Below are 288,358 nucleotides of genomic sequence, written 5' to 3'. Positions count from 1 at the left end.
AGAATACACCAAAATTCTTAGAGTATAGGCATTTACAGACAGGCCTGAATATCTATATCCTAACACTCCACCCCTTTTTTTTCTTTTGGAATCCTCCTGCCCAGGTATCCCTGGAAAAGCATAAGACATATGGTGACATTTCCTGATAGGGCCAGGCATCAAGGTGGAAGGTGTCGATATTCCATTTGTCCCACTGCCCCTTGTGTAGTATAGTGCCCTGCACCTTCTCTCGTACGGGCATACCACACCTATTCCAATGAGTGTTCCAGACTTCCCATTATAGTGGGCCTGGGTTGTCTAGTACACTGTAGGGTTTGGAGAGGTTATTACATTACTTATAGGTTATCTCCATATGCAATGTAACACAAGTACAGTTAACAATACAAAATCCACAGCAACACCAAGTCCTGACCACTGCAGTATGGTCCAACATCCAAGACACCCCCCAAACACTGCCCCTCCTTCTTTGACAGGGTCAAGATCATGTGTGTCCAGTTGCTAGCAGTTGCAACAAGCTGCTCCTGCAAGTTTTGCATGGTTTAGTCCATATCATAAGTCCACTGAATGTTCACAGAGAAATGGGTTATTGTCCAAACCAGCTTAACTACTTGGTATGGAATCAGGCAGTATGCCCTGGTTTGATTATTCACAGCAATAAGATTCACAGATCCATTTGTGCATCAAAGTCCAGATAGCAGCATGTAGATGGGTGTAGTTTGGTTATGGGCTGGTGTAATTGTGCCCCCAGTAATATGTACATTCCCAGCAAAACACCTTATACACAGTACACCCAATTGTCCACCCCTTGCATAGGCCATTGATCCTGCTCCTCCATAGTCATAGAAGAGGGGCACATCCAAACATCTTCTGTTGATTTACACTATTTTACACACCCCTCCATTGATTCCCAGTGAGCTCCTCCCCTGCTCATTATTTCCATAGGGCTTGTGGAGACCACCTTAGTTGCCATTCCATTTCCAGGTACCACAGTAGCTATTACATGGGTGCTGGCCTCCTAGCTGAGCATTTTGTATTCCCATACACATCTCCCCCCCAAGGCCAGCCTTTGGAAGCCATCCCCCATCCACATCATGAGATTTTCTGTTCATTAAAACAGAACAATGCTAGCAACAAGACAAACACCACAGACAAAACACAGATCCATGGTATTGTGGGTTATTTTTCCGATGGCACCAGCTTGCTTGTAGAGTGTCTGAAAAACAAAAAACAATTTCCACCCCCACCCCCCCGTGGGGACAGATTATTGCTTAATAATAATAATACCACCACTTTTACAAATTTCCTTGCTAATTGCAGGAAAAACAGAAGAATTACCTCCAGGCTGTCCTTATTTTGTTCTGTAGTCAGGCTAGTGAATTACCCCACTCACTGGTCATTTATGAAATTCATGAGGTGGTGTACCTCAGTTTCCCCTCTTGTACAACAGACCAAGTTTGCAATAGTTTCTCTGCTGTACCAAGCTTTAAGTTTATTCTCAGGTAATAGCTGAGAGACAGCTTCAGATTTTAGCACTGTACACACACCCACACACCCCTTAAGGTTAACCTGTCCCCCTTATTTTTAGGCTTGACTTGTTTTTTCACCTCCCTTTCCTGGAGGGCCATAATCTAAGTCTTCTGGTAGCTTGTTTGCTGACCAGATGTATCCATTATTTGCAGCTCCTTTGTGCCCATCAGCTAGGTAATTTGCATTTACACAGGGGCTTATTAGCTTGCTTTTGGATCCAAAGCTATTAGCAGCTCAGAGACCGTCTTAAAAGGGAAACATTCCACTTCCACTAGAGTTCTGATTACTTTCCACTTTCATCTCCTGCTCCAAAACACAGCGACCTGAAAAAGAAAGCACAACCTATTGTGGTTCCTTTTGGAACCCTAATAGGATTTTAATGAAGTACCATGTTTTATTTGCATTTCTTTTACCCCTTCTCCAATATACACTGCACATGTCCTGGGAAAATGCACATTCCTTCCATATAGTTCAACCTCCATAACGTTAGCCATACTAATTTTACACAAGGTGTAACTGCCTCCCCCATGCCCACAGAGTTTTCATGCACACCCACCAAAACAACAATCTGATCCCCCAGAGCCACCAAGGCTCAGTGTTCCCATCATTCCTCCCCTTTTCCTTTTGCTGTGCACACACACAAAATTCTCTTTTGCCTAACATCCCTTGGGGAACACATCGGGGGAGAGAAAACCTTTTGTAGTGATAAACACCCATTTTTTCATGATTTGTGTGTATAAAAAACATGGGTGTTTATCACTACATGGGTGTTTATCCCCCGACCCCACTCTCCTGCTGGTAATTTGTGCTGGAAATGGCCCACCTTGATTATCATACCCATTGTAAGGGGAGTGATCACTTTACATAAGCTATTACCAGCAGGAGAGTGGGGTGGGGGGAGAGAACCTTTTGTAGTGATAAACACCCATTTTTTCATGATGTGTGTATAAAAACAAACATCTTCTGTATTTTCCACAGTATGCATCCGATGAAGTGAGCTGTAGCTCACGAAAGCGTATGCTCAAATAAATTTGTTAGTCTCTAAGGTGCCACAAGTCCTCCTTTTCTTTAAGGTAGTGCAATTTGTCTGTAACAACTTAGCCATCAAGTACAATTATTGCCACACAGCTGCCTTAACCTGTACTGTCTTTACCTTGAGACTGTTCAAAGAGGCAGTAAAATATTTGTCTCCATGGATGCCCATGAATCTTTTACTCCAAAAATTCCAGTGGAATACAGCAGCCCTCCCTCATACTTTGTCCAAAATAACCAAAAACATCTCACATAAGTATCCAAAGTACCCTCCGTTAAAACTTCAGAAAAAACAAAAAAGTGTGGAAAGGCAGCGGGAAGAGGTGGAAAGAAACCAATTAAACCTGTTAGGTCAGTTTAGAGTCTAGGCTACCAGCAGCAAATTAAGTAAACTGAGAAAAAGAACGAAAAGAAGAAAAGGACATAGTTAGCTCTGGGTCAAGAGTAGGCTCCCTGGGTTGAAACAGTTGGGAACCCTTATCCCCAGGTTCTCATTCTGGCTCTGGGAGAAGAGTGGGGGTTGTTACCTGCTCCTGCAAACCCTGCCATTTTGCACTTTGAAACTTTCCCCTCCCCCTTCTTTCTCTCCATTCCCCCAGGACCAAGTCCCAGCTCCAGTCTTTAAAGGTAAATTGGTTAGTCTCTAAGGTGCCACAAGTACTCCTTTTCTTTTTGCGAATACAGACTAACACGGCTGTTACTCTGAAACCTGTCTTTAAAGGTAGTCTGTTAACTCTGCTTTTGACTTTAAACCCAGTTGTGCCAAATCATCTTTTAACTACCCCTAACTAATTTACAACCCTTCAGCAGCCCTTGCTGAAGCAGCACCAAACTTGAAAGATTACTGGCAGCTTCCCATAATGCTGCCCTTACTTCAAACCTCTCACAAGCAGACTGAAGTGTCTCCTTTCCCTGGAAGGCATTCAGTCCCCATGGGCAGGGACCTTCTTCCACTACCCATATACCAAGGAGGGTGGGCTCCTCAGCCACCCCCCATCCCTCTGGGTCCCCTAACACTTCCTCCATTTCCTTTTTAATCTCATCCCAGGTTGACCCCTGCACCTTGTATGGACCCTGGTTCTTCCTTATCCATTTATCCAAAAAATCCTTTACCCTGGCTTGCCAGAACCCGCAACTACCATCACGAGAGTTCACTATACCCCCTCCAAGCAGCTGCGCGGACTGTCGGGGAGGGGGACTTACAGGCTGCCACTCACCTATCCAATACCATGCATCCGAGTCACCGGCACCAAGATGTTAGGGGGCTTATTCCCTAACTAGGAAGCAGGATCAATCAATAGCGGAGCTAGATCAAAAGGAAGAGGCAGGCAAGGAAGGGGGAAGTTTGGCTATGGCTATGTTACTGAGTTTACAGTGGCACTTCTGCACCACTATAGCGCTCCTAGGGTAGACACTTTAAGTCGATGGGAGAGTGCTCTCCCATCAACTTAACTCCAGCCCCTGTAAGCAGCGGTAGCTAGGTCACGGGGAGAAGCTCTCCTGCAGACATAGTGCTGTCCACACTGATGCTTAGGTCAGTGTAACTTACATCACTTCGGGGGGGTGTTAGCTTATTCACACTTCTAACTTATACCAACTTAAGCTGTGTGTACACATAGCTAAGTTCTACAGCATAGCTTCCCCTGAATAATTTAGCTGGGAGCAGCAGGCAGGTTTATGGAATCAAAGCAATGAACCTGATCAACCCTGTCCATGGTTCCTTTAGAAGGGGGTCTAAGGACTGCTGCCCTGAAACCCCACACCTACGAGTATTATTTGTGCTAAGGCCCATTCTTGACTGGGTCATCTTTTACTCCCTTTGCACAGGTGTTACCATTCTGATTTGATCTTATTTTTACAGCAACCCAAGGCAATGGAGAATCATGATTCCATTTGCTTCCTCCAGCTGCGATGATGTTAGTTAAGGGCAACAGAGTTAGCCCTATTTTATGGAAGATGAAGCCTCACAGGGTTAAGAGGTAGAGTCCTCCCCAATTGCCACAGTCAACCTTGATCCCACAGGTGGAGGAGGAAAGAATCATGGCATGGCACCTGTACTCTTCCCACCCACCAGGTCCACTAGCTCCTTCTCTCCCCAGATGGGCCTACTCACAGTCCCAGCTGCTTACAAGAGAGTGGAATAAAGGCCTATTGTGGCTAGTTTGCACGTGGGCCATGTCTTTAGACCTTGCCTAGTGTTCTGTAGGTAGCTAAAACAAGAAACAAAGTGATTTGAGTATTCACATTTTATTTAAACCAGTACAAGCACCATGCTGAGCAAAACATTTGGTTTAAAAATAAACATGCAGTATGAACTAGCAGAGACTAAATACCAGATGGAAGTTGTGCCAGTTATTGACATTAACAGTTACATGGAATTGTTAGATTAATATGTTTGACCATCAATATTTCAAACCTCCTGATCATCTTTTAACATCCATAGCACTGGCAGCTTGCCTTGGCATACATAATCAGCACCCAAAGGTAACATTGTACGCCTGACCCAACGTAATAAATGCAAAGGAAGAAGTGGAGAGCTTCCACTGGAGCCTTTACTCCCATCCCATTACAACTCACTATTGCAGTTTGAGCAGAATGTTTTGAGACATGCTTACATTCCAACGCACAACTGAGAAATCATGGAGCTTTTTTTTTTAAATTGGAATTCCCTTGCTTTTGCACATTTAACTTTGATCCTTAGCATTAATTTAATGTAACTTCTGGACTAAAAGCCATTTAAGACACAAAAATATCATCAGTGGGAATGTACAAGGCACATTTACACAATACATTGGAAAGGTGTAGGTCCCAGCATTATTGATATTCTGGTTTATCAAGGGAGGCATACATAGTACGAGAAATATTTTTAAACCACCAAATTTTTTCCACAAACATATGCAGTAGAACCAGTCCATCTTATGAAGTGAAAACATGCAAAAACTCTCATGCTTTAGTCAGTTTGGCTTTTTCTCACACATGGGATTACAAGAGATTCCTCCCCCTCCTCCCTGCCACATACACCTATTTGAAATTTAAAACAGCCAAATTAAGTGTGGTAGAAAAACTCCACCTGTTGGAGACCTCTAAAGTTTCTGGTCAGGAAACGTTTTTATGGTGGAGTTATTGACTCCTGAAAAAAAGCCAGAGTTTCTAATAGAAAATGCTGAGTGATCTTTAGCTACAAAGGTTAACAAGTCTCATGATAATTAAAGCACTCTTCTGCCCCATGTTTTGAGTACTCTTTAGAGATCTCCGAAACACTGGCAGAGAAGAGAGGAGTTTGGTTACATCAGACTGGCATAAATTAAACTAACAATGATAAGCAAAATTAGAATATACTGGCTTTCTGAACACCATGCATCTACCTCCTGCTAATCTTCATGGGTAGCTGTAAAGAAAGGCAGTTTGAACAAGACTGGGCAGTTAGCGATATGACAGCATTACAAATCTCACATCCACAGTATAGATTTGAATGTGGTTAGTTATGCCTTTACTTTAAAAGTACTATAGTTCTGCACACTACCATATCTCAGAGCCAGTCCTGGGACCTTGAGAACTGGACATGGAGCAGCAGGAGACAGTACAGTATCTTGACATATATTAAGTCTAGATTAGCCCTAAAACAGCAGCTGTTCTGCACAAGGACTCCCCACACAGTAGCTGCAGTTACTTCCTTCCCTTTTGCTGCAGAGCTGAGAAGACAGGGGACAAAGACAGCACCCTACTCCCACAACTTACAGAACATGCTGCCTGGTCCACCAAGGCTTTTAGGAATTCGTTGCCTGTGTAGGCCCTACCCATCACATCAGTCTTCAGAACAGCCCCCATATGACTGGGAGTTAGGCAAAGGAGGTTCCTGAGGAGCAGCATAAAGGGAAGACTGTGGGGTATGGGGTGCAGTGGAGGGAAGATAGAAGATAGGGCAGCAGGAACATCTGAGATCTGAATGGGGTGGGTGGAATGGTGAAATGCTGAAGAAAGGAATGGGAAGAACTGAACAGGAGGAAGTGCTCTTGGTATTTGGAATCAAGGCAGGAGGAGACCATGTGCAGAGAACTGGTGACTCTCACAGAATCACTTACAAATTAAGTACAATTATAAGTTTAGTGCAGAAAACCCCTTATTTTCATCTAAAGAGACAAACTAAGAACAGTTTTCTTGGTGGGGCACATTTCCCCCTTTATGAGCATTCTTCCTGTGAAAGTGGCTATTGCCAGTCCAACATAGTGTACAAAGCACACTGGTCTGGTCAGGGGTTTACAAATCCCGGTTTCCCACCACAAGCTAGGCTGAATATTAGAGAATGTCATGGGCTCACAGCGCAAAGGGCAGTTTCTTTCTGCCCTACTGGACTTTGACATCACAATGCCTTAGAGTTCATGCAAGACAAGTGAAGCAAAACCTTCTAGTCTTATTTTTTTAATGGCTTTTGAAAGCAATACCAATTTAAAGACCAAAGCCTTATTTATACAAGTCTGCCACTAAAGAAACTGCTTCTCTTGATCTGTAGCACATGAGAAAGACAAAGGAACATTTTTACAATCAATACATGTTCTGTCCAGGGAAATGAGGAAATAATGTTGTTCCAGTTCAATATATCAACATAAGGATCTTATTTCCTCCAGTTAAAGTCATTTTTCCTACACTGAACTAATGGTCTCTCTCAATCATATCATCACTTCTGCACCTTGAAAAGCCCTCTTATGTCTGAGAGATGTGTGTATGAAGGAGGAATAAATCAATAAGTCAAGCTAAACATGAACTGCTGCTACTGAAGAGCACTGCACGGGTCCATGTGGTCTTCTTAAACAGAGTCATGTTTAATACTCTTACACAACATGTGCTTGCAAGCAAACATGCATTCTCCCAGCAAAGGTTTTACAGAATGTAATACTGGCCTCCCAATTTAACAACTGATTAATTCACTCCTCCCCACCAAAACACACACATTATTAGGGCAACTATACTTTAAGCTACAACTGTTCATGATTGGAAGCTGCTCATGAGAAACCACTTATTCAGTAGCATGACAAACACTCACGTGAGTCATAACTGAGATATTGTCACAGGAGTACCTGTTTGCCACTGCATGGGCTAAATAGGATATCCCAACTCAAACTACTATTCTACTTTAATATAAAAACAGACCCTTTAAAAGGTTAGTTTTTAGCAATATTATAAAAAGTACTATTTTCATATTAGAATTTTTGCTGTTTTACCAAAAAGAGATGAAACTTAAAGATTGAATGAGGTTACTTACGCGCAGAAGTCCTAGCTGGAATGTAGTTTTGACTAACAAGCAATTAAGCTAGGAGACCTCCTTTCATTTAAAAAAAAAAAAAAAAAAAAGATACAAGGTCTATATACGGCCAAGGTTTCTCAACAACAAAATCAGACTATTCTAAATCACTCACAAGACCTTAAGAGCTTTGAACTCCTGCACTCCCAGGTCTTTACTGAGGGGAGCAGATGGCTGGCATTTTAAGTCGAAGTGTGTTTTATTTTATAAATGTTTAGTTGCACCACTAGGCATTATAAAACATGTTACTTAAACCATTTAACAAAGGTTAGTTTTTACCAAATTTGGAGTAAATAGTGTAAAATTTAGTCCTTTTTAAAGCTAACAAATTAAAGGCACACAGTATTAACAGGTGTTCATATAACAGGTAATGTGAGTGAAGAGGTTAATTTATAAATTGTGTAATATTAAGTCTTGCATGTAAAAATCCAGAATGCATGTAACCGATATTGTAATTAAGCCCTTAAGAGTTATAAAATAGTCTTATAGAAACTAGTTTATGACTGACTAGTTGTCATAGACCTTTGCCCTGAAATTTAGTTGGATTGACTCAATCAACTGAGATACTCATTAAAATGAAAGAGAATCACTCCTGAAAAGTCCTAAAAAGAATTTTTTTCACGTTATTGGTCATATAAATACTTGGTTTCAGTTTAATATTAAACACTTCCATAGACTTTAATTTGGGAAATTCAAAAAAAATTCTTCATTTTAACAAGTGGCACTATGCTATTTTAACATATAAGCTGCTAGTATACAGTATCTGTCAAAGGGTGCATTTGCAGCTCAGGAAGTTAGTGTCAGCTTCCAAATGTTTCTAAAATCGTTAACAGTTTCTGAACTGAACTGTAGTAATTATAGAAATATTAGTCACAAGAGTGCAAAAAGAGAATCCCTGCAGAGAAGTATTCCCCTTTAGAGTTATACACAAGGAAACACTTTGCAAAGTTTTACTTCAAGGAGACTAATCTTCCTCCCCTTGCCCAAACTTTGTACAAGAAATATACTGCAGGAAACTGCTGTAAATACAGTGCATTTTTAGGCGTAAGTATTCATGTCTGGTTCCAGTATTGTCAGGATGGTATATAAATACTTAATATAGAGGTTCTCTTAATGGAAGTAGCCCAGTTTCTCACGCAGCCACTCTTCAGTTAGGTCTTCTGTATTTCTTATTTCAAATACCTAAAACAAAATGGCATTAGGTTAAATATTTACATTCCAGTACTTGGAAGAACAGAACACATCACATTGCACCACACTTCTATTGATAAAATGCATTAGTGTACTTTTAAAAAATAGTCACGATACACTAGGAATCATCATGTTAACATTTTGCTTCATGCACATTTTTGCAAGGACAGGTTAAGAACCTTGAATAAAATGCGAGACTAATGGAAATACATGTTACAGTTTGATCAAGTTAGGGAGAGCCATAATTACTGTTTCTGGGACTTGCTACTTCATTTGTAGTTCTCTTAAGATTCTACATTATATATAGGATAAGGATACAACATAAGCAAACAATCTTTTAAGTGACTCTGAAGTGGTATGGTCAGCCACAGCTCAGGGATGCTAATATATTTACTACAATATGTGAAGGTTCTTCCTGTTTGCAATACAATTACTATATTCTGGGCTGAATTAACTGAAGCCTTTTAAGTTTTTTCAGCCCATGATTAAGAACAACTTGTAAACTGGCAGAATCCTCAAAATATCACCATAATATTTTGCTCATCTGTTACTTAAAGGTAGCTTGTCAGTACGCATTGTTGATTTAAGTATTAAATACATACAAAGACTTGGAGAGTTTTTAGTAAGGCCTTGATACAGCAAATGAAACAGAAACAAGTACACCATTCCCTGCTCAGTACACACCCAGCAGGAAAGGATCTCTGGATTTTGATACTGGCACAGAATAGATTAATTTTACACTACTCCACTCCAGTTGGAATCCTTGGGCATCACTCAAAAGAGGTACAATCTTTTTAGGACAGTCAATTGCTAAGTCAATATAAAACAATGTTGCATCAATAACATGTCCACAGAGCCTGGAGAACATTCTGTTATCTAATGCAAGCAAGATAAAAAAATTGAAGTTGTGGAGAATCAAGTTAGAATTATTAGCAAGAAAAGACATACTATATACCAAGAGAAGACCGCACGATATTTTGACCATACTATTAAGACCAATGTGAAATTGTAAGTCACATTTTCAGCACTATACACGTACTTGTGTACACGTGCATGCGTGGAGCGCTATGTTGACACTACAGTATTCAGCTGACAGTAAAAGGGACAACAAAATACATAAAATCCCCAGTGAATTTACCTATTGCTGGGCACGAATCACCTGTTTACTGCTCCCCATCCATTCTACCTTCTTAGTAATCCCCAAGTTTGTTTTTTTTAATTTAGGTCTTGTTTTTTTTAAAATTTTTTTGTCCCTTTGTTTATTTCCACTTTTGCACCATCTTTTTCTTGCTTTCTATCCTCCCAAGCCCAATCTACAGACACAGATTCTCATGTTCAATCTGTTATTCACTGCTGTCTACTGGCATATTGATTTGTTAAGTAAAGGATGGGAAAAGAGATCAATATGATAGCACAGACTAGCATAACAGATACTAGGCTAATCTACCAAGAAGTGGGGTAAGTCGATTAAGTCATGTACAAGAGTCAGATCAGGAGAGGCCTTAGCATGAGCCAGAATTAAATGAAGCTTCTGTAAGAGGTATGAATAAAGCATATTTAAAATCTAAATCTGAAGCAGAAAGTTAACACCCCGACCTGGGTATGGAGTGGGGTCAGTTCTAGAAGAACAGATCTGACTCTATCCCTTGGCCCTCTTTCAGGCAGTTTTCAAATGGTTTGTGGTTCTTGCCAAAAAAGGGTAAACCCCACATGCAGCTGGTCTCTAGCTTCCCTTGCCTCTGGAAACCTGACCGTCTTCCCCATTCACCAAGTGGATGAGCTGTGCATAGCCCAAGTTCACCTTTCTCCTCAGGGGATCCCATCCCTTGTCCCCCCTCTTTTCTGTTCTCATGCCTCAGTTCCTTCCAAGCCTATGAAACAGTCTCCTTCTGCCAAAACAAACAGCCAGCTCTCTAAAGCCTGCTTCCTCCCACTTATCCCCTTCAACTGTATAAGATTTACAAAGGTAGCAACCAAGATAGGAAGGGGAAGAGAACAGCAGAATAGCTCCTGTGAGTTTCAGCATTAACTTTCAGCTGTACTGCAGGTGTCCGGGGCAGATTTTATAACCTCCTATTTCTGACACTGTTGGGTCAGAACCAACCATCCAACCAGATGATGCTTCTGCAATTGGCCTAGAAACACTGAGTTGGCAATAAAGTTGGCAAGACCCATTCTACCATTGTTAGAAAAGACGCCTAAGGTGTTTCATGCTTCAGTGATGGTTATGAAGGGTTCACCACAATAAGGCACATTAAGTGAGGGTAATTAGCCACTGCAACAGCTTATCAAGAGATGGAGGTTCTACCACATCATTTGAAAGCTTTAAATCAAGATAATGTACTTCTATTAAAAACATCCTAGTTCAACCATGAATTACAGTGAATTACATGAATTACACTGCCAGAATTACTAGGTGAAGGTCAATGTCCTGTGCTATATAACAAATCAGATTAGAGGACTGCAATGGTCCCTTCTAGTCTTAATCTAAGAATGTCAAAGGTATAAAGCCTAAAAAGGGAGGAATTTTTTTTAGCAAACATGTGGCACCTACATACTGACAGGGAGATGGAAAAGCCTTATGAGATCAGCTAGTCTACGTTCTAGGGTTAGCTATTACCATGTTATTAACCAAAAACAAGCTTCTGCCTTGTTTAGATTGTGTTTTGAAGTCTGAGGCATATGCAAATCAATAGTGTCATACCCCCAGAATCTAGGAGAGGAAAGAGCAGTTAGGGCACTGATATAGGAAACCCAATTCAATTACCTGCTCCATCATGTGTGACCTTTGGCAAGTCAATTAATCTTTTGGGGGAAAATAATGCTTTTCTACCTCTCAAGAATATTATAAAGAATAAATAGCATGAAGCACTTTGAAATCTACTGATCAAGACTGCTATTAAAACAGGCATTATTTACATTTTCTCACCTATTATAATATAGGTAACACTTGTGTCCAGTTGATCAGTGGGTCTCCCACTCCTGCCTTCTCATCTGTTCCAGTTATATAATACCGAGAGCTACAATACTATATCTACAGAAGAGATAAAGCCCAGCCAATGTGCATTAGCCCTAGCCTGCAATCACACTGTAGACTTCATCTTATCCTAGAATATTCTATTTTGTAAACAGGATGGCCTTTTTAATCCTCCTGACCTGACAAATTGTGTTAACTATTATTAAAATAACCTCTAACAGTTAGAGACACTTTAGATAATGCTCCACAAGCATTCGTTCTCCCTGTCCCCTAATTAAAAAAAAAACAAAAAAACAAACACCCCACATCCATAAAATCTCCATGCTTACTCCCCTCTTTCTTTAGGCTTCCTGCAAGATAGACACCTGCTGAATGCAATTTAAAACATGCAAGAACATAATGATTCTGTTGTATTGTGTACATGTGAGAGACTAGCAAGATACTGTTCTATCTTATGTACACTCACATTCTGCTTTTTATGAAAGATTCTTGCAACTGGTCAGCTAGATATTAAATTATACCTTAGTGAGTTCAGCTGTCTGTACAAGCTTATTCTTGCTCCCAGCGTACATCATCTGTTGTTCAGGCTTGCATCCTGTAGTTGTGGAGAAGGAAAGCAAAGCTGTGTTGGACAGTTTGACTGAAATCCATTAACAAGATTTTTTTTAAAATCCAGCTTGTATACCAGAAGTTCCCAATCAACAGAATGACCCAATTGTTTCTTTGTACACAGTATCATCTTTTAATGTTGTTTTGAATATTTAGTACTTGTCAAGACTATATTAAAGTGATATGAAAGTGGGTTGGATTGGTCGTCATATCTAGCGGTGTCTGTAGTTCTGCTTACAACTGTACTCGAGAGGGCAAGATAACTATTAAGCTTAACTGTATCACAATTCAAACTTCACAGCCAGCAAAGCAGAGGCTAAACCCATTACCTCTTCCTGCTATCTTATATTCTGCACGAGCATGAAAGCAAGTTACCTTTGCTGCTGTTTCTAATAGATTCCCATTTCCTCCTGAACTACAGATGCAGTTTTATCTGAGTGCAGCCACAAATCTTGCACAATATCTTTCAGGGCAAAACAAAAAAATAAACTGATAGGACAAAAAAAAAAAAAAATAACCAGCTTTATTTCATTTAGCAAGCCATCTATGTCCTGACTCTTTGTCTAGTTTTAGCCAAACACTGAAAATAGAGAGGAACTTCTAGAAACAAAATCTAGAGATACAATAATTACAGAAATGAATTTTAGGTAAGGTCTCCCATGAAGCATCTCACCATTGGTCGAGCTCTCACAGAGCAGAACCCAATACCGCAGGCGTAGTTTAGAACTTGTTACAGAAATGAACTACTGAAGATACAGAAAAGATGTGGACTTTTATTGCTAAACTTTAACACCCACCTGGTTATTCTAGCAGGCAGAGTAGTGAAGGGTAAAATAACGCACTCTCTCGAGGATCACAATGTAATTTAATAGCTGCAGAAAGCCACCCTATTATAATTCAGAACATGCAGATTGATCTCAAGAGGCCCAATTCATTCCCTGTGTATAACCAGAGCTTGTAACAAAGTGGAGGTGCTGAGCTGGCTTTTTTCCTCCGCATTCCTAGGTTTCTTCAGGGCCACTCGGTCCCTGGTACAGACTAAGGCAGCCTGAGAGTTGCTCTAATGTGGGTCTCAGCTGCAAGAGCTGTTCTGGCAGCTGGGACACAGGAATATTTGACATCCTGTAGGAGGTAGCATACAACTGGCTCTGTGCCTGCCAGGAACTCCCCTCCAAAGAATTTTGTCAGGAAGCCATTACTGTGAATTTGCAACCCCTTTGTGTCAGAGTTGGGCCAGAGGGTACATACTGACCAGTTTGGCCTTAAGTGTGAAAAACACTGATCTTAAGCATTAGGCCTTTTTTGTTTCTTAGATACAAGAACTTCCACATTTATAGGATATAGGAACTGCTATTCACAATGTTCACTCACCAACTGGACTGGAGAAGATAAAGCACAATGGATAAGAAACTCTTCCATCATCATGCTGATACTTGTAACTATACACAATGAATGTTTTCCTGAGGTTAAAGAAACTAAAAAAAAATACAACTCTTTGATCTCTTAGAACATAATCCTTACATTCATTAGCTGAGCTTGATATAGGCAAAATAAATCTCTTTGCTGTCTGTTCTAAAAGATGCTTACATTTATCAATTTCTGTACTGTTTCATCTTGCTCCCATCTTGGTTTCTCTTCTGATTTGAGTTTGAGCCATTGGAGGATTTACCCTGCTTTTCAGTAACATAACCCCCATCTGAGACAGGTGTTTGTGTGAATATTTTGCAAAATAAATGTTAGTTCTCAATATTGTCCTTTTCACTATAAAGTCCTTTCCCAAGGATTTCTCTCTACAATGTTTTAAATATCTGATCTGCTTATGAAGTATCAGCTAAATAGATCTCTTTTTCTAAAGAGAATTTTTGCTGCTCTTTGAATGTTATCTTTGCAAACTATTTGTTGGTAGCTCTTTGCACATCAAACATTAGATGGTGGTGTGTTTTGCTAACCATTAAATGCAGAATCTATAGCTAAAGTGTTAGATTTAAATCTTTCTGTTGTATTAATGTGCTGAATGTCCCTGCAAAAGAGCAGACAAAGCCATTCAAAACATGGTGAAAGTAACCAAGTCTTAGAAGTAGAGACTTCACTATATCATTGTACAAGTCTTTGCTAAGAAATGGCATAGGACTACAGAATAGATCATGAAAATTAATCAATTTTTGAATTAACGTAGGGAGAATTTCCACTGTAGGCAAATATCTGTTTGGAAAAAAAAAAAAAAAAAAGAAATTCAATTTCCAATGTATTTTAGATTTAATTTTTTTCCAGTAAACAAAACAATGCTAGCAACATTAGAAAAAAGGATATCGAGGTTGTCTCTCAGGCAGCTCATCTTTTAGTTCATCAGGGGAAATGCCCTAGTAATATTAAAACACAAGCAGTCTTTAAATAGGTGAACTCAGACCTACACACTATACAGGCTAGAGTATAAAGGTCATGGGAGTAAGAGACACTGCTACATTTACAGTTATAGATCTACAATTTAACTGAGAACAATCCTATGGGAACAGTCATAGGAAGATTCCACTGTTAAATGATTGCTAAACTGATTTAGTAATTTTGTATAAGAGATTTAATGTTAATAAAAAAAATCTGTTTAGGAAACTGACGTTTTGTGGCTCCACTCTAGTCTTAGATATACTGACACTCACCACATATTTCAATCCCAGCTACTGAACACGAGTGTGCAAGATTTGCTACAACCAGCAATACAAACGGATCCTGAAATCTAGCCCTTGGTCTATCTTGTGAGAGACCAGTTCCTGGACTAGTGAACAAGCCAAACAATTCACAGTGGCCAATATTCCTCTTCAAATATTATATTTAACATTCTGGGAAAGAGGTAAAAGTTATTTCTCAAATCATTGCATAAGATTTTGTGTTGTGTGGGCTGACACTACACACTGAGATAAAGTTATTACGCCACCTGTCTACAGGGATTAACACAATCCTAACTTCTAACTAATGGCAGGACAATGTAGAGTCCAGAGTGCAAGTCAGCAATAATTCTTCCAGAGAGCCAGCAAATGGAGAGAGAGATGCTTTTTGCCTAATTTTGATTCAAATATAATTTAATTAACATTTTAAAGCTTAAACTGTTTTGTTTAGATAATTAGCAGTACAATTGCTACCATACAGCTCAATTAATAGCATATCATGCTTCACCTGCAGAGTAACCATGCATTTGAAGGAGGTTCATGACCCAAATAAGATTAACAGTTTGAAAACAATTTGACACTAAGACAGTACCTCAGTGGCAACAATACATGGCAAGCTGAAGATATTCTTATTTACAGTTCATTTAACAAACCTCATGCTCCTCATCCAGTACCACCAGCTGCTTATCCTTGTCAATCTTCACTATAATAAAAACATAACATAGGTGAACTGTGCATCTATAGGGGGCTCTGTCTCCACCTCCCCCTTTTTTATTAAAGGTTAAAATTGCAACTTTTCTAGAATTACATGCATATAATAATCAGCTTTTTATTTAACCCACCTACTGCATTATCTTGTATTTTCACTCCCTCCTCTTCTCCCCCGCCCCCTCTGACAACGATCAGTGAGTGGAATTCTGGCCCCACAGAAGTCAATGGGAGTTTTAACTTCAGTGCAGTCAAGACTTCTCCCCCAAAACTGTTACAAAACTAGTCTACTTTAAGCATGTCAAATAAACTTAAGAGGATCAAGTCTTGGCTTTTTCTCCACCTTCTTGCAGCCAGTGGTAGACTTTTTCCCACTTTAAGTAGTGTTTAAGCACATAAGTATTTCTATTAACAGCAAGTGTAACAGCTTTTATTCTGAAAGCTTTAGTTCCATACTATAAAATAATGTTCTATTGTTAAGAGGGAATGGGAAAATATCAAAGTTAGTGGTATAGTAGAAGCATAGTCCACGCCATTTTGCTGCAGCAGCTAAAAATTATCAAAGAGATTTTCTGTAAGACCTTGTAGCTTTTGTTGGCAATGATTTTAGCTTACTTATAATGGCAGCATTGTTGGTTTCTTTGCGAAACCGGAATTTTCTCAACTTTTCCACCAGATCTTCAGCAACATCACAAACCACCAGAGATTCACTCTAAAAAAAAAAAAAAAAAAAATATTTCAGTTAACAAAAAGGAACTACCCCCATCCTCCCAAAATTATATAACTACATGAAATTAGTTGAAGATTCAGAACATGCAGAAAGAGACAATATAAGGATTAAACACAGTGAAAAATGGACTTGCAATACACAAGAAACAAATCTGGTCTTCTCTTTTCATACTGGGCCAAAAAAGTTAAATATTAGAAAAATGTGGACCAAGTGTCTTTACATATTTATTCCTGAAGTCAGAAAATAATTTCTATACTTTTACCGTATCAAGCAATCCTGTTTCTGCAACATACAAGTTAAAATCATGAATCAGATATGCAACTGATTTTGCAAGTTTAGTCCTGAAATAAGACACCCTATTAAATACACATGTAATACACTAATGCCAGTACAGCACTGTGAATATTTAAAATAATAAGAGCTGTTAATATTTCAGTAGCATCTAGAGGCCCCAATCAGGGGCCTGTTGTGCTAGGTATGAAAGCAGAATTCCGAACCTTCAAATTTTGCCTACATGCAAAGTGTTTAACAAACTATATTAAATGAAAAAAAGTGTGCATTTTCCCTATTATATTTACAAGTCACTTTTTTTGAAAACTTAGACTTAGTGAAGTCTAAAATGAAGTATTAGAAAAATTATCCTACTGAAGGTGAGAAAGAAAGTAATCAGTTCCTTCACAGATAGCCCTCTGAGTTCTAAACCATTTTACATATAATTTGTAATTGCACCACACCAACCACTGCCCATTTCCTGCACCACTCTTTATACACACTCCCTCGCGTGTCTTGTTGTAACAGTCAGATCCACCGCTCAGCAAATGTTCTGTCACCACAGGTAGCTTTGACTGAATGCCAAGCATATCAGAACACCGTTGCCAAGCAGAAGGAATAAGAAGTAGTTCACCATCTTTAGCTAAATTTTACTACTGTAGCCACCATACATAGGAGTTTCCTTTATACACTCACTCCTGAGAAATCAGGGCTAACAAAATCCATATATAAAGCTAAATGATCACATTATGAAGAGCAAGTCTTAAAGGAATAAATTAGAGTTTAGAAAGATACTGAACTAAGGTTCTGAGCCCATATGCAACAACACGAAAGTACTAGTCCACTTATCTTAGTTTACATATAGATTCCTCTGTCCCTAAAGAGGACTTTGTCAGGAATTAGTTACGGAGGGGAAGTCCCATGAATGTTTCTTTGCAACTACTCAGACGTGCCAGAACTTTTTTGCTGGGGTGGTTTAATTAAACCTTATCTTTAAATAAGAGTCAACAATTCTAAAATTATTGAAGGCAGACACTAAATGAATCATTCAGTAAAAGAAATCATCACGAGTTTAGTGATCAGAAGAAATTTTATCTTTAAACTCAGGCCTCGAGCAGTTTATCAGACACCTTACCAGAGGCCAATACTGAAGATAGGAGGGTCTCCTCACTAAAAAAGTAGCAAGGGCAAACGTCATCCAAGCATTCTTCTGCTGTCTCTAGTCTCTGATGAAGATGGAGTCCAAGATGCAGCCTCTGGAAAGGTGTCTTGAGTTTGTTCCCTATGACTGCTGGAATGGAGACTTCTTCCTCCACTTATGCGTCTGTTGTGATGGCACTCTACTACTTTACTCTTTCTCAGGCTCCTGGCTGCTGCAAGGATGAGGATGATGGCTGTGTGCTTGTTTCCCCAGACCATTTTGGATCATCCTCACTCACAGGCTAGTATTAGCATCTACTTCGCCTGCTGTCATAGTAGTATAGTTCTATTCTGAAAGTCATTAAACACGGCATTGTGATCCATGTTCATTGTTTCTAAATGATACTTTCAAAATGGAAACATTTGATGTGCAGTAAGACAGTTTTTCCAACACCACAAACTCAATTTGGGATGAGAGTCTATCTAGGTTCTTTTCTTTCCAACATAAATAGTAAACCAAGTACTGCAGGCCAAACCACTTGTGCAATCCCCTGGGGTTCCACAGGTGGCTCAAATTAGCCCTGTAAATAGAGTTAAACAATTCTGTTTGCAATACATGAGGAACATAATCCAGTTCACTACTCCCTGTTGGCTATGCTGGCTCTCCAGCACCAGAGGTAAACCTAAATATTATGCTTTCACTAAAGCCAGCAGAGCTATGACTGACTACGCAGAGAGCAAATCTGCTGAGTGAGGGGGTGCCTTGTTTTTTTTAAAAAAAAAACTATGTCCCTTTTCTGGCTAGAGCCACACCTTAAATTCTTCAGAAACCGATAGCTCAGCCAGCTGCCCTCCTCTCAACTGATCACAGAAGAGTGACTTTTCGAAGTGTTTACACAGAAATGTTTTCATATTGCAACGTCTGTAGGAAGACAGGATGGAAACCTGTTAAGACTTAGTCACACTGTTTTCATATCCCTCCTCCCCATAGACACACAGAGCCACAAATGGTCACTTTTTAGCAACACACCAAGGGTAAGCAAGAAGCTGAGACATGCATGTTTCAACTGAAGCCTTTGTCTTCAGTTACAGTGGAACTAGAAGAACTTCTCATTGTGTGACCTTTCTGAACTCTATCTCAAGAAAAAAGGGATACAGCTTTCTCAGGAGTCATGTAAGATCATGACTACTTTAGTTTACATACACAGTATCATTTTAGATAAGTTTCTCCCCTTTCACGCCTCCACCTAACAAAAGTTATGACAAAGTAGCAAATTCAAAAAGGAGTGAAAAACGGCGATGCACTAGCAGCGACTCTAGAGACCATACTTCCAGGATTCCACCTTTTCTGTCCCCTTTAGACCCTACCCATTTGGTTTCAGGTACAATTTTTGCTCCATCTATACAAGGTTGTCACTCTGAAGCCCAGAATGTTTGTTGAGTCAGCATGAAGCAATGGAAATAGCTACAAGCATGGCTGAGAGTTTTTTGTTCCAAATATCATTAGGTTCAACCATTACTAGGATTTGCAGTAAATTTTTAAGCTTTGCCATTTTGAGGTTATAAATTACACTCACGGCAAGGTATCTATCTATCCCATACCAAGACTCCTAGACCATTGTGATATCAGACAACCGCCGCCATGGACTCTACAACTAATTTCCATAAAATAATTCCATGGATTCTATGAGGGAGACTGCGCCGGTGGTGGATTACTTGGCCCAGCTGCCAGTTCTTCCAAGACTGGCACCCACACAATAACTCCACACACACACACACACACCCCCGCCCCATTCGGCGCCCACACAACTCTCTCAGCACCAACACAACCCACACACACAATAACGCGAAACACACCTAGCCCCTCACTGCAGCAGCCCCCCCCCCTTCACTTGCCACCGGTGCGCATGAATTTTCAAACACCGCCCGCCCCCCAATCCAGACACAAGTCAGCACAACCGGCACACAGCCTAGCCCCAGGCACACCCAGCCCCTCCACTCACTTGCGCAGGTCGCCGTCACGCAGCGCAGCCAGCCGCGCAGCCAGCGCGCACCGCAGCCCCAGCACAGAGCCACGCAACGCTCCCAGCACCAGCGCCCGGCCTGCCCGGGCGGCGGAGTCGCCACGGGGGCAGCGGCGGGCCGGGCTGAGCGCTCGCTCTGTCCCGCGGGGCCCCGGCGTCAGCCGCCGCTGGGACCCAGGGGCTCCTGCGGCCCGCTTCCGACGCCCCCCGGCCGCAGGGTGCGGGTGGGGCCCCGAGCGACACGCCGACGGGCCCTGGGGGCGGCCGCTTGGGGCTCGGCCGGGCGCCCCGGGGCTGCCAGGCGAAGGGCCCCCAGGGCAGGGCAGCTGCGAGCGGCCGGGCCTCCCTCATCCGCTCCCTCCGCGGGCGGGCGGGGGTCGCCAGCAACTGCCCTGGCCGGCAGCCCCTCCGCGGGCGGCCTTCGCCGGGGCCGGGCGGGCACCGCTCCCTCAGGCGGCTCCACTCACCATTGTGCGCCTGCAGCAGCCCCCTCCGCTCGCCCTTTAAGAACGAGAGCGCCGCCGTCCAGCTCCCGGCGGCTGGCTCCACTGCGCCTGCGCCGCGCGGCTCGCGAGCCAATCCGCGAGGCCGGCCGGAGCGGACTGCGGGCTTCACCCGGCTACGGGACGCGGGGAAGTTCATGCCCCCCCTGGCGGAGCGTTGAGCTGGTGCTCCCGGGCTCAGGGGGCGGGGCTCCATGCGCTGAGAGGGCAGGGGGCGCGGCCAAGGGGGTGGGAGCACGTGCAGGGTGGGGTTGGTCCCACGCTGAGCCCTCGAGAGGCCGTCTAGGCCCCATAGCTGTGGACAGAGGAGCGTTGTGAAAGCACAGCATCTTGTGACAGCACCATGGCATCCCGTCCCGCCCCGAGTCCCCGTGCGACGGCAGCCCATCACAGCCCCGGGACATCCCGCCCGCCCCGAGTCCCCGTGCGACGGCAGCCCATCACAGCCCCGGGACATCCCGCCCACCCCGAGTCCCCGTGCGACGGCAGCCCATCACAGCCCCAGGACATCCCGCCCCGAGTCCCCGTGCGACGGCAGCCCATCACAGCCCCGGGACATCCCGCCCGCCCCGAGTCCCCGTGCGACGGCAGCCCATCACAGCCCCGGGACATCCCGCCCGCCCCGAGTCCCCGTGCGACGGCAGCCCATCACAGCCCCAGGACATCCCGCCCCGAGTCCCCGTGCGACGGCAGCCCATCACAGCCCCGGGACATCCCGCCCACCCCGAGTCCCCGTGCGACGGCAGCCCATCACAGCCCCGGGACATCCCGTCCCGCCCCGAGTCCCCGTGCGACGGCAGCGCATCACAGCCCCGGGACATCCCGCCCGCCCCAAGTCCCCGTGCGACGGCAGCCCATCACAGCCCCGGGACATCCCGCCCGCCCCGAGTCCCCGTGCGACAGCAGCCCATCACAGCCCCGGGACATCCCGTCCCGAGTCCCCGTGCGACGGCAGCCCATCACAGCCCCGGGACATCCCGCCCACCCCGAGTCCCTGTGCGACGGCAGCCCATCACAGCCCCGGGACATCCCGTCCCGCCCCGAGTCCCCGTGCGACGGCAGCGCATCACAGCCCCGGGACATCCCGCCCGCCCCGAGTCCCCGTGCGACGGCAGCCCATCACAGCCCCGGGACATCCCGTCCCGCCCCGAGTCCCCGTGCGACGGCAGCCCATCACAGTCCCGGGACATCCCGTCCCACCCCGAGTCCCTGTGCGACGGCAGCGCATCACAGCCCCGTGACATCACCTCCCGCCCCGAGTCCCTGTGCGACAGCAGCCCATCACAGCCCCGTGACATCCCGTCCCGAGTCCCTGTGCGACGGCAGCCCATCACAGCCCCGTGACATCCCGTCCTGAGTCCCTGTGCGACGGCAGCGCATCACAGCCCCGTGACATCACCTCCCGCCCCGAGTCCCTGTGCGACAGCAGCACATCCCGTCCCGAGTCCCTGTGCGATGGCAGCGCATCACAGCCCCGTGACATCCCGTCCCGCCCCGATTCCCTGAGAACTCTTTTGTTTGATTAAATTGGTTGTAAACAGCCACTTATTATTAAGTCTAGTGTTTTTTGTGGTGGTACAAGGACTGGAATGCCTAAGAAAACTGCTTTTCTGACTTCTTGTTAGTCAGCGTGGTGAAACAGAAGTTTACTATTGTTGCTGATTTGGTATATGGGAAAATAACCACCAGTTTTGGGGTGTATCTGCCTTATTTCTCAGCAGTTTGTCCTGAATTTGGTATTCTCAGTTGTGATCCATGAAGGCACCATGACACCTTGTCTTCTTCGAGTGCTCCTTTAACAATTCAATCATCCAGTGACCTCACTGACTGTTTGGCAGGCTTCCTGCTTGTGATGTACTTAAAAAAATGTTGCAATTAGTTTTTATGTCTTTTGGTAGTTGCTCTTTAAATTCTTTTTTGGCCTGTCTAAGTATATTTTTACACTTGACCTGCCAGAGTTTCATGCTCCATTCTGTTTTCCTCAGTAGGATTTGACTTCCAATTTTTAAACGATGTCTTTTTGTCTCTAACCACTTCTTTTACTCTTTTGTTTAGCCATAGTGGCATTTTTTTGGTCCTCTTACTGTAGTTTTTTGTTTGGGATATACATTTAATTTGAGCCTCTATTATATTTAAAAAAATTTCCATGCAGCTTGCAGGCATTTCACACTTGTGACGGTTCCTTTTAATTTCTATTTAACTAGCTTCCTCATTTTTGTGTAATTCCTCTTTTGGAAGTTGAATACTACTGTGGTGGGTTTCTCTGACATTTTTGCCCCTACAAGGATGTTAAATTTAATAACTTTATGGTCACTATTACTGAGCAGTTCAGCTATATTCACCTCTTGGACTAGATCCTATCTCCACCTAGGATTAAACCAAACATTGCCTCTCCCCTTGTGGGTTCCAGGACTAGCTGCTCCAAGAAGCAGTCATTAATGGTGTCTAGAAATTTTATCTTTGCATCCCTTCCTGAAGTGACATGTACCCAGTCCATATGGTGATAGCTGAAATCCCCATTACTGGGTTTTCTGTTTTTGTTTTTTTTTGTCTCTCTAATCTATCTGAGCATTTCATAATGCTTGTCACCATCCAGGTCAGATAGTTGGTAGTAGATTCCTGTTGCTACACTCATTATTCAAGCATGACATTTCTATCCATAGAGATTCTCTCGAGTACAGTTTAATTCATTTAAGATTATTCGCAAAAAGGAGTACTTGTGGCACCTTAGAGAGTAACCAATTTATTTGAGCATAAGCTTTCGTGAGCTACAGCTCACTTCATCAGACATTCGATGAAGTGAGCTGTAGCTCACGAAAGCTTATGCTCAAATAAATTGGTTACTCTCTAAGGTGCCACAAGTCCTCCTTTTCTTTTTGCGAATTCAGACTAACACGGCTTCTACTCTGAAACCTTTAAGATTATTGTTATAGTTGACTTTATGCTTTCTTTCACACATACTGCCATTTCCCCACCAGCAAGACCTAGTCTCACATTCCAGTATATTTTGTACTCTAGTATTACCATGTCCCATTGATTATCATCATGCCACCATGTTTCTGTAATGTCTATTATATCAATATCCTCATTTAATACCAGGCACGCAAGTCCACCCATCTTAGTATTTAGACTTCTAGCATTTGTATACAGGCACTTATACAATTTACCAATATTTAGTTATCTGCCTTCATGTGATGTAATTCAACAGGACTCTCTTTCGTTTGACTACTTCTCTTCAGTTCCCAGATCCACTAGATTTTTCTTGTTCCCTATTGGAAACTCAGATCAGAATTCTAAAGCTTATCTATATATTTATATTCTTCTCCATCTCTTCTCCATCATCCCACATCCCCTGCATATCTACGTCTCCTGGCCTCCATTCCCACATCATGCTCTCTCATCTCCTACTTTATCCATTCACAGCCTCTGAGCTGCTCCATCTGCCCACCCCCTCCACCAGAGTTATTTCTTTGCCCTCCTATTCCAGTCCAACTCCAAGCATTCAAAAATCACAAGCCAGGCTCCTACAAACCATGAAACTGGTTTAAAAATATATGATTTTTTTTTTAAAGATAAGTCCGCAATAGTCATTTCATTCAGTTTCCGATTAGTCCTCAGAGTGCATCGAGGTGGTCGTGTTTTCACGTGTGCTCCGGGACCCTAAGCACTAGGCAGTGGCTTTTTTTAAAAAATGGAAGCTGAGATTCTCACCTGGTCACTGTACTCCAGCAGCTGGGTCTTTAAGAAAACATCCCCTCAAGGGAGACTCCCAATCCAAGCAGGAGAGCTAGCAACGATTGCACATGCTCCCTTCCCCCACCCCTCCCGATCATCCCCTTGCCCTACCCCTGCGTTCCACCTACCACCCCCTGCCCCGCTCCCGCTCCCGCACCAAACTCAGGGCAGACTAAGGGCAGCAGCTTCAGTGGGGCCTCACGTTCCTAGTGGGCATGCGCAAACGCCATGCACATGCGCAGTAGTGCTGCAGCCGTCAGAGTTGGAACGAGCGCGGCCGGTTGGGAGGTCGGGCGGCTGGTTCCGCTGGCAGCCCGCCCCCCCCCCCCCCCAGGTGGGGAGGTCGCGGGGCCCCATGGCTGCCGTGTTCCTGGTGACGCTCTACGAATACTCCCCGCTCTTCTACATCGCTGTGGTGTTTGTCTGCTTCCTGGTCACCAGCGGCCTGGTGCTGGGCTGGTGAGCGCGGGGGCCGGGGGAGGCGGGGCTGGTGAGCGCGGGGGCCGGGGGGGCGGGGCTGGTGAGCGCGGGGGCCGGGATCGGGCCGGGGGGGCGGGGCTGGTGAGCGCGGGGGCCGGGGGGGGCGGGGCTGGTGAGCGCGGGGGCCGGGGGAGGCGGGGCTGGTGAGCGCGGGGGCCGGGGGGGCGGGGCTGGTGAGCGCGGGGGCCGGGGGGGCGGGGCTGGTGAGCGCGGGGGCCGGGGGGGCGGGGCTGGTGAGCGCGGGGGCCGGGGGAGGCGGGGCTGGTGAGCGCGGGGGCCGGGGGAGGCGGGGCTGGTGAGCGCGGGGGCCGGGGGAGGCGGGGCTGGTGAGCGCGGGGGCCGGGGGAGGCGGGGCTAGTGAGCGCGGGAGCCGGGGGGGCGGGGCTGGTGAGCGCGGGGGCCGGGATCGGGCCGGGGGGGCGGGGCTGGTGAGCGCGGGGGCCGGGATCGGGCCGGGGGGGCGGGGCTGGTGAGCGCGGGGGCCGGGATCGGGCCGGGGGGGCGGGGCTGGTGAGCGCGGGGGCCGGGATCGGGCCGGGGGGGCGGGGCTGGTGAGCGCGGGGGCCGGGATCGGGCCAGGGGGCCGGGGGGCCGGGGCTGGTGAGCGCGGGGGCCGGGGGAGGCGGGGCTGGTGAGCGCGGGGGCCGGGGGAGGCGGGGCTGGTGAGCGCGGGGGCCGGGGGAGGCGGGGCTAGTGAGCGCGGGAGCCGGGGGGGCGGGGCTGGTGAGCGCGGGGGCCGGGATCGGGCCGGGGGGGCGGGGCTGGTGAGCGCGGGGGCCGGGATCGGGCCGGGGGGGCGGGGCTGGTGAGCGCGGGGGCCGGGATCGGGCCGGGGGGGCGGGGCTGGTGAGCGCGGGGGCCGGGATCGGGCCGGGGGGGCGGGGCTGGTGAGCGCGGGGGCCGGGATCGGGCCGGGGGGGCGGGGCTGGTGAGCGCGGGGGCCGGGATCGGGCCGGGGGGGCGGGGCTGGTGAGCGCGGGGGCCGGGATCGGGCCGGGGGGGCGGGGCTGGTGAGCGCGGGGGCCGGGATCGGGCCGGGGGGGCGGGGCTGGTGAGCGCGGGGGCCGGGATCGGGCCAGGGGGCCGGGGGGCCGGGGCTGGTGAGCGCGGGGGCCGGGGGGGGCGGGGCTGGTGAGCTCGGCGGCCCGGGATAGGACCGGGGGGGCGGGGCCGGTGAGCGTGTTGCCCGGTATCGGGGCTGGGGAGGGGAGCCCGGGGGCAGTGGGAGGCGGGGCCGGGGCTGGCTTAGGCTTAGAGGCCGCCAGAGGCCTGCTGAATGTGGAGAGGGCAGGGAGGGTCCCCTGTTAGAGTTACCCTGCCTGCCTGCCTTGGAAAGGGTTCAGCAGCAGTCTTACTACTGTGAGCTACTTTCAGAAACAGTTACCCCTGTTCCCACAGAGATGGGCAACGCCTGCTAGACCCCTCTGTCCACATCTGACAAGACAGGATTGCTTCCTACAGTTCATAGCAATAAATGCAGATCTTAATCAAGTGGTAGGCTGGGATGCGATGCAGTTGCAGCTAATGAGGAATGTGGCCATTCCAGCAGAGCCTAGTCCCTGATGCTCAGTCGGTTCGTCAACTGATAAATGATCAAAAGCGTCTAGGTGGCTGTTGTCTGGAAAGCCATGTTTGCATAGGAAATTTCAGGTTCGGAAACTGACTCAGCATAGATCATAAGAACATAAGAATGGCCGTACTGGGTCAGACCAAGCCCAGTATCCTGTCCTCTGACAGTGGGAATGAACAGACAGGTTATCATGACGGATCCATGCCCTGTCACCCATTCCCAGCTTCTGGCAAACAGAGGCTCGGGACACCATCCCTGCCCATCCTGGCCAATAGCCATTGATGGATCCTGCCTCTTTATTGAATTAACATTGATACCTGTAGTACTGAGTCTCAATATTTTCCTCATCCTTTGAAACCAGTTGCTCTGGTTACTGGTATTGGTACTTTTGGTAGCTTATAAATATGCTGCTTGACTTTTCCTTTAGTGTAATATCCTTTCTATGTTTCAGAGTAACAGCCGTGTTAGTCTGTATTCGCAAAAAGAAAAGGAGTACTTGTGGCACCTTAGAGACTAACCAATTTATTTGAGCATGAGCTTTCGTGAGCTACAGCTCACTTCATCGGATGCATACTGTGGAAACTGCAGAAGACATTATATACACAGAGACCATAAAACAATACTTCCTCCCACCCCACTCTCCTGCTGGTAATAGCTTATCTAAAGTGATCAAGTTGGGCCATTTCCAGCGCAAATCCAGGTTTTCTCACCCTCCGCCCCCCCCCCCCAACTCACTCTCCTGCTGGTAATAGCCCATCCAAAGTGACCACTCTCTTTAAAATGTGTATGATAATCAAGGTGGGCCATTTCCAGCACAAATCCAGGTTTTCTTACCCCCCCACCCCCCTCCAAAAATCACACACACAAACTCACTCTCCTGCTGGTAATAGCTTATCCAAAGTGACCACTCTCCTCACAATGTGTGTGAAAATCAAGGTGGGCCATTTCCAGCACAAATACAGGTTTTCTCACCCCCCCACCCCCTTTTTTTTTTTTCAAAAACACACACACACACAAAAACTCACTCTCCTGCTGGTAATAGCTTATCCAAAGCGACCACTCTCCCTACAATGTGCATGATAATCAAGGCGGGCCATTTCCAGCACAAATCCAGGTTTTCTCACCCCCCCCACCCCCATATACACACAAACTCACTCTCCTGCTGGTAATAGCTCATCCAAAGTGACCACTCTCCCTACAGTGTGCATGATAATCAAGGTGGGCCATTTCCAGCTCAAATCCAGGTGTTCTCACACACCCCACCACACACACACAAACTCACTCTCCTGCTGGCAATAGCTCATCCAAACTGACCACTCTCCTTACAACCTTACACTCTAAGGTGCCACAAGTACTCCCTTTCTATGTTATCACCTCTTATTTAGTAGTTGCTAGTTTAAATACACTTGTAGCATTAATTCCTTTGAGTAGTATGTAAAGTTACCTCTTGATTTCTTTCCCAGTGATTAGAAGCATAAGCTTTTTGTATAACGGGGGTTCTCAAGTATGTTTTCAGATCAAATAATGTTCTCATTTTTGATTAACTCCCCTCGTATTATACTGGTGTAAATGAGAGCAGAATTAGATCCTTCCTTGCTTGCTAGTCAACACTCCAACCTTATTGTGCATCAGAGAATCTGCACAGCAGAGATGCTCCATAAATGTATTGAGTGTGGGAAAAGCTGTCATGGGAACTCTCCTTTTTCTTCCTTGTGGAATCCCTGCCTCATGGATGATACCAATGTTCTAAATGTAACCTGTATTGGGAGAGAATAAGAGATTGATTACAGGGACAGCATTTCTATAGTTGAGTTCTATCCTGCAAACACCACTCTGGTTCCCATCAGTTGTTCTTCAGATCTCCCTTAATGGAAGATGCCAGGTGCTCAGCACTTCTGAAAATCAGGCTTCTTATTTAAGTACACGAATAATGGGGCCTAATTTTAGGAAAATCTTATCTTAAATTGTATAGATTATAACATTTCTGTCACCTTATTAAACATCACAGAATCAACTCTGAGTATAAATCTGTGGTGGTTCTTCTCTTGGGGCATTGCATCATCTGAAGAAATACCTGATGGAAGCCAGGCATTGTGTGTGCACGGGAGGTAGAACACAATTAAGGTGGTGTTTCCTTTTTAACGTTCTCCTTCTCTCCCCCCTGACATGTTAACCATAGAACACTGTTGTCTGCTTCTCACCTCTTGCACATTCTTGCTCTCTGTTTTTAATATTTTTATAAAAACAGAAGAACTCACAATAGCAAATCACTACTTAAAAATTCCTCAGTGTGTATGTGTGTGCGTGTGTGGAAACATGTCTGCATATCTATGTAACGGGATTTTGAGTCGCTGTGCTCCTAAGGGCAGCTAATCATCAACAGTGTCCCTCTGCTTTGGCTGCAGTGGGTTTCAATGGCATGGGTTCTTAGCCACTAACTTGTGGTGCTTCCACCTGACTGTTTACAGTAATCAGGAACCGTACCTTACCTCCCTATGTCATTTCGATTATTCATCACCCAGTACTTACTCTTGTGCCTACTCTGATGTCTCATACATATATTCTTCTGACACCTCTCTAATGGATGAATCAACAATCAAAGTACACTTTACCTACAAGGGGAAATATAGAGGAAACATAAAGGGAAGAGGAAGACTGATTTGGACTGGGTACATCTGTAATACCATACAACTGCTAAGTAACACTATCCCCAGGGTGGATTTCCATAGATTCACAAGTCCACTTTGCTCCATACTAGTGGGCTCTGTAATGTGGAGGAACCACATATCTTGATGAAAAAAGAAAAGGAGTACTTGTGGCACCTTAGAGACTAACCAATTTATTTGAGCATGAGCTTTCGTGAGCTACAGCTCACTTCATCAGATGTTTACCGTGGAAACTGCAGCAGACTTTATATACACACAGAAATCATGAAACAATACCTCCTCCCACCCCACTGTCCTGCAGGGGACTGCAGGGACTGCAGGACAGTGGGGTTGGAGGAGGTATTGTTTCATGATTTCTGTGTGTATATAAAGTCTGCTGCAGTTTCCACGGTAAACATCTGATGAAGTGAGCTGTAGCTCACGAAAGCTCATGCTCAAATAAATTGGTTAGTCTCTAAGGTGCCACAAGTACTCCTTTTCTTTTTGCGAATACAGACTAACACGGCTGTTCCTCTGAAACATATCTTGATGAGTCATTCTAGGCCTGAAGGCGCTTGAGTGCGGGGAGGCGATGAGGGTGCCGATTTGCTTAGGGAGCTGGCCTCTCTTCGGCAACAACAGGCATTACTCATTGTGGAGAAAGTCTCCACAACATTGGAGGCCTCCTCAATGTTTAAATCCAGTTGGTTGCTCCCAGAATAGTTCAACAAACCCCTTTAAGGGTAACATAGGCAACTCCCCCAGACAAAGGAAGAGATGCCTATCCCCCTTAGGCAGAACTCTCCTCCTTTCATCCTCCCTCTGATTGGCTCAGTCAGCCTTGTCTGTCATGTCCATTAGTAGTGAGGTGAACACACTGTAGTCTTCCCCGTCTCTCATCTACCCACCAACAAGCTTGGTTCCCTTTTGCATCAGACCCATTAACCCAGGTTACATATATATATATATATAAATAAAATGAAAAATTAGACTTGGAATGAACAAGATGTGCATGAAACTTAAGCAATATCTTGTGATCCTTTGATGTTTTAACGATTACTTGCCCTCTCACCTTTTGTTCATGGTCATCCCTTGCTCTGTTATGTGTGATTTAGGCCCTGATCCTGTAATTAGGTGCATATAGGCAGACTTCTGTACTCACACAGGTTTCCGTTGGCCTCAGCAGGGCTACAAGTGAGTTTGGGAGCTCCCTGCATGTGTTTCATTGCAGAAACAGGATTTAAAATTGTAAACTCAGGGCAGGGAATTGCCGCTTTGTTCGTTCTGTAGAGTGCTGTGCATGCCTATGGTGCAATCTAAACAATAAATAATTATTTGGTACAATCTCCTTCCTTTTCTATAATGTTGTTTGTCTCTTGTTTTCCAGTCATTTTCAGCAAGCAATCAGCAGTCCCATTTTATGGAGGTGTTCCTGACTAAGCGAGTCAACCTGAGATACACCAACAAAGTATGAACGCTAAGGCTTACGTTTGCAAAAGCATCCACTACCTTTCCATGCCTCCATTTTCGTGGCATGCCTGAGACACCTAGGGTCTGATTTTCAGTGGAGCTGAGTACCTGCTTCCCAAAATACTGCCAACAGGAACTGTGGGCGTAGCACTCTGAAAAAGACATCCCAAGGGATTTCAAGTTGGGCATTCAAAAGTAGTGGACAGTCTTTGAAAATGTTGGCCTTACTTGTTATGCAGATTTTTGACTCCTGAATTTTCACGTGGCTTCAGTCTAGTGTCACACGAGCAGTATTATAAGGCTTATACTTTTGAAAACAGGGGACAGATCCTTAGCCTGTATAAATTGATGTGGCTCCATTGATTTGAATGGAGCTACATGAGTTTCCACATGTTAAGGATCTGGCCTCTGATAACTAGAATGTCATATTCTAAACTTGATTACGCTCTCTTTACAGTGCTATTGTAACTTCAAATTTAGTATTCATAAGGCTCTTCATTTTCAGTTTTTACTTTCTTTTTAACTGAAAGATTCCCTGGTTTTATGGAAGCCATTATTAGGTTTTTACTACTACCTGAATTTTGGAATGCCAGAACTCCGAGGACTGCGCCAAGAAGAAGCTGTGGAAAAGGTGGAGGAAGGGAAGACACCATCTTCTCACACTGTCTCCTCTACCTCTTCCACTTCTGTGCCCACTCCAGAAGGAGAGATGGTGGCGCAGTAACCAGGACCAGAGTGGGAAGCTTGGTCAGAAGTACTGGAATGACTTGAGCACTAGTGTATATACTGTTGTCAAATCCCCCCCACCCCATATTCATCCATCCTATATGTAAAAGTGGTAATCAGCATTCAAAGCAAATAAGTTAGTGAACTACTTTTTATGCTAAAATGGGTCAAAAATGAAAAACTGTTTACAACTATGTTTCAGAATGTTTTTAAGATTTAAAAAAAAGGAAAAGAAAAGTGTTATTTAGCTAAAAAACTGCAAAGTTAATATTTTGCATTTTTTAAAATATTTTTGCAATCAACACTGATAAATTCCTGGGAAACTTTAAACAAGATAAAAGCTGAAAATGAAGGGCCTTGCATATTCATTACATCTAGTTGTTGATCAACACATTTTTTGCTTTTAGCTTCTGAAAAAACTCTGTACCAGAGGCTTGTTTTTCCATGTCTACTTGTCCTGGTGAATATCTTATTGCTACTGACCAATGAAAAATGCTTCCAAAGGCAAAAAGCTTTTTGCCTTTGGAATCAACCAGGTGGCATAAAACAGCAGGTATATTAAAAAAACAATCATTGAGGAGATTACCTGCAAAATACTAAATCCACCCCACTCAGGGTCAGGACTGCAACTAATGTAAATCAGTATAGTACCAATGAAGTCAGTACAGCTATGCTGATTGAGGATTTGGCCCTTTGTGCACAAGTTGAACACTGCTGAATTACCAGGTTACTCAGTTTACTGTAGAAAAAGTGTGAACGTTGCTAACGTAGTGCAGTTAAATGTAAGCTTGGTTGCCAAATATTGTTGTCTCCTTCTATGAGTATGGTCATGAGAGAGCATTTTTATTTAAAAGATGAATGGGTATCGATTTTTCCAGCCTATTAGTCCTCCCTTCTGTGAATATGCACAATCCTGGTGTGCAGGCTAAGGAAGCTAATGGTGGTTAAGCTACTGGGAACCTATCGCTGCTACCAAGAACCATCTTGAGGGGTTTTTTCTTCTTAAAGAGACACTGTCAACCTGAAAATCACACTTCTGTCTGATGTTTTACTTGCTATTGTTCCAAATGACACCTTACGTTCTATAAAACGCTAACAGACTAGAGGAGAAACGAATCTCATTTTAGTTGTCCATTTGCCAGCACTTTGTGTATAGTTCTGCTTCCCCTGTTGTTTTTCGTGGTCCTTCCACACAGCAGCAGAGGAGGGCAATGTTTTTAAAAACGGGACAAACTGGTTGCGAAGCCACAAAAATTCAGACAGGCTCAAAGACAGACCTTGTAGCTGAAACTTTTTTTATCACTTTTTAAAACTGACTAGATTTAAACCGACAGTGTCCCTTTAAGCTTGAGTTGCTTGTATGAGACCCATCTCATTGTGACAGCAAACTATTCTAGCATATTTCATGGAAACAATAAATCTGGGGAAGTTCATACATTTCGTGCCATCCTCATCAGGGGAGTTTTGTTATGCAGGAGCAGGTAAAGCACCCCAAAGAATTCCCCATGATGTAATATGCTGATGACTGAGGGAATCAACATTGTAAACCCTTTAAAAGGGCCATCGCTTCAGCTTTACAGATAGCAGTGGCGTATGTACTAGGTCATAAATGTTAATGGTGCAGCCGGAGCTAATAAATGACAATATATAAAATGAGGTGACCAAAAAAAAACCTCCTTCAAGCTATGTCTGCTGCCTCCTTTGTATAAAATCTGGGATAGATGAATATAGAAACAAAACTTCTCCTGTTCAGTTCCTAAAATTGTCTTCTGAATCAGCATAACGATTACAGGACTGCATCCCCAGTCACTTCTAAAGGTGAATTTATCTCTTATCTGAAAACAGGAATGAGTGTGTATCTTGATCTTATGTACATCACGGCTTTCTGTGGCTGGTGCATTTTAAAAGCTGCAGTCAAAGAATATGAAAATTCTGCCTTTTGTATTTGATAGATAGGATCCTCCTGCAGTATTCCCTCTTGGTTCCTTCAGGTTGAATATCATGCTTAACTGTGCCTGTGAGTAAAGATAGGTAGGGAGTTGTGATTTTAAAAAATGGTGGCCAAGGATCCTGACTGATACAAATGACCTCACTTGGCCTGGCATGCCAACCTCAGCCTTGAGGGTCTGATCCAAACCCTGTTGAAATCAATTGGAGCCTCCCCGTTGACTTCTTTGGGCTTTGATTCTGGGCCTGAAGCAGAAACTGAAGTCCCTGACTCAAAGAAACATCTTTATAATCAAGATTAAAATGTTAAACCTGGATCTTGTGGTCCTCATGAATGCAAATCCCAGTGGCTATAACAAAAGCTATATGAATTCAAGGGCTGCAGGATCAGGCTCTAATTTCTTAGTACTGCTGAAAGTACACAGTGCATCAGTAACTTCACTTGCCACTGAGCAGCCACTCCCATAGATCTGGTTTTGGGGAAGTGTAGCTAAAACTTTACCACTAGAGGGCACTAATTATCTTCATTACTTTAGCTCTGCAAAACTTTGAAAAAGAGGGAAAATATTCTCCCTTCAAAAGTTTGTCTGTAACAGGATTCAAAAAGATCTAGATAAATTCATGGAGGACAGGTCCATCAATGACTATTAGCCAGGATCGGCTGAGGTGGTGTCACTAGCCTCTCTTTTCCAACAACTGGGAATGGGCAACAGGGGAGAGATCACTTGATAATTACCTGTTCTGTTCATTCCCTCTGAAGCACCTGCCATTGGCGACTGTCAGAAGACAGGAGACTGGGCTTGATGGACCTTTGGTCTGACCCAGTATGGCCGTTCGTATATTCTGACTAGAATTAAAGATTCCCACTTTTATCACTGTAAAGTACTGTATTGTATGGATCCAGCTTTGATTGACAGCATATACTATGCATGCATCCTAGGAAATATTCTGTAATTCCAAGATGCAGTTCTGTTTGTTGTGTTGCTTGGTATTGACATCTGAAAGGCAGTTCGAACACACTAGCACTAACGCATGCCCACTTATGCATCTGGTTGTTCCATGTTGCTTAGGTTTGGTTGGGATGTTCCTGTGATACTGAGAAATTCAGAAGAAATAGAATCCAGCGTAAGAATATCCAAAAAGCAGATGAGACAAGTGAAGAATCCTTTTGGCCTAGAAATTCCGCATCCTGCTGCAGTTTCCATAACAAGTCAGTGTATTTTTTGGTTAGGTTTTATTGAGTGCCCTTTCCCCACCTATAGCTCCCAGCTCTTACTTTCATGGCCATAACGTGTTCCCTTACACAGTCGCCATAGATATAGCTCTATTGGTGCAGCTTACGGAAACGTTGTGTGTTTTAAAGTGCCACTGTCAATGTTGTGGGGCTCACAAATTAGATTGGGCCCCATGTGGGTGAATTGCAGAGAGGCAGGGGACCTGTGCCCTTCTGCACCAGTTGGGAACAGGGAGCTCAGCTGATAAGCAGCTTTCCACTGCTGCTATTGCAGCTTATGGGCTGCTATAGGAGCCCCTTCATGCCCTTGGCACAAAGTGTTGGGGCAGCTGGATCTATGTAAATGCAATGCCAGGTCCCGGCCCAGCTCCCTTACTCCCAATTTCCTCCCAGAATGGCCTTCCGTATGGCTGTCCACACCAGCCAACGAAGAAAGATATTTGTATGTGCTTGTGATGTAAACCTAAGTGGTGGCTTGCAGTTTGTCTGGGTGTTTTTTTAAAGTGCTGCTTTGTTCAAACATCCAGTACATTCCCGAGCCTCCGCAGAATTCAGGAGATCCTCTCCCAGCCTGTGTCAAAGTCAGGTAGCAAACCTGTAAAACCTTCCTGTAAGCAAATAAAACGCACTGCAGTAATGAGCTCAAGTCTCTTCATCCCTTTTCCCACAACGAGTCTTGGCGTTACAGGGCCAGAATTTCCAGAAGCACTGACAACTCCCGCTCAGGCACCAAAATAATTGATCAGAGTTTCAAAACAGCTCAGCATATTGGGTGTTGGGTGCTTCTGTAAATCTGACCATTATTTGCTGCTTAATGGGAGCTGAGCACCTCTGAAAATCTGTCCCAAGCTGTGGGTGCTGAGTTCTTGAAAGTCTGGCCTACACCTCTTTTTAAAATCTGTCCCTAATGGCTAATTATTGCTGTCTACTGCACTGATAACTAGTGGGGAAAGAAACATGACACATAGTTTTATCCCCACTGTACACACGCAATAGAGCCTGATTCTTCCATAGAGCACAGGAACATGCTAGGATGCGGGTCTAGTTAAATATCATTTTCCAAATGGCATAGTCTTTGGGGTAAGAGTCATACTCAGCCCCCTAGGAGAGCTAGTACATCTAATGCTGTTAGCTGTAAACCTTACCCGGCACGAGGTGCACATGGAATAACAAAAGGTACCTCATGGCCTTCCCCTTTCAAGTGCACGAAACCCACCCTAATTTAAGAAAAAAATCTGGGTACTGGCATTGCTTTCCCTCTGCTGCATTTAAGGAATTACAGCTGGTAAATTCAGGATTCCTGTATACTAGTGAGCTGATGAAGCTTGCATTGTGTAGGATGCATTTTCTGTCCATGTACTTATATGTTGTTCTCTAAGGGGGTATAACACTGACCCCTGATTGTCTGGAAGACTGTATCCTTACATGCTACTGGGGATGCAGTGTTCAAAAACTACACGAAGCTTTGCAGAAACACGTCTATTGCTTCAGAATAAAGACTCCACAGGCACTAGAAGACGCTCTCTACAGCGAATATATCTATCGACAGCAGTATTTGTATCCTTTTATTTAAAAACAATATTTTGACAAACTATGCTAATTTTCTGGCACGGTGAGAATTGAGCCTCATGAGCAGTCTGCAGCTTTTGGCACCGTGTATTTATGAATGAATAAGATTGAGAATACTCTTAGTGCAAGTGCCACATTTGTCTTCAATTGCAGTGACATTGATTGTTTTCCTTTACACAAATAAAGCATTAAAAAAACCAACAAGGAAGAAAAATACTGTCAGTTGCCAGAAGATGCTCAAATTGCAGGCTTTGGCCCAGTGCCTAGATCTCGTTACCCACTGGTAGCTTTGTTGACTTTAGCTGATGAAGAAGACAGAGAACTATACGACATTGTGAGTAATTTTAGAATGTATAGCAGGGCACTGTACTGATGCTTTTGGATGCTTCAGAATGTACGTTAGGACTGAGAAGAAAGACTGGCTTGCTCTTCGCATGTTGGCCAAAAAGAGAATCTAGCCCTCACCTCTGCACCAATGGTGGCTCCCTAAACAGGGGAACCTGGGTGGGCCTGCTGTGCCTGGGGTAGGGATGAATGTATGTGTGGGCCATTCAGGAAGTGCTCACCCTCTGCACAACACAGAGCTCATATTTGTGAAGGTCTTTGTGTGCTAGCACATTGAAGCAGGGCATGAGGGCTAAGGAAGTGTCAGGTCAGGGTATCAAAAATTGTGCAAATCTTTATTTTCCCTCCTCGTGAAGGTGCTGTGGAGCCTTTGATTTGGTTTAGCCTTTGTAACTTCTGTGGGTCAAGAAGAGGGATTCACCCCAGTACCTGGCAGAACTATTTGGACTGATCTCTGGGGAGAGGATTAAGACTGTAAGAATTGCCATACCAGATCAGACCCGTTGTTCATCTTATCCAGTATTATGTCCCTGACAATTGCAACATTGGATGTTTCAGAGAAAGTTGTGAAAATCCCACAGTACATGGATACTCAGTAATCTACTCCCCAGGAAGATCTTCTCCTAATCCCTAATAGTTAGAGATTAGCTTAAATGTTGAAGCAAGAGGTTTAATATCCCTTCCAAAACTTTTTTTTTCCACAGAGGAATTGATTCTAGTTTCTGAGTGTCCAATGTGCAATATGTATATTTATTCAGTGTCTTTCTGAGTTTAAATGTTATACTTTGTTCCAATAGCTTTAGGTGCATGAACACTAATGTATATTGAGGGATACACATTTGAAGGCAAACTCCCCAATCCGCTTGACCTTCTCCACATACTACTATAGAAATCAGTCATGGGCAAAATAATACCCAGGAGAACTTACATATTACCTTTTCCAACTCTTTCTATGCCTCAGCTTCCTGCCACCCCACCATAAAGGCCTCAAAAGAACAATGTATCCAGCTCCTCCCCCAATCAGTACAGCCGAGTATGCTTATAATTCAGTTTAGTTTAATAAAGATAAACTGTAGATTTAACAAACTTGCAAGAAGGTTTCTTAAATTAACATGAGAAAGATGGATTGTTTAACATGACATTTTTTGCATCACTTACCATGGGGGGAAACCCACTTTCTTTTCTTTTCTTTTCTTTTTTCTTTTTTCCTTTTGTAGAAGTTTTTCTTCCTGATTCTTGTCATTGTCAAACACCCTTCAACTGGCCAAAGCAGCAGAAGCAGAATCCACTTGTACATTAAAAGCAGAAACAGATTCTAGACTTTTTCATGGTCCAAATGGAAGGATTAACTCTAACTTTGTTGCAAAACTTCAAAAATATAACCACTAAATGAAAATGGTAAATGCTGAAATATTCTTAATCAAAAACATTTTTGATATGTAAAAATCTTAAGGAAACAATTATATATTTAAGTCTTACAATAAATCCAAGGTAAACCTCTGGTATATTCCCCTGCAAACACATGCTTGTTTTTTTTTAATAGCTGTCACACAACTGGCATTTGTTGGTACATAAATAATGTGTGTTTTTTTTAATTGAGCATGGGATTGTAGGAATCATGAGTTTTCATGCCTCAAAGGTCTCATCTATGTGGAGAAAATTAAATGTATTTATCAGAAATGTCAGCTAATACATTTAAATATGTTTATTATTTAAAACACCACCAAATGTTTAAAAGACCACCAAAGACCACAGTGGGTTGACCATGACCTGACCCAATTTTGAATGCCACTGATATTGTCTACAATAGTTTAATTTATAATAGGTAGTGTTAATTTAAACACATTAGTTAATATGTTCTCAGTGTAGACAAGATCCAGGAGGGAGAATCCTATATAACGATGATACAGCTTGTAATTCCTGTGCTGTTACACTTTATTACTTACCAAGTCCTGGTGTGTAGCAATGGCCTGAAATTCATAGAATCATAGGCAGGGTGGGGACCTTGAGGGGCATCTAGCCTAGTCCCCTGCACTCATGGTAGTACTAAGTATTATCTAGACCATCTCTGACAGGTGTTTGTCCAACCTGCTCTTAAAAATCCCCAATGGTGGAGATTCCACAACCTCCCTAGGCAATTTATTCCAGTGTCTAACTACCCTGATAGGAAGTTTTTTCTGATGTCCAGTCTAAATCGCCCTTACTGTAATTTAAGCCCGTTGCTTCTTGTCCTATCCTCAGTGTTTAAGGAGAACAATTTTTCTCCCTCCTCCTTGTAACAATCTTTTATGTACTTGAAAACTTATCGTGTCTTCTCCAGATTAACAAACCCAGTTTTTTCAGTCTTCCCTCATAGGTCATGTTTTCTAGACCTCTAATCATTTCTGTTACTCTTCTGTGGACTTTCTCCAATTTGTTCACATCTTTCCTGAAATGTGGTGTCCGGAACTGGACACAATAACTCCAGTTGAGGCGCAGAGTAGAGCGGAAGAATTACTTCTTGTGTCTTGCTTACAACACTCCAGCTAATACATCCCAGAATGATGTTCGCTTTTTTTTTTTTTTTTTGGCAACAGTGTTATACCACTCTTGGCACATCTTTTCCCGTAATCTTGTGGCATGGTGTTATTCTTTGGTCACTATCCTATGTCAAGCATTTCTTAAGCCTCTGGCCTAGTATGGCTAAGCTGACATTTTATAGGCCTCAGCCTGTAGGCTTTGCATTTCAATCCTACTTACTTAGGTACCTAATACATACTTATCCCTTCTGACTACTGGTCAACTTTATACTTCGATAATTCTACACTTAAATCTATTCAACATACAATGACTATAAATGACGTGACATGTTAGTTAATCAAAATATCACACAATAAATAAACGATAAATAACAATGAGGGCAGGGGAATCATACAGAGCAGTCTGGATTGTTTGGTAAGCTCAGCCCATTCAAACAAAATGTGTTTAAATACAGCCACATGCAAAGTCTTACATCAACAGATAAGGAGTGCAGCTCATGCCTAGTGGAAAGCAGTGACTCTGAAAAGGATTTAGGGTTTACAGTGGGTAAGCAACTTAACATGAGCTCCCAGAGCCATGCCATGACAAGACAGACTAATGCGATCCTTGGATGTATAAACACGGGAGTAGTGAATTACGCGTAAGTTGATGATTTTTACCTCTGTATACTGCATTGGTGAGACCAATAACTGTGTCCACGTTTTAAAAAGGAAGTTGAAAAATTGGAGAGGGTGCAGAAAAGAGCCACAGGAATGATTTGAGATCTGGAGAAAATGCATTTGAGAGAGGCTTAAAGAGCTCAATCTTTCTGATAAAATGAAACTGACTGAGAGTTGGTTTGATTACAGTGTGTGAGTACTGAGTGGGGAGAAAAATACCAAGGGTTAAAATGCTCTTAATGTAGTGGAGAAAGCAGAACAAGAACCAATGTCTAGAAAACTGAAGCCAGAGAAATTTAAATTAGAAATTAAGTACAAAAGTTAAGGTGATTGTTAAATCCACTAAGGGGAGTGGTGGATTTTCTATATCTTAACATCTTCAAGACTGGTTGCCTTTCTGGAAAATATGATTAAGCCAAATGCACATTATGCTTTAGTCAAACAAGTTATTGGGCTCAGTAACTAGGTGAAATTTAACAGCCTGTAGTATCCAGGAAGTCAGATCTAATGGTCCCTTCTGGTCTTAAACTCTGTGAATCTATATACATTGCTGCTTCTCCTGGGTTTTTTAGCAGCTTCTGGAACATGGAGGATAGTGAGAACCCTAACAGTATGTCTACACTGCAGTTAGACACCCACTGCTGGCCCGTGCCAGCTGACTCAGGCTCGCGGGACTTGGGCTGTGGAGCTGTTTCATTGCAGTGTAGACTTCTGGGCTCAGACTGCAGCCTCAGCTCTGGGACCCTGCCACCTCACAGGGTCCTTGGACTCAGGCTGGAGGCCAGGCTTTAGGACCCTGCAAGGTGGGAGGGTCCCAGAGGTGAGGCTGAGTCAGAGCCCGGAAGTCTACACTGCAGTGAAACAGCCCTACAGCCCAAGTCCCACGAGCCTGAGTCAGCTGACGTGGGCCAGCTATAGATTTTTAATTGCAGTGTATAGATACCCATAGAGGGGTTGCAAACTGTTTTAAGGGATACTACCCAATATATTCTATTGTTCTATTATATATTTTTTTCTTGTGAACTAAAACATAGCTTTGGGAGTTTTGATAATGCAGCTGTAGACCAGGTCCCATTTATTAAGCGGGGATCTATGTAATAATCATTGCTTATTGCAAATCGACACAGTGTAATTGCACGAATAGAACTGAGACTGTTGGCTCTTAAATTATTGTTATCTAATACCAAATCTGTCATTCTGAGAATTAGGGGCATCTTGATGCCAAAACTAAACAAATGGATCACTATTAAGATGTAAAATGTACTGTGATTAAAAAAATGAGGCTCTAGTTGGCCCTGGGGGATAGTAAATGTAATTAGTATAAATACATATGTTTAATTCATTTAATCTCTGCATGCTTTATATTTGCATTAGCTAACTAGAGGTATCCTAAGTGCATGTCTGATCCCCAAGCTTGTTAAATAACTTCAAACAAAAAACATCTTATAGATTCCTTTTTCTTCCGAGAGCCTTGGAATTTGCAATTATATTGGGCTTCTCTCTCTTCTTTACAATCAGTTATGGTTGGTTGGTTGGCTGGTTGTTTTCTTGGCTCGAAAACAATACAGAAGCATAAAATACTATTATTGTCAGCAAAGTGACTGTAAAAATCATTCTGTGGTTCCATATCTTGTCCTTCTCAGTGACTTTTATGTCCAGTATTTGCTCTGTTTACAGGCTGAATGATGATACCTCTAAGTGCCATCTGGAATCTGAAAACCAACATCTAAGTGTTTTGTGGTAGCAGGGAGAACACAAATAGGAAAGTGTCAGTGGAGGTGTTCTCCCTGTACATCATCAGTAACAGACATTCTGCAATCAGAACTTAGCTGAAAGGTTGCTGCTATTGTCCAGGGCAGGATAGAATCCAGCCACAGAAGAGAAAGTCGTATTGGACTTGTACTATATACGGTTCTTTAAGGCCAGATTGTGATTGGCTTTTACTGGATACTCAAGGAGTTTCCCTCCCTCTCCCCCTCTTTGTGTGCCACTGTGCAAGAGCCAGTCACAATTTCAGTCATGCTCTCTCTGGATGAAATTCATTGCTGTGCAGAGGTCCAGCATGGGGCACATACAATAGTAAATAGTAATGTATTATCGTAGCATCTAGGAGCTCTAGTCATGGACCAAGACCCCATTGTGCTAGGTGCTGTACAGACACAGAACTTAAAGACAGCCTCTGTCCCAAAGGGGTTATAATCATCACTTAAGTCCCGAGTTAAGCAAGGTATTTAAGAAAAGGAGTACTTGTGGCACTTTAGAGACTAACCAATTTATTTGAGCATAAGCTTTCGTGAGCTACAGCTCACACAAAAGCTTATGCTCAAATAAATTGGTTAGTCTCTAAGGTGCCACAAGTACTCCTTCTCTTTTTGCGAATACAGACTAACACGGCTGTTACTCTGAAAGGTATTTAAGCATTTGCCTACCTTTGACTACGTGTGCTTAAGTGTTTTTCTGGTTGGGGCCCAAGTCCATTAGCTGGGAGCAGTAGTAGGATAATCTCTGTGGATTAGCCACAGAAGAAGTTACGCAGCACAGAGTGGCTGTAGAATCTGATGCTTGGATTGGTCTGTTTGATCACATGTTCAACAGCTATATGGGACAGTACCGTAAGCAGCCCTTAGAAACAAGACAAACAGGCTATGAAGAGAAATAAACTGAACCATATACTTGTTTTACCTTGTCTAATCTCTTAATAGACTCCCTGTTATTTGTATGTGATGTACATGTCACTGCATGTATATAAATCAACAAGCCATACACATGAAAGGGGAGAGTGCTAAAGAAAACTTCTGTTTTTAGATTTCAATGGTGTCCGTAATTCATATTCCCGATGAGAGTTACAGACTTTCCTGCAGAATATTATATCAGTATCTACTTCTGGCCCAAGGTCAATTCCATGACCTTAAGGTAAGCTGTATTCTGAGTCTTACTTCACTCTGACTGCAATATTCATTTCGTTTGTGTAGACTACAGTTACCCTAAATTGGTACAGTATCTGGCTTTTTCAGTCTGTTATTATGCAAGGAACTGGATGATGGTTAAATTTATCTTGTCACTAAATTAGTTCCATGCAGACTTACAATGCAGCCTACGTTCGTATCTGGAAATATCTGAACTCTCCTACAGAAATCCCTTATTGTTATATATTTATATTCCAGGCAACCCCAGGCCCTCCTGATTTATCAAAGTGGCAGTAACAGATAGATAGGAATAATAGCTGCAAATATTATAGAGTATTCAGAATGGGCCTGATGCAAAGCCCATTGAAGTCAATGAAAGTGCTTCTGTTGACTTCCATGACTTTGGATCAGGCCCAGTGAGCAGCATAAATTCAGTATGCTGAAAGCAAACATAACTTGTTATGATCACTTCTAAAGCCTTTGTTTTTATAGTATAACAGTAAAATATAATATACTTAATACACAGATAATGTCTATACAGTATCCATGAATTATAAAGAATGGGCCAAATTCATTCCTTGATGGAACTCAGTTGACTTGAAGTTTAAGCCACGAATAGATTTGTCTCAATAAGTCCAGCAATTTGTGTGGTAGATATTTGCTTCACATAACCCACCCTAAAAAATTCCCATATGCTTTATTTGGGGGAATTGTTACCACATCAAACATACTGTTGGCAATAAACAATAATGGATCTGCATAATTGCTACAGTTTTGAATTGTATGTACAAATGTGTGTTTATATACACAGATATACACTCTCTGTGTATATGCAAAAAGAAAAGGAGTACTAGTGGCACCGTAGAGACTAACAAATTTATTTGAGCATGAGCTTTCATGAGCTACAGCTCACTTCATCGGATGCATTCAGTGGAAAATACAGTGAGGAGATTTATATACACACAGAACATGAAAAAATGGGTGTTATCGTACACACTGTAAGGAGAGTGATCACTTGAGATGAGCTATTACCAGCAGGAGAGCGGGGGTCTCTAAGGTGCCACTAGTACTCCTTTTCTTTTTGTGAATACAGACTAACATGGCTGCTACTCTGAAATCTGGTGTATATGGTATCCCAACTGCTTTTTTAAATAGAATATAAGAGCAGGTTTCCATGCAGATAAGTCAATAGCCAGATATCTTCAAAAAGTTCTATTTCCCCTTGCAATTGAACACTTTAGGAAGTTTAATGTAGACTTCAGTGTTACTCATTCTCTTAATGAGTCAGGTGTTCCTTTTCCAGTGCCTAGGAATTATATCTTTGACATATGTCAGTAATGCTGTTGTTTTACACACAATGTTTATATAGTATCATAAGTGTTAGGTAGTTCTTCGTAAACACAGATCCTTTGCAAACATGAAAGACTCATTCCCCTGCCCTGAAGAACTTGCAGTCTAGATAAAATAAGACAGGAAAGCACAAGAGATGATAAAATGTGGTGGATTTGAAGGCAGAGAGAGTATGTGCTTGGTAGAAGAGGTTAGGGACATAACTCCAGGCCTATGGAACAGCATGCTAGAAAGTACAAAGCCTTGACCAGAACCTCATCCATTGTAAACCTGTATAGCTCCACTGAAGTCAGTGAAGTATGCTGATTTGTGGCAGCTGGGGATCTGGTCCCTTATCTCTAATTTTCCCCTTAGTGTTTCTGCACCTCTTTATCTTCCCCAAATATCCATAACTGAAGTCAAGGGAGTTGTGTCCCGTCACTCCAAGGCTGAATTTGAACTTGTGTTGAACTTAATAGGAAGCATGTGTGTAGAGAGAAGAAAGGCCCCATTAGTTCGCCTTTGATCTATTGTAGATCACATTAGAATATAAAGACAATGTGCAGTTACTGAATTCTGCTGAAACTTGTTTGTGTGTGTTTTGTCCATAGCAACTCTTTATGTCTGCAAGCAGCAGTGTCCCACCCTCGAGCAATGCCTCTGGAGACAGCAGCACTGACAAAAGCTTGCTGGAAAAGATTGGACTGGCCGAAGTTGAATCAGAATTACATGAGGAAAACAGTAAAGACTGTGTCGTCTGCCAGAATGGAACAGTGAACTGGGTCCTCCTGCCTTGCAGGCATACGTGTCTGTGCGATGGGTGTGTGAAATATTTTCAACAGTGTCCAATGTGTAGGCAGTTTGTTCAAGAATCTTTTCCACTTTGCAGTAAAAAGGAGCAAGATAAAAATGAACCCGAACACAGTTTCCAGGATGCTCCCCACGGAGCAGACTTATAGTGGAAAACCAAGAATGATCAAGTTATACTCTCAAATGCGTGATGTAGAGCCTAAAGCATTTTCTGTCCATGGAAAGATCTGCAGTGTAACTTTATGGTTTTGCTGGTAGTTACTAGACCAATTTAAGCATCCTTTTCACATCCATACTGCATACAATTGCTAGAACACTGCATATACACTGGTAATATGGACAGAAGAAGTCTGTAGGAGATGTATGAAGAATGAGTTTTTTGATAACTGCTTACTGGATGTTCATGAAGTATTAGAGATTATTTTGACACATAGATTTAGGTGAGCTAAACATTAAAAAGAAAAGAACAAAGGCTTACATATAACTGAAACTGAAAAATACTTTTCACACATATATATATATATATATATATATATATATATATATATATATATATAGGCTTTTAAATGTGAAGTTAGAAGAAAATATCATTTTAATCCTGTATACTTTAGATATTTAGCACTTTAAAGAATGAAAAATGAAGGAAACCAAATATTTAAGAATCTGTTCTTAGTTTGGGTATAAATCAGTATGTATTTATTTTGTATCTGATGGACTTGGCCATGGAAAGTGCTGGGCTGCTCAACTCCTGTTCAAGTTACTGGGAGTTAAGGATATTCAGGTCATTAGTGGCTCTGGACCTCTTGTAATTGTATTTTGTTTCTACTGCTTTGGAAGAGATTTTCTGTGTGCACGGGGCCTGATCCAAAGCCCCTTGAAGTGATTGGAAATATTCCCATTGATGTTAGTGAGTTTTAGTTCAGGCCCCTACTGACTATTAAGCAAATAGAACATCTAAGTGTGCCCACTGTGTATAGAGTTTCATACTGCACTTATAGGACTTTAATTCTTGTTAGTGTGACAGCTATGGATGATGAAGGGCTAACTTTTGCAAGGAGAAGAGACTAATTATTTTGCAGATGACATTAGTTTGGCAGCATGTCATGTTCCATAGCATGGACAGCCTAGTGTGTGGGGTTGCCATCTCTCCCATATCTTTCATTACCTCTGCGTGGATGAGAACAGGCTAATCATATCACTTCCCTCATATCACTAGTAAGAAAAAGAGCTGAAAGACAGCAGAAAACACAGTTGTCTTCTTTCAAAAAGTAAAATAAAATAAAAATAAAAATGGGTGTTGAGAAGAGAAATGATTCTGTTCACTTCTTAATACGGGAAGGGGCTAATGTAATTCAGGGTGATGTAACTTCTAGGCCAAGACTTCTCATCTGGTGGGATGAGACACCAAAGTAAAAATAGCAAACTCCCACCCACACAAGGGAGACAGGGGCTTGGAGAGAAGGAGCCATTTGCTCCCTCCTCCTTGTTCTGCCACTGCTCCACCAGCCGCTCCATTCTCAGAGCAGTTTCTCAGGCCTCCCCCTTCCCTCCACACAGCACTCACTCTGTAGAGAGAAAGCATGGCTTCAAGAGGCATCTCCCACAGCCTCTTCTACCGGTGCTGCCCTGGAGCTGAGCACTGTGCGCAGAAGGAATCCCCAGTCCAGAGCCCTAAATTATCTGCAGTTTCTTGCCATGACTCCAAATGCAAAAACCTTCATGATCGGAATGGATTATGGGTGCTGGAAAGTCATGCCAAGAAGCCATGGGTGGTCTTCGGGAGGAAGGGGGGTGTTTGATAGACAATGCACTAGGCCACCAGTGATTTATTAGGAAGTGGCATGGTTTATTAAAGTGAGTATTGGGATTGCCTCTAGAATTCTAATCTCAGCTCCCCCCTCACTCCCTTGGTAACTTTAAGGGAGCATCACTTGCACCATGTATCAAACAGAGATAACAGCCATGGGTGTTGTGAGGATTGAATAATGTTTGCAAAGAGCTTTTGAAAGTAGAGAGTGCTGGCTGGATGCTAAGTATTATTATTTCGAATTTAACTGTGTATTGAGTATGAGAACATCCCTCACCACACAGGTGCACTCCCAGAGACAAAGTTGCAGTGCCTCAGAGCCACTTGTCTGCGATTCCCTGAGCAGGGTTACCCCCTTTGAACATTGAGCCTCCTGTGCCCTGCATTACAGATGCTCTCAGAAGCAGTGATGACGTGATCTTATGCAGTCTCTGGCCAGATGATGGCCACCCACCAGGGTTTTACATCGATCAGACCAGAGCATATTTTAAAGTGGTAATAGTTCAGCATTTACAGATAATCACAGATGGCTGATATGGTAATACATAATGAGAAAGCGCCCCAAGCTCTCAAGTAATGGACATCATAAATCCTATGGGCCTCATGTTCCTTTCTATTATACAGCCTACGGGGGAGTAAAAGGGATGGAATGATGGCATTAACCTCATGGAAAGGAAGGAGTAGAACTACGCGGCATGTTCCCGCACTTCACTGAGTCTGCAGGTGGCCGCCTGAATCTGCTTCACGAAGCTGGGACCGTGCAGTTTTCAGGCATGGAGCAGTGGCTGTCCCCAGCATGTTCCCCTCTAGACCCCACAGATTCTTGAGTGGAATTTCACAGCACAGTTAATGAGGGATTCCCCCAGCATCACTCTACTTTGCAGCTGCCACTACCCAATGTCATCCTGGTTCCTGATGCTGTTTTGTGGTCAGGAGTCTGGGGGCCTGCAGAACAACATAGCTGGGTGGACTCTTTATGCGGAAGTCCCAAGATTCCCAGGACTAGCCCCTGATTTTCCTGGAACTCAGTGCAATTTGGGGATTTTCCCCTCCAGCCTGTTCCAGGAAACCATTTTGCTCAAGAGGCCCCTAGACACCTGCCCCTTCAGACAGTTTAACTTCATTTTCCCGTGTCCACTGGCTTTTTTCATGGGCATGTAGTACCAGGCCATATAACATTAGGGGCTGGATCTCCCAAAGTCCTCAGCAATGTGGACTAACTGCTCCCATTGAAGCTAATGATAAATCTCTCTGTGACTTCAATGAGAGCAGAGTTCGGCTACCACTGAGCACTTGAGGAAATCCCATCCCAGATACCTATTTCTGGCATGAGCCGAAGTGGCGCGTTTCAAAGCTGTTACAGAAACAGTTTGAACCAAACTCTTCCTCTGTCCATGATGACATTTCATGTCCTTCTACAAGTCCCACTCTTGGAGTCCCAGAAAGAAGTTTCTGAAACCCACTTTCCTGATTTGAGAGCTGTTCCTTTCAGCCTCGGGATGAGGTCAGAGCTCTGAAATGGCACTGGGTTTGCAGCTGGGGTTTCTCCCCATTAAGTATTTTGACTGGACTTCCTCTGACTGGTGAAGGAACATCTGTGTCTACCTCAGACAAGAATAACACACAGGGATATTTCCCAGTTACCTCCCACTCTGTTCAAGTCTCATCATTGTGACAAGGATCTTGGTCTACCAAATTGAATATCTTCACAAGAAGTTTCAGGGGGTAGCCATGTTAGTCTGTATCCACAAAAACAACAAGGAGTCCCGTGGCACCTTAAAGACTAACAGATTTATTTGGGCATAAGCTTTTTGGACATGCATCTGAAGAAGTGGGTTTTTTTACCCACAAAAGCTTATGTCCAAATAAATCTGTTAGTTTTTAAGGTGCCACCGGACTCCTTGTTTTTTTCACAAGAAGTGTTTCCCCTCAGCCCCTTACTGCCTGATTATACCGGTAGTTTTTCTTCCTTGATTCAGGGGCCATTTATTTATTTATTTATTTATTTTACAGACACATCTAGAGACACCAGCTGAGATCTGGCCCCATTGTGCTGCGTGCTGTGAATACACATAACCAGCTCGGAACAGCTAGCAATCTACATAGACAAATACAAATACAGGTGTAGAGAGGTGAGCTGATTTGCTTAAGGACGCATAGTAGGTCAGTACCATGGGCGGCGGGTGACCTGCTGGCTCAGGGAGGCTAGCCCCCTCCCCTCCCTTTGGCTGCAAGCCTCTCCCCGCCCCGGCTCGCCAGGCTGGGTGACGTCCGGCCCCCGGCCCTAGAGTGCCAGAGAAGCAGCACACAGTCCCCCCAGTCCCCAAGCACCAGGCGGGCAGCACACAGCCCCCCAAGCGCTGGGTGGGTGGTGCACAGCCCCCACCCCTAGCGCAGAGTGGGCAGCCCCAGCGTCCGGGGGCCCCTCAGCATTTGGAGGCCCCAGCAACCCCAAGTCCCAGCCACAGGCCAGCCACGGCCTCCCTAACCTGGCCCCAGCCCCAGCACGCTTCCCTGAAGACGAGTGACCAGCCTGCCTGGGCTGGGGCCAAAAGGGAAGGGCATTAGGGCAAGCAGGAGGGGGCCTTCCGGGCAGAGCGTGGGCCGGGCCACACCAGGCTCTTTGGGGAGGCACGGCCTTCACCTACCTATGCCATGTGCCGCCCATGGTCAGTACCAGCTCTTGGAGGAGAACCCAGGCATCCTGAGTCCCACTCTAGTGCCCTGTACATCAGACCACACATGAGCGATTCCTCCCTGCAGTATAAGGGCTGGTTTACACAGTGGTTTTGTATTACTTTAACTTTGTCACTTTACAAATCAGTATAGTTAAAACTATAACCCCCTCTAGAGAATGCAGTTATACCAGTGTACAAGTGCTTATTCCCTTATAGCTTATTCTTCTTCAAGTGCTTGCACATGTCCAACGGATACCACTAAGGGAAACATCTCCGACAGCTGTGCTCAGGGCGCTCGCACACCTAAATCAGAATGGACACGTGCAACACATCTCAAAGAACATGTTACAAAAGTAGGTAACCGTTTGTTCCTGAACATTTATGGGAATAATCTATGCTACTGTAGGCACCTTTACAGCGACATAACTGCATCCACACTAAGGAGGGGGTTGTAGTACTTTAATTAGGTCAGTTTCTAAACAGATACAGATAAAGCTGTCTATTAACAAGTCCTAAGACTGGCTGATGCCTTACAACTCAGGCTGAGAATTTAAAATGAAGTAATCGCCAGCCAGGGCTTTTCCAATTAGATTGATCAAACGTGTCCTGTTTATAATGCCCTCAGCCTTTTACTTTCCTCGAGAAGATGGTCAAGAATATAGTTAGGGGGAAAAAAACAAACAACTTAATGGATATATAACAACAACCCCTGTGCTGCCCAGGGAGGAGAAATGTCCCCATTTATTTTGAATACATGTGGAAGGCCATCAGACATCCTATCATTGGCCAGCATCCAACCCCATCATCTGTCTGCCGCAGTGAGTGGATAACCCAGGCTTTGGTTCCATGGGCTTGTTTCTGTGTATTTCCATCTGGTGCAAGGAATGTGCCATGGAGAGTAGCTGAGGGACAGCTGAGTTTGGGTATTGGAGAGGCAGCATTTACCATGAATGGGGGTGTATAAATACGTTACTGTTTACGACCTATCCGTAGGGCGAACAACATGTGATGCACAATTTGAGCTGAACGCATGGGTACCAATGTAGGCAGCCCTTGGAGGCTTACACATGTGAGCATCAGGTCTTATTTGTGAGGCAATCCAGCAGGGCATTGCCCAGTTTGCTGTTTGTACTGAGCTTCTGGGCCTGTTGTCAAGCAGAAGTGCCAGCCACCACTTATGCAGCTCTGTTGAGGAGTAACAGAAAAACAGCAAAGAGTGCAAAGAGACTTTATTCTTGGCAATATTCTTGAAACAGGAGTGAGTCCTAATTTAATATATCCAGCTTCGCTACAGACTCTGTGAGAGGTCCCTGCAGAACAGGATTTAACAATCTTGACTCTATCTCCCATCTGCATGCTGCTTCCTAAGCATAAAGTGGCCTTCTTATCCCAGTTGCTAATCTAGTTAATCTGTTCACAGCCAAGACCCTCTTTAACCCTCACTTCTACCAGACATTCATGAAACAGAAAAATGTCACTCAAAATTATTTGTTCCTCTGGGCTCCTCAGTGAGTCTTGTCTTCTTATTTCCATTGGGTCACATTCGGACACTTAGCCTGCTCCTCTGTGCAGACCTACGCATACCATAAGTAGAACTGGTTGAAAACTAAAAACTAGTTTTACAACAAAAGTGTCAAATTTCAACAATGATTTAATTTGAAAGGATTCAGAATAGACAAATTATTCACATATTTGAAATTTTGCAGGGATTTCTTTTAATCAAACTTTTTTCCACATTTTTTTATCAAAATGGTGTTTGGCATTTTTTCAGGACCTGAGCCCAGTTTTTATTAAACAATCAAACAAACAAACTCCCCAATAACCAGTTGAAGAATATTTTTGAATAAAATATACAAACATTTTCACACAAAATGAAAATTTTGGACAATGTTAACAATTTATCATGAAAAAAAATCCTTTTTTGAAAAAAAGGGGAACGCAACACATAATTAGACTGTGGAACTCACTGCCACAATATCCCATTGAGGCCAAGAACTTAACAGGATTCAGAAAGACTGGATAATTATATGAATATCAAGAATATCCAGTTATAATAATTCATGATAACACAGATTTTGGAAGGTGTATTAAGCCTCCTGCTTCAGGACTTAAGACAATATCTATTAAAGAGCTGAAGAACCTGAGTGGAGGACAGGTTATCTCACAGCTGCCTTCTGATGCATCTGCTGTTGACTGCCATCAGAGACCAGCAACTGGATAGGTTATGTGAGTGATCCAGTCTGGGAGCTCCTATGGAATTTCCCCCTTAGATTATAACCACTTTGCAGCAGGGATGGCCTTCGTTCTCTGTCTCGTACAGTGCCAAGCACGTTACCAGCATTTAACTAATAATTAATTAAGAAAGCACTGATTGTGCTTGGTGCCACCCTCATTTGTTTACCAAGATCTAGTGGGCCAAGCTTCCCAAGAGAATTGCTGGCACAAAGGGGCTGTTACATGAGTGATTTCCCAGCCTGTGCAGATTTCTCAGCCCTTTGGGAACAGCTGGGCCCAAGGCCTCAAGCATTCAGTTGAACAGTGCCTCAGGAGAGATCAGCGTCTTGTTTCACCAAGCCCATCTGCCTGCAGCATACCCACATTCAGCTCCGACTCCTCAGACAAACTGCTGTCACTACCAGCAGAGCTGACTGGAGATGTTTTGAAAAATCAGACTACTATGTGTAAACATGATGAGAGGATATGGGAGATAGCCATCTTGCCACCAGGCACATACGGTGCAGGCCTATGCACGAAGGCCGCAATTCTGCAAACACTCATGCATGTGCTTGACTTTAATGGGTCTCCTCAGCTGGGTACAGTTAAGTGCGTGCAAAAGTGTTGGCACACTTGGGGCCCACACTTGTGTTTAAATGTAGGGGGACAGTTGAAGTTGGAAGCTCAAAATATGATACCCGCCCTCTTTAAATAAATGTATCAGAGCCCATTTTTCCTTAGCTCCTTTTAATCAGGGATTGCGCAGATCACCATATTAGACAGCTGTCCAGAACATTTTTGTGAGGGGTGTTTTGTATGACCGGTAGGTCTATTCCTTTTGTTTAAGCATCAGTAGCCCAGTTCTCATGAGCAACCTTATACCAATGAATTACCATGGGCTTATGGCAGAGACAAACATTCCGTGAAAGGCTGTGTCAAGGTTCCTCCCCCACTCTGAACTCTAGGGTACAGATGTGGGGACCTGCATGAAAAACCTCCTAAGCTTATCTTTACCAGCTTAGGTCAAAACTTCCCCAAGGTACAAAATATTACCCCCGTTATCCTTGGACTGGCCGCTACCACCACCAAACTAATACTGGTTACTGGGGAAGAGCTGTTTGGACGCGTCCTTCCCCCCAAAATACTTCCCAAAACCTTGCACCCCACTTCCTGGACAAGGTTTGGTAAAAAGCCTCACCAATTTGCCTAGGTGACTACAGACCCAGACCCTTGGATCTTAAGAACAATGAACAATTCTCCCAACACTTGCACCCCCCCTTTCCTGGGAAATGTTGGATAAAAAGCCTCACCAATTTGCATAGGTGACCACAGACCCAAACCCTTGGATCTGAGAACAATGAAAAAGCATTCAGTTTTTTACAAGAAGACTTTTAATAAAAAATAGAAGTAAATAGAAATAAAGAAATCCCCCCTGTAAAATCAGGATGGTAGATATCTTACAGAGTAATTAGATTCAAAAACATAGAGAACTCCTCTAGGCAAAACCTTAAGTTACAAAAAAGATACACAGACAGAAATAGTTATTCTATTCAGCACAATTCTTTTCTCAGCCATTTAAAGAAATCATAATCTAACGCATACCTAGCTAGATTACTTACTAAAAGTTCTAAGACTCCATTCCTGGTCTATCCCCGGCCAAGATGACTACAGACAGACACAGACCCTTTGTTTCTCTCCCTCCTCCCAGCTTTTGAAAGTATCTTGTCTCCTCATTGGTCATTTTGGTCAGGTGCCAGCGAGGTTACTTTTAGCTTCTTAACCCTTTACAGGTGAGAGGAGCTTTCCCCTGGCCAGGAGGGATTTCAAAGGGGTTTACCCTTCCCTTTATATTTATGACAGGCTGGAACTCTCATTCATTCACTATAGACGTGTGATGGTCCATGAGGCAGGGGTTAACAAAACAACCACTTGACAATGATTTGGGAATAGGTGAATTATGACCACAGCCTATCCTGCTGACAACTACTGCCTCACCATCTCCATGTGCTCCCTCTCTTTGGTGCATTTGCTTGTCATCTCTTGTCTGATATTAGATTGCAAGCGTGTCAGAGCAGGGACTGTTTTTTTGTTCTGTGTTTGTACAGCGCCCAGCACCAGGAGGCCTTGATGCACGGTTGAGGCGTGTAGGTACTGCCAGAACAGAAATAATAATAATCATTAATAATAGAAAAATAATTCACTGCCTCATTCACTGTGGATTTGGAGGGATTGCAGGCTATGAATATGGGCTGCACATTGAACGATGAGGATAAAAATAAATCATGAACGGCTATCTCATCCAACTTGTGCACTGAGAGTGAAATTTAGCCCTGTTCAGAGAATAAGAATAAGGCTCATCCACCTCTGAAACTTAAATCATCAAAAAATAAGGCTTCCAGAGGACTTAAGTAGGGCCCAGACCTTTTGTCAACTCTCTCCATGGGGTTGAATTTCACCCATAATGAGACAGGAATCCTTCAGGAAAAAATAGCTTGTGATCATGTTAAGGACTGTGTCATAATGCACAATGGGGAGGCGTTAAGGTTGTTTTTTCTGACTTTGTGGGCTTGACTTTGCAAGTTTATGATTCTTTTACTGTAGTTCTTTGGTATAGATTTTTGTATGGAGTATATATTTTAATTTCAGAATACAAAGTGGTTTAAACAGAAAGCCCTGGCATTTGGTTGACTGTTCCCTGTCCACCATTCCAGTAGTGAAGGCAGGAGGTTCTGTAGTTCATTATTTTATTATGCAGATACTAATGTTGTTATTAATGTTGGGTTTTAGTGAGATCAGACCTGGGTTCTGATGTGATGGACACCATGGTACACATCTACGTACATAGATATGCTGTCACATAGTGTCATCTGAGGTGAGCAATGGTTTCCATTTAACTCATATTAGAAATTTTTTCCTACTATCTGGGCATATTAGGCACATAAATACCTTTGAAAATCTGGGCCATAGTGATGCATCATTTGAGCTGATTGTTTCCAGCCAATTATGCACCAGGGTATTTCTTTTGAATGTAACAATAACACTTCTGTTTTAAAAATTGCCATAAACACCTACAGTCATGATTAAAAAAGCATATAGGTATAACAATAGCACGGCAGTGGTTTGGCTTCCTACTGTGGGTCAGCCCCATATTTCTTTTTATAAGGGTATGTATCTCACCAGGGCATTGTGGGTTAATTAATTAGTGTTTATCAAATGTCCTGAGCTCCTTCAGATGATAGGTGCAATGGTTTATGAATAATGGTGATAATTATTACTTTATTTACTTGTGTTGCAGAAGGGCAATAGATTAGTATTTCCACAAATGTGGCAAAATGTAAAACTTCATCGGAGTAGCCCCGAACCCAAGATCAGCCATTGGTAAAACTGTGCTATGTAACTATGAGCGAACTCTTGATGTTAGGTGTTCTGTCTTGAGCTCATTGTACTATGGATGAATATAGTTTATTATCCCTTGTAATATGTTCCTATGCAAGATGTGCACACAAACCCAGCAGATGGTGTATCCTCTCAGCTCCAGTTGCCATTCGTCAACACGTTATAACTGTATGAGTTCTGTCAGCACCAACATAAGGAAATGGGAGATTCTTTGATTGACCATTTATTATGACTGAGTTATAGGTTTAACAGATGGCTCCATTTTGTTGGCAGGGAACATTTCATGTTTGTTTAATTAGCTGCAAGTCATATTGAAAACTATAGCATGTTACATGCGGATACATAAGCATGTCTGTGAGATGGATCTTTCGTGCGGGATGTATAGGGAGTTGTTGGAAAGTGCATTTCATACAACAGAGTTCCTGACTGGATTTCGTATCCTCAAATATAAACCTCCTGAAAAATGGAGGCTAGTGCATTCATTGGTTGACTAGAAGTCCTAACTAATGGGGAAGATAGACATGGAGAAAGCACTGTGCTAGGTTCAATTCCCAGTTCAGCCACAGACTACGTGTTTTTGCGTAAGTCACTTAACTTATCTGTGCCTCACTTTTTCTAGCTCCTTCCCTGCCACACGGAGGGGAGGATAGTGACTCCTGCTGCTTAGGTTCCCTGTTTGAAAAGCACTGTAAGACCCTGAGATGGAAGAGGCCGTTGAGGTGCCCATGGTATTACGACGATGAAGCACAAGCAGCGCATGGAGTCCATGGTTCATATTTTTCCGCTGTGCTCCCTTGGGAGACAAATAATTAAAACTTTCGTGTATTTGTACAGAGTTCTTGTCAGATTTCCACTTCTGCGTTTGAAATATTTGTTGAATTCTTTAATGTACATGCAGTGCAGTGCTCAGGCTCCTTCTGCTTGGGTTTATTTATTTTGTCCAGCAGCCAAGTACTAGGTACACTAAAATCTGTGGAGTAAAATCAATATCCTGAAAGCCAAATCTTGCCCTCTGTTACACCCCTGCAGCCCCACTGTACTCAGTGCTGAGTTAAGCCCTCTATCCCTATTGATTCAATAGTGTTGCAGTGGCATAACTGAGAGCAGAAGTTGACTTAGAGAGTTTGGAACATAAACATCAGAATCAGAACTACTTCCCCCAGTGTTCGTGCCTCAAACACCTACGGGGTAAACTGTTATTGATTCTGTACTGAGTAGAATCAATGCACCGCATTGTCAGGAGGCAGTGCTGATCTAGTGACTTGGGGTTAGAGCTGAGAATCAAGCAACCTGGATTCTGTTCCTGGTTCACTGTGTGATCCTGGGCAAGCTGCTTCACCTCCTGCCTCAGTTTCCCCCATCTGCAATACAAGGCAAAGAAATTGTGCATGTCTGTAAAGTGCTCTGAGAGCTTTACATGAAAATGCTATGTAAGGGCAAAGCATTATTATCATGGGTTGTTCCGCTTTCTAACACTCCAGAATGGCTCCAGGGAAAAGCAATTGGCCACTATGGCAAACCCTGATCTCCTCATCTTCTTTGCAGGACTCCTTTTGGGAGACTAGGTGCTTGTGTTCCACAGAACAGGATGCAGAGGAATTCTTCCCATCACCGGGGTCATTAGAGAGACAAGGTGGGTGAGGTGATATCTTTTACTGGACCAACTTCTGTTGGTGAGAGAAACAAGCTTTCGAGCTTACACAGAGCTCTTCTGCAGGATACAAGATACTACCTCCCCCACCTGGTCTCCCTAATATCCTGGGACCAACACAGCTACAACAATACTGCATGCATCAGTGTCATTGGCATTTGCGCATGCTCCTCTCCCAGGCTCAGTCATTTGCAGACAGACAGACAGACAGACGGCAGTGTGGGATGGAGATGTGGTTGCAGTAAGACAGTGGGCGTGAATGTATTAACCCTGAACTGAGAATGACAAAAGCTAGATCTATACTAGAGACTTTTGCCGGTATAGCTATGTCCGTTGGGGGTGATGTTTTATGACATTTTTATACTGGCAAAAGGCTTACTGTCAACTCAGCTTTCCTGGCAATGCTTTTGCCAATATAGCTTATTTTGTTCAGGGAACCGCTATAAGCTGCGTCTACACGAGGTATAGACTGGTATTGTCACACCGCCTCGCTACACTGCCAAAGCTTTTCTAGTGTAGACTAGGCCTCAAACACCAGGGAGATAAATAGTCCTTACTGAGTTAATGCCATCAACCCTTCTAATACAGCTGCTGGGATGGCACAGATAGCACTGTCCCCAGACCCCTCCATGGGCTCTGCGTGTACTATACTGGTCTACACTACAAAGTTAGGTCAATGTAAGTCACCTTGTGTCAACCTATATCTGCCTATGTCTACACTCCAGTTTGTCTCTTGCTGAAGTGCTCCATTACAGCAGAGCATTAAAACCATCTCCTGAATGGTGCTGAGCCATGATCCACATACTGTGATGGATGCAGTGTGAGTGTAGACACTGTGTGACCTATGTTAACTCTAACAGTCCTCCAGCATCTGTCCCACAATGCCCCACACTGTCCACTCTGGTCACAATTGTGAACTCCGTTGCCCAGGGGTCACAGAGACCAGCAGCCACCCCCACTCCTTTAAAACCACCCCATGATTTTGCATGCTTCTTCCTGATTGCCCAGCCTGGTGACCTCAGTTAGGAGTTCTCCCTTGTTGTGTGCAACTGCCCAGCCTACCATAGTGGCTACACACTGCAGAGGAATCATAGAATATCAGGGTTGGAAAGGACCTCAGGAGGTCATCTAGTCCAACCCCCTGCTCAAAGCAGGGCCAATCCCCAATTTTTGTCCCGTATCCCTAAATGGCCCCCTCAAGGATTGAACTCACAACCCTGGGTTTAGCAGGCCAAAGCTCAAACCACTGAGCTGTCCCTGGGAGCTGCTGCTTGGAGTAGACAGGAGGTATTGGATCTCCAGGGCTGTGGGGCGACGAGGCGGTGCAGGCACAACTGCGGAGTTGTCAGAAGCACGCACACCTTAGGGTTGCCAGGTGTCCAGTTTTTGACCGGAAAGGTTTGACCTGGTAGAAAAGGGATGCTGGCAGCTCAGGTCAGCACTGTTGACTGGGCTGTTAAAAGTCCAGTTGGCGTGGGCCTGGCAGGCTCCCTACTCAGCTCTCCGCAGCTCCCGGGAAGTTGCAGGGTGTAGGGGCAGCCATGGGGGCTCTGCGTGCTGCTCCTGCCCTAAGCACTGGCTCCACAGTGTCCGTTGGCCCGGAACCGTGGCCAATAGGAGCTGCGGGGGTAGCATGCAGAGCCCCATGGCCGCCCCTCCCTCTAGGAGCTGGAGGGACATGCCAGCAACTTCCCAGGAGCCGCCTGAAGTAAGTGCCACCCAGAGCCCGCACCCCTCATCCCCGCCTACACCCCAACCCCCTGCCTCAGCCCTCCCACACTCCAAACCCTTCTGCCCCAGTCCAGAGACCCCTCTTACACCCCAAGCCCCTCATCCCTGACCCCACTCCAGAGCCTACACCCCCAGCTTGAGCCCTCACCCCCTCCCACACCCAAACCCCCTGCCCCAGACCAGAACCCCCTCCCACACCCTGAACCCCTCATTTCTGGTCCCACCCCACAGCCCACACCCCACAGCCGGAGCTCTCACTCCATCCCACACCCACACCCCCTGAGCCAGCCCAGTGAAAATGAGCGAGTGAGTGAGGGTTTGGGAGAGCGAGCGAGGAAGGGAGGGGGAATGGAGTGTGCAGGGACAGGGCCTCAGAGGGGGGGCAGGGCCTTGGGGAAGGGACAGGGCAGGGGGTGGGGCAAGAGTGTTCAGTTTTCTGTGATTAGAAAGTTGGCAACTATGAGCAGATTGCACAGGATGCAGGAGAACGGATACCACAAGGACCAACAGCAGACCCATGTGAAAGCCAAGGAACCGCAGCAGGTGTACCAGAAGGCCAGGGAAGCCAACAATTGACCCGGTGCTGAACCACAGACCTGCCGCTTTCACCATGAGCTGCATATCATACTTAGCGGGGACCCCACCACCCCTCTGCAGGCCACTGTGAATACCAAGGATCCTGAGACATAGACCCCTGCCATGAAGGGTAAGGAGGAGGAAGTGAACGGGGGCAAGTGACAGGAGAGCCAGCTATGCCGTGAGCCAAGTCCTGTTCAGGACACCACTGCAATCCCATCAGTCCTAGCGGCTGAGCACAGATGGGCCCGATGCTGGAGCAGGAGCCTCGGCTAAGTGTGTGAAATCATTTTCCATTACAATGTTTAAATGTACAGATGGCACCTGACCCCAACTTAGCAGAACCCAGCTATCAATTTTATTCGTGCTAGAAGAGGTCCTGGTACCGCAATGAGAGGTAGCACTGTTCTCTGCTTTTCATTCCCTTCTAGAGTTAGGTAGGCCAGGGTGTGTTGGGGTGTCGGGGAGGTGATGCAGAGCAATTTGTTTATGTGCACAGGGATGTCCCTTGAATCCTCCTGAGAGATCTCGATGAAACATTCAGGTACTCTGCAATCCTCTCCTGAAGGTTTCTAAGGATGTCAGCCTGTCATTGGGTCCACTCGCTGCATATGGCACCTCCTCCTGGCGGCTCTGGGGATTAGGTCTTGCCAGGTGCTGCCCTCCTCTGGTGGTGTCTCTTCCCGTCATCTCTTTCACCCTTCGGTCCCTCTCACTCCCAGAGCTGCAGCTTCCTGTTCGTGGCTTGGCCTTCCCCTTCCAGGAAAATCAAAGTCCTTCCAGACTAGCTGTCTGGCTGGTGTCTCCAATGCCCTGTGCCACTACCCAGTGGGTGGTAAGGGAATGCAGGCCTGCCCTTTAGACTGGGTTCCAGCCAAGCTAGCTGCTGTTTCCCTGGGCTTCTTTCTACTTCTCTGGCTTCCCCTTCTTTCTCAGTTTGCCAGCCTAAGGTCCCTCCTCTTGGGGAGTGGTTACAGATACTTCCTTATAGTCCTCGCTGCTCACAGCTCCTGGGCTTTATACAGGCCCATCCTGCTCCTGCCCAGCTGAGCCCATTTTCCCCACTTCTGAGCTGGGTTGCTCCCTGTCTCTCTCTTTAGGTGCAGCCTGGGCAGTTAATCGGCCTGCCTAGCCACTTTATCCCCTCCAGGCTTTGTGTGGGGTGGGCACTCCATCACACAGCTTTCTTTCTTTCTCTGCAGTAGGACACTTTCCCATCCCAGGCACCATTGCAGTAAACAAGCTAGCGGCATCCAAGCCCAGTCAGCTTCTAAATGCCAGCAACCACTGAGCTCTCTGTGCCTTTGTCACACTCAGGAATGAGATATCAGCTGAATCACCACCGCCTGTGGAAAACTGCCATTGCCCTGTACTCATACCCATGGAAATAGTGGGTGAAATTTTACTGTTTTGTGCAGCCGCACGATTCCCTTCTAATTTTCCTGGCCCCTCGCTCCTGGTGGGCCATACTCCCCATAGCTAAGACTGCAGAGTGGTGCTGTGCAGAGGTGCTCTGAAGCGTCTTGTTTAAAACTCTAGGGAAACAAGGGAAGGGAGTTTTGAAACCTAACTTTTGCTTGCCATTGTGACTGCAAATACAATGACACCTCTGTGTGTTTTATCTGTAGCTGCTGCCGTTGTAGCCTTGAGGGGCGGCTATAACCACTGGGATGTTTTTTCACTGAGGTCCAATCTTCTGAGTAATCAACGCCAGTGTCCCTTCATTCTGCCAAAAGCCCATTTAGCTGTCATTCTGCACCTGCTGAGCCAGTAGTTGACTCTTTCCTTGGTGCTGTCGAGGTGGCTGGTGTACAGTTTCATGAGGCCGGGGAGCAAGGGGTAGACTGGGTCCTCCAGGATCACTATGGGTATTTCAACATTGCCAATGGTAATTCAGCGGTCAGGAAAGAAAGTTCCTGCTTGTAGCTTTCTGAACAGTCCAGTGCTCTTAAAGATGGGAACATGCAGTGTAATTGTAGCCATGTTGACCCTAGGATATTAGAGAATCACGGTGGGTGACGTAATCTCTTTTATTGGACTAACTTTGGTTTGTGAAAAGAACAGGAGGACTCGTGGCACCTTAGAGACTAACCAATTTATTTGAGCAGAAGCTTTCGTGAGCTACAGCTCACTTCATCGGATGCACAAGCTTTCAAGCCACACAGAGCTCTTCTTCAGGTCTGGGAAAGATACTCTGAGCACCGCAGCTAAATGCAAGGTGGGAACAGATTGTTTAGCATAAGTAGTTAGCACATAGAATATGCTAAACAATCTGTTCCCATCTTCCATTTAGCTGTGACGCTTGGTGTTCCTTTCCCACACCTGCAGAAGAGCTCTGTGTGAGCTCGAAAGCTCGTCTCTCTCACCAACAGAAGTCAGTCCAATAAATGCTGTTACCTCACCCACCTCATTTCTCTAAAGATGCGAGTGTCACGCACTTCCCCTAACCAGCCAACGTTGATTTTGGTGGAGTGTCCCCAGTAATCCAATGCTTGCATAACCATAGAAAAGTTGTCCTTTCAGTTGCTGTACTCTGTGACAAGGGTGGCCTGGTGCCAAAATAGGGTGTAATAGAGTCCTCAGTGGGCTAGGGGGCCGAGTGGTTAGCACACGTAGTGCCACCTCCCAGTGGGTAGGTCTTGCGGTCCAGGCCCTCTTTTAATCAGAGGAGGGCAAGAGGCTTGGGTCCCTCTGGTCACAGGGCAGTGGTAGGGGAGCCCGGACCTACCCGCTCCACCAGGCTCTGACCCAGGGCCCTAGGAGGGTCAACAGTGCCTGGGCCCCGAAGTTGCCCTGTGAGTTACCCTCCCTGGGTCACTTCTTCCTGCTGCTTTCCTCTCCCAGCTTCCAGTTCAACATAAAGAGAAAAAGAAAGGGGAACCAAACTGCCTGCCCCAACCGGGCTCAGGAGAGTCATATCCCCTTGGGGAGGCTTTTCTGGAGCCCTTGTCAGCAAACTTCAGGGTCGATATGTCCTCCTCCCCACTTCTGAGCTGGGTTGCTCCCTTTTCAACCCTTCCTCCAATTGGAGCATGCTCTGCAGGGCTGGCAGGGTGGAGCTACCTGGGCCCAGTACTGTCCTTTAATCCTTTCTGGCCCCGTGTGGGGTTTGTACACCCCATCACACAGGGATATTCATGCCATCTATCACCCCCACCAAAGTCCGGGAACCCCACTGCTGCAAATCTATCCACCATGCCCTGCACAGTACTGAGAGTCACAGTCCTCCATAGCAAGAATAGATTAATGGCCCTGCACTCTTGCATGACAACAGCCCCCACAGTGGACTTTCTAGCTCCAAAGTCATTTCCTACTGACTAGTAGCATCCAGTGTTGCAAGCTTCCACAGTGCGATTGCCACTCACTTCTCCGCCGCTAGGACAGCTCTGATTTTGGTGTTGCTGTGCTGGAGGGGTGGGGTGAGCTAAGCGCACAGATCAAGGAACGTGGCCTTTTGCACTGAAAACTTCTGCATCCTCCCAAACCTGCATTATGATGAGATCCCACCAGTCAGGGCTTGGTTCTCAAGCCCAGAAGCAGCACCCCACCATCTGCAGCTGCTCCATGAACACCACCTTGACTTGGTTTTTGCTGTAGCCCACAGCAATCTGTCCTCCATGAAATCATCATATCTCCTGCTGCTGCATTTCTTCTTGTGGCTCTTCAAATACCGTTGTATCGTGTGTCCTGTGTTTGCAACGCTTACCACAATAGGGCAGAGCTGTGCAGGGTCCAACCTTCCGTCAGAGATGGCAGACAGCAAAATGTGCCACACAGGTGTGTGGGATTTTTAAAAAAAGCTAAAAAATTATGGGATATGGATGGCATTATGGGAGGGAGAAAGTTGCATGATGATAGCTTGATCACTGGCTCCTACTCGCGCCTGCATTACTCATTTCTGCCCCACTATGCATTGCCAGAATTTCCCAGGAGGCATTGTGCTGGATGATGGTGAGTTGCACACTGCGATACCTACCCATGGTGCACTGTAGTGGGCATCGACACGAGCACTCCTGCTGAGGACTATCAGCGCCGACAGAAGGAGTCAAGTATGCACATGCATGAGCAATATGCTAACTGCAGTGGCTTTACGCAGACATTACTTGCATTAACAAAAGTTTGTAGTGGAGACATGGTCATAGGCCCAGATCCCTAAAGCTGTTTAGGCTCCTAACTTCCACTGGTTTCAATGGAAGTTAGGAGCCAAAATACCTATGTGTATCTGGGTCTAAGGGCCAGCCAGCCCCACCCTCTGGGTCAACTGTGCCTTGCGCCCACTATCCTGTGGAATCAGGCCATGGCCCGTAATGTGCTGCCTCACCTGTTAAAAATGGGCCAGATGGAAGCTGTGGGTGTCACCCATTAAGTGCGTCCCTTCCTCTCTGAAGGCCACCATTTCAGCAGTGGTCCTGCACCCCCCCTTTGATGTAGCCTACTTCTTCCTGGCCCCACTCATTTCTACTGCTCCTCTCCCTGGCCCACCTTCCAGATCCCCTCATTGTCCAGATGCCTATTCCCCCCGCCCCCTGGGAACACCTACTGACTTCTAGCTCCCTATGGCCTTCCTTCCAGCTCCTTCTATGTCCAGTGGCCTCTCAAACATCCTTCCTCATCTGTCTCTCCTCTCCATTTGTAGTTGCCATGCTGTCTCAGCTGTCAGCTTTATTTTCCACTTGATCTAACCTCTCTCCCACCACTTCCCACCTCCTCCACCTTCCAACTGCAGCTTTGCACAATTACACCCACTCCTTTGGCTCACAGGCTGTTCCTTCACCACCCACCATTGCCCACCACCCCATCTGCGGCCCAGTTGTCATTCCAGAGCCCCTCTCTGTGTGGCATGATAAGAAAACACAAGCCATGGGGGATAGTAAAAGATCCCCTCTGTATACGATGCTATGATGTATGGGACCAAGCCCTGGGTTGTCCTACATCAAACCCCTTATTTGATCTTCCCAGTAGCCATCATTTTTTCTAACGGCTCCAAACTTCTTCACCTCCTGGACCTGCCTGGTACTCCAGAAAGCCCAACATCATCAGGGGCCAAGGGCACAGAGCATGTGGGGATTTGTGCTGCTGTGCTTCTGGAAAGGGAATACATTAGCCAGACAGTTCCCAATATATCTGCTTTGTAAATCTTGCCCAGAAACTGATATGTGAAGGTAGAGAGCGGAGACCAGAAGCTCACACCAAATACATGAGCTTCCCTGTTTAGGGGTGTCTGGTTATTACCAATATAGATCAGGTGGGCCTGCATTATTCCCGCCCAGTGTGTAGGACTTGGGAACACTCTGTTGTCTTACCAATCAGTGGTGTGTTTACTACTGCTGTCCACTAGATGGTGTTTTCCTCTAACAGCATCCAGGGAGTTGATTTGGAGATTATATTTTGGCGTTTTTTTAGAATACCGTTAATTTTGCGTGTGAATTTGCTGCTCATCAAAGGTGCTGGACCGACACTGGTGGAGATGGAAGTCCTCCATTTATCCACAGAACAGCTACCGGCATACCAGTTCAAATTCCCCCACCAGCCTGTGCCTGATGGGGGAACCGGTGCTAGGGACCAGACTCAGCCCAAGTCCACACTAGAAACTTTCGGCAGGAAAGCAATGTCAGCTAGGGATGGGAGCTTTGTGACATTTCTATGCTGCCAAAAGCCCTAGTATCGACACAGCTGGCATAAAAGTGCTTTTCACTTGCCAAACCAGAGTAAGCTCTACAAGGACAAGCACTTTTTTGCTGGTATAAGCTGCACCTATGCTAGAAAGGTTTTGTTGTTATAGGTATAATGACAACATTTGTAAGTGGAGGCTAAGGCTAAATGTAATCTCCTTGCCTTATAGGAAAATCCTACGGCATTTAAGTTTTTTTATAGGGTTGGGTTTTTGTTTGGCTCATCCTGTAGAATTTAACAGAAAATTAAATCCCTGAGGAAGAATTTTGTAGAATGGTTAGAAAGTCCAATGGGAAGAATGACATTCCCTACAAAATGACTATTCCACTTCTGATTTTGACTTTTGGCCCTTTTAAATTCAGAATGGTTCCCATTCATTCCTCAGTCTTTCTGCTGGGTCAGCCAGCCCGGTTTGCAACAAGTGTCAATTTGTTTTGTTTTTTTATGCAGACACTCGTGCATGGGGGAAAAGGCTGAAATCACTGAACTCAATGTACCTAGGCTATCAAATGGCCTTCATCTGGAGGCAACTGTTGGTCATTATTGTTACAAGCTGGATTCAAACTAACCCCTACAGATAAAGGCGGCAGAACAAATTACCACTGCTGTAAACTACCCCATCCTCTTGGCTTTGCCCACTACTTTATTTTATGTCATTATCATAACACCAGCTAGGGAAAATTTGCACAATCCTTTCACAATGTTGATTTTCATTTAAAATGTAGTGGAGTCAGTTTTACAATTGGTATCGATGAAATATGCACCAGTCACAAACACTCTGCTGATATTTTGACACCTAAATCACAGCCAAGTGAGACTGAAATTGCTTACATAGTTGTGATTTCTGCCTGCTTGGCTGAATTCAGGTGACATGTTACAATGTGTGTACAGCTAGTCTCTGTGAAAATATGCTCATTTGATGGTCACGTCTTGTCTGCCCTCTCTCCCACCCCTACCCATCTGTTTGTTTTATTCACCTGGGATGTCTTGTCATTAACCAGGATCGTGAGCTGTCTGGGTCAGAGACGGTCTCTTTGCTACATGTTTATACAGTGCCCAGCACAATGGGGCCCTGCATTGTGATTGGAGCTTCTCAGTTCTATTATGCTATAAATAATTAATGATTGTATAAATCATTTATGCATACAAAATATTAAGTTCATGTTTCATTTTTAAAAAAAATATTTGCATATGATTGTAATATAGCGGGTCATTATTATTATTTATTGGTCTTATCATAGTGCCTAGCTCTCGGTTACACGGGGGTACATCTGGAGTAGAACCACTGCAGTCATTGGAATTACTTTGAATTTACACTAGTGTAGCCTGACCCATTCACATTTGTGAAATTTCAAAGTGATTTTATTACCCATCTGAAAACAACAATGCAGCATGGGACTGGTTAATTTCCACAGGCACTCTGGTCTCCTACACCATACCATTTTGATCTCATTCACTTTTTTTTTTTTCCTATATGTGCTACACAAATTGTTGATTTGTATCACCATCAGCAACTCATTGCACACCCTGGAAAGCATCATTTCACTGCACCGAGGAGTCAGCCCAGGCCACAGGGAATGTGTACTTTGCAGAATGGTTTCCACCCAGATTGTGGCAAGTTCTCCCTGCTTCATTCAAGTGGCTTAATCCACAGAGATGCTCCAAGCCAATGTGCTTGCGTTGCAATGCTTTGGGACATCCTTATATGAGCATTTTCCACATTCGACCCCCTGTCCTCTTGTATTTGCTGATAATGGTAGGTGGCAGTGATATTCCCTTTTTTGTTTTCCCTTGTGGATTGCTGTTACAGTCTTGCAGAGAATACACTCTGTGTGACTCTCATGCAAAGCTCCTGCTTACACTTGCTACATTGTTTCTCAAGCTGCAAGCTCTAGGCATTGCTTGGTTGATTTTTTTTTTTTTTTGAATGAGTATCCAATGGCTCAGTGTACCGTCTGACTAGCCATCCAAATAGGCTCTGCAGCAGCAACAGTGTGGAACCCCGCCTGCCCCATCCACAGCCACACAGGCCTGCTTTCCGAACCCAGTGGAGATGCACTGGTGTAAAGGAGGGTGGATTTTTATCCCTCTCCCTTTAGCAAGAGAGGTGAGGCTTGCTCTCCCAGCCACCCAGAAAGCTTCCCTGAGTCACTTTAAAGGGCAATCAAAGGTCTTTACAGACCGGCTTTGTTACTTAAGAGGAGAAAAGAATGTTTCTCCTCCACTACCTGGTCAGTGGCCCATTGACAAGTGCTGCAATATGTAACACACACTGGCATGAAAGGAGAGCTCATTCACAGTTGATATTTGCAATAAACCCTCATTAAGAGAGTCCTAGAGTATCTACAATCATGGTCCGAACATGGGCTTCCTATCTTCCCACTGCAGGGTTCTGAAGGATTGCTGATGAATGCCACCAATGTTCTGCACATGTGTACACACAATTTGATTCACAGAAAGATTGTGGTGCAAAGGGAAAAGTTCTTAGACTGTGACATTTGCACCAACATGCATCCAGTGGTGGTGTTTGCCCCATTTTACAAACACATACAAACACACCTGCAGAACAGTGGAAAGGAAAGCTTTGCCAATTGCAGTATTTGGAAAACGTCAATATATTGTGCAAGGAAAAGCTCAGGTGATTGGGAGTACAGTATTTACAACACACACACACAGTGGGTGTGAAGCACAGCTGGTGGTGTATTTGCAGCGCACACACACACACACACACAGTGAGAAACACTGCTGGAGTGTATTTGCAACACACACACACACACTGTGAAACCCTGCTGGGGTATATTTGCAGCACACGCACACACGCACTCTGAATGTGAACCCCCCTGTGGTGTATTTGCAGCATTCACACACACACACACACACAGTGTGAAACCCCGCTGGAGTGTATTTGCATCACACACACGCACAGAGTGTGAAACCCCGCCGGGGTGTATTTGCATCACACACACGCACAGAGTGTGAAACCCCGCCGGGGTGTATTTGCATCACACACACGCACAGAGTGTGAAGCCCACTGGAGTGTATTTGCAACACACACACACACACAGTGTGAAACCCCGCTGGGGTATATTTGCAGCACACACACACACGCACTCTGAATGTGAACCCCCCTGTGGTGTATTTGCAGCATTCACACACACACACACACACACACACAGTGTGAAACCCCGCCGGGGTGTATTTGCACCACACACACACACACAGTGTGAAACCCCGCTGGGGTATATTTGCAGCACACACACTCTGAATGTGAACCCCCCTGTGGTGTATTTGTAGCATTCACACACACACACACAGTGTGAAACCCCGCTGGGGTATATTTGCAGCACACACACACACGCACTCTGAATGTGAACCCCCCTGTGGTGTATTTGCAGCATTCACACACACACACACACACACACACACAGTGTGAAACCCCGCTGGAGTGTATTTGCAGCACACACACAGAGTGTAAACCCCGCCGGGGTGTATTTGCAGCACACACACTCTGAATGTGAACCCCCCTGTGGTGTATTTGTAGCATTCACACACACACACACACACACACACACAGTGTGAAACCCCGCTGGAGTGTATTTGCAGCACACACACAGAGTGTAAACCCCGCCGGGGTGTATTTGCAGCACACACACTCTGAATGTGAACCCCCCTGTGGTGTATTTGTAGCATTCACACACACACACACACACACACAGTGTGAAACCCCGCTGGGGTGTTGGCAGCACACACACACACAGAGTGTGAAGCCCGCCGGGGTGCATTGGCAGCACTCACCCACCCACCCCGGGACGCGGCGGGCCCCCGGCCCGGCCTCCCACACCCCGCGGCGCAGGGCAGGGCAGGGCAGGGCAGGGAGCGTGGCGGGCCCCGTGCCCGGGGTGCTGAGGCCCCGCAGCAGGGGCCGGCCGAGGCGGGAAGGAGCCGCCCCGCGGCCGCGAGCCCGGCCCGCTCCGGGCTCCCCTGGCGCTGCCCCGGCCCGGGGGGCGGGGGCCTCGCGCGGCGAGCCCATGACGTAATGGGTTATGCTAATGACTCGCATGTGGGGAGCTGGGGCGCGGGGCTCGGCGCGGCTCAGTCTCGCCCAGCCAGGCGCCCGGCGCTGCTGCACCGCCCGGCGGGATCGCCCGCTCCCCCGCCATGGCACGGCCGAGGCGCCGCCAGCCGCAGCCCGCGTGACAGCAGCGAGGCACCTGCCTCGGCCTCCCGAGAGAGCCGGGGGGCAGCATGGGGGTGAGCCCGGCGCAGGGCGCGATGGTGCAGCGGTGGGGCGGGAGGGCTCGTGCTTTCCCTGGGGCTGCACCAAGCTCTTCTCCCTGCCCTGGCCCTTGTCTGTGCCCTGCTCCGCGCTCGGCAATAGCTGGGGGTCCCCGGCAACTCCGGGGGGGGCCCTTATTACTTATTACGTGTTGCATGTGGGGGGGGCTCCCCAAAACATCCCTGCAGTGCTTAGAGCCCCCAATGGGCTGGCACTGCCCTGCCCACGTCTATGCCACCCCCATGGGCTGGGGGCAAAAGCGGGGGGGGAGTGGAAGAAGCAGCTGCGGGGGGGTGTTGCTGAGAGCCATCCTAGGTGAAGCAGAAAAGCCGCAGGAGCCCAACTTTGTGGGGGGGGGGGGTTGCAGTTATGTGGAGGGACGGGGCTCGTTGCTCAGCGCTCATCTGCAGTTTGCAAAGCTCCCTCGAGGCGAATGGACCTGGTCGCTCCTTAGGTCACAAGGCGATGCCTTGACTGTGGAAAATGCGTATGTAAAACCGGGCTGATTTCATGAGCGCTTGAGTAGGACAGAGAGACAGAGACAGACATCCCCCTTCCCCCCCCGCCCGCTCGAGCAGTGGATCGGTGAAGATATTTGGAAAATAGCTTGGGGGGGGGATCATTTTTTTTAGCAGCCTAAAAAGGGAAAGGGGGACCCGAAGACGCCCTGGGCTGGCCTGTGCCTGCCGGGCTGTGTGATGAAGTCGGGGGTGGGTAGAGTTTATTTTTGTCTCACGCTGCTGCTGCTTAGGGCCTCAATCCAAAGGGGCTGGCTAGAGATGCTTGATTGCTGTAGATGGAGCTGCAGCAACTCGGCTGCTTCCCGGGGAGGAGGAGGTGGAGAGGAAGGCACCAGGGCTGCTCCTGCTTTGCATTCGAGCTTTGTAGCCGCAGTGTAAGTTTTCTTGTGCGCCAATGGTCTGTTGCAGCAGTTCCAGTTTGAAGCAGGTAGGTCCCTAAAGAACCTGCCCAGTACTAGGAGCCCTTTTCCGGCAGCAACAGGGAGCTCCCTCCTCCACTTTCTGTGGAGGAGGGAGGTTTCTTTAAACCGTTAGCTGCAAAGCCTGCATCTCTCAGTTGCTGTGTATGGGGGCTGAATTTTTAGAGGTTCGGTGTCTTCCTCCCTCCCCCTTTCTTCCTCGTCCCCCCGTTATCCTTCCCTATGTTGTTGACCTGAAATCTCCTTCGGTACGTTAGGAAGCTGGCTCTGCTGCTGTCATGCTGAATCATAGCGTTTCCTTGCAAAGTGTGTCATCATCATCAGCAATTCTTTTCTCTTTCCAGTTGTGAACATTTGCTTTGGGAGGAATGCGGGTGTGGAAGGTCCAGATTGCCACCCAGGGGAGGAGAGAGCTGGAGACGCTAGGCTAAAATAACCCGAGGGGAAAGAAGAAGAAGCTATACACCCACTCCTGTGCCTTGTTGAGATTTATATATATAGATGTGTGTGTATATATAATATACAATTTCCCCTCCCTGTTTCCCTGTGCCACTTTGTGTCATCATCTTTGGGGAATTTAACAAGAAGCCACTAGGACACTGAACTGAAGATAGAAAGAGGAGAAGAGAAACCAGACCCACATCTGAGCTGACGGCTGTGTCCAAAAATCCATTTGATTAATAAATAAAATTGTGAGACAGACACGGGGGAAAAAACTTTGGAGGGAATTTTTTTTTTCCCTGCAGAGGGTTTTTTTTCTTTTTTTTTCCCCCCTCCACTCCCTACCCCAATCTAATCATGATGTTTCGAGATCAGGTTGGAGTGCTGGCTGGTTGGTTTAAAGGCTGGAATGAATGCGAGCAGACTGTTGCTTTGCTCTCCTTGTTGAAGCGGGTGAGTCGAACCCAAGCCCGTTTCCTCCAGCTCTGCCTGGAGCATTCATTGGCAGATTGCACTGAGCTGCACATTCTTGAAGGGGAAGCCAACAACCCTGGTAAGTTTTGGTGCAACCAATCCATTTTGAATGCTACATTGTTCTCTGATTGATACCCTAATGATGGCAAAAAAGGGGAGGTCAGGGAGCTAGGGCTCCAAATGAACCAGCCTCATTGTTAACAGCTTCCCTTTTCACATTTTATGTTTCAGACTAGTGATGACTTATTTCAGTTTGATTTTTCACAGCAAACTACTACAGTCTATTCAGTGGTGTAACTACGGTAGCATGAATGATTGATTTTCTCTCATGCAGTTTCCTATGAAATAAGTAAGTCAGGTCACGTAGAGTCTGGATTTTCTAGGCTTCTTTTGGACAACGTGGCTTGCTTTGCTTTAAGCAACATGCAGAAGAATCTCCTCATTATCTTATACAAACGAGTATTTTGTTGAGCTGTGGCTAGCTGAGATATCTTAATCTTTTGTTAAATGGTGATTTGTTTCATCATTCAGGTCCTGTTTGAACACTTTTTTTCCTTGCAGCTCTGAATGCTCTATATAGTCCACAGAAGCTCTGGGAAGATATTAGTAGACCATTTAGGCTGCTATACACAATTCAGTTAGTGTATACTGTGCAAGTACTTTCCCAGGGATGTACATTTAATATATATGGGCATGATTTTGATCTCATTTATACACCAGTGAAAGTTAGGAGAACTAAAACGGTGTAAGTAAAATTAAACTCATGCTTTGTGTGTGAACACCAGTGTGTGCACGCACTTTTTAAAAGACACCTTCCAAAATAAAACCACAAACTACTCTTTGCAGAGATGAGGTTAAACGCGTAGCTAAATTACCTAGTTCTATTCCATTTGAAAAAAATCCCCCCCAAAATAAATATAATCCCTCCTATTCTTGTCTCAGATATTTTAATATAGCTTGTAGGATTAAATATGTACACCTTGGACTTCTGCACACTGTTAAAATAACACAAAAAGCATAGTCTGTGGAGGGGGGGAAAGTCTGTCGGTTGATAGGTGAAATTCTTTAGGCTTTATTGCAGTAGGATACTGAACAGAGCCCCCAGTGTTTACTGAGAGAAAAGAATGCAGGGTCCTCTTCCAGCTGTTCCATATTAGAGCACTGAGCCTGCAAGATTTGGCAGCTGTCTATGCTGCCATTTGATGACAACGTCCAGTACAATGTTGTTAGGCCTAGGATATATTTAAGTACGCCTTTAGGAAACCAACTCAGGGGCTGCTCCAGTGTACAGAGCTCTGTCCTCACAATGGTGAACACCCTGGAATTGGATATTTCCTTATATAGTTCGTATGAGTGCCGGGGAAGAATGTTGCAGCAGTGCAATACTGCATTTTATAAACAGCTGAACAGTCTAACCTCATACATTTGGGGGTGGAGGCCTAACTAAGAATAAATTGGGAAGGAGAGCACACTCTTTTAAACTGATCTTCCACAGCATAGAATTGCCATTCCTCTTACCTGCATTAGCACGGGTTATCTTTGGTTCCCAGTGTATGTGGCTGTGTACCCTTGTATAAACGTCTGGTTTTTCGTTTTACCTGGATTTTCTGTAATAGTTACATCACATTTATTTGTCAGAAGATTATACATGAATGATTTATGTGCAGACTGCAGTAGCAGTTGCATACCTGTTTAAACTATGGTAGAAAAATTTCCTCTAAAGCCCATCCAAATATTATGTATGAATGAAAGGGATTTCTGCATGATGATCAGTCTCTTGCCAAAACAGTAGTAGAAACCAAGGTCCTGATCATTCCAGTATTTACACATGTGACTAATCCCATTGACCCCAGTGGGTATAAGGATTACTCCTGGGAATAAAGCTTGTGGAATTGGGCCCTTGGTTTGCCTCTTATTGATTACATTTGTGATGCTGATAGCACTTGCTCAAATGTTTGTTCTAATAATCAGCTGTTCTTTTAGGGCTCTTATAGGCTCAATAGCAAGACTTAGGGTGACCAGATGTCCCGATTTTGGGGGCTTTTTCTTATATAGGTACCTATTTCTCCCCCTCCCCCTCCTGTCCCGATTTTTCACACTTGCTATCTGGTCATCCTAGCAAGACTTGAGAACCTTTGTTAAATTTCTGATACCACTAACCATTTCTTCTTCTTGTAACTTTGATGCTTGGTAAACATAAGGCAAACATCACTTTGTATCAGAGAGTCAAGATGTTTACTTTTTGATCAGGGTGATCCTATTGTTACAAAGGAATGCCTGGACTCTGTGTTTGGCAATGAAGAAATGATAGGAAGTGACTTTTAGTTTGGTATTAACATTACATACTTTGTAAAGACACCCATCTTTTAAAGTGCTTTGAGATCTCCTTTTGAAATAATATTAAATAGCCCTTATTCACCACACATTTCATACCGTGGCATTTGTCACTTGACTAGACATGAAATCACACCAGGTTCTCTTAACAACCGCAACTTAATACTGCTAGATGCCAAAAGTCGTGGACTCAACAGGGACACTGATTTCATGGCTCATTACAACGATCTGTAATACACACCTGCCTGCTAACCCTTCGTGGCCCACTTCAAACCCCTTTTGCATAGCAACCCTTACTGCCCACTCCATCTCAAATGAACTCCTATGACATGCGTCACCCCTTACGTTTAACTCTTGGTCCCAACTTGTATTTAGCTTGGACACTCCAGTTTTGTTCCCCAGACCTGGAGAACTTTGTGTAGTTCGAAGGCTTATACCTGCCACCAACAGAATTTGGTCAGATAAAAGTTATCTCACCTACCTTGTGTCTAACAACAATTAACTCTTTATTGCTCTTACTACTTGAATTCCACAGTGTACACAATTAACCTGGGCTTGTTTCTTCCGGGGCTGGTGATGATGACAGTGATACCTAAAGATATCAATGTGTGCCCTACTTTTTGGCCTCATTTTTCCCCCTTGGTGAGAGTTGTGCCAATGACACAGGCCTGGCCCTGCAACTTCTTGCATAGAAGCTGACCGCTGTGCCTCTGTGTTTGAATTAATGGGTCTGCACTTGGATGCAGCAATCTGCCCAAATACAAGAGGTTTTGGGATCAGAGCTGTAACTTGGGAACAGTATTGGGCCATAAATTTTTACATGTGGTGTATTGATCTTACTGTCGGTTAAATTCCATGCTATCTCTAGCTTCCTCAGTGCAGTAAAAAGACAAAAATAGTGATGAAAGCACAAACATGGTCCTATTTTCTCTAGTGAAGCTAGTGTGAAAGCAACATGTGAGTCTAAGATGCCAAAGTGAATGTTTGAAATGACTTTAAAGTTGGGGTCTCATGGGAAAAGAGTCATTCTGTGGACACAGAGCCTATGCTGCTTGTGAAAATCTGACTGAAATGGACAGTGACTCTATCTGACCGCTGTTGAAATGAGTGTGTCGACTCATCACATTTCTTATTGGATCGATGTCCACCTCACAAATATCACCATAGGTAACTGAAGTTAGCACAGAGGCCAATGGCTGAATAGACATGGAAGGCAAAGTACCTTCTCTCCAGCAGATCCCACAAGACGGGGCTTGAGGCATGTTGACTGGGCATTCGGAGAGAGCTTGATCTTTCACAGATGGGTTTTGTTTTTGTTGTTGTTGCCCTGTTGTGCGGACCCCAGTCTTCAGTGCTGCCTTCCTGCCTCTTCTCGCAAGTATTGAAAATGAAACGAAAAACATTGAAAAAGAAAATTAATTTTTTAAAACGGATTGGTTTTAATAGTGAAGCCAGCACGTTTGGTAGAGTTTCATCTCTCTGTTTTCTTCATGTGGTTTTCTTTCATATGTTTTTCCTTTGCCTATTAATGAAAATTTAGCTCTCATTTATAGCACCTGACACGTAAAATGTAAATCTGATTGGAATGCACAGCTGCAGCGTAACTCTCAAAAAGAGATTTTTCTAAGAAATCTACTGATCCTGCAGCCATTTTGTTACCAGTGGCGCTTAACAGACAAAATAGCTGTGTACAGAATCCTTAGAATGGGTCTCTATAGGCTTTGCTGGGCTGAAAGCTACTCTGTTGTCTCTGATGTAACTGAGGCACGTTTTGACTAGAAGTGATGCAGGTGTCACAGTGAACGTATATGTCATTCTAAAACCACACGAAAATGTCGTCTTGTTTAAAATTACTGGTGGTTGATCAGAAACAAACAAATCAAAGCAAAAAATCTCTACAGGTCACTTTTGGATAAGATGCACAATCCATGTCGGAGATCTTTAATGGTTGTAGCACACAGTAAAATGCAATTTAGAAATCCGCAAAGATCAAACAAACAAAGAAAAGAGAACCCCAAACGAGCTTTTGGCTCTTCAACACTCAAACTGCTGGGGGGCGGGTAAGGAAAAAAACAACCAAACAACGAGTAAATAAATCCAGGCTGATGTGGGCAATGGGAACCATAGCATCGAAGAAAACCGTCTGAGTCCCCTGTGAGTTTAAATGTGTACAAGGCCTGTTCCTGCTTCCATTGAGATCAGTGCCTACCACTGTGAAGTCGTGGTTCATGACTAGGGCTCCTATGTACTATGGTAATATAAGTAATAATAGGGAAAATCCTATTGATTCACTGGGAACAGGATCGGGTGTGCAGATAGCACCAGTGAGGAATTCAAGATACTTCCACCATGACTTAATGAATGAGAATGGTTTAGTGTGTGGGTGGGGGGGTGTTGGAAACCAGGTTAGACACCAGAAGTTTCTCCCACTGCGAGTTACTGTTTTTCAGTATTATCATTTACATTTATTTTTTTATTTGTTTTCAAACGTGGTTTTGCTGTGGGGGCTTGTGACAGGGTGCTGAGCAGGAACAGCTGAGCCAGCCCTTTGTCATGCCAGCTCCAAGTAAGGTAGATTGGAGCTGCCTAGAGAAACCTGTGCCTGATTGGCAAAGGGGAAAGAGCTGCCTGCTTAATTAGCCTGGGGCTGCATAAAAGCCTCAGAGGAAGGAAGCCAGGGGGGCAGACAGAAAGGGGGAAGCTATGCAGTGGAAGGAGAGGGGTAACTCTTCCCTCCTGGCTGCAGAGATGGAGAAGCCCTTAAGGCTGAAACCCTCAAGCTGTAGATAGTAAGATGGTGGTGGGATTCCATGCTGTAAATAAACTGCACCAGTGATTGCTGAGCCAGAAGGTCTCTGAGTGGTTTTTGGATCAGAGTGGGGGCAGGACGAAGGGTGGGCTCTGCTACACCCTGTTACAAGGCTACATGGGTAGCTTCAAATCCAGCTGGAAAGAGCTGTCCGGACATAACAAATGTCTTGGAGTCACAAAGAAAAGGTTTCAGAGTAGCAGCCATGTAAGGCTGTATTCGCAAAAAGAAAAGGAGGACTTGTGGCACCTTAGAGACTAGCCAATTTAAGGTGCAACAAGTCCTCCTTTTCTTTTTACAAATAAAAGGGTTAGACAAGAATGAAATTCAGCCCATGTAGCAAGGTGGCACAAGGGCTCTGCTTCGTTTGTGACCTCAGAATAGGGTTTAAGTGGGATTAAGGGGTTTGTAACTCTTATGTTGGCTCTCTGCAGAGGAGCATTTCACCCTAAAAGTGACTGTCACACTCAGTTAATAGCTGAAAATGCTCTACTCTGAGAACTGGGAAAAGAGGGCTCTGGGAGGAGATAGCGGATGGAGACTGGAGTAGCGTGTGTCTTGGTTTGGACACAGGGATGTCCCTGTAACTCAGGGTATGTCTGTGCGGCCGTCACGGGGTGTGATTGCAGCTCGCATAGACTTGCCTAAAGTAGCTTTATACTGAGATAGCTCATGTACTGTGATACCATGGCAGTACGGACTTCAGCACAGGTGGTACAAACCCAGTGGGAGCCTTGGGTAATTGGGTAGCTAGCTCATGCTGAAGCCCGTGCTGCTGATGCTTCTGCTTGGGTATCTGAGCTAGCAAGGTTAAAGCTAGCTCAGGTATGTCTGCATGAGCTGCAGTCACTCTTCATGATTGTAGGATAGATGTACCCATGGGCTGCTTCCGCCTGGCTTCCTCCTGTTGATTCCCCTACATCAGAGCCATACTAGGCTAAATAGGGCGCTAGGATTTAGAACATGTAGTAAAAAAGCCATGTCTCTTTGTGCATCTGGTCTGGCCTGTGGTGGAATCTGCAGGACTTAACCAGGCTTCCTTCTTCTGCAGGCTGGCCAGTAGGGGCCACCGTGGGAATTTACGTCCTTCTGGAGTTTAGAGCTTTTCCTTCCAAGTGCCCCCACCTCCTGACTGCACTGAAATTCCCTGTCTGGTGGCCAGATGCCTGCATCGTGCTGAGTTCGCTCTAGGCTATTGGGCCAGTCCCCATGGAACGATTGAAAAACCTGTTTCTCTGAAGTGCTGAGCACCCTACGCTCGCTCAGTCCATCAAATTTGTTTCCTTTGATTTGAGTCGTGTGCTGACCAGACACTAAGAAAGATCCCAAAAGGCTATTCCTTCCATCTAACTCTTGCTCCCATCAGGTGCAACACCTAATAAAAGAAAGTTCCTACTGGCCATGGCCATAAACGAGGCTCTGACAGAGCAGAGAGAGTCCCTAGCTAGGCCTGCGCTGCCCCAACTCCCCTGAGAGTCCTCAAACCTTCCACTAGCCAAGAACCCAGTCCTCATTACTAACAGAACGGGAAGGGAGGAGACTCACTGCTAGCACCTCCTCATGGCTGGGTGTGACTTTCTTAGTGTCTGGTGGCAGCTCTGTCTCTGCAGAGGCAAGCCCTCTGGCCAGATCACTTCCAAATCTCTCCCCTTGCAGGGTAGTCTGGGAACAAAAAGCAACGTTTGGGTGAACAATTTGTTTGTGTGAACAAACAAATTGAGTCAGTACAAGAGAGAGCGGGAATGCCTCCCTCTCAGGGTGTCCCAGGATCAGGCCCTCCAGGCAGTGGTTGACTGGGAAGCTCCTGCCCTTCAGTCAGCCCTTTCCTCAGGAGCTGAGGGCTGAAGATCTGTTGACTTCCCTGCTCTGCCCATATGTGAACAGCTCTGCTCCCCTTTTAAACTCCCCCTCCAGCTTGTGCCTTACTGGTGTGGCAGAGTGGGGTCAGCTGTGCCCAGAGCAGCTCCTTAACCCCTTGTCTAGTGTGGGGTTCGCATTACCCCATCGTGCAGTGTAATGACTTTAAGCGCTTGGCGCCTAGGGACAAGAATCTTTCTTTGCCGTTTGCCCAGTTCACTGACTACTGGGTGTATGAAGACTCATCCTTATCTCATGCAAGCCATCTATGTCAAGCGCTAAGAGCGTCATCATTGCCTGGGTGTCTTGTTCTGGGGCAGATTGACTGGAGGAAGTCTCCTGGCAAGGCTCGGCTTAATGTGAACTGTGGGTACTGCTACATGGGTCCCGCCATCAGTGAAAGTCGCTTGAGCATTTATTTTAAAGAGGTTTATTTTTTTTAGCTTGGAGTTATGATGTACTGTGTCAGGCGCATCCTTTATACTGAGCCATTGTGTTGACTCAAGCCAAGGTAGAACAACAGCACTCGCATTCCAAAAAGCCCTTGTACGCCATTAAGGCATTGGCCTGCATTGTGGGTGGTATGGAGCACCTTAGTGAACCCCAGTGCTTCCCTGAGGTCCTAGGCGTACTGGTGCTTCCACCTCACCGAAGGGGGTGCAGCATGATCTCCATTCTTCACCTGCTCCATTCGTCATCTGCTCTTTGGTGGGGCTAGTCGGGCCTCTGCTGCTTCCCTTCCTTTCTCTGAAACGATGAGGGCTAAAAGTTGCCCCTTTTAAAATTGAAAGCGAAATTTTCATCTAGTCGCTTGACTCCTGGAGCTGGGATTTTAAGCACACCACCAAATATCACAAGCCATCAAATTACAACAGCTGGCAACACTGCATAGGTGCACAGGACTGGACTTAAAGGGGTTTCCAGAGCAGAATGAGCAGAATGGCCAATCCCAAATGTTAAAAATCATGAGTCATGCACTCCTAAATCATGAGATGTGCTTAAAAATCATGAACATTGGGATCTTTTAATTTACCAACTGGTTTTAGAGCCTTTAGAGTTCTTATTTTCAAATTTTTGGCCCACAACTCTGATGGTTAAAATTTCACTGGTTAAAATTTCACGGAAGCAGAGATTTGCGCACAGTAACATGACTCTAGGAGGTGGGCTTTAAGAGAGAGACCAAATAACATGAGACTTATAGTGAAATTGCAGGAGTTGGCAACACTGCGTGGGGTTTTGGAATGATAGCACAAAGCAGTGAAACGTCTTGTATTTTTGAACAGCCCTGCTACTTAACAGGTGCCCTTCTTTCTGCATAAGTTTATAGCTAGAGTGTAGGAAAAGGTTTTCTCTTCCTCCTCCTCCCACTTTTAATTTTAAAGAGGAGAATCAGTTTGCAATACTTATAGGTTTCAATATGAACTAGAGGAAATATTTTCTTTGAACTCTGTGGCTCATGATTCAACTCTGTATTGTCTTTTTTAAAAAAAAATTATTCCTTGTCATTCTCTGTGTGTTTCTGTTGCATTCAGGAACACCGGAGGAGACCCTCATTGGCTAATTAACAATCAAGAGTTCCCAGAGGTGGGAAATGCAAACATAGGTCCTAAGGCTGCATTGAGAGCCGTGCCGGCAGAAAAAGCTCCAGGATCGGGGCCATAGTAGAGAATATGTTTGCTTCATATTTCAGAGTTAGTGTGTGGTACTTTTTAAAAAAAATCCTTTAACTTTTTCCCATTAGCAGCACAAAAATAGATTATTATCTGGTGGGTGCATTGCATTCAATGCATATTTAGTATCTGATCTGAAATATTTCACGTGTAATAAAAGTTGCATTAGAAAAATAATTGTTCGTCCCTAGCAAAATGGGAACCGGTATGTGGTTATGGTAGTACAAGCCGGTGAATCTAGAGAGTGGTGTTCTATCCCCTACTTTGCTACTAGCTCACAAGATGATGCTGGTCGAGTCACTCTCACCCTTTCTTGCCTCAGTTTCCCTATCTAGAGAATGGATAAAATAGTGAGCTAGTTTCTACACACACCTGTGAAATAAGAGTGGGATTGAAGGCAATGTTAAAACTCCCACAAACTTCGATAGGAGCAGAGTTAGGCTAATGTTGAATGCTTTTGAAATCCCACCTGAAATGTTTGTAAAGTGCTTTGGGATCCTTAGAAGAAAAGTGCAAAGTATTATTCTATATATGACCTAGTTTCTTCTAACTTGGCTTCTTTCCAAGTGAAATATTTTTATTCAGATATATTTCTGTGATGCTTTTTTCTTTTGTAAAATGGAAAGAACTAAATCAACTCGCTTCTCTGCATAAATGGGTGAAGAATATCTGAGGAAATTAAATGTAAAGAAGAGGAAGCGACAACAGGAGCTCAGTAGCTTATGGCAGTCTTGAATTTGATAAGCTACAGATTGATGGGCTAGGTCAGGAATTGTTTTAGATTGGTAGTTTAAAAAGGGCAAACCTCAGTGCTTTAAATTAGAATAAGTGCTCACAGTCTATTTGTAAATTGAGTTCTCTTAAAATGAGATTAAATGGGAGAGTGGGGTAGCTTGTCCATGAGTGCAGTCAACATTCTTGCTAGTGGATGACAGTTTGTACGTGTGCTGCACAGCATAGCTAGCGTACTGGGCATGTTAGAGGCTAACAGTTGAACAAAATTGTCCACCAAGTTGGTCCCTGTATTTGATACATTTGTTTTTAGGTAAACAGCTTTCAGTATTCCAAACAATCCTAGCAGAAGTGCATTGGGAAGAACATTCAGGCCCAAATTATTGAAAAAATCCACTCATTTTGGATCCTTCAGTTTTTTGGGTGCCCAATCTGAGACACCTAGGTGGGCCTTCATCTCTCCCACTAGGAAGGACAGGGGAAAAAAAACGCTTACTAGCTTTGGAAGTGATGTAAAACCTACCTGATGCCACACACTAACTGCTGGGGGTTAGGAAAAACCTTTTCCGGTGTGTAAGTAATCCCAGAACTGCCTACTTCAGGGTTTTATGCATGTTCCTCTGAAGCAGCTGGTACTAGCTTCTGCTGGAAACAGGGTACTGGATCAGATGAACTATTGGTCTGATCCACTATGGTTATTCCTGTGTTCCTACTAGCTTTCAAGCCTGGCCATCTTTTCTCCTGTAATCTTAGATGTTTTTGTGGTCCATGAACATGAATTGTTCCAAGCCGGGAGTTCTGTTTGCAATCAGAGTGAGTAACTGAAATAGTAATTAGTTTGAATGCTTGCTTTATTTTAAGATGCATTAGTCAGTACTTTAGCTTCCATGCTTCACGCTTGTATCTAATGTTAACCTCTTACCCCACTGGCAGGTTAAAGCCTTACCGGCCAGATCTCCCCATATATAGTTTATTCTTCTGCAGGGGCTGAAAACTTTGTGAGTTGGATTCAAGCATAACCCAGATCCTCAGGTGTGTAAATCAGCATAGCTCCCAGCATAGCTCCATCAATATCAAAGAACTTATATTGATTGGCAGAGCTGAGGATCTGGGCCATGGATTGTCTACCTTGGGGTGGGCAAACTTTTTGGTCCAAGAGCCACATCTGGGTATGGCAATTGTATGGCGGGCCATGAATGCTCATGAAATTGGGTGTTGGGGTGCGGGGGGGGGAGGGCTACGGCTGGGGGTGCGGGCTCCGGGGTGAGGCCAGAAATGAGGAGTTCAGGGTGTGGGAGGGGGCACCGGGCTGGAGCAGAGGGCTGGGGTGCGGGGGTGGGGTGGGGTGAGGGCTCTGGCTGGGGGTACAGACTCTGGGGTGGGGTTGGGGATGAGGAGTTGGGAGTGCAGTAGGGTGCTCCAGGCTGGCACCAAGGGGTTTGGAGGGCAGGAGGGGTGCAGTTACCTTGAAATTGTGACAGTAGGGTTGGGAAAAGGGAGGAGCAGGTCATGGAGCATGTTTTCCCCCTGCCGGATTCACCATGCTTTTAGCCCCTCTGTTTTCAAGAAATGGATGGGAGAGTTTGGCACTGAATGCGACTTTCAAGGCTAAGCCTGACATGAACCTTGCATGCCTGTTGCCCACTTTCTCTTTTGTATGATTGAGTGAATAAATACAAAGAACATGGTTCCTTTGTAACTCTGGGTTTCCTAGAAAACACCTGCCTCCATGTCGGAGCCCCCAAAGTCCTGCCATGTCTCCCCCAGCCTCTGTCTATACCGGGTGTACTATTTCTACATGGCAATGCACAGACCTGCCATTAGGCTGTTGGTCTTTGCCTCCTCTTGGGAGCTTTAGAAGTTTTAAACTTGCGTGCTTCCTTTATATAGTAATTGATTAGGTTAGAGGGACAGACCTAAGGCCTCCGGTGTCAGTCAGAGAGGTGTTAATTGGGCAGTTATGTAAACTGCTGAGATTTCAGCCTAAATGCTCAGGTCTGAGTTTTTGCACAACTGCTCGGTTAAAGCAGGCCGCATGGCATGGAGGTTTCCACGAGCAACGTGGCCAAAGCTGAGAGGACTTTAATATTCATGACAGTTTTCAGAATTATATTTTGCACATAGAGAGAAACAGAATTGTAGGACTGGAAGGGACCTTGAGAAGTCATCTAGTCCAGTCCCCTGCAGGGCTAAGGCAGGACTAAATATTATCCAGACCATCTAGAAGTCACTATCTGGGTGTGGTTCTTTTGTACACCTCAGTGTTTAGGGGAATTAATTGTTTGCCCCATCTTTACCTTCCCAGCTCTGGGCCAGACTGTGGTTGTGTATCTGCACAGACAATGGCAGGAGGAAGGAGACATTGTCTAGTGGATAGAGAACTCGACTGGGAGCTAGAAAACCTGGTCTCTGTTCCCAGCTCTCCCAGTGACCTGCTGTGTGACCTTGTGTGAATTATTTCCCCTCTCTACTTCTCAGCTGTAAGGTCTTTGTACAGGGATGGTCTCTTGCCATGTATATATATGGTGCCTAGCACACTGGGGTCCCAAACTCCGTTGGGGCACCTGTATGTTACTGTGATACTACTGATAGTGAGGTACAGGTGCAAAAGGGGACATTGGGAGCACAAGGACAGCTATCCAAAGCGCAAGACAATGCGGGTACCAGCCACCGGAGGGGAGTGGAGCAGGGGTTGACTTGCATCAGTGATGGATGTAGCCATGACCATTCCATGGTGTTCTGGCTACCTTGGGGCAGAGAGGTGTCAAAATGCCTTTAGGACTGGCCATGGTGGCCACCCTGAAGACCCTCCCACAGGCTGTAGCATGGAAAGCTAGAACAGAGACATTTGTTACTTACGGTGACTAAGTGCTACTTAGGTACAAAGTCCCATTCTGAACCCCTGCTCAACCATGTTTTCCTAATGGTTTGGAGGAGGCAGGATCGCCGTCGTTGTAGGATTGCTGTAGTAGTTTTGAGAGAATCAGAGTGGCTTAGAAACAAGGAACACTTGGGGCCAAATCCACCTGGGTTTTTTGCATCTGTGGAAGGTCCAGAAAATCAGTGGAATCACAGTGGTTGCTTTTGTACTGAGAGCCTGAGATAGGAGAAACTTGCACACTCCCTGTGTAAACAGCAGAGATCAGCACTCAGCAGGAGTGCCAAAGTGGTTGGAGGTTTGATGGCCAATGGATCATGACCTGGAGCCACAAATCCCATGTGCAGGCTTCCAATCTGGCAGTGCGTTTGTCCTGGCTCTGGGTTATTGTGGACAATTCCATCCCCTCCTAGTCTCTGTGTTGGCTCCCTTTAAGGTGGGCTTTAAGCAGAGTCACCAAAATATGATTTAAATTATTTCTCTTTTGGAGACAGAATATGAAGTTGGATTTTTAAAAAGGAGTTTTGTAGACAAAACAGTACAGTACAGCCTGCGTGTTATGATTATTGTTTGGTACCTAACACACCCTGCCCTTTTCAAAGTGGGGAGTGAGGAGACCCTTCAGAGTGGAGGAGGAAGGATGTGAAGAAATGGCTGTGGGATTAAGGGATACAATTTCCTCTGTTTTACCTGGCTGGAGTTAAAATTTGAATGGAGTTCAGAGTCATTTATTGGCCTTTCCATATAGAAGGCAGTTGTGTTTGTCTCAAGTAAGAGAACAGATGCAGGTGCAGAGTTTGTCTGTGTAGAAATTCACACATCAGATGCCTGGCTAAAGGCTTGTAATCTATTAATTTATTTTACAGGTAGACGCTTCTTTTCATGATACAGTTGTATCAAAGATTTTGGCAGGGGCTTTTTAAATACCAGCATTTTTCTGTTCTAGGCCCTTAACTTGAAAAGACTTCTTTACATGCATAAGGGGAAGGATTCATGTGCTTAAAGTTAAGCAACTTGCATAATTTGATGCAGGTTCAGGGCCCTAATCTGTAACAAGTCTGTGCCCTCTCTATGGGCCCGAGTCAGAGTTAGTGGACTTCACTGAGCTTTGGGTCAAGCCCTAGATGGTGATTTACTACTGTCCTGTTGTTAATTTTATCTCTGATCCTGCAAGGTGCCGAGTGACCTCACCTCCTGCTGAAGTCAGTGGGAGTTGTGGGTGCTCAACATTTCTTAAGATTAGGCCACAGGACTTTTGAGACCTTTGAATATTCTCACACAGTCTGATTAAGATAGATTGGGCAAGCCAGATATGGTTACTTTAAGGTGTATAGGCTCTCAGGAGCAATTTCTGTTGGAGGAGAAATTGTTTATTACTGTGGTCTGTACACAGTGCCCTGGCAGAATGGATGAGCTGAGTTCTTATGGCTCTTCTCCCTTTGAACCAGTTTGTGATGTTTATGCAATTCTGGAACTGGAAGCATGAGATGTTTCTCTTACTGTCTACAATAATGCACCCGGGAAGTATGAGGCCCTTTCTCCTTTGCAGCTTGATGGCTAATGACAAGCATCAGCAGACACATGGCCATTTAGTGATCTGGATACAGGAATCTCTGTAGGATGTGGTTGTTTTTTTCTGACAGTGCTGTTGCACTGCAGGGCTGAGCCAACTTTCACTGAGTGGAAAGGGTCTCCTTGACTTTAATCGCAGCTGGATCCACTCTTGTGTGCTGAGCTGCCATGCTTGATAAAGTGTGTTTTATTTTTTTAAAATTAAAATAATTTTTTAATACTTCAAGTATCATCTGCAGGATCGATCCCTGATTTGCTCGACTCTGTGCTCCAAAGCAATAGATCATCGTAGGGTAGGGTGGAAGCAAATATAGGTCACTTTACAGAACTCTAGCTCTGTCTTGTTATTACTCTTCGTACATAATTGGTTCCAGATTTTCCTCTAAACTTTAGTTCAGTCAGATAATTAACCTGGCCTTGCTTGTGGCGTGTTAGTTTTCCTGCTGTTTGCCATGTTGTATGACTTGCTCTGCACTTCTGTGTTGTGTTAATAAATGTTTTATTGTTATAAAAAGTAACACCATGTGTAAAGTACAGTTGGTGAAAATTTCTCCCTTGAAACTTTTTTCCAGTGAAAAACAGTCTTTTTGTGAAAATGAAGATTTTCACAGAAATTTTCTTTCGATTTCTGATTTTAATGAAATTGAAAAACCACTGTGTTTGGGGTTTTTTTCAGTTTTTATTTATTTTTTGTTCTTTCTCTTGCTTTTTCCCCCTTTGTCTTTTTTCCCCCCCACTGGCAAAATGGGAAAAAGGAAAGGGTGGGGGGAGAAGTTGGGGAAGCCAAAAAAGCCAGGTTTTCATTTCTTGGTTGAAAATTTTTTTTGTTTTGTTTTTGAAACATACTTCCCATTTCTCAAACAGTATTCGTGTACGACTAAATGTTTCCCTTACAGATTTTGTCTTTGCTTGCCATTGGGATATCCCCACACGGTAATCATGGAGCACAAGTCAGCATGATTTTTTTGCCTGCTGTCTAGTTGTGCATTGGGATGGCCAGTTGCGTCAGCACAGCTCTGAAAAGAGGGTTTGTTAACTTAAAAAACACCACACCTTACAGTGCCAGAGAAGTGGATTTTAAAAATAGAAACCTTAGGCTGTTTCCCTCCAGATAACGTGAATGGCGGTGAGATGTTGAGTTTTAACTACCTGCATGACCCTTTCAGATAAGAATTGTTATTGACTTGCACTATTATGTTAAACTGATAAGAATTCTTTAAAAAAACCTAGAAAAAATTCTTTGTATAACAATCTGCTCAGCTCATAGCCAGTAGCCCAGTCTTCCTCCTCTCACACATTCTTTGAGGTTACGATGCTTGATCTCGAAGCGTCTGACCCAGCCAGGTGCTGTGGGCCCTTAGCTTTTGGTGGGAAATGCCCAGCTCAGGATTGGACCCTTAAGAATTTCATTATAGCTAAATCTGAATACCTTGAGAAATGCTAGAGCGCTGCCTGAAATGCCTAGAGTGAAATCCTGGCTCCATTGATGTCAATGACAAAATTCCCATTGACTTCAGCAAGGTTAAGATTTCACCCCTACAGTCCAAATTGTGGCTTTTGGGGGGTTTGATCCTGCACCCATGGTAATGAGTCCAGTGACTTCAGTATTATGGGATCAGATATGGGTGGTGAGTCAATGCCCACTGAAGTCCATGATAGTCTTTCCATTGACTTCAGTGGGTGTTGGATTGGGCTGTGGGTGAGAAAAGTGTGAAGGGAGCCATGTTCACCTCTCCCCCACCAGGACCATGAGTGTCGGCACAGGGCCTGGCAGCAGCTGAGTGCTGGAGCTCCCCGAGCACAAAGGTGGGCTGGCTAGCATGGCCGATGGCACTTGGTGCCTCAAAGGGGCATGTCCAGCCAGGCCGCAAGGGTACATAGGTACACAGTACACTATGTGTGTGTGTGTGTGTGTGCGTGTGCTCGCACGCGTGCATGCAGGCAAGGTTGGTATGGTGAACACTAAGGATTGCATCCCCTGCAGATTCCTAGATATTTAGGTCAGAAGGGACCACTATGATCATCTGCATCCCCTGCAGATAAATGGGCCTCTGCAGCTGCTTAGCTCCTATCTCTTAGAGTGGCTATTGGGCTGGAAGGCACAAGTTAGCTGCTGGTGTTAGGATGGATATTTGGATCCCTTCTGTGCACATCAACTGGAGGAGGTGTTGGTTGCTGTTATGGGCAGTTTCAAAGTCTTTTACATCTCTGATATCTTTGTGCACTTAAAGCCCCACACATCCCCCAACTGCATGGTGTTTTGCAAAGTTTTTGCATATAAATCCAGGGGCCACTGCCAACTTAAAAAAAAATCACACTTTCATCCGCAAACTGTAGCTCGTGTTACGGGTCGCTGCTGAAGTTAAGTACTGGAGCTAAAAGAGATTGAGTGAGCAAGCAAGGGGGCTGGAACTAGGGATGCTGAGGGCACAGTAGCACTCCCTGGTTTGAAGTGGTTTCCATCATACACTGGGTTTACAGTTCAATGGCTTTCAGCACCTCCACTATACAAATGGTTCCAACGCCTCTGTGAGCGAGTGGATTTTTTTTTTTTTTTAGCCTCTGTTTTTCAGTTAGTTTACTTCAGATTTTTGACAACAGCTTGCGTATAGTCAGTTTCATTGCTGATGGATGGTGCACACTCTTGCCAGGGCTCTATGTGTTTGGACGTTTAGCAATAAGACCAGCGGCAGAATTGGAAGTGGAAAGTGAACGGGCACCAAGCAGCAAGGGTGTGAGCAAAGAGAATGAAGATGGGAAGAGAAGGGGAAGTCCTAATTATGTTTGTTGTTCTTCTCAGGCCTTCCCAAAGGAGTCTTCTCAACATATCTGGGGGCGGAGGAGGGGAGAAATACCCTTATAACAATTTTTTAAGGATTATTTTTTAAATTCAGGTCATGCTATTTAAATGGTATCTTCTCAGGAAATTAATTATTTGCAATTCGTCAGCTAAAATAAATTCAAGTTTACAGTGTCTCCTTAGCAGTGCACAACTTTTTGGCTGTCAGTATTGTGTGAAGAACACATTTTGGATGGCACATTTAGTAACCTTTCATCATAAAAGGATTCTGAAACAATCAGCTTGGCACTGAATGCTTTGTATAGTACACGTTAAACCTCCATTGTTAAGAGTATCTCTATAAATAAAGGTGTGTGGTACATTCAAATATATAATGGTAATAGCTATTATAATACCAGCTGTCCAGCCAAACTTCCCAGTCTTTTAAATGACCTACAAGAGATTCCACAAAGAATGAATATTTAGCGTGGCGGAGCTGCTAAAAGCGGTCTCTATACTAGTAAGTAACAGGTGGCCTGTATTCACACGTTTCAGTTGAGGTCCTGGTTTTATATTTCACGCAAAGCAAATGTTGTATTAATAGGACTTTTGTGTTGTGGTTAAAGTGCAAGGCTCTGTATTAGTTTTCTGCAAATTGCACTTGCAGCTTCAGTTTGTCCTGTCTTTTTTTGTGGGAGTGGGTAAACACTAAGAAGTCTTTCTGGACAAGTCACAGCAGCTGGAGGGTACGGGTTTCTCTGTGGAGTGAAGGAATTTCTTCAGAGAAGCTATTATTCAACTGTGTTCTCAGCATTTTGGCAACTGTTCTTCAGATTAACCCTTTGCTCTGCACAAAGAGTTTCAAAAATATAATTGGATGCTTTTACATTGTTAGAAGTAAATATACTTTGGCCATGTCTGAGTGTGGAATAGAGGTTAAAGAGTGTGAGGTCACTGCTTTAAATCCCTCCTACAGCCATATTCATTGTCACCACTAATGTTCGGTTATTTTCTGATTTTAAAATAAAACCGTTTCTCTGATTTTCCTGAGCAAACACAATACCAAAGAGAGATACCAATTTAGGGGCCCTGAAGTGTGGCCCATGGAGTACTGAATAGTGTCGCCCTTCAAGTCAGAATATCCAAGACCTTGGGACTGAACATGCAACTTCATTTAGACCCATAAAGTGAAACACATCTCTGTTCACAGCCGTTACTGTTCACCCCTTTGAGGTAATACTGGTGTGACCACTGCTAGAATGCTGTGCCCTGTTCTGGTGTCCCCAGTTCAGGAAGGATGTTGATAGTGTGGTGGGGGTTCTGAGAAGACCTGTGAGAATGATTAAAGGATTAGAAAATGTGCTTAATAGCGATAGACTCAAGGAGTTCAACATCTTTAGCTCAACAAAGAGAAGGTTAAGGGGTGACTGGATCACAGTTTATAAGTACCTAGATGGGGAACAAACGGTTTGATAATGGGCTTGTCAGTCTAGCAGACAAAGGTATAACAAGAGTCAATGGTTGGAAGATGAAGCTTGTCAAATTCAGATTGGAAATAAGGTGTTGGAAAAAATTACCAAGGGTCATGGTGGATTCTCCATTACTTTTGATTTTTAAATCAAGATTGAACTACACCAGATCTTTTAGAAAAACAGCCAAACAGCAGTTAATTCAGTGAAGTCCTATGGTCTGTGCTATGCATGAGGTCAGACTAGATGATCACAATGGCCCCTACTAGCCTTGGACTCTATGAATATGTTCAGAACCACTGCAGAGCCCCTCTCCCCAATGTCAGGGGGGGTGTAAGACCTGATCAATGGCTTGTCCAGCCTGTCCCGTTACACACAGGGGACTGCAGGGAGTTACAGCAGAGAGGGTATTATCAGTGGGCAGATTCCGGTTGAATGAAATAACACAGAAACCCACATAGAAGACCACTTGCTAGTTAATCCATTTTACTAGGTGCAGTGTCTACTGCATTAGGAATAAAGGTTTCAGTGTGAGAGCAGTCATCAAAAAGACTGCCTGGACTGTGCAGAAAGGAGAGAGACTTTGATGGCTGTCAGTCAGGTTTGAAATATTTATGCACTAAAGCAGATACGTGCAGGTTCTTTTTTCCCCTCCATCCTCTAGTTTGAATCTGACAGAACTGTTTACATCGCTGTACCCATTAAAGAGATGCAAATCTCATTTCAGCGTTTGCATCTCCTCCAATAAACACTTCAGCAAATCTTTTCCTGGGAATGTCTCCTCCTGCGTATTAAAAAAGCCGGGAGAGTGCGTCGCTCGAGAAAATTAGCATTTCTGTTTTTAAAATGACTAACATAAGAATACTAGCTCTTTCCCCATTCCTAGAAGCCTCCAGTGATGTCTCTGAAACTCCTTGGGTTGTGTGCACAAAGTAGGGCGTGGGGATGGGGGAATTTTCTCTCTCTTACCCACACAGCCCTTGCCCCTTCCCCTGGTAAGTGTCAGGGGTGAGGCCAGCTGCTGGCCTGCTCCCTGCCTAACTTTGCTGCTAGGCAATCAGTGAGCCCAGCTGCACTGCCTTGATAAGTGTGGCCCCCACAGCAGATCAGTGGCTGCTCAACATGTACCATGCCCACAGTTGCGCTTGCCCTGTTCCTGCTTCCGGTCCCTGCTCCTGCCTGGTTCCTGTCCTGCTTCGGCCTTGTTTCCAAACCTGCTTCTGGTCCTCCTACGGTCTGCTCCGGCTCCAGCCCCTGTTCCCCTCTGACTCCTGGCTTCGGTCCTTGGCTTCCCTCCGACTTACGACTTTGGTTGATCCTCCAGCTCTGGCGTTCGGCTACTGTCCCTCTGGTGCTGAGCCTTGGCTCGTTCCTGGACCATTCCCCTGGAACCCAGCTTTAACCAGTAGGACAAACTTTCGTTTCAAACCCTAGGTTGAGCACCCAGGGCCTAGTGGGCTACAGTAAGAGGTGCGCTCTGTGGTAACATCATAGCTGCTCGTCCAGCTTTCTGGGGGTAGCTGTCAGGGCTGCCCAGTGCAGTTTGCCCCAGGCTCCCCATTTGAGAGGGCCCTCAAACCCCATCAGTATGCATGAGCGACATTGCGATGTGGTGTGGCAACACCATGTGCAGGGAGCTGGGCCCAGCTCTGTAAGACAGGAGCCACCATTGTGAGGGTGAGTGTGGGGCAGGCTCACTCTCCAGTCCCCATCCCACCAGCCCACCCCACTCAGACCTCAGTTTCAGATTTTGCCCCAGGCCCCTAAAAGCCCCTGTTCATCCCTGGCAGTTATCATTCTGCACCCCCTATGTGGTTAGTTAGTTAGTGTTAGTGTCAATGAATCTGTGAAGTCTCAAATCCTAGGGGGCAGGGCACCTCCCATTGCTTGCTATCAAACCTGTTCTATGCCCAGGCGTGTTTGGGGCCAGCTTAGAGCTCCCTCCCACGGCTGGCAGTGAGGGTACACTGGGATAGGGAGGAGTCCCCTCTGTAGCTCCGTGATGGGAGAACAATAGCTTGGAAGGCCTTTTCCAGGCCAGGGGCATCACGGGAGAATCAAAGCCCACCACAGCACGGAGTTGCTTGTAAGGCATTTCCCTCTTGAGATCACCTCTGACCCTGACCATTCTTATCCATCCTTCTTCATTCTCTGCAGAACACAAGGGCTGTTGTCTTGTTCTCGCATCTAGCCTGGACAGGAAACTGGTTTTTAAGCAATTGCTGTGCCTGTCTTTTTTCCTGCACTTGATTTCCATTTCCTCTTCCCTGCCCCTGTCACCAAAAATGTCCTTAGTTTTGTCTCTTGTGGGTCATAGGTGCTATCAGGTGTCGTATCGTCTTTGCCCCCGCGGATGTTATTGCATCCTGCAATTTACTGTTCTGGCAGTAGGCAGCCTCATTAGGGGCCAGACTTACTGCTTTTGTTCATGCTGAGTAGCGGTTCACTCCATGTGTAGCTGTTGATTTCAGAGGGATCACTCATGGGGTAAGATACTACACAGTGTGAGCAAGGGCATCAAAATCTGGTACTAAGTGAGGAGCATGAGGAACTGCAGTCATACACCAGGACCCGATTGTAGCTGCATCAGTGCAAACGCCTAGTGCAGACACACTACATCAATGCAAAAAGTGGCTAACACCATTGCGGCTTAGCCTGAAAACTGGGGTACTGGAAACTGCCCCCCCAGACAAAACAATAGTACAGTACCGCAGAAAACCCAAACTATCATCCCTTCGCTTTGTTGTCTCTGAAGTGCTAACAGGAGTGAAAGATAGTAAGTTATTTCTGGCGTTAAAGGAAGCAGATCTGTCTCTAGACACAATCAGAGAGCAGTTATATTAGGAATGTGACATTTTTTGCGTTTGTCCAGAGTAGAACCTCTGTTTGGGATAAATTCCACTCACATTTACACTGATGTAATGTGAAGTCAGTTGACCAGATTCTCAGTGGATGTAAATCAGTGTAGCTCCACTGACTTTAATGGAGGAAGAATGGTCTAGTGGATAGGGTGCTGGACAAGATTCAGTCCAATTTCTGACTCGGCCACAGATTTCCTGTGTGACTTTTGGCAAGTCACTTAAAATGCATCCGATGAAGTGAGCTGTAGCTCACAAAAGCTTATGCTCAAATAAATTTGTTAGTCTCTAAGGTGCCACAAGTCCTCCTTTTCTTTTTGCGAATACAGACTAACACGGCTGCTACTCTTAAACTACTCTGCCTCACAGACCCATTATGAGATAATACTTCCCTATCTCAATGGGGTGTTGGGAGGATAAAATCCATTAATGATTGATTGTGCCCAAATACTGGGTGATGAGGCCCAGATAAGTATTTGAATTGAAAGAAAAGGAGTACTTGTGGCACTTCAGAGACTAACCAATTTATTTGAGCATAAGCTTTCATGAGCTACAGCTCACTTCATCCGATGAAGTACTCCTTTTCTTTTTGTGAATACAGACTAACACGGCTGTTACTCTGAAACCTATTTGAATTGAATCTGTCACAGTGTAGTAAATTGGGAGTAACTAGGGGCAGTGTTTTACTCTAAATTTATTTAACTATGAGTTCTACAAAATATAATTGAGATGTATTGATCTAATATGCGATTTTTGGTTTAATTTACCATTATAACATACGCCACTTTGTTTTATTAATATCGTATGTGAAGAGTTTAAAGATCTCTCTCTGGCAGTGAGGATTAAAAGCTAGTAATCTGTATGCTAAGAAACATCAATTTATGTTTGGGATTTCATTGGCATTGAGAGTTCTGTAGGGTAAGAAAATCGGATTGCGTGTGTTGTTGCAGTTTTCACCAGGAGAGCATATTAAGGGCCGGTGCTAACTATTAAGTTAGCATGTTGATAGCACAAATAAAATGGAAGTGAATGAATTTCAAATATGAAACTAAATCCAACAGCATTAAGTTCTAGTGGTTATTTGTAAGAGTTTAATTTTTGCATGTGGAGTCAGAGTAATAGGTTTGCGTTATCTTTTTCAGGATTTAAGAAGTCACTCTTTAATTTTCTTTTAACATTGCAGCACTTTAAAATAATACAGGGTCACACTAAGAGCAGTTAATTGTTGTTTAAATACACGGTATTTTCCATTTCTCAATAGACTTGCAATTAGTGAAACAATACTTCTGTTTTCAAGAAGAACTTTACAGGAAATGGGACCACTAGAATCTTTACAGATAAAATACACACTTGTTTTGTTTGTAAGGGGAGAGAGAGCCGTTTAATGGTCTAGTTTTCATTTCAGTGTGCATAGTTTCCCACATAGCTCTCGCCCAAAAGCACTTAAAGGGAGACTCCCAATTTGAAATCTTGTTAGCTTCAACAAATAAGTTAAGTTTCATGCGGTACACCTGCCCTTTCCACCACCTGCCACTTTTTATGGTTTCACAGTCATCATATTTTCCTGTCTTTAAATATTTTTTTTTCCCCCTTTGCTGCATGAAAGACCCACATGGGCTGGGGAACAGACTGCTTAACTATACAGGAGAAATGAGTGAATATGACTAGACACAAAGGTCCTCAGCTATGATTTGAGTCCAACGCACTGCTCATTCTATGTGTGTGAGACACACACAAAGGTAGCCTTTGTACTCCACTGACCCTGGGCACCCATGTGCCAGCCTGGTTCCCTAGATTACTTGAAAGCTGCCTAAGGGGCCAGTAGAGAAGTCAGGGAATAGTGGGAGAAGGTAAGGACATCCTGACCACACGCTCTCATCCTCAGCTCTGACACAGGAGCAGGATGGGTTGAGGCTGGTAGGTGCTCAGAACCTATGGTGATGGGTGGCAGTATAAGAGAGAGGAAAGCCACTTGGTAGCTTTGTACTTCCAGAAGCTCCTGGGAAATACACAAGTAACCTAATTCTGACATTGTTAGCATTACCTCACTCACCTGCCCTTTTCTCTCCTGAAAAGGAGTTCTGGGGGCACTAGCCTAAGAGGAAGTCCATGGGAGCTCAGCAGCATGGAGGGTAGGGGGCCTGGAAATACTGCAGTGTCACTCAATCACTGTGCTGATGTCCCTGGCCTCTGTGGTGCCCAGAGGTCTGTGAGTCTAGGGGGCAGCTCTGCACGTGTACCTTGCTTCCTGACATCGTGATGCCATAGAAACTGTGGGTGGGGAATTGTGGCATTCCCTGTCCCCAGTGTGGGGTTTTCCCATGGGTGTACAGTCTGTCCTTAAGTTAGGAATGAATTTCTAGCAGTAAGGTTGAATACTCTAGATATGTGGTCAAAGGAGACAGCTGACGCACTGCTGGTGAAGGTCTCCCAGAGATAAAACAATTCAGAGATTGCTTTAAGACCTCGGGTTTCAGAGTAGCAGCCGTGTTAGTCTGTATTCGCAAAAAGAAAAGGAGTACTTAGTCTCTAAGGTGCCACAAGTACTCCTTTTCTTTCTAAGACCTCAGTGGTTCAGGGGCCAAATTAGCGGTCAGCATTACCCATGGGAGGCACAATAGTGTGAATTCATGGTTTCGTTTACTATAGTATGGTATATTCTGATTTAAAGAGTATCATGGAGAAATATTTAGTTTATATATATAATTCTCACAGCAAAATGACTGATGAAGTATTATTATTTTATCAACTGCAATTGGTTAATAACATAGTAAAAGCATCCTGATTGGTTAATAGTTTAGATGGGTTAATGATTCAGTCACACAGTGTTTTAATATCCTGTGCTGGAAAGAGCCGCAGGAGGCATGTTAAAGAGCCACTTGTGGCTCCCAAGCCTCTGTCTGAGTATTGCTGCTCTAAGATAACCTGCACTAGGCAGGGTTTGAACTAGTCCGCCACTGGAGGTGTTTTTTTGTTTCTCAGGCATTTGGGAACCCAGTCAATGAATTACTGCTGCTGGAACCCCACTGGTAGTGGGGGTGTGGGTGTGGTGGTGGTGTGACAGGCGAGAGAGGAAGAGATGGGGGTGGGATGCGGGATAGGGAAGAAGAGCACCTGGCAGTAGTGATAGGGTGGAGAGACCCATCACAGAAATGGGTCCAGTAGCAGAGGCAAAGGGAGCTCCAACCTGGAGAGGTGGGTGGGGAATGAGAAGGCCCAATGAGGGTTGTGAAGCAGGGAGCTCGCCTGCAGAGCCCTTCTCATTCTGTGATTGGGACCAAATTGTCAGGGCTGATTCTCTTCTCACTCTGCTATCTTAGTCCTGATTTGCACCAGGGTAAGTGAGAGCAGGATGTTTATTTGTGTGGCAATTGGATAAATACCGAATCGCTCTTATAATAACTTTGGGCAGTTCCTAACTGTTCTGACAGCTGTAGCGTAAGCAGACCTGGGCTGTCTCCAGTGCCCAGCCATGAGGGGTAAGGTTTGTTTCATTTTGCTGTATTTGTTGGGTCTCGTCCTTCACACTGCCCAATGACACTGTGTGCCCTTATCCTGGGCCCATATGGCTGTGACTGTATTATCAGGCCCTTGGGTTATAAGCCCTGCCTTGTGCTGTGGTTATTATTTGTGTTATGGTTTGTAGTGCCTCGAAACCCCAGTCATACATTAAGTGCTGGATTTCTTTATTATTTTTCAAAGTGTTTTCATTGCTCCATTATAAAGTTTACACTGATCAGGTTGATTCCTCGATTTTAAGGCCAGACAACACCATTAGGATCGTTAGGCCTGACCTGCTGCATAGCACAGGCCAGAGATTTCCACCCATTTACCCCTGCCTTGAGCCCAGTAACTTGGTTGAACTATACAGTCCTGTGTGGTCCTGCTGGGTTTGCCCGTGCCATCAAGATTGCTGTTTTGGCCAATGTTAACAGTAGTAACAGAGCATTTATATCTGTTGTGTATCATCTTAACATTTCAGGAATCCCTAGAATACATAATTGTGGTAATTTAGGAACAATTTCCAATACGTTCTTTATTGCGTGTGTGACTTCTGTCCAAAAAGTTAGCATGAGTTGACATGATCATATTACTTTCCTTTCCAAATGGCGTAATGACTGAAGAGTTGGAGACAGTCATGCGCAGTCAAAGCCACTGGAAGCGAAGACCAAGTCTTCTTAATAGAGAGCCTAGTGACCTATGTGACTAACCAGAAAAAATAAAACTCCTGTTGACTGCACTTTATTTTTTTTGCACTCTATTTAATTCACTTCGTTTTCCTGCAGATATATTTTGGTTTAGTTTCAGCTTATGTAAAATTTAGACTGTGAATATGGAGTTTTAATCATAACTTAAGTTGATAATAACCATCGCAAATGCTTATGGAAGTGTAAACAATGCCATGCGTTAAAGAAAACTCTTGAGTGCCTTTCAGATAAGGAGGGGAATGCCCTGGGGGAGTTGTGCACCCACACCTGGTGACAGTGGGCTAAATTGTGGCTCTGGCACAAGCCCAGCGTATGGGGCAGTGTTTTGTTGCACTCTCTGAGGAACGGCCCTGGAGGCAGGTTATGAGCCAGAGAGTCGCACTCTGACTCCCGCTTCCCCTGTGCTCTGGTGGGGGGACGCTCTGACAGCTCTTATTCCTGGCACAACATCCACCCCTTTTGTGTGTCACTTAGTGTGCTGCGGGGCAGAACCAGGCTCCACCCGTTCCACATTCCCATCCACCTGCACGGGAAGAGGAGTAGCTGCTCTGTGAAGGACGCTGCTCTGTCTGTTCTTCTACCTGCTATGTAGTTAGCCAGTGGGGTGAGGTGGCGTTTTACCCACCCCATGTGGGTTCGCAGGATGAGTCACAGTCTGTCTCAATAAGCTTTAATCTCCATCACGTTAAAATGACCCTGTACAATATTTTGAAATGACACAGGGAGTACTTCCCCAGCTCCATTCCATGAGTTAGATACGTACCACTTGTTTGTGGATGTGGGGCTAGTATAATAAATGGTGCTGCAGCCATTCTAGGGGAATACAGATCTCCCTTTGGTTTATGAGAGACAAGGTGGGTGAGGTGATACTTTTTTTGTTGGACTGACTTCTGTTGTGGGGAGAGACAAGCTTTCAAGCTTCACAGAGCTCTTCTTCAGGTCTGGTTTACGATGCAGTTCCAGTTCCTAGGATGGATGATGATGGTAACTTTTGAGCTGCATTGCTCCATTTGAATAGTGAGAAAGTGGCTGAGATTTGCTGCTTTAGGAACTGACTTTACTGGTTGTGTCAGTAGCACTGTAGATTAATTTAATAATCTGATATAAAACTGGAGAGTGGTTCAATTGCTACAATTAAATCTGTTCCGAATCACTACTTTACAGATGACAAGAGTTTCAGTAATTTTAAAAAATACTAAATAGATTCCAGGAGAAGAAACTAGAGTTTGTGACGCCATCCTGACAGCTAGCATTTAGTATGATAAAAAGACCCCTCCTAAAGGTGCAGTTGACCAAGGCAACTGCTACACACAGTATAATCTCTCAAACAGTAAAAACTATATTAAAACACTGGTTGTAATTTAAACAAAATACTTAGAATTGGTTAAAATGTTCCAAATTTTGACTTTTTCATGAAATTCTTCATTAGAAGTTTAATTTTCAAACAGAAAGGAAGAAGGAAGGGGGAAATTTTTTTACCGTGGCGTTTGTGATTTTGTGTGTGTATGGATGGGGGGTGTTCAACCAAGGGTAGAGCTGGTTGGAATTTTAGATTTTTCCAAAAATTTAAAATGCCAAAAAACTAGGAAAATGTTACTGTTGTGGCTTTATTTTTTAAATTGTGCTAAAAAATGCACATGGGCTTTAGGCTCCATCCTGCAGACCATTACTCATGTGAGTAGTCTGCTTGCAGCTAATGGGGCTGCGCAGGTGAGTAAGCATTTGCAGGATTAGTTCCTTGCAGCTATCCCTGAGACTGTTAACTCAGCCTGTGGTGCTTATGTGCCCTAGTTTTCAGCTATAGGTGCGCCTGTTGCAATCCGTGCCAACACAACTGCCCACAACCCCCAAGTTTATGCAGCAGATCAGGTATGTCGGCAACAACCCGTCTGACTAGCACATGCAGTTGGCTGACTGCATGAACAAATGCAGAGGCTCATCCCTGGTATCAGCTTTTGATAGTTTGACTCATTTTGTACCTTGCTATCTTAGGGATGTGCAGCTGGAGATGTGTTCCGGCAGATGAAATGTTCTAGCAAACTACAGATTCCACCCAATGGTGGGGATATTGGTCCTTGTTTACAGGCGAGACAATTGGTTAACAGTGCAGGAGAGGAATTCATTCAAACTACATCTCATTGAGTAAAAGCTTAAGGTGGGAAGGGTACATAGGGAAGTTCACCAAAGCCCAGTGAGTCTGAGGGAGAGCTCAACCGAGAATGTTGCTTTAGGATGAATAAGTATTCGGGAGGGATCAAATGGTTTCTGGGGCTATCAGAAGCAAGGGGGCCTGAAAGAGGATTTGGGGAAGGACGCGTCCCTTTAATAAAAAAAAAAAAAAGCAGTTCCGAGCCTATCAGAACGTCCCTCTTAAACAGAATTTCAGTGTCCCTAGTTCAGAAATACCTATCAGAGTAACTAACTGCCCTTTCCTGTTTTATTATAGTGCCTAAATAAACTTGCTCAGAACAAGAACTCATGGCCGAGTTTTCCTTCCTTTTTATTATTATTATTTATTTGTATTACCACCATAGACCGGAGAAGTCCCAGTCATGGACCAGGATGCCATTTAGCTAGGTGCTGTTAAAAAAACAGAACAAAAAAAACCAGTCCCTGCCCCCCAAAATTTGTAGTCTTACCGTGTAATGCCAGTAAAGTGATTTCCGCAGCGTGGGTGAAGTGCAGTGATATCTTGGCGTCATTGAAGACAGTGTCAAAACTCTCATTGATGTCAGTGGAACTAGGATTTCACTTGTGGTGGTTATTGGCTACCAGAAAAGGGGTACATCTGCATCAAGGTAATTTGTCTGTTATAGAGTGTGCCTTGCTGAATGGATCTCCCACTGCTGGGGTCACTCTGCTTACTTTGGATAATGTCTTTTGCAAAGATTCCTAGAGTCATAGATTCCAAAGCCAGAAGGGAGCATTGTGATCATCTAATCTGACCTCCCGCATAGCACAGGCCATAGAACTTCCCCAAAATAATCCCTAGAGCAGAGCTTTTAGAAAAACATCCAATTTTGATTTAAACATTGTCAGTGACAGAGAATCTACCTTTGGCAAATTGTTCCACATGTTAATTAGCCATCCCTCACTTTTAAGAACTTACACCTTATTTCCAATCTGAATTTGTCTAGTTTCAACTTCCAGCCATTGGATCGTGTTATACCTTTCTCTGTAGATTGAAGAGGTCATTATTCAATATTTGTTCTCCATATAGATATTTTTAGACTAATCAAGTCACCCTTGGCATTCTCTTTTTTAAGATAAATAGATTGAGCTCTTTGAGTCTGTCACTGTAAGGCAGGTTTTTTAATCCTTTAAACATTTCTGTGGCTTTTCTCTGAACCCTCTCCAATTTTTGAACGCCCTTCTTGAATTGTGGGATCAAGAACTGGACACAGGATTCCAGCAATTGGTGCACCAGTGCCAAATATAGAGGTAAAATAACCTCTCCTACTTGAATTTCCCCTGTTCATGCATCCCAGGATCACATTAGCTCCTTTGGTCACAGTGTCACACTGGGAGCTCTTATTCAGCTGATTATCCATCACGACACCTAAATCTGTTTCAGAGTCACTGTTTCCCAGGATAGAGTCCTCCATCCTGTAAATATGGCTTACATTCTCGGTTCCTAAATGTATACCTTTACATTTAGCCATATTAAAATGCATACTGTTTGCTTGCTTCCAGACCACTCTAAATCAGTGACTTGGTCTCTTCATTATTTGCTGCTACTCCAATTTTTGTGTCCTCTGCAAACTTTATCAGTGATGATTTGATGTCTTCTTCCTGGTCATTGATAAAGATATTAAAAAGCATAGGACCAAAAACTGATCCCTCTATGACCCGGCAGGAAACACAGCTGCTCAGTGGTAATTCCCCATTTATAATAAATTTTGAGACCTATCAGTTAGCCAGTTTTTAATCCATTTAATGTGTGCCATGCTAATTTTATATGGTTCTAGTTTTTTAAATCAAAACGTAATGTGGTACCAAATTGAACACCTGAGAGAAGTCTAAGTATATTACGTCGCCACTATTACATTTATCAACCAAACTTATAATCGCATCCAAAAAGGATATCGAGTTAGGTTGATAAGATCTGTTTTCTGTAAACCCCTGTTGATTTTCATTAAGTACATTATCCTCCTTTAATTCTTTATTAAATTGAGTCTCATGTCAGCTGCTCCATTATCTTGACAGGGATCAATATCAGGCTGACAGGCCTATAATTACCTGGCTCATCCTGTTTACCCTTTCTAAAAACCAGCACAAGGTTCGCTTTCTTCCAATCTTCTGGAACTTCCCAGTGCTCCAAGACTTGTTGAAAAGGAACATTAACAGTCCATTCAGAAAGCTTATCAGTCAGTTCCTTTAAAACTCTTGAGTGGAAGTTGTATACACTCTCTGTTTTAAAAATGTCGGATTTTAGTATCCTCTGTTTAACATCCTCCAGAGATCTACTGGAACAAAAAGAGTGTTATCATCAGCATATGATGAGACTATATCATCTGTTTTTTCCCCCAAATACAGAACAGAAATATTTATTGAACACTTCTGCCTTTTCTGTAGTATTCTGCTATTCCCATCTAGTAAGGGACCAATACCATTGTCAAGATTCTTTTTGTGCCTTGGTGCTCCAGTAATACAAATAATCATAACTTCTCAGTGGGTCACACATTGCTTTATTGTAGCTCTTGGAGGTGTCAAGATCAGAGCTTAAGATCATGATATTATTGTGTGTAGAAAAGGTATTTTTGGAGGTTTCCAAAGTCAGCTTTAATTCTGTTTCCAGGGAGGTCTGGTACTAAGGAAACGTTTTTGAAAAACAATTTCAAAATCTAATACATTCCTAAAATAGATTTTTTTGTAAATTATGTGGCACACACAGAATACATGACTTTATGATCATTTATTGTTACTCATTGCAGGTGACTTGCATGTGCATACCTGTCTTCTCCACTTGTGAATAATGAGTGTCATGCTGATAACACTGTATAGCACACAACAGTTATCATTTTTTCATTCTATAATATGTGTATTTTACATGTGTGATATATTTACAGTTGATAGGATGGCTATGCAGTTTGTCATGTGGACCCACAGTTTATCACATCAAGGAATTATGTATTGAGACCAGATAGCAGCATGACTTTAAAGATAAATATATCTGATTCTACATTTATTTTTTGCAAATATTCTGGTTTTCTGAAGATAGATCTTTCAGGGGCTCACCATTATCTGATCACATTTAATTGTACTACCTCTAGTGAATAAATAACTCACTGTTTCTTCAGTATGTTCTAGTAACTATTACTAGTAACAGGTAGAAATGAAAGATTCAGTGTTGCAGTTTGCAAGGGTAACCTTGTTGTCCAGGTCATCCTTCTTTCTAATTTACCACCATAGGTTCAGATGGTATTAATGTTTTCAGCTGTTAGGAAATGTTGCTTAGTGCTTAATCTTCTGCATTTTCCTTCATACTGTTGATTCATTACCAGTATGTGATTGACTGCTCTTTATAAACTACTTTATTTTGAATACATGCAAAATAACTCATATATGGTAGTTAAGTTCTCAGCTTCATTTTGTTTCAAGCACTCCTGCCCTAAAAACATCTAGAATTCATTTGGTTTGCCTTAATTTATATTTTAATTTTCTATTTGGAAGTAAAGGTCAAGGATATTATTAGTTTCTTCCTATTATTATATTATAAAGGTTTCTAACAAGCAGATAACATGGGGATGCTTTACAATGTTCACAGCTGTTTGCTTGTATGTCATAGTCTCTCTCTGTGCACGCACACACATTTAAATGTAAGTAATTCCAATATATTTACATTTGAGTCCTTTAGTTGTATATTGCTGGAAGATTAAAGATGGAGGAGAAAGATTAATTGCAAGAAAATGTTTGTATTAATTTCTTTTTTAATCAGCATGTATCCTATTGTATTCATATGTGACCAACCATATGTGAGACGTTGAGATTTGAGAAAAAATCAAATAACAACAATGGTTTAGCAACAGCTGCAACTTTAAACTTAATCTGAATTAGGAACGCCTAAAGAGAACTGTCACATTTTGTTCAGGCAGTGTCACCAGTACAGTCGTCATGCAGTCTACCACAATGGAGAATAAGGAAGAGAAATACTTGCAAGGAAGCATTTGTGTGCTGCTTACATTCGAGCACACTGTTTCATACAGAAAGGGGTTTGGCAGAGTTCAGTAGATGGAAGAGAAACCACACTTCTTAGTGAGAAAATTATATATTTAGAGTGCCAAAAATGTATGCCAGGTGCTTTTACAAACAGCAAGAAGACAAAGGGTGACATCTTGGCCCATTGAAAATCAGTGGACTTTTTGCTATGGACTTCAGTGGAGACCAGATTTCACTCAAAGTCTGTCCTGAAGAACTGGAAACGTACGTATTTAGGTGGCCATTTCCCACACTTACTTTGGTCCTGTACATTTTCAGCAAATGTGTTGTTATGTAGGGTGTGTTCTCTGTCTCTTAACTTGTTTTTGCATTCATTGCATTCTCATTCATTAGAATTAATTTTTGGTATAAGCTGTAAAGAAACAAAGTAGCATATCATCTCTCCTTCTTCTTAATGTGTTACCATTTGAATAAGTACGATTGAAACTATTACTTCTTATTTGATCATTTGACGTGCCCTGCATGTTGTGAAGAAGGATTTGTCTGACTCTGCTGGCCATATCTTTGTGGCTCTCCTCCATGGATCTGCATGTGTGCAAGTCTTAGCTATTGAAAAATTTTGTCCTTGTTGTATCACCTGCCAGCTCCTCCCCTAAGGTTTGAAAGTGGCTCCTTGTTTCTTGCCTTCTTTTGTAGTTATTTAGGCTCTACAGAAGCTTCCTCCACTAAGCTCTGGAGTCTCATCCTAATTGAACATGTGAACATTTTGTTTTTTACTGGACCAGCTTCTGTTGGTTAGAGAGACGGGCTTTTGAGCTTACACAGAGCTCTTCTTCGAGTCTGGGAAATGTACTCCTGGTGTCACAGGGCAGGTCTACACTTAAAATGCGCCATCCGCACAGTTGTACTGCTGCAGCGCTTAAGTGAAGACGCTCCGACAGTGACGGGAGAGCTTCTCCCATCAGCGTTGTTAATCCACCTTCCTGAGAGGTGGTAGCTATGTCGATGGGAGAAGCTCTCCTGTTGATACAGTGTTCTCTACACAGGGGTGGAGGGGGAAGGTTAGGTCAGTGTAACTATGTTGCTCCGGAGTGTGAATTTTCACATCCTTGAACAATGGAGTTATATTGATATCGGTCTGTAGTGTAGACCAGGCCACAGTGAAATACAAGGTGGAACAGATTGTTTTTCATAGGTAGTTAACACATATTTCAAGGGACCATTCAAGGTAAAGTGGCCTGTTGTTACTTCTCCAGTCATGGGGTGAGGGGGAAAGGGAGGGAGGAGGAGGGGAAAGCGGGAGGGGAGGTTAAGTGGGTTACAATTGTTGTAATAAACCATAAATCTAGTGTTTCTGTTCAGTCCATGATTTTTAGTATCTGGCAAAGTTATGAATTTAAGCTCCCAGGCTCGTCTTTTGCAGGTGTTGTGCAGGTTTCCTTTGAGGATGAGGACTGAGAAGTCAGATATAAAATGATCACTTTGTGAAAATTGTTCACCTACAGGCAATATGGTGTTTTTGTCTTTTATCATATACTTAATAAGTAATTTTTAATGCAGTACAACTAACAAGTACTTTTGCATAAGACCCCCTTTATCATAGCATAATCTCTGGTGTAGTGATCCTGGCAGATGGTTTTCTTTAACAGAGAATTTGACATTTAACTTGTACTGGTACGCAGACGCAGGATGACACAGACTCTTACCATTCTGTGCTCACTCAGTCTAAAAAGAGTGCTTTTTTTAATTTCCATAATCTTCAGGATGCACATAAGTGGGTACTTTATAGTTAGAAATAAAAACAAAAGTTTCATCAACACTAATGATTTTACAGGAGGAGGTTCCAAAAAGGAGTTCTCTCTTACCAAGGAGAATACGTGACTGGATTATTGCACAAAATAATGGTGTTACATTTAGTTGTATTTGCTAAGGGCAAATTGCTGAGACCATCTTTTTTGCAGTCAGAAAAGTTAACCAACCTCTGGAATGCAGGTAATGCTATCTCCCCTCCCTCCCCCGGCCCAGTTGCACTGTGCTAATTTTAGAAGGCCTACGTTTGCTGACTTCTTTGTATTGCCATGAAGTTGGCTTTACTGGTACCGTCCATTTGGTCATCCAGAACAATCTACCTCACATGTTTGTGATCATACTTATATGAGTAGCCTCAATACTGAATTTATACCTCCCACCCAGCAGGAGGAGACAAGATGAGAACTCTGATGGAGAAAGGATGAGAGCTGTGATAAGGCCACTGCCCCATATATGGAGCTTGCTGGCTGAGGCTCTGTTTGTTCTTGTCTCCTGCTGGTGGGAGCTGGTCTGCTGGCTGCCTTAGCTATTTTTGTTTTTAGTCCTAAGTTGCTGGAGTATTTTTAGTTTATGTTGATGAGTTTCCCCCCAGTTTTATATTGAGATTTGATAACTTTCAGGTTTTCTTTCCCCCTGTTTGACAGAGAACTCTTTGGCTGGGGATAGTAGCTTGGATGCAAGATACTAAGTCCTGATTTTGATCTCCCTGGGCAGATCATGGTCTGCAGGGATCTGAGCAAATCAGGGTCCTTAGTTGTGAAAGCAGCTGTTGTTGAGCGAAAGAACAGACACTTCTTATCTCACAAGGAGACACTCCACCACCAAGGAGCAAGGAAAAAAGAGCTGACCTGCTCTTCCTCAGAACGATAGGTCACCTTGAATTCCAGTTCCAGGCTGTCACAACTTGGCCGTGGATGGCCTGGCATAGTGGGTAGGACCAGGAGTCAGGCTTCATTGTTGGAGCAGGTCTCGGAGTCAGAAACCAGGAGTCAAGCCAAAGATCAGAACTGGAATCAGGAGTCTGGTCAGAGGTTGTAGCCGGAGTTGGAGATCAGGAGTCAAGCCAAAGCTTGGAACCAGAGTCAGGAATCAGGAGTCTAGTTGGAGATCAGAGATCGGGAGTCAAGCTAAGGGCCACAGCCAAAGAACAGAGCCAGGGTCTGAAGCAGGGAACAAGAGCAGGGTCTGTTGCAGCAGCAGGTCAAGTATTGCTCGGTTGCACAGGCAGCTTCCTGGAACTTCCTCCAGGCTTAAATAATGTGCCTGGACCAATCTGGGGGGCAGGTGGAGGTGCTGCCAGTCGGGTCTTCTGTAAGCAGCACTTCCTGGGGTCCTTCGTCTCCCTGGGTTTATAGTGCATTGACCGCGGCATTGCCATTGCTGCCAGGTTGGGACGTTGAAGTGCTGGTCACGCGGAGGCCTGCAGACTTGGGTTCAGGTCCTCTTGATCCTTTCACAGGCTTTCCTTCAAGCCAGTTTCTTCTCTCCTGCTGCAGTGGGAGCTCTAGCAGAGACCCTAGGGGAGCAGAAATCCATTCCCACCAATGTTCTCTCTGTGGGGGAGAGCTCCTAGTCCGTGAAAGGGCTGCCCTAAGACCTCAGGTTCTTCTTCGAGTGCTTGCTCATGTCGATTCCATTCTAGGTGTGCGTGCGTCCATGTGCACAGTTGTTGGAATTTTTTGCCTTAGCAGTATCTGTAGAGCTGGCTGTGGCTCCCTCTGCGGTGGCATGCTCCTGCGTTGGTATATGAAGTGCTGCCAGCCCTACGCCCTCTGTTCCTCCTTAGCGCCCATGACAGTTGGTTGACAGTGTGATCCCTCAGAGGCGGGGGACTCCCTGGCTGGATCTCTTCGCGTCCAGACTGAACAGGAAATGCCACGTTTCGGGGGATCGATAGAGGCTCCCTGTGCGACGCCTTCTTGCTCCCATGGTTGGGGACCTAATGTACGCCTTTCTGCCAGTGCTTTTAGTCCAGAGTCCTCATGAAGACCAAGCAGGGCAAGGTGAAAGTAATCCTGTTAGCTCTGGCTTGGCCTTGCCAACACTGGTTTGGCACGCTGCTCAACCTCTCGGTGGCTGCTCGGCTGTCCCAGAACCACGGCAGATTGCTGCACCCAAACCTGGCTGCGTTGCACCTGACAGCTTGGCTGCTGCATAGTTGAATGTGGAAGAACAGGAATGTCCAACAGGACCCTGGTCCAATGGGTCCTGTTGGGCAGCAGATGTCAGGTTCTTTTTAATTTCTGCTAGATCATGGAATCCATATTCACATCAATGCGCAGTGACTTGCATGAGTGGTCCCATTGGAGTCAATCAGGTTTGATTCACTTTCTGACTTCCAGATTGTGTTTAAATCCCATTTAAATCAGTCTGGAAGTGAGATTGTGAATCAAATCGTATTGTCTCCAAAAGGACTTTAGCACATGCTTAAAAGTAAGCTGGTGCCTAAGTGCTTTCCTGGGTAGGGATCTCTGTCGTGGCACTAAAGGTGGTCCAGCTAGCAGATAAGGTCTCAGAAGCTACGGTACCAACCCTCTCATCCGGTGTTTCTTTAAAAACGGTATGTTCCACAGTCCAAAGCCTGGGAGATGGATTTGACTCTTTTGAGTCCAAATCAGACATAGCTGCCAATAAGGTAGCTGAATAGGCCTTAGAAAGGACTTCAGAAATAGGAAATTTTCAGCTTTCGAAATGAAAGAGCAGAATATGGAAACTTCAACAGGAATTCCATTGAAAGATAATTCATGACTGCCAGGAAAGTGTAAGACTTTGGTAAAGCATTGAGTGTTCAGATATGGAATGGTGGAGTTAGCTGATACTGCCACTTTATTGTTACATTCTTCAGAGGATTTCAACTCTTCCCTCATATATCAAATATCAGGTAAAGGAGAAGTACTGTGTGTACATTTTCTGACAAATCAGTTTCCTTCTGCATTACTGTTGTGGCTTTTATATCCGCCTTGGACTGGGAAGGTGTAATGTAGGCTGTGTGGGAGGAAAGATGGAAGGGAAAATTCTGCTTAATAATAAGAAAACTCTTATTATCCCAGATGTTTCTAGGGCCACACAGTCAGCCGTAAAGAGTACTTGTTCAGGGTTCAATTTATAGCTTTATGTTTCTCAGTTTCAGTCCTTTTCCCCTCACTGCTGAAGGCCACACAAAGCTCAGAAACAAAATATTTTTTATTATCATCATCATGATAGGGGAAACTTTCCTTTTGTCTGAAATAACAAACAATATAATTCCTTGGGTAATATGAAGATGGTTCTGATATTGGATCATCTGACCTGAGTTGAATCTGTAATGGCTCCTTGTATACTTTAATGTTTGTTTCTTACAGATTCTTATGTCACTAAGAATAATGTTTAGTGCTTTATCGGGTATTTGGATCATACTCAAGATGTTCAAGCTCTGCTTGCTTTTTCTTTCCCCCTTGGTAGTTTGGGGAACCTTTGCTCCCTATACAATGTATTGCCATGTCTGTTTTGTAGCCTTTGCTTTCCCCCTACCCTCATTTATGTGTGCGTGTGCGCGTGTTTTAAGCTTATTAATCTGATGTAATAGCATGTAAAGTTAATAAAATAAAAGAGAGTGTAACAGGGTGACTGGGGAGGAGAGCCTGGGGTTAAGCCAACCCTGACTACAGAATAAGCCCCACCTGAGAGGGGTCAGGTGGCTGCCGTATAAAAGGAGCAGGAAGTTGTAGTGAAGGGGGGAAGTTTAGAAAACCACAGCTATGCCTGTAGACACTGTAGGGAGTAGTAAGGAGGGTCCTGCAGGCCGTGAGTCAGCAGTGGGAGTGCACCAGCTGAGAATGTCTGTGGAGAAGGACAAACTCCAGGCAGCAGGTATTGGGATGTAGGCAGACGGACCCCCAGGGAGGAGGGGCTGTGCCCAGCTGAAAGTGGGATGAAGACAAAAAGTTTGTGTTCTGTTTTCAAAGATTGTGTTATTTTTGAGCTACTGCAAGGGAGAGACCTGCAGGGTTGGTGTGTAGCCAGATGACTTAATTAACAGGACCCCTGGTGGGGACTGTTTGAATTACTAGGGGACTGTAGAGTTTTGAAAGGGCACTGAAGAAGGGGAATGGATGCAGGCCATAGCAAAGGGAACTCTGGATATGAAAGGGACTCTCAGGAGGTGATTTCCCATGTTACCGGGAGAAAAAGACAAAACCTCCTATTCTACATTGAGGGCCTGTTCCAATTTCCTTTACAATGAATGCAAATACTCCCATTGTGGGATCAGCCCCTGTGATCTCAACTTGATCCTGATTGATTTGTTTGAGCCTCAAGGAGGTTACAATTATTATATATTATTGTAGCACCTAGAGACCCCAACCAAGACTGTGGTGCCAATGTGCTAGACTCAACGTGTGAGGTAGTCCATGTCTTGAAGAGCTTACAGTCTAATGGTTCTAAAGACCATGTTCTTGGTGGCTCATTGAGAAGAGAAGAGGAGTTGTAGTCTCTCTCCTGCTTGGTTTTCTACCAAGACAAGGCATGGTCATGGCTGTTCCCCATTTTCTCCCTAATGTAGTCTCTTCCTTCCACCTTGAGTCTAGAAGAGTGACTCCCTATTCTCCCAAGAACCTTGCCCATTTTATTCAGGGGTCCTAAACAGAACATGGCATTGTCCTGCTTGGTAACATCATGAAGACTCGCGTGGGCCCAGGTGACCTCTGGGAGTAAAAACTTATCCTATTAAGACAGTGTCAACTTCGGAGATGAAGATAGTGGGTGATTCTTCCCAAGGGTGGTGACCTCACATACATTCACAAGTACAAGGTCTAGTCTGTTTTACCAGTTTTATTAAAATTATGGTTACCCAAGCATATAGAAATTCTATACGGACCTATGCACAGTATAATATAGTTATACTCACATCCTTAACAATGGTGTTAGGGTCTGATGGATCTCTCATGGATTGACCATCAATAGATGGATAGCTCCTGCTGGAGTTTCCTATAGAGAGCTGAATTTTCCTGCTCTGGGTACCCTCTTTTTGTAATGTGATTCTGTCTATACCTACGTTCTGTGCATGTCCATAAAAGTGTCAACCCTCTTTTTCCTTACTGGTCTGATATCCCCTAGAAACTTAAGGGACCCCAATTTCTATTGGTTGTGTAGGCCCTCTGTATTCTGATTAGCATTCACCCACAACCTGTATCCTGTGGTTAAGGATACATGTTGGAAACAGATGCTCCTTTCCAGCATTTTTAAGATTAAGATTTTAAAATTAAGCTTGCAGCTAATATTTTGCAATATTACCACTTGGTATCTCTTCTTCCATAACCATAGGCCATTGGATTATTCTTCGGTCACTTAACTTATGTCAGCATTTCTTAGCTCCAAGGCCTAAAATAGCTAAGCTTAAAATCTTGCAGGCCTCAGCCTACAGGCCTTGAATTTCAGCCCTACTTGCTTAGATAGCTAATACATGATCATTCCCTCTACATGCTGATCAGTCTTCTACTTCTATAATCCTACAATTTAACTCTATGTAGCATACAATGGCCGTATATAACATAATATGTTAATTATAACCACACAATCAGTGAACCATAAACCAAAATCATTGGCTATAGTAGTTACAGCTAGATTATTCAAAAAACAAGGTCTGGCCTAATCTGCTGCTTTTAGACCTTGCATTCTCAATTGGGTTAGGGTTTTTTCCCCCAGGATCTGATTTCTGACCTGAAAAGGATTCACTCTGCTATTGAAGAACAGTTTTCTGAAGCTAGCCGTTGATTTGTTAGACGAGGAAAGATCCGCTTGTCAGTGTTTGCAGCTCCTGGAGTTAAGGGCATCGTTCATTCCATCCCCCTCTGATCTGGGCAGTTAGAATTGTCAAGAGGACAACCTCATTGATAGCGTCCCCTCCAGCTCTTCACTCATAGCTTTGGAGCCTTTCCAAGGAAAACATTGCTAGGGAAACCTCCTGCAAATCCACAGCCGATACAGATAATATGAGAAGCCAGCCGCCAGGCCTGAGGGGTGGGCAGATGGGAATTCGCACTTGTCACAATGAGAAGATAGTCACCTTCTGCAACTTGACTTGGTAAATTGCCTAGGCTTAAGAGTGACAAGTAAATACCTTTTGGGAGTGTGTATAAATCACCAAGAGCTCTCAGCTCCAGCAAGAGGATCTGTCTTGTGCAGAAAGATGACCATGAGAGAGTGTCTTACGTTTAGGAAGAGCTAAACCCATAAGCTAGCTTTGTGAGCTTTTTCCATCAGGCAAATGGGAAGTGCTTAGATCAGGGGACCTGCCATCAAGTGACAGAGATGTGGTATGTACCTCAAACAGACCTATTCACTTCCAGGAGCAGTAGGTTCAGAGGTACTGTTCCAGGCATTGGAGGAGAAAACCTGAGAGTCAAACAATATATGCTTCCCCTCATTTTCTACTGGCAGGAAGAGGAGCAATGAAAGAGCCATACTAACATCTCTCTGAGCACATGGACACTGGATTTCTCACTCAATTGAAATTCATGTGTATGATTTGGCTTCATACCCTGGTTACTTCGGCATTGCTATGAGCAGATAAATGTACATCAAAAAGAATATCTTATTATCTTTTTTGTCGGGATACCGTTGACTTGAAATCTTTTTGAAAAGAGAGCAAAAAGTTGTTACAAATACAGCACTTGTCCTTGAGTCCCCTATAGTATTATGAGTGGGACTGGAGAAAGAGGTTTCAGGAGGAACCGAGCTTGGTGAGACACCAGGGGCCAAAGCATACAAGCTGGGGCCAAGCTGCTACCGGACAGATACAGGCCTCAGTGTGTAGCCTTGGCGTTCATGCAAGCTCCATAAAGATCTATTTCCTACAACTCTGGCTGCCAGCTGCATAACTTATTGCTAATGAAACATCATCTGCCAATTTTTACATACACACATTCCTGTTATGGAAGCGTTTTTCTCACCCCTGTTGTGTGAAAGACCCACACAAATAACAGGGGAACCTAACTGACAGACCAGGGGAAAAAGTGACCCTGATTACACAAAAAGGGCTGTCAGATTCATAAAATAAACAAGGAATTCTTTTCTTTGATTTCTTTTTGTTACATTATCGTCACTTAATGTATTTACAAAAATAGCAGGAAAATAAGTTTCAGAAGTGTGATTTGTAAGTTGAAGCTTGATTTTAAAATGTGCAGTAAGTATAGCCTCATTGTGAATGCGGTTACAAATATGAACGATTTTCATGTGTTAAGCATTGTAGATTGGTTTTCTGTCCGAGCACATTACTGGGAGGAGCATTGGAGGAATAGTGACAATTGCCAAGACAGAGGAAAAGGTCTTTTCCCCCTGTGTTACCCCACTTTTCTTTCAAGATTTTAAGAGAAACCGAAGGAAAGCGTAGGGATATATTCATTCCCTTCCCCAACATGTGAATAACTTTGAGATTTGGCTGTTGTTTCAAAGCGTCTGTCTGTTAGCTGTTTTAAATTTAGTAGGCAGCTCACACAGCATTCTATTGTAAATGCCTGCCAGGGAATAGGATCAGAACATGGTTTTTGGTAATAATAGGTGCTATGTTTGTTAATAATTTTGAATCCATTAAAATGTAAATCCAAATTATGACTCAAATATTTATTTCCATTTTACCTATTAAACACTCACTTCTACATTAAGGGAGGTCACAAGGAATTTTTTTTTTTTGCCAGTGTTTAGAGCATATGAAGACACAAACAGGAAAATTTTAAAAGTGGTTCATGGGGGCTTTTAGGGATCTGATGCCTTTAGTGTCAGCAGGAGCTGTGCACCTAAGTCCCTGAGTTTAGTTCTTCGAACTGTTGCCACACAATCACCTTGCACTATAAAATGAATTCCTTCCAGATCTAAAATGTTGTCAGGTGAGACTGGACTAACTCATGTTATGTACATTGGTGTAGTTTGTTAGAACTTTTACATCCAGATTCATGAGTTTAAGTCAGAATGTCAAAATGTTGCTGTGTTTTGAGGATATAGGTAATTGTTGATCCTGACCCTCTATGTGCGGCCTTCATATTGGAAGTTGAGCTTTTAAAAAATAAATACATAAAGTTGCACGCCAAAGACAAATGGGGCTTTCCCACTTTAAAGAAAGCTACCAATAGTCTCCACAGTTGGCTACATAAAAGCTTATTAAGTGACCTTTTAATCTCATGTATTGCCAATAGCAGAATTAAGTTAAATAAGCATGGTAGAAATGCCAGTTATTATCCTCTCTTATATTAACCAAGGCTCTGGTATGGGATTTGATAACATCAACTTTATACCTGCATGGAGCTCTACTGAGTTCATTATAGAATAGAGATCTCAAATATCATTTTGGTCACTGTGTCCCAGTGGAGAAAATGATGGTCTTGTGCTTTAGATGAGACTGTGTGTGAGGGGGCCAGGGTTGTATTGTTGGCTCTGCCCAGTATGTTATGTGAGTCAGAACACACTCTTTCTCTCTGCCTCAGTTTCTGTCTCTGTGAAATGGGGATAATTTGCTTGACAGGGTTGTTGTGAGGCTTAATTAATAAATTAAATAAAAGTTTATTAAAGCGTGCTGGGCTTCTCAGACAAAGTGCAATCATAAGTACAAAGTTTGGGTATATGCAAAATACTATATAATACTTATATATAGTGTGCATATGTTTACATAAAATGTGCTGACATCTTAATTTGTCTTTTAACATAATTGCTAAAAACTACCTGTAAAGTTGTAAGTGGGAAGGATAATCCATCAAGTGCTGCTCTGTTGACCTCTACCTTCTGGGGTGAGATTTTTTTCACCTTTCATTCTGACTTCCTAATTTTATGTTTCTTTGATCGCAGCATAGATTAGAAAGATTGTTTGTTTATTTTTTCCTATTTGACTGTTCCAAAAATTTACAACTTCTCAGTGAGCTTGGCCTTCTGTCATTGGGCGATCAGGATTAAAAGTTTCTCTGGGTAGAAAAAACAAATTTCCTGTTTTTATGTCAGAATGGCTTGAAATGTTCTTGGCTGTAAACAAATAAGTGCGGAGGTGTCTGGATGCAGTTTAACAATTATTTTGGGCACACTGTGGAAGTAGGGAGGATACAACAGATTTGTCGAGACTTTGGCTGTTCTTAATGTGATAGTTCCGTAGACTAAGGGGAGAACAGATGTGCTTTCGTCGCAGAATTTTGACAGCCTAATACAGAATGGGTCAAATTCTCCCTGTGCAGTGGGCCTGCATGAAGCCAACATGTAACTGAAGTCCCTCTGAAATCCTATTTTGAGACTTCCCTGATGCATAAACCCGTTTCTGGTACTTTGAACAGTGGTGAATTTCACCCTGGGTGAGTCAGGCCCAACTTAATATCTGACCTTTTAAAAATTTCATTTAATTTAATTTTTCTGCACAGAAAACACTTAGATTCATAGTTCTGAAAGCCAGAAGGGACCAGTAGGATCATCTGGTCTGACCTGCATAACACTTGCCAGAGAATTTCATACAGTAAGTAATTCCTGCATCAAGTCCATGCTTTCTGGTAGAGCTAAATCTTATTTCAGTGTTTTCCATAGAATCTGCAAAATGGGTCAATTTTTGCTTGTTTTTTCTTTCCCAGGGCATGGCTGATGTACTGTCCCAGCAGGGGAAAAAACCTGTAGTGTGGTTAGTATTGCTGATGATAGATGTCAGGTGCAGGTAGTTGCTTTTAGCATGAGATGTTAGTAGCTTCTAAAGCACGACAGGCTGGGAATGCTGTTTTCCTCCAACCACTGATAAGAGCTTTCCTCTCTCTTTCTCTGTGTTTCACCCAAGGAAGGGGAAAGTGAATGTTACTCAAGCGAGTGCTTTCCCCTTTGCCACATAAATCTGATGGCTCAATGTTCCCAGCCACACGGAGATGTTGGTTACCACCATAAGGAGCAAATGTCATATGAAGTTTTAGTGCCAAATCCCTATCCAGTTTAGAACAGACAGAATACGAAGTAAAATAGTTTCTTGTTAAACATTGTGACTGCTCTCGCTTTTGCCAAGGGGAGCCAGGTTGGATGAGAATGGCCACCTTGTTTCAGTTTATTGCTTAAGCTACATTTCCCCAGCTTTCGGTTTATTTACAGAGAATATTCAAACACATAATTCCACAGGCTTTGGCTTGTTACTGAGAAGGCTGGATTATTTGTGTTCCATTGCTCAGGCCAAGAAACGCTGGGTCCAGAACATTAAAAACCAGCTCTGAGTCTGTTTTAATGGGGTTCTCCCCATTAAATGCTTTTTCCTTGTCATGCTCTCATTTCCTTTTTTTTTTTTTTTAAACCACTGTCATTCCTATCTCTGTGACCCTGGTGCTCTCCCACAGTCCATTAACTGTATGTGCGTGCGCGCCCTTTCAGCAGCATATTGGATGTGGAATATTCTGATTTCAGTATTTCAGGCTTTTTTGTTTATTTTATCCCTCAATGGCCATTCCTTCCCCAGTGCCCGCTGCCATTTTTTCACCCATTAAAATGTCTTTTCCCCCACACCAGTTCTATTGATCCAGTTACATTCTGCTTCAGAAACTGTGTGTATGTTAAGTTCCATCAGGATTTATCGTAGTGTAAGCCTGACTTGAGATGTTACACTCCTAGCAGCTTGAAATTGTACATTTCTCTGTGTTTATCAGGTTAGGCAGTAAAACCAGTAGAAGGATAGGTTGGAGGACAGTATGAAAACAGGGTTTCTTTTGTGAGTAAATAACTAAAACATTCTTTGCACCAAATCCTGAGGTCTTTATTGAGTTTTTACTCAGTCCTTACTCAGGCAAAATTTAAACTAAGCAAGGACTTCAGCATTATCTCTTGTTTTGTACCTAGGTTGTAAGCTCTTTTGGGAAGGGACTGTCTTTTTGCTCTGGGTTTGTACCATGCCTAGAGGGGTCATGGCCCATGACTGGGACTCCTCTGCTGTGGTAATACGTTAATGAATAATAGTTGGGGTTAGACCCCGTTGAGTGTCAATTAGATTATGGCAGATTTAAACTCTGTTTAAAGCATCATGAGCCAAGTGCATGTATAATACACCCAGAGGCCCTTTAGAAAAAGAGTAGGCATATTTAGGCATCTGATATAGGTGCATTCAGAATGGTTTTTCATAGACCCACCACATGGTGCGCCAGGATGAAGCTGTTCCACTGTGAGTTTTGCTTTTGCTCCCATCACCTCTCTTTAACACATCTGTTTTTCACTTCTGCCATTTACCCTTGAAGTAGGGCTAGCCTCAAACACCAGTGGAAAGAAAAGATTGGTTGCAGAATCCAGGGAAAGCTTTGTATAAATGACATAAGTAATAGCTGGGGTGAGGATTCAGAATTAATCTGCATTCAGTACAGCACAGGTGCCCTCCTTAATCTTTGGCATCTAGCTAAGTATGCGAGAGAGGGAGATCCTATTAATTCCGTAAATTTAATGAATAGCTGTCTCAGGGCTTGATGGTGCGAGCTGCTGAGCAGTCTGACCCTGGTTCATGTAAACATATACAAATTATACGTAGTGTTGCTAAAGTCAGTGAGGCCACTCGTGGTTAGAGCGAGGCATATGCTTACAGACTGCATTGGGACTACAGCACTCAGTAGAATTGAGCCCTTAAAGAATGTCATGCTGCCCATGAAAAGCGTTAATGCTTTTTGCAAGAGATCTCCGATGATGTCTTACAAAGCCACTGGAGAACTTGCTGGAATCACTTGCATTGAAAGTCAGTAACATTAGTACAAACCCAGCTATATGCTTAATTAAACAGAGACTTCTCAACTTCGTTAATAAGAATACTCAAAAGCATCAGAGCATGGGTGGAGGAGAGTTCCCCAAACCATGAGAGCTCTAATTCTGATTCCTAACACACTCAAGTTTGATCTTCAGGACCAAGACATCTGTATGATGTGGGAAAAAACAGTGGTGCCAGCATGTGAAGGGCATTAGCCCAGAGAATTAAAATTTTGAATTCTACTTGTCAGCAAATGCAGAAAGCCAGTTCAGCAAACAAAGTACGAATATAATGTGTTCCATCATTTTAACCAGAGAAGCCTAGGTCCACTACTGTCTTGGGTGAAGTTGGAAAGTGGGTATTAGGTGAGCTCAATAAAGTCCTAAGCAAAAGCCCCTCGAAGTCAGTGAAAAGACTCCCATTGACTTAATGAACTTTGGATCAAGCCCTAAGCTTCCTCTTTATACAGGGCTTTATAACAGCTAAGAGAACAATGCAAATGTATGGAGAGCATATAAATGCTGAATGTGATTGCATTTTAAATTTCTTTTTCTCTTACAACAATATTTACTAGCAAAAATCTAGCAATATCAGGCCTCAGACTTGAACATTAACCCAAGTGCTTCCACCTCTCTCCAGATGATTCAGTTTGCAATCTTGGTGTTACTGGCCATGAGCTTTGTGGTGGACCTGCTTAGATTCACACAGACGAAGGATTATGACATGTGGGGACATCCAGACCACTGGTGCCATTAGTACTTGACCCAAAGGGCCTCTTCCATTCACAACATCAGAGACGTGCTCAAAATCCAAACGCCCAAGCTGAATCACAGAACTGGTGAGGAATGAGACAGTGACTTTTAAAGAAATGTTTCAGAGGAACAGCCGTGTTAGTCTGTATTCGCAAAAAGAAAAGGAGTACTTGTGGCACCTTAGAGACTAACCAATTTATTTGAGCATGAGCTTTCGTGAGCTACAGCTCACTTCATCAGATGTTTACCGTGGAAACTGCAGCAGACTTTATATACACACAGAAATCATGAAACAATACCTCCTCCCACCCCACTGTCCTGCTGGTAATAGCTTATCTAAAGTGATCAACAGGTGGGCCATTTCCAGCACAAATCCAGGTTTTCTCACCCTCCACCCCCCCACACAAATTTACTCTCCTGTTGGTGCTAGCCCATCCAAAGTGACAACTCTTTACATAATCAAGTCGGGCTATTTCCTGCATAGATCAAGGTTTTCTCACATCCCCCCCACCCCCATACACACACAAACTCACTCTCCTGCTGGTAATAGCTCATCTAAACTGACCATTCTCCAGGTTTAAATCCAAGTTAAACCAGAACATCTGGGGGGGGGGGGTAGGAAAAAACAAGAGGAAACAGGCTACCTTGCATAATGACTTAGCCACTCCCAGTCTCTATTTAAGCCTAAATTAATAGTATCCAATTTGCAAATGAATTCCAATTCAGCAGTTTCTCGCTGGAGTCTGGATTTGAAGTTTTTTTGTTTTAAGATAGCGACCTTCATGTCTGTGATTGCGTGACCAGAGAGATTGAAGTGTTCTCCGACTGGTTTATGAATGTTATAATTCTTGACATCTTTAAAAAAGATTTTTTTAAAAAATGATTTTTTAAAGAAATGTGGTTTATAATCCCACAACCCTTACTCATTTATGTAGTCCCATTGATTTTAAAGAGACTGCATATGTAAGAGCAACAGGATGAGTCCCTGATTCTTTATTATTTTTTTAATTGATCTGGCCCATTGCAATGTGGTGATCGAGTTCCGCAGGTTGACTGTGTTTTGTGTGAAGAAGTACTTTCTTATGCGTGTTTTAACCCTTCTGCCTGTTAAGTTCATTGGGTGACCCCTGGTTCTTGGGTTATGTGAAGAGATAAATAACCCGTCCCTATTCACTTTCTCCCCACTGTCCATGGTTTTATAGACCTCGGTCGTATCCCCCTTAGTTGTCTCTTTTCTAAGATGAACAGTCCCAGTCTTATTAATCTCTCCTCATCTGGAAGCTGCTCCATCCACCTCATCATTTTTATGCCCCTGTCTGTACTTTTTTCAGTTCTAATATCTTTTTTGAGATGTGGCGACTAGAACTGTATGCAACATTCAAGGTGTAGGCATCCGATGGATTTATATAATGGCATTATGATATTTTATATCTTATTTTCTATCCCATTCCTAATGGTTCCTACCATTCTGTTAGGTGTTCTTAAAGTTTCCGTGTTGCTTGCAGGCATTTCACTCTTGTGACTGTTCCTTTTAATTTCCTTTTAACTAGCTTCTTCTTTTTTGTGTAGTTCCCCTTTTTGAAATTATTGCTACTGTGGGTTTCTTTGGTATTCCACCTCCCGACATGCAAAGATGTTACATTTAATTATGGTTAAGGCTATGTTTTAGTCACTGGTTTTTTTTTTTAGGACATGGACAGGTCACGGGCAGTAAACAAAATTCATGGCGCATGACGTGTCCATGACTTGTATTATATACCCCTGACTAAAACTTGAGCCGTGCGTGCTCTGGGAGGGTGGTCTGGGGATGCCGTGGGTGCTGGGGGGGGAGGGAGTGTGCAGTGGCATGCGGCCTGGGATCTCCGTTGCTGTGGGGGAGGGGGGCCAGGTGGGCAGTGCATGGCTTGGGACCCCTGCTGGCGCTGGGAGAGTGGGGGCGGGGTGTCAGGGTACAGCCTGGGACCCCCGCTGGTGCTGGGCGAGGGGGGCTGGGTAGCGGCACGTGGCTCGGGACCCCCATTGGTGCCGGGGGAGTTGGGCCAGGTGGCGGTGCACGGCCCAGGACCCCCGCTGGTGCTGGGGGAGGGTTGGCTGGGCTGGCAGGCTCCCACTCTGGCCCTGCGTGTCATTGCAGCTCCTAGGGGGAGAGAAGGCCAGGGGGGCTCCCCGCGCTGCCCCCACCATGAGCTCCGGCTCCACAGCTCCCATTGGCTGGGAACTGCAGCCAGTGGGAGCTGCAGGGGCAGCACCTGCGAGCGCGGGCAGTGCGCGGAGCCCTCTGGCCCCTAGTATCTGCAGAGACATGTCATCTGCTTCTGGGGAGCCCCACACCCGTGCCCCAGCCCTGAACCCCCTTCCACACCCAAACTGCCCCAGCAGCAGCCAGTGAGCTGCTCGGACCGCCCCAGAGCCAGCTGCACGTGCCGCTGCAGAAGTCACGGAGGTCCGTGACAGACACGGAGCCTTAATTATGGTTGATGTTACTGAGCAGTTCAGCTATATTCCTCTCTTGGACCAGATCCTGTGCACCGCTTAGGACTAAATCAAGAATTGCCTCTCCTCTGGTGGGTTCCAGGACCAGCTGCTCCAAGAAGAAATTTTATTTCTGCATTCCATCCTGAAGCGATATGTATCCAGTCAATATGGGGATAGTTGAAATCCCTCATTCTTATTGAGTTGGGTTTTTTTGGTAGCCTTTCTAATCTCCCTGAGCATTTCACAGTCATTGTCACCATCCTGGTCAGGTGGTTGGTAGTACATTCCTACTGCTACACCCTCATTATTCAAGCATGGGATTTCTATCCATAGAGATTCTATGGTACAGTTCGATTCATTTAAGATTTTTACTATGTTTGATTTTGTTTTCTTTCACAGATAGTGCTACTCCCTCACCAGTGCGACCTATTCTATCATTCCTATATATTTTGTACTCTGGTATTACAGTGTCCCATTGATCATCATTGTTCCACCAAGTTTCTGTGATACCTTTTACATCAATATCCTCATTTAATACCAGGCATGCAAGTTTACTCATCTTAGTATTTAGACTTTTAGCATTTGTATACCAGCACTTACAAAATGTATCAATACTTAATTACCTGCCTTCATGTGATGTAATTGACTAGGACTCTTTTTCACTTGCCTGTTTCTCTTCATTTCCTACCTTCATTCTGCTCTTTACTAGGATATAGAGGATTCCCTTTAATAAATCCTCCCCTAAGGGATGTCTCTGTCTGAACCATGTTCACCTCTACACCCATTGGGTCTCCTCCAGCCTTAGTTTAAGACCTTTTTTTAATTTTATGTGCCAGCAATCTAGTTCTGTTTTGGTTTAGGTGGAGCCCATCCTTCCTGTATCTCCCCCTCCGTTCCCAAAGTACAGCTAGGAAAAGCAAGAAAAATGCTGCGTGAGAACTTATTAGTTTGATTTAAGGATAACTACTCTATATATTTTGACATGTGATGATGACAATTTGTGTTTGAATGGTTATAAACCTTTAGCTTTTGGAATCTACTGTCATTAAATAATTATTGTCTGACTCCTCCTTGTAATTTCCCACACCGGTAAAAATTTAAATGGATAAAAATAGGAAAAAGGCTTTAAAATAAACATCAATATTATCCATCAAAATTAGAAACAAATAAAAATTGAATTCTGTCAGGCCTGCCAAGTGAAAAGAAAGGAAGGTCTTAGGTTAAGGCAGTGGACTGAGCTTCATTAGGTCTGGGTTCAATTCCTGGCTGTCACGGGGGCATGCTCTACTCACTGCCTGCCAGTGCCGCCTCATGGCGCATCTGGGAAATTCGCTCGCCACTGTCTGTGCCATCCTGTAGTCGCTCAGCCCGTTGTCTCCATCACTCGCCTTGCGGCCCCTCTCTCGATGGCCAGGAGCTGCAGTGCCTTGCCTTCATGGCTTAGTCCTCCAGCCAAGTCACCATCATCCTCCCCTTATGGGGTATTATCAGAATACCTCATCTCCACTTTGCCACTCCCATAGTGGCTGGTACAGGAACCCGGGCCTGCCCTCTGCACCAGGTTCCAATTCAGGGACCTTTGAACTGGCAGTTCAGGTCTGGCCCTCTCAGACCTGACCACTCCTTCCTTGGACTGCTTCCTGCCCTGCCTTCCTCAGGTTTCTTCTCCCTTGTATCAGGGAGTGTGATTGCAAAGTTCCTCGTTGTGGTCGCCCACCCATCTACTGCCAGCTTCCTTTCTTTATAAATCCTGCCCAGTTCCTCCCCCAGCAGGACTTCATCAACAACTAGGTCTTAGCACTTCCTGGCTTTCCTTCAGGTGCAGCCTATAGGTTAATAGGCCTAATTTACCCCTTCACACTGGCTCTGCCATAGATGTCCTGTGTGACCTTTGGCAAGTCATATAGCCTCTCTGAACCCCAGTTCCCCCTATAAAGTGGTGCTGAAGGAATCTCGTTTCATTAATGTATTTGAGGCACTCTTCTATGAAGGTGATGGAAGCCATCAAAATTAAGACCAGAAGGGTCTATGAGAACATCAGTAGAGAGCCCGGTAACTTGTATTTAGCTACAGCAAACTTCCAGAAAGTCAGACAATCTTGATTTGAAGACAGCAAGAGATGGAGAATCCGCCACTTCCCTTGGTAGTTTGTTCCAGTGGTTAATCATCCTCGCTGTTAAACCTATGTGTCTAATTTCTGATTTGAATTTGTCTGGCTTCAGCTTCCAGACATTGGTTCTTGTTCAGTCTTTCTCTGCTAGATTAAAGAACTCTTTAGTAGCTAGAATTTGCTCCCGTGACGGTACTTACAAACAGTAATCAAGTCACTTCTCAGTCGTCTTTTTGGTAAGCTAAACAGATCGAGCTCTTTAAGTCTCTCACTGTAAGGCATTTTCTGTAATCCTCAAATAATTTCTGGGCTCTTTTCTGCACTTTCTCCATTTTTCAACATCATTTTAAAAATGTGGACACCAGAACTTCACACAGTAATTTAGTATTGGTATCGCCAATGCCATACACAGAGATAAAATTACCTCCCTACTTCTATTCATTTACCCCCTGTTTATACATTGAACGATTGCATTAGCCCTTTTTGCCACAACATTGTCCTGGGAGTTCATGTTGATTTGCCTGTTCAGTGTGACCCCTACATCTTTTTCAGAGGAGCTGCTTTCCAGGATTGTCCACCATTTTGTAGGTTTGGCCTTCATTCCTTATTCCTAGATGCATAACATTGCATCTGTCTGTACTAAAATGCATTTTGTTCGAATAGGACCATCTTATCAAGCTAGCCAGACTGCTTAGTATGACTTCCCTGTCATCATTGTTTACCACTCCGCCAAACTTTTGTCATCCACAGATTTGATCCCCAGCAATTTTATATTTACTTCCAGATCATTGATGAAAATATTGATTAGTGTCAGAGCTCCTACTGATTACCGTGGAACTGCATTAGAAACAGCCCCATTCAATGATTCCTCAGTGTTGACCACTTTGAGATTTGTCAGTAACTTGTTAATCCATTTAACATGTGCTTTATTAATATTGTGTAGTGCTAATTTTCTAGTCAGAATGTAGTGCAGTGCTAAATCAAACACTTTACAAAGTCTAAGGCTTTTACATCTATACAGATACCTTTAATGACCAAACTTATCTCTTCAGAGAATGAATTCAGGTTTTTAACAAGATCCATTTGCCATAAAATTATGTTAGCTGGCATTAGTTATATTCCTATCCTTTATTTCTTTATCAGTTTAATCCTGTATTAACTTTTCCATTATTTTTCTTGGGATTGATGTTAGGTTAACCACCTCATAGTAACCCAGGTCATCTCGCTTGCCCTTTTTGAATGCAGGCATGACATTAACATTCTTCTAGTCTTCTGGAATTTCCCCAGTATTCCAAGATCTACAACAGCAGGCGAGAGATCTCCTCAGCCAGGTCTTTTAGGACTCTTTTTGGTGTAAGTTATCTGTGCCTGCTAATTTAAAAATATTTATTCTTAGTAGAAGTTGTTTAATATTCTTCTTAGTTAATAATGGACTGTAAAGTACTTCATCATCCTCTTATGATACAAGTACATCATCCTGCTTCTTTCCAAATTAGAAAAGGGATAGATATAACTGTTCCAGGAAGAGCTTTCAACAGTAAAGGAGGTTCTGTGGTTGATAAAGCAGTATGATTACTGAGGTATTTCTTCCACACAAACAGCGCTTGAAATGTGCTTGGGGGATAGCTGGAGTATAAGTGATTATGATATACCCACATTGTTCATTGCTGCATGTTGGCACATACCATCCTCCCCGCAATTTGAGCACTACACACAGACGAATAGCTGAACCATGAAAAGTGTGGTCCAGTACAACTACTGAATTTTCTTTTTGTTCTGACCAATTGCATGTTACTCTCACTTGCTCTGCACTTCCTTTTGTGTTAAGATTACAGGACCTAGATGTGGTAATTATGTATGTTTGGGAGACCAAGAGCGCAAAACAAAAATCAGTAAGAAGCTCTTTGAGAAACTTTTCCTTTATTTTTAAGTAAAATATTTTTAAAAGTATCCTACTTCATCCTGAAGAAAACAAATCTGAGTTTTATTTGTTGGTCTTTACTTTTTAGTCCAGCACATTAAAAGTATGTTTTCTTTTACCAGCTTTTGTATCAAGCAGCAGTTGCTGCTGCTGATGTGTCAAGAGAGCCTGTATTTGACAGATTCTGTGTTTACCAGTCTGGGGGCTAGGCATAATACTGGCAGTGCTTAGTACTTATTTAGCACTTTGCATCTTCAAAACACCGTACAACTTTTAAGTAATTAATCCAACAAATCTTTGAGCCCTGCAGTTCATTCTTCTCTTTGGTCAGCTTTGTTTCGAATCTTATAGGCTTTAATCAGATTGACGAGCAAGTTAATCACATGAGGAGCCCTGCTGACTTCAAGGGGGTTTCTTGTATGAGTAATGGCTTACCTGTGTAAGGACTGTCTACACTTGAAAGTTAACGCAGGTTAACTTAAAGTGGGTTAAGCTAAGCAGGAACAAGGTACCGTTCTTCTGGAATAAGTGTGTCCACACATGGAGTTGATCAGGAACAGCTCCACGGTATGTCTACGTTGCACTCAGAGGTGTGACTGCAACATGTGTAGAAATATCCAGACTAGCTTTGATCTAGCTTGCGTAACAATAGCAATGATGCTTGTGACAGTTCAGGGGGTGGGCGCTCAACTATGTACCCAGGTTTCTGGGGGGAGGGAGAAAGAGGGGGGGAGGTCGTGCTAGCCAATACAGCTGCTTCTGCTGCTGCAGCTTCATTGCTTCTATTACTTGAGTTCGCTCGGGTAAGTCTACAGGTGCTGCAGTCGTATCTTCGCATTGCCGTGTAGATGTACCCTGTGTGTAGACAAGTCCTTGGGAGATTCACACTCTGGCCCTACAATAGTTCTGCTTGCCTTTATTTAACAAGGCAGAAGAGACTGAGCTGGAAGATACTGTGCTTTAGTTTACTACAGATGCTTCTTAGTAGTTTCTGAGGTAAACACATTGAGGTTTGCATACACATCAAGTTTCAGAGTAACAGCCATGTTAGTCTGTATCCGCAAAAAGAAAAGGAGGACTTGTGGCACCTTAGAGACTAACCAATTTATTAGAGCATAAGCTTTCGTGAGCTACAGCTCACTTCCTCAGATGCATATCGTGGAAACTGCAGCAGGCTTTATATATACACAGAGAATATGAAACAATACCTATTCCCACCCCACTGTCCTGCTGGTAATAGCTTATCTAAAGTGATTTCCAGCACAAATCCAGGTTTTCTCACCCTCCACCCCCCCACACAAATTCACTCTCCTGCTGGTGAAATGGGCTATCACCAGCAGGAGAGTGAATTTGTGTGGGGGGTGGAGGGTGAGAAAACCTGGATTTGTGCTGGAAATCACTTTAGATAAGCTATTACCAGCAGGACAGTGGGGTGGGAATAGGTATTGTTTCATATTCTCTGTGTATATATAAAGCCTGCTGCAGTTTCCACGATATGCATCTGAGGAAGTGAGCTGTAGCTCACGAAAGCTTATGCTCTAATAAATTGGTTAGTCTCTAAGGTGCCACAAGTCCTCCTTTTCTTTTTGCGGATACACATCAAGGTTTAAGTACAGCAATTTGCAAAGGCCTCAGATCTCCTCCATCGGATCTCAGATTAGCCTTTTCCTTCTGCCTGATGTGTGCAGCTGAGGCGGAATAGAATGTCAGATCACAAAAGGAAGGAACTGTTCGAGTCCATAAAATGTTTGACATTTGAGAGTTGTTTTGAAGACATGACCTCCAGGCGACAGTTTGGTGCTTTTCAACTCCCAGATTTCCTGTTTGAATTTTTAAATAGTAACACTTGAGCTGCATAATCACAGGATAGTCCTTATGCTGACTACCACGGAGAGGCTGTGAGTGCAGATAATAAAGTCTATTAGACTTCTATATTTTTAAAAAATGCTCCGTATGGTATTTCAAGTGGCAATTTTGTTTCAAACTTGACTTTGCAATGAAAGGACAGAGCTAGGGTCTAGAAATACCCAAGGCGTTAGCTGTGTCTTTTCTCTTCTTCACTTTCCATCCAAAGATAATAAAGGTTATAGGCCTAGCCCTCCTCCCCAAAGCTGCAGGGTTTGTGTTGCTTTTTACTGCATAATTTTGGCAGCAAAAATATCCTTGAAGTTTGGAGGAAGATAGAAACAGATTCCAAGAGCTTTTAATGTGCCAGAGCATCAAGAATGAAATAGATCTCTTTGGGGACAGAGTGAGATAACAGAGATTATTTTCTTTGTTTGCTGCTGCTGTGAAGTCATGATGAGCAAAGTTTTTGTTTTAGGGAAGGAATATCACAAATCTTTTCCTTGGTGGGAGAAATGGTTCAAACTGTTACAGCTTTCAAAGTGAAAACAGAACAAGTGAAGGGCTGGATTTTCAGCAACAAAATTCTTGCTCTGTTTGCACAATTTTCTTTTGTCTCCAAGTAACTTTTTAAAAAGTAACATTTGTTTTGCGGTTTTTATGATTTAGCGGCATAATTGATCAGGCTGTGACTTAATGATGCAAAACCAATGTAATTCCTAAATATTTCCTTAGATTCTGGTATTGTCAGTTTCCATAGTAGTGAGCAGAGGTATGTGTTCATTTGTTTCAGTACTTTTGTCTTTTTTTTAAATGTAGTTCAGAATGAAGGAGCAGCCGTGGAGAGTGGAAAATTGTTGTTCTTATCTCCAAACTGCTGTCAGAAATACACTTCAACCCCAGGGGCCGAGTCTCTTTTTCCCTCTCACCAATTGACACCAGAGTAAAACTCCATTGGTTTGACTGGAGTCTCTCCTGATTTACACTGGCATGAGGTGAGAATCTGGCTGTAGATTATTTAATAGAGGGACATGGAGCTCTGTTTCTATTCAAGTGTCCTGCAGATCTTTAAGGGCACTGCATTTACTTTGCCTGTGGGAGGTTCTGGGCTAGAGTCCCCTGTTTTTTGCAAATGTGAAATAAAATGAAAAACTCACCCCATAGCGGCAGCTTGTAGGGCTCCTGTTCCATGTGTGGCTGTGCCCAGCTCCCTACTTCAAGCTTGTTGCCTGGTGCATGGGGTTGCAGCACCACTTGCTCAGGTTTGGCCCAACCTCCCCTCTGTCATGACATGGGGGTGCCTGGGCCAAACCTGAGTGGTGCTGTAACCCTGGATGCCAGGTCGCAACACCTGGAGCAGGGAACTGGGCCTGACAGGCCGGGGGCTGCTGCTGTGGGGTGGGTTTGCTTTGAAGCCCCCCACCAGGTCACAGCGCCTGGAGCAGGGAGCCCAGCTCAGCCCCATGGGACAGGAACTGTAGAAGCTGCTGCTGTGGGGTGAGTGCAGAGTGGGCTCACTCTCCACCTCCCCACGCCCAGCCCCACTGGACCTCCCACCTCAGGGACAGGACCACCCCCACCTCCCCATAGATTAAATGAAATAAAAAAATTTAAACATACCCCAAAATTATTAATAAATAAATAAAAAGAATCTCCTGGGGCTGTAATCATGGCCACTTGAAAGGTCTTTCAGCGATGGGATGTTACTGCACCAAATTTTCCGGATACAGTGAATATAGGTTTCAGAGTAGCAGCCGTGTTAGTCTGTATTTGCAAAAAGAAAAGGAGTACTTGTGGCACCTTAGAGACTAACCAATTTATGTGAGCATGAGCTTTCGTGAGCTCATGAATATAGGATAATAGATGTCCTGGATCAGGGAGTGAAAGGTGAGTCTGGATGTTAAAATTCCAGAACAGGATTGCTGGGGGGCCACTGGAAGTTAGGAGTGAGGTGCATTTGCAGAGGGACACACGCAGAGTGCTCCTCGAAGTCTGCCCGGGCCATTAGCTCCTCGAATTTCTAAGCACCAGACACACAAGCCAACCATACATATGTATATGAATGATTTAGGGCCAAATCAGCCCATTTCCTCAAAAGCATCGAGAGCAGGGAAACGGGGGAAACCTGATGAACTGCTCCCAGGTGTGTCTGGGGTAGGACAAAGTGAGACAGCACTTTCTTTTCCCTCTCGCGTTACGGAAATTGTGCAATTGCAATGGGTTTGTTTGCATTATGCATCATGAGATGTGTGGCAGGGCAGGGATGCGATGAGATTGGGAGAGAGCCACCATCCCTCAGCATCATGAGCCCTCTAAGCACACTGAGGATTTCCCTGCAGAAGGTGATGCTGCATTTTCCAATACACAGTCACACCCCACACCTTTTGGGCTGCAGGCAGGACTGGGGCTCCATTGGCATGAGAGAGCCACGGTGCTGTGAAAGTTAAGGGGTGTGTAACCCTTCTTGTGGATGGGTCACACCTTATACCTGCTCTGTGGGGGAGTAATCCTGTCCCAAGACTGGTTGATTTGCAGGAAACTCTGTGAGTTGAAACTCAGATTTTCCTGGCCCTCCTATCTTGGGCTCTTTCTGCAGAGAGGATGATTGGGCACATAGATTTTGGTGAGTATGGTCTGGTCTGCACTTAAAATTTAGGTTGACATAGCTGCAGCGCTTAGGGGTATGAAAAACCCAGACCCTGAGCACCGTGCTCTGCTGACCTAACGCCAGGAGTAGATGCAGCTAAGTGAACAGAAAAAATGTCTCTGTTGACCTAGCTGCTATAGCTTGGGGAGGCAATGTTGTTACAGCAATGGGAAAACCCCCTCTGTCCCTGTACGGCTGTGTCTACACTGCCGGGTTATGCTGAAAAAGTAACGGTGCTGTAATTATGCTGGTGTAATCCCTGTAGTGTAGACATGGCCTAAGTATTGGTAGCTCTCATCTGTGTTCACCCACAAATCAGTCAGTGTGGGCTTCACTCTGACTTCAGTGGGGGCAGAGTTAGGCCAATGGCAAATGCTTTTTTAAAACTTGCTCCAAAATTTCTGCTTTATATCCTACTAAAACTGCTGGCGACCAGGAGAGCTTGCTCAGAGGACTCAAGCATCATTTTTGCTGTGTCAGGGCTTTTGGCTACATTAACAGCCTGGGAAAAACTTAAGTCTTCTTCCAATCAGCCCCATCAACCACTTCCGCCAAGCCAATCGTCACCATTGATGGTGCAAAACTAAAGAACAGAGATCATTTTACATACCTGGACAGGGCCATCTCCAGTGAGGGTTCCCTGGATCAGGAAATATCAAACAAAATATGGAAAGCAAGCCAGGCTTTTGTGGAAGACTTGGTCATCAGATTATTAACCATCATACCACCAAACCGTCAGTAAAACTGATGATTTGCAGCACGACAGGGATAGCATCCCTTTCATGCAGGTGTGAAACATGGACAGTTTTTACTGTAGATACATCAAGCAACTTGAAACATTTTGCATGCGCTGTCTTTGGTCTGTTCTGAAGGTCCACTGGCAAGACAAAAAGAAAAGGAGGACTTGTGGCACCTTAGAGACTAACCAATTTATTTGAGCATAAGCTTTCATGAGCTACAGCTCACTTCATCAGATGCAGCTCACAAAAGCTTATGCTCAGATATATTTGTTAGTCTCTAAGGTGCCACAAGTCCTCCTTTTCTTTTTGCGAATACAGACTAACACGGCTGCTACTCTGAAACCTGGCAAGACAACGTGTCACACATTAACATCCCTGAGAGAGCAGAAACAAACAGTATTGAGGGAATGATTATCCAGGCTCATCTTAGATGAACAGGTCATGCCATCAGTGGGCGATCCCGGACTCCTGAAGAAAGTCCACTATGGAGAGCTGAAACTTGGAAAGCACAGGAAGGGCAATCCACCAAAATGCTTCAGACACACCCTTAAGTAGAATATCAACTCATGCAGCATAAATATTGATCACTTCAAAGACACAGCCAAGGACACACCTGAATGGAAAGCAACTATCAATAAAGGTTAAACACTTCTAAGAAGGGTAAATGTGAAAAACTGTTTGAAAAAGGTGCCAAGCATCATGCTAAGTCTTCAGCGAGAGCCCACAAGTACCAAGTGACATTTGTTTATGACTTTGCTCTTCTCAGATGGGACTGTGCTGCTACAAGAGAACACACTAGATGCTGCGATGCCATCGTCGGATATGATGGACAGTCACACACAGCAGCCTTGGTGAAGATTTTCCCTGCTGAGTTGAGAGATTCACAGCTGCTGAGGGCTTCTCTGCTAACTGTAGATACTGGCTCTTCCTCTTGTGAAGGCCCTTTAGCCATCATGCCATTCTGCTGCAGAAAGGTTTGGCGTGTGAAAAGAGCTAGCAGGAATGGAACCATAGTGTGACATCTGAAGACGTCTTGAGATCAACTGGTCTTGTTTTTTCACTTGTTTTTTCGCCAACACTAACATTATTTCCCAGCACTAATTTAAGTGAGTACACCTGACATGCCCATCTTGCATTAAAGACAGGCACTCATTTTCTGTGTTTTCAGCTGTATGCACTTCTGAATGCTCCCTGATAAGTAACTAACTGAAGACATTTAACAACCACTGGCTCAAATTCTGCTCTGTTACACCAACATAAATCTGGCTTAACTCCATCAAAGTCAATCGAGATTTGCCAAATTGACGCCCACTGTAACTGAGATCAGATTTTGGCCCAGGAGAAAAGTCATTTTGCTCTATTGCTCAACATGTTTCCTCAGTTAATTCTGTCTGGCTAGCTAATCTTGTACTGTGCCCATCACTACGCTAGTGTCTAAATTCAAATGACAAGTTTAATGATAAACATCAGCCTCTTTGGGGATGAAGAGAGGAGAGCTCTTTTGAAAAGTGACCAAGAAATGACCATTCATGATAAACCAGCACAGCCCTGATCTAAACAAGAGAGCTCTGTAGTTTTAAAAAAAAAAAAAAGAGCAGAGAAAAATGCACAGTGTATCAGTGATGCCTTCAGCAAAAAAAAAAATGATTCCAGATCGCAAAATGCAAGGAATCTGTCTGCTACGGTACTTTTTGTGAAACATCTTGTGCATGCAGCAGATTGCTCTCTCGCTATTGGGGCATCCTTTGTTTTAATTTACTGACTAGAGCCCTGTGAGCTGTATTTCATCGCTGTGTTATAATTCTGCTTTTACATAATACTGAGTTGCTTCTTTCGGAAATTCACCTTCTCTGCAAAAAGATACGTTTATAGCATACGCAGTTTAATCAGTCTTTCAAGAGGTTATGCAACTCAAGAAAACAACTAGTGTTAGCGTTTGGCTGGTCCTGACTGCATTTTTGTAATTGTGACTCCAAAGGCATATTAATCCCTTTCAGGTTATCAGTGTGATTTCAGCCATTGGAGGAATGATTTCTCCTTCTGTCATATCTATTGTGATGGCTTCCCTCCAGACGTTTGCCTTAATATCACCTAACCTTGATTCACAGTAGCAGGTGTAAAGAGAGCTTTGTATACTGGGCTGAATTCCGTGCTCATTTACACTTATGCGACGCCGCTAAACTCCTTGGGGTTGCTTGGGCGTAAACACAGAATTTATCACGTCATCAGAGCGCCCACTTTTATGGTACGTTCGTGCCATAACCAAACATGAAAAGAATATCCGTTCAGTCCCATCCCTGATTATTGATGCCGCTTGTCGAGGCAGGCTTCTCACTGTGTCTGCAGAGGAGACGGTGCCAGTCCTTCTGCAGCTGTTGCTATTAAGGGGAGTGCAACAGGACTGCTGATTAGTGACAATGACAGAGCTTCCTCTGCAGCAGCCTCCCTCTGTCCTCCCTTGTCAGGGCCCCTTACAGACTCGCGCCCTCCAGCCTCTTCTGGGTCCTGCCACCCTCCGCTTGGGGATGGTTAAATGACTGCAAACAGTTCCAAACAGTCCCACCAGTAAAGTCCATCACTGAAATTCAAAGGTTCACGCTTTCTGGCTCTTCTGCTATCAAAGCACAACTCTTCCCTGTCACAGCCGGCTCTTTACAGGGTCAGTTCTCATAGCAGTCTCCCGCTGGAGTTTAGCCTTCTGACCTGGCTTCCTTCTCTTACCAGTGTCTTCCATGATCTGAGAGAGAAGGTGGTCTATATACTGACCTCCTCCAGAGAACTCCTCCTGATTGGCTGGAAGAGAGGGGAGCCCTGCCCCACCCTACATTACAGGGCTCCTGATCCTGGGCCTTTAAAGGAACAGTGTCCTGGGGTTCCCCTCCATCCAGCTCCTAATTCCCCAGGACTGCTTCCTCGCTTCTGCTGCCAGGCAATTTCGTGGGCCTTTGTTCATTCCAAATCCCTGGAATGGGGTTTTCTCCCCCCCACCCCCACTAGTAAAGGACCAGTATAGCCTATTACAAGAAGGCATACGCAAAGAGGTGTCTGTCTTTGCACTCCATTGATGGCAAGACTAGTCTCTTGATCTGTGGTGGTAGGAATCTTCTGTGAGGTCCTCACTACTCACCAATAACAAATCTAAAATCTCTTGTTGGTTCAGCAACTATTTGTTGAAGAAATCTTTCAGCTATCACATCCAGGAAAACCTGGGCCCTACTATTATTAGAAGCACTTGTCCTCCAGTCCGTATCTGGGAAGTTAAAGTCTCCCATAATCACACAATTCCCAGTAGTATTTATTTCATTAAAAACATTAAAGAGGTCTCTATCCATATTGAAATTGGATCCTGCGAGTCTGTAGCATACCCTATCAGGGGAACCTCTAGTACAGAGGTGGCAAAACTATATGGCCCACGGGCCACATCTGGCCTGCAGGACCGTTCTGCCCAGCCCCTGAGCTCCTGGCCCAGGAGGCTGCCCCCCTTCCCCTGCCGCCACGCAGTGCAATGCTCTGGGCAGTGGGACTGCAGAGCCTGGCCTGACCCGGTGCTCTGTGCTGCACGGCGTGGCTGCCTGACCTGGTGCAGCCACGCTGTTAGCCGCCGGTGCGCCAGGCAGCGAGGTAAGGGGGCAGGAAGTTTGTGTGGAGGGTTCGGGGGGTGGTCGGGGCGTGGATAGGGGTCGGGGCAGTCAGAGGGCAGGGAATGGGGGTTGAATGGGGGCAAGGGTCCCAGGGGGGCAGTCGGGAAGGAAAGGAGGGGTTGGATGGGGTGGCGGGGGGCGGTCAGGGAGCAGGGAGGGTGGATGGGGCAGGGGTCCTGGTGGCAGTCAGGAAGGGGGGGGTTGAATGGGGTGGTGGAGGGCAGTTAGGGGCGAGGGATCTGGGGGCGGTCAGGGAGAAGGGGTGGTTGGCTGGGGCAGTCAGGAAGGGGGCAGGGGTTGGATGGGGCGGTGGGGGGTAGTTGGGGGCGGTCAGGGGACCGAGAGCAGGGGGTGTATGGATGGGGCAGGAGTCCCCAGGGGGCCATCAGGGAACAGGGGGGTTTGGATGGGACAGGAGTCCCGGGGGGGGCCGTCAGGGGGTGAGAAGCGGGGGGCGGGGTGTCAGATATGTGCGGGGGCCGGGCTATGTCTGGCTGTTTGGGGAGGCACAGCCTCCCCTAACCGGCCCTCCATACAATTTCAGAAACCCGACATGGCCCTCAGGCCAAAAAGTTTGCCCACCCCTGCTCTAGTAGCTTCTTTCCTCAAAGTGATTTTGGACCAAACAGACTCTCTTATCCATTCCATCACTTTTAATTTCTTTACCATCTACCTCATCATTAATATACAATACTAATCCACCATCTTTGCCTTTATTTTTGTCTTTCCTGAACAGCACATACCCTTTAATACCTATACTCCAGGCATGACTCCTATTCCACCATGTTTCTGTTATCCCTATAATATTTGGCTGAATTTACTGGCTCTTGTTAATTTGTCAGAATATTAATATTGACCACGATTTGGCCCTTTAGTGAATTGAGCACTCATGAAAGGTGCCATTCTCATGGCCCCGGAGACAGAGGGCTACATTCTCAAGAGTAGATAGGCAGCTAAAGATGAAGATAGGTACCATGTAGGATTTTCAAAAGCTCCTAAGCAAGTTAAGTACCTAACACCCGATGGGATGTTAGGTGCCTAAGTTGCACTGGTGCTGTTGTAAATCCAACAAAGTGCTTGGTTGCATCTTTAGACATCATTTAGGCTCAAAAGCTCTCTGGTGACCCACAGCATGATAAGATGGGGCTGGGAGGGACAGCTTAATCGGTGCAGTTACAATGCGTGGGACTCCTGCCACCCTGGACTGAAATGATTTGAACTGAAGCAGTGTAGAAAAAGGTGTTTTCAAGGCGTGTAACAAATTACTAGGGACACTAGGGCAAAGGGCTTTTGTGGGAGGAGAGAATAGTGTCTGAAACAATCCTGGAAGGTCCAAATCCCTTGAGGTAGTATCTCTGTCTGTTTGTTGCTCTTCCCTTTGCCAGAGAAGTAGCGGGTAAAATTTTCAGAAGCTCCTGTGTGACTTAGCAGCCTGAGTTCCTGTGAAATCAATAGGACTTAGGCTGCTATGCAATGTAGGCACTTGTGAACACAGTACCCAGCATTTCTGGGTTGTGGCACACTGGTGGTGGAAGATTTGGCATTTTGGCTTGTAGTCCACCCATCCACATCATCTAGTTTTCCATAAAGACAACAGATCCCTTAGCTTTGTGCTGGATTTCACCCCTGCCAGTTTTGTTTGTAACCCTGGCTTAAAAAAAGAAGGCCTAGCCCAGACCTATGTTAAGAAAAGTCTTAAGTGTTTTCCCAAGGCAGCATAGATATTCCACAAAGATGATTTCCGTTTTGCTCTCAGAGAGTAGGGAATAAGCAGCACAAGGTGTCTGGCCGCACTAGTAATTGAAGCCTGTGTAATGATGCAGAATGTGTCCTTTGCCTTTGTGGAATTGAGTTGCACCCAGCAAGAGCTGTCTGAGCCTCTTGGTAGTCTAGACCAGTGGTTTTCAAACTTTTTTTTCTGGCGACCCAGTTGAAGAAAATCATTGTTGCCCGTGACCCAACGGAGCTGGGCATGAGGGGTTTGGGATGTGGGAGGGGCTCAGGGCTGGGCAGAGAGTTGGGGTGTGGGAGTGAGGGCTGTGGGGTGGGGCTGGGAATGAGGGGTTCAGGGTGTAGGAGGGGGCTCTGGGCCGGGGCAGGGGGTTGTAGTGTGGGAGGGGGTCAGGCCTCTGGGCTGGGAATGCAGACTCTGGGGCGGAGCTGGGGATGAGGGTTTGGGGTGCATGAAGGGGCTCTGGGTTTGAGTGGGGGCTCAGAGCTGGAGGAGGGGATTGGGGCGCGGGCTTACCTTGGGCAGCTCCTGGTCAGCAGCGCAGCAGGGGTGCTAAGGCAGGCTTCCTGCCTGTCTTGGCACCGTGGACCGTGCTGTGCCTGGAAGTGGCCAGCAGCAGGTCCGGCTCCTAGGCGGAGGCGCGCAAATGGCTCCGCTTGGCTCTTGCACGTAGGCACTGCCCTCCCCTCCTCCCCCCCACCCCAGCTCCTGTTGGCCAGGAACCGACCACTGGGAGTGCGGAGCTGGTGCTTGGGGCGGGGGCAGCGCGCGGAGCCCAGTGGCCCCCCTACCTAGGAGCTGGAACTGCTGCTGGCTGGTTCCAGGACACAGTGCAGTGTCGGAACAGGTAGGGACTAGCCTGCCTTAGCTAGGCAGCACCGCCAACGGTACTTTTAATGGCCCAGTCAGTGGTGCTGACCAGAGCCGCCGCGACCCAGTGCCTTCCATTCCACGACCCACAGGTTTTGAAAACACTGGTTTAAACAGGTTTTACTGAAGTCTCACGTATAAGCTATCTTGTCATTTGCTGCATTTCTGTGGTGAGATCTCTGTGCCATAGCAGATCCCTGAGTCATTTTCCTATCCCGGCCCGCCCTTCACATGAGTTTCCATAAAGATTGTCAGAACCTCTCATTCAGGATAGGTGGAGCTGAGGAAAAGCCGAGCCAATGTTCTACCTTTGTGACTCAGAGCCCCTGTCTAGCGAAAGGCTCTGGCTTCAGTTTCTTCATGCTCTTTGTTTGTTTCTAGTGCTTGACTTTTCTGGGAAGGATATGCTTCAGCTTCTCTCCGTCTCAAAAGCGCTGGACAAGGATTCCGCACAAGAAGCGTGAGGATATAGAGGGTGGAGTGAGAAATGCTCAGTCTAGATCATGGATCTATCAGAGAGAGCACTGGGTTTTTAGGGGGGATTACCATCTCTCCGGCTTCTCAAGCTGGGGCATGCCCCTCCCCACCCCAGTCAGCTGGGACACAGAACTCCTCCCAGGCAGGGAGAGTGAGCTCCTCCGCCCCGGATGAGAGATGACAGTTCCTCCGGCCCTGGGGCCACAGGGGGAGATCCAGCTCCTCCAGCTGCCAGGGGAGAACCAGCTCCATGGGCAGCACGGGTAGAATCAGCTCCACTGGCCCCAGGACTGTGACAGGAAGAGCCAGGTCCTGTGGCCATGGGGCAGGGGGAGAGGGGGAAGCCAGCTCCTCTGGTTGTGCAGGGTAGGGCGGCGCAGAAAGTGCCCCTCCAAAAGCAGCCACATTTTTATTCTTGTGCACACCCCTGTATGTATGAATGGGGTCAAGGAGACACAATCCGGTGAAACTTGGTACGGTTTCCTTCTCATGGGAAAGGAGTCAGGGGAGGCATGTGGTGCAGCCTCCCAACTCTACCGGTCTCTGCTTCACTAGTCAGCCCATGCCCCCCGTGTCAGCACCAGCCCTGGAGGAACCATGCCGCCATCAGCCTGGTACCTTACACTCGGGCGAAGAAACCGAAGAGGGGTGCAGGTGCAGAGACAGAGTTAGCAGTGCTTGCAGTTGCAGGTGTCCACCAGGATTTGGAGATAGTGGCTCCTGTCCCCAGCCTTCCATTCCTATAAAGCAGTGGTCCTCAAACTTTTGTACTGGTGACCCCTTTCACACAGAGGGCTCTGAGTGCCACCCTCCTGCCATAAATTAAAAGCACGTTTAAAATATTGTTAACTATTATTAAATAATATTATTAACACTATTATAAATGTTGGAGGCAAAGCAGGGTTTGGGGGTGGAGACCGACAGCTCACAACTCCTACGTAATTACCTTGCCAAGCAATTCCCTGAGGGGTCACAACCCCCATTTTGAGAACCCCTGCTGTGGATCCTGATCCACACAGTGCACGCACGAGGTGGGGGCAGGGGCGGGGAGTGTTTCCATGGGAAGAAGCAGGGCTTAAATTCAGCTGGAGATGTCCAAAGTGCAGCTCCAGTAAATGTTTTCAAACCTGCGGGGCAGAAGACCCGAACCCCCGGGGCTCCGGGAAATACTCTGTGAGAATTTAAACCCTGGAAAGAGGGAACCATTCCATGGAAACCACTACCCCATTTTTCCCCGACCTTCCCATGTCTGCCCGGTCTGAGTCCCCTGTGCCCATGGAAGCAGGTGATGAAATCTGGTCCCTTGTTCAGGATGTGGGGCTTCACTATCATTTCCAGTCAGGCCCCTTTATACTGCTCTGGAAGCAGAGAGGGACCTTAAAAGGGCCGTAGTGGAAATGAGAACCTCTCCCTTGATGACATGACCTCCAAAGAATTTTATTTCTACTACAGGAATAAAGAAAATGGTGTCTAATTTTTCTCACCTTGGCCACACATCTGCAGTGCACATTTGATTCAAGGACGCGTGCATACGTACCACCAATGGCATGAAAGTCATTTTACCCAGTTCACTTTTCTAAGCAGGTCTTTGCTTCCGCTTATATTGTACAGCACAAAGGTTTCAGGGTTCAGCTGGTGCTGTCCAGCTCTTGGTGTCGGCATCATATCCTCCTGTCTCTGTGCGAGAAAGGATGCGTTTTGGTCAGGAAGTCTGAACAGCTGTGTTATTTATAGGCGAATATTTTTGTTTGGAAGGGAATAGCTTTGGCATTTGTCTCCAGCGCACCTATAGATCAGTGCTGTGTGGGCCTTATTGCTGCATCTCCACCAGCTAGAGAAAGCTGGGGAGACTCCGTTACCTCTTGAACCCACTTTTCTGGTCCATCAGATTTGTGTTAGCCGGGAGGGATCAGTGCATACAGTGGAACCACAATTATCTGATCTAACTGGGGCCAGATCGGGTAACCAAAAATCTGGATAAACTGGAGAATAGGCGTCTGGGGCTCCCACTATCAGCCCCACCCACCCGGGGCTGACAGTGGGAGCCTGAGCCCTCGTTGCCCGGGCCTGACAGCCCAAGCCCTGCCGCTGTCAGCCCCGGACAGCTGGTGGTTCCATAAATATGGAGAGCTGGATAGTGGCGGCTCGGTTAAACAGGGTTCTACTGTATCTGGTTCTCCACAGCTGCCCATTGCTTGGCTTCATGGCTCTGCATTGCAGTCTCTTTGGGCATCTCACTGACATGGCTTTTTAGCTCAGGGGTTTTAGATAGGCTTCAGCTGTGCTTCATAGCAACAAAGGCTGCTCTACGCTTGCCTCTGGCAGCTGCAGGGGTAGACTGTACCCCATGGACAGAGGCCATGGTGCAGCATGGAGGGATTCTGTCTCCAGTCCTGGGAAAATCCTAGGACTGTTCCTGGGAAGTGCGTGCTGTACGAATAGCTTCACCAGCCTTGCAGTGTGGGTGGTGTGTCCCCCAGCCAACTCCAGCAGCCAGTGCAGAAAGGGGCCTCAGGCCAGCTTACCTCACCTTTGTCTGCTTCCTTTTGGGTAGCTAGCCCAGGGGGCAGTTCTTTGTGCCCAGATGGGTGTCCGAGGTACAGAAGCCTCCTGAGCTCTTTTCTCCACTCCTTGCTGCACAGTGTCTGGCCCGTACTCTTTATGTCCTGCCGTTCGCACTCAGCTCTAATTCAGGCAGAGCTCCCAGTGACAGCTGTAGCGTTTGCTCGCGTGTTTGGATGACCAGTTAAGAAATAACACGCTTCATTTATCAGCGGGTGAAGGAGAAGGAGCGTGTCAGATCCCATACTGCTTTTGGGGAATGCTGGCAGGTCTAACATCACCCTTCGGTAATCCCTGCCTCTCATGGCACTCACAGAGGGCTGGCTCACTTGTGTAGGGCCCTGTTGCCTCAGCATTATTCCCTGGGCCCACTCCCCCTTGGTAGTAAGTGGAGCTGGCTATAGGCATGGGCGAACAGGAGTTCCACACCACTGTGCCGCTTGGCTGTCTTTTTTTCTCAGCCGCTCTAGAGGGCACCAAAAACGTTTTCTGCTCTGGCTGGCAAAACACCTACAACCGTGCTCCCATTGGTTCTCTGCTCGGGATTAGCCCTTCCTCTGGCACTGGAAGGGATTGATGTTCCACCTTGCTTTGCTCCTGTCTTTCATAGCCACTCTCCCTCAAGGAAGCAGCGCTCACACCCAGGGTCTTTTTCATGGTCCCGAGGAAGGGGCAGGGAGATGTCACTACCCAGCTCAGCTGCCTGTTCTGCACTTCGGCAGGCTGCTGGTGGGTCCCGTAAATTGCACAACTCATGAGAGAGATTGCAGTGGGGAGCCTCACGGTGGTGTATTAAAAAGAGCAGTGAGTAACATTTGAAAGACTCTGGAAAAATACCTTGATAAGTGTTCACTTAATGGAAGATATTTCAAGAATTCTCTTTAGCAGACTCTCCCCATACACAGCAGATAAACTTGTTCCAGTAGCTGTTAGAAACCCTTTTTTTTTTTTTGAAAAAAATTCTGACTTAAAAATAGACACTAGTATGCGTGTGTTTGGCCATATCTTACTCATTTCACTGGTTTCCACATTTCACTTTTGAAATGAAATCATCCCTCAGCATTTAACTAATGGAAACTTGTTTTAGTTGCCAAGCGAGGTTCTCCTGCCATTGCAGCTATTTTTCCAAAGGACTGGAAACACTATGCAGCTACTATACATGAAGCAGAATGGAAATGTTTGAATTTGTTACCTCTGATAGATATTTTCCAGAGAGAACCATTTAAGTCCCATGTACCATGTAGCAACTAAATACATGTATTTTTTCTTTTTGGGATAACAGCAGAGGGCTTGATTCTCATTTACACTTTTTGCTTGTCTACGTGATGGGATAATGCACTCTGGGGGTTGATTACGTGAGCGTACTAACATGTTGCGCATTAATTGATCTATATAGATCCAGCTGGTGTGCTTTTAACGTTCAGGTGCACTAGGAAATCTTCTTAGTGCTCACCAACAGAGTCTACATGGGCCGATTAATGGCAACACATTAGTGTGCTTTTGAAATAATTCCCCCCATAGAGCGCAGTACCCCTCAGTATAGACAAGCCCTCAGACCTCTTCACACTATTCTGCCAATGTAAACTGGTCTTAAAGTGTGAGTGAATTCCATTTGCACCCACTCTAAGACCCTTTTGCACTGTCAGAGTGGTGTAAAGAGGTCTTAGCATAAATGGGAATCAGGCCCACCCTTTTTTATAAATGAAGTGTGAAAGTAAGATTTTTCACTTTATCCAAGTCAAAGTCCATATGAAGTGAAATAGCATTTCTCATCGTTTTCATCTTAAATATGAAGTATGGTTGAGTAATGCAATGTTCACTGTTGACTTTAGCTGCTGTTTCCCCAAATGTGAGAATCAAGAAAAACAGGAGACTCAAAAAAAATGTGTGTGGTTTGTTTGTAGAAGGATTGGAAAACATCTGAAGTTCCTTTTCACTACATGTATATGTAATCGGCAAGCATAGTTGTTTGACTGTCCTGACTGCTTATTTAAAGGTCAGAGACTTGGAGGTGTCCCAATGTGTATCACATACCATGGTTTTTCCATATAAAAATAGTTATATTTGCCAATAATGTTTAAATTAATTTTTTTCCAATTCATTTAAATTCTAGCGGTGAAGTATTTACACTTGCACAGAACTTCATGGCGCTACCGACTGTCTCATGTGGGACGGGTACAGTGACAGCAACAACAATCTAAAGGGAAAAAAGTTTTTGAAATGCAGTTTGAGTCTCAAGTAAAAAAGTCTTTTATGGGGAAAAATAATGCATCAAAACATTTGCTTGTGGTTTTACCTCTCTCTCTCTCCCTCTCTCTCACTGTGTGTGTGTGTGTGTGAGAGAGAGAGAGCGAGAGAGAAAAAAGTAACAAAGAATTGCAGGCCAAAATGTTGTAGCAAGGAACTGCCCGTGCTCAACACCTCTGAAAATCAGGCTACTTATTAAGGTGCCTAAGTAGAAATTAAATTGCCTACCTTAAGACACCCAAGTTTGCACACTCTGTCCATCAAGTTACCAGATTCTCAGTGCCAAAAAGTCCTCTCGCCACAAATCATACCCAGCACAGGCATGCAAGGTTTCCCACACTACTCCTGTGCCCCAGCTTTGATCTGGAGGTGCCACCTCACGGAGTGGGGAAGAGAACACAGTTCCCGTTGCCATTCAGTCCTTGCTTCACTGCTGAGACTCCCAGCAAAGGTAGCAAATAACCATGATGATGGTTTTTGAATGAGTCTTTTCATGCTATGCCTTAGAAGTTTGTTTATCTAAAGCCTTATGTACATGCAGAAATTACACCAGTTTAATTTAAATCGATTTTCAAATTGATTTAGTTATACCAGTACAAGCCCCTGTGTGGACGCTCTTTTTTTCAGTGTAAGGGTGCGTCGACACTTTGCGCTGGAAGGTGTAAATTCCAGCTCAGGGAGACATACCTGCCCTATCTCTGATTGAGCTAGCAGACTAAAAATAGAGCGTCGCTGTGGTGGTGCAAGTGGCGGGAGAGGCGAAGTGTCTCAGATGGGTACGTGCTCAGGGCAGCTAGCCCCTCCTGCTGCTCGTGTTGCTGCAGCTACTTTCTGTTTTTAGCACACTAGCTTGATCAGAGCTAGCACAGGTATGTCTCCTTGAGCTGGAATTTACACCTCCCTCTCACAGTGTAGCCATACCCTGTGAATGACTTATATCAGTTGAGCTCACACCTGTTCCCAATCAAAGCAAAAGTGAAATAAACCTGGTTTAAACCGTAATAAGTGTCCACACAGCTTTTTGCACCAGTTTAACTAAATTAGTTGAAAATCTCACTTTAAGTTAAACTAGTGGCACTTTCCTAGTGTAGTAAAGCCCTTTTCTTCAAGATGAATGGGAGCATCTACAATTCACTCAGCGCAAGATAAAAGGAAGGAAGTCCTGTCTAATTACAGAGACTGTGGTTATGTTGTAGGCTTTTTCTAGAGCATTCATAGTGTATCCTGACTGTTCTTTAAGCTGGCTGGCACAATCCATGCTGATGCTGAAAGTTTTAAAATAGCACTTTACTTACCCAGCCCAGTGCAAATGAAAATACCTTTAGAAACCTGTTGGCCCTGATTCTTATTTCACTTACATAGGAATAATCCCATTGACTTCAATGGAATTTATTCCTTATTTACATCAGCACTGGGAGAAGAATTGGCCTGATGTCAAATAAGAAGCATCTGGTTACTATATTGCCTGTTTTCCTCCAGGAAATTTGTTCATGAGCACCTGGAATTTAGTAGGAATGTATTTCCTTCTCTATGCTGTACCTTTATTTGTATACTAAACAGGGTTCCCAATCCCATTACGGTTTTGTGAATGTCGGAGACTGGTCAGAGCTCAAACCCGCAGCTGGGTTAGCTTTATTTTTTTAATTGGTAACCTTACCGGGGGTTAAAGGTCCGGAGTTGTTTTGGTGGATCGTATAAAGTATCACTGATAGAGGGAGAGTGAGGGTCAGATTGTGTGTATGTAGGTGTCCCAACAAAATAAAATTAAAAAATCTCTAAAATAGATTATCTGTATTATATGCAGCATATGCAGTTAGAATGCGCTATGTAACGCACTCAAGGCTACACTCCCCACCCAGCTGTGTTTCTTTTTAACTTATCATGTGACTTAGTTAAAGGGCCTGCCTGGCTAGAGATGAACTCGTTTCAGGGAGTTGCTTTTATGTAGTTTGCAAGTGCCTATTGTAAAGCAAAGTCTGTTCAGGTCTGAGCTCTGGCAGGGAGCCACTGCCGGGGTGGAGGGTGCAGAGGAAAACCCCATTGGATGACAGCTCCTGGAGACATGCACAAACACTGGAGTGGCTCTCACAGCAGCTGTGCCCTGTATCTTGCTACATCATATACTGCCTCACTGATAGCCCCTTCACATCCCTGGTGTGGGTTTTTACTGCCACTGTTAGTGTCTCCTGGTTCTTATGGGCCATGGGCACAGGAACAGGTATCATGCTAGGCCTTTGGGCAGGGTCACCGCAGGAGATTTAGGCATCGGTGGTAAGCTAGGCAAAATCTAGCCCTACAAGTATAAATGCATGGGGCTGTGCACTAGCATCTGCAGGGTCAAATCTATTTAACCTGAAAACCACTAACCCTGCAATGTCCAGGTGAATAACAGAGAAAGCAGTCAAAAGAATAAACTTTCTGGGCCTGATTCTCACACTAAGGCCCCTTTATACCTGTCCCTGGTAGATTTAACAGGCTGTAAAGTAAGTGGAAATGGCCCCCATAAAATACTCCCTGAGCAAAGGCCTTTTTGGGTATGTCTGCACTTCAGTGTAAGCCCAGGGTTTGAACTCAGGCTAGAGGATAAGTTAGAACAGCCCTGAGGTTGATCTGATTTACACTGGTAACTGTGTGGATCCTTTTCCAACCCCAGAATATGGGGTTGGCAAGGCTACTGTTACTCCCTTGGCCTGTCTCTGCATCATAGAATTTGTATATTTTTAATAAATGAACTGAGAACTTGTAGTTTTAAGGCCAGAAGGGACCAGTCTGACCTCTTGCCTAACACAGGCCATAGAATTTCACTTAGTAATCGCTGAATCATGTCCCTGGTGTGTATAATTGTACTGTGCACCTAGTTATGCCAGAGTTTTAGTCCAAGAAGCTTATTGTTGAATGAACACTGTTGAAAGGTGAATTTATTCTGTACACCCAGGCCCTCTCTGGGAAGCTTTCGGAGAGTGCTGGATAAGTGATGTCTCCTTTGGTCATGTGATTTTAGCCAATTGATTACACCTGGTTTTTGTACCACTTTGCTGAATGCTAAACGAATTAAAATGTCAGATCCCCAACCTATTTCCGTTGCCTGGTGTTATAAATGGATAACAGTGATCTCAAAGTGAAAGAATGTGGCTAACCACTGTCATTTGGGATCTTCTCAAGTACTACGGAAACTCCACATTCTTAAGGCCAACTTGTGGTATGCCAGCACATTCCAATACTGTGAGGTGGAAGGAATACTGGTAGTGTGTGCTGTGATTTGTATGAGTGGGGTGGGGAAACACTGTTTTAAAAATACTCTTAATTATATTCTTTCTCGGCAATGCACTGATGCCATTTTTAGCCCATTACAGATGCTATGATTTTTGCTTAAAGGGAGCTCATTATCTTATTGACCTCGTTTTTATTTTTTGCCGTTGAAATGTTCTATTTTCAGACACTTCATAGCCTGTTTCACATTCAGCTCCTTGCTCGCCTGCCGATCGCAGGGCTTAGCTCTGAGTCTGGGAGCACAGATGCAGCACAAGTTGCTGTGAAGAGTCATCCTGTTTTTGTGTAATTGAACCAGTCCCCTAATTTTCTCCGGCCACAAAGCTCTAAGCAGCACTTGCCACTAACCTTCTGTCGCTCTGTTCCATCGGTCTTCCCCCGGCACCTAGCCAAGTGGTTATGCTGCAAGCCGGCCTCTTCATGCACCCGTACCCGTGAGGCCTTGAGTCAGAGCCTAAGGAGCACAGAGGGCCCCTGCTTCCGTGGTGGGCGAGGAAGCTCTTCACTAGCCTGCCTGATGCCCAGGGTTGTCAGTCTGAGATGGTAGCGGGTGCCGCTGGAGGGGCCCCGGAGGGAGAGAGGGCAGCTTGTTTCAGTGAGTTCTCTGCCCCTTCCACTGAGTCTGTGCTGATCCTTTCCCGCACAGACCACACAGACTATTGCCAGCATGGGGCTGCTGGAGCTCCCCTCCATGGAGCGGGGCGGGAGAGGGAATAGAGACCAGGAGACTCAGACTCCCCCAGGGAGGTTAGCTGTCGGGTGAGGAGTACTCAGGTAGAGGGGGAGAGTGTGGATGGATGGGTTGTGTTGCCATCCTGTCCCATGAATGCCTGTGGGGAGGGGTCCCCTGACAACTCTGCTGCTGTCAGCTGGCCCTGCTTCATGAAGCAGAGGGGTTGCTCAGAGCTCTCACTGGCTGACAAAAGGTTGCTTGTCAGACAAAGCACCTCCTTCCCCCCCCCCCATTTTTTTGCACAGGAGCATAGGAGTTGTCATAGTGGACCAGAACCAACGTCCATCTCACCCACCCTCCTGTCTGGCGGTGGGCAGGACCCAGCTGCGTCACGGGCAGGTGCAGCTACCCCAGAGTAGGTAGATGTGGGGTAATTTGCCCCCAGTAAAGTCTCTTGCCAGAGGTTGGCTTAAGCCCTGAAGCAGCAGCAGGGGTTTTTTATCCATTCCTGAATTTTTGTTATGTGCACTGTTGGCGCTCTAGGGTGAGGTGTGTGCTGGGGGAGAGGCGGGGGGCACTTAGCCTCTAGACTAGAGGGAGGGACTGAGGTTGAGTAGCTTCAAAGCAACTCCCCTTCTCATGGCAGGGATGTGGTTTTTCTCCCTCTCTGCATCCACCTAGTACTCTGCAGGGGGAGAGCCTAGCTGGGCCATGGAGCTGTGGCCATGCTTGGGGCACACAGAGTCCCAAGATCAAGTTTTGGGTCTTTCCCTGGTATGACAATTCCCAGGGCCAGGTTCATGCTCTCTCTGGGTCGGGAATCAGTTTCTTTGGAGCCAGGAAGCTCTACAGACAACGGCTATGGACTCAGCGGTGAAATGGGGGTGGACACATGGATGGATTTAAGTGGCAGGCCGCAGCTCGTATTAAACTTTAACACGAGAGGGGCGCTACCTGCTTATCAGCCAGTCTCTCCTAACCAGGCATTTAATTGGTTCCAGTGCAGGGGTTACAGGGCTCTTACCATATAACCCGTAACTCAGGGTAGCCTCTCCTCAGCGTAGCTGAAAGAGCCACATGGTCCCCATTCCAGGTTAAATCCTGGGAGCTGGGGAATGCTGGCCAATCAATGCCCCTCCACCCCAGCTGGCCAGTAGGTGCCAGAGACTCCCAAAGGGAGAGGAGCTAACTGGTGTCCCAGTCCCAGCAGTGGGAGAGGATCTCCCTTCACCGCCAGCCCCACGGAGGCAGGTAGGTAGCATTTGGAATATTTGGTCCAGGTGGGGCTCACTCGGCAGTATAGGAGCCACAGAAACCTGCTCCTGCGTCGGCACTTAAGGTTCTGGGGATGCACAGTTGCTCCATGCTTTGCTTTCAGTTGGGGGACGGGGTGGATTTCTTCTCTTTCTGATCCCCATAATATATTCTCCTGCACCAAACCAGGCTTTGTGAAAGGGGCTCAACTTAAAGTAACAGTGTGTTGCCTTCTAGCCTGGAGAGAATAAACTATCTGAAACACTGATGCTCAAGCAGGTGGCTGTCTCTGGTGTGACTGTCCAATTTGTACGGAGTTTGGTGTGTATATTTATAAATCTTCCTAGGTCCTGACCTAAGTACCCTCTCAGTTGCCACTCAGCAGCCTATTGAATGCCATGCAGGCGCTCAGGGCTGCGGCAGGGAGAGATGCCTCTTCCCGCTGGCCCCAGCCCTGGCCTGGACCTGCTGTGGCTGGGGGAGAGGCCCCCTCCCCCAGCCCCAACCCAGCCCAGCCCCAGAGCTGCCGTGGCAGGGAGAGGTGCCTCTCCCTCACAGCCCAGGTGCTGCTAAGGGGAGTCCTCTCTCCCCGCCATAGCCCCAGGGCATTTTTCACCCCAAACCCATCATCCACAGCCCACACCCACAGCCGGAGCCTTTCCCCCCCCGCACCCCAACCCTCTGCCCCAGCCCTGAGCCCCGTCCCACACTCCAAACCTCTTGGCCCCACCCCGCCACATGAATTTTGTTATGTGCACCAATATGGAGGTGCACATAACAAAATCCATTCCGCCCATGCGCGGGAAAAATTAGAGGGAACGCCGGTCCTGATACTTGCAAAGTGGAGCTGGGCTGTGTGCAGGTGACCTGACCTCATTGAAGGGCTAAGGAAGTCCTAAGAAAAGTTGACTTTTCCATTTTGCATGTTAGAGAAAGCGGCCTTCAGAAAAGGTGTTCAGTGCAATCTTCAACGATACAAGAGGCCAGAAGGTTTAGGTGAAACGAACAAAAGGTAACTGTCAGTTGGAGAATAAATCACTGTGGAGGACGTAATATAGTCATGTGTCACTCTATGGTTCTGCACCTGAAGGAGGGAAATTTGTGTGCCTTAGGGTGAGAGACTAAAGAAGCTCAATCTAATGTTTATCCCAGGCAAGGTTAAGAGGTGACTTGATCATGGTCTAGGAACCTACACGGGGAAGTGATTTCTGACAGTAGATGGCTTTGATCTTGTAGAAAAAGACATGACAAGATGCAGTGTTTGGAGATAGGATGTCGGTCTTACTGATTCACTAGAACTCTAATAGAAGTTACACACTAGGTGCAGGAATCAGGGGGTGGAATCCTCTGCCCTGTGTTATGCAGGAGGTCAGACTTGATGATCATAGGGGCCACTTTTGGCCTTAATATCTAGGGGCCTATGAATATTCTCCCTAACCTCCGTGAAAGGAATGCCTCGCTCCACAGCCAACGTGTATTTTGACACCGCACCGGGGCCTTGGCAATAAATGTATTTGTAAACACTGGCAGCTTCATATCAAGGGCAGAGGGTCCTGTAAGTGTGGGGGTTTTCTAGGCACATGTTCCTTTGAAAGCAGGGCAGAGGAGCTGAATCATAGCGGAGAGACCATAAGCTGGCCTGGAAGTTGGGTAACTTTTATCTCTTTTAACTTTTTCCTACAAAGTTTGTTTTTTACTGCATCTGGGTCTTACTGCATATTCTGTGCCCAAGCGTGTGTGCTCTCACCAGCTTATATTTTCGGTTTTTCTTTCTGCTCCGAAAAGCAAATCAATACTTCTTTGCTTGAAAGAGGATTTTGGCTGCTTCATCTGGGGAAGGCATTGGCTGGTGTTGTTGTAGGACACTGCACTCTGTGCTCAAGGGAGGCAGAGAACTGTGAATGGGATAACCTGTGTACTGGCCCTGGGCAAGGAAAAGGCTGTGATCTTCCTCAGCCGCAGTGACACAGAAAGGTACCAGTGTGAGCACAAGAGGGGCAGATGACCTAACTGCACAAGGTCTCTGTCCTAGGTTACCTGTAGTCCCCTAATTACAGGTGAAATGTTACTGGTCTGTGAAGCAGTAGGTGCATCTGATGCTGTTGACATTGCCAGATCACCCTTTGCTTGGATTTGCCCAGTCATAGGTGATGAACCTTTCCTTTCACCTGCATGTGGAGTTGGAGCTAAATTGTTTAGATTTGTCTTCCAAGACTAGTTTCCTGAAGTTACAGGCCCTGGTAGGCCTGTAAAGATAAAACAGAGAAGCAGAGTTACAAAGGACCCAGCCCCTCCTGGGTCTATTCTTAGCCATGTACTGATACCAAGAGCATATTTTTAGAACTGTAGTCATGTGTTTGCTATATCTAGTGTGCTGTGCTGCCTTTTTCCCCTTCCAGTCAAATGGAAGTGGTCTTTCCTTCAGATTGCCATTCTGATGGATCTTTTCTTTACATGTGGGCTTTATTTAAAAAACAAAACAAAATCTTAACGGGATAGAGTCAACTTGAATGTTTTTAATTGACTTATTTAAAATAATTCAGTTTCTGATAATGCACACTTGAAATAGTGCATTGTAAAACAAACAAAGCCCTTCAGTTTTTTCTGTAAGAGCTTTTTCTGCTCCCCTTTATGAAGTTATTTTCCTCTGTGGAGAAACTGATTTATTGATTGACAATACAATGGGAAACGGTGAAATTAATTAGGTGTACAAAGTAAACAACTTTTTCACCAACATCTTTCAGTGATGGCGATCTTAGGTGTTAATTGTAGCTATGGCAGCTACAAAATTTTCAGACAGAAATATAATTTTCCTGGTGTTCCTTTAACCCTTGTGGACAGGAAACGTAGTTTCATGGAATGAAGCTTAATTGTGCAAGAGCTATTTTTTCCTGTTGAACAAACGAAAGCTAACTGAATGCAAGCCCCATGCAGATTTTAATCTGCAGGCTGCCATATTACCTGAACAGACATGAAGATCTCAAAGAAATAGTCAACATAATACAAAGAATATGCCAGTGGTATAGCTATAAAACAGAATGTAGCTGCACACTGAATGGTGGTAATCAAACTTTAATCAATATGGGATCACTCGTATTCCAAAGAGCTGCTCAAGACAGTCTTTGCACAACTCCAGACAGATGGATGGGAGTATAAGATTTACTCAAAAATAGGAAACGGAGAAACCTTTTAATACTAACTCCTCTCAAGTACATTTTTATTGACTCATTTAAAATACGATGCAGGCAAAATCTGTTTCTCCAGAGTGTTGCAGTTAAAAACAGAAAGCCATTCTAGTCTGTCAGCCAAGTAAAACTTGGATTGCCTGTCAAATGCAGAATTTCTTTGGCTAGTCATTGTATCTGGTCACATTAAAGCCAGTGCTTTGTAAACCTATTTTTCCAGCCCTTATGATGTCACCTTATCACCTCCTGTACTTGATCAATAGGCTTTCCTCTGTCACCGTATGTACGCATTTTAATTAAACCTACATGTCTCAGGAAGTTTAGACAAAATGGTGTTTGTTTTTTTAAATAATTGTAGCTGAAATTCTAAACAAAAGAACTTGTAAATATTCCGTTTGGGGTTACAAGTGTGTATTCTGAGCAATGGAGTAGATGCGGAACCTCACTGATTCTAAGGGTCCGAACATGCATATGATTTAAGCCAGGGATCTCAAGCTCAAATCACTGTGAAGACCACATGAGAACTAGTACATTGGCCCGAGGGCCACATCACTGAAACCTTTTCATACAAAGATACAAAAGCTGTCCCCTCTGCCCCGCCCCCACTCCACCCCTTCCATGAGGCCCCACCGCTGCCCCGCCCCCATTCCAACCCCTTCCCCAAAGTTCCCACCCCAACTCCGCCCCCTCCCTGCACCTATTCCAACCCCTTTCCCAAATCCTCACCCCGGCCCTGCCTCTTCTCCACCTCCTCCCCTGAGCGCGCCGCATGCCCGCTCCTCCCTCCTCCCTCCTGGAAAGTCCTAAGCGCCGTCAAACAGCTGTTTGGCGGCAGGAAGCACTGGGAGGTAGGTGGAGGAGCGGAGGTGGGGGTGCTGCGGGAAAGTGTGGGGTGAGGGGAGCTTGGCTGCCGGTGGAGTCAGGGCCTACGGCGGGCCGCAGGAAATAACTCGCAGGCCGCGTGTTTGAGACTCCTGATTTAAGCCATCTTAGGCTAGATCCTCAGATGACATATATCATCATTGCTCTATTGGAGTTTATAGAGCTATACCAGTTTAAAGCAGTTGAGGGTGTAGCCCTAAATTCCAATGCATTTGAGAGGCTCTACCTGCATACGAATTCTGTTTTTAGAATGGAGATCCACGTCAGATCAGTTTTTTCAGAAATATATAGGAAAACTTACATGTTCCTGTTGCACTTGGAGCGGATCAACTGCTGCATTACAGGATCCTCGGGAAAAGCAAGTTTGGCACATGCATCTTTGGAAGTCGGTTAACAATTACTATTAGCTGGATTGGTATTTTTATTTTATGAAGATGACAAAGAATAACATATATGCATAACGCAAAAAAAGGTAACAGATCCCTCTAATTGGTATCAAAGCATCTCGGAAAATGCTATCCATAATCATGAGATTGTGGGCAGGACACACAGCAGGAATGAAAATCAGCAGAGATGGGGCCAAGATGTATCCACTCTGCAAGTTATGTTGGGAGGGGCTTTAACACCTGCCCACACTTTTGAATGTAACATTGAAAGGAAAGTTATGCTCTTTGTATTTGACGCCTTTACAAAGGGCCCTGTAAGAGTCACCAAATTCATTCTCAACTTTCAAGGCTTGATTAAGACTATTGTGGGACAAGACCAGCACAACACCACAAAAATATTTTGAAGCTTGGAATCGTGTGACCCTGATCCTGCGAAGGTATCCACCAGCATGCATATTACACCTGCATGAAGTACTGCTGAAGATAATACCGTTGAAGATAATGGGAACAAAAATTATTAGGTGGCTGGAGCACATGATTTATGAGGTGAGGCTGAGGGAACTGGGATTATTTTGTCTGCGGAAGAGAAGAATGAGGGGAGATTTGATAGCTGCTTTCAACTACCTGAAAGGGGGTTCCAAAGAGGCTGGATCTAGGCTGTTCTCAGTGGTAGCAGATGACAGAACACGGAGTAATGGTCTCAAGTTGCAGTGGGGGAGGTTTAGATTGGATATTAGGAAAAACTTTTTCACTAGGAGGGTAGTGAAGCGCTGGAATGGGTTACCTAGGGAAGTGGTGGAATCTCCTTCCTTAGATATTTTTAAGGTCAGGCTTGACAAAGCCCTGGCTGGGATGACTTAGTTGGGGATTGGCCCTGCTTTGAGCAGGGGGTTGGACTAGATGACCTCCTGAGGTCCCTTCCAACCTTGATATTCTATGATTCCATGACTTTCTGTGGCCATTAGGGCTCAAACTGGTTGTTCCCATCTCAGGATTGGGATCAGTATGGCCTGGTCTACACTACAGAGTTAGGTCAGTGTAAGGCAGCTTACGTTGACCTAACTCTGTAAGCATCTACACTAAAATGCAGCTCCCACCAATGTAACTCGCTCATGACACCAACTTAATAACTCCACCTTCGCGAGAGGTGTAGCGCTTGGGTCAATGCAATATCAGTGTATACACTGCATTGCTTGTATTGACTGTTACTACCTTTCAGAAGCCATCCCACAATCCCCCACACTGACAGTTCAATTTGTGCAAGTGCGCCTGGTGCAGATGTGCACCGTCGACACCAGGCGCGTAGTTGGACATGCAGAAGTGATTTAATTACCGTGGTGGCTGTATGTCAACGTAATTTAGGTCGACATAATTTTGTAGTGTAGACATACCCACAGACTTGTGGAAAAACATGACCTGCTTCTAGCACCAGAAGACACTCTGGGAAGAATCTATTTTTCTTGTTCTTCTTTGTCATGCGTAAGCCGTTTAATGCATTACTGTGATGCTTTCATTGCAATCAAATTATAAAAACATGAAGCCCCTTTGCATCAATTTAATTTAATCAATTTAAATGATTGCATTTCTGTAAACTGTTCTAAAGAGGAAGAGGGGGAAATTTTGATTCCGAATTATGGACGTTTCTGTAAGCTAAGATCTTTCCAAAGCATGGACATATAAGAGGGATGTGCTATCCCTTTCATCTCTAGAGAACGGGGGTTCAAATCTGGCAGAGATGAATTGACTAATCTCACTGAGATGAAATCTTGAATTGACTCTGTCTATATAATTTTTACCTCATATTTGTCTGTACCTCATGTTCTTTCTCTTCTCTTCAGGACGACAATTAATGATGTTTTCTCAATGACAGTTCCAGGACTGGAACAGCAGGAGGGTTGCAATATAAAACTGGAAAGCATTTACCACGTTGTTTGGTCATACTATGGTTGGTTGAAGCCAAAGCACTGTTAATCCTTCACCATCGTAAACACTAATGTCAGGGCTCAGAGTCAGACAGTACAGTGTCCTGGCACCTCTTTCAAACTGCCATTTTGTTCTCCAGAATCTAAGCTTTCATTTAAAAAGAAAAAATAAGTCTCTAGCAGTTATGATTGCTGGGAGCCTGGAAGATGTGTAAGGTATGTGTAATGGATGCAGTGACTTTTGTCTGTTTTCAGAATCAGAGACAGTCCTCTGAGAGATGTGAACTTCCCCATTCATCCATTGGAGGCTAACATAGAAACCCAATAGTTACAATGCTGACATTTTAGGTGCGAGCAAAAAAAAAAAAATCTCAGCCACCTCTGATTTTCATCACTTATGAGTCCTGCGGTGCTAGGTTAGCAGTAACTAAGCACCAGCCCATTTATAGAGGAAGGCTGTAAATATAATCCCCAGATTTTTTTAAAATAAGATTTTCTGTAATGTCTTTGGTATATCCCATCACATCTGATTTCCCTGGAGCTCATTCTCATCTCCTCCCTTACTCTTCTCCTTAAACCTTCACTCTCATCTGGCTCCGTTCCCTCACAATACAAGCATGCTTTAGAATCTTCCATCTTAAATCCCCCCCACCTTGACCCCACTTGTCTCTCCATCCATCACCCCATATCCCCTTTCCCTTTTCACCTCTAAACTCATTTAACACCTACTCTACAGTCTGTGCCTGGAATTCCTCTCCTCTGATTCCATCCTAAACCCTCTCTATTCCAGCTTCCACTCCTGGCACTCCACTGAAACCGCTCTCACCAAATAAATAATAATAATGGGATGGTGTGGAACAAATATTCAAGGCGGGATTTTCAAAACCACCTAAGTGATATAGGACCACAAATCCTGTATTGGTTTTCTGTACTCATCTGCACTTGTGGACCTGCATAATTTGCTGTACTGCTTGTGAGGAATGTGTTCATCTCAAATTCATGCTGATAAAACTATTAAACCACACCATCGTGCATTCTATCTAGAGACAGGGTCAATGAAAAAGTTCTCATTCTTCGTCCCATTTTGCTGGCAGTCTGGAAAATGCCAGTATTCTACTTACTGGTAGCCGACTAGGGTGCGTTCATAGGGTACCGGTAATGTAAAGGTGCTGTGTATTAAAAAAAATAACGAGGAGTCCTTGTGGCACCTTAGAGACTAACAAATTTATGTGGGCATAAGCTTTCGTGGGCTAGAACCACTTCATCAGATGCATGGAGTGAAAATACAGGAGCAGGTATAAATACATGAAAGGATGGGGGTTGCTTTACCAAGTGAGAGGTCAGTCTAATGAGAGAAATCAATTAACAGCAGGATATCAAGGGAGGAAAAATAACTTTTGAAGTGGGTCATTACAAAACCTAAACTTACTTTCCCCAATACTAATTTCTTCCTACTGTTACTCACACCTTCTTGTCAACTGTCTGTAATGGGACACTCTCTTACCACTTCAAAAGTTATTTTTCCTCCCTTGGTATTCTGCTGTTAATTGATTTATCTCGTTAGAGTGACCTCACACTTGGTAAAGCATCCCCCATCCTTTCATGTATTTATACCTGCTCCTGTATTTTCACTCCATGCATCTGATGAAGTGGGTTCTAGCCCACGAAAGCTTATGCCCAAATAAATTTGTTAGTCGCTAAGGTGCCACAAGGACTCCTCATTGTTTTTGCTGATACAGACTAAGATGGCTACCAATCTGAAACTTTTAAAGAAATTCAGTAACAAAAGTGAGATTTTTGATTATTCTCTTCTTCTTTTCCCTTGGGCTAGATTTTGTTGATGTCAGACCGATTTCACTCGGGTTGCTGAAGGCATAAACTGGTATCAGTAGCAAGTTCTTGTAGTGGATGTTAGGTGTGAGTTCATGTAGACATAGAACTGTTATTCTCTCCCTCCTAATGCCTGTTTGTCTGGCATGGCAGCTTTTGTTCAGCTCTGAGGGGACATGAAAGAGCATGATTGTCTAAGACAGACACTGAGTCCACTGGCAGATTTCTCTTGAGTGAAGAGTGGGAACAAATTTGCTCTGCCCATCCTGCTAGACAGAACAGCACATCAGCTTCGTTAAGTTAGGTCTCCAGTGCCCAAGAGAACAACAGCACCAGTTCCTTCTCTGAAGACAGCTCATCTGCGTACAGCTGTCATGGAATCATAGAAGTGTAGGACTGGAAGGGACTTCAGTAGGTCATCTCGTCCAGTCTCCTGCGCTCAAGGCAGGACTAAATCATACACTGTTTTGGAAGGCCTTTCTCTACTGCACTGGATCCGCTGCAGTGTGGATTGTCTGAGCATCCCTCCAAATAATTTTCTGCGAGACGGGACCAGTCCACACCCTCCCGGTCTTCCCACATCCCAGTCCCTACGGAAAAGCAATATTTACTGGGAGGCTGCCGTGCCTGGTGCTGTCGATTTAACGGCTGCAGAGGGACAGCTGTAATGTGTTGGCTTCAGGGGTGGCTCTTGAGTGTGTCTTTTCTCCTACGGACACCTAGGTAGAGAAGGAATCGGTAACTGAAACATTTGATCTCTCTAACTGCAGACAGTTGCACTGCATTGCTTTTTTTTTTTTTTTAAAACGTGCCATCGGTGCCCGTGCCAGAACAACAGCCTCAGATCTTATGAAATCAGCCAGTAAGAAATAACAAACACATCTCATCAGGACATGCTCCTTCAAACCACACATGCCCTCCAAACCCACCTCTTCCTCAACAGCTTGAGGAGGAAGGTTGGCCCTGCAGAATGCCCTGAGGCTCAGGAGACTCGGGCTCTATCAGACCAAGGCGGGACGCATGTTGCCACGTCAGGGGCTGCCACTGACAAAACTCGGTGACCCATGTAAACTGAGGTCAGGGTTCTCGGCCTTTTTCTTTCTGAGCCTCCCCCCTCGCCACCCTCCAACATGCTTTGAAACCCCCACGGCTCACAGAAGCCACAACAAACTTTTTTTGCATGTAAAAGCCAGGGCCGGCGTTAAGGGGTAGCAAGCCAGGCAATGGCCTGGGGCCCCATGAAGCTATATGGCTCAGGCTTTGTCTTCAGCCCCAGGTGGCAGGACTTGGGGCCCTGGGCTTCAGCTCCGTGCGGCGGGGCTTTGGCTTTCTGCCCTGGGCCCCAGCAAGTCTCATGCCAGCCCTGCATGGCGGCCCCCCTGGAACCTACTCACGGCCCCCGAGAAGGCCCGGACCCCTGATTGAGAGCCACTGATCTAAGGGATTGGTTGCCTGAACACCTCTGCTGATCTCTGCTGCTACTGGACCCCAGGAAGAGAGTCAGGGAGGCAGGGCTCCAGCCATTTAGGGCTTTGTTGCTCACCTTGAACTGTGCCCAGAGAGGACCTGGACGCCGGTGCAGAGCTCAGAGTACCTATGTTAAGGATGGCTGACCACACAGGCCACTGCATTCTACACCAAAACTGCCTCAGTGCATTGCTCCTAACCCACTCTCAAGGTGACAAAGGCCTGGGTAGCTGTAGGGAGTTCAACATCCAGAAGTAGAAGCTGCAGCTTTCTAGCCTGAGCCTGAAGCAGATAAGGGTTGAACAAGACCTCTAGGTTGCCTTCTGTTTGCTACACAGGTTGGCATGCTGTCAATAAAGGGGGCCAAATTAGCTTTGCTTTATTATTATTATTTTATTTTATTTTATTTTTGTTTGTTTGTTTGTATGATGGCAGCACGTATCAGGGCCCCGTTGTGCTAGCTGCTATACAAACACAGAAAAAAAGACGTTAACTTACGGTCTGCGTCTAAGAGGAGAGACAACAGGTGGACACAACAACCAGACAGAGGCAGCACAAGGTAACAGTGAGACCTTTATGAGGCCTCAGTCTTGCTCTCCATGCTCAGAAAAGGGCTGGATCATCCCCTCCTACAGAAAATCCTTCAGGGAGGTGGCACTGGGGCTACCCAATTCAGCAGGCTTCCTGATCATTTTCCCACAAGATAAGATGGTTTTTCTGGATGGTGGGGGTCAGGAGAGTGTGGAATTCACAACTCTGTAGATCCTGGGAATCCTAGAGGAAAGAAGCCATCAAATTTCCAGAGGCAGAAGGGACTGCCTCTCTGCCCTGCTCCCTGCCCCAGGCAGCGTTGGCAGGGGCCCACAGTTCTTGGAAGGTGGTGTTAATGGAAAGTCATTGAGAGCATTGAAATGCTATATGGTTGAGTAATGCATAAAGTTTGAACAAGCAATATTTGCATAAGAAGTGTTTTGGAAAGGAGTTCTATCTTTAGAAGTATTGATGCTTCATTAATCTCTTTAAACAACGCTAGCCCATAAATTATATTTACATAATAGGTGTATTTACATAATGAGAGGTAGCTTAACTTGGGCATTACATGAATTAGAAGCAACTGTATCCTCAGGCAGCCTGATCATCCTCCATAAGTGTGTACCAAACGTTCCAATTAGGGCTGTCGATTAATCGCAGTTAGCTCACGCGATTAACTCAAAAAATTAATTGTGATTAATTGCAGGTTTAATCACACTGTTAAACAATAGAATACCAATTGAAATGTATTAAATATTTTTAGATGTTTTTCTACATTTTCAAATATATTGATTTCAGTTACAACACAGAATACAGAGTGTACACTGTTCAATTTATGTTATTATTTTTATTTCAAATATTTGCACTGTAAATGTGATAAACAAAAGAAACAGTATTTTTCAATTCACCTCATACGAGTACCGTAGTGCAATCTCTTTATGGAGAAAATGCAACTTACAAATGGAGATTTTTTTTGTTACATAACTGCACTCAAAAACAAAACAATGCAAAACTTTAGCGACTACAAGTCCACTCAGTCCTACTTCTTGTTCAGCCAAACGCTCAGACAAACAAGTTTGTTTACATTTGCTGGAGATAATGTTGCCCACTTCTTATTTACAATGTCACCAGAAAGTGAGAACAGGCGTTTGCATGGGACTTTTATAGCTGGCATTGTAAGGTATTTATATGCCAGATGTGCTAAACATTCGTATGCCCCTTCATTCTTCGGCCACCATTCCAGACAGCATGCTTCCATGCTGATGATGCTCATGAAAAAAATAATGCATTTTAACATTTTTTTTCCCTATTTCAAAACCCAAACCTCCCACATCCGCTTGCCACACTTACAATTCGTATCCTCTGGCACGTGGTCTTCTATAGCCAGGGACGTGCTCTTTGGAATGTGCAGGTGCTGTGGATTCTGCTGTTACTGAAGAGAGGCAGATATTACCACAGACTGTGAGTATGTCTGTCACAGAAATTGGCCTGAGTTGCTGCTGTGGTGACAAGTCCTGATGTTTGATAGAGCTGAGAAATACACTAGTGCAACTGCCTGTCTTCAACTCCACATCTGGCTAAGAGCCCAGTGTGTGCTTGGAACCCGGGCTGCTCTGGTGAAACTGGAACACTAAAGGGTACAGTTTCTGCAACCTTGTGTGTGTCCTTTAAGATTCTATATAACACCAGGGCGGAGGGAAGATCAGAGGGGGAAATCTCTGTTTCCTTGTGCGAATTACTTGAATGGGAAGAATTTTCAGGCCCTGAGTGAGTAAGGTCCATCAATGGCTATTAGCCAGGATGGGCAGGGATGGTGTCCCTAGCCTCTGTTTGCCAGAAGCTGGGAATGGGTGACAGGGGATGGATTGCTTGATGATTCCCTGTTCTGTTCATTCTCTCTGAGGCACCTGGCATTGGCCACTATCAGACAACAGGATACTGGGCTAGATGGATCTTTGGTCTGACGCAGTGTGGTTGTTCTTATGTTCTTTGGAAGGTGGGTAGGCATGTGTATTTGAAGACTGGGTTTTTTTTGTTACATAAAAAAGCCCTTTGTCTTAAATCTGTACTTTTGTTGGTTTTTATTAGAGCACTGAAAACAGAATAGTTATTTGTATATCCTTCATGTACGTACAATTAGAAAGCCTCTGTTTGGATGCAGGTGTGCATAGCTCGGAGGGACTTCAGTGGGAGCTGTGTGCGTGCGCATCCCGGGGCAGACTGTGCCCAAGTCCACAAGTCTAATGTTTTTAACATGCCATGAACTGTTACAGCTCCTAACCAAAACACAGAAGAGGCCCTCTTTGTGACAGGTGCTGGTACAATTAGAAAATAATACAAGCGATTGGAAGTCCCTTTGGGATGCAAGGAGAAAATAGAGGCCGTCTTGTACGCAGTAGTCTGTCCTTGTTTGTGGAGGTGTCAGCAAAGCAATTCAGATGCAGTCCTTTATGCCTGGAGCTGGGCTAGTTTTCAGTGTACTTAGCAGCAGCCTTGCTTATGCTCTGGGGCCCAATCCTGTAGGCCTTTACTGATTAAGGGCCTGAGCCAAAGCCTGCCAAAATCAATGCGAGTCTTGTTATGGACTATGGACTTTCTCGGCTTTGGTTCAGGCACTAACAGAGCTAGTCCCATAGAGCGAGCATTTATGTAAGTATGCCTACACTACAATCAAACACCTGTGGCTGGCCCATGTCAGCTGACCTGGGCTGTCTATGTAGTGTAGATGTTCAGGCTTGGGCTAGAGTCTAGGCTCTGGGACCCCACAAGGGGGAGGGTCCCAGCTCCTGTATGCCAGCCTAAGCCCAAATGTCTACACTGCAGTTGAACAGCCCGAGCCCCATGAACCCACGCTGGCTGACATGGGCCAGCTGCAGGTGTAATTTCAGAGTAGACATACCCTAAGAGGGTGGAGAGTCAAGCCTTTAAACAGAAGTAGAATTCAGGTTAACATCCAAGTTAATACCTCACCTCGCAATGCAGGGTGCATTGTTGCATCAAGGTGTTCAGACGGGCACTGTGTGCTGCTGCCAAGTGGAGGAAGATGAGGCTGTCGGGGAGGAGAGCAGCCGGGCTGGCACAGGTAGCGCTGACTTGTGGTTTACGTAGGTCTTTGGCAGCTGCATCCGAGACTCTTCTTCCAGATCTTCCCGCTGGCTGGGCTGAAAGCAGATCAGGTTTCACCCTTAAATAACTTTCTTCTGTGCATGTAAAATGTGGCAGTTGCAAGGTTTGAAACCTAAGTTTGGCTCTAGATTGGTTATTTTATCAAGTCAGGGATTGGTTGACGACCAATGGTTGACAACTCTTTCTTTCTTTCTTTCTTTCTTTCTTTCTTTCTTTCTTTCTTTCTTTCTTTCTTTCTTTCTTTCTTTCTTTCTTTCTTTCTCCAAAATACTATTTCCACCTTTCAAAAAAACAGCCCCCTCACCCCCAAACTTCATAATACTGGGTCAGAGACTAGAGTCATTCAGCATCCTGCTGTCTTCCAGGTCTGAATCCTCTGTTGCTGTAAATTGGCATGGCTCCATTGAAGTTAATGCAACTTCACCATTTGACACCAGCCCAGGAACTGACCCGCAGTATATTACCAAGGGGGTTTCACACTGTGGACAAACATTTCCAGCATGTCAGGTTTAGAAAAAAAGCCACCCCATTGTTTGTTTTTCATAGTTTTTCCTGACCACTTACTGATTTTCTGTCACGACACTGTGTGTGTGTGTGTGTTTGTTTACATATAGGTGTCTGTTATACGTATGTATATATATTTTTATGGCTTTATTCTTTTCTCCTTTCTAGCGTACTTTCCCCATTCTACCTGATCCTTTCAGTTAAACCTATTATACTCTGTTTGTGGCATTGTGTACACCACCAGGCCGAGACTGGGCAGTTGTAAACACAGGATTATGATGTCCCTGGAGGAGCAAGGAGGAGGAGAAAGTTGGATGTGAGGGCACTTGCTCTTAGTTGCTTTTCATGTCAAATTTTCTGCTCTTTCAGTGTGCTCTCATACGAAGTGCTGGTTATAAAAGTAGCACAAAATGGGGCCCAATCCTTGGAAGCCTTACTCATGTGAGTAAACCTCTTAATGGGAATACTGATATGAGTAAGGATTGCAGGATCAAGCGCCAGTTTATTGGAGGCTTATCTCTGCTAGTGTGCCCAGGATGACTAGAACCGAAAGGAGAAATACTCTTGATTGTGTTTAGTGCAAAGCGGATCTTAAACATAAAAAAGAAGCTTACAAGAAGTGGAAGGTTGGACATATGACCAGGGAAGAGTATAAAAATATTGCTCGGGCATGTAGGAATGTTATCAGGAGGGCCAAATCGCACCTGGAGCTGCAGCTAGCCAGAGATGTCAAGAGTAACAAGAAGGGTTTCTTCAGGTATGTTGGCAACAAGAAGAAAGCCAAGGAATGTGTGGGCCCCTTACTGAATGAGGGAGGCAACCTAGTGACAGAGGATGTGGAAAAAGCTAATGTACTCAATGCTTTTTTTGCCTCTGTCTTCACTAACAAGGTCAGCTCCCAGACTGCTGCGCTGGGCATCACAACATGGGGAATAGATAGCCCTCTGTGGAGAAAGAGGTGGTTAGGGACTATTTAGAAAAGCTGGACGTGCACAAGTCCATGGGGCCGGACGAGTTGCATCCGAGAGTGCTGAAGGAATTGGCGGCTGTGATTGCAGAGCCACTGGCCATTATCTTTGAAAACTCGTGGCGAACCGGGGAAGTCCCGGATGACTGGAAAAAGGCTAATGTAGTGCCAATCTTTAAAAAAGGGAAGAAGGAAGATCCTGGGAACTACAGGCCAGTCAGCCTCACCTCAGTCCCTGGAAAAATCATGGAGCAGGTCCTCAAAGAATCAATCCTGAAGCACTTGCATGAGAGGAAAGTGATCAGGAACAGCCAGCATGGATTCACCAAGGGAAGGTCATGCCTGACTAATCTAATCGCCTTTTATGATGAGATTACTGGTTCTGTGGATGAAGGGAAAGCAGTGGATGTATTGTTTCTTGACTTTAGCAAAGCTTTTGACACGGTCTCCCATAGTATTCTTGTCAGTAAGTTAAGGAAGTATGGGCTGGATGAATGCACTATAAGGTGGGTAGAAAGCTGGCTAGATTGTCGGGCTCAACAGGTAGTGATCAATGACTCCATGTCTAGTTGGCAGCCGGTATCAAGTGGAGTGCCCCAAGGGTCGGTCCTGGGGCCGGTTTTGTTCAATATCTTCATAAATGATCTGGAGGATGGTGTGGATTGCACTCTCAGCAAATTTGCGGATGATACTAAACTGGGAGGAGTGGTAGATACGCCTGAGGGGAGGGATAGGATACAGAAGGACCTAGACCAATTGGAAGATTGGGCCAAAAGGAATCTGATGAGGTTCAATAAGGATAAGTGCAGGGTCCTGCACTTAGGACGGAAGAACCCAATGCACAGCTACAGACTAGGGACCAAATGGCTAGGCAGCAGTTCTGCGGAAAAGGACCTAGGGGTGACAGTGGACGAGAAGCTGGATATGAGTCAGCAGTGTGCCCTTGTTGCCAAGAAGGCCAATGGCATTTTGGGATGTATAAGTAGGGGCATAGCGAGCAGATCGAGGGACGTGATCGTCCCCCTCTATTCGACATTGGTGAGGCCTCATCTGGAGTACTGTGTCCAGTTTTGGGCCCCACACTTCAAGAAGGATGTGGATAAATTGGAGAGAGTCCAGCGAAGGGCAACAAAAATGATTAGGGGACTGGAACACATGAGTTATGAGGAGAGGCTGAGGGAGCTGGGATTGTTTAGCCAGCAGAAGAGAAGAATGAGGGGGGATTTGATAGCTGCTTTCAACTACCTGAGAGGTGGTTCCAGAGAGGATGGCTCTAGACTGTTCTCAATGGTAGCAGATGACAGAACGAGGAGTAATGGTCTCAAGTTGCAGTGGGGGAGGTTTAGATTGGATATTAGGAAAAACTTTTTCACTAAGAGGGTGGTGAAACACTGGAATGCGTTACCTAGGGAGGTGGTAGAATCTCCTTCCTTAGAGGTTTTTAAGGTCAGGCTTGACAAAGCCCTGGCTGGGATGATTTAACTGGGAATTGGTCCTGCTTCGAGCAGGGGGTTGGACTAGATGACCTTCTGGGGTCCCTTCCAACCCTGATATTCTATGATTCTATGATTCAAAGGCCCCGGGGCAGTGAGTACAGTCCTTCCTTTGGAGAGCATGTAATACAAAAAAATCATCACATCCTTTTCTGAGGATGGCGGGAGAGGCTGGTCCAGGGCTGAGGAGATGGATGGTACATAAAAACATAAGAGTGGCCATACTGAGTCAGACCAATGGTCCATCTAGCCCAGTATCCTGTCTTCCAACAGTGTCCATTGCCTATGGGAAACCGATGACTAGAGGTCTTCAGGGAAGTATGTTTTCCCCACCAAAAAATTCAATGAAAGTGAAAAGTACTCATTTTTTGTTGAAAATTTTCTACAGTTGTGGGGGGGGGGGGTTTCATCCAAAAATGGAACATGCAAATCCACACCATTTTCAACATCTTTTCAGTGCCTGAAAACTGGAAAGTTTCTGTCAGTTGGGAGGAAAAAAATGGATCTGATTGAAAATTATCACCCAACTGGCCAAATCTTTTCAGCTTTCAGGTACCACCCACCAACATATTTATGAAAATGCTTGGGTTTTGCTAGTCAAAAAACAAAATGTTTTGGGGGGGTTTTAGATGGCAAATGTAGTCATAAGCAGACATGTCCCATGGAAATCTTCATTTTTTTTATGAAGAAGCCATTTTAATTGTAAAAACATTGTGAATGAAACATTTTCTTCAGCTCCATTAATGAGGCTTTTGAGCAGGGTGCAACACAGACTAGATCAGCTCTGTTCTGATTCCTTCTTCCCCCTCTACCCCGGAAATCAAACGTTTTATTAGCTGGATTAATTCTGTTAGATGTGATGGGCCTGACTCTTCCCACACAGGGTTCACACCAGTATTACTCCGTCTACTTTTGGTGGAGTTACTCCTGATTTACACCAGTGTGAATGAGGGCAAAATCAGGCCAGGCGGGTTTAAATCAAGTTTGTGTATGTTGTGTGTTTGTGTTCTGTCTTAATTCTGGATTTACACCTGGATGGTGCGTGTTTTATTCTTGCAAAGTTTTGATGATGGCATGAGTACAAGAGGAAATGAACTTTCAGTGCAAAAACAAACAGCAAAACATCAGGAGCATATAATTACATTGGGGTAGTATCTTCCTTTGTGTTTTTTAATCAGGTCTCCCCACTGACCTCATGTAATGTAATGTTCCAAATTACATAATCATTAGGAAATGTTCCTAATGAAACAGTTGTTATTGCTGTTAAGAGGACACTGCCAGGTCCGTTTAGCCCCAAAACCTGAATCACAGCTCAGCATCAGTAAATAGTTCCATGAAACATAACATTTTTAAAAAGTCAATTACAAACTTTTTAGTTCTGAAGGAACCACATTCCTCTTTGATTTGCAACCCAAGCAGTGAAACTGACTGTAAACAGAAGTGAAACTGACCCGGCCTGTCATGCTCTAATTTGCATATGTAACCCTTCTGCCCGTCAGAGTTGGCAGCAACAAGGGCCAGGTTCAATATCTAGGGGTTCCATTCCAATAACACAATGCAAACCGGCTCGAGCCCCCACCCAGTGACCTGGGACAAATATATACCACCCCCGCTGGGCGCCTCCAAGAGGCAATACTTCCCCTCTCGCAAGCACATAGTCTGAGTGTAGCAAAAGTCTTTTAATAACAGAGAGAAACAATGTGGCATTATGTTGGGGAAACACCACCAACAGGATTCATAACACAACCCATGAGCAAAAACAACCCCACCCCAGGCAAATTGGGGCAGGCCCTTTTCCCTTTGGTTCTTGAGTCCAAATCACCCAAAGTCCCAAAAGTCCAATGCCCCAAAAGTCTCTGTCCCTGGTCAGGGCAGCCCCAGAGTTCGAAAGTTTATCGGCGGAGCTTTACCTCCCAACCTGGGTGGAAATGGGACGGGGGTAAGAGGCACCTTACGTGATCTGAAGCTGACCGCCCCATAGCTCCATAGCGGCGCTCCGCTCCGCCAGCCGCCCCACAAACTCCTTCGCTCAGCTGCGCTCCGCTCCGCCAGCCGCCCCACGAACTCCTTCACTCAGCTCCACGGCCCACAAGCAGCTCCTGCCATCCACACACTGCTCCGCGTCAAACTGCTTCACCAGCTGTCCCGCAAACTGCTCCACAATATATCTTCAGGCTCCCCCACTACTTAACACAACACTCAGTGATTTCAGCTCTTAGGTGAATTCAGCTTATAGTAGGGGAGCCCCAGTGCTGGTGCACTGTCAGCCCAAAGTGAGCTCAGCAGCCTATAACTAGACTTCTAATGAAACCAAACTTAGCTCTGATATTCCACAGTGGAGAGAGGAGGAAGTGCAATCAGCATGTAAGGCCCTCACCAAGGGGCCCATGCCACCAAGTATTAATACTTGTCCCCAGCCTCTCTCCATTCACACAGTTTTGGAACCCATGACCCTTGCCTAGCGAGTGCTACTTAGTTGATGGTGAATCCCTCCATCATAACAAAAGGCCACGTACAGTTCCAAGCACAGTTCCCATAATCAGGGTAATAACAATTTATTCTTCCTGCCCCAATAACAGAGACACTGGGGATCCCACAGCAGCCAAAGTGACCATTTGGGCAGCTATGGTCTCATTCTAGGCGTGGTGGGTGTGCCTATGCAAATGAGATCAGCCCCTGAAGTTCTTTTCCACAACTTGCCACACCTCACCACCAGATGTCAGGGTGGAGCTCATCCTGACACTGCTTACACATGCATTGCTGAAAGGCAATAGGATGAGCAATGAAAGATGAGTTTTAACCTCACATATTTGCCTTTAGAATTATCACTACAGTAACACCTAGCAGCGACAATCAAGGATCAAATTCCCAATTTGCCAAGCACTGTAGAAGTCAGGTATGTCGACACTGCAGCTGGGAGTGAGCCCTCCAGCCTGGATATGCAGATTCACGCTAACGCCACTCAAAGTAGCATGCTAAAAATTGCCGTGTAGATATTGCAGTAGCAGCAGTGGTTACCCACCCGAGTCCAAGCCCACGCGACCCTCTGGTCCAAGCTTGGGTGACTAACCCAAGCCATTGTCCAGGCCGCAATGACCAGACTGCTATTTTTAGCGTGCTAGCTCGAGTCTGTCTGTTCGGGCTGGGACACATGGTCCCAGCTGCAGTGTAGACATACCTCTAAAAAGACAGTCACTGCCTCAGAGAGCTTACAGTCTGCGGTCAATCCTGCAGCTGTCTCTGTGTGAACGCCGGCATCTGCTGCACTTTAGGATCAGGGGCCCAAAAGTAGCAAGACGCGACAGGTGGAAGAGTTAAAACAAGTTAAGTTGCTTTAACAAGTTGCTCTGCTACAAACTGTTAGCTGGTTTTAGCCTGCTCTTTGCATGCTTTAATGCAGTTTTAGAGCAATCGATGTTTTTGCTGTCCTAAGGAAAAAAATTAAAACGTTTCTTTTACAAATGCATCTATTAAGTCCTCCTTTCCCACCACACATAGATGTCATATTTTAATAAAGCATGTTCCCTGTAATAGCTGACGCAGCTATTTTCCCCCCTGGAAGTTGTCATTTTCAAGTAGGATAAAAATGGGGAAATTAGTACTCTCTCCACGTTGCACATTATGATGACTCATTACTGGCTTTGTAGAGTGTTTTGTTATGGGAAATGTATTCATACATGGCACTGGCAGAGTGGATATGTGAATAAACAATGATGTAAAAAGAAAGTTGTATAGGCTGGATTTTTTGCATCTGGGGTAGAAAATGTAAAGTCTTGTGTGGTGGATTGTCCATTTCTCTGAGTTATGCATGCTGGAGTACCACAATATTGATTTAATCAGGCTTTACAGCTACAGCAAAGTGTTTGGCTTCGTATCCAGAGAGGAAATCCTGTTGAATCTTAGATCAGATCAGTTAAAGGACATTTTGTCTTTAGCATTTGTTCCGTTACTATTACAGAGTTTTTTAAGTGATGATGAACAGACCTAGTAGCTGTCTGTAGTTTCATGTTGCAGAGCCAGCTTTAGTTCCTGGGTTCCAGTTGGCAGGCTCTAGGAATTTGGAGGCAGTCCTCTGTCATGATGTTATTTTAACCACAGCCCTTGGGGGTAGAGAACACCTTGCTAGTCTCGTCCCTTCTGAGTAGCCTATAAGAGCAGCAGTGACATGCAACGTGAACTTTACTCAAGAACCTTGTCTACACTATAGAGTTTTAAGGAGCAAGTTCCACCAACGATCAAAAACCGCTATAATTACATTGCTTTTGCATGTTCACACAACGCTCCTTCTGTCGGCGGAGCGTGTCCACGGTTAGTGCTCTAGGGTCAACAGTGAGAGCAGTGCACTGTGGGTAGTTATCCCACTGTGCAACACGCCACCTTCCGCAGCTCAGAGTTGTGGGAAGGAGGAGTGGATCAAAGCACGTCATGGGTGCGGAGTCAACGTCCCACAATGCAGTTTTTTCTGCCCCATCGTTCCATGGGCTTCCGATTAGGTTTTACACTGTTTTTCAGTGGCCCCTGTTTACTGTGCACCCACCATCTCTGCCTGAAAGGATGGGTCCTGCACCTCTCTGTATTGTTGTGGTCACTGTTATGAAGACATCGCAGATGGTCAGGCAGTACATCATGCGCTCCCCATCTGAACAGGCATAGGGGTTGCCTGACCCACTGTGTGCCATGGAAAGAAATAACACCAGATTACTTCTGGCATTCATGGAGCAATTGCACACAGTGGACCGTTGCTTTTGGGCTTGGGAAACAAGCACTGAATGGTGGGATCGCGTCACTGTGCAGGTCTGGGAGGCTGAGCAGTGGCTGCAGAACTTTTGGATGAGGAAAGCCATCTTTCTGGAACTGTGTGCGGCGCTCATCTCTGCCCTGCTGCACAAGGGCATCAAAATGAGAGCTGCCCTGTTGGTGGAGATGTGTGTGGCGACCACTGTGTGGAAGCTGGCAACTCCAGACTGCTACTGGTCAGTCGCAAATCCATTTGGAGTCAGGAAGTCCACCATTGGGGTTGCATTAATGCAAGCATGCAGGGGCATTAATCGCATCTTGCTACGAAGGACTGTGACTCTTGGAAATGTGCATGAAATAATGGGTGGCCTTGCGGCAATGGGATTCCCTAACTGCAGCAGGGTGATAGACGGCATGTATATCCCAATTTTGGCCCTGGACCATCTTGCGACAGAGTACATCAATAGAAGGGGTACTTCTATTTGGGATTGCAGACACTTGTGGATCACCGTGGGCGTTTCAGTGACATCCATGCAGGGTGGTCAGGGAAGTTGCACGATGCAGGCATCTTCAGGAACGCTGGCCTGTACAGAAAACTCCAAGCAGGGACTTTCTTTCCAGACCAGAAGATTCCAGTGGGAGATGTTGAAATGCCCATAGTGATCCAGGGAGATTCAGCGTACCCCTTACTCCTGTGGCTCATGAAGGCTTACATGGGAAACCTGGACAGCAGCAAGGAACACTTCAACAATAGGCCAAGCAGGTGTAGAATGACTGTTGAATGTGTGTTTGGCAGATTAAAAGCTTGCTGGCACTGCCTTTATGACAGGTTAGACCTAAATGAGGAAAATATTCTCATGGTCATAGCAGCCTGCTGTGCTATATAATGTTTGTGAGGCAGGGTGAAAAGTGGAGTATGGAGGCAGATCGCCCGGCAGCTGATTTTGAACAGCCAGGTATAAGGGCTAATGGAGGGGCACAATAGGGGGCTGTTTGAATCAAGGAGGCTTTGAGGCACCATTTTGACAATGAGCACCAGTAATGCATCTTCCTATAAAGCACTCTGCCATGCTTTAACTTTCCTCCTTGCATGAAAATTTTGATGATTGCTTCCTGACCATGATTTGTAGTCTGCAAATGTTCCCATTGCCACTGTGTGTTAATTCCAGCAGCAATCACCGTGTGTGGGAGACGCATGAAGATTGATTATCTTTCAGAGAGAATGTTTTTATTAAATACCAAGTAACAACACTCAGAAGAAACTTGGTGGAAAGGGAGAGTACAGTGAAGGGCAGTCTCCTGATGTAGGCTCCCATAGCTATGTGTAACTCCAGCTATCATTTTGGAAGCTGGGGTGGAGTGAACAGGGTACTGCAACGGGCCAGCAAGATGCAAGGAATGTGTTGGAGGAATTTGGGGAGGGCATAGAAGTAGTTCTGTATCAGCTGTAGTGGGGGTGAGCACGGATGTATTCTGCTTGGAGCGTGATTAAGGACTTCAGCATCTCCATTTGCTCCTCCATCACTTTTGTTATCTGCTCCTGGCCCACTAAAATTTGCTCCTGGCTCTCCTTCCTCTACTGTCTGTCTATTTTATAATTTTCATTAACAGTCTCTCTCCACACCCTGTGTTCTAGTTTTGCAGCATCAAAGGATTGGAGCACCTCTCGAAACATTTCCTCCTTGCTCCTTCTTGCTCGCATCCTTACCTGGCAGAGAGACTCTGCCAGTGTGTAGGAGGTTCCCATGAAGGCCACATCTGGAGAATCACAAGAAACAATAAGCAGAAACATGATTGTTAGTGCACTCACAGCAGCGAATCATTATAGTAAAATACATCTTTGTCTCACTGTCCCTTGGCAAGCACACAGCTTGGCGAGCGCCCTAACTGTGGTGAGTTTGGCCCTGCGGGGGAGGGGGGACGGCTCTCAAGATGGGGAAAAAGGTCTTGGCAGTTTTCTAAGGAGATCGCTGCAAGAAATTAGAGACCAAGTTGTAAATTCTGCCACCATTTTTCACAGGCAGCGCTTATTAAAGCCGATATCTTGGGTAAGCAAGGATGTACGGGTGCATTTCCTGCATGCATGCAGCTTCAGACCAGGTTCCTAGGCTGCTCACCTGTGTGCTGCTTTGGTCCCTGCACAAGTGATTGCTGATTGGCATGGGAAAGTTTCCTACAACGGGGGAAGTAGCAAAGCAGCTCTGCCAAGTAATCTTCAGCAGAGGATTGGCAAGTATCTCCAGGAAAGTTTCATTGAGATCTTTCTGGAAGATTCCTGTGAAATCTTCGTGTATTAACACACTGTTCCACCCCACTGCGTAGCTGCACAGGGGAATGTGAAGCAGACGCAAACACAGCTAGTCTTATACATTTCTATTCCTTAACCCACATCCAGCATGTAACAAAGCAGAGGACAGCTCTACCTCATAACTGAGCAGCATCAACTCAAAAAGATCACTTACCAGAGCTTTGCTGTCCTGCATCATGCGCATCAGAGATGGAGTGCTAGCTCAGACCCCCCTGTGTCAAGAAGAGGTCCTGGTTCACCATGGTACTGGACAACCCTGTCACCTTTCCCATCTCGTCCTCCAACTCCACTTCCTCGTCCACCACTTCATCCGTGGGGTTGAGTTCGCTGTTTCCAGCTCTCCGAAGGGGCTCTTGGCAGTGGAGTGGAAGGTCTTCAGCGCAGCTCCAGAGCAACAGTTTGCCTCCCTTGCCTTCTGGTATGCCTACCTCAGCTCCTTTATCTTTGTACAGCACTGATGCGTGTCCCGTTCATAGCTCTTATCCAGCATGCCACAAGAAATCTGCCTGCAGGTATCAGAGTTCCTATGGCTGGAGCGGAGCTGGGAATGTACAGCCTCCTCTCCCCACAGAGCCAGCAGATCTAACAACTCAGGTGTGCTCCAAGCAGGAGAGCATTTGCTGTGTGGAGCTGCCATGGTCAGCTGGGAAGATGTGATGCGAGCTCTCCATGCCGAGCAAACAGGAAGTCGAATTTCAAAAATTCCTGGGCCTTTAAACGGAGAGGGAGCGGATTCCTGTGTACCTGGGTGCAGGGCAGCAGAGTTCGAATTGCAGACCAGAGCGATCAGGATGGGCATTGTGGGACAGTTCCTGGAGGCCATTTACAGCAACGTAACCAAGCGTAACATCTACACTGCCTCTTTGTCGATGTAACTTTGCTGCAAAAAGCTCTCCGCCTCTTGTCGAGGTGGTTTTATTTTGTCTGCAAAGGAGGAGAGTTTTGTTAGCGGAAGCTGTGTTATGTTATTGTACTGTGTTATGCCTCCACTGTTTTGTCAACGAAAGCCGACTTTTGTCGACAAAACTCTGTAGTGGAGACAAGGCCCTCAGTGAGGCATTGCAGTGGCTTTGCCGGGATTTTAATAGCTACAGTGGCAGAATGTGCATTTAAAAAAAAAAGGCAGCATGACTCCTCTCATCTCTTATATGGGAGCTGTGGTTTCTTACCAAGGGCTTTATGCTGCAAATGCTTGCATCTCTGTGTAACTTTACTCACTGGAGCAGTGCCATTGATTTCAGTGTGATACTCGGGGTGTATCAAGTTGCTTAGGTGTGTATTCACGGCAATAGACTGTTGGTGCTCTTTGAACTGTTCTAAGATGGTAATTGAATTATATTAGAAACCCCATTCTTTTCTATGAGAAGAACATTTTTAAAAATAGCCAGTTTGGGGCCCGATCTTGTGAGTTGCTAAACTCATACTGTGAGGTATTTCTCTCCATCTCCCATTGATTTTCCTACAAATTGCAGGGTGTTTGGCACTCTTAAAAATCAGTCCGCTTGTTCAGGTGCCTAAATGTGAATTTAGGAATCTAATTTCATTTCCCAGTGTTTGAAAAACTTGGTCTACAGTGCTAATATTGTTGACAATGAAAAGCCTTTTAACAATGTATCCACATCTAGAGATATTTTGTAGTACCGTAATGAAAAATATCTTTTTCCTATCTTCCAACACAATGCTGAACCATCTCTGCCATTTTAATAGGAAGCAGAGATGGGAAAAGATGCAATTGTAATGTGTAATTTTAAGTTTTAGATCCATTTTTTAGTTTTAATGAAGAAGTACTAATCATTTAAAGGGACACTGGTTGAAAGACTGAGGTCTGACGATGTTACATAGTAATGGTCATACTAGTCAAACCAAAGGTCCATCTAGCCCCAGTATCCTGTCTTCCAACAGTGGCCAGTGCAGGTGCCCCAGAGGGAATGAACAGAACAGATCATCATCAAGTGATCCATGTTATAGATAATTTACTTTTTTAATATATTATTTTAATATGACAATGTCCCTGTTGAATTTATGTTGTCTGTTTTGTTACAGACATAGTTGCTGACAGTTATTTTGAAATAAATTACCAAAATAATTGAAACTGGCACGATTATATAGTGTTATTTTGACAAATAAAATATGCAGAATTTTAAAATATTATGAGCAGAATTTTAATTTTTTGGTGCAGAATTCCCCAAGGGGTAGAATATTTAAATATTTCTATTCATGTTAGGCTTATGAAACTTTTCTTTAAATTACAGTTTGCTCCCAACCTACTGGCAAGTGGCCCTATGTATAAGAAAAGAAACAAAGAAAGAAAGAAACTGAATTCTACTATCATTAGATCAAATCTTGCTCACCTTACACACCTAAATAATTCCATTAAAGTTAGTGGGCCACTTATAAATAGGACATGTATGATTTAGCCCAAATTCCTGATCCTGGGAGTTCTTTGTACCAATCTGATCTTGTATTGATGCTGTGAGATGCCCAGTAATAATGTCACTTTCTGTTTTGAGGTTGTCCCTCTGTTCTTAAATCTTTCATACACAGTACACTGCAGAAAAGACCCTGGCACATTTTGTAAGCAGCTTTGATATTTTATTTCTGACACTTACCTGCGACAGGCTGAGGTAGTTGTGTGAAAGTCTTCCATTTCATTCGCCAAATGAGAATATTGGGCTAATGGTACTTGGAAGGGACTGTGTGAACCTCGGTAGAAAAAGCAAACTGATCACCTACATGAGTGGATGTGACACTATAGACTCACCTTATCACTGCTAATCCATCCTTACTAGAACTCTATCTTCAACACCAAACATTCAAAAATCAGGAATCAGCCTCTCCCAAAATCTTAAAAATTATTAGATTTCTAAAGAATACATTTTGGTTCATTTTATTTGCCTTCTGGGGTTTGAGCTTTCAGGTGCACGTTTTCAAGCTTTTCCTTTCAACCATGAGGGCAAGAAACTTCCTTTTAAAAAAAAAAAAATTAAAAGCTCAGAGTCTCCTGTAATCACCTGACTCTGGGAACTGGGACTTTAAGAAAAACACAAAATATTGCAAGATTTGCAATAAAATCATGAGAGTTGGCAATGCTGCCCCAGAAAGCAGAATTGTCACGGCAGGCCGATGGTCTGAGGTTTGAGTTTACACCTCAGTCACTAGTCTACAGAAATGCTTGTTAATTGGCAGGGACATTTTCACTGAGGTGTGCAGGTGCCATATAGCCTGGCAGTGAAATATCTGTGCTGTAGTGGTAACTTGTGCTGTTTAGTGTGTGGAGAATCAGGCTGTAGAGGTCTCTTTCTGCATGTCAAAGTTCTTCTATGTTCAGTATACGTCAGGGGTGCGTGTGCGCTAGAGAAAGACGCACACAGAGTAAATAGATTATAGCACTGTGGCAATGTTGTGTAGCAATAGACTCCATGACCCTGTGGTTTGCAGGGATAGACAAATGGGTTCAGTTGAATTAAGAACCAGGCCAAACCTCAGATTGAACCACAACCTTTTCCAGTGTTTAAAAAAGTTTGGAGAGCTCTTTAATTTTTGCCCTCCCTGGTTTGGGCAAGAAGTAAAACAAGCATAGGAAGGGCTATTTTTTGCAGTATTTTTTTCCGCCCAGTCCAGTCACTACTTGAAATTTCAGCAAAAGGGGGTGAATACTTAACTGAATCTTCTGTGCTATGCCCATCACAGATGGACCCCTGTCTTGAGAGCTGCAGTGCAATCTAATGGACAGAGAATGACATTAGTGCCTGGAAGTCCTGAGTTCCAGTCTTGTCTCTGACCTCCTGTGGGACTTTGAACAAGTTATTAAGCCTTTAACAATACCTGCTGTGCAGTGGTGCTACGGGGAGAAGCTAATGAATGTTTGCAAAGCGCTGTGAAGGGCTAGAGAGCCAGGAAATGATCCATGATTGGAGGACAGGACAAGAGCTACGGCTGGGGTTCCTTTAATAAGGTGGAGGTGACGGGGGATGGTAGAAGTAAAAAATGGGAAATACAGATACACAGACCTAAGATTACATGAGGTGAGGGCCAGGTAGGGTGAAAGGAATTAGCACCTGGTCGGAGAGTGAGCGCCACATTGCTTCTCTGTGAGGAGGCCCAGTTAGTCTGGTTTTCCTGGATGCTGTAGTGGATTAAACAAAGACCTACACCAGGGCTAACCTCGCCTCCCACTTGCCAGTGGCACTAAGCTGAGGCTTGCGGGGCTTTACTTGCACACATCTAAGAAGAACCATTTGGGCACCTGGGGCCAGAGTCAGGCCTGCAGACCCAGGAAGGTGCATATTGCACCTGCCTGAACCAGTGGGGAGTGCCATGCGCCTGGGGGATCCATCCCAGGGGAAGGCAGGCACGGGGGAGGAGCACTGAAGCGACCAGCCCAATCCCATCCCTTTCTGGGCTACATCAGCTTCCTGTGGGGTTCTTTGGTAGAAGGGAAGAGAATGCTGTGCTGCCATGGCCCACCTCCAGGTGGATTTTCTACTGCCGGGGACCCCGCACCAGAGCCTGCGTTCGCTTCCTCTCAGTGGCGGTGCAGTCCAGTGGGCAGGGAACTGGGCTGGGACTGAGACAACCAGACTCCTTTCCCCAGCTCTGCCACTGACCTGATGTGTGACCGTGGACACGTCACTTTATCTCTCTCTTCCTCTGTTTCCCTTCCCAGCTCTTGTCCATATAGACGGCAAGCTCTTCGGGGCAGGGCCCGTCTCTTACTATGGGTTTGTACAGCACCAAGCACAATGGGGCCCTGATCTTGGTTGGGTGCCTCTTGACACTACCATAACTACAATCAGTAATAACTGTGGAGTAGACCCTGTGGAGTGAATCCACCCACTGGAAGTTTAAATGGGGAGTGTTACTTTTAACAAAGGATCTAGTAACTGCCCATATATGGCTGATATAAAACCCAAATAAAGCTATTCCTGGGCCACGGCCTTCCCAAGATAATTAGTTACCTGGATTGTTCTCTGTTTATTTACCTACCTCTGCCTCACTTTCTGCCCCAGATTTGGTAGCCTGAGGGAATACTCTTAACACACAGAGTATTCTGCTTCCTGATCAAGGAAGAGACACTAGAAAACTGGTAAGGGATCTGCTGGGAGCAGTTTGCCAGCAGTGGGGTAGAAAATTTAAGCTGAATCATGAAGGAAAGAGACTGTGGTTTTAATGATGGTTTTCATATCCTTGAATGTTGAGAAATCAGAGATCGTCACAAATATTTAGAGTAATTAATTGAAGCTGAAACAGGGTGGTTTGGGTGCTGATTCACACCCAGAAACTAAAGACTGATAATGCAGCCATATTTGCATATATACTGTACCAACATGGAGCCATTAAATGTAGCAACCGGCAGAATAGGAGAGGACTTCAAGAGGCTCAAAACTCCATGCATCCTTTGAAGTGCAGAAGTTCTAAATTCTAAGGTCTGTTTGATTTTGACTCCTATTGCCTGATGTATATTGTTGTATAATAGTAATTCAAGGAGGAATGGGGTGAGGTAATTGCTAATGTGGTATTATTCAAACTTGATTCAGATTAGCTGGCTACCTGGATAGGGTAAATCTGATGTGGTTGGATTAGCTTCAGTGGTTGAAGACACCAAGGATTTTCAAAGACCTACAGGATTTGAGCACCCCACTCTCACTGAATTCCAGCTGCAGTTGGGCACCTGAGTTTGGCAGCTGCTTTAAAATCCCAGTCTAAGTTATGTAATGTAAGACCCTTCTCAGTGTGTTGCTGACTGCAGACAATTGTGCATGCCTTGGGAACTATCATTCCCCCATGCCCGATGAGCACTCACTGATGTATTCTGAATGTCATTTCGTCCACTAAAGGTCTGTGTGGAAACTGAACCTTGGATGAGATTGTCTTTTTCAGCAGTTTCTATCTCCTAAGTCATAACCTCTAAAGCAGGTCACTGAAGATTCCCTGGAAGGCTCAGACTGTTCTCATTTCCTGTCTCTGGATTCCCTGCTGAAGTGGGTTTGCCATGTTGTTGCAACCTGGCTTTCTTAGAAACCAGGAATGCCCCTAAATGTCAACATCTAATTTGCATCATTCCCAAGTACTATTGAAAAAATTGGGTGATACATCTGAGGAGAACTGGCTTGCAGATTGGTAAACAGACCTGGAATCACACTATGAAAAATGGTGAGGACCGCCCTGGTCTGTTCCATACAAGGCTATCTAGATTGGTTTTCTAAAGGCAGCATGGCCTAGTAGCGGATATTGGAACCTCTTGGTTCTACTTCCAGGTCTGCCACACACCTAGGGTAGGTCTACATTGCGAGTGAAGGTGCGAGTGTAGCATGGATAGCCATACCCAGGCTGGTTTTAATCTGGTTAGCGTGGGTAACAATAGTATAGATGTGATGGCACAGGATTCATTGTGGGCTAGCAAACCAGAATTCATATCCAGGGGCCCTGGCGTGACAGGCTTGTACTCTGGCAGCTAGCCCTGTGCTGAAGCCCATCTACACTTCTAATGTTAACTCAAGATAGCTATGTTAAAGCTAACACGGGTAAATCTACCCATTCTACAACCATACCTTCACATGTAGTACGTAAGAACAACCATACTGGGTCAGACCAAAAGGACCATCTAGCCCAGTATCCTGTCTTCTGACAGTGGCCAATGCCAGGTGCCCCAGAGGGAATGAACAGAACAGGTAATCATCAAGTGATCCATCCCCTGTCGCCCATTCCCAGCTTCTGGCAAACAGAGGCTAGGGACACCATCCCCCCATCCTGGTTAATAGCCATTGATGGACCTATCCTCCATGAATTTATCTAGTTCTTTTTTGAACCCTATTATAGTCTTGGCCTTCACAACATCCTCTGGCAAAGAGTTCCACAGTGTGCATTGTGTGAAGAAATACTTCCTTTTGTTTGTTTTAAGCCTGCTGCCTCTTAATTTCATTTGGTGACTCCCTAGTTCTTGTGTTATGAGAAGGAGTAAATAACACTTCCTTATTTACTTTCTCTACACCAGTCATGACTTTATAGATCTCTATCATATCTCCCCTTCGTCTCTGTTCCAAGCTGAAAAGTCCCAATCTTATTAATCTCTCCTCATACGGAAGCCATTCCATATCCCTAATCATTTTTGTTGCCCTTTTCTGTACCTTTTCCAATTCCAATATATCTTCTTTGAGACGTGGCGACCACATCTGCATGCAGTATTCAAGATGTGGGCGTACCATGGATTTATAAAGACGCAATATGATAGTTTCTGTCTCATTATCTATCCCTTTCTTAATGATTCCCAACATTCTGTTCTCTTTTTTTGACTGCCATTGCACATTGAGTGGATGTTTTCAGAGAACTATCCACAACGACCCTAAGAGCTCTTTCTCGAGTGGTAACAGCTAAATTAGACGCCATCATTTTATATGTGTAGTATAAATATACCCTTGCTGAACTGACTTGCTTTGCAGCCATGGCTAATTCATTCAATTTTTCTGTGCCTCAAATTCTGCTTCTTACTCTCATGAGCGGTTGCACTGAAGCCAGTGGGACTAACGACGTGCAAGATGAGCAGGATTTGGCCCTTGGTCCGTCTGTAGAAGGAGAAGAAGAATTTTACACAGCTTCTATTGAAAACACTTCTGTGGAATAGCTATGGATTCAATTACTAGGTGAAATCCAGCTTGCCTTGCTCATTTACATGGTCCCACTGAAGTCCATGATGAGTAGGATTTGGTCCAATGTTTGAGACTTTGAAGTATTATGGGATTGCTCGGTAGTATTACAAAAGAATCCACAATCTAAAGTCAGTGGCTTCCCTGATGGCAAAGAGAGTTTTACCGTTGACTTGAACGGGGCCAGGATTTTGCGCTGTGGGTTTGAGGTTAAGCTGAACTGTCTCTCCTTAACCCCCTCCCTTTTTACATATACATAGGGAGTTTTGGAGGGGGGGTTTTAGTGAAATATTTTGCTAGGAAAGCCCATTTAGATCTGGCAGCCCAATGTTCCCCCTGGGTCCCTGTCCTTTAGAACAGCTTGAGAGATTGGTATGTGACAGAGCAAATCATGCAGATTATTAAGAATGATGAGTGATAGCATGAGGAATGGGTGGGAGAAAGCCATGGGAGGGCTGGGGATGTTCTCACTACAATTAACTTCCCTCTTTTGTGTTTCCTGTTAACTGGGGGAGTCTGGTAGATGTCGTTGCTTTTCCAGTCTTCCAAGATGAATTTAATTGTGAATGATTTCATTCTGCCCTTGTGTATGTTGTAGCCAATGGTTTGCGTCATACTCAGTGAATTTAGGCAGATTTTATTTGTATGTGAGTCACTGAGCTTTTCCAGCTGAATGTCACTTACTTGGAATTTTTGTCCGATTTTGTTTGTGTTTTCATCTCTTGGTGGTTTTCCACTGTGCTCTTTCACTACCCAGAGGAAAAAAAGGTATAGGAAAAGCTAAATCTGACTCCAGCAGGGCTTTGAATTGGCAACTGACAAGGAGAGTATTATGAATGTGCAAAAAACAAAAACCAACAACAAAAACGGATGCTGTATTTTGCTTTGAGGGAGGGACTGAGGCCAAGTCAAATTGAGGACTCTAATTTGGGAGTGGTGTTATTACAGGTCAAATGGAGTCAGTTACTAGCTAAATTGAGAGGACAGTCACATGCAGGAGCTGTAAATGCTGATCACATGACTGTAGTACAGAGTCTCTTTTACAACTCACTTTTATTTTGTTTACAACACTAAAAAGTTTATTAATTTTACATCTATATATTGGTCATCCCCCCACAGTCTCCAACATTTGCCTGCCCTTTACACAGAAGGGTTTATAAATAGACCAGCTTCTGTATTATGTGCAACTTCAGTCTCTTTATTTTTGTACTGGAATCTGTTCAATGATTAACAGTTTAAACCATGTGCTGTATATCAATACCTCACATACCCTTCATATCTTATTTTTAGTATTATTTTTTCCCCTTCTAAATCCTTTATCCATGTTAGGCAATGCACTACTGACATTCAGATAATTTTTTTAGCCTTTGATTAAACGTGTCTGCATTTCACTGGAGCTTTTACTAAGAAGTTTGCATGAAATATAAAAATGCCAAAGGAAGATTTCCTGTGTGCGATGTGTTTATGTGCATCATATTTCACTGAAAACTATGAAGGTTTTTATCATTCTTGTGGATTAGCTGTAAACGAGGGATCTAGAAACTCCAGATTTTTTAAAATTACAGTTCAGGCTCTTATATCCTACGAAGTTCCTCTAAAAATCTGAAGTTAAATTAGTGCAAGGGCATATAGGAAAGTAGAGTTCTGATGTGAGGAAAAGTGGAGAGGGAATTCATAGACATCTGGTTCTTCTGGTGCCTCTTAAAGCGGCAAAGCAAACAATGTCTGGAGCATTGCTTAGGTGCGCGGTCTCCAAGAGGTCGTGGAGACTTACGGAAGCTTTCTGTAAAAATGGCTGTTCAGTTATGCCTTTAATCCTCTTTGACCCGGTCTATTGCCGTGCCTTCTGGGCTTGGCAGAGTCGTGTGTGGTTTGAAGCTGAATGCTGTTCAATCTAAGATAACTTTGTGGCACTTTGCACACCAGCCAACGAAAGCTATTTGACACAGGAGCCAGAATGGATGTCTGTCGTCTATTGGGCCAATGGCAGCCAGTCCACCGGGCCTGACATCCCATGTTTGATGATTCCTCTTCCTCACTATATTCATTGGAAACTGATAAATGACTTGTACTCCTCTAATGGTCGGAGGGCAGCAGCCCACCCAAAGTAAAGTTTGGTGCCATTTCTAGATTCCTCTCTGCATGTGCTGTGACGTCCTTCCTTCCCCCTCTCCAGGGAAGGACACTTGAGGCACTGGTGGTCTTGTTTTCTGTGTTCCAGGGCCTCTTTCCTGAGCAGATGACCTGAAGCAGAAGAACTTATCCATCCTGAGTGATTCCACAGCCACTGCCCAGAATGCAGCTGAACCACACTTGTCGTTCTTGAGCTTCCATTTGCCTTGAGTGAGAAGGATCAAGCTAAGCATCTTATAGTTTGAAAGGAGTTCTCCTCACCTAATTGAGGCCAGAAACAGGATGGCCCTGGTGCACAGGAGGTCACCTGCCCAAGGAAGTGTTGAGGAAATATCAACTGGCCTTTGTGGGTTTATTCCTTAGGCTGCCGGTCCAGCAAGGCAAAGACACCCATGCTGGCTCCTATGCCCAACAGGTTGCTGTAGGTCTGTTGCTGCTGTTGGAGACCAACTCTCTTGAGGATGGCAAGGGCCTGTGAGTGAGGCTGCTTGTTTGTCACTGGCTGGAAATGTTTCTGCCCTCAAAAAGACGATGTTGGTTGCGAGACTAGCAAGGTTGGCTTAATTCTGCTTTCGCTTAGAAAGTGGGTCTTCTCGTTGTTTGTCAGTGCCTGATATCAAGCTGTCTTAAATCCTGTGGGGAGCTTTTCCTAGTCATCTGTCCCTCAGAATGGTCCTGGAGTCCAAGCTATTTCTATGGAGTCTAAAGGAATGCTGCTCTCTCATTGGCTGCCACCATGTTTCTGTCTAATTTACCTTCTATGCTGTTTTGTACCTGTGCTTTGGGAGTGCCTAGGAACCTTCAGAGGGACCCCCAGCCCATCTCGCTCTCAAGCTCACAATTGCTGCTGTCCCAGGTTTTTGTATTTGCCAGGTTTCTTTTTGCCTGTGTCTGACCCACTCTGCATCCAGATTGTAGCGTATGAGTTTGAGAGAGGCGAGTTGTGACCTTTGGATCAACCCCGCGATGCCTGGCCTGTCGAGTTTAGAACATTCATTTCTGACAGTGAGCTTTTTCCAGCCAATCCCTCTAGCCTCTTGGCAACGGCAATGTTCTTCAGAGCCCCTGGCTCGGCCATGCACCTTGCTGCAGCTCGCAGCGGTAAGTGCGCTAATCAGTTGGGCAGGATTCTCAGTCTCTCCATCTGTTGCTCAGGTTTGTGTGTCCTCTCTCCTCTCCAGATATTAGCAACACTTTGACTGTCACATCCGCTGCTCATTGGGACCCTGTCTGCTGGGCCACAGCTTGTGAAATGAGTGCAGAGGATTATCTCTCCCGTGATGTGCTCGGAGCCAGTGGAGAGAGAACAGGCAAAATGTTGAAAAGCAACTGAGGGTTTGCTACATGGACACTTAGTCTGCAGCAAGCTAAAGTGTAAATCTGCATCGCACTAACATACCACTCCTTAAGTGTCTGTCTGCACTTTGGTGCCATGTACCAATTGTTCCCCAGTCCACTTTGACCTACTCCTGTTTCAAAGGTTGTGACTTGGGTGCGTTAGAAAATTTTACCAGCATGTCTTTTCCCTCTTCTAAGTAAGCCAGATGCCCTGAGGTGCTCTCCACTGACAAACGTCACATCCAAGCATTCTAGTGCCAAGCTTAGAGTAATATTTCTCAGTAACTCTCCCGTTTTCATGGTATCTGAAGCAAAAGTGTGCAACAGCTCCGGCCTAGAAATAAAACTTCCTACCAGATGCATGGCAAGAAAATTCAAAGTCTCCGTATATTTTGGTTTGATATTAAAGTCTTTTTTTCCAAGAAATATTTATCCCCCCCCCACTCCTGATTTCTGCTTTTGGAGTGAAAATTATAGCGTCTGTATTCAATTTAGAAAAGAAAAAACCCTGTTACTGGTACTCTCTCTCCAGAAGCACACTCAATGGGGAAGCTGATTGTAGCTTGCCATTAACAAGCACTGGAAATCTATTCCTTCTGGTCTTACACAGACCACCTTACAATAACATGAGCACTGCTAAGTTTGCTAATTATGGGGGGAAATATAGCCAAAAGTAGGAAAATCCTTGTTCTTCTGCACGCATTATAGTTCAGTAGAACCAGATTACTTTGTGGTTGCAGATGTCTATATAAAGTGTGGGACACATTGTGAAGGTTCTTCCCTTCAATACAATATGTAACCAAAATAGTTAATTTTTTCTTCATAATACTTTTTTTCTTGATGAAGAGCAATGAGCTCCCTCCATTGGCTAATTCAGCACCAGCAGAGGCCTGCATCTGTGCATTCACTGGGCTGGTTAAGTATTTGTTTATTAGGCTGTTTGGGACATAATTTCATGAAGAGTCCTCATGGCTTTTTTTCTCCGTCTGACCTCGGCGACTTACCCTTTGTCTTTATCATCCCCAGACTTGCTGTTGTCTGGCTGAAATATCCCAAGAACTTTTGTTCAAGCTGAACACAGTAAGTTAAAGGGCTGCTCCTCCAGGCTTTCCTCACACAAAATCAGTAAGTCTCCTCACGGGAGTAAGAAATACCCCCCATGCATCAGGGATACAGGCCTGGGCCTGAACTGTCATTGCCCTGGAGAACTGAGTGGAAAGATGAGTTCCCAGCAGCACAGAACCAAGTTTTTCATCTCCCGAAACCCGGCTTCAAAAGCAAAAATGAATTTGCTGCTCTTATTCTAGTCCCCAGTGGACATTTGTACACACCATGAAAACACCGCCCAGCATGACACACAGTTTCAGGAGTGGAATAGTAGGGTTGTTGTAGGGTAAAAGTGGGATGCATTGAAAGAGCTGCTCCAACAAGCTTGCTTATGTGATGCTAGCCTCAGACACTGCTCCTATCTCCTATCTCCCATAACTCCATTTTCACAAACAAATCACCATGAGACACCCTATATATGTTCCATATAATACATAGTATATGTGGAGGCTGATGCGACCTAGGGAACATACCTGTTTATGACCCTGTACTCATTTGTTGTTGAATCCTGTTCTCTTTGTATGTCTATGTTTACATGGACATTCAGTGAATGCATACCACATATGTTCCGTACACGTATAACTACTACATCAGGCAACTATGAAATTGTTAATGGTTTTGCTGATGTCCATATGGTATCTTTTTGACAATGCCTACAAGCTAAATTAATCCCTATCATAACTCCATTGATTTCAATGAACGAATTAGGGCCAATATGTTTAACAATCAGAGGGACATCAGGGCTTATTCTCGTGGTTAACACATATGAAACTTCTTAATCATAGAACCATCATGGACGTTAAAGCCAGAAATGACCTACTTTAGTAAATGATCTAATTTGTGCTCCTGTCAGTTCAGGAGTGTTCCCTACTATAGATTTTCTAGCGCTTTGTCTTTGTTTGCTTTCGACTCTTGTCTTTGTTTTATTATCTGTGTAGACCAGAGGTGGGCAAACTATGGCCCCTGAGCTCCTGGCTGGGGAGGCTAGTCCTGGGCCCCTCTCCCACTGTTCCTCCTTCCCCGCAGCCTCAGCCAAGCAGCGTGGGTGGTGTGGCTGGCTCTGGCCAGGCAGTGGGGCTGCGAGCTCCTGCCGCTCTGAGCGGCATGGTAAGGGGGCGTGGGGGGGAAGGTTTGGGTAAGAAGCAGGGGGTTCCGGGGGACAGTCAGGAGGCAGGGGGTGGTTGGATAGGCGTGGGAGTCCCGGGGGGCCTGTCGGGGGTGTGGATAGGGGTTGGGCAGTCAGGGAACAGGCAGTGGGGAGGCTGGATAGGGGGTGAGGTCCCGGGGGAGGGGGTGGTTATGGTCGGGGGGGTCTCGGGAGGGGGCGGTCAGGGGTCAAGGAGCAGGCAGGGGTTTGGATGGGTCAGGAGTTCTGAGGGGGGCAGTCCATTTGGGGAGGCACAGCCTTCCCTACCCAGCCTCCATAGAGTTTCACAACGCCGATGTGGCCCTCAGGCCAAACAGTTTGCCTACCCCTGGTGTAGCCTAAAGTAGGGAGCTCTCAAACTCCTTCTTAGCATGGACTACATCTAATGGTCCATCTTCCTACCACTAGACCACTTGCCCTGCTATTCTCCATTGCGTATTCACCTCTCCTCCCATTAGCAGTCACATAACTTCTCTGCAGCTACTGTAGCAATTGCTTCTGTGGAAAAGGAACATTAGGAAAGTATTTAATGTATTTTTAGCTTCCTTTAATGTGATGTAGCAGCTGGAAATGAGGAGGGCCAGCACCGTGTGACCAGATAGCTTTCAGTGGATCACTGGCAAGTTTTCCATGGATCACTGGTGGCCCTTGGATGCAGTTTTAAGAGTCACTGGCCTACAGTGTGAGGTTGCTGAAATTGCTGTTGCAGAATGCAGATTCCAAGCCTGTGTGGGTGTGTTTTCATGTTTCAGTTTGTGCAGTATTATTTATCTATATTGCCTCTCATTGTGGTATTGATAGCTCAATTCTCACTTATTTTTCAAAGATGGCACCTACTCTTTAAATGCTTAACATGTCCAAAAACAGACCAGTTAGAAAAAGAATGAAGTCACTCCTGTAATGAGATACAGAAAGACAGTCACATAAATGGCCAGCTGGGGCCAATGTGAATTTCTTCATGGGTTCATAAATCTAGATATGGGAGCTTTGGGAGGTAAAGAATAGAGCCCTATTTACCTTTTTTAACATTCCGTGAACAGTTCTGCTCTTTGATACTCTTTACTGAGTTCTGCTGGCCTCTACTAGCTTTTAGTGAGGCTTGAGACTTGTTCTGGTAGGGGATCTTGGCCTACTCTTCCCATATAGGCCCAAATATTTCCATGTGCCTGCGGGCAGGTGGGAGACCTGCAGGGGAGGGGCTGCAGGGAAACAGGCCTCTAACAGATGTCCCTGGCCTCTGGCAGATCCTCTGACATGTGCTGGGACTGAACATGTCATTGGTCTGGGATAGGAATGGCCCCTGGCTGTTTTTGGCACAGATTAGAGCAGCCCCTGAGTCGGTGTGCTAACCTGTGGTGGGGACTGACTTGGCCCCCAGGAAAACAGTAGTCCAAAAGGTGGCACAAAGCCACCCTCTCTCCAATGCTTCAACTTGTATCTATTGAAATTAATGGCAAAACTTCAGTGGTGAAGGATCCAGGTCCCCAGACCCTGTGCTCAGCTCAGCTCCAGTGCAAGGATGAGCAGCCCTAAGGAGTGTCGTGGGGTCTGATTCACACCACCTTCTGCATCACTGCTGCATTGTCTGGCACCATACATAGACTTCTTTAGAAATGCCGTCGGCGCACTGGGTCCAGATGTTACTCGCTTTGCCCTCAGTGGCAATTTTGCGTGGACTTCGATGGAGCAGGAGCAGTCCCCAGTGTTCCTGGCAGAGACATTTAGAAGTCAGTTTCATTAAGTGCATCTAATTCTGCTATCTCTCAATATTGTTTTAAATGGCGTCAGTTACCATATGGAAAAGGCACTAATTGAAGTTCTTGTTCTATGGAGCTGGAGGATTGATAGATTTCAACATCAGAAAGAAGGGATGTTCTGGATGGATATACTGAGTGATTCTAAAAGATTTAGCTGATTCGTTTTATTCCCATTTTGTTAACATTGCTCTTTTGATAGCAAGTTAACTCAGGAAGAAAAGATAAGGCACCATTTCACCCATACTAAGTATAACATTTTAAAAGTTCAAGGTGCAGGTGGTAACAATTAATAATAACTAATAATTTAAATATTTTTATCTGGATGCCAGTTTTTTTCCTAACAAACGCTATATAAGGATCTCTTCACACATCATCAAAATTCAGCCACTCCTGGGGTGGAATATGGCAACTGTTTAACGGTGCACAGCAATAGTACACAAGAATTTAGGACAAGCAGCGAAGAATGCTGTATCTAACTGATAGTGCAGCGCGAATTAGGTCGGGAGAAGGTGGCTAGTTACCTACTGTAATAGAAATTTAGACAGGCTGGGCCAGGATCCTCTTTGGTGTAAATTGTTATAGTTTCATTGATTTCAATGTCACTATGACAGCTTACACAAGTTGAGGATTTGGCCCATGGAGGTTAATCAAACTACTTCTGCGATGCCATAGGATCTTTATGACCACAAGTGGTCTGGACATTATTTGTTATGCCTCAGCTGAAAGGTGGTGTGTACAATAGCACAGTCCTTCCTAAAGCCATACCAGTCCTGCAAGGAACTGAAAATTGTGGGATCTGGGAGCACCCAGCTCCTTGTAGAAAACACTCAGAACCTCCCAGGATCAGGCCCTACTGAGTAAAGCTATGTCCACACTGGGACTTTCACCACCAGTGCAAACCCTTAGTGTAGATACAATTTACACCAGTGCTGCACCAGACTGAAATTAGGGTAAAGTGCACCAGCATAAACAGTGTCTATCCTAGTAGTTTGCACCATTGCAGCTACACCATGGGCTAGAATCCCAGTGTAGACCAGGCTTAGTCGTGCTAACTGCTATATCACCGGTTCCACTCCCTTTGGTACACTTGCGCTTTCCTTAGGACTTCCATCTAGCTACTAGTCAGGCTTGGCACTGCTTAGCTTACAAGATACGAAGTGATCACAGCCTGAAGGGGTTATGCAAATAGAGGGAAAGACAAGCTGTGGCTGTTCTGGAATCACTCCTGAGGGGTTTTGGACTACTTACCAAGATGGATATTTTTTAGAGTTTATTAAAAATTCAATGAAAAAAATTACATAATTTCTAATTTTTCTCTTAGATTGCATCCCACTTGGAATATTGTTGCCATTTCGCAATATTGTTCCATTATTCCATTTAGCCAATAACTTTGGGATGTGCGCATCTAATTCTTAGCCATTTCTTCCCTGAACAAATTATCTGAATGCACTTGTGAGCCTTCTTTTATACTAAATGTTGTTAAACTGAAAGCAAGAGTATAATTAAAACAGCAATTTAAGTGTAATTTACTAATGATTGGAGCCCTTAAATGCGCTGACTTGCCATTGTGCAGTAATAATACCAGACTTTGTATTTAAACATGCTCTCTGCCACTCCGAGAGTCCTTGAGCAGTTTTTAAAATCATCGTCGTCTTTAATTATAGTCCTTGTTACTTATTATAAGATGTCATCTAGTTTATAAATTGCAAATCATTAGTTTTTACCTCTCTGTCGATGCCCCAGATGACATATTTGTGTGCCCTCTTTGTGAAATCTGATAAACCATACATGGCAGTTTGAGGATAGCCTCCTTTCTGCTGCAAAACTTTCCATTCTGTTTTGAAAATGACAGGATTTGTGTTGAGTGGTTCTTTAAAAACACTTCACGGTGGTCTCATATTTTGAAATGGTCCCTTTCAGGTGACTCATTTAATGAGATGAATCTCTTTGTGTGCATGCTTATCAACTACTCTTTCCCTTCTTCCGTACAGGGCTGATATTTTAAAAATGGAAGCCTGAGACTCCCAAGCAAAAGAAAAAAAGAATGCTTGTGCCCCCATGCACTCACAGTTGCTGCATCTCCATCTTCAAATTGCTGGACTGCAAGCACAAATCACTATGTAGCGCCAAACTTGCACGTACATTGGCCTGATTTTCGTGCACATTTGCAGTAACTGTGCAAACAGTTGCGTGTCCATGTGTATATTGATATTTTTCATGCATCCAGGTGGGCATTTACCTTTTGAAAAGTATAGAGCCCTGCTGTGATTGGTCTTTTTCATTGGGGGCATTAGAAAATCCACATATCTGGCATGTGGCTGGAGTGACTACATGGCAGTCCACTTTGGGATGACCTTTTGGAATTGATTCCTTATGGTCAGCAAAGGTTTATGTTCTCATAGTCTCCAGACATGGATGATATTGCTTTTCATAAAGTCTTGGAAGAGGGACACTGTTGTATTTGATGGCTAGCCACTGGGGAGAGAAGATGGTGGCAGGGTAGGTACTGGAATTGAGCAGTGAAAATTTAGCAGTTCAACTCTCCTACCCTTGTTGTTCTCCTACTATACAGGTATATTACATACAAAAATATGTTAAAAGAATTGTATTTAGGTTGCAAAGTTACCTAAAGATGCAAAAGCACTCAAAAGTTACAAAATGGCTGCCCAAGTAACCTTAATTCTGCCTCCTTGTACATCCATCCTGGGCACTGAACATGGCAGGGGTCATGTGGAAATCATAGTATGTGAACATGTAATTAACATGTATCATAACGCATATATACACGGAGATTGAATTAAGGTTGCACAGGCAGCCATAAATGTGGCATTTCCTAACGTCTGAGCGCTTGACTTTGCAAACTAAAGTGGCAGCTTTTTACATACATACTCTGCCTTCCTGGCTGCATCTGCTCTTGAGAGCTCCCAGGCATACCCAGAACAACGTGTGCTGCAGCCCTGGCTGTGGGCTGAGCCCGGCTCTTTAGAACGTTTATGTTTGGTTACTGATGTTCATGAGCCATTAAAGCGAGATAGGTAGCAAGAATCTTGTAAGAATCTTGTAATGGAAGTTAGATAGCCAAGTGGCTACCAATACCCCCTATAATGAGGGAAAGAGAGATACTGTAATATGAATAGTGTCTGTTTGGAGACAAATGACTGTAAGACACTGCTTGGGTAGAGTGACTAGATCTCTGAAACAGGAAATGGAGGTACTTTTCTTAACATTGTTTTATCAGGCTGGAGATGGGGAACTCTGGGAGGGAGTTTGGACAGACTGGGAAGAGGGGTTTAGGAGCTGAGGGGAAGGAAGGATCAGGACATGGGTACTTGGGAATGATTGATAACTGGTAGGGAGTCGAATTGGGGGCTCCTGTGGGAGGTGAGAGTGAGTCTGGTTGTGGGGAGTTGGTACCAGTTGGTGTTGCTGCTGGGACTGGGTGGAACTGGGAGCTTGTCACCAGAAGCGTTGCTTGGGAGATGAACATGCTGGTGAGCTTCTCCTGTCTCCCTGGTCAGTCACTGCCCTGCCCATCTAGTCTTCCCTCCTTCCCAGTGCCTATCACGTTCCCAGTGCCCTGCTAGTAATGGGCAACAGAACAGGCCTGACTCTTGCCCTGAACTCAGAGGGAACCAAATCCTTTTCAGAGCTAATTGATTGCCATTTCAGCTAAATTTGGCACTTCCTAGTTCTGGCCAAGAAGCAGAAAGGATTTTGCAGTTCACTGGGCCTTTGCAGAGCAGGGAGCCTTTTTTTTTTTTTTTTAAACAAGATTTCTGATCCTGTTTTGCAGACTAGAGAGGTTCAGAGCCACATCTAGTCATTTTGGAACGTTGCATTGAACTTCTGGATCTCTTGGAGACCAGTCCCACTCCTGCCTGAGCTTTCCAGCATCAGTCCTTTCTCCATACCTCAGAGAGGCTCTCAGGGCGCAGGTGCCACTGTGTTTCCTTTGGCCTACACTGCTCCCCACTGAATTGTACATGTGCTATGGGACCAGGGAGGCTTTCTGACAACATTCTAGGTACTTTCCCTAGTCCCTGGGCTGTGTCTGGTCAAGGTCTTATTTGTTTTCTTTATGCTTATCAGTGTGTACGTTTTATTTGTCAGTGGTGCCGGGCATTTTGTCGTTTCTTTGAAATCCCAGTTTATTTGAGCATGCATGGTGCACTGTTTCCTGGGTCAGAAAACCACACTGTCCTGCTTCAGACAGTCTCTAGAGAGAGGGTGGAGTGCAGCGGGGGGCTGAGTGTTTTAGGGAGAGAGTGTGGAAGATGTATGCTCTGTAAGTTGGTGCATGTGTTGTGGGAGCAGATAGGTTGGAGGCACATGTCAAATGGGGGAGAGCCGGAAGGAAGACACATGTAATTGAGATGAGGTGCTCAGGATTCTCCTCCTCCACACACGCCTTCCAGCTTCCTTCCTTCTGTTGTTGCTTACCTCCGGTGCCCCTGCCCACCTTAGCCCTGGCCCTAGATGCAGCTGCCTTTCCGCTGCATTATGAGCACACTACCACAGGGGAGTGTGGAACATAATCCAGGATATCTTGTGTGAGCATACTCAGAATTCAGCGTGGAGGTGGGCAGCTGACAGGCAGGCAGCGCAGCTAGGCCGGCAGTTGGACTTGAGTTGGGAAGAGGGTAGTAGGTGGAAAGCAACCAGAGTGGCAACAGTCAGACAGCATGCCAATGATCTATTGCGATTGGAAGTATCTAGTTGGTGGGCCACTGGGAATGCCCCACAGATAGACAGCTAGTCTCTCTGCCTGGGGGGCAGGGACACAGCCAGGGGCTGCTCTCAGCCTCACCCTGCACCATGGGCAGGTGGAGGGTCCACGGCAGCTCCCCATGGCTGCCCGAGCTCCCCAGCTGGGCTGCACGCTGGTCTGGCTGGGGAGGGCCCCGCAAATCCGCAGACCATTTCTGCACCTCATGGGTCAGATGCGGATACACATTTTTATATCCACGCCGGGCTCTACGTGTGACATTCACTCTCTCAGCTTGAGGATATAAAGTATTGCATGACAATAAGGACATAAAAATTGCCACACTGCATCAGATCAGGGGCCTGCCTAGTCCAGGATCCTGTCCCTGAAAACAGTCAGCGCCATTTGCATCAGAGGAAGGTGCAAGAAACCCTGTATCGTCAATTCTGGAATAAATAGCTCTCGGGGGTAGTTTGTTCCTAAGCCACATCAGTTAGAGATTATGGAAAAGGAGTGGGTCATCATAGATTTCCCATCATTTCCCACAGGGAAAAGCAAAGGAAATTGTTCTTCTCCCTCTCCATCAACAACCCTGCCCCATGGACCTTTCTCCACCCCTCATCCTCAGATTTTTGTACTGGTACTATCTTGTATGCTTATAGTCACTACCTCTGAGTGATGGGAGCCCCATTGGGACAATCGGAATGATGTGCAAAAGTGAAATTGCTGGCCTTTCTGGCCTATACACACATGCAGTGTACTCAAATCACGGTTCTGTTACCCAATTAAACATTTTTCCTTTTTGGTCGAGTTAGTATAGCTTTGTCACTAAATCCAGTTCACACGTTTGTCAGTTTGATATACAAAGAGAAATCAGACAATTTGGAAGTGATTTCGAAGAAATAAAAAGTGTAGAGTTACACTGGGGTGAGGGGAGGAAATATCTCTGCACAAAGTTTGAATTGGAATGATCAATGTTTCCAGAAAGCCATCTAGTGGTTTTGTGCTAAAACAGTTGTTTGCTTTTAAACAGGAATCTGAAACTGGTAAGAGTGTGTATTATGTTCTGAGAAACTGTCAACATTCATACAAGGAAATACAAGTTTAGAGCACAAATTTTGGCTCAGTTTTGCATAGATTCTGTAGCAGAATCCGAGCCTTTAATAGTATGTTTTGGAATGACTCTTTCTGAATTTGAGAGACAGGGTGGGTGAGGTAGTATCTTTTATTGGACCAACTTCTGTTGGTGAAGGAGAGAAGCTTTCAAACTACACAGAGCTCTTCTTCAGGTCGATAATTGTATTACGCCAATCAAAAATATTTAAATTACTGAAAGTACCAACACCTGTCTTTTCTGAAGAATTAGTTCAACGCTATGTGGACATTCTTACAAACACAGGGCCAAATCTTCAGCTGACATAGATCGGCGGAGGTCCACTGACAGTTTACACAGGCTAGGTATTGGGCATGTGTAGTAGTCATCGTTTTATATGTTGTAGGTTCTCTCTGTATCAAAACTGTCCACTGCTTTCACAAAGAAGTAATCAGCTGGTGTTTAAAAATTGTGCTTCTGTAGTGAAATCATTCCACGGTTTTCAGTTGCAATTATAAATAACTTTCAGAGGAGACAAATTTTGCTACTAGTGTGTAGGTGCTGGGTGGTTTTGGTGGCCTGTGGTATACAGAAGGTCAGACCAGATGATCTGGTGATCCATTCTGGCCTTAAACTCTAGGACTCTATGACTTCATGCATTAATAGTATTCATTTTCCCTTTTACTGAATGTAATTTTTAATCTGTGTCTTTGAAGGTGTCTTTGAAGTGCGTTAGTACATGAAACTCTTTTCTGTATAACATATAATGTTAACAAATGTTGGGCCAAATTCTGCCATTGGTTACATCAGTGCAACCTCATTAAAGTCAGTAGAGTAACAGAGGGCAGAATTTGGGCTGCTAGCCAAAGTCTCCACATGAGCAGAGATTAAAATGACTAGGACTGTTCATCTTAGAAAAGAGACGAAGGGGGGATATGATAGAGGTCTATAAAATTGTGACTGGTGTGGAGAAAGTGAAGCGATATTTACCCCTTGATGTAACACAAGACCCAGGGGTCACCAATGACATTAATAGGCAGCAGGTTTAAAACAAACATAAGGAAGTACTTCTTCACACAACACACAGTCAACCTGTGGAACTTGTTGCCAGGGGATATTGTGAAGGCCAAAACTGGGTTTTGAACTGGGTTCAAAAAAGAATTTGTTAAGTTCATGGAGGATAGGTCCATCAGTGGCTATTAGCCAAGATGGTCAGGGATGCAACCCCATGTTCTAGGTGTCCCTAAATCTCCAACTGCTGGAAGCTGGAACTGGATGACGGGGGACGGATAATTTGATAATTGCCCTGTTTTGTTCATTCTCTCTGAAGCATCTGGCACTGACCTCTGTCAGAAGACAGGATACAGGACTAGATAGACCTTTGGTCTGACCTTCTGTGGACATTCTTATATTACGTTATGTTTTTATATTAAGATTTTCAGAAATGACTGGTAATTTTGGGTGTCCATCTTGAGATATCTTAAAAGGAGCCTAATTTTCAAAAAGTGCTGAGCCCCCCTCAAAATCAGACCTCTTTAAGGAGTTTCAAATTGGGCACCCAAAATCACAGTTACTTAAATATGTGCCATAAAAGAGAATTCCACATAGCACAGGGCATCACACACAGGAATCTCTTTGTAATGTTATATGTACCTTGTAGGAATCTATTTATTTATTTATTTATTTTGCTGATTTCACAACTCTTTTTTTTTTTTTTTTTACCCCTCCAACAGGAATCATTAACCAATGGCAACAGGAATCCAAGGATAAAGTGATCTCCCTATTGTTAACCCATCTGCCTTTACTGAAACCGGGAAACATTGAAGCAAAAGTGGAATACATGAAACTGTTGCCTAAAATCCTGGCTCATTCGATTGAACACAACCAACACATAGAAGAGAGCAGGCAGCTTTTGTCCTATGCTTTGATCCATCCTGCCACTTCACTGGAAGACAGGAGCGCTCTGGCCATGTGGCTCAATCACTTAGAGGATCGCACATCGGGTAGTTTTGGCAACCAAAACAGAGGTCGGTCCGATTCTGTGGATTACGGACAGACACATTACTATCACCAAAGACAGAACTCCGACGACAAGCTGAACGGGTGGCAGAACTCTCGAGATTCTGGGATATGTGTCAGTGCATCCAGCTGGCAGGACAAAAACCTGGGGTGTGAGAATGGCCATTTGCCCCTCTACTCGTCCTCTTCTGTTCCCACTACGATCAATACTATCGGAACTAATGCAAGCACAAGTAAGTACTATATACGTAAACCACTGCCGAGAGCCGTTTCTGGCTGGTTTCTGTGGCATATCCGCCCTACAACTGTTTCCTTGCAGCACTTATCGTATTAGAAGAGGGGCCAGTTTTAGCTTGGCCCTGGAAAAACCCTTCTCTATGCTTGATTGCCCAGAATAGTCATTTTGCTGTTTTGCATAGTGTAGGATTTTAAACATGAAGCTGCTTGGAACAAAGATTGAACAGCTAAGAGGTTCTAAGAGCAAAAACATCCGTCGTTGAAGGCCGCCACTTTCCTTTCATGCTATTAACCCCAATTTTGGGTAACATTTTCAGAAGTGCCTAAGTGATTTAGAAGCCTGAGTTCCATTTTCAAAAGTGATTGAGGCACTTAGATGCCTAAGTCTCATTGGAAGTAATGGAACAAGACTCCCAAGTACCTAAGTCATTTTTGAAAATGGTACATGGCTCCTAATTCAGATGAGCACTTTATAAAACATTAGCTTTTATCTCTATTAGGCAGAGACGTGACTCTTACTGGTAACAGTGGATCTTAGCCGTGCAGTCTTCAGTGTTCTTTATTTCAGTGTTCTTTATTTCTAATGATGCAAAATTCTGGAGTCTTTCCCCATGCAAAGCTCTGACAGACTTCAGTGGGACCTACAAAGGCTGCGGTACTGCAGGTCTGGGCCCCAGAACTGGATAATGCAGATAAGCCAGGGCATTGTGACTGGCATTTTTAAACAAAGATTTATGTAGCTTTTGTGTAGAGACTCATTATGGCTCTCCCCCCCCCTTCCCCCAAGCTTTTGTGCCTGCTTATATCTTGGGTGGAGAACAAATGTAGCATCTTCACAGTACGATTGGAGCCTGTTCTATTGACCGGCGCTTGGTCTTTGTGTCGAAAGATGTTACGAGGGCTGGCATGTCTTTTACCCTGATGAAGGGCAATCTATACCCAGAGACCTTCCTTAAGATACATTACGAGGAATTGTTGTGTCTTCATATAGTGGGTACCAGGGTTTTACAAAGACAGTCCAGATAGTTTTTTTCATAACCAGGTTTCTATCTCCGTTTTAATGGGATCAGCAAATCAGACACTTGCCCTCCCCTCCCTGCCTCTGCTATACCTTTTCCTTGCTCCCCTGCCTGACTTCAGCCTTCACAATCTCCCGCTTACGGTGCTCTTGCTTTCTAGCACTGACAGACATCTCCACCTCCCATGCCTCAGAATGATCCCAGGGTCCAACTGGGTGCTGTTCTTCATATTCAGGGCCCTGTTTTCTATTGCTACCTGAGCACAAGTGCCTGTACGTCAATGGAGAAGCTGACATCCTTCCCCATACACCCCCTGCTCCCATAATAGGAAGTTTCAACTCATCTTCCCCCTCCCTCATCCTTGTCCCCTCATGGCAGACCCCTTTAACCCATCCGTCTACACATGCCCTTGGACAAGTCCACCCTCTCTCACCCTCTAGTTGCACAAATATCTCACACACAAATCTCCAGGCCTTCGCTGGGGAGCAGATTTAGAAAGTGCTCCTGGTCATTCCTTTTGATGATTCTGAACACACTAATTGTACAGAATGTAGAGATCGCTTTCTGGAGGGAAAGCTGCTTGCAGTAAAGAAACTTAACTTGTCTGTCAACCTGTGGAAATTCACAATGAAAAGTTCTGAGAGCATTAGAATGGTTATTAAAGACTTCGTGGTCTCTGTGGATAGAAAATCCATGCTTGAACAATAAGAGTATAGCAGTAGGTATAGGCCACCGAGCACCTGACCAGGATGATGATGGTGATTGTGAAATGCTATGGGAGATTAAGGAGGCTACAAAGGCAGAAAACTCAATAATATTGCGGGATTTCAACTTACCTTCATATTGTCTGTGTGTGTGTCACATCAGGAAGGGACGCAGAGAAAAAATTTCTAGACACGTTAAGTAAATGCTTCTTGGAGCAACTTGTCCTGGAAATCCACAAGGGGAGAGGCAATTCTTGATATATTTCTAAGTGGAACACAGGATCTGATCCAAGAGGTGCATATAGCTGAATAGGTTGGTAATAGCAACCACGGTGTAATTAAATTTATCATCCTTGTAGGGGGGGAAATTGTCAAAGAAATCCACCACAGTAGCATTTAACTTCAGAAATGGGAACTATATACAAATGAAGAAGCTAGTTAAAGAGAAATTAAAAGGAACAGTCTCAAGGGTGAAATGCCTGCAAACTGCATAGAGAAAATTTAAAAACACCATAAAAGAGGCTCAAACTAAATGTATACCCCAATTAAAAAAAAAACAGTAAGAGGACCGAAAAAATGCCACCGTGGCTAAACAGCAGAGTTAAAGAGGCGGTTAGAGGCAAAAAGGCATCCTTTCAAAATTGGAAATCAAATCCTAGTGAGGAGAAATGAGAATAAATTCTGGCAAGTTAAGTGTAAAAGTATAACAAGGCAGGCCAAGAAAGAATTTGCAGAGCAACTAACAAAAGACACAATAGCGAATAGCACTTTTTTTTTAAAGTACATCAAAAGCAGGAAACCTGCCAGACTGGGGCCTTTGAATGATCAAGGTGCTGAAGGAAGATGAGGCTGTTTCGGAGAAGCTAAATTAATAATTTACATGGGTCTTCGCTGCAGAGGCTATGCGGGAGATCCTTGCACCCAAGCCATCCTTTTTAGGTGACAAATCTGAGGAACTGTCCCAGATTGAGGTGTCAATAGAGGAAGTGTTGGAACTAACGGATCAATTAAACAGTAATAAATCACCAGGACCAGAGGGTATCACCCGAGAGTTCTGAACAAACTCAGATATGAAATTACAGAACTACTAACTGTGATATGTAACCTGTCGCTTAAATCAGCCTCTGAACCAGATGACTGGAGGGTGGCTAATATAACACCTATTTTTTAAAAAGTGCTCCAAAGGCGATCCCACTAACTTCAGAACCAGGCAGATTGGTTGAAACCAATATTAAAGTACAGAATTATCAGACACATAGATAAACAAAATACATTGGGGAAGAGTCAATGTGGCTTTTGTAAAAGGAAATCATGCCTCACCAATCTATTAGACTTATTTGAGGGGGCCAACAAGCATGTGGGAAAGGGTGATCCATTGGATATAGTGTAATTGGACTTTCAGAAAGCCTTTGACAAGGTCCCTCACCAATGGTCCTTAAGCAAACTAAGCAGTCATGGGATAAGAGGGAAGATCCTCTCATGGATCAGTAACTGGGTGAAAGAAAGGCTATTGTTTCTCTCCTTAGCTCTTGTAACTAGGGCCTTCTTTAAGGTGGAATTTCAAATCCCCAATGATGGTTATGAATTACCGTTATGACATGCATTGTTAAAGTCCCCATCCCCATGGTGTGTAAGTGCTCCTATGTATATTTGGCTGGTGCATAGAATGCCATGTGGCAGGAACATTGCTCTGTCCTGTTGCACAGATTCTTTGCTGACGGGTCAGACCCCAAGTGCTCCAGGCATGATGTATGTTGAGATTCCTATCTGACTTGCCCCCTTTGCCTCATCTTCAGCTAGTGCAGAAATTAAATGGCTCTTGCTGCAAGCACCTGCTGTGCAGAAAATTCTATTAGGTTGTTTCACAGAGGAGTCGCTCAAGAGGGGATCGTTTTCACTAGGCCCTGGTGGGAGGGTGCATGAGAGGCTGATTGTGAAAATAGCTGTGTGAAGGATCCAGTTGCATGGCCAGTGCTTCCTAAGTTAATAATGACCACAGCCTGTTTCACTTTTGCCACACACGCTTCCTAATGGTCCTGAATGTTACTGCAGTCCTTCTCTCAGGTACTGTCTTTTGCACTGGGGCCTATATTGCATGAAGGATTTAACCAGCCACTACAAAATATACGTTCATTACACCTCTGCACTGAACTAGCAAGCACTGGTCACACACCCGCGGTATCCAGGGCGTTACACCAAGGCGCCTGACCAGTCTCTGGTGATGAAGATGACCCTGTAGGTTTTTAAATGCATGGGAGATTTAAGGGAGAGGGTGAGTGTCTGCAGTGCGTGGATAGGAAGTGTCCATGTTGACAGGCAGATGTGCATTTTATTCTCTCTTTAGCAAAAGAATGGGGCATATTGTGCCTGCCCCCTGCGGAGGTGCCCAAAATGGTGTAGGGGGGGAGCCTTTCTCCAGTAGGCACATCCCAGGAGCTAGGCACAGCTTCAGTCGCTGCAGTTTTCTGATCCCAGAAACCTCACCCTCCTAGCTCCCACCAGGGTGCAAGCCACCCCAAAGCGGGAGGGAGACGATAGGGTCATCCCTCCCCCTGACTGACCTGCAGGGAGTGCCTTCTGCACCCTCCTTAGGTGTGGCACAGTGGGCATGCTTCCCTGCATGGGCAAGCTCCATGAAGGATAAGACCTCTGCCCAGGTGGTGCATGTACAGTCTGGCCCAGTGTCTGCAGGTTTGGAATGATGCTAGATGAGACTACTCTGTAAGTTGCAGCATTGCCAGCGCTCGCTATTTGATTGTGAATCTTGCAATATTTGGCATTCTTAAAGCCCCAGCTCCCGGAATCTGGTGATCATGGGAGAATCTCAGCTTTCGTTAAATAAAAGCAAATTCCTAGCCTTCCTGGTTGTGCTGGAAAGCTTGCAGACTGTGACAAGTCCAGCTGGCAGATGTGTGCTGTAAAGGCTCAGAACAAGAAGGCAAATAAAAAGATCCCTAAATTTATTATTATTTTTAAAAATCTTGTGATTTTGGGGGGGGGGCGATTTGTGATTCTTGAACGTTTTGTGTGGCAATGCTGAAATTACAAGAGGTATGTTCACACAGTGCTTTGGTCCCTTATGTTATGGGCTGAAAATGGGGCGGGTACAACACAGAGTTTAGTCTCGGGAGAGGAGGGAGAAGAGCTTGCTCTAGATGCCCTTTCTGAGTAGCTGAAGAGGAACAGAAAGACTAGGGGCACTGATAATTGGGTTTGAAAGGCAGCTGCATCAAACTCTCCTAAGGAAGAAGAGACCTGAGACCAGAGTGATGATCAGGACATTTACCTAAGGGAAAACAGACATGAATAAGGCGAAACCAGGTTGGAGGGAAATAGCTTCTGAGAAGATGGCTACGACATTCTGGCTGCAGCAGGTGAGTCATTGCAGGTGGAGATACCCAGCAAGAAATTTTAAGTTCTTCGAATGCTTGCTCATGTCCATTCCGTACTAGGTCTGGGCACTCGCCACATGCACCAGTGCTGGAAACTTTTCCCTCAGCAGTATCCGTAGGGGACAGGCTCTGGCACCCCAGGGAGTGGCACCCGTATGGCACAGTATAAGGAGCGCCACCGGCTCCCCCCACTCTCAGTTCCTTCTTGCTGCCAGTGACGGTGCTGGAACATCGGCTGCTTCGACTAGCAGTGTTTCGTTTTCTGTTCTTGTGAACTTTGAAAATCTGTAATGTAGTTGTATATAGTTAGCAGTTTCTTAGTTACCCATAGTAGTAGTTCTCAACTTTTCATTAGTCCCATAAGTGACAAGTGCCATATCTGCAAGTCCTTTAAACCTAGGATCAAGAAGGAGCGCATTATCCATCTGAAAGCGCTCCTGATGGAGTCGTCACTCACTCCAGTTCCGGAGCAGCAGTCCGACTCCGCACTGATGCTCCGCCAGCGCCATCCACGAGCTGGCACCCCTCCCCCTCCACAGCTCCAGGGAACAAGCCACTAAAGACTGGGAGGGGAAGATCTCCTACCCCCCGTAAGGGACAGGAGAGGGCTGGGGGTGAGCCACAACCCGTGCCGGGAAGTTCAACACCCCCTTTGGGAAGTCAGTCCTCATCTTAAGTCAAGCGGTGCAGCCCATCCCATGCTTTGCCTACAAGCTTGGATAGCGGTGCAGGCCCCAGGCAGCTTCAGGTGCCATTGACGCCAGAAGCTCTTCAAGTGGCTCAGGACATCCTGATGATCCTGGTACCGCCCTCACCGGCTCCCGCGGTACCCCAGTCTTGGGGAAAACCCGTGCTGGCACCTATGCGTGTGTCCCCACCTCAGTGGTACTGATCTCCATCAAGAGGGATGTCCCACCAGCAATTGCCCGCCTGAAGCCATTGCTTCAGGACTAGAGGGTAGACTCAGTGGAGCCCTCTTCGGTCCCCACACCTGGGGCACCGATCGAGGAACTCAAGGTGTACCTCGCCCGTAGATTGGCGCAGACCCTCTGAGGCATGCGCCACCTGGCAAGAACTCTGGGACTGGCCCCGACCATCTCCAAGGGCCTGGTGCCAATCACAGGACCAATTGGACACCAGAGACCGCCAAAGGCAGCAGACACAGGGCCGTGGAGCCAGCCTCAGCAGGACCAGCCCCATAAACGAGCCAAAGGTTACAAGCGCTGCCCGAGCCACCCGCCTCCACCCTCGGCCCAGTTGGGCTTGAGCCGTAATAAGCAGGGGGCCAAACAGACGTTTTGAGGGTGCGACCGAGGCCAACCTACCAGACTATTCTCCAGATCCCTCTTTCCTAGTGTTCTCCGACTGCCTTTTCCCTTTCCTCCTGTTGTGGGCCACTATAACTTCGGACCTCTGGGTCCTCAGTACAGTGGACCAGGTTATACCCTCCAGTTCCTTTCTATCCCCTCTCCCACCTGCCTTCCCCATCCCTCTTCAGGGACCCCTTTCACGAGAGTCTCCTCACAGAGGAGGTAAATGGGTTACTACAGCTGGGTGTGGTGGAGGAAGTTCCTCTCAAGTACAGGAAAAAGGGGTTCTATTCCTGGTACTTTTTAATCCCAAAGGCCATGGGTAGTCTGTGGCCCATCCTGGACCAGCCAGACTTCAACAAGTACCTTCAAAAGCTAAAGTCCCGCATGGTCTCTCTGGCTTCTGTTATCCCTTCCTGGATCCAGGAGCCTGCTATGCCGCCCTTGACTTGAAGGACACATACTTCCACATAGCAATCTTTGGAGGACACAGACGCTTCCTCCGGTTTATGGTGCGGCCCCACCACTGCCAGTTTACAGTCCTCCCGTTCAGCCTGGTGACAGCACCGAGGGTGTTTACCAAGTGCATGTTGGTGGCGGCGGCTTACCTCAGGCGCCAGGGTATCCAGATCTACCCATACCTCGATGACTGGCTTGTTAAGGGGGGCTCCAAGTCTCAAGTCTGAAGGGATGTTGTGGTGCTTCAAGCCACGTGCCGCTCTCTGGGCCTACTGGTGAATGACAAAAAGTCGACGTTCGTCCCAGTGCAGAGGATAGAGTTTTTCGGAGTGGTCCTTGACTCTACCTGTGCCAGAGCGTTCCTGCCGCTGAAAAGATTCCACACGATGGCAAACCTCATCGCAGAAGTCTCTGCGTTCTCTCTGACTGCAGCCAGGGTCTGCCTGCGCCTGCTAGGCCACATGGCAGCGTGCATTTACGTGATCCACCATGCCAGACTCCAGATGCGGCCCCTGCAACAATGGCTGGCGACTATCTATTTCCAGTCGCGAGACCTCCTGGGGAAGATCGTTACCATTCCCCAGGAAATACAAACCTTGCTGAGATAGTGGACCGACCGCAGGACAGTCCTAGAAGGGGTTCCATTCGACAGCCCTCCTCACTCCATTGATCTGGTGTCAGACGTCTTGGACCTCAGCTTGGGGGCACATCTCAGCAAACCTCCAGATACAGGGGATGTGGTCCCCTGGAGGAGGCACAGTTACACATGAATGTCAAAGAGCTCCGAGCAGTCCGGTTGGCGTGTGGAGTCTTCTTTCCCCACCTGTCGGGCAAGGTGGTATGAGTCCTGACGGACAACACAGCCTCAATGTTCTACATCAATAGGCAAGGGGGAGCCCGCTCGTCGGCTCTCTGTCAAGGCTGTGGGACTTCTGCATCAGCCATGAAATCCACCTGGAAGCTTGTCACCTTCTCAGCGTCAGGAATATGCTGGTAGACCAGCTCAGCAGGGACTTCTCCTCTCACTATGAGTGGTCACTCCATCCAGAGGTAGCCTGCATGATCTTCTAAAGGTGGGGAACTCCCCAAGTGGACCTGTTCCCTACCAGACAGAACAGGAAATGCCACTGGTTTTGTTCTCGACAGGGTCTGAGCAAGGATTTCCTCCCCGATGACTTCCTCCTGTCGTGGTCATGGAGCCTGAAGTGTGAGTTCCCTCCGATTCCTCTCATCAGCAGGGCCCTGGCATAGATCAAGAAAGACCAGGTGCAGGTTATCATGATTGCCCTGGCGTGGGCTCGTCAGCATTGGGTCAGCACACTCATGAGCCTGTCAGTGGCCCCTCCCTGACCCCTGCCCAACCGACCAGACCTGCTGTTGCAGGACCACAGTTGGCTCTTACACCCCAACCTCGGGTCCCTCCACTTCTCGGCATGGATGCTGCAGGGCTGAACCCAGAGAAGCGGATGCAAGGAGTCCAACAGGCCTTCCTGGAAAGTAGAAAGTACTCAACTAGACTGACTTATCTGGCCAAGTGGATGAGGTTTTCCCTCTGGGCATCCGAATGGAGCATCTCTCCCTCGCGTTCCTCCATACAGGCTGTCCTGGACTACTTGCTCCTCTCTAGGCTCACTGGCCTGCCCTCTGAACCACTGGGGTCCTGCTCCCTTTCCCTTCTGTCATGGAAGGTCACGTTCCTGGTGGCGGTGACTTTGTGAGACAGGTCTCAGAAATTAAAGCCTTGATCTCAGAACCGCCGTATGCTGTCTTCTACAAAGATAAGGCTCAGTTGTGGCCCCACCCAGCTTTCCTGCCAAAGGTGGTCTTCACCTTCCATATGAACCAGGACATCTTCCTCCCAGTGTTCTGTCCCAGACTGCACAAGACCAGTGAGAAGAGGCATCTTCATGCCCTGGACTTCTGGAGGGCCTTGGCTTTTTACTTAGAACTTACCAACCCTTTCTGTAAATCGACTCAACTCTTCATCGCTACAGCAGATAGGATGAAGGGTCCTCGCAGAGGATTTCCAATTGGATCACTTCGTGCATAAGAACCTATTACGACCTGGCAGTGATTTCAGGGGCATATTCAGGGGGGCGCCAGAGTCAGTCCCCTTTGGATACTGCTGAGGGGAAAACTTCTGGCACCAGTGCATGTGGGGAGCAAGCACACCATAGTGGAATGGACATGAGCAACGCATCTCGAAGAACACCAGTTACAGAAAAGGTGACTGTCTTTTCTAAAGTACTTGGCCCTTCAAAAGAAACCATTAAACGCTTTGATGCAAAGACTCATCCCTTCTGTTATGTTTGCACAGAGCCTAGCTCAGATCCTGATCGGGACCTTTAAGTGTTGCCACAATGCATAGAAATAAACAAGGAGAGAATTATAAATAATTACTCCATTTTCTGAAATGCTGAGACTTTTTTGAAGTCACAGAGAATGCAAAAAAGCATCTAACTCAGCAGGCCACCCCAGGTGATTCAGCAGAAGCATCCAAGAGTAGCAGCCCGTTTTGCTGGATGGATCTGACATGGTTGGATTCCTCAGAATTGTTCTTTGTCCTGGGATTTTGTTGGGAAGCCCCCGTACTTGTCTCTCTCTCCTCGCTACCCCTTCCTATTCCATTTGTCTTTGCTCCCTCTTCCTAGTTCACCTCACCACTGCTGTGGCTTGCTGTACTTTACCTCTCCTTTACATCAACGCCCCCTCACATAACTTCCCTGCACAAACACCCCTCTCCCAGGCGAGCGACTTCCTGGCACATTACAATGACCTCTTTTTGCATCGCCAGAGCCCTCATGCCTGCCATCAAACGGCTCTGATTCCACTGAAAGATTTATAGAGCCTGTATTCATGGAACCTTTCCACCAAGTTTAATGCCAGGGGCAAGTGTACACGTTTATGAAGCCGAGTGGGTTTGCAATGTATCTAAATGTTCCCTCAGCCCAGCCCCAATCTTTAATGTTACGCTGTAACTTTGATAAACATTTGCAGTAATGGCTGCAGTGGTTCACTAATATCCTGTGAACACTGAGCTCTAGCTGTGGCCCTGTGTTTGTTTCCAACGTATTTATATAACCACATGTTCCATTGAGGGAAGCACATCGAATTCTGTGGAGAGAACCACTGGAGGGGCAGCGGCAGCCAGTCACTTTCCCCTAGCACATTGCACTGGATCACTCATGAGAATCACAGCGTTATAAGGTGCTGACGTTCAAGCCGATATGAGGTGGCAAAGCCTGCTGATGTTTTTTGATGGCAACATGTTCTGACAATCTGCAGGCACAGCTGGAGACAACCCAGTTGTACTTCATACTCTCGTCCATAACCTTCCTTAACACAATATTTGCTTGGACATGAAGCACAGTAAGTCCACAAACAGATGCTAAAAAATAAACACGGCTAGTCAGCCTTTGTCCCAGCCCCTCGATACAATCAATATGCCCATTAATCTTCTATTCCAAAGCAAATCCCTCAAATACTTAGTGTTTGTTTAGTTTTTAAAAAAAAGTTCCTGTTTTATCCATAATAGCTTCTGTCCAGCCGGTGGTCTAAAGAGTGTGTTCCAGGGCACAGATTTCAGCATGCTGTCTCTGCAAAGGTAGTGCTTGTTTCTGACGTCAAATCTGGTCAAAGTCTTTCTCAGAGGAGTGGTGATCTTGCTCTAGGGACACTTTGTCTGGTGCCTGGGCATATTGTTATTATACACTATTATGTTTCAGGTTTTAAATACGATAAATTGATGTCCATTAAAGAATCCCCTTTGTGAGATGTTCCAATATTGTTTACTTCCCCATGATTCAATCTGGACCCAGAGTGACACCCCTGAGATCAGATTCTGCCCTGTCGAGTGGCTCAGCAGGCGTATCAATGGTTTTGAACATCTTCCTCTATTGCTAGTTTGCACTTCTGTTGCTGTCTTATATGATCACAGAGTTGAGAAAATGGCCAGCAAAGGGTATTACATATATTATTTATAGGTACAATAACTATGGGCCAAATTCTGTTCTCCATTCCAACAAGTGTAAATCTAGATTAACTCTATTTAATGGAGTTACTCTAGGTTTGCACTAATGTAAATGATATGAGAGTCCAACCCAATGTTAACAGCCGGTCAGTCACAACCGTCTGACAGTGGTCAATCCCTACTGTTTGTGGGAAGGGTAGTAAGTAAGTGACATAGTTTTTCCTCTGTACTTAATTTACAGTGTCCCATTAATAGATGTATCTGTTTCTATGGCTGGAGAATACAAGTGGACATTAGACAAAACTTCCAGTAGGCCCCAGGGAAGGAAGAAACAAAGGGCCCTTGACTGCGGATAGAACGTTGGGAGCTCTTTATAGATTTGCTCTAGTCACTGTTGTTTCAGGCTCCCAGACTGTTCAGATTCCCTACTGTCCTCAGAGTGCGACAGGATGCCGAGCAGAAAACCCACCCCTTTTAAAAAGCAACTGAAAAATTATGAAGTCCATATTTAATCAGGAAAAATTCCCATTGACTTTGGTGAGAGGGTCTTCTGGGTAAAGACTGAATAAAATTTAATGAAGAACTTTAAGATCTGGCCTGGGGATTGAATAGCAATTTTAGGGAAGAGTGATGCTCAAGAGAGAGATTGAAGACTCAGAGGAAGAGAGAGCAAAGGATAAGGAAGGGCAGTCCATATGGGGCTCTTAAAGATACAGTTTTTCAAGGCACTGCTGTGTTCTCAGGATCATTGACGTCATCAATTTTGTGTCCTAACACAATAGGACAGTGATGATGTCTGATTATTCTGCTCAGCAGTCCAAGAATGAAGAGCATGAGCTGGACTCTTCTCAGCTACACCAGTGCACACCCACCAGGTCTGATTGTGATCTCATGCTGGTGTAAATAGGAGCAGAATCTGGCTCATTAACTTCAATGGAGTTACTCCAGATTGACCCCAGCGTAGCTGAGAGCAGAATCTGGCTCTGTGTTTTCTCACAGTGCCCCAGTTTCCTTACAAGACTATAAAGAGTCTGTTGTTTTTAAAATTTCAGTTACTGCATGTCGAATGCCAGACCATGGAAGACATTTAGGCCTTGTCTTATACTTCAGTTCTTACCTGAGCTTGCAAGTTAACCAATTAATGATATGTTTGACTCTAAGCATGCTTTCTGTCTTCACACAACATGTTAATTCTTGGTTAGTAAACATGGCACCTTGCCATGTGTCATTCCTACAGGGCTAGTACATGGTTGACTTCCTGTACCCAGATCACAATGCTGTTATTTTGCCGTGTAGACAGGAGCGTACCCTTTCCCCTTACAATGTCTCTGTAACTGGTTTGATTAATTCTCCTTCCTCCTAGCTCTCTGTGTGATAAAATACCCCAGAGCACATTGCCCCATGTGTGGCTGATGACATTCTGTGTGCATGTCCTCCCTAACCCACACTGAGGCATTATGGGGTAGATGCCCGGTTTTTCCCAGAATGCACAGGTTCATACGCAGGCAGGATGATTGATGTGGGTTGCAAACTCATTTGACACATGGTTGCACTATGGAAAAAAATGACAGTATAGATCCAGCCATAGTTGTTGCAGCTGAGTCAGAGGATAATTACAAAATGACCTGGTTACAAAATCACGGCTGCATTTGCAGTGTAAATGGAGTTTTAAAAAAAATCCCAACGTGAAACAATGAAAACTAAAGATCCTTTTTGCATAAAGCAAAGGGGCAGTTGTGAAGAACTGCCTTTTCTCAATGGGATTCTTACTGTGCCAGCCTTCACAGAGACAAACTGTCTGTAATTTGCCCTCTCTGTTTTTGTACCTACACAAACACAATTCCTTTTAAAGTTATTAATGCATCGTTAAATATTCTGCTGTGCAGCTGGCACTGGAATGAGCAAAGTCTTTTAAAAACTCAATTTAATAAAACCAGTACAAATCTTTGGCTCCCCTCTCAAGATGTATGACAGAGAGGTAAGAAATGAAAGTTCCAGACCCATAGTTTATTACATTCAGGCACTCACTTTTTTTGCCTGTGTAATTGGTTCCACCTGAAAATGAGCTTGCTGCATATGAGTTTTCATTTGTCAACTGGAAATACAGTACAGTTTAACTCCATATTCACTGTTAAGAAGCAAAATTACTCTACACCCTTTGCCTTCACGAGAAAGGATGATTAACACCCTAGACTGACACTGAAGAGATAGGAGTTCTGTTCCCATCTCTGCCAGACACTTCCTGTCACTCAGTGCCCTACTCCCAATATATAACATAGGAATAATATCGCCTTCTTTGTCTTTTTAGGGTGGGTTTTTCCACAAGTGCTTTTTGCTGGCCTCACTTTGCTCCCACTGAGGTCAGTGTTAAAATCCCAGTGGGTTGTAAGCTCGGAGGGACTGTCTCACTTTCATAGAAGCATAGAAGATCAGGGTTGGAAGGGACCTCAGGAGATCATGTAGTCCAACCCCCTGCTCAAAGCAGGACCAATCCCCAATTAAATCATCCCAGCCAGGGCTTTGTCAAGCCTGACCTTAAAACCCTCTAAGGAGGGAAATTCCACCACCTCCCTAGGTAACCCAGTCCAGTGCTTCACCACCCTCCTAGTGAAAATGTTTTTCCTAAAATCCAACCTAAACCTCCCACACTGCAACTTGAGACCATTACTCCTTGCTCTGTCATCTGGTACCACTAGAACTGTCTAGATCCATCCTCTTTGGAACCCCCACTTCAGGTAGTTGAAGGCTGCTATCAAATCCCCCCCTCACTCTTCTCTTCTGCAGATTAAATAACCCCAGTTACCTCAGCCTCTCCTCATAAGTCATGTGCTCTAGCCCCGTAATCATTTTTGTTGCTCTCCACTGAACTCTTTCCAATTTTTCCTCATCCTTCTTGTACTGTGGGGACCAAAACTGGACGCAGTACTCCAGATGAGGCCTCATCCACAGAGCCAGTTATCTCATCATATACTTTATATATGTACCCCCCCTAGCCCCTAGATGTTACTGTAATGAGAATAATAATTTACTCCCAAATGCTCTAGTTAAACTTAGGGTCTGCAAGCCTCACCCACAATGAGTAGTACCTGGCCGTGGAAGAAGTCCCCTTGGTTTATTAAGGAGGCCATAAATATGAGGATAAATGCAAAAAAAGACTCTTCCATGCAACAAGGCTGAGAAATCAAACACTGAACTCCGTAAATCCCAGTGGGTTGTAAACCACTCCTACAGCGTTAACTTGGCACACCACACATCCTATAATATTAAATGAGCAACATTCATAATATAAACAATAATACATCCAAGTTTATATTGGCATCACCAGAGGGGCTCAGGGGAGTCCACTGCATCCCCTCTGCCCCAGCCCTCAGATCAGTTCTGTTTAGGGTGGATTGACTTAAAACAAAGTGATTTAAATCACCGATTAAAACCAGCAAGCCAGAAACCTCCATTTAAATCATCAATTCTAATCATGTTTTGCATTTGTTGTACTTTTTAAGTTATTTTCCTAAAGAAAAGTTGGTCTGATTGGTTGGTAACCATTAAAATGTGTTGAATTGCAACTAAACATAGCCTTAACACTAAATTTCATGCTTCTTTTTGCTAATCCAGGAACATACACTATGTCCTATATACATTTATTTAATCAATTATGTATTTTAACTTTTTACTAGATTATGATTAATTTTCTGCTTGTGATTTGTGTCAAGTTCTATTTGAATGGAAATTTAAATTCAATTAAAATGCACATAACCAGCATGTTTAAAAAATTATTTGATAAAACTATTTTAAATGTGCTGGATACATAAGAAAAAAGTTATCAAAACATGCTTTGCTTTTAAAACTAAGTGATTTATTAAACAAAGGCAGCATTATCTGTAATTAGTGAATTGAACTGATTGTTTCTAGTCACTGCGTCCTTCAAGATTTTAGGGCTAGTAGATCTCATCCCCTCACACCTAGTTTTCATTCACAGGTTGGAAGAGGAAAACAAGCTTTCCAGGTTTTTAAACTGCCAGTTGGTTTCATAACTTTGAATGAACTAGTCACTGAACTGATCTAGTTGAATAAACTGTAGTAAAGAAAATATTCTATCTGCACCTCCAGCGAAAGCTACTGCTGTCAAAAGCTGGTTTAGCACTTCAGCAAACTCAGGTTCCAACTGCTTAGCCAGTGACTTCCAGTTTTCTTTAAAAGTTAGGGTAAACTGGGGTTCCATGGGTTGAGTTGTATGAAAATATCATTCTGGGCAGGGCAAGAGGTCAAGTGAGAGTGGGGTATGTGTTTGCTAGGAGGAAAGAAGGGATTATGGAGTAAACAAAACATTCCCTAGAGGGATGCTGCAGTGGTTTACGTTTCTGTTTGGCTGTAACAGACTGGTTCTAGCACTATTGCCTCTGGGGATCTACAACTCGAACCTCCAGCTTTGGTGACTGCAACCCTTTGATGACCGGTGACAGGTGGCAGAAGAAGTGGCAAGGTAATTGCCAGGGGTTTGGACAGATTACTTCAGAAGAGAGGGATTGTTATTATTTCAGTCACTTTCCCAACTGGCATGGGGAGAATAGACTGGAGAAGCACAGGATAGACAAAGTGCTAGGTAGGCATTTATTATCAGTTTCACTAAGTCAGAAGTGCTAAGATATTTAGACTCCTAAAGATGTAGAGAGGCCTAGTGGTATTTTCAGAAGTGCCTGAACATGGTAAGTGCCCAACTCCCACATAATTTCATAGCACCTTAGGCTGTCAGCTCTTCAGGGCAAGTCCTGTCTCTTTGACTTATGTTTGTGCAGCGTAGCCCAGTGGGCTTCACAATACAGAAATAACAATAAGAATTAATAATAACAACAATGGGTCAGCCCATTGCACATTGACCCTGTCAAAGTGGGACAAAGTGCCATTTTCCCTCAAATGAGAGGTTGTTAAGCTCATGCTTAAGAAACTGTCTCTTAGCTTTGCCACTCAATAGCCCAGTTTTTAACTTCCCTTTTTCAGGGGAAGGTTACTAAGAAGGGAATAGTGGGGTAACAGTGTTGCTTCTGAGTCCTGTCAAGCTGGCTTTTGATCTGGGTATGGTGCAGATATGGTTAGTTTTGTTGATGGATGACCTGCTAGCAATGGAAAGACGTCAGCCATCCACGATAATTCTTTATAGGTCATAGAATCATAGAATATCAGGGTTGGAAAAGACCTCAGGAGGTCATCTAGTCCAACCCCCTGCTCAAAGCAGGACCAATCCCCAATTTTTGCCCCAGATCCCAAATGGCCCCCTCAAGGATTGAACTCACAACCCTGGGTTTAGCAGGCCAATGCTCAAACCATTGAGCTATCCCTCCCCCGCTCAGCAGCCTTCGGTACCTTTGACCAGGAGGTTTTGACGACTTTTCTGCAGTCCCCAAAAAGCATAGACATCCCCATGCTCACACCTGCCCCAACAGCCTGCTGTTTACAAGGTTCCATAGGTTTCTCTTCTGTCACTCCTCAGTGCATACCTGAGGCTACTGGGAAAGGAGGAGGGAATAGTTGAGATGCACCGAGATGATGGATTTCTCAGAACTGTGGTGCACTTTCCCAGCCGCTCCAGGAACTAGCAGAAATTGTGGCATGGGTGACAGTAAGCTGCAGTGGGACTCACTCCAGAAAAGACTGTTGCCAATGCAAATGAAGGGAGATGTCTTCCTGGCTTTTCTCTGCATCCTGGGGGAATTTCTAGGTCCCCCTTTGCTCCAAAAGTGCCTTTATCCATCTGCACTAGGTTAGGAAATTGCAGTTATTGCTGATGTTCTACCCACCAGTCTTAAACCTTTGAGCTGTCGATTGGATTATTGCAATGTATTCTGCATGAGTTACCCTTGACTTCTACTCAGAAGCTAAATTTAGTGCAGAGTTCAGGGTCTACTTAATTAGTGCAGCTAGCCACAAGGAGCATATTAAAGCTATCCCTCCTTGGCTTCCAGTTTGCTTGCTGGGCAATATAAAATGGCAATGTTGATCTGTAAAGCCTGATGTTGTTTGAGTCTTGGCTATCTAAGTACTGCCTCATTCCCTCTTTGTTACATGACCGTTGAGATCAGATGGGTTGGTTTTGTTGGCCTGGTTTTGCTAAGCCTTAGGCCACGTCTATATGTGCAGCCCTGTGGCAGCACGTGTGGTGAAGATGCTCTATGCTAATGGGAGAGAGTTCTCCCGTTGGTATAAAAATACCACCTCCACGAGCGGCATAAGCTATGTTGGCGGGAGAAGCTCTCCTGCTGACATAGCGCTGTACACACAAGCACTTATGTCAGCATAATTTATGTCATTCGGGGGGGTGGAAAAGTCACATCTCTGAGCAACATACGTTTTTCTGACATAGGCTATAGTGTAGACATAGCCTCAGATTTGAATATCTGGGGAATGGCGGCTGGGCATTCTCAATGGAGGGCCCTCGGCTGTGGACGTTCACTTCCCTTGTTGGTTCAGTGGAGCCAGAAGGCTTGCTACAAAGCTCATCTGTTCCTTTCCAGGCTTTGGTGTGGGTGAGGAATATGCTCCGTTTATCCTGGGAGGCTGCTTAGAACAGACATTGGTCAGCATGTTATGTTTTATTTTAAGCTCTTTAGACGTACCCAGAGAATGCTGGATGGATGAGACCAATAAACCTACAAATAAATAAAACATCTTTGTCACCCCCTCCTACTGTAGTAGGAGGTAGGTCTGATTCTGGTTTTGCCTTTCATGGCCTGGCTCAGATTGACCAGTTTAGCTTGTGAGACACCCACGGAATGGCTGACATGCTCAGGGCATTAAGAGGGAGCAGCCTCTTTGATTTCAGAGTACAGAGACTATGATTATCCCTGGCTGGTGCATGAGGGGTGCTAGGGCTTGTGAACACACACCCGCTCTCTGCACACCTGTGCAGCAGCTGGGCATAATCTGGTCCTCAGAGAGCTACCTTTCTCATCCCCCTAGCATTCCCTCCAACAGCAACCTGCTGGCAGTGTCATGAGAACTGGCTTTCCTGTGACATTTCCAGCACTTCCCAGTTTGTCTGGTCGGAAGTCCACAGGAACTACCCCCCCCCGCCGCCCCATGTCGTGTTTTGCTGAACTGCGAGGCAAGCAAAAGGCATGAAAAATGTACAGATACTAGAGATGGTTGAAAAAAATTCTAATTTCTAAATGTTTTGACCAAAAGGGTCAATTTTTTCCATGAAAATTTTCACAAAAAATGTTCCTATTTGACTATTTAGCTCTAAAAACTATATAGAAATTGCTATAGATAATATTATATACAAACCGCTTTTCTGAACATCGGGAAAAAATGGAGCGGACTGGCTCTTATTTTATCTGAATTGGATCAGGTCTGGATTTTGGTCGAACTGGATCTTGGCCGTCAAATGTTGCCTGTCAGTAACATTTGGAATGGCTGCATTACACTGATTCAGTAACACACACTGAACTAACCTCTGACTTATGGTTTAAAGAAGCAGTGTACAAAATAGTTATTTTGCTTCATTTACTAAGACTTTGAACAGCTCCCATAATTATAGCTTCCTTCCCCTTTTCAGATATTTTTTTGGGGGGGAAATGTTTGCTGTTATGCTTACTGATATCACATCCTTTAAATTGCTAAAGGAGGGTTGGATAATAGGTCCAGTGATTTGATGTTTCCATACTTTGTGTAAGCAACATCTGCTTCATGACTGCTTCCTATGAAAGTGCAGTGGGGAGACTGCAGCAAGGATGTTTCCTTTCCAGCTATATTAAGACTTTGTGTCTGTCTCAGATTCAAAGCAGAGCTATCCAAATGCAAATGGATAAAATGCACTGCAATTAATGGCTCATTATTGGCAGTCCTGAAGTTGAACTATTTGCATTAAGTGTGTTGCTCTCATTTGTTATGTAATTCTATTAGATGCTGGTTGATGTTCAGTGTTCTCTTGTGACTTCTGACTTTCCAATTGGCCGATCAATATAGTTTGAGAATTTGTTTTGTTACATAGCAGATATGTTTGCGTGAGCGTCTAGCGGGAGGAAATCTGCAATGCTGATAGAAATTGGGGCAGACTTTTTACACCTGTAAACTCTCATCTTTTGGAGAAGGTAGCAGGATGGTTAGCGAGTTTGGCTGGGGTTCTACTGAGTAGGACTGATAACGTGTGTTGTGGTAGGTTGGACAGCAGGGCTGGCGTTACCAGTGGAAGTACGAAATATCCTTGTTAAATATTGAGTTGGGGATTATCAAGAAGCATTAGCAACCAGTGCTGTTTGTGATGGAGTCAGACTAGCTTTCTGGGTAACGTGTGATGTGTAGTATCAGTTAAGTATCTTTCACATCCTCTAGTAGGGGGACTGTATCCTGCATTTGCCAGGGAAAGGGCTCAGGTCTTTCCCACCGCTAACTTACATAATGTGATGGTCTGTTCAGAGCCCCCTTTGAAGCAAGAGATGCATGCAAGGGAATCTAACAAGCCTGAGCAGGTCAGGAAGGACAGATCACAACCCTTCTGGGGACAGAGCACACACAGTTGGGGCAGTACATCTAGTGCAGCAGTTCTCAAACTTCACTGCACTGCAACCCCCTTATGACAACAAAATTGACACAACCTGAGGAGAGGGGACCAAAGCCTGAGCCCGCCCAAGCCCTGCTGTGCCGGGCAGGGGGGGCCAAAGCCTGAGCCCAGGTCCTGCCACCCTCGGGCATTGGCTTCAGCCCCTGGCTCCACCAAGTTTGACGTCAGCCCTGGCGACCCCGTCAAAATGGGATTGTGGTCCACTTTGAGGGCCGGACCCACAGTTTGAGAACCATTGATCTAGTGTATACAAGAGAACAGGACAGAGTGAGAGCATGAGAGAGGGTGAAAAGAAAAGAAAAATAATAGAAGAAGAAAAACTAACAAGTAGCCCGGATGGGAGGAGGACAGAATGATTTAATGACAAATGACAAAGGCAGTAAGTAATTATTTTACATTCATGTAACTTCCTGTGTGGTATTTCCTAGACAGTTGTATATGATGTGACTTATACATACATCATTTTTTTCCAGTGGTTCATTACTGTCAAAAACATGCATTTTCCAAGTAGTACGTCCACTTTAGAAGTTTCTATGTGAATGTTAATGACTGTTTATGGTTCTCAGGCACTATGGGAATGGACCAAAGGTTGCCCAATGCTGTGTACAGGCAGATTTCTGAAATCCACCCTACTGCGTGCTTTCCAGGATGATTGTGTAGCTTGCCAGGGGGAGGTGGAGGCACAGTGCAGGGCTATCCATCTAAAGTGTATTCCGGTATAGAAGCTAATGCTATCAAATCTACCTCTTCTTCTGAAGGAAAACATTTTCTCAAAGATGGAGTTTTTGTTGAGCAGTCCCCAGCAAGTGATCGATGCATGATGCAGCTAATAAATCCACAAATAAATATCAGCACCTTTGCCTTCGCTTGCCACTGTGGCGGGGACTGGTACTTAATACCTCATCACCAGTAACCTGCCAAGTATCTTTAATAACCTAGAGGCGAGATTTTCAGCAGATATAAATGGACACAGCTCCATTGACTTTCAGTGAAACTACACTGATGTAAACAAGCCACAGATTTGTCCCAGAGTCTCTTCATCGCTGGTTAGAGCTTTTTAAATGTTGATGCAGTGTTGCAGGAAAAGGCAGTTTGATTTAGAAGTTTCCCTCTGGGAGGAAGAAGAAGAAACTAGACCTCCCTCAGCTTTCTTTTGTGATTTGAGTCCCTCCAGCCTGCTGTGTAGCATCCTCAGCAGAACCTTGGGGGCTGGGAAGCTCGAGTGTGGAACAAGTTAGCACAGAGCACATGGGACCAAATTTCCACAGGTATTTAGGTGTCTAAAGATGCAGATAGGTGCCCAGTGGAATTTTCAAAAGCATCTAAGCAGGTTAGGTGCCTAATTCCTATTGATTTCAGTAGGAGTTAGGTGCCTGACCTGCCTTGGAGCGTTTGAAAATCCCACTGGGCACCTATCTGCATCTTTAGGCACCTAGATACCTTTGGAAATATGGCCCCTGGTGAACAGGGAACTAAGGACTTGGTGAGAAAATTGTGGTATAACTTGAATATAAAGGATTGTGAAGTCCTTTGAGATTTACTGATGAAAAGTGCTATGTAAGAGCCAGGGATCATTATTATTAATATTATCTAATATTATTATAATTATAAACCAGTATAGTTAAACTGATGTAAAAGGCTGGTGGACGCTCTTATTTCAGGATATGAGTGGCTTATTCCTATTTAGTTAAACCTGTTCCTAATCAGCTTCAGCTAAACCAAAATAAGCCCCTCATACTGAAATAAGAGCATCCACAAAGGTGCTCTTTACACCAGTTTAGGTATCAGTTTAAATTCACACTTTAAGTTATATCGGTGCAGCTTTCTCAGAGAGAAACCCCAAGTTGCATACCAGTATTTCTAAGTGACAGCTGTGAGGGAAGATCATGTGTGAAGGGAAGATCATATGAAGAAGTTCAAGTGAGAACAGGTAGTTTCGTAGCACTTCTATATGGAAGTTTACAGGAGTTTTCAACTCTTTGTGTTTCTGATTCTATTCTGGGGAGTGAAACAGAATTTACTGTCCCTTGAGGTCTCCACCTGTTAAGGGGAAAGAGAAGACGAGAGGAAATTTGCTGAGTCACCAGAGAGTTTATTTAGGAGAGCTTGGTCAGCAAGCTGGTAGGAACCCTCCCTAGGAACCAACAGCAAAATCAGCAAATTATGGAGCAATTATTGAGACTTGCGTTAACAATGAAATGTTGCTATTCATGAACAGCCCTGGGAACTAAGATTCTTTTCATCCACAGAACAGATACAGCATGGACAGGGGTAGAGCTTTCTTGCAAAACTCCCATAATGTCCATAACCTTGTCACTGAATACCGACCGAGAAGGCGGTGGGTGAAATCCTGGCCCCACTGAAGTCAATGGGAGTTTTGTTATTGACTTCAGTACAGCCAGGAGTTCATCCTGAGACTTTCGGTTTTCTTTTATCCCACATTTTAAATGATCACCTGAATTTAAAACTGACAGATATTAGTCACATTAATCCGCAACTGGAAGGCTTTCAGATATATTATAGTGATAAGTGTGGGTATATAAGAATCTGTAGAATAGAATATTACAAGGCCTCTGCTGTTCAGTAAAATTTGCAGGGTCCCTCTCCAGAGATCGCTACTTTTTGTTTACTGCAGCTGTGGGATAGCTCTGTCCATGCCTTTGGAAGCAACCAGGACACGAAGACTTAGCCGTGGTTGTGGATTTGCTCCATGTGTCAGGGCAATGACAGTGTAGTGTCAGCATCTGTGTTTGTCCCGTGCTTAGCTCAAAAGGGTCTCAGTCCTTACTGGGGCATGTGCATGCTGCCGTCCTATGAATGAGCAAATAATAATAATAATACTAGCTGTGCAGTGAGTTGCAACTGAAACCAAACTACCAGGTAAGAGATCACTGCTTATCGTATTTCGAAAGATTCCTGCTGACTTCAGTGGACGCTGGATTAGGCCCTACAGGAACTACTTTAAAAGATCAGCAGTACTTGTAACAAATGCATTATTGCTACTGTATCTAATCTTTATCTTTTATGGGCAACCGTGCCATCATTTAAAAGAGTCAGGTTTTAGTTTGCTTGAAAAAGCTGAGCTGCAGAACGATAACGGGTTTTGGGTTGTGATTTTATTCCCCTCAGCTGTTGGTATACAGTTCAGAGACCAGAGTTTGCTTCTTTGATGCTTCAAAACTGAAGTTACAGTCACAACAACAAAAGCCGGAGCATGGAGTATAAAGAGAAGGCCTCAAGGGTTAGGGGATACATTTTTCAACACAGTAGTTTCATCAAGATCTGCTTCATACAAGCCTGAGCTTTTGCATTCGTCTGTATGTCACTGGCTATGTGAGTGAACTACTGCAGGAAAAGGGACCAATAGCAGGACAGCCTGTATGATTCATACTGGCTTTTGTTTCTGGATTCTTCACTAGAGAAAGCAGGAGAAACTGTGAAAGAGGCAAGCAATTTGTTTGCCTTAACAGGGTGCTTTTCCTGGAACAGACTCTTCCTAATGATTTGAATAGCAGTTGGGGGGAAAGGGCCTGTTCTGTTCTGAACTTGCTGTTTCCTTGCAAATGAACAAAAGGAGCTGTTCAGTATTGTCCCAGTCTGGTCCATGAACTGAGCAGTGCATAGAGGTGCAAGGAGCCAGGACGGGCTGAAAACACAGTGATTTCAAATGGGAAACTAGTTGGGATCAAACTGCTGTGTTATGTGTCTATTTTCTTGGGCTTTAGCTTATAACCACAGAGTTGCAGAGTAAAAAAATACAGTAGGTGACAGGGCAACATCATTTGGTGACATATCCTAAGGAAACATGGTTTACACACATGCCCCCAGAGGGCACACTGCTTCTTAAATTAAAAACAAAAAACCCCACCCAAGTGCCAGTAGGGTTAGAGATGTGCTTTGGACCATGTTTTCTTACTCCATCAACTAGAGAACTGTGTTCCACATTGTATCCACATAGTTTAGAGCCACTGCAGGACCACTCTAAATTATGCATGGCTGCAGTGGCCCTTAGGAGCCATCCAGCTAGGGTGACCCATAGGGACGGGGGTGTGGGGTAATAGGAGCCTATATAAGAATAAGTCCCAAATATCGGGATTGTCCCTCTAAAATTGGGACATCTGGTCACCCTTTATCCAGCAATTGAAAATAGTCACTCCCCAGGGTGTTCTGGCCAGGTTTCCCTACCCCAGCAATATCCCTGGCAGGCCCCTTGCCCTGGAAGTTCTGAGGATGGGGGAAGCAAAGAGCCATTCCAACAACTCCGCACCACCCAGCAAACCACCTTGCACCATGGGATTTCCCCCAGGGGCCAGGGCTGGAGTGACACAATGGGGCCTGGGAGGACCATAAATCAGGCCATTTGTGTCAAATTCAGCCACTGCAGCATGACATCGAGGAATTTCTAGTTCGGTTTTAGAGGTAAATCTTAGTGATGGAGTCGCTAATATCTCCGCCATTGTGCTGTGCAGAGAGTCTCACAGCACTTTAAAATACTCTTCTCCACATTTTGAGATGGGCGAACGGAGGCAGAGAAAAGTTAAGCCACTTGCCCCAGGCTGCACATTGCATCGATGGCAGAGCTGATTATAGAATCCAAGCCCCATGCTCTAATTACGGGAGGGGCTGCTTTTTGCCTTCTGAGCATTTGGTCTGCCCTCCCAAGAAGCCGCAGCATAAACATCGTTTGCTGTTCCTCATGGTCATTAGTGAAAAATGCTCCTGAAATTAGCCCTTGTGTATAAAAAAGGCAACCCCACTTCAAAAAGGGAGAGAGAATAAACAAACCCCAGTCTGCATGGCTCACATCCTACATGGATCAACAGTATGGGATAAAGAGCCACAGTCAGTTTGGGAGCGAACAGAGTCTGTTTCACAGAGAAAGCGATCAAAGAGATAAACCATCCCACCTCAGAATTGCCCTAAATAAGTTTCAGGATCTTCCTGCACGTCAGTCTTTTAACTGTAATGCAGTTAGTGTTATCTAACGTGCCAAAGGAGCTATGCAGATTGACACCGGCTGAGGAGCTGGCCTTGACTGGCTACCACAGACCACACACCAGGGTTCCTGAATAAAGGATTGCAAATTTCAAGTCTTTCTCCAGTAGCTGTTTCTGCAGACCAGATGAAAATGTCTTCTCTGTTGTAAACCATAGCCTCAGTCATCTGGAGAAGAAGTTATTAGCCTCTCTTTGCTACAGTACGTTCAAAATCCTGGCTCTGCTAGGAAGAGTTCTGCATCCCAGCAGTGTCTGGAGTAGGTCAGGGCATTGTCATGAGGTTTTTTTCTATTAATTTTAAGTCTAAATGGGTTTGAAAACTGAGAGATAGACTGCAGTCTCTGGCAATTCCAGACACCATTGGGGAAAATTGGCTCCAGATCATTTAGTGCAACTTTCCCTGGGACACAAACCATTTAATGAGCCTATCTAGGCCCTCACAATTAATAATTAACTCCCAGAGTGTGGCTGGCCTTCACTCAGGTGCCTCAGGGTGTGTTTGAGAGGATGAACTGACCTTTCTTGCTTCTTCCAAGTGCAGGGGACAGAACCATTTGCAGTGCATGTGCTTTCCTCATGGCTGCCTGCCAGCACCCCTTGGGGAACAAAGCACAGCAGAGGGAACACTGACTTATGGACCAATCCCTTCACCATGCTGTCGAGGGAAGCTACACTACACCCTCATAAGGGCTAGGTGTGTCAGCAAAACACAGCTAAGCTCCCCCTGAAGGCAATGAGATCTTGGCATGAGTGTGGATTGCAGGATCAGAGCAGCGACAGAGAAACGAATTAATGATCTAAATTAGGACTGACAAACGAATGGCTTACCTCCCCACAGACAACGATCTGCGTGCTCTGGGCCCTGCCCCATTAAACCCCAGTGCTCCAAATAAAGAGTGTCTGAGGAAGGTCTCCCCAGAATGATTCAGGAGGAGCAATAACCTAGTCCACCATCTTGGCTAGTATTCAGAGTGATAGGATGTACTGCTGCAGGATGCATGAGTATCACATGAAGAAGGTCAGGGAAAGTGTTGGACCCTTACTGAATGGGGGCGGCAACCTACTGACCGATGATGTGGAAAAAGCTGAAGTACTCAATGCTTTTTTGCCTCGGTCTTCACAGACAAGGTCAGCTCCCAGACTGCTGCACTGCGCAGCACAGTATAGGGAGAAGATGAGCAGCCCTCAGTGGTGAAGAGAACAGGTTAAGGATTATTTTAAAAAGCTAGACATGTACAAGTCCATGGGTCCAGATCTAATACATCCAAGGATGCTGAGGGAGTTGGCTGATGTGATTGCAGAGCCATTGGCCGTTATCTTTGAAAACATGTGGTGATTGGGGGAGGTTCTGGACGATTGGAAAATGGCAAATATAGTGCCCATCTTTTAAAAAGGGAAGAAGGAGAATCCAGGGAACTACAGACCGGTCAGCCTCACCTCAGTCCCTGGAAAAAGCATGGAGCAGGTCCTCAAGGAATCCATTTTGAAGCACTTGGAGGAGAGGATGGTGATTAGGAACAGTCAACATGGATTCACCAAGGGCAAGTCATGCCTGATCAACCTGATTGCCTTCTCTGATGAGATAACTGGCTCTGTGGATATGGGGAAAGCAGTGGATGTGATATAACTTGACTTTAGCAAAGCTTTTGATATGGTTTCCCACGGTATTCTTGTCAGCAAGTTAAAGAAGTATGGGCTGGATGAATGGACTATAAGGTGAATAGAAAGCTGGCTAGATCGTTGGGCTCAACATATAGTGATCAATGGCTCGATGTCTAGTTGGCAGCTGGTACCAAGCGGAGTGCACCAGGGGTCGGTCCTGGGGCCGGTTTTGTTCAACATCTTCATTAATGATCTGGATGGTGAAATGGATTGCACCCTCAAGAAGTTCGTGGATGACACTAAGCTGTGGGAAGAGGTAGATATGCTGGAGGGATAGGGTCCAGAGTGACCTAGACAAATTGGAGGATTGGGCCAAAAGAAATCTGATGAGGTTCAACAAGGACAAGTGCAGAGTTGAAGTGTGTCACTAACTTTCAGAGTATGATTGCAAAGGCAAGGATGCCTCATTCATCTTCCCTGCACTTTTATCAGGGCTCACTGACCCGTCTTGTCCAACCAGAGATTCTTAAATGTATCTAGCTTCCCGGCAAGAAACCCACAACGCTTAGGAATGTTTAATTCTTCTTTGAGGTAGATGCAGACGTGTATTCCACTTAGATAGGTACACGCCCAGGGCGCCACAGCTGGAGATTTTGTCTAGCAGTACGTATAGGGGGTGGCACTCACACCTCGGGGCTGTGACTCCTCCCCTAGCTTTATGAGGCGGCACTGCCTCGACCCCCCTCAGTTCCTTCTTACTGCCTGTGGTTGGAGTCAGAGCTCTGTGTGAGTTTTAGCCTCACAACCTTGCAAATAGACTTAGTCTCGCTTCTTATTGTATATAAACTAGTAGTTAGTGTTAGTTAGTAGTCTGTTCCCGCGGTGATGCACTCACTGGGGGTTAAACATTGTCCTTACTGTGGAGGAGCAATCCCCACCCGTGGTACTTGCTCTGTCTCAGCACAGCTCACCTCCAGGGCCATTGCATGATCTGTAGATTGTTCAAGAAAAGAACTTGGGTAGCTTGGGACCTTCGCCTTACGCACCACCTGCTCGGACAGGCCATGTGGCCTGATCTGGTACTGAGTCCCTCATCTGGTGGACGATGACCCTCGGGCCCCGAGAGCACTGCCTCTTCACATTCTGGAGCAGGTGCCTCTCTGAAGAAACGGAGGAGCCTTTCCCCGTTGACTGCGCCCAGGAAGAGGTCACGTAAGACGGATCAAGATCTCGCCAGGTCTTGGGCCGACTGTTCTGCCTCCCCCAGGAAAAGCACGGACTGGCACAGAGCTGGTGCCAGCGTGCAGGACAGTGTGGGTACTTCTGACCCTTCCTTGTACTGTTGACTCCAGTTCTGACCTCCTGGCATCCTTCGAGTCTGGTAAGGACGAGGGAGATGCCGGTACTGACTGTATACGGGAGAACACCACTTTCAGTACAACATCCTCCCATTCAGCCTCTCTTCCATCCCTGAGTTTTCACCAAATATGTGATCGTGGTTACGGCATATCTCAGAAAAAAGGGAATCCACATCTTCCTGTACCTCAACGACTGGTCACCGAAGGGCAGATCCAGAGAGGAAGTTCTTGCTCACATCAGTCCCACTCTGCATGTGCTTGACTGTGTTTGGGTCTCATTCTAAATACCAGAAAATTATCTTTGGCTCCCACTCAAAAAATGGAGTTAACTGGGATGCTATTATATTCCATGACATCGAGAGTATTCTTGCCGACCGACAGTTTTCAGACAATTTGAAATCTTTGCCTCAGTCTGCAATTTCAGCCTTCCATGACCATTCAAATGTGTCTGAGACTGCTGGAGCAGATGTCCGCTTGCATGCAGGTGGTCCAGTTTGCAAGGTTGTGCCCTCGCCCCCTTCAAATGTGGCTCAGAACAATCTACTGTCCTACTCTTCATTCTCTGGACTGACTTGTTTGTCTTCCTCCACCAGTCCTAGACTCCTTGCAGTGGTGGACCTATCCACAGAATGTTTGCCAAGGCATTTTCTTTGTCCAGCCATCGCCAACCAAGTCACTTGTTAGCAACGCCTCCCTGCTGGGTTGGGGGCATACCTGGGGTCGCTGAAGGTACAGAGACTGTGGTCTGAGCAGGAGGCCTCACTCCATATCAATGTGCTGGAACTTCAGGCCATCCACAAGGCATGTCGTGCCTTCCATGACCATATCAGACACTCAGTGGTTCACATACTTACCGACAATACCACCATGATGTACTATGTGAATAAAAAAAGAGGAGCATACTCCAGGGCACTCTGCCTAGAAGCAATGAATCTGTGGCAGTTTTGCATTGAGGAGAACATTACTCCAACAGCTGTCTACTTGCCCGGGGTACAGAATCATCTCGTGGACCATCACAAGTGGTCCCTGAGGATAGGTGGTGTCCTGCAGGTCATCTTTGCATCATGGGGCATTCCTACAATCAACCTGTTTGCTATAAGGGAGAACAGGAAATGTCACCTGTTCTACTCTCTGGGCAGGGGCTTCAGTCCAAGCTCCCCCTCCGATGCTTTCCACTGCAGTTTGTAGTCGACTATCCTATACGCCTTTCCCCCATCCCGATAATTTCTTAGGTAACCCTCGAGCTCAGGGCAGATGAGGCCAAGCTCAGTCTCCTTGCACGGGCATGGCCAAGCCAGTGCTGGTTCTTCGACTTTCTCACGCTGTCGATTCAGCCTCCCATGTTGCTTCCTCTCCATCCCGATCTCTGCTCCCTGCATCTCATGGTGTGGCTGCTGCATGGTTGAACGAAGAAGAGCTGTGCTCAGTGGCTGTCCAACAAGTCCTCACCTGTAGGAAGTCCCTACCAGGATGGCCTACTTAGCAAAGTGGAAGAGGTTTTCAGTGTGGTCTTTGGCCCACGTGATCCAACCAATGCAGACTTCAGTCCAGGACATCTTGGGGTACCTGCTACACCGTGAGAAGTTGGGGCTTGTGCTTAGTTCATTGAGAGTACATCTGGCAGCAGTATCTGCATTTCACCCACATGTCCAGGGAAAAATCAGTCTTCCCCAATGTCATGGTGATGAGATTTCTGAAAGGGCTTCTCCATCTACATCTATATCTTGTGCTATGAGAACCAGTCCTAAACACTGCTCTGATGGTTCTAATGGGTCCCCCATTCGAGCCCCTAGCATCTGGTCTACTGCCCGTTTGATGTCAGAAAACTGAGTTCCTGGTAGCAATTATTATCTGCAACAAGGGTGTAAGAGTTGCAGGCTCTGATGGCAAGATCTCCTTACACACAGTTCTCTGAAGACCAGGTGACTTTGTAACCACACCCTAAATTTTTGATTTAAGTGGTTTCTCAGTTTCATTTGCACCATGCAGTATATTTACCTGAGTTGTTTCCTAAGCTGTATTCATCTCCAGAGGAGCAGCCTCTACGTACCTTGGATGTCAGGTGATGTGTAGCTTCTTATCTGGATAGGACAGAACCATTTCATGCTTCACCTCGCCTGTTCATGTCATATGAAAACCACATGAAGGGCCCAGCCGTCTCTTCACAGGCCATCTCTAGATGGATAACATCCTATGACTGCATATGAAATAGCTTGAAAGCTGCATATGAAAGACTGCATATGAAATAGCTTCGGCTATGTCTCCTCAGTGAATGCGAGCTTCTTCGACAAGAGCTCAAGCAACTTCACTAGTGGTCTTCAGTGACATTTCCATATTGGATATTTGCAAGGCTGCCACATGGTCCTCCATCATACAGTTACAGGCCATTATGCCATTACTGCATCTTCCAGAGTGGATGCAAACTTCAGAAGGGCGCTCCTGTGATCCCTATTTCAATAGACTCCGAGCACCGCTGCTTGGAGGTGACCTAAGTGGAATACACATCTGCATGTACTCGAAGAAGAAGGAATGGTTACTTATTTTAACTGTGATTCTTTGAGATGTAATGCAGACATGTATTCCATGACCCACGCTCTGTCTCCTCTGCATCAGAGTCCACTCTTATAGGTGTTCAGTTCAAATGAGCTAAGGAGGGGGTCAGAGCAGCGCTGCCATATATAGTCAGGGGAGGGGGCTGCAGCCACAAGGTGCAAGCACCACCCCTCTGTGGGTACGTCTAGACAAAATCTCCAGCTCCAGCGTGTTGGGCACGTACATACTTAAATGGAATACACATCTGCAGCATTCCTCAAAGAACCACAGTAACAGTAAGTAACCATTTAATATTTAGCATTGCTCTTAAAGTAATACCAAGTACCCATTGACGCATCTTTTACTGTGTCATGAAAAGTTTGGAGGGAGTCACTTTCTTCAAATTGTTTAATTGAGAGAGAACCAATTAGTCCACCTGCACAATGTTCTGCTACGTTCTCAAGAGGCACCAGATTCTCTTACAGCAAGAACCTGAAGACCAAGGAACTCTTTAGAAGTTGGAGGAGTCTACGTGCTCGTGTTGTCATCTATTAGATTATGCACAGTAGCAGGCCACTTTTAAATGAGTGTTGAATAAATAATACCAGCCGTGAAATAAATAAAGTTACTGAGTTTCTCACTCACTTTCCCCCCTTTTTACACTATTTGTTCGTCTTGTCTCTGTGCTTCTGGTCAGTCAAGAATGTCTTGGTGACATGCTTTCACCAGAGAAATAGCTGAAATTGAAACCTGGGGTATTTTTACTGCATATCTCCTCTTCTGAGCCTGATGATGAAACTTACAGTTAAAGCAGTTGGAAATCAGGGATATGAAGGAATCTGCCTGTGTTGTGTAATGAGCTTCTTCTGGCAGAATTTGCTCTTTTCTGCAGAAATTAAGCCTTTCTCTGGAAATCAGAGTCATTTCTGGTAGCCATCACAACATAACGCATCCTGTCTTGAGTTTACATCCAGACCGATTTAGGAACTTGTGCCTGAGGTTCTGAACACAGAAGACTAATTGCCAACACTTAAATATTAAGAAAGTTAACTACATTTCCCCTGGCCAGCCTGTCAGTAGGCCCATCAAACAGACTTCCCCAGCACAGCTGGAATTTTCTGATGTTCTGTTTGTTTTAACAGATGTGCCACCGAGAGACCACTATTAAAACTCAATATCACCAGTTAGAGCAGTTTACTAGAACCTGCAAACAAGTGGATCCAGAAGTATTTTGACTTGGAGCAAACAGCCCCCCCAAAAACTGACCACTTCCATTCAATGCACTATAATAAAACGTGTTTAAATGGACGTTTAAACCTTACTTATCTAGATTAAAACAAATACCCTAAATGCATCTGTAGTTCAGTCAGTCTGTGTCAAATTAATGACTCTACAAATAATTGAATTTGAATTTTCTGAAGCAAAACAGAGCAATCTTTTCAAATACATTTCACCCATAGAAAACAGAGAAGTCCTCAGTTTCCCTCCTCTCCCCCACACACTTCAAATTTCCCCTATTTACAACCAAAATGAACTGACGAGAGAGGCTCATTGACAGACGCCTAAAAATTAATTAGATGGTACCTTGAAAGGACACTGAAAAAATGTTGAAATGTATTTGAGTAGTAGCCTGAAACTCAGATCCTTCGATAACAATAATTGCATTTAAATTATATTCAGAATTAAACACTCTTCCAGAAAAGTCTCAGAAGTCCTAAAACTTCTTTTTTTAACTTCTCAAGCAAGAGCATCTGCATTGCTATTTAAACTCAAAGCCAGGTAAATACACACCCAGCTTTGAAATCTCTCAGATGTTGCTAAAACTCTCCCAAAATAATCCCAAATCACAGGAGTTTGCATTGTTCTTCTTTTCCCTAGTATTGTAAATGTTAGTTGCCAAAAAAAATTGAACAGGGTTATGTTAATATATCAGTCAGGGAAAATGTAAATACATATATAGCCAGAGAGAAAAACCTCAAACGGTTCTAAGAGAGAGATTCTCGGGAATCTGATTAATCTGTTTGTCACATAGGCATATTTATAGCATAATTTCTGTTGTCTGTTTTTTCTGGAAGGTTGAAAGACGTGCACTTTATAGCCCACCTGCTAGGCTCCTCTCTGTTGTGATGCTCTCATTATTAATCATAGATTGATTGGGTATGACTACACTGCAAAGAAAGACCCACAGCACAGAGTGTCAGAACCTGGGTTAAAATAAAAGGAGGACTTGTGGCACCTTAGAGACTAACAAATTTATTTGAGCATAAGCTTTCGTGAGCTACAGCTCACTTCATCGGATGCATTCTGATGTAGCTCACGAAAGCTTATGCTCAAATAAATTTGTTAGTCTCTGAGGTGCCACAAGTCCTCCTTTTCTTTTTGCGGATACAGACTAACACGGCTGCTACTCTAGAACCTGGGTTATTTGTCTCCGGCTGACAGGCTAAGAATAGCATTGTAGATATTCAGGCTTGGGCTGGAGCCCAAGCTCTGAAACTCGGCAAGGGGGAAGGCCTCAGAGCCTGGGCTCCAACCCAAGTTGAAATGTCTACACTGCTGTTTTTAGCCCTGCAGCTAAAACCCCACTAATCCAGGTGAATTGACCTGGGCTCAAAGATTTGGTACTGTTCTTTGCAGTGTAGACATACTCTTTGAGTCCAAGAGAGTAGTAGGATGCAAAAAGGAGTAGACGTTTATATGGAAGATGAGCCATCCAGTTACATTAGATAGGATAACAACTATAAGGGATGTAAATGCTCATGCTTTGGTGCATAAGCTGACCACTTTCCTAAGGGAAGTAAGAAGAAACTTCCCCCATGGCCAAGGTGTTGCATAATTGCATTATGGGGATTTTATTTCACCTTTTTCAGAAACATCTGGTGCAGGCCACCAGAGAGGGTGCAGGACTAGGGGGAGTATGGGTCTGATCCATTGTGGCAAGTTCTGTGGTCCTAAGTGTAGCTGTCTGAAAATTCCTGCTCCATCTAAAACTTTACCACTGCATCTTTTATGCAAGACAGATAATAGTCTGTGCAGAAATGAAGACAAATGGTAGCAACAGAATATATGTAGCCTCATACTACCTGTGTTTTCTGTCCTGCATGTAACTATGCCCTTGATGCCAGGAAAAATAATTTTAGAGTGAAAAACTTAACAATTTTTTAAAAATTAGAAATCAAATCCGTGCAACATTTTTTCCTAAGCGATTAGATATGGATCGTGTGATCCCATCCTGCTTGAGGTGTTGTGTCTTTCCTTTTTCTGAGAAGGTAAAAGAAAGATCAGGCTATGATTCAGGTACTAGCAGCCAGTCATGAAATTGTTCTGGAAGCAAGCAGTACACACCATGATTAACTAATTAGCTTCACTGGGGATTCTGCTGCATCCCAGAACGTGAGGGGGGGAATAACCTGTTTAATTTTATTTTTTTTCAGTTCTCTCAGGCCAGACACACCACAGCCCTTTGAAACGATCTGTGTCCCTTACCCCACCCATGAATGTGCCAAACCAGCCTCTAGGACATGGATGGATGTCTCATGAGGATTTACGAGCTAGAGGACCCCAGTGCATCCCCTCCGATCACGCCCCCCTGTCTCCACAGAGCAGTGTAGCCTCTTCGGGAAGTGGTGGGAGTGAACATTTAGAAGATCAGCCTTCTGCTCGTAACACATTCCAGGAAGAAGGGAGTGGTATGAAAGGTGAGTGAAAATGAGACACCCTGCTGCCCCCGCCCCCCAGAAACAGGCTCTGCTCCAATTATATATGGTTCACAATTTGAAAAGAAAAGATGGCAAGACAGGGATAGATAGAAGGAAAAGATATTCCCCTAACTTTCTGTAAGATGACAGCTTTTCTTCATTTTCATTGAGAATTCAGCCAGTGTATATTTAAGATACATTTATGTGCTCTTTGTACTAGTGAATATTAATGTTTTAATACCAGTATCTTTGCACAAAGCTTAATTTGAGTGAAGAAATAAACATTGCCTTGCAAAAGATTATTTTCATTTCAGCATTAGTTTCAGGCTAAGCAAATGAGTGCTACCCAGTACCATAGGGTTAGTGGAGCAAGTGGGCATTTCTCTACACAAAGTATGTTCTTCGATCTGTGCCGCCTTCATGGTGTATTACAAGATGCTCTGATGTGTCAATATGCCATCTGACCACAATTCACTTCACGTCATCAGCTATTTGAAAAGCTAGGTTGTATCTCTATAATGTGCAGCCTTAAGTTCAGAATTGATCCTCTTGGGCAGGGTGGAGGGTTGTATTGTTTTGTTTTTTATTATTGTCTAAAGTAGCATAGTATAAGCTTAGCATGCCATGTGTGATTTACCATTGTGGAGTTTGGTGGAACAAGAATACCACCAGGTATTTGGAAAAGTTGTAGTTGAGAGAGAATATTTATTTGAATTGAATTTCTTCTGTGCGGTTTGGTTGAATTTTCCACTACGCCTGCATTTTTAACTGCTTTTTAGCAATAAAACTAACTATCCTTTGAGAAAGGATGCAGAATTCTAAGTAACCCATTAAGGCCCCTACCCAGCAATCAGATCTTCAGGGTGGGCCTAACTGCGGGATCTGGGCCTCAAATGTCAAGGGTTTTTTTTTTTAATTATTATTATATAGAATGTATTTTAAAATGATACTGTGTTTGAGAATGGCAATACTGTACTGAGGTTGACCGAATGCTGCAAACCAGATGCTTGGAAATGTCTCATGGACTCAGCAAAGATATCACCTACTGGCCCCATTTCAGTTTCACATTAGTTCTGACATGCACCTTTCTCTGTCACTGGCCTCCACACACTAGTGTTGCTTTGGATTAGTGAGTTCCATTCCCTGTGCTGTGAACAGGGGCAAGTCACTTCCTGCCTCTGTTTCTCCTCCACCCTTTATCTGTCTTGTCTATTTACGTTATAAGCTTTTTGAGGCAGGGACCGTGTGTTAGGGCTTCTTTGCACAGGGAGATTTACTGGTATAATTACACCAGTGCAACTCCCCATGTGGACACTCATATTCTGGAATAAGAATTACCCGTATGGCTATGTCAGTAAATTTCCCCATGTAGACAAGCCCGGTGCAATGCACACAGCGTCCAGCAAAATGGGATCCTAATCTCAGTTAGGACTACCAGTTCTTGTAATATAAACACTAAGTAATAATCAAATACAGCATGTACTAAAGAGCCTAGAGAGATCAGTGCGGAGCAGCTAATCAGAATCAGCAGAGGAGTGTCCCTTCACTAATTCCTCTAGGAGCTGTGCTGCCATTAGCCAAGGACACTTGAGGAAAACACAGTGGTGTAGTACTTTTCATTTGTCCGTATTGAATTTCATCCTGTTTATTTCAGACCATTTCCTTCAGTTTGTCGAGATCATTTTGAATTCTAAACCTGTCCTCCAAAGCGCTTGCAACCCCTTACAGCTTGGTATCATTTGCAAACTTTATAAGTGTGCTCTCTATGCCATTATCCAAATAATTTATGAAGATATTGAATAGAACCAGACCCATGACAGAGCCTGGTGGGACCCCACTCGTTATACCCTTCCAACTTGAGTGTGAACCATTGATAACTCTCTGAGTATGGTTTTCCAACCAGTTGTGCAACCACTTTATAGTAGGTTTGTGTAGGCTATATTTCCCTAGTTTGTTTATGAGACAGTCATGTGAGACAGTATCAAGAGTCTTACTTAAGTCAAGATAGCTCACATCTACTGCTTCCGTCCTATCCACAAGGCTTGTTACCCTGTCAAAAAGGGATATTAGATTGGTTTGACATGATTTGTTCTTGATAAATCCATGTTGACTTTTCCTTCTTACCTTATTATCTTCGGGTGTTTACAAATCAGTTGTTTGATTATTTGCTCCATAATATTTCCAGGTACCAAAGTTAAGTTACTGGTCTACAATTCCCTGGGTTGTTCTTATTCACCCTTTTATAGATAGGTACTATATTTGCCCTTTTCCTGGCCTCTGGGATCTCTCCCATCCTCCTCTCAAAGATAATCACTGATAGCTCAGAGATCTCTTCTGCCAGTTCCTTAAGTATTCTAGGATGTATTGTGTCAGCCCCTGCCAACTTGAAGACATCTAACTTGTCTAAATAATTCTTAACTTGTTCTTTTCCTATTTTAGTTATTTATATATGTATGTAGTATAAAGACAAAGGGGCAGAAATTGCTTAATCTTTCTCCACCCATCATCATCATCATTGTTTTGCACCAACAATGTGCACAGCATTGTCTGGTACACAAAAATAAAGAAATTCCCTGCTCCAAAGAGAAACAGGCTTAGGGAAAGGAAACTCATTTCCCCTCTCCTTTTTTCAGAGCAAACATTATTTACGAGACTGTTTGTCAGCAAGTACAACCACTGGATTCCGCACTGACCAAGAATAAATATGTGCACTTTCAACTCCTTGCTTCTTTGCCTAGTTCTTCCAAGGTCCTCTCCTAGAACGGTCTATGAGCAAAGTTGTTCTTGCATTCAGCCAGGATGTTCAGATTCCTTTGTTTCATGGCGATTGCTCAACAGAGTAAATGTACCCGTTAGCTCTTTCCTTTCTTCAGCATGTTGCCTCCCAGCTTCCTCATCTACAACAGCAGGGAGATGGTGTTTTAAACATAGGCTTCTGGTTCTGCTATGCTCTTGAGTTGTTATGTGACACTAGAGCACATCATCAGGCTGCAGCGAAACATATACCAATGAAAAGAATAAGATGGAGGACAGGCAAGCAGGACCGGAAGCTCTGTGTCTCGATATTTTATCCAGAATCTCACCAACCGTACAGTGGGAGCTGCCAAAAATACTGCAATGGTTTGAGAGCTGCTTTTCAAAAGTTTTGTAACTTTCTGGACTTCCAGATCTACCTGTCCTGATGTTGGGGGTTCCATCTTTCATCATGACAGATTTCAGAGTAGAAGTGAGCTGTAGCTCACGAAAGCTTATGCTCAAATCAGTTTGTTAGTCCCTAAGGTGCCACAAGTCCTCCTTATCTTTCATCATGTTAGTGCCAGGCAGTGGCTACAGTGGTTGTCACAAGGAACTGGATATTTTGCATTATCTCCCAAGTTCCGTAGTCTCTGAGTTTTGTGTGCAGGTCGTCTCAGTGCAGGAGGGTATGATTGCCAGTTCTCCTGTGCACTCTAGACATGTTCTGAAATGGACATCAAAAAGAGAAGTCAAAATTCTGAGTGACAATGCTAGCATTTTGGTCATATTTTTGGTGGAACTAAATATTGGGCTGGATTCTCAGCTGATGCAAACCAGTGTTCTCCATAGCCCATTGTCCTCTCATCTAAACTATCAGATTATGCACTGCTACAATGTGTAGCTGGGCTGGCAGCATGAAGTCTACACCCTAAGAATGAGAAAGATTAAGTGGATTAGCATCAGCAACATACAACGAGATGCATTATTCATTCAGAAATGAAACTTGTGAATTTTCTATGTCGAGCGTTCCATTTCCAGCCCAATCCTGGAACCCAAACTCACGTGAGCGAGCTTTGTTCACATAAGTAGCAGTGAAGCTGGTGGAATTGTCCATGTGAGTAAGGGTTGCTTGCGTGCATACAGTGTCAGGAGTGGATCCCAGCACATTGCAGAGATGTCCATTTCGTATTCAAGTATGATAAAAATGATGCATAGTGAGTGGCTTTGAAATTGTGAAAAGACAGAGTTCTAAGATGCAGCTGCAAACCGTTGATTCAGCTGCAGCAGAAGTGCAGGTGAGAGTCACTGATTTAGCCCCATAATTTAATATCTTCCACCCAGTTCCCTTACCTTTGCAGAAGACATTGCCTTGCAGCTAAAGGAAGGCGTGGCCTCTTCCGTAACTACATGCTGTGGGCCAAACTTTGCTTTTAGATATCTTGGTGCAAATCCAGGGTCTCTCCTGAATTACTTTAGTTTATATCATAGCATTATCTCACCTTTGCTGTAGCGGTCAGTGGAGTTTATACTGATGTATCTGAGGGTAGGTCTACCCTTACAATCTCTGCCAGCATATTTATGGGTTTGTCTACATTGCAATTAAACACCTGTGGCTGACTTGGGCTCACGGGTCTCAAGCTGCAGGGCTGAACGATAGTGGTGTAGATATTCAGGCTCAGACTGGAGTACAGGCTCTGGGACCCTCCTGAGCATCTACACTACAATTAAACAGCCTCATAGCCCATGATTAATGGCATGGGTGTTTAATGGCAATGTAGACGTACCCTATCTGTCTATTTTAGGGTTTTATACTGATGCCCATTTGAGTACCTTCTACATAAAATCAATAGCAAAAGTGAAGCCTCTCGTGGATTTTATGGAGTCTCTGGCACTTCTCCCTTTACAGGCTCTAAACTCTGCTTGGGGTTGGATTTGGGGGGCAGTTGAAGGGAGAGGCTGGCAAGGGTTTGAGAATAGTTGTGAGGTGTTCATAGCGTGGTTCGCTAGGTCTGTTAGGGGTGTGATTATTTTGGTGGCATAACTATGGTGGCCAAACCCCTAGTGTAGATGCAGCTCTCCTGGCATAAGAGAACTTACGACTAGACTTGGGTACGCTCACCAAACCAGAATAAACTCTGCTGTCAGAAGCACTTTTTTGCCAGTGTAAGTGCACCTACATTAGAAAGGTTTTCCGGTATGATTATACCGGTATAGCTATATAGCATATTGCCAGTATAGTACACCCACAGTGTGAAAACAAGGCCTGAGAGCAGAATTTGGCCCGTTAGCTCCAGACTTCTGTTCGAAATGTAGATGACGAGTTTTCTGAATAACTGATTAGAAACACCTGGCATGAAAAAACACTCTGTTAACGCTGGGCGCAGTGTTTCAGAACTATCACACGGTGACTGAGTAATGAACTATTAGTAACGGGTGAGTCAAGAGTAACCCTGCATGTGTGCAGAATAGCTCAGCACTCGGCCGTGCGGCAGATCATTAGGGAGTAATAACTGTATCCTGCATGGTGATTTTCCAGGTACTGCCATTAAATGGTCTAAAAGAGCTCAACACCTTGTAATTTCCCCCCCTTTGCACCCTATTTTCCTTTCATGGGGCTAGAGTCTATCTAGCCCTTTTGCCAGTGCACAGTCAGGAGGGGGAGTAAGGAGCTTTCCTCTGCCACCGGCCCAGCTCATAGAATTACGGACTCTGCACTGAGGGGAGCTTAAGGATTCCCCTGCCTAGTTCAAGAAAGCAGAGTGGAAGGCGTAATCATACCACCTAAGGTATCATCATACCGCCACCACTATGTGCCCCCCATTGGAGCTGGCTGGCCAGGTGCAGGGTGGGGGCGTATGCTGAGTCTGCGACAGGGATGTCACGGTTTGCGCACACTCTACGCGCACAGGGGCGCTGAAGACCTCTGGTGCTCCCCTTGGGGTCGTGCGGCTCTGCACTGCAGCCCCTTACGATGGGCTCAGTGCTGTGAGCACCGTCTGGCCCTTCCTGCTCCAGTTTCCTCAAGGCTACACATCGGACTTCCTGTGGAAGCATCACCAGTGAGAAGGGCCCCATCACAGGCAGAGGTGGGCCCCAGCTGGGTGAGCTGAAGTTCTGCCGACCATGAGGGTGGTTCGGACCTGAGGTTCAGTGCCATCTTTTATGGAGAATAATCGCGTACATCGAGCTGGCACCCTCGTCCTGACTCGTCCCAACGTGCTTTACTGGCAGCGTATGCATATGCTGAGGACAGATGCCCACTGGGGACATGGGGACAGATGTGACTCCTCCATCTAAAACAGGTGCTCATGCTGGGTTGGGTTACATCCATTTACACTAGAAACCAGAGGCTTGCTGTTGCTGTACTCTTCAGCTTGCCGTTGGTGTAAGGGGTCTAACTGGAGCGTTTGTAAAACAGTTGCATGTCAGGGGTTTTGGGAATAGTGCTTACTTTAGACCTTCCAGGCTTGGTGTGTACCTGGCTCCCATGTTTGCTTTGCAATTATCATTTTCTTCCTTCCCTCTCAAAATCTAACATTTAAGTCATTTAATTTAAATGACCTGGGATGGTGACTGAGGCCAAGGAACTTGAGCTAAATACTGCTGACTGGGCTACTTGGCATTTCCTCTGTTTACTTTCGAATTGAGTTTGGGGTGAGACGTTCGGCAAACAGCTCCTCTGTGTGCAAGAGCCAAGGTCGAGCAGGAAGATGCTGGGACGCTCTCACTAAGACGTACTAACGCGCAGAACACAGGGTAAACGTCTCCACGTACCCAGACCTGGAGAAATAGCTGCACTGGTATGACTTGCTGAAGAAGGTGCTGTGAGATGGTTGTTCCAATGGTGGCAGGGGGCGGGTTAGACATATTGGGCTAAACTGTCCAGTGAAGGAGCTTAGGTTGCTCTTCTGTCCATTGTGCACCTAAATACCATATTTGTATGGGCCTTGTCATGTCTTTATGCACAAAGTTATCCAGGGTGTGGGCCTCATTTAGGTAACTGCATTTGACGCTTCACCCCACTGACTCTTTCTGGACTGTTAGGTTAACTGAGCGTCTCAGAACCATTTTGGTAGGAAACATACTTCAAGGCTTTCCAACCAAGTGACAGCTGGCACTAGGTAACTTTCAGCCCTGGGAATCACGACTCAGAGTCTGAGATTGTGGGAACATGCCCTTCTGACGCTGATGGAACTGGTTAAAGTTGAACTGTCTGCAGCTGCAACATGCCTTTGTAATTTACAACCCCCTGAGAAATATTTCCTGAAGGGCCTAGTGCACTCTAGCGAATAGCCCAAGCAACCAGGGTAAGGAGGAGTGCTTCCCAACATGCTGCAGTCACTGCACAGCTGTTACTGAAGCCTCAGGGCAGTGGGAGTCTCACCCCCTTTCCTTTGCCAAGGGGGAAACAGGCTGATGTCCCCACTCGGTTGCAGACCCACCAGTCCTGACCCTAATCCTCTCCCAGCCCATCACCAAGCTCTCTGTATGTGGCATCACAGAAGGCACGCCCATAGAATGGGTCTCTGCAGCACAGAGAGTTCTCCCATCCGGAGCAGGCTACCACCGTCCTGCCCCAGCAGCCGAACCCGTCCCGAGTAGTTCCAGCAAGGAGAGGGCTTGCCCCGACCAGCATAGAAGACTTGACGGTCTAGTGACACTGCAGCAATCAGAATGCCCTCTCTGCTCCAGTTCAGCCCAATGGGAGTTTTGCCATTGGTTTCAGTAAGCGAAGGATCAAAGCAGACATCCATCCGGCTTCCAGGCTGCAGTGAGCTGAGCGTGTGCTGGGTTCTTTGTAGGGGGAGCGCTTAGTGTCTCAATTCAGGAATATACTGAACACCTCTGCAGAGGGAGATTTGTCCAGACTTCCCTTCTGAAAGGAAGGTCATAGTGACATGGAGCCATTTGGATATGTGTCAGGGGTGGGGAATCTTGGAAGATGAGCTCACCCTGACCCTTGACAGGAATAGACTGCAAACAAGCCCCAAAGGTCTAAGTAGCCTCCTCACCCAGTGGCTTTTTACCTACCATTTCTATATGCATTTATTGCTTGATCTGGGAGCTAGTCAGTCGCCCATAATAACCATGCCATTTCTACGTGACTGGAAAAAAAATACAGCAAAATAAGAAATCACCACAACTTTTTATGTTGTCAGAAATTCTGTAAAGAGGGTGTGTGTTGGAAATGTCCATAGTCTAAATGGAAACGTGATGCTAAAACAAAAATTCAGGTAGATTCAGGTTCTGATATTAGGCCCCAATTAAGCAACGCATTTACATGTATGCGTAGCCATAAGCACGTGCTTAAATTCATCCCTGCTTAGCAAAGTACTTAGGTGTATACCTGACAACAGCATGTGCTTAAGTGCTTTGCTGAACCAGGGCTGTAGGATATTGTACAGCAGAATAGAACTGGGAAGAAAGCAAGTTTCAGGTAATATGATGGAGTTTGGATTTTATACTAAGCTACACTTCTGAATTTTGAATTTTTCCCCCTTTTCATCAATCGGTGTGTGTGTGTGAGCGTGAGTGGTGGTGAAAATAGTGTTTTGCTCATTTTCATTAAAACCCACTCACTAATTTCTCAGAGTCCAGAAAATTTGGAAACGAAGGTCTTCCCTTTCCTGGGGGGCATTTGCACTATGGTAGCTACTCTGATGTAACTGCACCGCACAAGCCCCATGGAGAGGCACCCTGCACTCACATTAAGTAGGGTTTCCATCCAGGCACTGATCTCTCATTGCGCAACAGTGGAGTTTTATGAGTTATTAGGTCTCATTTAGGGCTTGGACAGCTATTTAAATATGTAGATAATGCCCATCCCCAGTGACCAAAGGGGTCTGGTCCGCTGAAGTTAATGGAAGCCTGTCCATTGAGTTCAGGGAGTATCGGATCAAGCTCCAATCGACCTCCTGACTCTAAGGGCCGGCCTGACAGGTGGGTGACCACCCGAGAGGGTGCTGTGGCGAAGCAGGACTGGGGACTGGTGAGTCTGGGGGACAGGGCTGGGGCATGGAGAGTCTGGGGGCAGGGCTGTGCAATGGGCCCAATTCCTCGAGCAGGAGAGAGAAGCAAAGAAACTGGAGTTGGGGGGTGAGGAAGAAGAGCGGAGAAGGGCCACCCTGTGCCATGCAGGCGAGGGAAGGAGCAGAGGAAGAGGAAGGAAGCGTGGGCTGGGGGCAGACCCGCTGCATCTTTACACAGTGAGCCCAGAAGAGGCCCAAGGTGGCAGCAGCAGTAAGATAAAGGGAGCGTGAGAGTCGCGGGCAGCAGCGGTGCAGAGCAGTGCCCAGCGGATGGGCGCATGCGGCCATGGAGCTCAGTTCCCCCGGGGTACCGCCCTTTGCTTTCCCGCGGGGCTGGCTCTCTGCTTTTGCCAGCGCCATCAGAGTCTGGGCCCCCCCAGCCTCCAGGGTGTAGGGAAGGGGACTGTGGCCCCACAAAGCTCTGCAGTGGGATGTGCTGCACTGCGGGAGCCCCTTCCCCACTCAGTGTGTCTATGGGGCCATTATGGGGTTGGGGTATCATGCTATCAGTGCTCTCCATCTCCACACAGCTCTTCAGCCAGGGTCAAGCTGTGATGGGGGCATGGAGGGGATCAAGTTGGCTGCCCAGGCCTGGCGGGCACTGGGGCGTTGAGGGCAGCATTAAGGGCAGGAGCCAAAATACAAGTTCGTCCAGGGCACCATTCTCCCTAAGGCCGGCCCTGAGTCTAAGTAGTTATTTGCCAGGTTTGCAACTCTGTAAGACCTGACTCTTGATCAAAAGGCCACGCCATCTCCTCTGTCTTGTCTCAGTGCTGTGAATACATTTCTGTGTAAGATGAAACACTAGTATTTAAAAACAATAGTGTGAACAGGGAATTAAGAAGAATCTTCAAAAGACAGTAAACTACTTCACCGTGGCTCATAAAGGGCAATCAGATCTAATAGGAAATGCCCCACATCAAGGGACTGATCCTGCCAATGAATATGCATCTGAAACACCATTGAAATCAGTGGGAACTTGGGACGTATATCCTTAGGCACGTTCCAGCCTTCGTTGCTAACATCAAAGTGCAATAAAAGTTTTGGAGCTATCAGTAAGCCAGTACTGTGGAAAACAAAAGGAATCCGTTGCCTAATAAACTCCTCATGTTGTTGTTGATTTTATGTTATGTTGTTAAATAGTGTCATCAAATAACAGGGCGTTTTGTCGACTTGCCTTTGTGCTGCAGATGTTCCTGCCTGGCTGAAGAGTCTCCGTCTGCACAAGTATGCAGCTCTTTTCTCCCAGATGACATATGAAGAAATGATGGCACTTACTGAATGCCAGCTCGAGGCACAAGTATGTCTCAAATTAGCTATAAAACAGTTAGTCACATATTTTTTCTAGTGTTGTCACGATTAAAAACGCTCTGTTTGTTCAGTTTGTTGATAGGTTTCCCTGAAAACTTTGCATCATTTGTGAACATTGCAAAAAAATGCCAAAAACTGGGGGGGGGGGCAAACGACACCTTGTATCCAAAAATGACTTGGCCAAAAGCTTGTCAGTGAAGTCATGGGGTGAAATCCTCATCCCATCAAAGTCAATGGGAGATGTGCACTGGCTTTCACCACTGAACTTTAAGGAGGACCCTTTCAGAGGCACAAATGGCATTCAGACATCCAACACCCATTGAAAATCAACGGGAATTTGGTGACTGACTTATTTGTTCCTTTTAAAATCTCCTTAATAGATTGCTTTCCATGTTATCCCTGGGATAAATAGATCTGATTAGCATCTTTATAAATCAAATGCTGCTGCCGTGTTGCAAATAGATTTGTTTTTCCTCTGAGCTATGATTCCAAAAGTTTGATGGAATGAATGATCTGGTAACACTTTCATTGCCGGAGAAGGATACTCTAGTCTTTTTGGGTTCAAGGCCTATATAGGTGCTCAGCTGATTTTTGACAGGGTCTTTTTTTTAACTTCCAATTTCTTCAGCCCCTTCTAAACTTTCCAGAGCCTTCACTAAGGCTGTGTCTACACTTACAAGCTGTGCCGGTGTAAGAGCGCTTGTTTAGCCGCGTTATGCTGATGGGAGAGAGTTCTCCCATCGACAGAATAAAACGAGCTCAACGAGCTGTGGTAGCTATGTCAGCAGAGAGCGTCTCCTGCTGACGCAGCGTTCTGCACACAAGTGCTTATGCCTGCAAAATTTATGTTGCTCAGGGGGGTGGATTTTTTTCACACTCCTGAGTGACAAGTTTTGCCGACATAAGTGCTAGTGTAGACATGGCCTAAACACTGACTTGCACTGGAGGAAGGAAACTGGCAATGTCCCAGCCAAGCTTTCCTTAAAATGAAAGGGGCCCCGCAGCTTTCTAAGGGCATGTCAATGGAGTTAATCCACCCCTCCGAGAGGCGGCAACTAGGCCAATGGAGGAATTCTTCCGCTGTCCTAGGTATGTCTACACTGGACTTAGGGCTGCCCAACTATAGTGCTCGGGCCATGAAATTTTTTTAAGTGTAGACTAATTTTGAAGTGTAGACCAGGCCTAAGCTTCTCACACCTCTCTTAGAGCCAGGGGGCCTGATTCACCACACTCTTACTCCAGTTTTATGTCAGGGTACAAGTGGAGATACACCAATGTGGAGCTGGGATAACACTGTTGAGTTACCCCAGCATAAACTGGACTACCACGGTAGTGAATCAGGCTGGGTGCCGCTATTTCGGTTCCTAACTCTGAGGGTTGTTTTTTTTTTTTTGTTTTTTTTTTGAGGATTGCTTTTCTCAGCATTGCCACGCCTTGTGCAAAATAGTTTAAAACTGTAGTGAGATCTCTACATTTAATGACACAAGTGGTCCCATTGGAATCAGTGGGCCTTCTCTTCGTGTCAGTGTACAGTACATTCTACTCTGCCAGAGTAAGGCTCGCCGAGTCAGCTCCCTAGAGAACTGTGAACAACTGCAAACAAACTGTGATCAAAGGCAGCAGGTGGCAGAGGGCAATTTTTTCAGTTTCTGCCAAGTGTTTGTTTGATTTGAATCACAGAAAACTGTGTTCTGGCACCGAGAGCTGTAGTTCTGCTCCCAGACCTGACATTGGATTTAAAAACATCTTTCTTAAGTCTCTGAGAAGACCTTTCGTCCCTTGTGAGCACTTATAAATATTGCCACTCCAAAGGAGGGTGCACAAGCCAGTGAGAAATCTATAACTTCAATGGGTTTCTAACCTGTTTCCTTAGACCCTGTGCCTCTCTGATTATCCCTGAATTCAGAGGTTTCTTGAATTAACAGCAGCCCTTTTCACTTACGAAAGAAAGGATTTTTGTGCATCCTGCTGGCTGGTGGAGATGTGAGTGTCACATTGTACTGTATCTTCACAGAATGTTACCAAAGGTGCAAGGCACAAAATAGTCATCAGTATCCAAAAGCTGAAAGAGAGGCAGAATCTTCTCAAGTCTTTAGAAAGGGTAAGTTATTTCTGCTTCTTTTTCAATTAAAATAATAGCCAGGAATTAATTCTCAGATAAAGTCCTTTTTGGTTATTGCTGGGTATTTCCCCCAGAGTGCATCTTTTTCATTGAGCATTTTCTTCGTTGGGTTTGCCACATTCGGGTAATTGTATCACAAACGCACTGCATTTTATCAGCAGGCTGCCCCACTGGCTTTTGTACCGAGGCGTAAGCTGCCTCCTGGTTCTCCCCCAGCTCCGGGAGGTTGTAACCTGCACCAGTCCTGTACCTAGCACAGCGTGCGTGCCCTGGCACTGCCTGGCCAGTTTGAGTAGTAGCCAGTGCTCCGCCCGTTCCTTGAGCCTGCCTGCCCACTCTCGGTGGGTACGTCCACACAGCAGCGGGGAAGATGGTTCCTAACTTGGGTGGACGTACCCGTCCTAGTGCTGCTTGAAAACAGTCGTGTGGCCAAGGCGGTGGCTCAGGCAAGCGACCCAAGTACCAACCCCCAAGTTATACACTCGGACAGCTAGCCTGAGCCACAGCCACACTGTCATTTGTAGTGTGCTGCGTCGAGCAGAGCTCGCGTGCGTATGTCTGCCCGAGCTGGGACACCCCCTTCCCGCTCCTGGGTAGACGCACCCTGTGTGAGACAGGGAGTGCCACTCCACGTCCCCAGTGTCACCGGTACTTGCGCCCCTGACCCTGTGGGACACGTGGAGGGGAAACCACATGGTCGCCTGCAGGTCCCGCTGCTGCTCTGTTCCCTCGCACACACCGTAGAGGAGAGAGCCCCCGTGAGCAGCGCTTTGGCATGCACGGGATACAAACCCGCCCGGGTGGGATCCCACAGCCCTGCCCTCCCCCTCTTTCTCAGCAGAACTGGTGTGGTTCCGGGCTGTCTGCAGTCCCTCACTGCAGGGGAGGAGCACGACTTGCCTATCCCAGTGCGCTTTCTAGGCTGGCTGGCTGACGACTCTGGAAAGCAGCATTGCATCCGTTCACATTCAGCAGGTTCTCGAGGCAGCCAGAGAGGTCAAACGTCTTTTTGTTCTTTGTGATGAAAGTTTAAATTCTGCTGAAACTGGTGGAGCCATCAGAAAAGAACCAGCAATAGCATACCTACCAGTATCAACTCAGTCCAACACCTCGCTGTTTGTTGTTCCTCTGTTGTGTTATATTGCATCAATCATTCTATGCACAGCTTCTGACTGGGAGCCATTCAATAATTATGCTGCGCATTGCGATTTATTGGTGTTTTGGTTAGCTCACCACTTTATTTTGCATGTTTAAACTATGGGATTTTATTTATGGAACTGTAGGAGTTAGTAAAGCTGTATTTCCCTCTGTACATTAATAACAATCATTACATCCATGGATTGAGTTTGCTTTTCGGATGTGTTTTCTAGGCAATTTCACAGCCTTTCTTCCCCCTCCTCTTCATGAAGTTTGAAATACAGTATTGATTGACTGTTGTTACTACAGGAACGTAACCCAAGTTTGGCTGACACAATGAGCTACACAGTCTATCCAATAAGATGGGATAAATATTAGTGTTTGCTCTTGACTGCTAGCGATATAGTGGGATTTGCCTGGACTCTGGGGCTGTGGTTCTGTGGATGGTTTGAGTGGGGCCCATGAGTAAAAGCTGGCTGTGGGCTGTATTACTTAGGAGCATGTGTCTCTGTTTTTCTAGTTTTCCTTCCTTTATTTTAACTAACCAGGAGCATGTGTGTGACTTGATCTTCTGGGCAAGCCCCTCCTGCGAACGTTTCTTTCTTCCCATAAAGGAGCTGCACCCGGTTAACACAATGGGTCCCCGCCTAGCTGCACACCGACTCCATGTAATTCAGAGCGATGGAGCCGGGAGTGCAGGTGGTGAAGAGTGATGGGGAAAATAAACAATCACCCCACAGGTCAGGCTGGCTTGTGACACCGCATGTGCTTTCTCTTAATGTATCTTTCATATGTTCATCCATCGCGCTTTCCCCAGGAGCTTGTCTGCTCTGGTTTTGTGTCGGAAGTGATGCCTCAAGAGTAGTTTGAGTGAGACCCAGTAGCCTGAGAAACGGGAGACGAGTCTGGCCCATATTAAGAACAAGATGCAGTCCTTCCCGCCTTCCTCACTGGCATTTCCCGGCGGGAGGGAGGGAGAATTAAACCCGAACTGCGGAAGGAGAACGGCTGTGACGCACACAAATATGCAGTCTGCCGGGATTAAGAAGCCAACATTTTTCATTCTGAACCACTGGAAGGAATACAAACGTTTGGAGGGTTTTAAGATCACGTTTGAAATATGGGGTGAAATTCTAGCCCCACTGGCAAAATTCCCATTCACTTTAGCATGGCCAGGATTTCACCCATGGAGGATTCCAGTGAAATATCTCCCTCTCCAATCACTCCTCATTCACAGAAATGACCCAAAGACCAGCTGTGTCTTCAAAGCCCTGTGATTCTGTAGGCGGGTTCCAGACTACAGTAATAAACTGCCCCGGCCACTTCAAAGCTGAGAAACCATATGTGGTGGTGGTAGTATTCTTACCATGACTCCCAGGAGCCCTAGTAATGGACCAGGACCCCATTGTGCTAGGTGCTGTACAAACACAGAACAAAAAGGCAGTCCCTGCCCCACGGAGCTTACAGTCTACGTGTAAGATGAGGGACACCTAGTGATAGAAACAGACGGGGAGGACAAGGAGACAATATGGGTCAGCATCACAAGAAGTGATCACAGGGCACCAGCAGCCTAACCACTGTCAAGCAAGCAGGGGTTTGAAGGAGAATGAAGAAGTGACTTTGTGGATGTTTACAGGGAGCTCCTGCCAAGGGGTGGGGCAGCATGGGAGAAAACAGGAGGGCGCTTGCTTGAAAATGTAACAAGTGGGTGATGGAGGCTGGCATCATGGGAATGCAGGAATCAGCCTTTCAACAGTGAATGAGAGACCAGATCAGCTGGGGTTAGGCCATGCATGGCCTTGCAAGTGAGGACAAGTAGTTTATGTTTGATGTGATAGAGAAGGGGGAGCCAGTGGAGGGGCGACATGGTCAAAACAACTGGGTAGGAAAATGATCTTAGCAGCATTTTGAATGGAGATGAGCACGGCAAGATTGCATTTGTCAAGTCCAGAGAGAATCATGTTGCAGCATTTGAGACACAAGTTGGTAAGAGCCTGGACAAAGGTTTTAGGTATGTGGGTGGATAGCTGGGCCAGACATGGGCCAAGAAGGCAGTACTGAGAGCCAGAGCCAGGATAGGCTTAGGTTAGAGACTGAATTTTGTGACGGTAGACAGCACTGAAATCTCATGTGCTGTTCTCATGTGATTCCTGTGGAAATTGCAAGGTCTCTGCTTTCTTGAAGGGTGGGAATCTCACCAGATCAGCTGCTCTCATGGGATTTCATCCCTCTTGGGCTGCATCTGCACTGCGTCTGGACGCCATACTCGCACTGATTTTGGATCCCACCTGATTCATGGGGTGGGTTCAGATTCAGGAGTTCAAATCTGAACACACACACCTGAAAATGGGGAAGGGGGTTTGCAGGTGGCGTCAGACTTGAAGTTCTAGTTCTTGCCTGTTTCTGTTAAAACGGTTCTGTGAAAGACTCAGTTAATTAAATGGACCAACTTACTGAACGTGGATCACACAGTACAAGTAAGTCCTGGAGTAGGAACAACAGAAGAGGCTTCTGCGGGGGTTGTTTTTCTGGAAGCAATGTCCTAGTGTTGTCAGCTTTGCTGAGGCAGCATGGCTGAGCTCAGTGCAGCTAGTGGCATATTGAGATTGCAGACATACCAGCTGCTAACCATTTTTGTTGTCTGGAATCTGCAGGACATCCTGGAAGGTGGCAACCTGCGCATCCCACTGCAGGAGCTACACCAAATGATCCTCACCCCAATCAAAGCCTACTGCTCCCAGAATTCAAACACAGACGAGCAGAGCCGGGACCTGGATTCCCACCACCTGCCTTCTCTGATCGGCTCGGACAGCCAAGGGTCTGACTGCAAGGACTCTGCCTCTGGGTGCATACAGCAGCACCACTTGCCTGGCTGCGAGGGCGAGTCTGGAGGGGGACCTTTGCCCGAAGGGGATCTCCCTGGGCAGTTCACGAGAGTCATGGGGAAAGGTCAGCTGCTCCAATTGTCTTTATTCCTTCTATTAGGAGTAAATGGTTAAGAACAGCGTTTATTTCATAGCCGCTCTGGTCCCCATCCACCCTCCTTGTGTCCTGTTCATCATAATATTCTCAGGGCCCCTTTGTGCTAGGTGCTGTATCAACACTTAGTAAGAAACAGTCCCTGACCCAAAGGGCGTGCAGTCTAATTAGGGAAGATGGACAGAGGTGAAATGATGTACTCAAGGTGACACAGCAGAGACAGGACTGCACCCAGCTCTCCGGAGTCCCATTGTACCATGCTGCCATCATTCACATGTGCTCAAGCACTGTTCATGGCTAGCGCTGGCGAAAAGGGAAGGTTAGGAGGAGATGGGGACGTAGCCTTACTCTCTCCTCCAGCCAGTAGAGCTGGCTGGCTATAGAGGCAGGTGAGCTCACTGCCCCCCATTGTAGCAGGGAGGCCCTTCTTCCTTCTCCTGTGTGCTGAGGAGCTCCAGAAGGCATCATGCCTGTCTGAGTCACAAAGCCTCCTTGGCCTTCTGCACCGCTTCCAATGTTAGAGGGTACATCTACACTGCACACTAAGCCTGGGCTCTGACTCTGGTTTGAGCCCGAGCCCAAGTCCCCTTTCTGGCCGCACTGATCAGTCTGACTCGGGTCAGCAAGCCCTCAGGACCCTGCGAGTGGGGTGGGTCAGAGTCCAAGTCCCACTGCAACTCACATTTTGCAATGCGGATGCAGGTCAAGCTGCAGACATGAGTCAGAGTGGTGCAGTATAGACATGTTACCAAGGCTCTGAGACCAGGTCCAGCAAGTGCAAATCCTGGTTTACAAGACAGCGTGGATGTTCAGGCATGAGCTTGGAACCACTGAATCCACAAGCGCGGATCCCACAGACCCAGGCTCACTGTGCAGTGTAGACATAACTAGGCAGGCCCTAGCAAGTACAGCTGAGCCCTATACAAATAGGCATGTTGGAAGCTTGAATCAGAATGAGCCTTTAGTGTTTGACTATGCACCATTATTTTTTAAAGCCTGTGGAAAGATCTTCCTCTTTGTGGTGCATGATCCTGGAATCGAGTGGCTGCTCTGGGGTTACCTTCGGTCTGGCTACTTGCTTTCATTGCCAGCGCCGGTCCCCTGCTGCTCACTGGTCCCATGTCCTCCAGTGGAGTTTTTTATAGCCCTGACTTGCAGTACGAGGGAGTGCACGTACAGAGCAGTTGCTTCCTTTCGATCCGTGATCATGTGACACGGATAGAGAGAGCGTGCCTGGGACTGGCATTTGTGTAATGTGAAAGTTGGGGGAGGGTTGGGCTTTTTAAAACACTTTCTTTGGTGGCTTGGGCCCTGACTGTACATGCTTAAGTGCTTTGCTGAACTGGGGCCTTAGAGCAGATTGCCCAAGCAGTCTGCACTCCTGTAAGGGTGCTGCCCATGGTCTCTGCGTGTCCCTGCCTCACCGCTGTCGCTGCACTGTGAAATACAGGGGAAACAGTCATACCCAGCAAAACCCTTCGATGCTGGTGTAAATGGCTTCATTGACTTCAATAGCATTTTGCCCATTTATACCAGCAAGGAATTTGTCCTGCTGTGGTCAGTACAAAACAAAACAAGTTTCTTGAACTGAGGAATGATTTAAAAGAATATCTACGAGGGATGGGGGAGTCCATTCAGCCTCATTTTTGAATCATGCAAACCTCTCTAAATCATTCCTAAACTAGCTTTTCTGTAATAAAAGTGGTGGATACAGAGCACATGACGGGGTGCCCTTCACACACATTTGGGAGGACCTGCATAACTTACTCAGAGCTTTAACCCTCCTGGGTAATTCAGACTGCCCACTCCCAACACTGCGAGCGGGGACTGTTCCATGCAGCAGCTTGCTGTGTGGAGAATGGAGCAGTTTGGTAACAGGGGGGAGGGAGGCTATTAAAAAAAACGGTCAGACTTCCATGGAGAAATGTCAGCCCCGGTCCAGTTCCAGCACTTTCTGTTTAAAATGTATGAATAGACATGAAATACAAATTACCTAGAAACTTCAAAGGGCAGAACATTGAGCCCGGTGTGTAATTTCACACTGATTGGCCACTTACTTTAAGAAAAATGTTTTTTGTGCCGCATTTTAAGCCCATATCAGACCTCACTGCTAACTCTGGTGTCATGACCAGCACCTCTGTCATGCGTGAAGTTGAGTGGTATGGAGATTTATCAGTCGAAGTTGGGGAAATGGCATTGTTAGCAGGCACACTCCCAAGCCTTCTCTGAAAACTGGGGATATTTACTGGTCACCATGAGGGTTAAAATTGATGGGGAAGCCATAATGTAGAGAAGGCTCCTGTGACCAGTTGTTTTGATGATGCTTGCTTCCCAGCGGGTTTAACTAAGATGGCAGTTCTGGCTGTAGAATTCTGCAGCTCTTACGGACTTTAACTCCAGTTCAGTTGAGTCAGGGTTAGAATGGGTGGGAGTGTTTGGGTAAATTCCCCCAATGCAGACACTGTCTTATTCTGTAAGTTAATTTGCACACACTTTTGTGGCATTATTTCAAAAGCTTGCTGTCAGTCAAATCAGTGGGAATTTTGCCATTGACTTCAGTGAGACCAGATTTTGACCCTGGAAGCAATAGATTTTAACAGCACACTCTTTGTGTGACAGTGTCTTTCACATGTGAGAATAGGATAAGATGGGGGAACCAGATTCTACTCTGTTACTGCTGATTTGCACATGTATAACTCTAATGGAGTTACTCTGGATTTACAGCAATGTAACTGAGAGCAAAATCTGGCCCTAAATATAGACTGGCATGGCTGGAATTGTAAAAGGGAGTCTTTCTACACAAGTGCTCCATTGATAACTCATTTCAGACAATTGCAATGGAAGTCTAAGACCATTCTTAAAAACAACACATTGATGTCAGTCCCGTTTCCTGGTCACCATGTGTTTTGCTAGCTATCCTTTTTTTGTTTGTTTGTTTGCAGTATGTACACAACTTTTAGTTTCCAGACCTGATGAGGAGAATATAAGTTCCTATTTACAGCTCATAGACAAATGTCTAATTCATGAGGTGAGTTGTGTCAGATCTTATAAAACTGTTGTTCTCATTGCTTAGAAACTGTTTCCAAAGTTTCTGTTTATGTAAACGTTTTGGTTTCTAACACAAATATTTTTGGGAGTATTAATAGTAATTCTGACTGTGGCAGACTGTAAATGCAATGTGGTGCACAGAAGTGTAGGTCACTATGTCCCTGTACAACATCAAAGAACTGGAATTGACAAATTCATCATGCTTGTGACATTATGATCAACAGCTGGATGACAGAAAAACCCAGGATGAATGTGCATGGGGTTTCAAGCAGAGAGACTAAACTATCATTCAGCATTTCCAGTTTCTGTTTTGTAGCAAACATTTTGTGATTTGGCACCTACCATTCTGTGTGCCTCTTCATGAGAGCTGCTTGTGCATGGATTTTTATTTTGAACTGTAGCTTTCTCTAAAAGATACATTACCACGTGTCCTTCAGGGTGACTGAAACATATTTTGAGCTCCATATGCCATAGATCTCAGGCACAAGCCACCCTGCTGTGTATATTTATCCCCTATGTGTACCAAGTTCCTGTTGCACTTGTTACTCCTGGGGAAATTCGGTGCCAAAAAATTAAAAATTCTGCACACAATATTTTAAAATTCTGCATATTTTGTATGTCAAAATAACACAATATAATCACACCAGTTTCAGTTATTTTGGTAATTTATTTCAAATACCTGTCACCAAATATGTCTGTAACAATACAGACTGGGGAAAAAAAAGATTCAGGAAATGTTTTTTTGACAAATAGATTCCTTACTAGGCATATGAATACAGAACGCTGAGTAATTCATCTAAACTACAGTACAGAACTGTGTTTCCTGCGCACCTCAGAAGCAGTGAAAAGGCTTTGGGGGATTCAGGGGTAACAGAGGAGCTGAGGGAGAGGGAAGGAGCCTGGAGTGAACCTGGAGGGTTATTGGGTGTGGGTGGGTGAAGTATGGGACAGGTTTGGGGAGGGAGAGGGATTTTTAGGGAGTTGGGGAGCCTCCCCCATTCAGACCCTGGCTGACCCCTAACCTCTCCCATTCAGTCAAGCACATCTGCTCTTATCCCCGTGTGTCCTTGCAGCCCTCCTCCCCCATCTACATGTGGCCCTGCACCCCCTACCCTCTGTCCCCATGTGACCCTTCAGCCCACCTCCCATTCAGCCTCTGGCTCAGTGCTGTCACCCCACTGATCCTGCATCCAAGTCTGTCCCCCACTAGCTCTTCTGAACCCCAATCTGTGAACCCCCCAGCAGCACCACTCTGTCTGTCCCGTGCCTCCTCACCTGACCCCACTGTGAGGACAGCAGCCTCTCTGGCTGACTGCCCTCTCTTCTGGGGCCATAGCAGCCTCTGGTGGGCGAAAGATGTAACTGTAATGCCTCTCCAGCAGAATTTATATTCTGTGGAGAAAAAAAATCTGCGAGGGACATTAATTCTTCATGCGTGCAGTAGTGTGGAATTCCCCCAGGAGTAACTTGTGTACACATGTGCTGCACCTGATCTTACAAGATGCATGGCATTACACGGCCATGCATCTGAAATCTGGATGGATCTCTGAATATTTTCCAGTGTCAAAAGATCTACAGTTTACACTGTCTTTACATGGTCACTTGTGTATAAAAGTGGAGTCTAGAATCACTCAGAAATCTGAACTATCCTACAGGAAAAGGAGTGGCGAAATTTTGGCAAAAGTACGTTGACTGCTGTAAACACAGGTATATACAGTGTGCTAAGTGGAAAAAAGGGTTAAATTACAGAGTTCTGAATCCTCCATGTGAGACGCTATTGCCTAAATAATAGAGCTCTCATCTGGTTCTTGGGCATTTCCCATCCTCACAAAAGCTCTGATTCAGGAAAGCACTAAGTGCTAGGGTAATTAACCATTGGAAGAATTTATCAAGGGCCATGGTGGAGTCTCCATCACTGGTAAATTTTAAATTAAGATTGGTTTTTCTAAAAAGATATTCTCTAGTTCAAAAGGAATTATTCTGAAGAAGTTCTGTGACCTGTGATATACTAGAGGTCAGACAAGATGATCACAATGGTCTGTTGTGGCCTGGAATCTCTGAAGGGTTTTCCTGAATCTGGGACAGAGATTTCCAGCCCTGAAGGGAAGTCATTGACATTCAGGGTTTAAAAAAACAAACACTGTCCTCCCAGAATGCTTCTGTCCACAATAGTAACAAGTTTGCCAAGAGTTTTTCAGTGAATGGTAGTGAACTGTCAGCATACATTGTCAAGGTACAGTTTGCCACTTGAAATATACAGCAGCTGCGCTAGGAAATTTCATTTTACTATGAAGTGAGTGGTTAGTTTGCTTTCCCACCTCAGCGATGGTTCTGTCTGAGCCAGGCACATAGTTTAAATATAACCAAAGCTTCTAATATGTGTGTACAAAGAACTCTTCCACCTGAGTCCAAGTTCACGGAGATCCCATGAAAAGCTCCTTTCACTCTAATTCTTCATGTATTTCCAGACATAGCAAGATTTTTTTCCCCTTGATTGCTCCATGATGAGTCATGAAGTCAATGCAGCATTACGAACTGCATCCATCCTAGCCTAGTCTCTCCCCCGTCTTCTTTATATTTCTGACATTAACCCATGTTAATGAAATGTGATTCTGGCTTGGCACATCCCAGCTGTATAGGACAACTGTACAGGGTGCAACTCCAAACTCATTTTCTGGGTGGTGTAACCAGATGCACTGCCCTGGCTGCAATGGTATAAGGGAAGTGCTTGTTGGTATTCTCAAGAAATGCCTTAAGTGGAACAACATTTCCTCCCTGGCAAAGCAGGGGAAGGAGGGAATAGATTCTCCATGCTCTATGAAGCCCCAGATTTTCCCTTGCATATTATGCATAAAATGTAAATGTAGAGTTTGTGAAAGGTGCAGGATTGAGTGGCAGAGAAACCACAGACCTCTCTTTACCCTCTGACCACACCCAGCGGAGGCAGTGCTTGCACATGTCTATTCCAATGTAGGTGCATGCTCCAAGCACAGCCGCTGGAATATTTTCCCCTAGCGGCATCTGTTAGGTCAGCTCCAATGCCCTCTGGTACTGCACACTCATAGCTCTGGTATAAAAGGCCCTGTCGAGCCTGCTCTCCTTCATTTCCTTCTTACCGCCCGTTACAGCGGCTGGAACTCCTCATTGCTTCGGCGATCGTTCTCTTAGTGGTTCTTCTTCGAGTGATTTCTCATGTGTATTCCACAATAGGTGTGCGTGCTCGCCACGTGCACCAGTGCCGGAAGTTTTTCCCCTAGAAGTACCCATGGGGGGGAGCACCCCCTGCAACCCCCGGAGTGGCGCCTGCCTGGTGCGGTATAAGGGAAGATGCACGCTCCCCCCACCCTCAGTTCCTTCTTGCCGCCAGTGAAGGTGCATCGGAACTGCTCTGCTCCAGCTTTGCCGTAGCTCATCCCTAGAACTGTCTGTTGGTTCAGTGTTAGTACCTGTCGTTAGTTTAGTTAGTCAGTGAGCCCAGGCGGGGGCATGCCCCGTGCCCCGGGGTTTAGGTCGTGCAGCTCTTGTAGGCATTCTGTGCCAAGAAGTGACCCCCAAGCAGACTGTTTGCGCTGTTTGGGAGAAACCCATGTCAGCGAAAGGTGCAAGATTTGCAAGTTGTTTAAGCCTCGCCTCGGACCAAAAGAGAAAGGGACATTCGGCTCCGGACCATCCTGATGGAGTAGGCACTGACCCTGACCCTGGCACGCCGCTCCGAACCAGTACCCGGCACCTCAGCGCTGGTACGTGGTGACCCTCCGGTGCCATCAACCAGTCGGCACCGGTCCCCATCCGTGGGGCACGCCACGGGGGCCAGAAAGACTCCCTCTTTGCAGCGGCATCGAGGGAAGTCTGGGACAGAGGCTAGGCCCATGTCGGGCAGTCCTCAATTGCCACCAGGCCCCAGGCCTCTGACTCACGTTGAGAGGAGTAGCCTGGCCCCATCGGAACAGGCTTCTCCGGGTGACCGGATGCCGTCCACACTTGAAGCCCTCCAGGCAGCCCAGGATGTTATGTCCATGCTGGTGCCCGGAGCGCCACCAATGTTGGCCCCATGCTCCAGAGGCAAGCCACCGTTGGGATCTCCCCAGTCGCCTCCGGCCCAGTACCAATCTCAGTTGAGGGAACATTCCCGACGCCATTCACCTCCCAGTGACCGTTCAGGGAAGAGTCCATGTGGATCGCCCTCGACGCCGACCAGACTGGCTGGCTGGGTTCCAGCCGGCCGGGACTCTCGGCAACTCTCGTCCTCAAGGAGCAAATGTCGACGGGACCGCAGCAGGCATCGCTAACGGTCCTCATCTCGGAAAGGGTACCGCACTCGGTCATGGCACGGTTGTCGACGCCATTCCTGCTCGGACTCCCACTCCAAATCTCCGCCAAGACATTGCAGCCCCGGGCGTCGATCACTGGCATCTCGCTGTCACGGGTCCGCCTGTCGAGGCCGTTCCCGGAGTAGCTCTTACCGTCGGTACCAGTCCTCCACGTCAAGATCGTGGTCCCGTGGCCGATGTAGATCCTGGCACCGCCACTCCTGCTGGTCCAGAGACAGCAGCAGATCTTACACCAGCCTGGCCTCCATTTGTAGCCGTCCTTCGATGGGCCAGGCCAGCCAAGCCAAACAGCCGGCACCTAGCGTTGTGGCCGGCCCAATGGTACCAGTGGGCACCATGGCCTCCGGCGCAGCCCCTGGTGGGAGCTCACTCGGTGGCCAAAGCTTCGGAAGCACCGTCGGCCTCCCTCTCCAAACCCCCAAGAAAGGAGTCGGTGGGACGTATGTCCTTAGCACCGTGCCCGGAGTCTGACCAGGTAGTGGACCCTCCGGTGCCGGCCGATACCCAGAGCACTTCACCGGCCTCCTCGCCCCACCCAGAGGAGGCGATTGCAGCCCTGCCCCCTCCACGCCGCAGGAGGACTTCAGGGCCCATCAAGAACTCTTAAAGAGGGTGGCAGCAAGCCTCCACCTCCGGGCAGAGGAGATGGAGGAGTCCTCAGACTCCCTGTTTAACGTGCTGTCCCTGTTGGCACTGGGTAAGGTGACCTTGTCCCTCCATGGAGGGGCGGCTAAGATTTCAAAAGCCCTGTGGGAAACACCGGCCTCGTTGGCCCCCATCTCTAAGAAGGCGGAATGCAAGTACTTGTATACCCACCTGGCGCCCAAATCTCTGGTGGTTGAGCCAGTCAACCACAGGGAACGGCAGGGTCAGCCAGCCCTGACCCCAAAGAACAAAGATTCTCGGAGACTGGATTCTTTCAGAAGGAAAATTTATTTGTCTTTGAGCTTCCAGTTACGAGTGGCAAACCATCAGGCTCTCCTGGGCCCATACGAATTCAATCTGTGGGGCTCCCTGCTCAAGTTTGAGGACTCCCTCCAGGATCGTGATAGGAAGGAGTTCCAGGCGCTAGTGGAGGAAGGGGCAGCGGCCGCTAGGGTGTCCCTGCAGGAAGCCTCAGATGCTGCAGACATGGCCGCATGATCCATGGCCTCCGCGGTGTCCATGAAATGGGCGTCATGGCTCCTGCTCTCTGGGCTGTCCAGCAAGGTGCAGTCTTCCATGCAGGATCTCCCGTTTGATGGGAAAGCTCTGTTTGCAGCGAAAACAGATACAAGGCTGCATGGAATTTGCTGAAGGAATTGGCGGCTGTGATTGCAGAGCCACTGGCCATTATCTTTGAAAACTCGTGGCGAACCGGGGAAGTCCCGGATGACTGGAAAAAGGCTAATGTAGTGCCAATCTTTAAAAAAGGGAAGAAGGAAGATCCTGGGAACTACAGGCCAGTCAGCCTCACCTCAGTCCCTGGAAAAATCATGGAGCAGGTCCTCAAAGAATCAATCCTGAAGCACTTGCATGAGAGGAAAGTGATCAGGAACAGCCAGCATGGATTCACCAAGGGAAGGTCATGCCTGACTAATCTAATTGCCTTTTATGATGAGATTACTGGTTCTGTGGATGAAGGGAAAGCAGTGGATGTATTGTTTCTTGACTTTAGCAAAGCTTTTGACACGGTCTCCCATAGTATTCTTGTCACCAAGTTAAGGAAGTATGGGCTGGATGAATGCACTATAAGGTGGGTAGAAAGCTGGCTAGATTGTCGGGCTCAACGGGTAGTGATCAATGGCTCCATGTCTAGTTGGCAGCCGGTATCAAGTGGAGTGCCCCGAGGGTCGGTCCTGGGGCCGGTTTTATTCAATATCTTCATAAATGATCTGGAGGATGGTGTGGATTGCACTCTCAGCAAATTTGCGGATGATACTAAACTGGGAGGAGTGGTAGATACGCTGGAGGGGAGGGATAGGATACAGAAGGACCTAGACCAATTGGAAGATTGGGCCAAAAGGAATCTGATGAGGTTCAATAAGGATAAGTGCAGGGTCCTGCACTTAGGACGGAAGAACCCAATGCACAGCTACAGACTAGGGACCAAATGGCTAGGCAGCAGTTCTGCGGAAAAGGACCTAGGGGTGACAGTGGACGAGAAGCTGGATATGAGTCAGCAGTGTGCCCTTGTTGCCAAGAAGGCCAATGGCATTTTGGGATGTATAAGTAGGGGCATAGCGAGCAGATCGAGGGACGTGATCGTTCCCCTCTATTCGACATTGGTGAGACTTCATCTGGAGTACTGTGTCCAGTTTTGGGCCCCACACTTCAAGAAGGATGTGGATAAATTGGAGAGAGTCCAGCGAAGGGCAACAAAAATGATTAGGGGACTGGAACACATGAGTTATGAGGAGAGGCTGAGGGAGCTGGGATTGTTTAGCCTGCAGAAGAGAAGAATGAGGGGGGATTTGATAGCTGCTTTCAACTACCTGAAAGGGGGTTCCAAAGAGGATGGCTCTAGACTGTTCTCAATGGTAGCAGATGACAGAACGAGGAGTAATGGTCTCAAGTTGCAGTGGGGGAGGTTTAGATTGGATATTAGGAAAAACTTTTTCACTAAGAGGGTGGTGAAACACTGGAATGCGTTACCTAGGGAGGTGGTAGAATCTCCTTCCTTAGAGGTTTTTAAGGTCAGGCTTGACAAAGCCCTGGCTGGGATGATTTAACTGGGAATTGGTCCTGCTTTGAGCAGGGGGTTGGACTAGATGACCTTCTGGGGTCCCTTCCAACCCTGATATTCTATGATTCTATGGCATGAAGGAATCCCGCACGACCTTCTAGACTCGGGGCCTCTATGTCCCGGCTCTGGCAAAACCTAAGTTCAGGCCGCAGCAGACTCCCGCCCAGGCTGCCGTCCCAAAGTATGAGGCCGCTCATAAGAAGCAGCAGGTTTGGACCGTCTTTTTCCGTATTCTAGACCCCCGGTCCCGCAGTGGGACCTAAACCTGGTGTTGGCTCGTCTCACAGGACCCCCGTTTGAACCACTAGCCATGTGCTCCTGGTCTCACCTCTCGTGGAAGGTGGCCTTCCTGGTTGCAATCATATCATCCAGGTGAGTGTCGGAGCTTAGGGTCCTGACCTCCGAGCCACTGTACATGGTCTTACATAAGGACACGGTCCAGCTCTGCCCACACCCTGCGTTCCTGCCAAAGGTGGTCTCCTCCTACCATATGGATCAGGACTTTTTTCTGCCGGTCCTCTGCCCCAAGCCTCACGTGTCCAGTGAGGAGCGCTGTCTCCACATGCTCCATATGTGGCGGGCTCTGGCTTTCTACTCCGAGCGGACCAAGCCATTCAGGAAGTCCGCACAACTGTTCGTCGCCTCAGCTGAGCATGCGAGGGGCCAGCCGATTTCCATTCAGTGGCTTTCCAGTTGGATCACTTCGTGTATGCCGGGCGCTGGCCTTCTACATCCAAAGGACCAAAGCATTCCACAGATCCACTCAGGTGTTGATAGCGGAAAGAATGAAAGTTTCTCCCCATTTCTGTGCGGAGAATCTCATTGTGCATCACTTCGTGCATCAGGGCATGTTACGACCTCGTGAACATCTCGCCGCTGCTCACTTAACAGCTCATTTTACAGGGTCTCAGGCCTCCGCCACTGCTTTTTTAGCGCAAGTTCCAATTCAGGACATGGGCAGGGGGCAACCTGGTTGTCGGTTCACGACACACTATGTCATTACACAGCAGGCTAGAGACCATGCTGGCTTCGGCCGGGCAGCATTACAATCAGCCTGCTCTTGATCTCCAAACCCACCTCCGGGGCAGTTGCTTGTGGGTCACTTACATTGGAATGGACGTGTGCGAGCACTCAAAGAAGAAACGGTTACTAACCTTTCTGTAGCTGTTGTTGTTCGAGAGGCATTGCACATGGCCATTCCAAAACCCACCCTCTGTCAGAGGTGGTCGGCAAGAAGAAACTGAAGGGGAACAGGGTCGGCAGGGCTCTTTATGCTGGCGCTATGAGAGCGTACACCAGAGGACGCTGGAGCCAAGCCAACGGATACCACTAAGGGAAAAAATTCCGGCAGCTGCACTCGGGGCGTGCACACACCTACATTGGAATGGACGTGTGTGACACATCTCGAAGAACAACAGTTACAGAAAGGTTAGTAACCATTTTTTCTGACGTTCCGTGTGGCAAGTCACCATCTCGGTAGCCCGGGCAAGTGACCGGGCACTCCAGAGCCATCCCTGTAACAGCTAGAGTGGGAGCTGTGGAATGGCTTGTGACATTCGGCTCCTCCCCAGGTTGGAGGGATGAGAACATTGGTTCCATAATACATCCTGGTCTCTGAGGTATGGGGTGGGACCAGGGTTGGAAATTGTGCCTGGTACTTCAGCAAGGCAGCGTGGAGTACTGCTGAGAGAGCAGGAAGTCATGAGAGCAAAGATCTAAAAAGGGAGCCTGGAAGGTGAGGATCGGATGCTTGAGCTTGATGTGCAATGTGAGAGGAAGCCAGGGAAGGGATTGGGAAGGGAGGGGCATAGTCTGAGCTGCGAGAGGGGGAGGTGATTTTTGCAGCTGAATCTTGGATAGGCGTCTTGCTCAGATCCCGTGGTGATGGGTGTGTGACAGGTAGTAACAACACCACTTAGCTCTTGTGTAGCTAATGCTTTTCAGCCATAGATTTCAAAGCACCTTTACAAAGGAGGTATCTTTATCCCCAAACTGACTTGACAGAGGTCCCCAGCAAGGTCAGTGGCAGAGCCAGGAATGGAAACCAGGTATCTTGTGTCCCAGTCCAGTTCTCTCTAGATAGAATTGAAGAGAGGTCAGAATCTAAGATGCTGGAGAGAAAACATTGATTGAGTCCTGTATTCCTAAAACCAATAGTTTTTCATTGGTCTCCAACCAGAGCTAAAGTGAGTTGCTCCATAGTAACATGTCTACAGTGGTTTTCATTTGCATTATACATGAATATGTTAATATTACTGGGATGCAAGGTAAGTAGATTGAGCGTTAAATGTGACAGTCAAAAGGATAATATTAAGATGGCTCATGTGATATTGGTTAAACTGCCCATAAATATATGTATTATAGTAAATAATTGTCTGTAGGCCTCTGCTATCGTGGGGCATGAACAGGAAACCGTTCACATAATAATGTGTTAGGAGCACAGGGGGTCCAGAAGGCTCAGGAGATTGGTAGAGGAGTAAGGGGACTTCCAGTGCCAAGCTCAGGTTAACTCTAACCTGGGACAGTAGCAACCAAATGCCATTACAATCTCAAGGCTCTTTGGTCTCAGTGTAATAGACTGTGGTATAAAAACCTCGAATAGAATAGAAAATAAATGGAAGGTCTTAATCCATTTCCTGGGGAAACAAGTGTCCACCTCACAGAAATCACTGCAATTGGTTCTGGCTGGCAGCTCCCATCAGTAAGGAGATTGAGGATTTTGCTCTCTTGTTATCATGGGAGAAAGTCCCTCCAGGTCCAACCAAGACACGCTGGCAGGGCAGTGTGTGGACTGTTGCATTGCAAAATGCTAGCACTGTACCTGTTGAATAGCTGAGCCGGAAGCCACCAGTTCCCAGGGCTGTCAAGCCAGCGCCTTTCATGAACACTATACTTACTTTAAAAGGTTTTTTTTAAAGAACTCAGAAGTTTGTTTATTTTTAGAGATGTCTTGAAAATTTTAGGGTGTGCACTGCGGGATGAAAATGCCAGTTGCTTACTAGAGCGTAGCTATTAAACAATCAGGAGCATTCATTTAGCATTAATAAACTGAGCACTCAGGGAATTTTATGTACATACTATGATCTGAGTCATAGACTTGAAGGTCAGACGGAACCCTCATGGAAATAATTATGACCATTTTCTGTCCCTAAGCCCCAGTATAACTGAATTTCTTTTCATAGGCAACATGCAGTATGTTGCTAATTACTCTGTTTTTTAAATAAACGTGAATTTTGGTTAAAAGTTACTAAAAGAAGTAAAAAGAATTGATTTTGCTTGTTGTATCAGTAGGATGTTTTTTGTAGCATCACCGAAGTGTTGTACATTTCTGCATTCGTAATGATGTAGCAGTAATAATAATTGTCTCCGACCTTTATGTATCTGTCATCCTGGTGGACCCACAGCACTTCACACATACACAGTACCACTGAATTGTAGGCATGGTGGGCAGCCAGGCGATGGTAAAGCATGCCTCACAGTGATGGGGAGAGCAGAAATTAGGGTCCAGGACTCCAGGGAAACCCTTTCTCCTACAGGAAGTGTCATGGGATCTTTAACACCCAGGCACAGCAGGAGCTTTGCTCTTAAGATTTCATCAGAAAGAGCTACGCATAGAAAACTGTTTGGTGCTCAGTTTGTCTTTCTCAAAAGTGTAATGGGCTGAGCCAGCTCTGCCAGGAGTTAAACCTGCGCGTCAGGGCTTCTGTGTGTTTGCATCCTGAAGCTTGGATCGCTCAGCTCTCTACTTTGGGTGCATGTTAACTGCCTGTTGTTTTCTTTACTTTTATACCCAACTGCATCATCCATAAGATGTTTACCTTTTTTTTTTAATTCCTTTTTTTTGGGGGGCAGGCATTTACAGAGACACAGAAGAAAAGATTGTTGTCATGGAAACAGCAGGTGCAAAAACTCTTCAGGTCTTTCCCTCGGAAATCCCTTCTAGACATATCAGGATATCGGCAGCAAAGAAAGTACGTTGGGATTTCATCTCTCTGATGTAATGATTGTACTTTGTGGGTTGGTATCTTGGCCAAGACTACGCCAAAGGGGATAATTACATTACCGTTCACACTGTGCTAACTGGAACCGTCGGCTGGGTCTGATTCATGAGGCCAGTTACCTCGAGTGCCGGCAGGGCTGGAATATTTCACCTTGTTCTGTTTTAATGCTGTATATCCCAGCCACCTCTCAAATGTCACTGTAGAGCAGTGGTTCCTGTTATTAGCTCTGATTTGCATTATACTGGCACCTTGAGGTTCCAGCTTAGATCAGGGCTCCATTGTACTAGATGTTAAACTGAGAGACAGTCCCTGCCTCAAAGAGGTTACAGTGTAAATAGACAAAACCAAATGGTGGGTAAAAAGTACCATTGTCCCCATTTTACAGATGGTGATTTAAGTCATAGAAAGATTCAGTGACTTGCCTCAGGTGACAAAAGCTGCCTGTGGTGGTGCTGGGATTTGAACCCAGATTTCCTGAGTCCCACTTTGGTGGCTTACCAACAACACAGTCCTTCCTCTGTGTGGCGCCCTCCTTAAATTGGGGATTCTGATTGACCAGCCCATCTCCCAACCTACACTTTCCCCATGGTAATTAGAGCACTTGAAAAGATTAAAAAGTAGGGCTGTCAAGTGATTAAAAAAATGAATCACAATTGTGCGATTACTCACTCTGTTTAACAATATTAGAATACCATTTATTTAAATATTTTTGGATATTTTCTACATTTTCAAATATATTGATTTTAGTTACAACATAGAATACAAAGTGTATAGTGCTCACTTTATATTTATTTTTATCACTGTAAAAAAGAAAATAAGTAGTATTTTTCAATTCACCTAATACAACTACTGTCGTTCAATTTCTTTGTCATGGAAGTTGAACTTAAAAATGTAGAATTACGTACAAAAAAATAACTGCACTCAAAAATAAAATCAGGGTGACCAGATGTCCCGATTTTATAAGAACAGTCCCAATTTTTGGGTCTTTTTCTTATTTGGGCTCCTATTACGCCTCACCCCCGTCCCGATTTTTCACACTTGCTGTCTGGTCACCCTAAATAAAATAATGTAAAATTTTAGAGCCTACAAGTCCACTCAGTCCTATTTGTTCAGCCAATCACTCAGACAAACAAATTTGTTTACATTTGCAGGAGATAATCCTGCCCACTTCTTGTTTACAGTGTCATCTGAAAGTGAGAACAGGTGTTCACCTGGCACTGTTGTAGCTGGCGTCACAAGATACTTATGTGCCAGATCCAGTAAAGATTCATATGTCCCTTCATGCTTTGCCCACCATTCCAGAGGACATGCGTCCATACTGATTCTGCTCGATAGCAGTCCAAAACAGAGCAGACTGACACATGTTCATTTTCATCATCTGAGTCAGATGCCACCAGCAGAAGGTTGACTTTCTTTTTTTGATGGTTCAGTTTCCACATCTGACTGGTGCTTTTTTAAGACTTATGAAAACATGCTCCACACCTCGTCTCTCTCAGATTTTGGAAGGCACTTCTGATTCTTAAACCTTGGATCGAGTGCTGTAGCTATCTTTAGAAAGCTCACATTGATACCCTTCTTTGCATTTTGTCAAATCTGCAGTGAAAGTGTTCTTAACTTGAACAACATGTACTGGGTTGTCATCCAAGACGGCAATAACACAAAATATATAGCAGAATGCAGGTAAACAGAGCAGGAGACATACAATTCTCCCCCAAGGAGTTTAGTCAAAAATTTAATTAATTTCTTTAACGAGCATCAATGGCATGGAAGCTTGTCTTCTGGAGTGGTGGCCGAACCATAAGGGGCATACGAATGTTTAGTATATCTGGCACATAAATACCTTGCAATACCAGCTACAAAAGTGCCAGGCGAACGCCTGTTCTCACTTTCAAGTGACATTGTAAATAAGAAGAAGGCAGCATTATCTCCTGTAAATGTAAACAAATGTCTTAGCAATTGGCTGAACAAGAAGTAGGACTGAGTGGACTTGTAGGCTCTAAAGTTTTACATTGTTTTGTTTTTGAGTGCAGTTATGTAACAAAAAATATCTACATTTGTAAGTTGCTCTTTCACAATAAAGAGATTGCACTACAGTACTTGTATGAGTACTGAAAAATACTAAATACTATAAAAAATACTAAATACTAAGAAAAATACTATTTCTTTTGCTTATCATTTTACAGTGCAAATATTTGTAATAAAAAATAATCTGAAGTGAGCAGTGTACAGTTTGTATTCTGTGTTGTAAATTGAAATCAAATATTTGAAAATATAGAAAAACATCCAAAATATTTAATACATTTCAATTGGTATTCGATTGTTTAACAGTGCGATTAAAACTGCGATTAATCGCGATTAATTTTTTTGATCGCAACTAATTCTTTATTGGTTAATCGCATGAGTTAACTGCGATTAATCGACAGCCTTATTAAAAAGTAATAACAGCACTGTCCCTCTCTGCAGGTTAGTTTTCTCTCCTGTGTTTGCTGCCCCTCCAGTTTTGGTGTCATCTGCAAATTAAATCACTGTTGAATAGACACCAGAAAAAGCAATCAGCAAGGGTGCAGCGAGGCTCTTGGGCTTGTTCAGATTAGTTAATCAGAAAAACCTCAAGAGGGCCCTGTAATGGGCTACAAATGACTGGAATCATCACAGCTTAAACACTGAGACTTGCTTCTCCACTGTGACTGGAAAAGCACTACACCAAAGACCAGGGCCTTGGCTAGAGAAGCACTTATCAGAAGATACTCCATTAGGGTGAAATTCACCCCCATGCAGACACCAGCATACAGCGGGTGTGCCACTTAACGTCATGCTCAGAATAGGGCATAAGTAGGGCATCAACTGAGACTGGCTTCTCTGCACCTTGCAAGGCGTGAAATTCACCCTTGCTGATCTAGATCAGGTGTGTCATTTTCTTGTACTTTCTTTGTTCTTCCAGTCTGGGCGAAGCTGTAGGCTAAGAATACAATGGTGCAGCTCTGCCTTTCACATAGTTCCGTAGGTATAATGGCAAAATCGCTTCCTGCATGAGGTTTAAAGAAACTTTGTTGTGTGTCATGATGGGTAGATTTATACTGGTTTGGATTCCATAATCGTATTATTTTGGAAGTCTTGTTCACTATAGCATGCACAAGCAGGAGAGATTAGGGCTAAGAGGAAGGTGAGTTGAAACGTCAAGTGTTGGAGAAGGGGCAGGGCGATACAGGAACTGCACAAGTGATAAGAGTTGTTAATCTCCAAATAGCTACTCTCATTTGTCATGTTTCAAACGTCAGCAGGTAAATAATAAGTATCACAGCAATCCTACCCATCTCTTTGTGTAATCATTTTAAACAGTTGGGCAAGAACACTAGGAAGACTTTACACCGCAGTGAAATCTGCGTGATCTATTTGTTCTGTGGGATCAACTGGTTCTTTTATTTTTTTGGTGCTGTTGCTTTGTGTGTTGTTTCAATTTGGCATCCCAGTAACTAACGGTGGCTATGTCTACACTACCACAGTAAGTCGACCTATGCTACGCAACTCCAGCTATGTGAATAAAGTAGCTGGAGTTGACGTACCTTAGGCCGAGTTACCACGGGTCTACACTGAGGGGAGTCGACAGGAGAAAATCTCCTGTCGACTTACCTCACTCTTCTCGTTGGGGGTAGAGTACAGGGGTTGACTGGAGAGCAATCTGCAGTTGATTTGGCGGGTCTTTGCTAGACCCGCTAAATCGACCGCTGGTGGATCAGTCTCAGAGCGTGGATCCCCGCTGTAGTATAGACCTGGCCAGTGTTACATAGAAATGGGTTAATTGTCCTAATTACGAACCAAGAATGGTCTACCACTAGAGATGTGTGTTTAAAAGACACACATTAACCAAAATTCCCTCAACTTCACTACTGCAAAATGCCTCCATACTAGAGCCATCAAACTGTGGGAGAAACTGGATCTGCAAACACTTGTTTTTCACATGGCAAATGAAAACAAATTCCACTCCTTGTTCATCTATAGTTCAGACTGCCCCTCATTTTCATCATCATGTCCCGTTACCCCTAAATCAAAGAATGTAGTTGATTGGGCTGTTGCTCCCGCCATACATGTTGGGGAGGTGAGTTAATGAGATTTAAGGGCCTGATTGTTCACTCCCGTCCGCTGGTGCAAATCAAGAATAACTCTACTAATCTAGTCTCTAAGGTGCCACAAGTCCTCCTTTTCTTTTTGCGAATACAGACTAACACGGCTGCTACTCTGAAATCTACTAAAATCAGTGAGGTAACTAACACCGGTGTATCATCAGAATCAGGGAGATGAGAAGCAGGCCCTGAGAGTCAGAATCATGAACCCAGCTTCTATGGGAGCTTTTATTCATGGATTCTAAGGCCAGAAGGGACCACTGTGATCATCTGGTCTGACCTCCTGCATAACAGAGGCCAGAGAACTGCCCCAAAATAATTCCTGTTTGAACTAGAGCTGATCTTTTAGAAAAACATCCCATCTTGACTATATGTAGTTACACATAGTCTAAGGACCAGACTATGTTCTGCTGACTTCAGGGAAGTTACTCTGGTTCAAACTGCTGTAACTGAGATCAGAATCCAGTTCTAAGCAGGTAACATTTGTTATCCGCTTGCTCCCCATCTCCATTAGTGTCAGGATGCCAACCCAAGCAGGACTGCATCGTACTGGTTTACAGAGAAAGTGCTTTTCACAACCAAATGGGCTAAAAGATCTGTAAACTTTCTGGCCCCATTTACTCTGGGTTTTCAAACTGTTAGCGCTATCCTAAAGAACTGTGTTTAAACCTGGCTCTTGCTAGGGAGGTGTTGATGCAGTTTGACATCTTAGTGTTGATGGAGCCTTTGAGACTGACAAGCCCTTTTCTAACAATTGTCACTCACATAAGCACAAACAGGAAGATTTGATATCGGGTGCAATGCCTGTGTCTCATTCTGTGCAGAAGTTGTCTTTGTTCATCATTTCTTTTCTCTCTCTCTCTCTCTCTCTCTCTCTCTCTCTCTCTCTCTCTCTCTCTCTCTTTTAAAGTTTTCATTTAAAATGAGCACATTTTAAACCAGCCAAATAAACCAAAAACATAAACCTCAAACTCCAAACACAACTAAATATAGAAATCAGATAAATTAAAGCCTTAATTAACCCAAAGAAAGGAAAAACACGTACACACCAGAAACCAGCAGGAATGCAAGTGACTTCAAAGAGGCTTGGATCTGGCCCTGAGGACCCAAATCTTGAGATGCTGAGTGTTATGTTCACACCATGCACACAGAGAAGTTAGAGTAAAAACATAAAATACTTGTGCTGGATGCTTGCAACGTAACACTACTTTATTTCTTAGAATTTGGAGTGGTAACACACAAGAACCAAAAACAGAGAGAGAGAAAGCAGGCTGCTCCTTAACACAGAGGAACAACTCACCTCACTTGCTCGGCTGCCTTCTTGCAAACTGACTGACAGATCTGAATGCTTGGTGCTTCCCTTTAGAGCCCCCTAGCCTGCAAACCAGACCAGGAAACCCCTTAAAAATTAAAGTGATGGCTTATTTTCCATACACCACACTCAACTCTCATTTCATGGGAGGCAAAGGTGCTCAGCAACTCACAGCATCAGGTCCTCAGTAGGTAAAGAGCCACGAGGAAAGAGAAAACTGGGACGCAAATATAGCTCAGAGAGGAACCAAGAATCAGTTTAGGACCCTTCCTTATCACTGTGGGAAATGCAGAGCATCACAGGCATCTTGAGAAGGCTGCATGGGGCTTGCAAGCCGTGAATTGCCGAGTGCCGGTATATCAGCTTTTTATTTCCAGTGCAAGCTGAGATTCTGGAGTATATACCAAAACCCCCAGGGCACTGCCAGAATCCATATACTTCTCCAGGCTAAGTGACTGGATTTCTCCCTGTTTAGCACTTAAAAGGTCATTTACATCTCACCAGCCATCATCGAAAGCAAATCCCTCCTGCCTCTCTCCCACTGACTGCTTTGACTCACTCACAGGAGTATGGTAAGCAGGATAGGGCCTCAAGGGGCTAAACCAAAGTTTAATGCTAGCCCCAGGGCTTACATGTTCAGCTGTCCTCTAAATCCAGGGAAAGCAATTATGTTCCCTCTTGTGGTGATCCTCGGTAAGACACTTCGGCTAATTTGGCATTAAGGAGCCCTGCCCTACTACACTGAAGTGAGGGTGAGTTTTTCCATTGATTTTAGTGGGAGACGGGTCAAGGCTAAAGCTTGTTAGGCTGTGCTGATTTTCCAAACCCATCTTTAATCAGTACAAACCACATGCCATTTGAATATAGTCTTAAAGTATTTAGAAGTCTGCTCCTGCTTGCATTTTGAAAGGTTAAGATTCTGAATTTTCAGACCTGTTATTTTTTCCTCTTTCCAGTCGAGGCTTTGGCCAGTCGAACTCCTTACCAACAGCTGGATCTGTAGGTGCAGGAATGGGTAGACGGAACCCACGCCAGTTCCAGATTCCCTCCCGGAATCTCCCCCCCACCCGGCTGGGTCTGCTGGGCCCCAGTGGACTCCTAGGGGCTGCACAACGCAGCACAGCTACCAATCCAACAATCTTGAAACAAGGAAGACAGGTGTGTGTCAGTCTGTCTGTGTTGTTGCACGTCAGGCCACCAGTGCTGCAGGATGGTTATTAGCTGCAGAGCTGCAAGGGAGGGTCCATATTTTTTGTGCTTGATGAGAAATGCTTTAGGTCTGATCTGACAAGATGCTGAGCACCAGCTGCATGGCAGGGAGCATCCCTGATTGCCATTTAGTCAGGTGTGGGGGGCTCACAGGACTTGGCAGGATCAGGCCCATATACATGACAAGGGATTGGTCCAAATGTAGCTATTTATTCCCCAATGACTGAATAGAAAACTGCTACTAGAGAAAACAAGTTCATCAGCTCTTTGCTAAGGTTAGCGTGCAATGACTTTTCTGATTTTCCTCATCTGACTAATGTGTCTGGATACTCCTTTTTTACACACGAACCCAGTGAGAACCGTCTGCAGGCATTTCCTGTTTTTGCTCTTTTTAGTGGAGCAGGGTACTGAAAGGGACAAGGAGAGCAGGGGGAGAGGGACAAATCAGGCTTCAGAGAGGGATGGAGGAAGAGAAATGAGCCAAGGGTTTTTTACAAATCCATCACTCGGTGAGTAAGTGTCACTCACAGAAAAAGCCCTTTGCAGGGAGAGGGTGAGCCAGCGACTAGAAGGTGTAAGGCTGGGGAGATCAGGAAAGCATTAGCATACAGAGCGTGCTGAGGTTTTTAACACACACAGACTGTGTCCTACATTACCGTGGCACTGGTATTCGTTTTACAGTATTGTTGCTGTGTTTGTTTTCCACAGAATCTCTGGTTCGCAAACCCCGGGGGTAGTAACAGCATGCCAAGCCGGACCCATAGCTCAGTGCAGAGGACGCGTTCCCTGCCTGTCCACACATCCCCACAGACCATGTTGATGTTTCAGCAACCAGGTAGGAAGAAGTCATTTGTCTTTTGCTTATTCATCCCCTTGTCATCTGGGAGTACAGTATATTAAAATAGCTGCACTAGTGAACCCTGCCTGCAAGTGCTTAGCCTCAACTCTCACAATACATTCTTGGGTGCTTATCGAAAGCTTTCTTTTTTTAAACTGTGCATTGCAAGATGAACAGTGGTGGGCTGGCAGCAAGCCAGACGCTGCAAGCTCAGAGTCTGTTGCAATCTGACCAAGATATTTTTTGACACTAGTCAGATTACTGGATTGATTAAACTAGAGACATCACTGGAGGGATTTTGACCCTATATATAACAGACTGACTGTTTTAGTGCTCAGCACAGCTTCCTTCGGCGCGGCTTTGTGTTACATGGGGAATGTTGTAACTCCTGGATCACCTTTTTTGCTTTTACATGGACTGGAAAATCCAGTGCAGAAGAGAAATGACTTCATGCGTTTTAGGGAAATTCTTTTGAGAGAGACATTCTGAGGCAGAATTTCAACACATTTGGGGATTTTAATTGTTCCTTGCACGCTTTAAATACCCTTCCATGTGTAAGAACATCGTGTCATTCTTTTTGGTTTGCTGAGTGTCCATCTAAATCCAGAGGAAAAAGCTCGGAGATTTTAGTGCATTTTTGTCTAGTATATCTTAACTATGTATGTTGCTCTCCTATCCCTTTAATGCAGCCTTTCTGCTAATGTCCAGTAGTATTAATAATCTGCATTGTTCCAGCGATCATTCACCATAGAAACAAATCTCATTCAAAAGATGTTTACCACACCGGAAACTTATACCCTTGTTTCAGCCTGGGCCTCCATCTTGCCTTCTTGTGTATTAAGAGTCCGCGTTGTTTTGACTGTCTGTCCTAGATTGCAAGCCTCTTGTCGCAGGGACTGCGTCTGCCTCTGTGTATCATCCAGAGCCCAGTGTAAAGGCAAAGTGTGGTAAATATTACAGAATAAGAAATAGGTGGTTCTTGCATGTTAGCCTTCAGGTGATGAGGACTCAAGAGGACTGGAAAGTGGCATTGTTGAAAAAATATGTGTAGAGTAGCCAAGAAAATGATGTGTTTATTTAGTAGTATCATTAATAGTTTGCATTTATACAACACTTTTCTTTGGAGGAGCTCAAAACACATTGTAAACACTAATGAATTAATCCCCACAACAATCCTGTGAAGTAGGAAAGTATTATACTTGTGAGGTAAACTGAACAGAGAGATTAACTGAGTTGCCTAAAGTCTTACAGCAAGTTGGTCGTGAAGTTAGAATTGCAACCCAGGAGTCCTGACTCTGTCCCTGCTCTGAATATTAGACTTACAGTAACATCTAGTCAGCCTTATTTCTTACATCTCATTAATGTAAACTTGAGATGCATTTAGTGTGAATATCTGTTCAGTCAGAACAAAGCTGGTCTGTTTGTTCAAGCAGAATACTGCCTGGGGTAAAAACATGGCGGATCTAACTCTGCTGGCTTTGTAGCATTCAGCCTCAGTTCCCTTACCCATGGATCTGTGGGATCCCTGCAAACTCCACAGGGTGTCACACCTCTCTCCCTTGAGGAGGACTATTTGCAGAGAACTCAAAGAGTGGAGTTTCAGGGAGCTTTTCTGCTGCCCTAGCCCCCTCCTGCAGAGAATCCAGCAGAGGGGACCTCACCTGGGTGACAGGACAAAGGAGAGGAATCTAAAGGGATTGTTTAAATTCAGAATAAAGCCATAAGAACGAGCCAAAACCATCCCTACAAATGCTACATTTAATAATAATAATACTTAGCTCTTAGAATTTGGTGCCAATGTCTTGCCTAGCACACTCCCCCAGCTCCTGCAAGCCGGGCACAAACGTCTGAGGGCAGAATGTTGGCTCTAAATTTATGTGCTATTTAAAACTAGCACCAAAATTTGTTTCTACCGGGGATTAAAATATCACCTGAACTAGGAATGCACATAGATGACTGTCCAGGAGGGATTTAAGGAAATACTGCCAGCGTCTTCATCTTGTGTGCATTAAGCCCAGATTAAAAGGTGATCTGGAAGAAAGAGGGGAAGCAGGTCGTATAAATTAGTGGGCTATTCCACTAATTCATCTTCAGAGCTGTTGTGGTCACCACCTGCCCTTAATTTCCAGTCATCTGACGGCTGATTTGGAACCCTAAAACACAAGCCTTCCCAGGTAGCTCACAACCTTACTGGGTTCGCAACTGCAGCATGCCAAGTTTTTAAGCCACAGATGATGGTTTCAGATAAACAAGCTCTTTCCTTCCACCTGCTTGGAGTGGAGCGGTGAAAAAAATAATAATCTTGATATTGCTCCCGTAAAATGCCAGATATCCTCAATCCATTGAAGTCAAGGGATGTTTCTTTAGGTGTCTGGGGTAAGATCACATTTCTTTTAAGCTGTGCTGTGGGCTTCTCTCCTGCTGGTTATATTTATCTCCATATGAATCAGGGAAGTTAAAGTTGGAGAAGACCTCTTAGGTCACACCTCGGTCATCCCTTGGGGACCAGCCCAGATCTCCACGGTAACCCAGGATGCGTCAGAGGAAGGGAAAAAGATCCCGCATAAGGCACCTACACAGTCTGTTCTCCAGGGCTTTGTCCAGCCTGGTTTCAAATGACCCCAGCAATGGAGCTTATTTTTAGTTTCACTTCTGTCATTTGTACAGACAAGTTTTACAGCCCTCATGTCCCTGGCACAGAGGAGTTTCTGATTTTGCCCTACATGAAACTTACAAGTTGATAAAAAAAAAATCAAGTCCCCGTCTCTACAGACACTATGGCAAATGTAATCAACCTGACACAAACTATGTCTAAACAGGGAATAGCCAATATTATGCCTCACATTTGTTTTAGGCGTAAAATACTTTTGTTCTAGAGCATAATCATAACATTATCAATTACAGTATACTCCTCTTTATCCGAAACCCCGTGTGATGGGGTTCGGTCCACCACTGCGGCGCCTCCTGCTGGCGATCCTGGGGATTAGCTCTGTACGCCAGCGCGTCCTCTTCTGGTGGTGGTCTGCCGCTGTCACTTCTGCTCCAGGGACCCATGTCACTCCCAGGACCGCGACGTCCTGTGCATGACACAGCCCTCCAGCTATGCTGCATTCTGTGCTCCCACCTTCCGGGGGATAGTATCGCAGTCCCTCAGTCCAGCCACTTCCTCAGTGGGGGCAGGGGGAGACCCGGGCCCACCCACTACCCTGAGTCCTGGCCCAGGGACCCTGAAGATGGCCGCCACTTACTGCATCCCCTCCGACTCCTCTGTAGATCTCCCTGGGCCACTTCCCCCCAGCCCCAGCACCCTCTTTGCCCTGGCCTCAGGGCCTCAGCCTGCAGCACTGGTCTGTCTAGGGTGCTTGCTGCCCGCCACCTGCAAGGCACCCAGTTCTCCCTCCTCAAGCTCCAGGAAGTGACTGACACTACTCTGCTCTGCAGCCTTTCTTATATGGGCCAGCCCGGCCCTGGTTGGCTGCTCCCCGCAGCCCCTCTCCAATTGGCTGCCTCCTGCGCAGCCTCCATCACACCCCATTATCCAAACCTCCACGCTATCCCAACCCCTTCCTTGCCCCCCTTGTGTCTCATGCTGGGGGACCAGGAAGGGATTTGGAGAATGGAGAGGTTCAGATAATAGAGCAGAGTGCCCCAGCCAGGACTTCAAGGAGGGGGACAAGCCCCCGGCTTCAGGGAGGCCAGCCCGCTGCTGTACGGCTCCTACGACAGTGCAGGAAGCCCTCTGCAGCCCCACTGTTACAGGAGTGAGGGAGCGGGGCCATGACAATGGAGTTGCATAGGGCCAGTGACATCCGCTCCCTGCAGGCGCAAGATGCAGGGATGGCTGCAGTGTTGGCAGGACAGAGCACAGTCCTGGCTGGGCGGGTATCTGCTTTGCCCAACACCCTGCACTGCAGGGTCTGGGTGTCACTGGCCCTGCAGCAGTGCAGAGACCCCCAGCCAGGACTGCAAGGAGGAGGAAAAGCCCACAGCTGCAGGGGAGACCACCCCGCTGCTGAATGGCTCCTCTCCACTGTCCAGATAAAATCCTTCTCGCCTAGGCTATTTGGATAACTGGGATTGTACTATTTGCATTGTAGTGTGTGAATGTTGCAGTCAAAATCAGGGCCCCATTGTGTTAGGGGCTGTTGAAGTGGGTGCTAAGAGAGAGTCCCTGCCGCAAAGCATTTACAGTCTAACTAGACAAGGTAGACAAAGGAAGTGCTCTTGTCTTCATTGTGCAGATGGAGCACAGAGAAGCTGGGACTCAGATCCCCAGAGGTATGTAGGCTTCCAATTCCCATTGATTTCAGCAGAAGTTAGGAGCCTAACGACCTTTGTGGACGTGGAGCTGTGTGATTTCCTCAGCGTCACGCAGGGAATCTGTGGAAATGAACCCAGCTCTCCTACGTCCCACTCCAGGGCCTTGACCTCAAGACCATCCATCCTCATCTGATAGCAATAGTTATGTTTGTGCAAACCCCATGCCATGCATTCCCCCCCCGGGGAAATCAGCTCAGCAGTTGCCTGGAGAGAGTTTCCTTTGAGAGCTGCACTGTCACTGCTGACCCAGTCCACAAAACTCTAGGGACCTTGGGATAAGAGGATCAGATAGACCACATCCTCAGTCAGCTGTGCCTCAGTGCTGCCTTTTTACTCCTGAGCGCTGTGTTTCCAGATGATCTGATGAGGCAGTTTAGATTTATGCAGCTCTGAGGCCTTACAATGCACATGTACCATTCTGTTCAGCTATTGGCAGACCAACAGCTTTGAGGACGCTGGGGCTCCTTCAGTAATGCCCAGCAATGGGATTTCACAATTTCTTTAGCGACTCTAACGACCTTTACAGTCACTGTGGAGCGGTACCTTCATTACAGAGACATTTTACTGTCTTTCTTCATTGGCCTTGCAAAGCCCTTTCTTTGTGGTATTTTCAAACCACATGAGCATCTCTCTAATACAAACCTTGTTGAAACATTTAAACCTTTCACTTACATCAGTTCGTCTGTGGTGGAGCTCCATTGAACTCCTCCTGGTTTACACTAACAGAGGTTCGGATCCTTAGTTTCTAATATGGAAAGTGCTGCAATAGAAAAGTGTGCCCATTTTAAAAAAACAGTCCTTGCTAGAAAGTTAGTAGGGTTGAAATCTCCGTCCTGGTTTAGCAGTCCAATAAAACAGTTTATAGGCCCATGGTATATAGGCCAAGGCCCAGATCCTCAAAGGTATTTGAGGAATTAATGGAAGTTAGACTCAGAGCCTCAAAAGTATTTAGGCTTCTACCTTTCTGCCTAGGCCTAAACCTTCAAGCAAAGGATGAAGTTAGCCTTGTTGTTTCAGTTCATATGAGTAAAACAAAGTTATTGGATTATGAAAGGATTTGAGGGTTTTCCCCCTAAGTGTGCTGGGTTATTTCCTTCTAAACTCTTGCTGCCTAACCTACAGCTTTCATCGCCTTGCCCTGCAATGGCCAGTCTGAAACCAAGCCTCTAATCATCATTCGTTATTATGGTAGCACGTAGAGGTCATTGGGCTTGGCGCCTGTATGAACACATAACAAAGAGACAGTCCCTGCCCTGGAGAGCTTACAATCTAAATATAAGCCTGTAGACAAATCTAAGGTTTGGGTTTCATGATTCTGTACTACATCACTGCAGATGTGTGACTCTCCATCAGTGATATTCATTAGCGGCTGGGATGGTGTTTGCAAATAAAAACCGGATATTAAACAGTTTTACGTGAGTGTGTGTGTATGTATGTAAGACAGTCAATATGTTTGCACATATAAATGAGCTTAAAAACATCCAATATCTACTTGGGAATGAAAGCTCAATTGCAGTCTTTAGAGGGAGTTGTCAGAGGGACACAAGCAAAGTAATGCTCCAGTCATCACGTTTGCACAGGGCGAATGTCAGTGCAGAACGGATTCCTACCTGCCCAACTATTGTATTTACCCTTTAGATTTGTTGTGACTTTGCTTCTGCCATTGTGGGTCTCCCGAGTAACAGTCTGTTCCATTTCCTTTGCAGAGTTCCAGGTACCAGTGACAGAACCTGACATCAACAACAGGCTGGAGTCCTTGTGCCTGAGTATGACCGAACATGCCCTGGGGGGTGAGTGCCCCCTTTTCCCTTCCCTCCATTCTGCTGTCGGCCACAGTGCCTCTGGCACAGCCAGGAGGATTCCCCATTTTAATTCTTTCCTCATCTCCTCGAGGCCGCCTGTCACAGCCACCATCCTCTTGACTGAAGGAGACAGGACAAGACGGTGGTGGGAATTAATCAGTGCTACCCATTAAGTTGCTGAGCAGCAGGTAGGCACACTTCTGCCATCAGGGCACCTGGGCAACACCCCAGGCTGAAAAAGGAGCGAATAGAATGAAAGGAAAATAGCCAGCAGCCAAGCCACGCTCTGGAACATGCTCACTGCTAACAAGCAGGTGAGGAGCAAAGGAGGGTTACACTGCCCTGGCCAAAACGGTAACCTTTGTAGGCACCAAGATGAGAGAACCTTTCAACAATTCTGAGTGCCGGCAGCTCCCTCTTGAAGCTAATGGGAACTGTCAGTGCTGAGCGCCCCTGAAATTCAGGAGACTATTGTTAAGGATATGTGGTGGGAGCTTTGGTATATGGACTAAAATGAGAGCAGGATTAGACTCTAAGGGCCAGACCCTCAGCTGGTGTAAACTGGCATGGAAGTCAATGGATGCAGGCTGATTTACACAGCTGAGGAGCCGGCCCTGTGTATGGATTTGGGCATCTGGCCTGAGCACGCTGTTTTTGTATCACTGCAAGAGCCTGCCAACATGGCGGGGAGAAGCAGGTAAGTGAAACTTGGGCTTCCCAAAAGGCCTTTCCATCCTAGTGCCGCTAAATCCAGTGTAAATCTGAATACAGTTATGGTTCTTTTAGCCTGTGCCTTTCTAAAAATGCCCATCACCGTCGTGTCTGGGTGCCCTACAGACTAATAGCTGTCAGTTTTCCAGTAGAAGGGAGAATTCTCCTTGGGGATCGGCTGCCAGGAGCTGATTGCCGGGAGAGCTGCATTAGCTGTCTGATGTGGTCGACTGTGGCAATTTAACCCTAAATAGATGCATCTTCCACAGGCCCTTAAGGATTCTGGCTCAGGCTGAGCTCTGGAGAAAGCAAGGCCCATGATCTCCACTGAGAAAACCCTGACCATTACTGTTGTTACTGTGTATCACGGTAACGCCTACGAACCCCATTCAGGGATCAGGGCCCTGTTGTGCTAGACACCATAAATAGCAAAGACAAGAGGCACTGTCCCACCGAGCTCACAGTGTAAATGACAGACAGGACACAGTCGATGGACCAAACAGACAAATGGGGTGGAGGTGGATGGGTGGAACAGATACCAGAACCAATGGCTTAGAAGAAAGATGGACGTCTCAGCTGGGCCAGGGCCTGGTGGAAACCAGAGGAAGATCTGACTGCATCACAGCACACACAGGGTTTGTGAGTTGTTTTATTTCGATTTAGATAACAAGCTGAAACGTCCCCGCGCAACACTCCAGGTGCCCTTAGCAATGAACTGGCCGTGACTCTCCCAAACCACAGCCACCCAGCTACAAAAAAACCATCAGAATGAACCAAGTCAGCCAATCGATCACTGCAGCAAAGTAATCCTTCAAACCACTCCCCCAACCCTGTCAAACAAAGAGTTTGTGCAGCATGCCTAGAAATCTGTGGCCGATGGCAGGGGGGAGCAGGGATCCAATCCCAGAGTCTTGAGGGGAGAGAACATCCTGTTGGCAGCCCCTGCCTGGCAGCATGTTGTGGGGAGAGAGGCAGATGCTCAGACTGGGAGGGACCAGGCCAGTTGGGGCTTGGACCCGCATTGCCTTGGCCCAGGCCTCTCTACACGAACAGTGCTAGAAATAGCTTTCGATCAACAAACAAATCAGAGCTTAACAAACCTGCTTGTTTTTAGCCTTAACGTTCCAGCGGGAGGAACTGAAGCGTGTGTGTGAAGCGATTTCCATGGTGAGCTGAGCAGGGGAACAGGGAGCACCGTGTGCCGGGCCCTGCGTGAGGAATAGCTCACTTGGCAATTGCCAGAGTCAGTAATGTGGTGGGCTGTGGTATGAAGGGCTGCTGCCCTTCTGCGGAGCTCTAGCTTTGTAACAAAACAACCAGTGTCTTGACACCAGCTGCTGCTGTGTCTCTTAGAAGTCGGATCATTACGGCAGCCGTCCTAGGTATTTCCTCAGTCTCGCTCACGCACTAAATGGGCTGCATTATGTGGGAAGACGGGGTGAGGTGGGAAGAGGGGAGCTGCCGCTTTTCTGGGATGATCACCTCTGCCATTCGCAGCACCTGATTCCCTTCTCCGTGTTCAACGGGGTCTCCCAGGGGAGCTCTCCCAGTGCCATCGTTCTCGGTCGCCTTGCATCACTGGGCATCATCTCTGACACTCTGGGCAGCACTGGGCAAAGTGCTGCGGCAGGAACCACCCCACAGCGTACCGCTCACGTCTTTCTCCCAGAACAGGGGCACATCCGAGCTGGACTATCCATCTCTTACTGTGCCTACTCTAGGAAGGGGCCAGGAACAGTGCTGTAACCTGCATCTGAACTTCCCAGAGCCTGGCAGGTGTTTGGATCCAGGTTTTGGTTCAGCCCATCCTAGAGATGAGCCAGCCACTGGCTTTGGATCCACACTGCCCCCAAGTTTGGGGGGTGCGGTGGCAGGTAGATCTGATGTTTCAGATCATGCCCATCTTTGGCCTACATCCATAATTCCAGGTAGGGTTGGAAATGCAATATTTTTATCTCCGAGAAAGACTCTCCGTAGCCCGAAGCCTGCTGTTGTGTTTCTAAAAGCCACCCTAATGCGTTCACAAGCAACAACTGAGCACAGGGGAGCCGCATCAACGAATACGTGTTCAAAGACAGTGAATCTGTGTAAAAAGCTTGCACCCCGAATGCATTTGTCATAACTTGTGTCTGGTTTAAAACCCTTCTGCAGCGTTAATCCTCACCCAGGCTTTTCACTGTTGTTCTCTCTCTCCGTACTTCATCCCCTTGTAGAGAGCTGTGCATGGAGCGTCATAGGCACTGTGGATTTCATTGGCGGGAGCAGGCATGATAAGCCCACGCACACCTCTCAGCGCTTTCTGACTGGTCAGTTGGCTCATTAAGGCCTTGCTGAGACATCACACCTGTCTGAGGAGTTTTCTGCTCCAACCCCTCATCCCCAACCACTGTGTCCCCAGATATCCTGACTCCTGGGCTGTCATGGGACAGGGCCCCGTGTGAAAAGAGTTGGGAACAGTACATTACCAGGAGGCTGTCAGGAATCTATAGAAATAGAGGAGGCCAGAAATGATCTGAGGGGAATTTAGCACCAGACGCCTCAGTCCTGGCCCCTGTGACTTGTTCGGGGAGCACCCTTGGCTTCCATTGAAATGAGATGGAGTTGAGAGCACTCAGTGCCTCGGGCACGGCATGAAAGCTTCCTCTGTGACATTACTGGCCTCTGTTTCTAATTGTTCCTTTCACTTGCTTGTCCTATTTTGTTTCATTTTAAAAGCAAAATAAACCCCAGGCCATGGGAAGAAATCCACCCAGCAGCTGCCATTCCTCGGGGCAGGACTGCATTTCCAAACGCTTCCTGGAACAGGGTCTGATCCTGCAGTCCCACTCACGCTGACATAAAGGGGAGTTTGGCCTGTTCAGAGTGCACAGGGCAAAATCTGAGAGGATAACAGAGATGTGCACCTCCTACTCTTGCCTATTAATTTAGGGCAAGACCGTCTCTTTTGCTGTATTCTGGTAGATGGAGCCAGGGGCTATAAAGTACTTGCATGGGCCTTCTGCATTGTAGGTCACTGCACAGGTCTGCATGGCCACTGTTCCCTGACCCACACAGGATGGGGGTGGGGAAGTGGGCAAACAGGGACAAGAAAGGGGCAATAGACCGGAAGCAGATTACTTCCTTCCTGGAGCACAGGAGGAACCAGGGCATGCATGGTGATTCTGAGCCATGCTGCATTCCCTTGGCTGCCCGTGGAGCAGCAGAACTGCACACGACCCTTACTCAGAGCAGATTGTAAAGATACATTTGAGCCCCTCCTGCATGCCAGCATAGAAATGATACTCACAACTAGTGAGGGCATGGCAGTGCCTGCTGACTGGCACACAGATATGGAAGGTAGGTAGGTGGACCTGAGCCACCAAGTTTGGATCCAGATCTGAATTTCCCCCACATTCGGATCTCCCCACTGGATTCAGGCCAATCTGCTGTGTTTATTTAAATTGGGTATGTGTAACATGCCCATGATGGTAGTGTTGAGGCAATGCAATTTAAAGTGACATGTGGCTACTTCTGATTATGACTTAAATCTTTCAGATGGCGTTGACCGAACCTCTACGATATAGAAGATGAATGTGTAATGGTGACAGCGCTGGCCGTGAGAATGACTGCTGCGGGTCCAGTGGCAACAGTCTCCAGACTTGCACAGGATTCTCAAAGAGATTTTGCATTCTCTCTCTCTCTCTCTCATTTTAATTTTGTGAATGTGTAGATTGTCTTTGTGAACATATCATTAGAATTGGACTTTGTTTTGTCATTTATTACACCCTCTCTAGAGGAAAAGTGTGGGGGAAAGGAAAAGTGCTGGTAAATGAGGTGTTAATCTCCAGCTGGGGAGGACGGAGAGTACCAGAGGCAAACCCTGTTCCTGAAGGAGGAAATTAACAAATATCACACGTGTGACCAAAAAGCAAGGGGGTAACTTATTGTTCAGAGTTTACAACTCTTGTATTTCACTGGAGCTCAAACATCTACTGGAGCTGCAGTGCAGTCAAAAAGAAAAATAAAAACCAACAACAACCAAATGTCCTTTCAACCAAATTTAAAACAACTAAATTTCAATTTGTGTATTGTTTACGTAAGGGCAGATATAAAGGGTACATAAATGTGTAAAAATGTCAGATAGGCTTTTGTCTCATATTCCTGTTGTAAAGGATTTTTTTTGTTTTACTTCTGTTAATAGCAGCAGGTTTGCATTTTACATAGCAACCGAGCTATGCGGTCTAGGGGCAGGCCTTGGGTTTTCATCTTCTCAGCTGGGATGGAGGGCATCAGAGAAGGGAACGAGGGATGTTGTGCAGTGGGCAGGACTATACGTGACTGGGCGTGGAGAGCAAGTGGGATCAGTTTCTTGTTTCTTGTCTTGTGTATGTGAATACCTAAAAGATGCTGCATCGTGGCGTTTACAGACCTGCCACTACATCCCAGACTGACAGGATCATTTTCAGAACTAGCTACAGTTTGCTAGCTAAATTACAGGGGGTGGGGGGCTGGGACTTTTCTTGCCCTGGGAGGTAACAAGAGGATGTGAGGAGGTAGAGAAGGATTAAAGGGGAAAGCATGAGCTTCCTGTGCTAAGGGACCATGCGGGAGAGCAGCAAAATGGAAGCAGTGCTGGACTGCAGCTCTCAGTCTGAATAGTGAGTACTCTCTGTTCAGTGTTTATACTGGCTCACAAACACTGCTGCCTTTTTCTTGGTCCTGACAGATAATGAACATGCATGTGGCTGTAGAGTAATAGCACAGGCTAAACTGGACATTACGTGTAAGGGAAGGAAGGTCAACATGGGGGTGGATTAAAGATTTAAGAGCCAGTCGTTCGGATGCACATCTATCTGTGCTGCTGTCATCCCAGAACTGTAGCTATAACACATTGCTTTTTATAACTGAGTTAAGGGGGCCCTGGTTCATTTCATACGTGAATCTGATATACCTTTGAACCAGCAAGTGTTTAAACTGAGATCTGAGCCAGAATCAAGTCTCATTCATACCAGCCTACATCCATAGTTGTTCCATTGAATATAGTGGGTTAAGTCCAGTTTTACACCCAAATGAGAGCAGACTCTTCACCTAACATTTCAGTAACACATGGTTATTGAATTCCCGTTGCTTGCTTGACACACAGAGGGCCTGGTCCTTTCTTTTTTTTCTTTTTCTTACACCAGTTTTACCCCCGTGCAGCTCCATTAGCTTTAGTGGTGTTACTCCAGATTCACCCTGGTGTAAGTAAGAAATTATTTGGTGCGTACAGTTTTTCTTTTTTTATATAAAGAAAAGTAACTGATGCATACCGTGGCTATGGGAATCTGTACAAGACTTTAGAAATCAGGTCTGTCGTTTGGGTGGTTGACATTATCTGAAAGTAGTTATGGAATTGCTCAAAGAAGCAAATATTTTCAGTGCCAAACATTCAACGTGACTATTTTAAAAGGGGGGACTAAGGGCTAAACCGCAGCTTCAAAGAGGTGTTCTTACATGTACAATAAGGTTTGTAAATCCAATTTAGATGCAGCATTTTTACTTAACTTTATAAAAACAAAAAGTGCCAAAATGTGATTTTTCATGCTGATTAACATAAAGTTGATATTTCTTGGTTTCCTGTTTACCAGAATGCATGATACAATGTAACTGAGCATGATTCGGTGGAGTAATGAGGGAAGACAATACGAGGGGACTTTGGAATGTGTTAGAAGGAGCTTAAAACAAAGTTAATGAAGAGGATAATGAACTGCAGGATTACACAACTTGGATAGGAAATGAGAAGGTATTCAAATCTGAGTTGCATCTTGAGCATTCTTAGCTATATACAATGTGCAGCTTCAGAAAATGAATTGTGAACACAATCACCTTAGCATGAATCTTTTGAAAGGAAGACAAAGTATTTACAAATCTGAAATTCTATTTATTCCTTTGCTGAATATAGAAACAGAGGTTATCTGATTATTAGATATATTATTTTGGATATATTACTTATTAACTTGCTATGGCTGGTAACCATGATAATGTCTGTTATTAACAACCACATAATTCAATTTTTCTTTTCTTTTCTTTTTTTAAAAAAAGCTTATTTTCCATTGGGAGTGTATAGGTTAATGATAGACTTTGTTGTGTTTGGCTGTTTTTTGTTTTAATTAAAAAGTAGCTTTGGTTAAATTTTGGAATTCCCTCCCAGCTCCGTTTTGAGGCCTGTGTTGAGTGCAGGTGTAGAGCTCAATTTAAAAATCAAATTCTAAAGTAAAATAAATTTATTTATAAAAACCAGTTGCATGCATAAGGCTGTGAAGTCAAATATTTAGTAATAAAGCGGCAGTGCCTTTCGTTTTTGTATTTACCCCAATTGCAACTGTTTTATAATAAGCACGTATCAAATTATTTCAAATCTCAGAGTAACAAATATTTCACTACATATAAATGTTTTTTTTTTCTGTTTTCTAACTAAAGCAGTGTGTTCGTGGTATCTCTGCAAGCATCTCTGCCAGTGACAGTAGTTTGCTACACTATTATCATGTATGAGGTTTTATTGGTGCTTTTATCCGTAGCGGTTTCTTACAGTTATTAACAGTAGGGGGCAGACACACACAAGGGGCTGAGACATACAAGGAATGAAACGCTGCTGATGGGTTTTCGCTGCTTCGGGTTTCACTTCTGAATGACGGCCGACAAGAAAAACAAAATAGCTTTTGTCTGCTTGGTGATGCTGTCTGCAATGAGTAGCTAACCAATTCCCTATATCCAAGTGTCCTTGGCTGTGTTCACACTGCAGAAATGAACCTCCTTTGCCCCCGGGTCAAGCTTGGATGCCCCACCCATCAGATTGCCCTGCTGAGCTGGACAGGATCAGCAGAGTCCGGCGCTGGTAGCGAAGTGTGCCAGGCCCCTGGCAGTTTCACCACAGGGCACCCCTCCTCGGAAAGCACATCTGCTAAGTGCTTAAGTTCCACGGACTTACGCATTGGTTTAAAGTTAAGCACATGCTTCGCTGAATAGGAGCTGGAATAAGATGTGTTGCACGAGTGCTCAACGGGGCTCACTTTGACCTCTGCAGCCAGACACAAGCGTTTGCCTGTTGAGAGTGTCACCCTGTTGTCAAACACGGCTCATTTTTGCAGTGGACACAGCCTTTTAATTGTCCCAAATTAGGGCTAAGCTGCCCCTTTCCTCCCACCTTCCTGGTAAGGGACAAGTAAGTATTCATGACACTGAGGAAACCCTGCTTTTCCTTTGAGGTGCCATGAGCTAACCCTTTCATGGACAAGATCTTTGTCTAAGTAGTAATGCAGGTACCTGAGCTGGGGATCAGCCTGTTTTTCTCAGATGGTGGAAGTGCGGGATTTTTTCCCCTGTCACCAACAAGCCTTCACAGAACTGTTGCTTTGTTCAGCTAGATCTGTGACATGCACACGGTGCAGAATGAGTATCATGCAGACCCTGTTCCACACATGTAAGAACATAGGACTGAGAACCAGAGCTCAGATTTTAGTCAGCACTTAAAAATATTTCTATTGTCAACTTTCTCTCTCTTGGGGTGCAGAAACATGACCCATTTTAGGCTTTCTGAATGTGCCTGATGAAAAGTAGATCCTGCAGAAGTATAATTTGCACACAGTTATGATAACACTAAAGTTGATTTTATACAAGTCATCAGAGTTTGCAAAGTGAGTTTTATTTTTTGTATTCCTTTATCTTTACTTAAAGGTGAATGTGTATTCCTCTGGGAGGAATAGGAAGAAAACAGGAATGTTAATAATGTTAAACAGAATACTTCCTCCCTTATTAATATATAACCCTTACGTATTTATGCATAATGTAAGCTTACTTTAAAAAGCTTTGAACTTTCTTTTGTTGCATGCCATCTTCTGGCAGCTCCGTATTGTACATGCATGCATTTAGACCTGTTTTTTCTGTATAAAGTTAGTGCACAAAGAAATATTTTTGCCTAGTTAATGTTGCCAAGCAAATGCATATTTTTTAAATTTGTCATATATGGAAATAGCATGTTTGTTACATGTAAAAGCTTCCCGATATAAAGAAATACTAATGTTTGAAGATGCTGTTCTTTGCAAGTGTACAGTTTTCGAATGTTGTTACCAGTGAAACACCCTTGTGATTTAAACTTGCTACAATGTATTTATTACTCATTTCCTCCCATGTAACTAGGAATCATGGCTATATTTCATATCAACATTATATTGAAAGTGAAGGGAGATGATTAATACAAGGTTTTGTAACACTGGGGTGTGTAGTCTTTTTATTGGTTTCTTTGTTTGGATTGGGGGGGTGAAATCCGGTTTTCCTTTTTTTTTTTTTTTTTTTTTTTTTTAAGGCCAGCATTGTGGCTCAAAGGAATGAAGAAAAACAGCTATTTAGTTTTGTAGAAAAGTTTTATTATATTTATGTAAAAATCCTGTGGTTGCAATTGAGGCCCAGATGAAGGTATTGAGGTACCTAGCTCCCATTGATTTCATTATTTAGGTGCCTAAATACCTTTGAGAATCTGGGCTTTAGGGCTTATGAATGCCAAAACATTGCACCAATGTTTAACTAACTATCCCTTGTGAGGTAGGTGCAGAAAGTTAGCAGAAAGTTAGCAGAAATCCCATATGCAAATGGGGAAACTGAGGCACAAATCAGTATCCACTTTTCCAAGGAGACAAAAGAAGTGAATAGCAGAGCCAGGATTAGAACTCAGGAACCTCTGGTCTGTTAATCTGAGTCCACTAGGCCATCCTGCCCTTCTATAAACCCTGTCTTCTGCATCCCCACCCTCCAGAAGAAAGATCTCTAGCTGTTGGTTTTTCTGTATTTTTTCCAACTTCCAAGCAGTTAAAATAATTGCAAAGCTTGGCCTGACACTCGGCTTTGAAGATAAACAGAGAGCTTCTCTTCTATGTATATTTTGAAAATGCTGAATCTAATCTGGAAATCAAGGGTACATTTTTAATGGTGAGAATAATTAACCATTGGGACGAATTAGCCAAAGATCATGCTGGATTCTCCATCACGGGCAATTGTTAAATCAAGCTTGGAGGTTTTTCTAAAAGCTTTGCTCTAGGGATTATTTTGGGAAGTTCTCTAGCCTGGGCTGTAGAGGAGGTCTGACTAGATGATCACAGTGGTCCCTTCTGACTTCGGAATCTAAGAATTGCTCCAGTGTAAATTTGGTTTAGACTCCTGCTAAAGTCAGGGGGACTGTTCCCATAAGTAAGGGCTGCAGAAGCAGAGGTCCAGATCCAAGGTGTAAGGTGATGCCTTTGTCATGGTGTTAGAGGGCAGCGGGTTTGCAGAGGCCTACGGGCTGTGATCCATCGAACAGATAAACTGCATAAATTACAAGAAGAGGCAGATTAACTTCTCCTAGACAAGCCTCTTTTTCGTGTGCAGGTAGCACTCCCCAGAAGCACTGGATTTACTCCCCTGGAGGCCCAGTCTCAGTATTACCAGCCCCAAGGGTTCAAAAATCAGGAGCCAGGCCTCCAAAACCTGTCAACTTGCCTTTAAAATCATGCAGGGTTTTTATAAACAAGGAGGAGGCTGCTTCTTGCTTGCCTGACTAGCACCGGCAGCTTGCATTCTTCACATTTTCAAGCTCTTCTCTGCAACCCCAAGGGTGTGAAACGTGCTTTAGCCCATGTGTACACACACGCACTATGGAGATTATTTCACACCCCTTTTGCTCCAGGAGCTGGGGCGCTCAGTAGAACATCACAGCATGAGCCTGATGATAGTTCAAGGGCGAGAGTTGGCAACGCCGCTAGCCACGGAACAAGTGTTGAGAAACGTCAGTAGAGCTTGGGAGCTCACGGGCTAATCTCTCATTGTCTCAGTTTGACCATCAGAAGGAGGGTGAGGCTGATCGTCACCTACCCACAAAGGGCTGCGGGCTTGGGAGAGAGTCCAGAGAAGTGACTCAGAGGGAGCGTGGAAGTGATTTATTCGAGTAATACCTTGTATTTTTCTTCTGTGCCTTCCATGCAGTGAGCTCCAGGTGGTTGATTATTACAAGCAGGAGATCCCCATTCTGCTGGCAAACTCATGGGAAGGAGCCCAGGAGGAGACACTGCCATGAAGAACTGATCACCTCATTCCTCCCTGTCCGTTCCATGGGGCCGGGGGCTCTGCCTCCTGCAGAAAAGGCTGCAGGGGACAGCCCCAAACCCAGCAGCTCCCAGGGGGACGCCAGAGATGAGGCCGTGTGCCCCTAGCACCACCAACCGCTCCGTGCCTCGGCAGGACCACCCTAATGGGGACAGCTGCTGCCGACTCCCGCTAGCCACAGCTCCCCCTCCCCAGAAAAGACACTGCAGCCCAGAGGCTGTAACCTCCACTGGCTGGGGGGGAGGCGGGAGGATGAACAACATAAGGCAATTGAGGCCCCCCCCCTCAATCCTGCCCCTCACAGCTCCTGGGACCAGTGGAGGGATTGCTACAGGGTCCAGGGGCTGGTAACTGCGTTCCCCATCCATGGGTAGGGGGGGAGATTGTGCACCAAGGATTTGCTCCACACAGCTGGGGGGGGCCATGATCCTCCCCCCCACCCCAATGAATTAACCCTCACCACACCTCCATGCAGCAGTATCCTCCTTTTACAGGTGATGGAGCAGAGGCTCAGAGAGGAGCTGGGACGTGCCCTGTAACACCCAGGGCGTGTTTGGCAGAAGGAGGCGCCCAGCTCGGCAATGAGCTGGGTCTGTTCTCCAGTTGTCAGTGGGGCAAGGCCAAGCTGCAGCAGCAAAGACTGATCCTCAGGGGGGCGGGGGAAGCGAACACACACACCCCCAGGATGCGGGGGGGACACAGCTGCCTGACAGGAGGGTGCCCCGGGGGAGCCGTGCTGCATAAAGAGCAGCTCCTGTGCATAGCGCTGTTCTTTCTGGGGCAAGGCTGCCAACCGCCCATTCCTGGCCACAGGCTTGGCAGCCTGGAAACACAAGCGAGTTAGACTCTCCGAGCTAGTGACGTCCTTTGGGCCGCACCCCCAGCACGGCGATGGTGTGACGTGGCGTCAGCCTCCCCTGGGTGTCCAACAGCCTGGGCCCAGGGCAGCGTGGCTGGGGGAAGGGGGGCACCCAGGACAACTGTTTGGCCCGGCAAAACCTGAGTGGTGCTGCAACCCCATGTGCCAGGTCGCAGTGGAGGAAGAGGGTGTCGGGGGCTCATGGGCTGGCCAGGGGGCAGCCTGAGAGGAGCTAAGGTGGGATGGGCAAAATTTTAGCAGGCTCTTGGACACACCTGCAGGGAGGTGGAAATGGCCAGTGTAACCATCATAAGCCCTGGCCACGTCCCCCACCCTCCTACCCTGATGGCCCAGGGATGGTGGATGGGGCCCCCCCTGAATAGCTAACAGCTCTGCGAGGTGCTGGGGCTGCAGAACCCCACTTTCCTCCCAGTCTGAATGGTGCTACTGCAGTTCTGTGGTTCCTAGCCCCTACACCGCAGATGCAGCAGCAGGGAGGTAAGCTTCGTCCTGGTACGTGTATCTGGGGTTGGGGGGGGGGAATGTGTGATCACACCCGCATTTAACTCCATAGGCCGTCTGCCAGAGTAAGCAGCACAGCGGCAGTCCCCACCTTAGCCAGCAGCGAAGGACGTGTTAGTTTTCACCCTCTCAGAGCCATGAGCAAGGGCTTTTCCTTCCATAAACAATTCGCCTGCCCATGGACGTGCAGCTGCCATTTGGCTTGCAGAGCAAGTGTTTGCTGCACTAATGGAAAATGAAAGGGGGTGGGGGGGATGGCCGTCCCCATGGGGAGCTGGCGCAGAGCAGGGTTGAAAATCTCCAAGGAGCGCTTTGCTGGCGGCGGGTGGGTCAGTCAGGCACGCCCCGGGGCTCCTGGCAATGCAGTGGTTTGCCATTTAACTAAAGGCCCATGCTGTAAATTTAACTGGGCGCCTACGCAAAGTGGCTGGAGGAATCACTCACACTGCATAAGTCAGTTATTAATCTGCTGTCCCCGATTACTCCATACTTGACCCCGAGCCCGTTAGTTAAAGTGTGCAGTGGCTCTGGCCCCTTTTCTGAGGGCTGCTTTGCATTGTGCGAGGTGCCCATATTTACACTAAACCATGGGGTCAAATTCATCCCAGGGTAATGCCCCTAAGAGCGAAGGAGTTTACAACAGGGGTGAACGTGACCCATTGCTTTTGTAGCGGCTTAATTCTAAAGGGCTCTTCTGCAACCCCTTGTTAGTCCCGAGTGGGGCAGCCTTGAACATGTGGGAGTGGGGCTGCATGCAGATGGGACTATGCAGTTCTCTCTGTCTCACACAAACACACACTCTGGAGGCCTGATGCCCTGACCGGCTTTCACACTTAGCTCAGGTGTGCTGCAGTCAATTGCTGGCTCTCTGCATTTATTCTAAGCAAATGCGTTCCTGCAAAGGCGCCCTCTCCTTACAAAGTGCCATTGAAAAGACAGAGTGAATAGCCCCTCACCGGTGCACAAGGATTAGTGACTGGGGGGGTGGGTGGCAGGGAGTGCTCCCATCTGTCCAGCAATGCAGCCGTGCCTGGGTATGTTGTACAGGATTTATGCTGATTCTGGCCCCTCCAGGAGGCATGGCCCGTGTGCCTAGCAATCACTGGTCTCCATTCTGCAGTTTCACAGGCTGAGTCCCTCGGGGTTCTGGTTCACTGAGGGATTCCCCAGGGCCTTGTCTACAGAGCTACAAATGGCCTTTTGTTAGGAGCAGCCCAAAAGTGTTTGCAAATCCTGTTGCTGTTTTGCAACCTGGTCGCTCTAGTGGACGGTTCTTGGGACCAGCTGCTGTCTGGTCACAGAGATGCCAGCAGGCAGCTGAGCAGTTGTGGAGTCAGAGGCAAAAAGACCTTTTTGTGGGCTGAATGAGCTTGTGCTGCAGTGCAAAGAGGGTCTCTGGCTGGGCTCTGCTGGGCGCTCCTGGCCCATAGTAAATATTGAATGTTTTGTAAAGCATTTACTAGCCACAGATTGGCACAACCAGTGATGCAAACCAGGCAGTTCATGAGCCAGCCTTTCTGCCAGTGCAGGGCTAAAGAACCCTGCTTAGCTTCTGAGCAAGGGAGCTCCCTCACTCCGGCCGCAGGCCCCACCCAACCAGGACCCTGGCCTAGGGACCAGCCAGTGCCTCTGTAAAACAGGGATTGAGACACAGGATCACGCCCAGCTAGGGGGAGGGGATACTCACCTTCCCCTTGGAAACAAGACATGGCTATGTGTCCATCCCTCCTGCTTGGTGGGAATGTGGCAGGCATACACCCCTGAGCAGGAAAACTGCATCATCGCTGCAGAACTGGTAGCCCTACGATGTGAGGTTGTTCCTGGCCTTCCTGCAGCCGAGTGCACCTTGCTACCCACTGAGTCTTGGCCTCCCGTGTTCAGTGAATCTGCCTCAGATCTGCCTGCTGGCGGTGACTACAACTTCCATCTCCCTTCTTAGAGAGATCAGCGCTGCTCCCGAACAGAGCATGCCAGAGAGAGGGGGGCACCCACATTTTGCTTCTCTCTAATTTTCCGCTAAGATCTCGCTCTCTGCCTGGCACACTCCAGCCCCTCCTGAGTCTGTCTGTGCCTTACCTCTGGGGCTGCCCCTTCCTGAATCACTCTCAAAGCACCAGGCACAGAGCAGCACTAGCCGCCGTCCTGGAGCATGTCGCATCTTTATTAAAATCTCTCGCGCACACTCAGTGTTCCTAGCTTGCTTAGCTTTGTCCCTGATATCTCCAGCTACACTATCTACAATACAGATGTTACAGATCAGGCAGGTACGGCTGGAACATTGAAAGCATTGGAAAAGAGGTATCCATATCCCTGGGAACCATCTGCGCCAGGCTCCTGATAACAAATATTGCTCAGATAGCCTCCTGGAGCTTGAATGTCTTCGCTACCTGCTGCATCTTGGGTCCTGGTTCCACGTTTTCCACTCTCCTCTTTCCCACCACGTCAGTCAGTCAATAATACTTGGAGGGCCAAATGCTTTTGATGCTGTCCAACTAGCACTGCTGGAAACGCCAGCTCTTATAATCAACACATTGACTATACACTAGTAATAATTACACTGTGTTCCTTTCAACACCTTGCCAAGAAAGCCAATTTCTTACTTAGACAGATTGCAGATCTCAGCTGTAGCAAACAGGCTGTTTTGTTCTCCCTTGTTAACTCATTAGAAGTCTCTTGTGAAGGGACCCGCGAATGGAAATTGCTCTCAATGATCCTTTAGGAATGAAGTCTGATAGAAACCAGGGAGAAAATTTCTCAGCCACTTTAACTGGCTGGCTGGGAAGTAAAAATACAGTCAGCTGGTGCTACTTGGGCATTTGACCCTTGACTCGGTCTGTCCCTGGAAGCTGCCAAGTGATGACCTGCTGGGTGGGGCTGGCCAAAAATTTTCGATTGATTTTTTTTTTGATGGAAGTTTGGATTTTTGACTTAAACAAACTTCTTTGCAGGGTCTGCTTTTCTCCCAGCCATGTGATGGTTTGTTGGCAAATTGAAAACCCTAAAAAACCGAAAAAATGCCTCTGTTTTGGCAGTTCCAGCTGAATATATTTCATTTTGGGGGCAGTTTTGGTGGTTTTTCAGTTTTTTTCAACCAAAAAAAAATAAATAAAAATTTTATGGGTGGGGGGACGCATCTTCCGCCTCGCTCTGCGGCTGAACACTAAATACCGCTGCCACCATGCTAAATCTGTTCAGTTCTGTTAACCCAAAAAGATGCCAGCCTGTCCGAAAGGCCCGGACGGCTGCCCCCGGCCTGGCGGGGTGGGCCGCACAGAGATGGCCCCTAACACTGTTCAGACTAGCAGTTACACATCCAGGGCAACAAAATTAAATGCACGTGAAAGAAACCCTTCTCTTGATCCCTGCCTAGCCGCAGATTCCTGCTGGGCACAGCAGAGGGCCCCACAGACTGGTGGATCTCCGGGCCTGCTGGGGGAGCGCTCAGCCCAGTCAGGCAGCCTGGAAGTCGCAGTGCAAAGGAGCTGGCTGGGCGGCCCCATCAGCCTTTCCTGGAAGCCCCACCTCCTCCTGGGCTGCTCCCCTTCCCCGCAGGGAAGGAGTTGCAGGCTGGCTGCTTTGGCAGGAAAAGGCACCAGTCAGACTCCACCACAGCTCATTGAAGGGGGGGCCCAACATCCAGGGAGCCGCGGTTTGGCTCAGACTGCTCCCTGCTGAGCCCTCTGGCTGTGCTAAAGGACCCACTCAGACAGGACCCTTATCTTCCCCTCCCTAGAAGGCCAGGGGAGGAGACCCGTTCATGGGGCGCTTCCCTCCCCTCTCCTGAGAAGGGTGGGGAACAGCAGAATGTATTGCCCCCCACCCCGAGGGGAGGGGACATGGCAAAGGTCAGAGATTTGTCTCTGTATAATACATAAATAAATATAACAAAAGTCCTGAAAGCACTAAGCTTTGGTCTGTACCCCAGCAGAGCGGTAAGGGGAAGTTACTCACCTTGCAGTAACTGAAGCAATTTGAGATGTGTGTCCCTGTGTGACACTCTAGGTGTCAGTGCATCCTGGCGCCGTTGAGCGGAGATTTTTGGTAGCTGTGCCTGGTCGGGACGCAGGCGCTCAGTTGGTATCTCCCGTTTTGTTGGAATCTTCCTGAGCGCCTGCGTCCCGCACCCTGCCCAGTTCCTTCTTTACCGTGGAGCGATTATGCTAGTACTCCAAAGTAGAGGGGAGGAGGCTGGGGAGTGGAGCACCCATAGGGACACACATCTCAAAGAACTTCAGTTACTGCAAGGTGAGTGACTCTTCTTCTTCCAGTGCTGTCCCTGTGGGTGCTCCACCTTAGGTGAATGTGTAGCAGTTCCCACTATGGTCGGTGGGACTTAGATGCGGCAGTGAGTAGTGTAGAGAGTACTGTATGGCCTACTATGGTGTCTGCCATGGTACCTTGCGTGATAGCATAGTGCTCGGCAAACGTGTGTTCAGATGACCATGTAGCCGCTCTACAGATGTCAGAAATGGGTACGTTATGTCGGAAGGCAAAGGCTGTCGACATAGCTCGAGTGGAATGAGTTCTAATGCCTTCGGGCGGTTGAATATTTTGAATATGGTAAGAGGATCTAATGCAGTCAGAGATCCACGTGGACAGACGTTGTTTAGAGATAGCCGCACCTTTCAATCTTTCACTGATGGAGACAAAGAGTCATGGAGATTTACCAAATGGCTTAGTCCTGTCTAAGTAAAAAGCGATTGCTTGCCTGACATCGAGAATATGCAGGGTTGCCTTGTGTGGGGTCTTGTGAGGTTTGGGATAGAAAGTAGGTAAGTATATAGGTTAGTTAAGGTGGAAGGTGGATACCACCTTTGGGAGAAATTTAGGATGTGGTCTCAGAGTGACTTTGTCTTTGGAGAAAATTGTGTAGGGATGATGGGCCATCAGGGTGCTTATTTCACCTACTCTCCTTGCTGATGTTATTGCAACTAAGAGCTACCTTCATGGACATATGGAGATGAGAGGAGGTAGCCAAGGGCTCAAATGGAGGTTTCATGAGAGCGTGAAGAACAAGGTTAAGATTCCATGTAGCTGCCGTTGGGTAAATTTCAGGGTAGAGATTTTGCAGGCCCGTGAGAAATCGTTTTATGGTGGGGTGGGTAAAGAGTGAATAACTTTCTAACAGGTCATGGAAGGTGGTAAGCGCCACCAGGTGTACTTTGATGGAGCTGAGCGAAAGTCCGTCCTGTTTTAGTTTCAGGAGGTAGTCTAGAATGTTAGGGATGGTCACCGTATTGGGCATTAAGTGATTACGTGAGCACCAGAGGGCGAAACGCTTCCACTTCTGCAGGCAAGTTTTACGAGTGGAGTCTTTTCTACTGGGCAGGAGGACGAATTGGACTTGCTCGGAACAGGCCAGTTCATGGGTTTGGAACCACGAAGGAACCAGGCTGTTGGGTGGAGCTTTTGGAGCTGGGGGTGAAGAACCCATCCATTGTCCTGGGAAAGGAGATCTGGCCTGTTGGGGAGAGCCCGTGGATGATGGGAGGACATGCGGAGTAGGTAAGGATACCACGTCTGTCTCGGCCAAGCCGGGGCAATAAGGATGACCTGGGCCTCGTTGTCTACGAACTTCCGAAGAACCCTGTGTAGCAGAGGGATTGGTGGGAAGGCGTAGAGGAGAGAGTTGTTCCATGGGATGAGGAACATGTCTCCTAGGGATGCAGTCCCGAGTCCCTCTCTGGAGCAAAACAGACGACATTTCCGATTCTGCGGTGTGGCAAAGAGGTCTATTGACAGGGTGCCCCAGAGGGAGAAGAGCTGTTGAAGTACTGCAGGATGCAGTTCCCATTCGTGTTCTGTCGAGAAGTACCTGCTGAGTGCGTCAGCAGTCGTGTTGTGGCAGCCTGGTAAGTAGGAAGCGATGATTTGTATTTGATGATGTATGCACCAATTCCATAGTCGGATGGCTTCCATGCAAAGGGAATGTGATCGGGCTTCCCCTTGTCTGTTGATGTAGTACATACATGCTATGTTGTCTGTTAAGACCCGAATAGATTTGTTCTTTATGAGGGGAAGAAAGTGAAGGCATGCTCGCCTCACTGCTTTGAACTCTAAGAGATTTATGTGTAGGTGCGTCTCTGATGCGGACGATCAGTATTGTGCCCTGTGTCCCCCAAGATGTGCTTCCCAACTAATTAGGGAAGAGTTTGTGGTGAGCATGAGCGTTGGGGATCATTGCTGGAAGGAAACCCCGGTGCAGAGGTTTTCTGGTCTTGCCCACCACTGTAAGCAAGCTAGAACATTGGGAGGAGGAGTGAGCAGCGTCCCTAAGGTGTGTCTGTTGGGTTTGAAATTGGAATTGAGCCAGCCCTGAAGACATCTCATGTGTAGCCTGGCGTACTGGACCACAATGGTGGTGGCTGCCATGTGACCAAGGAGCTGTAGACAGATTCTTGCCTGTGTCCTGGGATGAATAGAGAGTGTGCGTATGAGCTGCATGATAGCGAGGAATCTGTGATATGGGAGCGAGGCTCTGCTCTGTATTGAGTCGAGATGAGCTCCGATGAACTCGATCTGTTGTGTAGGTGTCAGGGTGGATTTTTGGATATTTATTTGGAGGCCTAGGCTGTGAAAGAGGGAGATGGCGAAATGGGTAGCTTGAAGTGTCTCGCCATAGGAGTTGCCCTTGATGAGGCAATTGTCCAGGCAGGGGAAAAGTGTGATCCCATGTCTGTGGAGGTGAGCCACTGTGGAGGTGAGCCGACTAGAGTTTTGGAAAAGACTCTCAGTGCTGTGGAGAGGCCGAAAGGAAAAACTCTGTATTGAAAATGGTTGTGACCAATGGTGAATTGTAGGAAGCGTCTGTGAGCTGGATGAATTGATATATGAAAATAAGTGTCCTGTAGGTTGAGGGCTGTGAACCAATCCCCTTGATCCAGTGCAGGAATTATTGTGCCCAGTGTGACCATCTTGAATGTTTGTATCCTCACGAATTTGTTCAGTCAGTGTAGATCCAGGGGTGAAAGTAAGTTAGATGACTTACCAGTACCGCCAGAGTCCTGAGCAGTGGACGTGGCCTCAATTGGAAGAGGCAGGGCCTTAAATCCCCGGGCCCTTTAAATCAAGATTTAAAGGTCCAGAGATCCAGCTGCGGTAGTGGCGGCTGGAGCCTGGGGCCCTTTAAATCACCCCCGAGCTACCAGCTGCAGAGGCGACTGGGATCCCCGGGGCTCGGGGGCGATTTAAAGGGCCCAGGGCTCCAGCTGCCGCTACCGCAGTGGAGCCCCGGGCCCTTTAAATCACTGAGGAGCCCTGGGGACTCCTGCCTGCCACCGCTACCCCGGGGCTCTGGGCTCTGGCAGAGCTTTAAAAGGCCTGGGGCTCTGTTGTGGTAGCAGCTGCTGGAGCCCCGAGCCCTTTAAAACCCCGCATGAGGCCTGCTGCCCGAGCCCTGGGGTAGTGGCAGCCGGGCTCCATCAGGGATTTAAAGGGCCCCAGGGCTCCAGCCGCCGTTACTGCCCTGGCCCTTTAAATCCCCGCCAGAGCCCCGCCGCCGCTACCCCAGTGCTCAGGCAGCAG

At 45.5% G+C, this 288,358-nt stretch overlaps 3 protein-coding genes across 26 annotated transcripts; 2 read left to right on the top strand and 1 right to left on the bottom strand.

Annotated features, from left to right (window-relative positions):
- Positions 1–4,790: 4,790 nt before the first annotated feature.
- Positions 4,791–20,776, bottom strand: GMFB (glia maturation factor beta). 7 transcript variants are annotated; one of them, XR_012159614.1, is made up of 9 exons: positions 20,635–20,776; positions 18,957–19,065; positions 16,619–16,715; positions 15,949–15,998; positions 14,946–14,995; positions 14,007–14,089; positions 12,548–12,621; positions 11,979–12,083; positions 8,959–9,040 (listed from the first exon to the last, which is right to left on the bottom strand). XR_012159614.1 is itself a non-coding variant. In XM_073350087.1 (8 exons), exons 2-8 carry the CDS (start codon positions 19,053–19,055, stop codon positions 8,969–8,971), a joined length of 525 nt encoding a protein of 174 aa, XP_073206188.1. In that variant the 5' UTR covers positions 19,056–19,065; positions 20,635–20,771; the 3' UTR covers positions 4,791–8,968. The 7 variants fall into 7 exon arrangements, 6 of the variants coding, with proteins under 6 accessions (XP_073206188.1, XP_073206192.1, XP_073206189.1 ...); XM_073350087.1 differs by lacking the exon at positions 11,979–12,083 and having other exon boundaries at positions 4,791–9,040; positions 20,635–20,771; XM_073350091.1 differs by lacking the exons at positions 11,979–12,083; positions 18,957–19,065 and adding an exon at positions 18,139–18,494 and having other exon boundaries at positions 4,791–9,040; positions 20,635–20,769.
- Positions 20,777–24,645: 3,869 nt separating this feature from the next.
- CGRRF1 (cell growth regulator with ring finger domain 1) lies at positions 24,646–55,545 on the top strand. Of its 8 annotated transcripts, XR_012159611.1 has the most exons (11): positions 24,646–24,864; positions 34,314–34,453; positions 35,857–36,034; positions 36,233–36,380; positions 42,376–42,483; positions 44,417–44,625; positions 47,047–47,193; positions 48,436–48,554; positions 49,317–49,453; positions 54,102–54,186; positions 55,330–55,545. XR_012159611.1 is itself a non-coding variant. In XM_073350086.1 (7 exons), exons 1-7 carry the CDS (start codon positions 24,761–24,763, stop codon positions 55,358–55,360), a joined length of 918 nt encoding a protein of 305 aa, XP_073206187.1. In that variant the 5' UTR covers positions 24,646–24,760; the 3' UTR covers positions 55,361–55,545. The 8 variants fall into 8 exon arrangements, 3 of the variants coding, with proteins under 3 accessions (XP_073206187.1, XP_073206186.1, XP_073206185.1); XR_012159612.1 differs by lacking the exon at positions 49,317–49,453; XR_012159610.1 differs by having other exon boundaries at positions 49,333–54,186.
- A 10,510-nt stretch (positions 55,546–66,055) lies between these two features.
- SAMD4A (sterile alpha motif domain containing 4A) lies at positions 66,056–277,588 on the top strand. 11 transcript variants are annotated; one of them, XM_073350077.1, is made up of 14 exons: positions 66,056–66,097; positions 69,902–70,551; positions 190,512–191,030; positions 224,366–224,629; positions 234,585–234,694; positions 236,720–236,806; positions 240,619–240,913; positions 243,886–243,971; positions 254,900–255,018; positions 261,438–261,639; positions 262,399–262,525; positions 268,555–268,638; positions 271,575–271,667; positions 272,896–277,588. In XM_073350077.1, exons 2-14 carry the CDS (start codon positions 70,356–70,358, stop codon positions 272,922–272,924), a joined length of 2,211 nt encoding a protein of 736 aa, XP_073206178.1. In that variant the 5' UTR covers positions 66,056–66,097; positions 69,902–70,355; the 3' UTR covers positions 272,925–277,588. The 11 variants fall into 11 exon arrangements, 10 of the variants coding, with proteins under 10 accessions (XP_073206178.1, XP_073206174.1, XP_073206182.1 ...); XR_012159608.1 differs by lacking the exons at positions 66,056–66,097; positions 271,575–271,667 and adding exons at positions 68,438–68,592; positions 269,631–269,996; XM_073350073.1 differs by lacking the exon at positions 66,056–66,097 and adding an exon at positions 68,438–68,592.
- The last annotated feature ends 10,770 nt before the right edge of the window (positions 277,589–288,358 follow it).

This window comes from Lepidochelys kempii, chromosome 6 (genome assembly GCF_965140265.1).
Source record: "Lepidochelys kempii isolate rLepKem1 chromosome 6, rLepKem1.hap2, whole genome shotgun sequence".
NCBI classification, from domain to species: Eukaryota; Metazoa; Chordata; order Testudines; family Cheloniidae; genus Lepidochelys; species Lepidochelys kempii.
Note: the sequence above shows the minus strand (reverse complement) of the source record. Positions and strands in the feature narration are given on the sequence as shown.

Coding starts and splice junctions, on each gene's coding strand:
- GMFB (XM_073350087.1), bottom strand. CDS start 19,055: ATGAAAACATTTCTGTGTAAACACTTCGAAAAGTCACTCTTCTGTGAT. Junction 14,090..14,945: donor CTGCCTGAGAGACAACCTCG/ATATCCTTTTTT, acceptor CCTCAGGAAAAC/ATTCATTGTGTATAGTTACA. Junction 9,041..12,547: donor AGACAGCTGAACTCACTAAG/GTATAATTTAAT, acceptor ATTTTGTTTTAG/GTATTTGAAATAAGAAATAC.
- CGRRF1 (XM_073350084.1), top strand. CDS start 24,761: ATGGCTGCCGTGTTCCTGGTGACGCTCTACGAATACTCCCCGCTCTTC. Junction 24,865..34,313: donor AGCGGCCTGGTGCTGGGCTG/GTGAGCGCGGGG, acceptor CATGTTGCTTAG/GTTTGGTTGGGATGTTCCTG. Junction 36,381..42,375: donor ACAGAGAACTATACGACATT/GTGAGTAATTTT, acceptor TTCTGTTTTTAG/ATTTCAATGGTGTCCGTAAT.
- SAMD4A (XM_073350077.1), top strand. CDS start 70,356: ATGATGTTTCGAGATCAGGTTGGAGTGCTGGCTGGTTGGTTTAAAGGC. Junction 236,807..240,618: donor TTCTCAAGTCTTTAGAAAGG/GTAAGTTATTTC, acceptor TGGAATCTGCAG/GACATCCTGGAAGGTGGCAA. Junction 261,640..262,398: donor TCTTGAAACAAGGAAGACAG/GTGTGTGTCAGT, acceptor TGTTTTCCACAG/AATCTCTGGTTCGCAAACCC.